This window comes from Carettochelys insculpta, chromosome 1, assembly GCF_033958435.1.
Source record: "Carettochelys insculpta isolate YL-2023 chromosome 1, ASM3395843v1, whole genome shotgun sequence".
NCBI lineage: Eukaryota > Metazoa > Chordata > Testudines > Carettochelyidae > Carettochelys > Carettochelys insculpta.
The window spans coordinates 156328720-156617077 of NC_134137.1; the positions used below are offsets into that span (position 1 = coordinate 156328720).

At 43.0% G+C, this 288358-nt stretch overlaps 5 protein-coding genes and 1 long non-coding RNA gene across 17 annotated transcripts; 3 read left to right on the forward strand and 3 right to left on the reverse strand.

Annotated features, from left to right (window-relative positions):
- Window positions 1-23884: 23884 nt before the first annotated feature.
- On the reverse strand, window positions 23885-102663 carry APOO (apolipoprotein O). 9 transcript variants are annotated; one of them, XM_074994318.1, is made up of 11 exons: window positions 102379-102397; window positions 95371-95464; window positions 85865-85975; window positions 76798-76917; window positions 61778-61832; window positions 57113-57208; window positions 53424-53515; window positions 42255-42365; window positions 41588-41635; window positions 27089-27184; window positions 23885-24263 (listed from the first exon to the last, which is right to left on the reverse strand). In XM_074994318.1, the coding sequence occupies exons 2-10, from the start codon at window positions 95455-95457 to the stop codon at window positions 27116-27118; spliced, it is 789 nt and encodes a 262-aa protein (XP_074850419.1). In that variant the 5' UTR covers window positions 95458-95464; window positions 102379-102397; the 3' UTR covers window positions 23885-24263; window positions 27089-27115. The 9 variants fall into 9 exon arrangements, with proteins under 9 accessions (XP_074850419.1, XP_074850427.1, XP_074850466.1 ...); XM_074994326.1 differs by lacking the exon at window positions 102379-102397 and adding an exon at window positions 101953-102342; XM_074994365.1 differs by lacking the exons at window positions 95371-95464; window positions 102379-102397 and adding an exon at window positions 102641-102663.
- Window positions 102664-103138: 475 nt separating this feature from the next.
- On the forward strand, window positions 103139-131154 carry C1HXorf58 (chromosome 1 CXorf58 homolog). The gene is made up of 7 exons (XM_074988062.1): window positions 103139-103279; window positions 109075-109169; window positions 111733-111844; window positions 115643-115774; window positions 116847-117076; window positions 125963-126107; window positions 130693-131154. Exons 1-7 carry the CDS (start codon window positions 103139-103141, stop codon window positions 130888-130890), a joined length of 1053 nt encoding a protein of 350 aa, XP_074844163.1. The 3' UTR covers window positions 130891-131154.
- A 6079-nt stretch (window positions 131155-137233) lies between these two features.
- KLHL15 (kelch like family member 15) lies at window positions 137234-171066 on the reverse strand. 3 transcript variants are annotated; one of them, XM_074994423.1, is made up of 4 exons: window positions 170720-170972; window positions 161193-161904; window positions 144152-144325; window positions 137234-141253 (listed from the first exon to the last, which is right to left on the reverse strand). In XM_074994423.1, exons 2-4 carry the CDS (start codon window positions 161895-161897, stop codon window positions 141251-141253), a joined length of 882 nt encoding a protein of 293 aa, XP_074850524.1. In that variant the 5' UTR covers window positions 161898-161904; window positions 170720-170972; the 3' UTR covers window positions 137234-141250. The 3 variants fall into 3 exon arrangements, with proteins under 3 accessions (XP_074850524.1, XP_074850515.1, XP_074850504.1); XM_074994414.1 differs by lacking the exon at window positions 170720-170972 and adding an exon at window positions 171022-171066 and having other exon boundaries at window positions 137234-144325; XM_074994403.1 differs by having other exon boundaries at window positions 137234-144325.
- A 1433-nt stretch (window positions 171067-172499) lies between these two features.
- LOC142013276 (uncharacterized) lies at window positions 172500-176041 on the reverse strand. The gene is made up of 2 exons (XR_012645593.1): window positions 175971-176041; window positions 172500-174780 (listed from the first exon to the last, which is right to left on the reverse strand). It is a non-coding gene; the product is annotated as an uncharacterized LOC142013276 (long non-coding RNA).
- Window positions 176042-176227: 186 nt separating this feature from the next.
- Window positions 176228-193314, forward strand: EIF2S3 (eukaryotic translation initiation factor 2 subunit gamma). The gene is made up of 12 exons (XM_074994436.1): window positions 176228-176465; window positions 179002-179065; window positions 179730-179857; window positions 179994-180115; window positions 181476-181570; window positions 183227-183385; window positions 185147-185281; window positions 187049-187143; window positions 188008-188152; window positions 188784-188953; window positions 189370-189542; window positions 191649-193314. Exons 1-12 carry the CDS (start codon window positions 176397-176399, stop codon window positions 191710-191712), a joined length of 1419 nt encoding a protein of 472 aa, XP_074850537.1. The 5' UTR covers window positions 176228-176396; the 3' UTR covers window positions 191713-193314.
- A 25227-nt stretch (window positions 193315-218541) lies between these two features.
- ZFX (zinc finger protein X-linked) lies at window positions 218542-251617 on the forward strand. Of its 2 annotated transcripts, none has more exons than XM_074994464.1 (8): window positions 218542-219049; window positions 227273-227361; window positions 227889-228452; window positions 237975-238124; window positions 238683-238826; window positions 238921-239055; window positions 241530-241670; window positions 247856-251617. In XM_074994464.1, the coding sequence occupies exons 2-8, from the start codon at window positions 227301-227303 to the stop codon at window positions 249040-249042; spliced, it is 2382 nt and encodes a 793-aa protein (XP_074850565.1). In that variant the 5' UTR covers window positions 218542-219049; window positions 227273-227300; the 3' UTR covers window positions 249043-251617. The 2 variants fall into 2 exon arrangements, with proteins under 2 accessions (XP_074850565.1, XP_074850557.1); XM_074994456.1 differs by having other exon boundaries at window positions 218543-218972.
- Window positions 251618-288358: the final 36741 nt, after the last annotated feature.

Consider the following 288358-nt stretch of genomic DNA (forward strand, 5'->3'; position numbering starts at 1 on the left):
AGTAAGAGCTGCTCCAACAACAGCAGAGAGCTCTGCTGTGGACCTTCCACCTGCCCTGGGTGGAGACATGGGTCAGAAGCTGCTCTCAACTGCCCGATCCTTGGCAGCGGAGAGGCCGTGGCATGCGTGGCCTGGTACCCCACAGCTGCCCTCTGTATGGGCTCCAGCTGCCAGCCTGACTGTGGGTGGGTAGGGAGGAAAGAGGCCTTACAGAAAGTGGGAGGGCTGTGGCTCCCTGGTCCCCACCATTCCGGTGCCCCTGTCTGCTAATGCCACGGCGTGCCACGCCATTACCACTTTAATGAGTACTAGGGCTTCTTGGGCTCAGTTCAAATTAAAGCTCTACAGTTACCATAATTTCTTTCTGTTTTAGTCACCCATTCTCAGGATGGAAGCTGCTGCCACGGAAGGAACAAATACCGTACTAAACCGCATGAACATGCATACAGGAGAATGACTGCTGCCAGGATAAAATTTTACAACATGCAGGTGTTCCCTGGAAGTTTAAAGAATCCACCCCTTTGGGCCAACACAGTACTTTGCAAAATGTAACTTATGAAGATTGTTTTGCTTCCTGACTAAAGATTTACTTAAATGTTTTGCTGAGTCAAGCTTTGCAAGAGATGACTGCAGTGCAGATAAAAGTATTAGCCCATGCAGAAAAACAAAGCCATGTGAAACCTGGGACTGAATTTTATTACAAATTTGGAACTTATTCCAAATCTGAGATAAGTTTCTGTTGAACATTTTTTAGAACTTCTGGAAAAAAAAATTAGGGTTTCGTGTCAAAATTCCCTGTTCACCCTCACCTGACCCCCAGCTCCTCACCATGAAAACAAACCATTTTCAGTCCAGTTTCACTTTCACTTTGAGTGTTTTGAGAGCAAAATACCAAACAAAAGAGGCAGCGGCTGCCTGTATGAAAACTAAACTAAACAGCGTGGCCAAACCCTTGAAGAATTTTGCCAATTTCTCTCATTCAGGAACCATTTCTTCAGGGGAAATTATGTTTAATGGAAAGAGACATCCCTCTTTTCACCAATTGTATTTTCATCCTTCACAGATGGACAAAAAAAATTAAGGAGACAAAAGTGGATGCTGTTTCTTTTTTGGAAGTTTGTTTTACAGACATCTGTGATGTTATCTAGGAACTTCAAAAATTTCACCAAGATACACCAGCAAAGAGGAAAGCAGAAAAAAAATTGTTTAAAACTCGATGCTATCTTTCCATATCAAAAACAACTCCAGTCTTTATACAGGTCAGATAGTATGCTGATGGGTGTTATGGAAATATAAAGGCAATAACTTAGAAAAGCCTATATTAGGCACTTCCTAAGTGAATTTGAAAACCTCACCCCCAATGATTATTATACTAATAAACAAGTCAGTTTTTGCTGTACAATTTCTTTAATTTTCTTATAGGCTACATCTACACTACAGAGATCTTTCAAAAGAAGCCCTTCCAGAAGATCTCTTCCAAAAGAACTTCTTTTGAAAGAGTGCGTCCACACACAAAAAAGCAGATCAAAAGACTGATCTGCTCTTTTGAAAGAGAGCGTCCACACAGCTCCCGCTCTTTCAAAAGAATGGACCAGGGATCAAAAAATCAGGTACCAGGAGTACTGCTCTTTCGAAAGAAGGGCCTGTGGAGCGTTTACACACATCTTCTTTTGAAAGAAACTTTCAAAACGTGTTCTTCTTGAAATGGGAGTGTAAGAGTCCTTTTGAAAGAATGCTTTTTGTGTGTAGACGCTGCCTGGGATCTTTTCAAAGAGCCCCCTTTTTTCAAAAAATGTTTTGAAGGAACTTGCTAGCATATACACACCCTCTATATATGCCTGGCATGTGAGGCACGTGTCTTACACACCACCTGGCCTTATGTATGATGTTGACTGTATTGTTTTTACCTTCAAAAATAATCTCCTGAGGCCTTTTAAAAGTTCAGATTTTGAAATAACTATGAGGCAAGAAGCAAGTAATGGTTATCCTCTATAACAGAGAGAAAACCAATAAAACCGTTGGCCTATTGCCTTATCATTCTCTTTTAAAAAAAACAATCTATATTATAGAATTTTATTCAGCTTTTCAACTTATTTTACTTAATGCTAATCTAAACATCAAAGCATTTTACATTTCCTGTCCAGAATATGTTTAAAATATCAAGAACAGACCCATAATCCAGCAACCACTTAAGCACATGCTTTATTTTAAGCACATGAGTACAGCGCTGTGTGAGGGAGGGGGCTAATTAGCAAAATTAGTGCATAGAAGGAAGAAATGCTATAGTCAACCTAAATTGGTAGTGTAGACATGCCCTCAGTTTCACAGGCACATTCCCCAATTCCTGTTAGTAATAAGAAATGGTTGGCTGAGCATATGCTACCAGCTACATGCGCTGTGGAAGCAACTGTACAAAGGAAGAACACATTTAAAATGCAAATTAAATCAAGAGTAATTTAGCTAAAATAGAGATAGCCAAGCTATTTTGCTTTATTATTTTTACTTCTGTGAGACTGCTTTAGCCATAGTTCAGTAGGTTAGCATACTCCGGATAATGATTTAGTTGTTTAAGAACAAGAGTTACTCATTGCTGAAAATTAATGGGCAGAACTGGCAGAGGAAGGCAGCAATATATTTCATAGTCAAAGAAATTACATGGATAGCATGCCAGTTCTAAACAAAAATAGCTATGAACTGTAAGGAAAGATTGTAGTATTATGCTGCTCATCTGGCATTATGAAAAACAACTCCTTTTTATTTAACTGCGCTATCTTTGAAAGACAGCAGGCTATCATCAAGGCTGACAGAAAGGAATTTCGTGATGTCACACACGGGGTAGATCCAAGTGTTAGCAAAGTGAGGCCCAGGTTCCAGAGTCAAAATCTCCGGCTACATCTAGACGGCAGACTTTTTCAGAGAGACCAGAGCCTTTCCCACCAGAACTGTCAGCAAAAGATACACAAGTTGTTGACAGTTCCCCACAGTCTAGACCCAGCCTCACTGCTAAGCACAGGGGCAATATCTGAATGATCAGGTAGTTGGCCTATTCAGTTTTATGCTAGAAAGGGCTCTGGTGAAAAGCGCCAGAGGACAGAGTACTCCTAGAGCAGATTTGGCATTAACAGTTTAATATTCAGGTACCTCATCAAGGATCTACCATCTATTCTAGGTGACGGCGATCCCTCACAGTCATGGACCTTGGCAGGTCAGTAGACAGCCCCACAACTAGAAGCAAATACTGTCAACTACACACCACAGCACAGAAACACTAATCCAGGAACCAATCCCTGTAACAAACCCTGTGGCCAATACTTTCCACACATCTACAGAGGTGACACTAGCATAGAGCCTAACCACATCCATCAGACCATTAGGGGCTCGTTCACCTGCACATCCACTAATGTGATAAATGCCATCAGGTGCCAGCAATTCCCCTTGCTTTGCACAGTAGCCTAACAGGGACTGTCTTTATGCAAACGAATAAACAGACACAAACCAGACACCAAGAATGGCAACATTCAGAAACTAGTAGGAGAGCACTTCAGCCTCCTTGGACACTCACTAACAAACCTGAAAGTTGCCATACTTTAGCAAAAACTTCCAAACGGACTGCAGTGTGAAACTGCCAAGTTGGAATTCAAACGCCAGCTTGACACTGTCAGACAGGATCGGCAGAGAGCCTGAGATTGGCTAGCTCACTACAAGTAATTTCCCCACTTCTGGTATTCTCACCTTCTCATCAACTGCTAGGAGTGAACCACATCCACCCTGACTGAACTGGCCTCCTTAGCTCTGATCCTCCACATAGTAGTATCACACTTCCATCTTTGAATGTCACAGAGAGGTTTCCACATTACACATCCGACCAAGTGGACTCCAAACCATGAATGCTTGTGTCCTAATACCTTTGTTAGGCTTTAAAGTGCCACAGGACTCCTCACTGTTTTTGCAAAATAAGAGGCTCTAGCTCTCACTGATCCTGACTCACCACTGATACTGACTAAAAATACTGTAACGTTAATAGGTAGTTGGGTAGAAGTTAAGTTATAGGGTGAAGCAAAGCATCAAGCCTTTTCAGCCTAAATCTTGCTGGCCCTTTTAGTCCTAGCTGCCAGTACTCAGCGTCTGACCAGTTCTTTCTGTTAGGAATAACAAATGATGGAATCAGATATTTCTTTGATGCAATCCTGTTTATTCCCTAGGACTGTACATAAAAACCAACTGGCTTCAGGGAGACAGGAATCAAACAGCAGGAGATAGTCGCTTTGCTCACAAATCCAAACCTTTTCCCATCAAACATTCTACCCAGAATCCTGCGGCTTTAGATTTTTTCACTGTTATGCTGTAAGTGCTGCTCAGTCCATCCAAATATTCTGCAGCCTTCTTCCTATACATCTGTGGTGTTTTCCCTACTTTTCTCACATAGACATACAGCAGAAACCAATTTAAACCCCTCCTCCCAGCCCTGCATTTCTTGTCAGACCCCCAGGAAATTCTTTGGATTGCGTAGCCATAGCAGCGTATTTGCATAAGGCCTAGCATTTGGGCAGTGGGTTTCCAATGTTTCAACCATCACTAAAAAAAGACATTTACATGTTTCCTCATTTCACCAGAATCAATAGTGTCCATCATGCCCAGCAGCTTCAGTGAGGTGGTGTAACTGCCCAAACACCAGCAACAGTGTTTTTCAGCAAATTTACAGAGATACATAATTTCCAGCAGATTTTAATCACCAAATCAATTACAAATGAAACACAGGAATTCATCGTAACAAAACCTGAGATTTTCAGAAGCAAGTGATTCTGGATGCCTCTGACTTTATAGGTCCAACCTGAATCACCTTTTTAGTTGGTGCATGCTCATCTAATCACAAAAAATCAAGAGCCTTGGAAGTATGTCATGTTGGGCAACCAGTCACTACAGGTTGAACCGCTCTTGTCCAGCACCCACAGGACTTGACCGGTGTGGGTGAAGAGAATTTGCTGGACTATGGGAGCTCAGTATTGTCTAGCAGCATTCCCAACACATCCACTGCTTACTGGGCTCTTAGAAGACAGTTAGGGGTAGGTTACTGCTAAATAACAGCACAGAACACTGAGAGCCAGGACTGGTGGCTGGAAACAAATCTTATGGGACTATGGTGGGTGTGATTATGCAGTTGTGTGGTTAACTAAAATCATGCCAGATTATGGATGTTGCCAGATGAGAAAGTGCTGGACTAGAGAGGTTCAACCTGTCGTTCCTTGGGAAAATCCTGGCCAGAGTTCCTAATACAGTAGTGCCTCAATTTACACAAGGGTTGTGTTCCCACACACCCTCATATGACTCAAATTTCGTGTAAATTGGGGGGGACTTCTCTGGTGGAAAGAGAAGTTACTCACCGTAGTAACGATGGTTCTTCGAGATGTGTCCCCGTGGGTGCTCCACAATAGGTGTCAGGCTTGCCTGGCGCTGCGGATTGGAATTCTTCCAGCAGTTTCTCCTGGATCGCGCATGCGCTGGTGCATGCCACTCCCTTGCGCGTCCCCGGCCACGTGCGCGATCCAGTCCCTGCCAGTTCCTTCACCAACCGCCTCGGATGCTCCTGAAAAACACTAGACAGAGATCCGAAGCGGGGAGGATGGGCAGGTGGTGGAGCACCCACGGGGACACATCTCGAAGAACCATCGTTACTACGGTGAGTAACTTCTCTTTCTTCATCGAGTGTCCCCGTGGGTGCTCCACAATAGATGACTACCCAGCAGGAACCCAAGAAAGGAGTGGGTAATCGGTTTATGTGCAGCTGGCCCCCAAAAGGACTGCCGTCGAGAGGCGGGTGTCCTCTCGGAATACTCGATGTAGGGCGTAATACTTGGCGAAGGTGTCATAGGATGACCAGGTCGCCGCTCTACAAATGTCCTTCAACGCAATGCCCTTAAAGAAGGCTGTTGACGCCGCCACCGCCCTGGCGGAGTGAGCCGTGGGTGGGGCCAGCAAAGGAGTCTTTTGAAGTTCGTAGCACATTTTTATACAGGATACAATGTGCTTTGAGATTCTCTGTGAAGAGAGACCTTCTCCTTTTGACCTGGGAGCGAGAGAGACTAGAAGCCTGTCCGTTTTCCGGAAGGACTTAGTTCTGTCTATGTAGAAGGCCAACGCCCTTCTCACATCCAGGAGATGCAGGCGTGCCTCCTTGCTGGAGCTGTGAGGCTTCGGGTAAAACGAGGGTAAAACTATTGGCTCGTTAAGATGGAATTCTGATGAAACTTTTGGAACAAAGGCTGGGTGCAGCCGTAAGGTTACCACCTCCTTTGAGAATACTGTGCAGGGCGGTGTTGCCATAACTGCTGCAAGCTCACTGACCCTGCGAGCTGACATAATTGCAAGGAGGAAGGTTGTTTTTATCGTAAGGAGACGTAGGGGAACCATGGCTAATGCTTCAAAAGGTGGACCCGTGAGCGTGCTGAGCACCAGGTCCAGGTTCCACGATGGCGGAAGCAGTTTCCGACGGGGGTACAGGTTTACCAACCCCTTCAAGAACCTGTTAACGATAGGATGGGCAAATACCATGGGCCCCTCCTCTGTATGCCAAAAGGCTGATATAGCAGCGAGGTGGACTTTTAGCGAGGATAATGAAAGTCCGTCCCTCTTGAGGTCCAATAAGTATTCAAGTATTACTGGTATAGGAATGGCAAGGGGAGCTAACTGTTTGGCAGAACACCAGGCTGTGAATCGAGTCCATTTCTGCTTATAAGTCTTTCTGGTGGAGGTCCTTCGGCTACTTTCCAGGACTTGTTGTACTCCCTCCGTGCATGTACTTTCTAAGGAGCTGAGCCATGGATTAGCCATGCTTGTAGGCGCAGGCTCTGAGGGCTCGGGTGCACACTGGACCCCTGGGACTGCGTGAGTAGGTCCCGCGCCACTGGAAGGGGGAGCGGTGGGCGGTCTGACATGCGCAGAAGCAAGGGAAACCATTGCTGCCGATCCCACATTGGGACTACTAGTATCATGCGAGCTCTCTCCCTTCTGGCTTTCTGCAAGACCTTGTGGATAAGCGCTGTGGGGGGGGACGCGTAAAGTAGGGGGCCCTTCCATGGAATCATGAATGCGTCCCCCAGGGACCCCTGCCCCACTCCTGCCCTGGAGCAGTACTGGGGACACTTCTTGTTGTGCTGTGTGGCAAACAGATCGATCTGGGGAAACCCCCATGTATGAAAGATCGGTCGTAGCAGATCGACGCGGATCTGCCATTCATGTGTGAGTGCGAAGCGCCTGCTCAGCTGATCTGCTTTCACGTTGTGAGCCCCCGGCAAGTACGAGGCTTTCAACGTAATGTTGTTGGCGATGCACCAGTTCCACAGTCGGACTGCTTCCGCACATAGGGCACGGGATTGGGCTCCTCCTTGTCGATTTATGTAAAACATAGTGGAGGTATTGTCTGTATTGATCCCGACTACTTTGCCACATATGTGGTCTTGGAAATGCTTGCAGGCGTTGAACACTGCTCTGAGCTCTAGTATGTTTATGTGCAGTGACTGTTCCGCAGGGTACCATAGCCCTTGTGTCACCTTGTCACCGATGTGCGCTCCCCATCCTATGTGGGAGGCGTCGGTATTAAGAAAAATAGATTTTTGTGGTTGGTGAAAGGGCACCCCTGCTAGCAAGTTCTTGGGGTTTACCCACCATGCCAGCAATCTGCGCACCTCCGTCGTGGGCGACACTACCCTGTGAACGGTGTGGGAGGCTGGTTTGTAGACGCTCGCCAGCCAATGCTGTAGGATTTGCATGTGCAGTCTGGCATTCTGTACCACAAATGTTGCTGCCACCATATGGCCCAGCAGCTGTAAGCACGTTAAGACCGGCACCGTGGGGCGGTATGTAATGACTTGCACCAGCGTACTGATGGTGCGAAAGCGGGCGTCGGGTAGATACACCCTTGCTGTAATAGAGTTTATGCGTGCCCCTATGAACTCTATGTCCTGTGTGGGGTTGGTCTTTGACTTTGCGAGGTTGATGACTAGGCCCAGCGAAAAAAACGTGTCTGCTGTGACACGTATCATGTGTAGGACCTCTGTCTTCGAGGCTCCTTTCAGTAGGCAGTCGTCCAGGTTTGGAAATATGAATACCCCGTCTGTGCAGGTAGGCTGACACCACTGCCAAGGTTTTGGTAAAGACTCTGGGGGCCGAGGAGAGGCCGAACGGAAGAACCCTGTACTGGAAGTGTTCCTTGCCGACCATGAAGCGGAGGAAGCGCCTGTGTGCCGGGTGGATCATTATATGAAAGTAAGCATCTTGTAAGTCGAGGGCTGCAAACCAATCTCCATCATCCAGTGCCGTGAGTATGGAGGCGACTGTAATCATCCGAACCCGTTGCTTGCGCAAGTAGCGGTTGAGGCCCCGAACATCTAAGATGGGCCTCCAGCCTCCTGTTTTCTTCTCTGTGAGGAAGTAGCGTGAATAAAACCCTTTCCCCTGGAATTGTTCCAGCACTCTTTCCACTGCCCCTATGAACATAAGGTGGTCCACCTCCTGTTTGAGCCTCACCTCGTGGGCAGCGTCCCGGAGGTGGGGCCTGGAGGGAGGCTTCGTCAGTGGGAGCGACTGGAAGGGGATCGCGTAACCCGTGGCTATGATCTCCAGCACCCATTTGTCTGCGGTGATCTTTTGCCATTGGGAGTGAAACGGTCTGAGGCGATGATGGAACATGAGATGAGAGTGGCATTGCGCGATGGTAGTGACAGTGCAGCCCTCGACATGCCCGTCAAACTTGTTGCCTTTGGGCCTGTCCCGAGGGTGTACGGCTTTGTTGGGAACGTTGCCTGGGAGTTCTGTACAGTTGCTGCTGTTGATATCGCCCTTGGTCGTAGCCCCGCTGATACTGCGCACGCTGTGGTTGGTACGGGTAGCGTCTTTGCTGAGGGTAATATTTTTTCTTCCTATATGGAGGGGTATAAATACCCAGGGTTCTAAGTGTAGCTCTCGAGTCCTTACTGGAGTGGAGGACCGAGTCGGTTGAGTCTGCAAACAACTTTTGCGTGTCGAAGGGAAGATCCACGATCTTCGCCTGTAGATCCCTCGGGATGCCCGATGTCTGGAGCCAGGATTCTCTACGCATGACCACTGCTGTAGCCGTTGAGCGTGCCACCATATCTGCCACATCCAGGGCGATCTGGACTCCTGTCCTCGAAGCAGCGTAGCCCTTTTGCACAATTGCCTTTAACACCGGCTTCTTATCCTCCAGAAGTGAATCCATGAGAGAAGTAAGCCTGGAGTAATTATCAAAGTTATGGTTTGCTAGGTGTGCCACATAATTTGCCATTCTCAATAGCAGGGTGGAAGAGGAATATACCTTCCTGCCAAACAGCTCTAGCTTCTTGGCATCTTTGTCCGATCCCCCCGATTTGTACTGAGAAGTCTTTGACCTCTGCTGGGACGATTCCACCACCAGTGAGTTCGGTTGTGGGTAACTGAAGAGGAACTCCATGCCCTTTGCCAGGATGAAGAACCTCTTGTCCGCTCTTTTATTCATAGGCGGAACAGAGGCCGGAGTCTGCCATATGGTAGTGGCTGACTCCATAATGGCTTCGTCCAGCGGAATAGCAATTTTGGATGAAGCCGGGGGGTCTCAAATTTTTCAGGAGTTTGTGATGTTTCTCCTGCACTTCTGCCGTTTGAATGCCTTGCGTGAAAGCCACCCTTTTAAACAGCTCCTGAAACTGTTTAAGGTCATCCGGGGGAGCGACATCCCCAGGGGCCATGGCCTCATCTGGGGAGGATGAGGAGGAACCACTAGAGTAAACCCCCCTCGAACTCTCAGGTTCCTGCGGCTGATGATACACCTGCTCGCTGGAGGATTGCAAAGGAAAGTCTTGGGGTTCTAAAATTAACTCCCCTTGAGATAACTGAGTTTCCATCCCTGCCCAGGAGCATCCACGGGGGTATTGGACGGCTGGGGGGGACCTGCCCCTGGGCGTAGGCCTGGGGTGTCTGTGTCCAGCATGATAGGAATGACCATGGCAGCACGGGCACGGGTCCGGGGATGGAGACCTGGACCACTCTCGGCGTGTGTACCCCCGATGTCTGGGAGAGCGAGACCTCCGCGATGACACAGATAGCGGTGACACTGGTTTGTGATAGTACTCCAGCGGATCCAATCCCAGAAAGGGCAAAGGTGGCCCCAGCCATGGTGACATTGGTTGGAGGAACGGAGAAGGAGGTTCTGGATAGGCCGGTGGAGACCGCGGCCTTCTGGGTGGCGTGTGTAGCACAGGGGCAGAGCTTGTTGTTAGCAGCAGCGCAGCCCTGTCCGGAGAAGGGCTGCGGTGCCGGGTTTTTGCTCTTGCCTTTCCCCTCCCCTGAGGGGCTGGCACCGCCCCCTGCCGCGCCGGGGATCTCGGCCCCGCTGTCGGCACCGCGCTCGGCACGCTCAGCTGCGGTGCCGCGCGGATAACGTCCTCCGGTGCCTGCGGGCTCCGTGCCTGCTGGCCCTGCACCGTTGGTGCCGCGGTGGTCGGTGCCGCCTGTGGCGGTGCCCCCGGTTCCTGCCCTGGCCTGGCCGCCGCTCTAGGTGCTGCGCGTGTCGGCTGTTTTGTAATCGGAGGCTCAGCCTCTGCCACGTGCGCTGCCGTGGTGCCGCTTGCCTGAATATGCGGCTGGGGGATACGTGCTCCGCCCGTCCCGCTCGCTGAGACCGCCGGCAGGGATCGAGCTGGGGAGAGCTTCCTCCGTTTTTGCACCGAGGGGGTCAGAGAAGCTGCCTTCCTTTTGTGGAACCCAGAGGGCCCTTCTGATTGCCTCTCCGGCGCGTCTGGCTGGAGGGCCTTATCAAACAAGAGCATTTTAAGACGCATTTCTCTGTCTTTTCTTGCCCTGGCTGTGAGCTTAGCACGGTGGGAACACTTCTGGGTAACGTGTGATTCCCCCAGGCATCGGATGCATACACTATGCCCATCGGAGGCCGGCATAGCTTCACGGCAGGACTCACACTTTTTAAAGCCTGAAGAAGCCATCGCGGTGAGTCTTTTACTGTTAATAGGGTACTTAGCACCTTATCCGTGCCTGTTTCCCCGAATCGCGGACCCCGGCCTGCAGGGCAGCGGGTGGCCTACTGGCCTTCACGTCCACTCTTCTCCGCTCCTCTCTCTCCTTTTTTTTTTTTTTTTTTTTTTAAATATTCTCTTTGTCCTCTCTCTCTTTTTTTTTGAAAAAGAAGAAACAACAATTTACACGTAGAAACACTGTCTAATCTGACTCTGGCCGTAGCCTGAGCGGATTCCGTCTGCAGCCAATGGCGGGGACCGGATCGCGCACGTGGCTGGGGACGCACAAGGGAGCGGCGCACACCGGCGCATGCGCGATCCAGGAGAAACTGCTGGAAGAATTCTGATCTGTGGCGCTGGGCAAGCCCGACACCTATTGTGGAGCACCCACGGGGACACTTGATGAAGAACACAAGTTCTGCAGCCAGGGAAGCGGCAGGAGCACCTGGAGCTCCTTTGGAAAGTTAAGTCCTGGGGTTGGGGAGGGGAGCTGGGGAGGGTTAAGCCCGGTGGTGGGTTAGGGGTGCCGGGGTGAGGTTAAGCTGGAGCCTTGCAGGGAAGGGGGATTGAACCGGGGTGGAGGGGTTGAGCTAGAGCCACGTGTGGGGGTGGTGAGCCCCAGGCCGCGTGGAGGGGAGGGGGTTGAACCAGGACCTCGTGTGGGGGTTTTGAACCAGGACATGGGGGAGTTGAACTGGAGCCACGTGCATGGGGGTTTGAACGAGGGTGGGGGTGGTGAGCTGGGAGGGGGTTTGACCCAGGTCCAGGGAAGTTGAGCCAGAGCTGCATGTGAGGGGTGGTGAGCCGGAGCCAGAGCCAGGTGCAGGGGTGGGGGTTGAACCAGGGCTGGAGGGGTCGAATGGGGGTTGAACCACAATGGAGGTGTTCAACTGGTGCTGTTCAGGGTTGGGTGGGAGGGGGTTGAACCGAGTTGGGGAGTATTGAACCAGGGCTGTGCAGGGCTGGGGAGGATGACCGGGATTTTGAATTGCGCTTAACTTGTGTTAATGTGAGCTAAGCGCAACTCAAAATCGTGCATTTTGAGGGTTTACTGTATACCTGATTTTATCTGTTCCTGCCTACCCTGTTATCCAAAGGTTTTGTTCACAACCGTTCATCACTGATTCAGCCTTAATACGAACATTATGTTCTGGCACCTCTGAGCTCTACAGGAAATCCTTTCCTTTGCTGTCACTGGCACAAAAGTTACACAACTCAGCTGTAATCTTCAAACATACATTCTGCAAATCGTCTACTGCCCTGTCTTTAAAGGTAAACTTTCTTATTCCAGACTGGAATGATCATAATGACAAAAATACAGCTTTGTATGTCTCCTTTAGTATTCAGTAACATAGATCCATGGGTTTCGTTTGTTTGTTAGACTATAAAGAAAATAGAAGCAATGGGGTTGCATGGTGCAAGTGTGAAATAACTGGTCTTATAGCCTCACCTGTATTACTCATCTGCATGAAAAAATATTTTCTTAATGCAGATCAAATCATTTCCAGCTCTAGGAGAACAAAGCAGCTCTTTTCTGGGCATGTTCAAAAACACATTCAGTTCTAAAATGAATTTTAAAACTGCATTTAAGTTTCAGAGGCTTTGCCAAGAAATAGGTCGGAGGCAGAATTCCCTCTACTCCACGCAACTGTGTGTTCGAGGCTGCAGGTTCCTTAGAGCATCCTCTAACCATGTTAAAGCTGAATCAAGTTCTCACATTTGCTATAAACATACATTACACACGCAAATTATAAGAATGATAATTGCCACCTTCTTGTGGAAAAACATCAGTCTGGGAAGAGAAAAAACTCCATTAGGTTTCCCTCCCAGTTCTCCTCCGACTGCTGTGTCAAGGTCAGGGTTTGCTTTCCCACCACAAACAGGTAAGTGTTCAACCTCCCCATTCACTATTAAAAAAATAAAGAGAAAAGGGCAAACCTCCATCCACTGGATGCACAGGCTTTTACCTGCAGAGACCCCATACTTTTACAGCATTTCCTGTCAAAACTGCCACTTTTTCCAGCTTAATGACACCCCAGGCTGAAGGATGGTTGCACAAAGTTAGTACAGCTTCAGCAGGTAATAACTTCTCAGCAGATTTACCATGGGCTGCTTGAAAGGCAGCAGGCATTCTCCTTTCTTCTCCCTACAACTTCTGCAGGGCCTGGAAAGACTGTAGGCCCAGAAGCAACTGTACTATGGGGAAATGATCCCCTGCTTTAATGTTCAAAGGTGATAAGTGGCAGAATAGGTTGCAAGAGTGTGATGAGTTATCTGCTTTCTTAAAGGCTGAAGTCCGCACAAAATGCACAAACTCTAACCTCAAAGGAAGCCTGTGGCTCCCCATGACTGTGCTGCTGAGCGGAGGCATGTGGAAGGGAAGGTAGAGCCAGGTAGTCGACCTCCGTGACTGTCATGAAAACACAGTAAAATCACAAAACATAAATAAAAGGCCCAAAGCTTAAAGTTACCCATTTTTGTGGTCCCTTTATGGTCTTCTTTCTTTCATCTTTCACTTTCCTGCTAATTTTTCTTTTGTTGCCTCAGTTTATTATTTCTCTCCATGAGTTATTTTTTCCCATTTATTTTCTTTGTAAAGCATCCCAACCTGTCCCCCTTGTCTGGGGCTGGTGTCTTAGAGCTCAGGGAACTTGGCTGCTGTCCCCTGCAGCTGGCCAATTACTGCATGCCACTTTCTGGCCAAAGGCCAGAAAAAATATCTGAAAGAAGCAACTCTACGGCCTCCTTCCCTGAAGGATTACATGGTTACAAAAGCGGACTGGGAACCAGAACAAACGGATTCTATTTATGGCATTACCACAGACTCTGCACGACCTTGGGCAAGTTGCCTAACCTTACTCTGGTTCTCCACTTTTTTATAATGCTGCCATGATGGGGACTCCACCCATTCGGAAGGACGTCAGCTTCTGGGCAAGTCTTCACATCTCAAGTAGGAAACATGGATCCACTGGAACATCACAAAGCCTGTCCAGTTGGGGACTAGGTTAAAACATTTGCACTGCCTGCACTTAAAGAGGAACAAGTTTTACTCACCAAATGCAGGCTTCAGACATCTCAAGAAATCTTAACCAGGAAACTCAGAGTAACCCCATTCACAGAGGAGTTAACGGTTACAGTATGAGGGTCCAAATTACAAATCCCTAATAACACTCTGCAAGTGTATACTTCACACTGATTGACTTTCTTTACATTAACAAAAGTAGGTCAACCAAAAATCAGAAACTAGAAAAAAATGCTAGATAATAAGTTTAACAGTAATAGACTGACCCCAGGGATACCCACAACTACAATTTCACGTCCTCAAATGCCTCTCTTAAACCGATCCCCTTTACGCAAGGGCAACAGTCTTTGTTTCCAACACCCACCACAAGATAGCTAGCTATGAGTGCTCAGATCCAAAAACCTGTTTTAAGCATACACATGGTGGGCAGCTTGCAGGGAGTAGGCCCCAGGGCTGCGGATAAAAGGACTCCAGTGACGGGATAGGAGATGGATGGATCTGGAAGCACCAAGTCTCGGCATAAGAGTGAGGCTGTGGGGACCTACTCGATTTAAATGGCTTATAGCCATTTCCTATATCCTCTGTGGTCCTTCACTCCTGGCTGCACAGGTGCTGAGGGGGCAGGCCAGGCAGTCCCCATGTCCAGAGATGGGCCTTTCTTCCTTCTCTCTCATCTGGAGTTGTCCCCACAGACAGCTTGTAGGCCCTTGGAGTCGTTTGCAGGGGTTGAGCCGGAGCCATTCAGTGTGCTGGCTGGCCCATGCATGCCTGTTTCTTCAGGACAAATGGAATTTCTCTAGGCACATCTCTCTGGTTAGAGCACCAAAGGCCTTGCTCTAGGACTCCAAACCTTTGAGAGCTGTAGGACATGGTTTCCCACAGGGGGGTGTGTGAAGAAACTCCAGGGGGGCACAAGGCGACCCAGCCTCCCATCATTCCCCCCCACCCCAGGAAAGAGCCGGCCTTTGCTTCCAGCTCTCAGCCCATTATTTTACGTGGGCGACCCGGTGCAGCCGCTATAAAAAGCAGGCAGCCGGCAAAGACCCACATGGAGCTAGCTGCCTCCGGCAAAGGTGATTGGGGGAGATGTATAGGTTAGCTGGTGGGGCTGGGGTAAGAGCAGGGGGCTGATGGTGCCTGGCTTTATGGGAAAGGAGGGCTCCAGCAGGTGGCTTGTGGGGCTTGCAAGGCTCAGGCAGCTCAGGCTGGAAGGTGGGTGGCAGGCCGTGGCAGTGCAGGGCTCAGGCGGCTTTGGCTGGCAGGCAGATGGCTGGCCCCAGCATCATGGGGTTCAGGCTGGCAGGCAGGCAGCTGGCTCTGGCAGCATGGGGCTTGAGTGGGTGGCTCGGGTGGCTGGTCCCAGCAGCGCAGGGCTCAAGCAGCTGGCGAGCGGACAGCTTGGGCGGGTGGCTCTGGCAGCACTAGTTACCCTTTCCATTCTGAAAATTTACCATTTATTCCTACCCTCTGTTTCCTGTCTTTTAACCAGTTCTCAGTCCATGAGAGGACCTTCCCTCTTATCCTATGACAACTTAATTTATGTCAGAGGCTTTGGTGAGGGACCTTGTCAAAGGCTTTCTGGAAATCCAAGTACACTATATCTACTGGATCCCCCTTAACCACGTTTGTTGACCCTTTCAAAGAACTCTAATAGATGAGTAAGACATGATTTCCCTTTACAGAAACCATACTGACATCACCCAACAAATTATGTTCTTCTACGTGTTTGACAATTTTATTCTTTACTATGGTTTCAACTAATGTGCCTGGTACCAACGTTAGATTTACTGGTCTATAACTGCCAGCCTGGACTCCCTTTCACACTGTGCTACTGCGACAAGTTGCAAACACTCTCTGATGTACACTTCCAGCAGCCAACACAGATAGACAGACACCCAGCTGCAGTAACATGCAGTCTCTGTGGCTCGCTACTGTATGAGCCAACAGTAGAAAGGCTAAATCCAAGCTAACTGTGAGCTTCCCAGAAAGGAATGATCTCTGGAGCATAAACCCAAAATTGTACAGGAACTGTAGAGACCAAGCTCAGACTCCCTCCCTGCCCCCAACCAGTGTTGAGAGGAATATGCAATAGCCTTTGCCCCTTGAGCTTCAGTCCCCACACACTTTCTTCCTAACTTATTTTTAGATTAAAATAAAATAAATCTATGAACTACAAAAGATAGATTTTTAGTGGCTGTAAGTGATAGCAAACAGATCAAAACAGATTACCTACTAAATGAACAGAAACACACACTACACTAAACCTGCCCCAAATTTAAGGTTTGGATTAATAATGTCTCACCCACACAGAAGCTGTGAGCAGGCTGCAGACTCTTAAGGCGCAAGCTGCACTCACTTTGCAGCATGGAACCTCCAGGTGTTTAGTACACAAGCTAGAAATCCCTTCAGACTGGGCCCAGCACTTCTGCCAGTTTTTTGTTCCTCGGGTGTTTCCAGGAGTCTTCTTGTGTGCAGAATAAAAACCAACAGATAACGTCACTCCCTGCTTCATATCCATTTAGCATACAGTGGGAAACCTTTGTTTCACAACTTGGTTCCCAGACTGATTTGTGGAGAAATATCAATGTCCCAAGATTGAGTCCAGAATCATACGGCCTAGTCACCTCTCCTTGCAGAGTCATAGCAATGTTCTCAGGAAGGCTCACCAGGTGAGAGATAAAAGGCCTACTGTTTTCCCTAATAGCTCACTGTCCTGAGTAGATCCTTCCCAACCAGCTATCTAGACTGAAAGCAATATGTCTAACAGGCATTACCGAGGTGTAATTACATTTGAAGTACAGATACATAATACTTGTATTTATAACTTCAGATACAAAAATGATGCATGCAACTCGGATGGTCATGTTCAGCACACTGTAATTTGCCAATGACTTCTCATATGACTTGTACAAAATGCATAGGATTATGACATAATTTCAGTCAGAACATAAATCACTGTGAAGAATAAAGGGTGCAGTGTCACCAGGGGACATGAGGAAATGGGTAGGAGAGGAATCATGGAAAAGGGGAAAGCCAGGCATGTATAGGAGGGAGCTCAAGGACCAATAAGGACATCGACAAACTGAAAATCAAGGAAGGGAAACAGCCTGAAACTAAAGGAAGGGAAAATGGAACAGAACACAAATTTATGCAAAAGAAGAAATGAAAAATCAAATATGGAAATAGATAACGTGTCCTTATTTGCATACCATCTTCCAATTTCTGTTTTAGGTGCCTTTAGAAGGTTGGGGCTAAGACCTTCCATTCCTTCGGCAAGTTCCCATCTCAAATTTCCCACACTGCTGGGCTGTCTCTTCTCAGCTGTTTATTAGCCTGGCTCTTCAGTTCATTCAGGTATGTCTGCTGGTTGTTCCCAGTCTCCTTAAAGTAGATTACTTTCCAAATAGGACCCTTCATTACTGTGGAAACTGGAACCAAAACCAGGATGTTGCTAGAAAACTTTGGGAATAGGTATGGCTTTGCACTCACTGTTTCAGATGAAACTAACTGTAATTACATGTCTTTCCTCCCCCACAAAAGCCACAGAAAACAGGCAGGACCCATCCACAAAGGGTAATTCCTCCAGAGTGATCACTCATACTGCTACTTTTCACTTCCCTATCTTCTAAGAGAAGTGTGAATACATTACTGCTAATAAAGCACTCAATTTCTTGGATGAAAGATGCTGTAGACGTTCAAAGCACAATTAACGCAGGAGACTGGGATTTTACATAAGATTGCTCCATATTTTAATTACATCCTTAGCATGCTCAATAAAGAACTGAAATAATTTGTTCTTTGCCGTCCTGCCTCAGTATTTGTTCGAGCTATTGATTGGCTAGCCATGAGCCCATTCTTTGATCTAACTTAATACAGTAATTTTCACATTTTCTACTGCATCTTTCCCCTAAGATTCTAAAAATGTTTCAATTAGTCTATAAAACCCCCCCACTGGTAGGCTAATAGGGAATCCCATTTTACACTTAAGAAATGGTGGCATAGAATACGTGCTAAGCAGCAGCTTTTGCTTATCCAGCTTTTGAGAAACTGCCTTCAGAAGAGGAGTACTGCTAATGGAAAAGACATATATGCCATTTTCCCTAGCCAAGATTTTCCCTCCCCCACAAAAACCCCCCAAAAAGCAGTACTGTACCCCTAACAAAATGATTTATTAGGTGACGAGCTTTCATGGGACACACCCACTTCTTCAGATCTGGAAAACCCTGTTAAATTCTCATCGTGTCAGTTTACTTTTAACAGAGAAATAGAAAAAATGAAGTGAAAACTGACAAATCAGCTACATAGAACAGAAGAAGGGAGAGTAAGTGGGGGAAGAGGGGAAAGAAATTTACTTAGTGCAAAAGCAACGAGGGGTCCTGTGGCACCTTACAGACTAACAGAAATGTACGAGCATAAGCTTTCCTGGGCAAAGACTCACTTTGCCAGATGCAGGCAGTGGAAATTTGCAGAGGCAGGTATAAATAGGCAGGCCAGAGCAAAGCTGGAGATAATGAGGTTAACTCAGTCAGAGAGGGTGAGGCTTACTACCAGCAGTTGATCTGGAGGTGTGAATACTTTGGAGGTGTTCCCAAAGTGTTCACACCTCCAGATCAACTGCTGGTAGTAAGCCTCACCCTCTCTGACTGAGTTAACCTCGTTATCTCCAGCTTTGCTCTGCCCTGCCTATTTATACCTGCCTCTGCAAATTTCCACTGCCTGCATCTGGCAAAGTGAGTCTTTGCCCAGGAAAGCTTATGCTCGTACATTTCTGTTAGTCTGTAAGGTGCCACAGGACCCCTCGTTGCTTTTGCAGATCCTGACTAACATGGCTACCCCTCTGATACCTACTGCAAGTGTCCCTTCTCCCCCACAATTGCTCATGTCTGAAAAATGTTGTTTCAAGACCAAAACAAACTTGCTGATTTTGGCATTTATGCCTCTTGCTGTAAGGATAAGATTGTGCTGATCTCACTCCAAGAAGTCTAATGTACAGCCAACATCTGTAAGGCCATGTCCTTATGGAGCCTGAGTGCTGTACAAGAGCTCTTAAATTGCTCGGCAGCACAAGACCGTATATGATTTGGCTCTAACCCCTTTTGAACATGGTTGGATGACAGCCAAGCAGTCACATGTTGTTGCTTAATTGAACCAATACCAGCTGACGTTTTGTTATTGACCAGAGGAGGGTCAATGTACAACACGCCATTTTAGCAGTAATCTGGCAACTAACCGCAGACACTGAAATAAGCCATTTGCCACAATTAATACGAGAAAAAGATTCTTCAAAAACTATTCAAGTTGTCTTTTTCATTTTCTTTAGAGTGCACACTATATTGTTGATGACCTATGCTCCACTCGGAGTACAAGGGTCTAAGTCAAGTAAGTCAGTGCTGCTGAGCCATAAGCCTGTCTTAACTTGCTAGCAGAGAGTACTGCATGAGCAGGGCAGTCCTGCTATAGTCTCTTTGTGACTCACTGAGGGTGCCTGGAGCAAGTCAACATCTTTAGCAGGATACGGAAAGTGTTTTGGGGCTGGTACGTGATGGTAAACATACTGCCTTACTCCAGCTTCATTGTTTTCACTAGACAGTTTTAGCTCACTTTTGCAAACAATGATTTTAAGATCTAAAACAATGACGATCAAAAACATGGTGCCAAGTTCAGCCTGGAGACTCGGCAAGTACAATTCCCCATGAGCTCAAGGACGAAGAATCTTGTGTACAAAGAATGGTAATTTAACATCCACTGCACGTCAGTGAAGCTAAAGCACAATGCTTTGAAGCAAGCTTACTCTTCTGACTCGTGGTCTAAATTGGAAAGTACAGACTGCATACAGCTATGCTGTCTGAAGAAGGAAATGCACTTTTAGTGGTTTTATTATAAAAGGAAGCGAGGCTGCAAGTTGCTAAATTTACATAAATCCATTTATAAACAACTCAGAAGAAAAAAGGAAACTTTATATTCTTGCCTTCTGAGTGAATACAATAGCTAGCTTAATCATACCATTTCACTTTAAAACAAAACCAAACAAAAAAACAGTTGAAAAAATGGGAGGGCGCTGGTCTTACAACTTCACCATTACAACCTGCATTTCAGATATCACTCTGTGACTAATAGGGGTCGGATGTGTTTGTTGCTCCATCACCTAGCTGCTGAAAGAGAAAGCTTTCCATCTCTTCTCCATCCCACCAGATACTGCTGATTGCTGTGAAAGGGGTGTGTCTACAATCCTCCAAACACCATCATCTCATCCCTGTGAATGGACTGAATATAAAGAAGGATGCTGTTATATTAATGGCACACACCCAAGAGACAATGGCAGATGTGGGTAACTATATATGAAAGGAAGGACAATAAATTCTACGCAGAAGGAGGTGGTTGAGCTCTGGAGTTGAATGAAGGTATTCCAAGTTAATGCCTGGATACACATTTCTGGCATTTCACCTTCATTGTTGACCTTATGACAGTTCATGACACACAGCCACAATAGCAAGGCCACAAACATATGGAAAGTTAAGTTACCATACAAACACCATATCTACATTTTCACATCTTAGTATCTTCAAATCTAGATGATCCCTACTGTAGAGGAATCCCCACAAGTTACCCTCATCAGATTCTGCTATGCACAAGAACGTGTGTCCCTCTCTCCAGTGGAAAAAAAATGAGTTGGGCCTACAATACTGATAACCCCACATATTCAGACTGCAGTGGGCCACTCACATAACAGTCTGTTCCTTTGCAGTAGCACAAATTTTGCTCCTTGTCACAGCAGGTCCTTCACTGTTGCAAGCAAACTTACATCTTAAACTTAGGAAACTGCATCTTGATTGTGGAGATATTTGTGATTGTTAATTTTCACAACCATTCCTTCTGTTGTGCTTTTTGCAGCCTTGCACTAGTTACAACCAGAAAGTGACATGTGAACCACAGTAGTTTCCAAGTTGTTAACACTTCATAGTTTGTCAGCCACAGATCTAGACTGCATTCATCTTTGTGGTATCTGAGCATCTACGCCCTGGTTCAATCTTCATTTTCTAACCCTATCAAAAAACAGACCAAGCCAAGGCTACACACTTTTCTTCTACTCTTGAGAGAGCCAGACTAGTAAGGCTGGTTGAGCATCTTTGAATATAAAATAGTCTAAAAGTCTGGAATGGCTGGGGTGGATTAAGAACAGGTGGGGCCCTGGGACAGTCACAAGTTCCCCCCACGCCCACATATATTAAAATATGAATATAACATTATTTATGCTTTAAAATCTATCCATGCTTATTACTCATGATGCACAATAAAATTTAAAAATAAGAATGGCATGACACACTTCTTTGGTTCCATTAAAGCAAACTGTTTAAACAAAATGGAGTTATGGAACCTTGGGGTCCTTCACACGCCCGGAGACCCTGGGGCAACCACCCATAGGTTAATCTGCCATTGGGAATGGCCCAATTCTAGAACGATACCAGTACTTACAAATTAACTAAAAAGCAAATGATGCATCTTTGGAATATTAGACCAATGGCCAACAAGCAAAAAATGGTAGGAGCAATAGAACCCTTCACAACCTACAAATTTGAAGTGCTGTACACAAAAAGTGTGAACTTACAGAAACAAATTAGAACATGAGAGAGGGAGGACAAGGCATTCCATCAGTGCCATTTCAAGGCTCTTTGGGGATTTGAGCTCCATACAAAATCCTACAGTTATAGATTCTTCAAGCCATTGCATTCTTCAAATACCAATTCAAAACATTTGAATCATCTGGATGTTGTTTTAATATAATGTAACAATACACACAGCATTAGTTTTACATTTTGCACTAAGAACAAAGGCATTGTATGCTGCATGACTAACGCTTCTTACAAGAGTTATGTGCCCACATCTATTTTTCTAATTAAACGAACTGGAACAAAGTGTTTTCTCTGGAGGTGAAACTACACATTATTACAAGGTGTAATTCTCCTGACCCAGAGAAGCAACAATGTGTGTTGATGCTGGCAGGGTGTGCCCTAGAACAAACCAGGGAATGTTTGATATACTTATCAGGTAGAAGACAGAGTACACTGAGGGCTTGTCAACAATCACACTGCCTCTGCAGTGCTGCAGAGATTCAGTGCAGAGACTACCTATGACGATCCTGAGAGGCAATAGCTAAACTAGTGGAAGAATTCTTCTGTTGACCAAGCACTGTCTACTCAGGATTAGGCCAGTCTAACTATGCTGTTCAGGAGCGTGGATTTTTCATACCCCTTAGCAACATAGCCCTGTGTTTTGGCTTTTTTTTTTTTTTAATACTCTAACATTAGAAAACACAACTTCAGGACTTTATAGTATGGTGGAACAGGAGGCTGTTGTGCAGTTTTCATGCTGAAAAGGGGTTCTGCTTCCCTTGCTGAACTGGCACAGTCACCCAATCCAGCATAAACTGCTCAAACATATGTGGAGCACTTTATTGGGATAGGAGTCTACTGACTTAGGTAAGCATGCACTCTGACTGAGTTACAGAAGTTGCCCTATTTAATCTCTCCCCACAAACTAACATTTGAATTGCAAAATTTGTGTGTTTTTCATTGCACATCTCCTAAAGCTGGAAGGGACCTTGGGGGGTAAGCTAGTCCAGTCCCCTGCCCTCTTGGCAGGGCTAAGCACTACCTCTGACAGATATTTGCCCCCATCCCTACGTGGCCTCCTCAAGGAATAAACTCACAACCCAGAGTTTAGCAGGCCAATGTTCAAACCACTGAGCTACCCTCTCCCCGTTCCCTATTTGCCCTAGATTCCTAAATGGGCCCTGCAAGGATTGAGCTCACACTCCCAGGTTTAGTAGGCAAACACACAAACCACTGAGCTAACCCCCTTGTTCGTGGAATAAACTCTGTAACAAAGTTTGCCAGACACTACTCAAATGTTTTGATCCAAATTGATTTTATCCTCTTGCCTGATCTTTTCAGGATGTTGAATCACCCCAAGTATTGCCTAGGGCGTTTCATTTATAAGTGTTTGGATTAATTTGCAAGTATTTGTGTTTCACTAACAAAGTCTTAATGCTGTGAGCTATTGGGATTTCATACATCTTCAAATAACCTCCCTCTGGAAATGATCAATGTGCCCAGCAGCAAATAATGAAAAGGGTCTCTTGTGTGCAGAGAGCCATTTAGAAAACCTGAACATCCTTTTGGATTCTTTTTGTTCCACGACTCTCCCCTCGGCCTGGTTGAGAGTACGGAAACAATCATAGGTTATGCTATAGCTGGTTCCCACCAACACAACGTTCCAACCCAGGGAGCTGTGCATTCAAGCAAAAAACGAACAAACATAAACAACTCCATTCCCATCCATCTATTAGCAAGGAATTCACAGATACTCCATTATATACCTCCCACTAGCACACATGAGGCACAAGATTTGGATAAAAAGGAAAGATGCAAATGAAAGAGGTTCATTGTAATTGGTGTACACTGGTAATCTGTTAATCAGTGTTGAACAATATTATGCTACTGACATGCTATTTATGCTTTACTCCCTGTGTAAAGAAATAAACATTGTTAGTTGGTCCTGCAAATCTACAAGGAGTCCCCTGGCACCTTGAAGGCTAACAAATTTAGCAGGTCATAAACTTTCATTGGCTGCAACTCACTTCCAAATGAGCTGCAGTCCACAAAAGCTTATGTCCTACTAAACTTGTTAGCCTTTAAGGTGCCACAGAACTCCTTGTTATTTTTGCTGAAACAGCCTAATACAGCTACAACCTCTCTGAAACTTGCAAGTTCAATTACTGCCCTTCAGAGAAGATTGCAAATGTCAGTTAATGAATGTGAGAAAAGAAGGAAAGCAGCACAACAGATGCATTTAATTTGAATTTTTAATTATATATGTAAATAGAACCAAGAGACTGAGGAGTTTTGAGACTTCCTGCTTGTTGCACTGCTCCTCCAGTAGGACCCACCTGGGCAGACCCTTGAACATATGTAGATGCTGTTGCAGGATGGAGGCCTAAAAGTTTCCAGCTGACAAATTCTAGGCAGTGTCCATTCACCAAGTATCCGCAACCAAGCAACAGATTGTACAAAGTCAGTTTTTCCTGAGGCACATCACAGGTTAACTAAACTGTAATCAAAACAGATTCTTCAGTCCTCTTCCTCTCCCCCTCTCTCTCTCTTTCATATATATATATATGTAATATATGCAGAAGAATGTTGATCTTGTCTAAATTTTCTATGCACCTATGTCCAAAGGAGAGGAGAGAATAAAATTAGTATCATATCTTCATTTGTTTCCTCCGCTGACTTGCTATTAAAAACATAGCAATTTTGATTTGCAATTTAATCAATAATTTGTCACGGCACACTGATAAATATAGGTATTTTTGTAGTACAGTGACTTACTTATTTGTATTGTAGAAACCATTGTGCAAGTTGCTGAGCAAGTACACACACAAAGTCCCTAATGCAAAGAGCTCTTACTATCACATAAGGAACAGAGAACTTTACAGCGATGGCTGGGGAACATTGAGAACCTAAGAAACGGGGAAGGCAAGCCACAATAATACAACCCAGACTGAACTGCAGTAACCAATATGTTTTACGACTCAATAACTTTTCATGTCTGTTTACTATACCCAGCTGATTCTGTTCTCACTTACACTGGTGTAACAAAATTAGATAGATTAAAAAACCCAATGATTAGCACTAACTCACTACTTCTCACTACTTTCCAGTTTCCCTCACCAGCCCAAGCCCACTGCTCAGCTTCCAGCCCTGCACCCCCACAAGCCCTGCCTCTCCTGCAGCCCCCTCCCACCACATTTCTCTCCCATGTTTGGCCACCACCGCTACCAGGCTGCTGACTATCCACTTTTTGCTTGTGTCTACTTCCTCTTTGCTAGCACAGCTGACAAAGAGGTTTTTAAGTGCCTCAATTTATAAAAATTCATTATAGCTTTTCTACAGACAACTTGTGCATGAGTATGTGTTATTTTAAGGCCTACATTTCCCCCTTTTAATCATACATATTAAAAAAATTAAAAGTTTAAAAGAGTTAAATAAATAGACTAAAACAGATACCAGAGACATTTCATTAATTTGGACTTTATACACAAATTTGCAATGGAGACGTCCTTCAAACTTATTTCCATAGTGTGAGTACACTAATGGGACTAAAAGATTTTGGGACCAGAGCTCTGAAGAGCATAAGTGTGTGAAGTGAATGTTAAGAATATGATTCCCCTTCTCTTTGGCCAATTAAAGAAATAATTTAGATAAATTCTCAAAAGGTGAAATAACAGCTGAAAATAGATATTGTTATACACAAACATATCTAGCAGTACTAGGAGGACAATTTAATGTTTCTGATTAATCTGACACTTGCAGACTCATTAATATACAGAACATTATTCATATTTATATGCAGAAGATAATATTAATGCTTTTGTAGCATTTAGATCCCTCCTAATTTACAGTGAAAACATTTTAATTACACATCTTCCTTTCTGTTCTCTCTCTTGCCTCTAATTCAGGACAAGCCTTTTGCCTTCTTTTTATTTTTATTTTTCCTTTAAGTAACTATTTTGAAAAAGCTTAATACATTTTTACTGTACTGAAAGTATGAAACAAGGTTTATGACAGCCTACTTCTGGAATTGTCAGGTGTTAACTACAGTAATTAAGAATACAGGAATGGAAACATGAAAGTGCAGCTCTATTCTTAAAAGTGACTATGTGAAATGGGACATTGTTATTCAGATGCATGCATTCAGTCAGATCTGCAGAATGTTTATTAGCGCTCATGACTCATAAAATGCAATGACCTCAGCTTGACTTTTCAAACTTAGAGTTAACAGAGCTGGAAACTGAAAGGGGGAGGGGAGCACAGAGGAGCATTTTACTTGCAAACTGAACTTATATGATACAGAACTCTTTGTGAAACAAACATGAAATCCCACAATATCATTTTTACAATCACTTTACAATCCTTCTTTAGTGTAATACAGATGAAAATGGTAAAGATGAGTATATTGGGTAGTAAGTCCCGAGAACTGATAATACACCATCTTTACCATTTTCACCTCTATTACACTAAAGAAACACTAAACTGTAGTCATACTTTTCAGTTGCCCAGCATTTCTTTGTCCTGGGATCTTAACTGCTTTAAAAAGGTTGATTATCCTCATCCCAGAAATGTGGTGACTGAAGGGTAGAGCAGTCATGTGACTTACCCACACTTGCACACTGAGTCCAGAGCCAAGTCAGAAATAGAACTCCAGTTATTTCCATGCCTCCTGCACTGAGCATTAGACACCTCTGCCATCCATGGGCTGCCAGTGACCTGGCTACTGGGGAGACTAGCCTCCTCCCTTTCTGTCTGAGCCTCTGCCCCACTCCTCCTGCACCTCCATGCCCTTCCCCCACATTGAAGCCCACAGCACCCCAACCCCAGCATACTGGGTGGCCTGGTGCCTATCTCCCTGAGCCCCCATAACAGGCTGGCCAGCTCCACCCCTAGACAGGTAGGGCTAGGGCAGAGCACCAGGAGGGGCCTGGGTGGGGCAGACCAGAAGTGAGGCTTACTACAAGCTTTGTGGGAGACAAAGCCTCCATTAGCCTGTGATAAGCCACTGCCCATGACGACTTTATTTTTGTAGGCCAGTGGTTCTCAGACTGTGGATTATGACTTCAAAGAGGGTTGTGAGCATGAGGGATGGTGTTGGACTTTCCAGACGCCAGGGCTGAAGCCAAAATCCAAGCTCCATCGCCTAGGACTGATGCTCAAGGGTTTTAGCCCTAACCAGGGGCAGCAGGGCTCAGGTTACAACCCTGCCCACCGAAAGGGCTGAATGAAGCCTTCAGTTTCAGCTTCAACCCATCCCTAGGGTGGCACGGTTTGGCTTTGGCCCCCCTGCCCAGGTGGCAGGGTTTGGCCTGTTGTCTCCCGTCCTGGGCTTGTGTAGTAATTTTTGTTGGCCAAAGAGGGTTGTGATGCAGTGAAGTTTGAGAACCCCGGGCCCAGACCGTTTTGAGAAACAATTGAGACCCACCCTTCTCATGTATTACCTGTCTGATGGGAAGTGATGGCAGTTTCTACTTCATGGTTCTTTCTTCACCTGAATTGATGTGCACTTCCATTGGCTTCTCATGGTCGGCTTCAGACTTAAAAAGAAAACACACTATTTAAAACAAAACCAAACCCATGGTAAGCAATTCTGCCAGAACAGAAACCCAATTCAAGAGCTAAAGAGAACAGCTATTTACCCAACCCTACACAGTAATTGTAAAGATTGAACCCCTCTCGTCCAGCATCCTCAGGGCCTCACCAGAGAATCTGCTGCACCACAGAAGGTCCATATTGCCTAGTAGCATTACCACCACTTCCACTGCTTACTGGGCTCCTGGACAACATTTAGGGGTAAATTACAGCTAAAAACAGCACAGAATTCTGAGAGCCAAAACTGGTAGCTGTAAACAAATTTTATGAGACCTCAGGAAACTTGGCCACACCCATGATAAGTGGTTGTCCAGCTAACTAAAATCATGCCGGACAAGAGAGGTTCAACCGGTAGTTATTCCACAAGATGTAATAAGCGTGGGTGCTGGTGTAGGGTGCGCACATGCTTCAGGTGACAAAGACTGGGCTTTCTGACTATGATTGCCAGTCAAGTGCATGTGTTTGTATCTCCTCATCTGAACATCAAGGGCCAAGTAGCCGCAACTTTCCTTCACAAGCCAAAACCTATGTTGCTGAGGACTCCAAAAGCTGGGACACAACGCAAGCCATGGAATCCACACAGACTACAATGCCATCGGCACCCCAGGTAAGTAAGTATATTTCTGTTGGTGTAGCTGGAGTATGAAATAATGTCTATGAATCAGTCACTCAGGGAATTGTCAGGAGTTAACTACAGAACTTGAAAATACATTAATGGAAATATTAAAGTGCAGCTCTAGTCTTAAAAGTGACTATGTAAAAACACGCCGATTGCTCAAGAGATGTACGCGTTCAGCCATAACTTTTGTTTGTGCTGCTCTTCTGCTCTGGTATGCGGTAGTATGATTCCCAGTGCAGGTGTCTGGCAAGCAGTATCCTCTCCAGACACACGAGCAAGGAGTATCTTTCAAATGGCTGACTGAAGAATAGCTCTTTAGAACTTAACATACACTCTGGTTGCCATGTCAAGGTATTGTAAAAGCTAATGGGCTGCCCAACAAGCTGGAGGTCAGTGCTTTTTCTGAAGCAGGCCACAGATGTTACTGACGCATACCTTGAGGTTCAGAGGGAGAAGCTCACCAGCCAGCTAACAGTAGGTGAAAATACACCATGCAATCCTCCTTGAGATTCTCTTGGATGAAATGGCTTGGCCTTTTGATGTGCTGGTTAAGGCCACAAAGCACAAAGAAAATTTGAAAGGCTTGGTCCTGTTATGGTAAAGCAAGACCTAAAAATAACCAGACTGCAAAGCTTCTTTTCTCTGGGTGAAGAGCATGACTTCAAGACTAGTAAGCAGGGATACCTCCAAGCTATGTGGCCATGCAGCTGCCTAATAACCTCCATGCAGAGACTCAGAGCTGCTACAGCTGGGGCAAGGGGAGGGCCCTTCTCTCCCAGATGCAGCAGTTCCTTGCAGGGGCCGGAGGAGCATGTCTTAACCCTGACTGCATCCTGGCTCTGGTAAGGTGGAATTCTGAGACCATTTTGGGGATGAACTTAAGTGTGGCTTCATCATCATCTTGTCTGTATGGAAGGATGTATAAAGTCATCCAGCCTTAAGAAGTTACAGTTCACTGACTCGCCCTGATGACTCCAAGAAAAAGTCTTAATAGTTTAAGTTTAATGAACACTAATGGTTTCAAGGGAGGCTCCTCACGCAGTAGGAGAAAAACCAGTAAGCTCTCATAAGGGACTCGGGTCTCTAAATGGAAGACAGGTATGAAGAATACTCTGGAGGCACACAAGACTGAATGAGCCTGTACTGAAGCATAAAATGCCAAAAAAAAATTGCTGCAAGATGGACTTTCAGGAAGCTGGACAGTAGACTTGGCTGCATCGGGAGAAGTATACAATCTAAAATATTTGTTGTTAGAGCCTCTATTGAATGCACATATTTCTGGATTGTTCATATGGAAAATCTCTTCCACTTTATGGAACAGTCTTCCTGGCAGAAGGTTCCTTGCTTTGTAAAATAAAACTTCCAGGTCCTGTTCATCCACCCAACCATATGCGCAGTGTTTATGGATCTGGGCGCAATATTTGACCCTCATTCTGTGATAGCATGTCCAGACAGGTGGAAGGATACATAAGAGGCTGACTGGATATCTGACAATCTGCCTCAGCTACAAGGATGCTATCATGATGACTTACAGCTTTGTCCTATGTGATCTTGGGGATCAGAGGGATCAGTGAAAGGGTATGCAGGACTCCTCAAAAACACCAGAGTAGAAAGGCATCCAAAAGGGAGATGGGCCTCACACATCCTTTGGAGCACAAGAGCCTGCATTTGTTCTTATCTGCCAGCATGAACACATTGATACTGGGACTCCCCCGCACTGATGAAATATTGAGTTTAGCATGGATTGCTGCAGTAGACACCACATTCTTGTTTAGAATCTTGTTGTACTGTTCCTGCCTCCTGGAAGGTGCACAGCTAACAGGTCGCTCTGTGCTGATGACGCCACTCAAAACTCAGTGGTGTCCAAAGAGATGGAGGGGACACTTGAGACCTTCCTTGTTTGTTTATACAGTGCATCAACAATGCACAGCCCCTCCAGATTGGCACCATGGAGTTCTGTGGGACAAGCAGAAACACAACACAAGCTCAACTCCAAAATGTTCATTTTGAAGTGGTTCAGGTGGGCACCCACCTGTCCCTGTTGTGTCTGTGACCAACGTCATGACTGGAGAGAAGAGAAGAAGGGCCCTCCCTTTCTTGAGTAGCGACGAGAGCCACTGTACATGAGCTCCCATAGGACTTGGAGCAAGACCACTTCTGACATTCTCCTTTTGGGATGTGTTCCAATCAGCCAGGTATTTAAGTATAGGTGGCCACAGATTCCTTATCTCCTTAGATGTGACGTCATATGGCTGGCACTTGGTAAAATCTCTCAGTGATGTACACAATTCAAACAGTAGATGCCTGTATTAATAAATGTTGGATTCCACTGTATACCTTCAATACTTCCTGTGGTCCAAATGGATGGCAGTCTTTATCGTGCAAGTTGATAGTCACAAAACGATGGCATGACTATCTTGAATCTGAGGTGGCATATATATTTGTTGAGTTCACCCAGGTCTAGGATGAGATAAAATCCCCTTTCTTTTTTAGAACAAAGAAATACCAGGAGTAGAAGCCTCTTCCCCTCTATTCCTAAGAAAACTCCTCTATGGCTTCTAAACAAAACAAGGCCACTTCTATCAATAATAGGCTCTTGTGAGAAGTGTCAGTGCCACGATGAAGTATGTTGTTTCTGCTGGTGCAATGGTTGAGGGAGGTACAACTTTCAGCACAGCGGGCAAGCATAGACCCAAAGGAGTGTAAAGTCACTTTACAATCTTTCAAAAAAAAAAAAAAAAGGGATGTCATTCCTTTTAATGAACATTTCCAAGTCCTTGAAGGCCAAGTCCTTAATTGTGGCTTGTGCTTTGCAAGGGATGTTTGAAACAATCCTCTCTGCATAATTATTGCAGTTGCCACAGACCTGGGTGCATTAGACCCAAGGCAAATATTGCTGCCTGAAAGGCCATCTTGGCCAACAGTTGACCTTGCTTTTATGATGACTTTTAGCTCCTCTCTCCTTCTATGAGGGAGCGCTGCCAGAGAGTTGGAGAGAGACCATGGTGACTGCAATCTGCACCAAGAACTCCTGAAAGGCCTTGAAATTTTTCATTGCAAAAGCAACTACCTTGTTCGGGGATGACTGAGGTCCTCAGTCAGTGAAAGAGCCGCACAGCTTTAGATTACGCTCTTCTCTGTATTCTAGTGAAAGAGATCTTGCTAACAAAGCCATAGGATGGGAGGTGGGCTCCACCCTTTCTACAACAGGTTTGCACTGGTGGGCCCCAGTGGCATTCCATACATGTACAGATAAAGGGATAAGTTGAAGGCCAGACAATTAGTGATCCTGACAGGCTAGTGGTTGAGATCTGTAGAGATCCTCAGGGTCTCTTGGGCCATGTCTACACTGACCCAAACTTTGAAATGGCCACGCAAATGGCCATTTCGAAGTTTACTAATGAAGCGGTGAAATGCATATTCAGCGCTTCATGAGCATGCGGGCGGCCGCGGCACTTCGAAATTGACATGCCTCGCCACCGCGTGGCTCGTCCCAATGGGGTTCCTTTTCGAAAGGACCCTGCCTACTTCGAAGTCCCCTTATTCCCATGAGCTCATAGGAATAAGGGGACTTCGAAGGAGGCGGGGTCCTTTCGAAAAGGAGCCCCATCGGGATGAGCTGCGCAGCAGCGAGGCGCGTCAATTTCGAAGTGCCGCGGCCACCTGCATGCTAATGAAGCGCTGAATATGCATTTCACCGCTTCATTAGTAAACTTTGAAATGGCCATTTGCGTGGCGATTTCGAAGTTTGGGGCTAGTGTAGATGTAGCCACGATGTCACTGCTCAGAGGCAGAGATGGGTCTTCCTGGACACCAGCAAAAACACATATCCTGGGGACTGGGGGTGGGGTGGAGTACATCTACTTCACTGTCAGCATTGACTGGTAAGGCACTATCAGTGAAAGCATTGTTGAGTGTGGCTCTTGTGCATTCTGAGTCTGTCCTCTCAGTGCCATAATAGACATCCATGAAGGAGTATGTTGGATGCAAGGCCCAGTGGACTCTGTTCCTTTCCATCCATTTTCAATGCCCTGTGGGACTTGGTTGACTTTTTACTCAACACCGTCCTGTCTGTCTATGAGAAAACACCAAGATCCTTCGCAAACTCATGTCTGAGTGTTTGGGAAAGCCCCTAAAAGCATATTGCTGCCTTCCTGGAGATGTTGACAGCTTTGGCACCAAGAGCAATAGTGATCCCAATGTTGATGCTGCATCTGGTTTCTGAAATCAACTACCCAAGGGAGGGAATACTAGAAGATGAAAGCTTGCGCATTAATGAGGCCTTTGAGACAGAGTGGAATCAGATCCAATTGTTGACGTATTCTGGGTCTTGAAGAGCTACTAGGTAGATTACATCTCCATGCTACCACCCAGTGGCCTCTAAAACTAGATTTTGCTCTACCACCCATGACCCACAGAGTACACAGCCAAAAGGAAGTTCCATCTCCAGGGATCTGACAGACACTGGCTTCATGGCTCCTGACTCTATATAAAGCCCAGGAGTGTTCCAGGAACTGTACAAGCAACATCCCAGACCTCCTGTAGGTTTCCTGACCACTGCTGCTCCCCGTTCTTGGACTCCTGGCTTGGCCTTCACCTCAATTTGGACCTCAACTCCTCACTCAGACCATGAAAGATGACTTGGACTCTGATCGTTTGCATTGGCCCTGGATTTGAACTTGACTGTGAACTCCACTACTCTCAGCCTCAAATTTGATCCTGCTCTGACTCCTAGTCCCAACAGCCCTGATAAGGGTCCTGACACAGAACCATCACACATTGTTCCTGAAGATGGGAGCTTCAGCTTCACATCTCTTGAATTGCAGGATCTTGCAGAGAAACAGAAACAGACTGAGCCCTTATCTGGGATGTGGAACTCTTCCAAGCAGAATAGGTATATGCTGTGCCCATCTTTTAGAAGAATTACTTCACCAGGATAGTCTGGACTTGCTTGATGGCTGAAGGTTCTGAGTCCATCATGTCTAAGTCCCTGTACAAAGTGGAGGAGGGGTGTCTGTGTAGGATGAGGGTATACAGAGAGGTCTAATAGCAGCTTTTGGTCCAACAAGCATTAGGACAGACTAAAGCGGCATTTCTCAAACTGCGGGTCAGATCCCAATGTGGATTGCGAGTCCACTTTAATGAGGTTGCTGGGGCTGGCATTAGATTTGCTGGGGCATGGGGTCAAAGCCGAATGCTGAGTCTCAGCACCTAGGTCACAGCCCAAAGGCTTGAGCCCTGAGGATGCAGGGCTCAGGTTACAGGGCACCAGCCTGGGGCTACAATCTGTTTTGCCCCCTGCCCCCCATCCTAGACAGAGGGGCTTGGGCAAGCTCAAACTTCAAACCCTCTGTGACAGCAGGTACCAACCCTGCGCTGGGTCTGCAGGGGTTAAGTCTGGTTACCTGGCTGAGAAGGACTCATGCCAAGAGCCTGCTGGGCATGCTCCAACTGGAGGCCAGCTATAAAGGCTCATGGAGCAGCTCAGTCAGACTGACTCTTGCTGGGGGAGGAGGTGCTGTAAGACAACACTCCTGCTGAAGAGCTGTGGCTGGCCCAAAGTGAGGAATGGCTGCAGAAGCCTGATATCTGAAGGAAACTTGCAAGGCAGATGACAGAGTCAGGTAGGAAGTCGCCCAGGGGAGGGAAAGCTTAGCATGTTGCAGGCAGATTCCCCACTGAGCTTGTGATAGATTGCTCCACTGCTGACAGGGTCCTGGGATAGAACCCAGGGGAGCGGGAGGGCTTGGTATCCCCTAACTACTCCACCCAGTCAATCCCAAGGGGGGAGGGGCTATAATTGACTATTGACTCTGGCTGCTTGACCCCCCCCACTGCCCTGAAGTCGGAGTGGTTTGTTTTTTTATATTGACTATGGCTGCTAGGATAGACTGGAGCCAGTAAGCACCTTTTGAGGGGCCCAACACCAGACGCCTGTGGGGAACAGGTGTTCACATCCCATGACGTCCCCTCTTGGGGTCAAGAAGCCTTCTTGGCAGTGTGTAATGGAATAAGTTTGAGACACCCTGGACTAGAGTTATCAAAATAAAAACAGAAGTAGCTCTGAAGAGTTTCAGAAAAAGTTTAAGAAGTTTAGTCAAAATTAAAGTCTAGCATTTGCACAGCAACTAGATTCCACCTCACAAGAATGGACGATAAGAGGAAACTTAGGGAGGGTCATAACCATCTCATGCTTTCTACCTTCACCTGGGAGGACAGGGCAGGGACACTGCTGTTTTAAAAAAAAAAAAAAAAAATCCTCCAGTCTCTCTTGCACCTACAATGCAGAACAATCACTTCTTGCAAAATGAACTGGTCAGTAGATCTGACATTACCTTTTTCTCTTGCACCCCACATGCAAGATTACTCTCAAAGCATTTCTAGATTTAAGTCTTCCTGTGTTTGATTTAAAAAACAATGGAAGAATGGTAGTTCAGTAAAAGATGCTTTAATGGATTCATTTTTGTCTACATTAGAGGTAGAGAATTTCCCACAAATGTTATAGTTGCCATGTTGCATTCTTAGAAATGTGTTGATTTACACAATAGGGCCCTTTTATACTATACCCTTTGAAAGTGTGTTCTCACGCTACTTCTGCAGTGAATAACAGAAATGAACAACAGAAGAAAGGCTTATTAGAACATCTTTTTAGTCTCTCTGCCAATGCAAGAATGTTCCCTAGAGCATGTACTCAAATATAATTGTAAATTGATTTCATTAAGCATATTTCAGTAACTTTCACTGAGCGACTATTCCACAGTCAGAGCTTACTACTTCAACAAGTGTTCTGATATTAAGCTTTTGCTTTATTTATTTCTCCAAATTAAACCCATTTAGACTTCGCTGTGGTATGAGGCTCCGCTATATTAGCTTCCAAATGGATTTAGCCTGCTTACATCTGGTTTGAACAACCCCTTGAATGCAATGCCAAAATACTTCCAAAAGTGAGTGTTCTACCGTAGAATGGGGTTGAAATTAAATTTAATATCAGTTCTGCTTATGGCAATAAAAAACATTTTCTAACTTCACTTAAATAAAATTGTGAGGTACAAATAAATTATTTGAAGTTAAAGTTTGACACAAAAATTAAAATTTCACAATACAGTTAAACTATAATGGTAGTTTACATATACATTCTACAAATAAGGAATCACTTTTTTTTTTTTTAAATCACCAAGCATGCTGTCAACATTTAATAAACAATTATGTTACATATCCCTGCTGGGCTGAAGGAGTGATAATAACTTTTACAGAGATTAAAAAAATCCCTGCCTTAAGAAGGTCAAAATCTAGTGAAGCCTCATTGGTCCCTGTGGCTGGATTCTTACGCAGCAGCAGAACACCATTTAGGCCTGGATAGATATGTAAACATGATCGATGTGGGTAGGAGTGTAGGAGTGGATGCTAGGGTCCCAGTCCCACGATATTTCCCTCATACATGGTCCTTTTGATTTGGATCAGACTAACTTATTTCAAACAAGTTTGCCGTTTTCATCCTTCCATAGTTGCCACAGCCTCCCCCTCCCCCCAGGGCCAGGCACCCCCAGAACTGTGTCCCACCCGCCCAACTCTAACTGAATGCCGTCTCTCTCCCGCAGAGCCAAGCAGCCCCAGCTTCCCCACTGCTCTAACTCAATGCCCTTCCCCTCCCGCCGAGCCAGGAACCTCCTCCCTCCCACCCCGAACAAACTGCTGGTGATTCACTAGACACCGCAGCCACATGAGGCACGCCACGCTACAGCCACGGTCAGAACCCTGAGAGCCACACTGGGCCACAACCGCTAGGTCCGCTCTAGGGCAAGAGGCACAGAGCAAGCTGCTGCTGCTGCCACACGCTTGTCCCACCAAGTGTTGGGATGTAGGTGTGGAGAGGGCAGAAGGCACTCCACATGTGTGGCTCTGAGGAGCCACATTTCACCACACTGCAGTGTCCAGCTTGCCACATGTGGCAAGTGACAAGCATACCGGACACTGCAGCTTTAACATGTGCTCACTCACTCCCACCTTTACATGGGGCATATTCACACGTTTTCTTTTCTTTATACATGTACGACAGCACTATCAACTTAGACTTCTACTGTCGTCAGGATTAAGTCAAAGTAACTTATCACCAGATGTTCTGATCCTCAAAAAGCTAATAAAGGTCAGGAGAGTACTTGGATGGCAGAGTTCCTATGAGTAACCAAATAATGCAGAAAATGGTAGTGTTGACCCAATACGTAACATTCTGCCTTGTGCCAGCGCTCCCATCTGCTATTTAGGGGCTATTGTGTTATTAGAGTTGCCATCTTTTGGCTCTACAGCTTGTCTGAAATCTAGGCTCAAATTCCAGTGCTGCTTTAGAAAATGGAATTCAGGAACCTTGGCCACTTAATCACTTTTTGCAAAAGCAGGAGTGTTACTCTGAGTGACAGTACAGCTGATTCCATTCTGGCTGCCAAAATTCCCCCTACAGTTTCAGGCAGATTGTACTTTTCACTTTCTACCAAAAACTGTGGGTAGCATTTTGTTGCTAAAACCTCTGCCATGTGTTGACCTAAAGAGAGCTGATACTATGTTGCCTTAGGCTACAACATTGTTTCACGAAAAAATTGTATACCAAATTAGAAATAGAAACCTTGAGGCCAAACACTGCGCTCAAAATAACAGTCCTGTTTCAAGAACGGTGTTTCATTCCCAGTAACCCTCCTCGCATGAGGGTTACCGGGGAGTTCAAAAAAAGCACTTTTTTTTCCAAACCCCGGTGCAGCGTATCTTGCACTGGGTTCAAAATAAGATGCCTTAGAATAAGTTACGCAATTTGCATGACACAAATTTTGTAACTTATTTCAAGGTAGGGGTATAACGTAGCCCTAGCCTGAGTGAGTTAGGACCCTTTGGCATGTAATGTACCATTTGAATATCAAGATAGTATTGAATCAAAAAATGATTGCACAGACTATATTTGCTTTAAACCTTCAATATCTGAGTTAGCAATTACAAGTAGGCCTCAGGCCATTTTTTACATCAGATGTTAACGTCCAAGTAAGATAAATCTTGATCATCGTTAAATCACTCAATTTTCAAAAATCAACTACACAGAAGAAATAAATATATATGTTGAGAATCAGTTGGGTGCCCATCTTCCTCCTATACAGAAAGGGAAAAAGAAAGCACCAGGGCCAGCTACCAGAATAATGCTACATATCCAAGCTGACTTTTTTCTAAACAGTTTGTCCACAGCATTACAATTCAGACAGGAGCAAAAGCCACAGGAACCATGACTTTCCTGTTACCCTTTCTAGAAGCCGGTTACAGAGGGGACCAATCCCTGTTACAATCCAGTATCTATACTGAGACAGAGACATGGAGGTTATGTAAGTGTAAGAATCAAGTCTGATATGTTCACCATTTATTACCTTCGTTAAACATACAAGTTGGCAGTCTGTCTGGACCAACAGTTCTGTTTAGCAGAGTAGATAATATAATCCATGCCTTTAACACAAACTATTGTAATGCATAGCATTTGGAGCTCCATGTTATGAACAATCAAGTTGAAACAGGTGCAACTACCTACCTACCTACCTAATACAGAGAGCATCTAATCAAAAGCATGGCACTTTTACTCTGGTAACTGGTACAGATCCCAACAGGCTTCTAAGTAAAACCGACAATGTTGATTTTAACCAGTTGAATTCCGTGTGATACTTGGACACTTGAGAGACAGCCTCTCCTGCAGCTACAGACTGTAACAGCCTTCGTGTTAGAATTGCCTCTATTCAAAAAGGGTAAATTTGGCAGACTAATGTGCATGACTTTTTAAACTCTTAAGCCTCACAATAGTCCAGTGCTTACTAATAGTTAGGGCATGCGGCAGGGCCCAACTGTTTCTGTTGGCTTTTGGGGTATTGCAAGCATACAGGTGGCATAGGATGAGCTTTGCATTATTGAGAGATAGGGCCTTGTACCTTAGAGGGACTGTTAATTGTTATGAAGTGAGGAAGCTGATTAATAGACATAAGGTATGCCATTTCACGTAGTGACAGGGTGCTATGACGCACCCATTTCCTTAAACCAAAACAAAAATAAAGACCCAATCCATTTTATTCACGTTTATTTAATCTATTTTATTCATTTACACTTTACTTGATGATAATACAGAGCTCAATCAGTCTTTAAGCATTCTAAAATCCATATACTTATTCCAATTGCCTTGAAATTTGCCCAGCCTCTGCTTCAAATGGAGTTCCTGACATACAGCCCACCTTAAAAACAAGTAATATCAAACTGTGGGCCTTATTTATAACTCTTTCTGCATTCACCTGCGTCTGATCATCCCCAAACTGGCATCCACAGTTTAGGTTTGATCTCAGTGAGCGACAGGCTTTCCCTGCTGCTTCGGTATTTTAAAAAAACTATTTGGGGCACAAGCAGGATTTACAACGTGACTGAGCTGATGAGCAAGAGGAAGTGATTCAAATTCCAGTACCAGGATTGGGGCTCTGTCGCCAGAGCGATTGAGGGCATATCTACAGTACAAACAAGTCTACCTATGTTAGGTTGGCTTACAGCCATTGCAGTAATCATGTCCACACTGTCAGAGGTCTATGTATTCACCAGGAGCACTTCTCACCAACGTAAGAGGGGAAGTATGGGTGGCTAAAAGTCAGGATACAGCTCTGCATGCAGCTCCCTGTGGGAAGCCTAACTCCCCACCAGCAGCCAGGCTGCCCCCCCTTTACCCATCTTTTTAGTTCCTCATCAGAAATGTGCTGTTATACAGCAATTTAATGACAAACTATTAGAACGAGCAAGGGTATAATGCACTGGCCCTTTAAGACTGATGAAGGCATCTTCTGGGGCCACACCACCCACTCTAGGTGGTTTATTGTAAAGAGACCCAGTAACTGAAGCAGACGCTAAGAGAGAGGAGGTCGCCTCAGGTGACAGTTTGCAGCCTGAGTCGCTCCATGTCTGCCTGGGAGCAGGGCCTTGAAACATAGGTGCCACAAAGCTCCCTTCTCTCTCAGCCATCTGGAGGGAGTCCTAGGACTGCACATCCCAGAAAGTGCTACTGGAATTTTATGTGCCAGGCTGGGAATGGGGAAGGGAAAATAAATAGGCTCCCTTTGTCAGGGCAAGAGAACTGGAGCTGCTGTCAACCTCTCCCATGTTGTTTTATGTAGTCCCTTAAGATGGCACAGCTTGGAGCCTCAACGTACGTAGCTGTAAGGAGTACTTGGGACTACATTACAAGTGCAGTAGCCCTATTTCCTTGGATTTTGTTACTAGATCCCCCTAAAGAGCTGGGACTCTCTGGGGGGCAGAATCTCACACCAGGCAAGGGTCTGTATTAGTCTGTGAGCATGGCTCCTGGTGAATGTGTGTCTGCCTGGAGGGTTGGAAGGAAAAGGAGAAGCAGCCCCAGTATGTACTACACATATAAAGAAACATTACCATCTAGCTGGAAAGTGCCTTCCTGCAGACCTATACACTTTGCAAAGAAACAAAGGGAAAGGGTCTGGGGAAAGTAGGAAGAACTTGTTGACAACTGCACACACTGAAGTTGAAGTTTTATCCTTATGCCCACCAAAATATACCCTCTCTGTGAAAAATGGCAGAAGTACACATGGATTTTTGAGCATTGTGAAGCATTGGTTCTTAACATAGGTGCTGTATTCTCAGGTTAAAACTTGCAGAATGTATGTGGAGAGTGACTCATGTGCAAGACATATTCTCAGAGAATCACTGAAAGCACTTCTCAAACTTGCAGTACCTGTGCACCACTGGAACAGTGGCAGAGAGAGAGCCGTGTACTACTTGGGTTCAGTGCTCACAGCATGTCTACTTGAGGCACTCAGGTCTGGTTTCCACTACAGCAGCAGGTTGACTTAAAGCCTGTTTACATCAATCTAATTACGTTAGTGTACACATCACAGCCTTGCTCCTGTCAATGCAAGGGCTCTAATACACCAATATAACTCCATCTCTCTGAGTAGGCAATGTTACTTACATCTATTGGCTGTTATTGCCAATTTCACAGCTCTGCTGGAGCTGTGAAAGTGACAAAGTTGGCTCCCATAGCCTGGCTGTTGCAAAGGTTAGTCTGAGCTGGGCTGCCACCCAAGCTGCCCAGCTCAGGCTTCTGCTCAGGCTTCCCGCACCCTGGAGTTTTGGCTTCCAGCTCCCCACTGAGAGCCTGGCTTTGCCCAATGGGGAGCTCTACATCCGGCCTTATTCACAGCAGGGAGCTGACAAGCCCAGTGTGGCCATCCCATTCTTCTGTCTCACAATAATTATCAGAACATTTAGTCAGTCTTGTAAGACTAGCTTTTCAAGTGGGGTTAATATACAAAATATGAGATGGACAGGAGTCCTATAATCCAGTTGTTTGTGTCGACAGAAGAGGCAGACACACTTAAGAACGAGAACGTAAGACTCAAGTCTCAAGATGCAACTGTCCATGAAATCACAGCCATGCTAGTTTTAAGTTCTGCATTTATATTTATTTAAATGGCCAGTAAAATCAAAACAGTGATCTGGTATCACAGACTCACTCCCATCTAATAATTCTAAGTAAACTCACTCTACACCTGGACGGAAGAAGCAGAGACATTAGCCTGGGAAGTGAGAACTGGAATAACAAGGGGCAAGCAGGAGTTATGAGTGGATGGGAATGTGAAATGAACCATAAGAGGGCTTGAACATAACTTCAGTCCTCTTTGGTGGAAGGAAACCTGAATGTAGTACTGGTGCCTGATTCAGAACAGAAGTGGGAAAGAAAGAAAATGTGATTTAATTCAAAGCAACACAAACTAGCACACGTACCTATAATTAATAATCTTTATTAATGTTCATAACGCATTGTGAATGATATTAAGCTCTGAAAATGCTTGCCACACTCTACACAAGCTACATTATTCCAAATATTCTACTTGTTTGGCAAAATTCAGCCACATCTGTGGAAGGAACCAAGATCTTTGAACTGCATATAAGAGGGAGAAGGAACACATGCTTTATTGAACTGAAAGTACAAATGAATATGAGGTAGACAAGAATGAATAATAATTCAACTGGATTTTAGCCAGCTCAAAGAGTCAACATCTTGGCTCTTGCAAAAAGTGTGAAAAAACCTTAATTGATATTTGAAAGACTGCACCTTCAGTAATGCAGTGCTGGCAGAACTGTGATAGAGCACAGATTCAGTACAAGGGGTCCTCGATACATGTCGGGGATAGGGACCATGAAGTTGTGACTTAGAGCAAAATGATGTATAAATGAGAATTCTCCCCTATAAAATAATGTAGAAGGGGAGAAGGACTTTAAGAGCATAAATTTTGCCCATGTGACCATTTAAACACTAATGAACTCATTTACTGTACCACACATTTGAAGCAATGTTTAAAGAAATCCTCCTAACCCAAAATACATTTTAAATCATTTTTATCCTGTGTGCAGTATGACACAGAGGAGAGTGGCAAAGAACGCTGAGAGGGCATGCTAATTTTCTGTTTTCTAAATGGCATAACTACTTATGTGTGAGGAAAGTTTATGTTGTGTTCCTCAAAGTTTCAATGGTGTAAGTGACAAACATCTTACAGCAGAGCAACTTTTTTCGAGACCTGACTGTACTGACTCTGAGGCCAATTACCAATGACGGAATCAAACTTGTGAGAATTCATCATCAAAACTTTAGGTAATGCGTCCAAAAATATTAAACAAAATCTCCAAACCCATCTAAGCTACTTACCTCTACAAAGTACTGTTTTAAAGCCTGGAAAATAGGAGTGTCTGGAGCCTAGTAAAACAGTGCAAGAAAAAGGTATTTTGCTGCGGCCTGCCTACCAATATGACAACAGAGATGCCTCAATTTTCACAATTTTTTACCTCCACAAAAAAAAGCAAGGGTGAGGAAACCAGTTCGATAAATGGGTGGGAGACGAAATCAATTCTACTTTTCTAATGAACTAGTATTGATGAAGTTTAACAATTTCAATGCTATTTTGAAGTAGACAAAATCCCCTCAAGCAAAACACAAACAGAAAAAAACATTCCCCCCTGCCCACCCACCCACGATTGGTAAACGTTTTCTTAAGGTTCAAAGTCTAATCCATGACAGCCTGCATTGTCAGACATGACAGAATCAGAATAATTCTTCCACTTCACTCCCCACTTCTATCTTCATGACGAGAAAACATTTCCAAACAACGTTTCTGGGAAGCCTAGACTGGAACTAGTTCAAGATTTTCCTAGAATTAACCTTTCCTTTTTCTTTTTTTCCCCTTCAGAGATGTAAGATCATATTTGTTTATAAAAAAGCAAATCAAGTCTCAATTTATCATCCTGTGCCCTGACCATGACTGTTGCACCTTCAAATTATCCTCTGTTTTGGAAACCAAATCCCTTGGACTTCTTACCTTGTCACCTGCTTTTTTCCCAGATTTCTTCTTTTTAGGATTATCCTTCCAGAGAGATTCTACAGCTACATAACCTTGCAGACTCCAGTCATACAACCTTGAGCCAGTAATCTTTAAAACAAGAAGTTAGAAGATCAGTCAGAACCATCTGAGAAGGATTCAGTTTTACTACAATTAAAATGGTTCCATAATACACCAAGACCTTTAATTAGAACTGCTTTACCAAACTTTAATGCGGTTCAAATAGAGAATGTACAGCTTTACTAACATAACCTGCAAAGAATGGAAAAAACCACACAGCAACAAAAAACAAAATCAAACAAAAAAACAAGAAAAAAGGGAAAAGCAGAAAAATGGTTTGCCTGAATACTATATTTTGAACAAAGAGGTGGATTTTAAATTAACCTTAAGCAATTTTGAAATGTAAGCAACATAGGTGGTTTGGAAATCTTCTACTCCACATTTCAGATTCTGGTATTTTAAAAAGTACTTTAATCTTTGTAATACCATTTTAGAAAGATTAGCAATATTTTTCCTATTGATTTTGTCACCATTTGACAATTTTATATTTTGCAGCTTTTCTCCAACAACAGAAATCAACTAAAGTAGCTCCTTTCCGATTACTTTCATCTCTCCACTATCATCACAAGTGTCAGCAAGATTACGCGTAGTTCTTTTATTTACGGTAATTGCCTAATGTACACGAGAACTAATCAAGTCCATAGTTTTGGCTGTGTCTCACCAAAATGGATTACATTTCTTAAGATTCTCTGTGATGTCAGAAACCAAAGGGTACTTTTGACTCGCACAGAATAAAGCTCTATTGTCCAGCAAACCAGGATATCCAAATATTCCAGTCTAGGGAAGTGAAACACCTGAACTGAGCTTAATCTCAGGTGCACTGGCATGCTGTTGGGTGAGAAGTAACCATAGTCTGGGGCTCTAGTCCCGGATGACTCATGACTTCCCCATCTGGGGAGACTTGGCCTGAACACCAGAAGTTCCTTGGATGCAGGGGTACACTTCCTTTGTTGCCTGTGCCTGGTCTGTGGGCCAGCCTCTTCTCTGCCCTGAGGCCTCCCTACACTCAGTCTTCTCTCTCTGAGGCCCCACTTATGCCCCACCCGTTTGCCCCATCTCTCTTCTCCCTCTGCCTAGAGAGGCCCCCCATCTGCACTTCTCTCTACCCGCCCTCAAAGGGCCTCCACCTACATGTTGCTGCCTCTTGGGCCATGAATGGCAGAGGCCATGTGGAAAGCAGTGAAGAAACAAGAGCTGGAGGTGGAGGGAAGAAGTGTGTGAGGAGGACTACCAGAGAAGTGGGAGCAGCAAGGAGCCACAGGAGAAGAGGGGGATGTGAGAGTGAGGTGTTGGGGGAGCACACAAAAAAAAATGCCATGGCCCAGGCATCCTTTCAGTGATAGCATGCCAAAGGCAGCAGGCTGGTTACACATTCTAGGAGGAAGGGTGCACAATTGGTCGGGGAAGCTTAATTTCCCCAATCATAGGATACCTCTCCCCCATGTCTTTGGCCTAAGACTGAAAATGAAAGGCCTCTTATTGGCCTTCTTTCATACGGCAAAGAACGAAAAAATGGGCATTCTGCTTACCTAGACATCTACCAAACACAATTTTTAGTCTGGAAGCTCTTTAGAGCACAGACTGTATCTTGTCATGTTTGTACAAGTACTACCACAATGCAATCCCAGAACTCGCACAATCAAGTCCCAAAACTAAGACCCCTTGGATCAGTGGGTCTCCACCAGAAGCACACACAGGTCTTCCAAGTCCTCTAGGCAAATCTAGGTATTTGCCTAGTTTTACCACAGGTTACATAAAAAGTACTAGTGAAGTCAGTACAAACTAAGTTTTCACACAGGCAGCTTGTTTACACTGGTATGTATAATCACACAAAAATGCAAGTACAATACTTATATTCCGGTTGATTTATTTTATAATTACATGGTAAAGAGAGAAAATAAGCAATTTTTGAATAACCGCGTACTGTGATACTTGGTATTTTTATACCTGATTTTGTAAGCAGGCAGTTTAATGGTGTGAAACTTGGGGTACGCGAGAAAAAAATTAAACTCATGAAAGGAATAGAGTAGTCTGGAAAGGCTGAGAGCCAGTGCTCTAGACCAGCGATGTCCAGCCTTTCTTCATTGGGGCCACACAGCAATGTGTGTGTGTTTCAGGGGGCTGAACACACAATAGCTCCAACCCCTCCACCCAGGCATAACCCCCTTGCAACGCCAAACTGCACCCCCAGCCTTAAACCCCCCGCAGCCCCAAACTGTCCCCTGCCTGCCCCCAGGTTTAAATCCCTCCACCCTCCAGCCCCAAACCACTCTGCTGCCAGCCCTGTGCCCCAGCTGGGCCTCTGCCCCTGGGGCTGAAGGCAGTTTGGTGCTCTGGCTGCTCGGGCCATGCCACCTGTCCTACGCCCCAGGGACAGTGGCAGCTCACCATGCCCACCACTGGACAGCTGTGGCTGCTGACCCCATGGAAGCCAGTGCCACCTTGGCAGCCAGCTCCGCAGGCTGGACAAAAAGGCTCCAGGGGTCAGATTCCGGCCCATGGGCCATCTGTTGGGACACCTCTGTTCTAGACTATACTGCAAACATTTTACACACACACTCCCAATTCCACTTCTGGAGAAGGGAGGATGAAAAAAATTGTGTGTGTGTTCCTCCCGACTGCACTGAGGAACTACAGCCTTCTTCTCTTTACTTGCTAGCGTTGTCATGACAAGTAAAAGTGAGCAATAATATGGAGTCTCAGAATCTCAAGTGAGAGCTTTCAGAAGACAACTGTTTCTCCAGGTCTTTGGAAAAGTATTAACTCCAGATATGGCTTAAACTGCAAGATGACAAAACATAGTTACTCCTTCATTATTGTTAAATTCCAGTATGCCAACATATTTTGTAACTTCCACTGAATTCAAGGTAAAACTGCAAATATGTGTAACTCCACTGTAATATTTAAACAAACGCTAAAACGTCAGACAGGTTCTGAAGAAACTTAAGAGTGGGCTTATATTTTGTCTCCTGTGCCCCAAATATCTCTGTACCTAGGGCACTACAGAAGAAGCTCAAAAGTTACAAACACCTTGGGAATGGAGCTGATTCTTAACTCCGAAATGCCTGTAACTCTGAGCAAAACATTATGACTGTTCTGTCAAAAGTTTACAAATTAATATTGACTTACAGTTTTGAAACCTTACTACATGGAAGAAAAACACTCCTCTCACACCTTTTAGTGGTTTACATTTAACCAGGGCTTTTTTTTTCCCCCCACCCCCAGAATGGCATCCTGGTGCCTCTTTTTCTCAGTACCACCATTTTGGCAGGCAGTGAGGCTCTACTCCCTGTTTGGGGCAGCAGAAGGCTGGCTCCCCCAGCTCCACGCATGCGTGGCTCTTCCAGTCCTGGTGTGGCTACTACACTCCCCCCGGAAGCCACGTGGCTCCTGCCACTGCCCTTGCAGCTGTGGCCCAGCATGGTGCGTGCTTCCTCAGTGCTTGCAGCCGGGCCAGCCTCAGGGCCTGGCAAGGCCTTGGAGCGTGGTGCAGTACCTGCAGCTTGACACACCCCAGCCTGGGAGACCCAGCACTGCCCTGGAGGCCCAGTGCAACACCCTCTACCCCGGCTCTATCCGTGGCTCCAGTGCGTTGGGTTGAATTATAGGGGTGGGGTGAGCTGGGGTTGCCTGGTTCTGGAGAAGGGGGAAAGGCATTGACTTACAGCTGGGAGGGGGTCTGGGGCACCTGGTTCTGCATGGTTTTGGGGATGCCTGGCTCTGGGGGAGGGCATTTATTTAGAGCTGGGAGGGGGCTGGCAGTGCCTAGCTCTGGGGTGTCTGGCTCTAGGGGAGAGGGAGGGTATTCGTTTGTAGCAGGGAGGGGGAGGTTAAGCCACCTGGGGGCGAGACGAGATACAGACAGGAGCTGCGGGAGGTGGGGGGAAGGTTTGGGGCTTGAGTTCCAGCAGTGGGGGAGGTTGGGGCTTCAGTTCTGGCAGGAGTGGGAGGTTTGGGCTTGAGTTCCACCACCACTTTTTCCTAGTAAAGAAGCACTGCATTTAAAACACAGTACTGTACTATATACTACTAAGTTTTTTTCAGTTTGGTCTCCGCTAGGTCTGGCTGTGTAGTCCTGGTTCCACATGAGGCATGTGGTTGGCTGGTAAGTTCATAATTCTGAGGTTCTACTGTAAGCCATTAGCAGCCTGAAAGGCTATTACCTTATTAGCACAAACAACTTTCCTCTTCTTAACTGTGTACATACAAAATTAACTATTCTTCTTCACTAAATATCAAGCAGAATTAAAGATAATTGCTCTGTCTCAGTATGGTCTTATGAGAACCCTAACTGAGAACTTGCTGTCGTCTTAGCGCTTATAATGTCAACTTTAAACACTGTAATCAATTTAGTCGATTGTCAGGGGAATAAATCTTGACAATAACTGTGCACTGACAATGTTTTTCCTTAAAGGAAGCCAGTGAGCATACATCAAAATGACTAGTGTATGTGCTGTATTCTGCAAGTTGAGAAGACCCAGTACTGAGAAAGATGATTTAAAATATGACTGAAAACTTCTTTTGATGCAAACAGATTGATTTAGCTACGTTAGTAGCAAATGCTTTTTCCAAGTTGAGGGTGAACCCAAGGTAAGTGTAAAATTCAGCAGGAGTAATAAAAGAGCTATATTTTCTCTTGAATAGAAAGCAGAACAGCTTTAAAACTTTAGTGGATGTTCTGCCAAAGCCACAAATATGAGATCCATCTGCCGAAGTTGGTCTGCTAGGTGCAGGTAAAAGACAGCACACAGAGCTTTACATTTTATTCCTAGCAATACAACCAGTATGCCCCAAATGGCAAAAGGAACATATTTTAGTAATCTTATGCTAAACAGCTACAAGTTGGCTTTCCATGGCTACGTCTACACGTGCATGCTACATCGAAATAGCTTATTTCAATGAATAACGTCTACACGTCCTCCAGGGCTGGCAACGTCGACGTTCGACTTCGACGTTGCGCAGCACCACATCGAAATAGGCGCTGCGAGGGAACGTCTACACGCCAAAGTAGCACACATCGAAATAAGGGTGCCAGGAACAGCTGCAGACAGGGTCACAGGGCGGACTCAACAGCAAGCCGCTCCCTTAAAGGGCCCCTCCCAGACACAGTTGCACTAAACAACACAAGATCCACAGAGCCGACAACTGGTTGCAGACCCTGTGCATGCAGCATGAATCCCCAGCTGCCACAGTAGCAGCCAGAAGCCCTGGGCTAAGGGCTGCTGCACACGGTGACCATAGAGCCCCGCAGGGGCTAGAGAGTGAGCGTCTCTCAACCCCTCAGCTGATGGCCTTCATGGCGGACCCCGCTATTTCAATGTTGCGGGGTGCAGATCGGCCACACGTGCCCTACTTCGACGTTCAACTTCGAAGTAGGGCACTATTCCCATCCCCTCATGGGGTTAGCGACTTCGACGTCTCGCCGCCTAACACGTGTAGCCGTGACGGGCGCTATTTCGAAGTAGCATGCACGTGTAGACGCGGCCCATGAGAGCAGTGTCTGGAGAAAAAGCCTTTTAAATTTCCAATGGCTGGCCACTTTGAACAGTGTGTCGGGGATGTGGCAGGCAGGAAGCCTGCCCAAGATTCCCACTGAGAGGACTGTGGCAGGCTGGATTCAGGGACCATAACTAAACGGGATGTCACTTTTCCTCATAGCCAGACACGCAAGATCTGTATTACAACCCCACACTGTACTCTGCTTAGTACATTTTTCAGTTCTTTTATGAGCTAACTTTCTCCAGCGGAAAGCCTTAATTAAGGGATGAATGTGCTCCTTTGTATTTTTAGTTATTCGGTGATATTCATAATGCGCAAACATAAGGACTCTGACATTTAAGGAAGTGCAAAGTGGTAAATTATTCCATACAGGATATAAATCACATTTTAAAAGCTAAAAAGGCTCCAAACAAAGCGCTTTTTTCCAAAGAGCCATGTTAAAAAAGCACTCAGGTTTGAAATGGAAAGTTCAATTGTTCCCAAATAAAAGTGCTCACATTTATGAAACACAAGTTCAAGTTTACCTGATTAATGTCTTGCTAATCAATCCTAATTTTGTACTGCTACATCTCAGGACAACTAGAAGCAAGACTTGGGCTTTTAAAAAGGCTTGTTTCAAGTAAAATAAATTTCTACAAATCTAAATATTTGCTTTTTTAAAATCTCTTCATAAAGCAACTTTCTCAAACTTCGCCTAAACTCAACACCTGAAATGTACAAATGGGAGGTGGGCATGAGGCCTGTTTTAGACACAAGCCGTGGAATTGGAACAGATGGAAGGGAAGAAGTAAAATCCCAACTCACCTCCTTCCCCCTCAAAAAAAAAAAAAAAAAATCCCACATGCTGCAGAAGTGGGTAGTTACTTGTAACCAAAATTCTTAGAAGTGGATGCTGCACACTCACACTAATGACAGAGAGGGAGCCATGCCAGTCTATATACTGTCAAAACAAAAAAAGTGGTAAAGTAACACTTTAAAGACTAACAAATAATTTATTAGGTGGGATGTGCTGTCTGGGGCAGCGGTTGTCATGCTGTTTTCTTCTCATAGCAGCTCCTGGTACAGTGCTCATCTGCCTCTCCCACCCCTCTCCTCAGCATTCAGAGGGAGAAGGCTGCTCCCTGCCACCTCCATTCTGTCCAACTCCAATACCAACTGGAAAGAGGGCAGGAGGAGCATCAATATGCAGAGTCCATCTCAAAGAAGTGTGTAACTTCCATTTCTTCTTTGAATGTCCCCTACGTATTCCTATCCAGTGAATAGTTGGGTAATCAGTACTCCACGAACTGATATGGGGAACTCACACGACTAATGCTATCTGAATGAAATGAGCACCTGGTCTAGATGCCAGATCTAGGAAAAACGGGAATTGTCAAAATACGATCCACAGATCCAGCCACCCATGATCCTTTGGGCCGCCAGTGTCTTGCAGCCTAGCAAGATTGTCAGGTGGGCTTCCTGCCTGCCACATTCCCTGCACCTATGTCTCGAAGTGGCAAGCTGCTGGAACCAGCATACATATCTCTGAATGATGCAGCCACTGGGAAGGGGGTGGGGTGTCTCCATACATTACCCCCATTCCCAACACAATTCTCACCACTTCCATTGGCTAGAAACTCACCAATGGAATCTGCCTGGGCCATGCTTGCAAGTGCAGGCAGCTCATGCAGATGCCTCCCCTCAGGGCGTGCACACACCAGCCTCAGAAGCTATACACTTTGTGGGGCAGGTGGAGGAGCAGACAGGTAGCCTGCCAAGAGGGTCCCACTGGGCTATGGGCTAGGAAATGCTTAGAGTACGCACCTCCCATCCAGAGCTTGCACCTAGAACCCCATCCCCTCCCACATCCCAACTCCCTGCCCCAGGTGATAACCCAAACCCTCTGCACCTTCTCCTGCACCCCTGTCTCTGGTTACAACTCTCTCCCAGACCCTGCACCCTCCATGCATCCTTCCCAGAGGCCAGGATCCACTCCTGCACCTATGCCCCTTCCCAGACCTTGAACCCTGTCCTTCACCCCAACTCCCTAACCTGGTCACACACTCCTTTCTTCATCAAAACTCCCTCCCAGATACTATGTCCCGTCATGCATCCTAATCCCTTACCCCAAGCTCCTTTCTCCACCAACCTGTGTCCCAGACCCCACAACCTTTCCAGAGAAAAGAGCAGCCCTTGGCCACCTATCAAATTCTCGGAGTGGCCCCCCGCCCATCAGAAGTTATTGCCCACCCCTGGAATAGTGGTTTATAAAGATAGGCTGACATGATGCTTTAATCCTTACATAATAAATCAACAAGAAGCGCTGTGGAAAATTATAGACTAACAAATTTATTGGACCATATGCTTTCATGGGAAAAGACCTGTCAGATGCATGGACTGGGAATTCCAGAGGCAGGTATAAATGTATGGGCACATGAAAGCAGCGAGTACCAGTCAAGAGGAAGGCCAGAGTTAACGAGGTCAATTCAGTCAGGGAGGATGTGGCCCACTTCCAGCAGCAGATGTGGAAGAGTGAATACCACGAGAGGAGAAACTGCTTATGTAGCTGGCCAGCCACTCCCAGTTCAATCCTAAACTGATGTTGTCAAATTGCAGATCAAGTTTCTCTTTAGAGTCCGTTTTTGAAGATTTTTGTTGTTGTTGCAAGATGCCTACTTTTAAAACTGTTACTGAGTGTCCAGGGAGATTGAAGTGTTCTCCTACAAGGTTTTTATACGTTACCATTCCTGATATCTCATTAGTGTCCATTCATTCTTTCACACAGAGACTGTCCAGTTTGGCCAATGTATACAGCAGAGGGGCACTGCTGGCACATGATGGTATGTACTACAATAGTAGATGTGCAGGTGAAAGAGCCCCTGATGTTGTGGCTGATATGGTTGGGTCCTGTGATAGTGTAGATGGTGTAAATATGTGGGCAGAGCAGGCACCGAGGTTTGTTGTAGTGATTGGTTCCTGAGTTAGAGTTACTGTGGTCTATAGTTGCTGGTGAGAATTTGGTTAAGGTTGGTAGGCTCAGTCTGTAGGTGAGGACTGGCCTGCCTTCCAAGGTCTGTGAGAGTGAAGGATCATTGTCCAGGATGGGTTACAGATCACTGATGATGAACTGCAGAGGTTTTAGCTGGGAACTGTATGCGATGGTCAGTAGCGTTCTGTTATCCTCCTGGTTGGGCCTGTCTTGTAACAGGTGGCTTCTGAGTACGTCTGGCTCTGTCAATCTGTTTTCTCACTTGATCAGGTGGGTATTGTAGTTTTAAGAATCCCTAGTAAAGGTCTTGTAAGTGTTTGTCTGAGGGACTGCAGCAAAAATGGGGTTGTACCTTAGTGTCTGGCTGTAGACAATGAATCGTGGTGTGCCGTAGATGGAAGCTGGAGGTATGTAGGTAAGCATAGCGATCAGCAGATCTCCAGTACAGAGCGGTGTCTATGTGACTATCACTTATTTGCACTGTAGTGTTAAGAAGTGGGTCTCCTGTGTGGACTGATCCAGGCTGAGGTTGAGGGCGGGTTGGAAACTGTTGAAATCCCTGTGGACTTCTTCCAGAGCCTCCTTCCCACATGTTCAGATGATGAAGATGTCATCAATGTAGCACAAGTAGAGGAGGAGCGCTAGGGGACGAGAGCTAAGGAAGCCTTTTTCCAGGTCAGCCATAAAAATGTTAACATACTGTGGGGCCATGCAGGCACCCACAGCAGCACCACTGGTTTGAAGGTATAAATTGTTCCCAAATCTGAAATAGTTGTGGGTGAGGACAAAGTCACAGAGCTCTGCCACCAGTTGTGCTGGGGCATCATCAGGGATACCATTCATGACACTTTGTAGTCCATCTTCATGCAGGATACTGGTGTAGAGAGGATGGCGTATTCTGGAAGATCATCAATGCATTGTAGTTTCCTCAGGACGTTGGCAGCATCTTGAAGATAGCTCATCCAGCAACGCTGACATTGATATTGACATTGAAATCCGCCACTGAATTGCCAGTGCGACTTATGGATGCTAATGGAAGTGAGTCTTTGATGGCCGTGACATCAAGACAGAGACCAAGAGCGACAACTACAACGCTGTAGTCATTCCAATGTTGCTACATGGGGCTGCACCTTGGACTCCCTAGAGACGTCGTATAAAAGATCTGGAGAAATTCCGTCAAAGGTACCTGAGAATAATATTGGGCATCACGTGGCAGACAGATCGACCTATGTTAGTGTCCTCATAGAAGCGGATTCTTGCAGCATCAAGGCAACATTCACCCACGGGTAGCTACAGAACGACTGGGACACATCTGGCTAAACAGATTCTCTACGCTCAACTAAAGACTGGGGCAAGGTCTCGTGGTGGGCAGAGGAAGCACTACAGAGACACTTAAGAAAACCTCTGTGAAGTGAGAAATTGAGGCTGACACCTGGGGAGGGCGGGGGTGGACAAGATAACATGGACAACCACTATCAAGAACAGTGCCCAAAACTTGGAGATCAAGTGTTGTCTCTATGAAGAAAACCAGCCAGCCCAACATGAGGAGCGTGTCCGAGCCTGCATCTGCGCCAGCAGTGTTGATACTGATTGAGAGGGGGATCTCACATGCAGCCACTGCTACAGAGTGGCCCTTCCCACAACTGGCGTAATTTCTCACCTTTCCACTTATCAGTTATCTTACTCTGTACAAGGGATCCCACAGACTGAGACACCCCTGCTCTAGGGAATGAAAAGACAAGTTTTTTGGTCTTCTTCATTTCTCTGGAAAAATGTGAAAAACATGACTCGGAGGAGCTTTCTTTTTCCTCTCCACTCATGGTAAGTCCAGTGGATCCAGGAAACAATCTGATTGCAGAGCTGTTTGAACCTGTGCTACCACCATAACAGAGCATAAGATGGATGCACTGGAAATAACTGTTCTGAATGTTTCTGCGGATCTTACATAAGAGGATGAGATCTACCCATTCTAAAGTTTTGAAGGACACAGTGACAAGAAACTTCAATTCACTATCTACAGCTAATAATTCCTTGTATTAATAAATCAGTGAGCTTTAAAAGCAAAACATGCTTAAACGTTTTAAATATATATCCAGCCCATTTAAGGTAGTTTAACTTAAAATGCAATGTTGTACATCTTTAATTCTCTATTTTCCATGTGAATGAAAACGTAAAAATTAACAATCTGAATATAAATTAAGCTCCATAACTGCTTAAATAAGTGTGAAGAGATGCAGTGCATTCCATCAGCGAACAAAAACAAGCTCTGAATTATGTACAGACCATATTTAGTTTCAAATCAACACGCTTTAATAGTTACCAACCAATGAGGATGAACTTTTCTTCAGAAAAGTAACAGCACAAATGCAAAATACAGTTAAAATGGACTATTTAAATCAAGGTTACCTGCTTGCTGGTTTAAATTACTCCGATGACCCAATTTATATGCAGTTTAAAACTGAAAGCCACTTCTAAAAAGAAGTGTATCTGCCATCACTGTATGAAGGCCAAGCACACTGACAGCTCTTAAATAAAAAGGGTTTACTGACTAATTTGATGTGAGGAAGAAATAAGCAGCAAGTAAGAGGGGATTCCCCACACATAAAAATGTAATCACTGACCTTTGCAATTGCAACAGCCTGTTGTGGATAATATAGAGAGGCACCAATCCCCATGAAACCTACTGGATACACCAATCTCTTTATTTTTGATCCTGTTCCAGAGAAGAAAATACATTCTGTTAGAGTATATATTATCTAGAAACTTGGAAAGAGTTGCTATGTATTTTTATATATAATCATTCATCAGGTATATTATAATTTACCACCTCAGTCACTATAACAGAGAGGTAGCTGTGTTAGTCTGTATTCTATCAAAACAAAAAGGCAGTCATGTAGCACTTAGCAGACTAACAAAATAATGTATTAGGTGATGAGCTTTCGTGGGACAGACCCACTTCTTCAGATCTACATTAGTTATCTATATCAGTTACATCAGCTACTGTTTAGTTCAACTACTTTTAAATATTAATACATTTGTCAGCTATAGTCATACATATCACTTCTAGTTTCTAAATGACCAGTTGCCCACATCCAATCAATTAGAAGAACATGTGACTGACTGTCTACTCTCATCCAAAATGACTACTCATTTCTGATTTTGTTAGTGACAATATCACTTGGCCACGCATACTACTATTTATTTCCTGCAGAACGACAGCATTCACCTATATCATTGATTCACTACAGATGCAGATAAGTAGTATTACAGCCTAAGAACTTCTACAGAAAGAGTATCAGTAGAACCTCAGAGTTATGAACACCAGAAATCCAGTCTGACCAGTCAACCACAAACTTCATTTTGCATCAGAAGAATGCAATCAGGCAGCAGCAGAGGAACTGTCCCCCAAGCAAATATGTTAAATATAAACTACTAAAAATAAAGGGAAAGTTTAAAGATTTGACAAAGTAAGAAAATGGTTTCTGTGACTGTGTCATTTAAATTAAGATGGTTACGAGCACCATTTACTTCTGCAAAGTAAAGTTGCACAGCTATATTAAGTCTATGTTCAGTTTGAAAGTTTTGAAATAGGGGTCGGCAACCTGCAGCTCCAGAGCCGCATGTGGCTCTTCAAGGAGACACTTGCGGCTCAAAGCACTGCCACCACTTATTCCACGTGTGGCTCTGGAGGCTGCTGCCACTTACGCAACACATAATTAAAATGGAATTTAGTTGTTTCGTTCAAGCAGTCGCAGCAACTGGAGTCATGGAGTGGTCAGCTGTGGCAAGGGGAAGCTGGTAGGGCAGGGAGCCCTGGAAGAGGAAGACAGGACAAGGTCAGCCGGAAAGAGAGCTGTGGGGAGAGGCGGACAAGCGTGCCCTGCCAGAGCCATGCAGCCATGTGGAGAAGGAAGCAGCCGGTGGGGACCAGCAGCAGCACACACAGCTCCTCAGCTGAGCCATGTAAATCCTAGGTTTGGGGCTCAAGGGGTTAAACCTGGGGTTGGAAAGGTGGTTTGGGACTCAGAGGGGTTAAACGTGGAGATGGGGGGTGGTTTGGGGCAAAAGAGGTTAAGCCTGAAAATGGGGGGTGGGGCTGAGGGATGGGGGTAACAAATTTATAACTGGTACAAATCATTGTGTGTGCGCTGTTCTTAAAATAGGGGTTACAAAAAAAGTACAGTTTGACTTTATATTTTTATATATTTATTAATAACTGTCTCATATTCACATGCATTGTGGCTCATGAAGTACTGATTCTGTCACTGAAATTGAAAAAATGGCTCTTCTCGTGATTTCTGTTGCAGACCCGTTTTGAAAGAATACCCAGAACTTTTTGTTCAGGATTACATACATTTCAGAGTTATGAACAACTTCCATTTCCAAGGTGTTTGTAATGCCAAAGTTCTAGTGTATTTAAAAATTCCCTTTCCTAACAAAGTACGAACACACTGTTCTTTTAAGAAATGTCATTAAATGTTGTGTTGAATTTTTACACTATAAAATATATATAAACGTTACATTATACTGTACGTGAGTTCTAGTAAGTTCTGTGTAGGGATGAGACCACAATAACATTCAAGAACTTTGCATTGTCAAGTAATTTGCCAATTAAAGATAGTCAATTTTAAAAACAAAAACTTTCAGTATTTTTGTCCACCTGTCACTACAATTAATTGCTAGTATGTGATAGATATTTTCTTTAATTTTTTTCACACCTCTTTTTCAGTTAGCTTACTTAATACACTGTTAGCTTCACCATCTACAGGCCCTAGAAAAGGCCATTTACTATGTGATCTCATTATCAAATCAGAAACTGAAAGAACAAGCAGCAGGCAGGTGCCTACCCAGACAGCAAAAGCGGGTGGGGGAAGGAGACGAGCATATCTGGTGATGTGGCTTTCAAGCCCACTCAAAGGCTCTTTCTAAATAAACAAAGGAGCACAAAAAATAATTTTAATCTATCAGAGCAATTTAGAAAAAAACATTCAAGTTGGCAGTGTCCCTTTAATTTGGTGGTCAACCATCATGATCAACTGGTGGATTGTAGAGCCTCTGACAGTCACTCTCAGTTGTAGTCTAGGGTTGCCATTCCTCCCAGTTTGGCTGGGAGCCTACTGGAAATGTGCTGGATCTCTTGGAGGCTCCTGCAGCCATCCTGGGAGATAGGCTGCCAACAGTCCAGTGGCACGGGGATAAGGCAGGCCCCAGGCCACTCCCAGAAGCAGCTGACAACTCCCTGAAGTCCCTGTGGAGAGGCTGTCTCCACATGCTGCTCTTGTCTGCAAGCACCACCCTTGTAGCTCCCATTGTCCGGGAACTGAGTATCCATGGAAACTGAGGGAGCAGTAGTTAGGGGCAGCACATGGCACCACCTGCCCCTCTCCCTGCCTGACTTGCTGGATGCTTCCAGGAGCAGCACATGGCCAGAATAGGCAATGTGTGTGCCTTAACCTCAGTGCACCGTCACCATCACCAGGGAGCTGCAACCAGCTGGAGACTGCACCACAAAACCCACCCACATCCCCAATCCTTGCCCCTTCCTTACTTCCCTCCCAGCACCTGCACCCTGTTATTTCTATATTTTTTTAAAGGTGGATACGGGGTTGCATTTAAATTCAAAACGTGATCTTGTGCTAAATATCTCTTCAACTGCTTTAATATAAATCACTAGTACATGACTGGATCATCTCCTTAATTTCATTCAGTCAACTGTAAAGGAACAGCTGCTTATTGATAATTGTCTTCGTGAACTGAATGATGCACATGTCAAAGAGCAATGCCTGACCAATTACTACCAAGCATAACGTTCACAGTACCAATTTTCAAAATATTATGTTTAAATGATCTGAATACTCAACAAACATATTCTGCAAACAAGTTTTTAAGAAACATCTATTTTCCCCACAAACTTGTTTATTTGTTACTACCAACCCACTGAACTTCAAGATCTAAATCAAGAGAAAGATAAGTTTTATAATCTGAAAGGTATGGCACTAAATTTGGTTTAAAACAAATTGCAATTCTTGTTTTCCTATTTGATTTTATCAGATTAATTACTATCAGTGCCATTGTACTGGTCTCTTATAGACCAAATTTCTGTAACCCACAGAATCCATAAACAATAACGCCAAAGAAATTAAACAATTTTTTAAAAAAACACACTCGTAAAAGGCATAATGGCAGCTAGAAGCTTTTCTGAGCCCATATATAACTGCACATATTGTAGATAAAGATGTATTCATTTTTACTGGATGTTAAATAATTTACCCCAAAGTCATAGCATAAGCCATTTGAAAACAACACCTACCTCTAGAAAGAAACAATCCAACAATTCCAGCAAAACCAATCACACCAAGCCTTGGGTAAAATCCTGGAGGGGGATTCCTGAGAAATTCACAACTTTCTAAAATGAAAACAGACCACAATGCTTCAATATACTGGAGAAAACGCACAGTAAAAAATGAACTACTAACACAGACTACCAAGTTTTAAAGTTTTGTTAAACATTCTTTTAACTGCCATGTATTCTCTCGCTTTAGTGGCCCCCCCCCAAAAAAAAAATCAAATCTGCTGCAGTCTATTGACACATATGTGAACTACTTGTTGATGCACCAGCGTATTGTTGCTTCATTTATTTAGGGGACATTAGCTGAAACACTACTAAATGTTTCTTAAACATTCAAGGGACACACAGTTTCATGCAGACTCTTACTTGTCATCTTTTGCCTTTGGAAAAGGGAATCTGTTCATGGCAGCACTTGGTTTTTTAAGTGCATTTTGGTGGCAAATTGGTTGACAAAAATGAGTTCTGCATACCCCCAAAGCTGTAGGCTTTCTTCTTGCAGCAGAAGCAGAGTCATTTTGTAGAATGCCACAATCTAGTGGTTCTAGCCACCTCCTGATTGTGTGAACTGACATAATATAAAAACTGGTGTGCTGGCGATGTGGGGGGGAAAATCAATTTTTAGAGTCAGTCCATTTTAGGTAAGTGCAAAAAAACCCCTGTATTTTAAAAATCTTCTAAACTGCAATATTCTTTTTTAATTTAAAAAAAATATATGCATGCTTTATTCATCCTGCTACATCCATATTTTAACAAACGTGTGTGGGACAGAAAGGGAGAAGAAACAATTTCACTGCTTCCAGTCTGAAAAGATATTTAAGTTTCAGAAAGAATACAGTTATACTAAAATTTCTAAATGGTATTATTCAAGTGTTCCACCTTGACAACGAAAACTATTAAGTATTCGAATGCAAAAACCAAAAGAAAGACACTAATTTATTAAGATAGAAGAGCTGCCCTCCCCTTGACCTCCTGCTTCCCACTGAACAGAACATCAGCATGGTAGAACAGTACTTAAAATTAGTGCATAAAAATACTTTCAGAAACTTGTGTAATTTGGAGGGAGGGAAATCAATCAATAACAACTTTAGTTTATCAGTGTCTCATCAGTAGCATGGATAATATTCAAGTATCAGAGGGGTAGCCAAGTTAGTCTGTATCTTCAAACACAACAAAAAGTCCCATGGCACCTTATAGTCTAATATACTTTGAAGCATAAGCTTTCTTGGACAAGGACCCGATTCATCAGATGCAACCATCAGATGCATCTGACAAAGCAGGTCTTTGCCAACAAAAGCTTATGCTTCAAAATATCTGTTAGTCTATAAGGTGCCATGGGACTGTTTGTTGTTATGGTTAATACTGGTATTTTCAGGATATTCACATTTACATCCTGTTTCCACACGATTATTCATGCAATATCATTTTCCCCAGTTAGCTGAGTTTCCTGCTGTTTGCCGTCAGCCATTCTCTGCTACAAAACCTCTTGTGGTTTTTGTCATCTGTTTTGCTTTGTTTTAGTCAGCTGACAAAAATCAGCAAGAGAAATGTGTGAAAATTTTTATTTCCCTTTCCACACAATTTCATTTAACAATGAAATCTAAACAATAATTTTAACTTGTTATTAAAAAAATATACAATATAAAAAGGTGATTCTCCCTTCTGACTTGTGCAAATACAGTAAAACCCTGAGACACACGCATTCGAGTTTTGCATATCTCAAGTTAGACAGCCTGCCACCCCTGACAGGTGCAGCAGCCTGACTCATGCCACCCCTGACAGGAGTGGTTTAGCATCTCCTGTCAGGGGCAGCAGCCAACAGTGAGGCTGCCATCCCTGACAGGAGCAGGGAAACTACTCCTCTCAGTGGGTGGCAGCCTGACTCTTGGCTACCACCCTGACAGGAGTGGCTTCCTGGTCCCCCGGAACCAGGCAGTAGCCTGGCTCCTGGCTCCTGGCTCCCCTCTGCTGGGGGGAGCAGGGAAACTGACCAGTGATGTGCTGGTCAGTTTCCCAGCTCCTGTGAGCACAGGAAACTGTCTCCTGTGAGGAGCAGAGAGCTGCAAGCCAGGCTCCAGCTCCCCACACTCACGAGACAGAAAACCGTCTCCTCTGAGTGGAGGGGAGCTGGAGCCTGGCTCCCAGCAGCTCACAGGAGACTGTCAGCTGCTGCACTGGTCAGTTTCCTGGCTCCCCCAGTTATGCAAAATGCAACTTATGCAGAGTTGCCAACAACACCACCTCTGCCTAGGTCTGGGATCTTCTGTATATAAACTTAGATAACCCTTTGCTTCATCAGACCTTTTAGTTTACGTAATTTAAAAATAGAATATTTTTCTTTTATGGTTACATAGGAATTGCCAGACTAGAGCAGTACTGCAGCATCCAGTTTCTAACAGTGGCTTGTACCAGATGTTTCAGGAGATGCAAGAATTATATAGCTATGGAATAAACTGCCATCAAAGAACATTACTATCTAGCATCATCAGTTAGTAATTCACCTATGCTCTGGAGACAGAAGTGTTACACCTCTAACATTTGTCAGCTTATCTGATTCAAGAGTGGATACAGTCAACATAAATATATTATTCTTTTATGAACTCAAGACCTCTAAAAAATCTTGAGGCAATGAACTCCCAAATGAACTTATTAGAGACAATGCATAGAAGGTATTTCCTTTTATGCATTTACTGCTGTTCAGTGTAATTGAACACCTCCTTTTTCTTGTAATATAAAACTGGTAAATAAGAGATGCTGATGTAGATACCAAATAAAGGAAGTCTAAAAGCTATAACGTCCTTTTGGGGCCCAACACTACACGATCAGAACCCTATGCCCATGCAGTTCCTCACTGAATTCCGTTTGGTGAGCCCACATCAAAGATATAGTAGAAACAGTAATCTAGAAAGAGGTGATGAGAAAGGTGAGAAATATAACAATTCCATATGTAGATTAAAAAGTGGCACAGTTTAGAGAGATGAAAAATGTGAATATTGTTCTTATTGATCTTATATTAATTTGAAACCACTCCCAAATTGTGCTTGGCTTTAGCATGTGAATTAAACTAAGTGGTTTCATTCTTCTCTCATGTCCCACCAACCCAGAAAACCACACAGTGTGATTAGAGATGTTAGATTTTGATCATCTAATCCTGCTTGACACAAATAAGACCAAATAAAGCTTTTTCAGAGATTCTGCTATTGTCACAGAATGCTTTGAATTAGCTTCAGTATGGTTGCCCATGAACAGATAGCATCTTTTCCCCTGAATGGCCAATTATCCTAGATATCCCTTTAATTGATGCTGTATATGTTCCTTATATGGCTCCATTACAAAGGGCAGGAATAGGGAACCTATGGCCTGCAGGTGGGCTTGCCTTGATCTGGCCCAGGAGGCTCAGGGCTCCCCGCATGGATGGGAGTGCCAGTACTGGCTCCCTGCTGCTGGTGGTGGCAGGGGAGGAAGGACCCAAAATCCCAAGTCTCACAGGTCTCACCAAGGCAAGCCACCAGCTGCATCTGACCTGCGGGCTCTGCCTGACAGGGGGAGAAAGTGGTTCTGCACTGGGAACAGCAGCACAGAGAAGTTCTGTCCCCTGTGCTAGCTTGAGGACCCCATCCTCATTGCTCCCATCAGCCAGAAATTCTGGCCAATGGGAGTGGTGGCGATGTGATGCTTGCAAGCAAAGGGCAGCACAGATCTACCTGCACTCCTCACCAGGAGCTGTGCCAGGCAGGCCTCCCCATCCCCTGCTTCCTGCTGCCCATCCTACTCACCCCCAACCTGCTTCTGCACCCTCCTTTCTGCCCAGAACCCCCACCCTTATCCTATTCCCGCACCCTACAACCCACCCAGACCCTTTACCCACTCCCAGCCTGCTCCCTGGCAGCCCACTACCACATACTGAACCCCTCATTTTTGGCCCCACCCCAGAGTCTGGAGAGGTACCATAAAAATCTACTACCCCGGGGGGCGGGGGAGGGCGGTAAATGTGGTGCCTTGGCACCTCCACACAGGCCTTCAGTGAATTTTTTTTTTTTTTTTTTGCTTGTCAGTTGGATGCCACACCCATGAGGATTTGGTTTTTTGCTTCTCGCTTACATGTGGCCCAAGTGATTGTTCTGTGGGTCAGTGGCCCTGATCCAAAAAACATTCCTCCCTCCTGATACAATGCCTATTTATGCTATGGATGCAGTAGGTGTGCCTGTATAGTGCCATAATGTAGACACATGCTACAGACACAAAAGTGTTTTTTCTACTGCTGCAGTTAATCAAACCCCTTGAGCGAAATAAGCTAGAAAGACCTCATTGTGTCTATAATGGGGTCCCTCTCTCTCAGGGAGGATCATTTTTTATGCTCCTAGTTCAACCTGGTTATGTTGCTTATGTTTTTGCTGTAGACAATCCCTTATTCTTGAACTAGCTCACATACACACAGGCCTGTGCTTTTAATTATCAAAAACCTATCCCAATGATACTCCATGAAAGAACCCCAAGTAGCAGCACAACCAGCATAACCATTTGAAGGTCATTTAATTACTCACATAATGTGCGTAACAGCATTTCAGGGAGATTTGAGCTAAGAGAGAAGGCACACATAAACCACAGAAAAATTAAAGTGAGATTTACCTCTACCACGTTCAACAGTGCTTTCTACTTTGGGCATAGCTTTAGTGTAAAGAGCCTTAAAAAAAAAAGAAAGAGAAATAACTTCAGTATTAATAACCTAATTAAGAGCAGCAATGGTATTTTTATACATTCTATGTCAATTCAGATAAAGTAGCCTTGTATGTTTCAGACTGTTAAATATGGCTACATTTTTTTTTACTTGGGATTAAATAAACAGACAAAATTAAGCATTGTTTTTTGCTAAAACTGAATGACCTCACAGCCACCATAGAATATTTGCAAAAAACAAAGGAATTTCTTTTGTATATATGCACAGTCCTGATTTCATCCACGCTACCAAGACCTCTTCCCTTCTTCCTCTTTCTCCCATTCCCTTCCCCACTAAGAGCAAATAATATTTCAATCTTCCTTCAGAATTTATGATTATGTCCACCACTGCCTCAAAAATGGAAGAGAAAACAAAAGGCTAGAACTGCACCAAACTCCTGATCATAGAACAGAAATTCAGAAAATAGGCAGCTGCTCTCTTACCACACCATGCTTAGGTATCTTGGCATAGCCACACATTACAAAATAAATGAGTTAACACAGAAGAGGAAGGCCACATAGCTACACAATAACTCATTCCTAGTGATTCGTGGACAGCCATTGCAAATTTTGAACTTAGTTATGTTTTCTTTCTCCAGACTGTGACAAATTGGTAAAACAGTATTCTTGGAGGTTATGGGAGTTCAACATGCCAATTTAATTAATGAAAAAGTGAGTTAGTTCAGAGGCTTGGTGCTGTAGCTACTGAGCTTTGTCCAAACTGCAAGAATAGCTTCAGGACTCCTCTTGTACTGAAAACACGCAGCTCATGAAGCAAGAATTCCCACGGCTCTTATTCTTCAGCAACTGAGAAACAATCATACTAAAGCAATGATGCCTGGCTTGACAGACGCAGGAATATCTTAATATTTATAATTTACTTAATACCAATGACCATGGAGCCTTACGGTACAGAGCAATAAGTCAGTCAGTCCGACTTATCTCCCAGATAGATCAGTTCCTCTACAGTTCCATTCCCAGCATGTTTAGACTGCGTGTTCCAACAGAACACAGACATTTAAAGAGGTCAGACCCTGCATCTATTCAGCATAAGCAGAAAACCTTTCAGATACAGGCTGAACCTCTCTTACCCAGCACTCTCTGGATCTGACTGGTGCCAAACCAAAGAATTTGCCAGATGATGGGAGGACAATATTTGCTAGCATGTTACCAACACTTCTACTGCTTACTGGGTTCTTAGAAGACATTTAGGGGAAAATTACAGCTAAATAACAGCACAGAACACTGAGAGCCAGGACTGGTGGCTGTAAACAAACTTTATGGGAGCACAGGAAACTTGGCCACACCCATGATAAGCGGTCATCAGGGTAACTAAAATCATGCTGGATTGTACAGTTTGCCAGACAAGAGAGTTCCAGATTAGAAAGGTTCACCATTTAAAATTGGAGCCAAAGACCATAGTAAATGGTATGATGGATGATACTTCACAAAACTACTCTCACATGGGTTAAGCAAATCAACAGCTCTCTCTCTCTCTCTAGAGTAAGATGTGGAGAACAATCATGCAATATCATTTAAACAACTGTATACCCTATATTTCAGTTACAGAGAAAAGAAAGCACTTTATTATACTGGGTAAGGGAACAATATTTTTAGAATTCATTTTCTTTGCAACATGAACAAAAAAACTCTACCCTCAGAAGTTTTAAGCACAAATAAATCAGTTTACAAGAGTTGGTTGTACTATTGGCTGGTACAAAAGAGCAAGGCCTAAAGATTTTAAAGCATGTTAATAACAGCCTGAACTTCTGTCAAGCAATGTATAATGCTTTCTCTTTTACAACTTAAAGAAGCTTTTTACACTATTTTCCAAAAAGTTCATTATCAAGACATAAAATCACTGGTCAGTTTCCTGGCTGCTGCCGTGTTCCCAGCTCCCTGCCACTCTGGAAGCCATGCACAGCTACTCTCCAGCTTCTCTCAACTGCGAAAAGCCACACCGGGCAGCCAGCCAGTGCCGTGGCTGTCTATCTGCCCCATTTCCCCTGCCTGGGGGAGACAGGTGAACAGACAGCCACAGAGGGGCTTCAAGTTGCACTTAACTCGAGTTAACACAAGTTAAGTGCCACCTGAAGTCATGCATTTTGGGGGTTTACTGTATTAATAACATGATGAAAAGCAACATTATTTTTGTACATTCGCCATCATTCAGGCATAGTAGCCAGGTTGTCATTTGCTTTTCTGGTTTAAAACAATTTTTAAGTATCTGAAAGAACCACCCCCAAAATGCTACTTACTGTAACACAGTAAGAGAAAAGCTCTCTCCAAAATCAAAGTCTGAACAAGGACCTAAACCATTCACTGTTAAAAGCCTGGCAGCCTGTAAATATTGCATACACGATAGCTACCAACCAAGGAGAGTAATTGTGCAATACATATACCACCTGGGAGTAAGACCTATCCAAATGATCACTAGGTAAACAAGGGTGAGACTGAGTAAAAGATTAACAGACCATACAGCCTTACAGTACAGAACAGTAAATTCAAACTCAATCCAACTGAGCTTCGAGACCGGTCAGTCCTCTGAGTTCCATTCCCAGCATGATGTTTACACCGGTTGGTTGAGGCAACCAAATAGAACACAGGAATTTAAAGAGATCAGTCCCTGCATCTATGCAGCCATAAGCAGAAAGACTTTCAAATACCATTTAAAATTGAAGTCCAAATACTGCTGTAAAGGGTATGACCAGTCAGAGACTATCAGTGTCATATTGGAAAGCCCATTTTATTTTGAAAAGGCCATATATTTCAATTTCCATTTTGACTGCCAACTTTCGTGTGGCGTTGTGCATCAATTTTGTACCAAAAACTTGACACCTCAGTGGACAGACTGTCTAACAAGCTGTGACAGAGCAATCAAGGGACACTAACCTTGAATAGTCGTACCCTAGTGAAACAAATATTTGCTACCAGCAGGCCAATGACTGTGAAGGAGATTCTTCTCAGAAGCCATGAGGGAGACAGTCATCATTTTAGACTCTGGAAATTCCCCAGTAGAGCAAGAGAAGTGTAACAGAGGCTCCTTTAAGAAGGGAAATATCCTAAGCAAAGGAGGCCATTCCACTGGCACATACAGAATGGCAGGCCAACCAGGGAGAGCTCTCTGACCTCAGGATTGTACCAAACCAGGGTCCGCATATGTGGTGACGTCAGGCTGAAAGGGACTGACTTTCAGGGGTTTGTCATTTTTCCAAGATCTGGAATTCTAGTGCTGTTCAAAGAGTAAAAGAATTTGAGACTAAGACACCCATTCCATAACCTTGCATTCAATGCTTTATTGAAACTACTGCCCCTAAGTATGTAACTAGGTTACTAGACCCTGCTCCCTGAGGTGGCAGGTTACATGATTACAATATGACCATGTAGATAGTTTTGGCTACCGCTATTATATAACTCTAATAAATCTTGTACAAAGTATGCCATGTAAGGTGTCACTGCAAAAGTAATGATTTGTTGAATATAATTACCCTGTATGTACCCACAGATCATTTTCATGTCAGGAGTTATAAGTATTGACTGTATACCAGTATTTCAAATGTATTTTCTCCTGAGTAACATCCAAAAGACAGTTTCCATCCAGTCTAGCAAGCACACTGTGAATGTACTATTCAAGAAGATGGCCCACCAATAAGCATAATGGGCCAAGGAAGAAGCATAGCTCCACATAATGCACTTTCCTACAGACATTTTAACCAGAATGTGAGTAATGGTCCCTGCCAGGATTCACTGAAGCATGTAACCAGCTCATGTGACACTGAACTCCATTTTGTGCCTGTACTTTTCCACTAACTGCTGTAGGGCTTTGTTTGGGACAATGAAGTTCCCTAATACCTTGAAAGATACTATGAAAGACCTTTGGAACATCTCCAGTTTCCCTCTTTTCTGTTCTCATCCCTGAAATATGAATTCGTAGTAAGGGGAGCATTCTAATGAAGGGACTGAGGACATTCCAACCTTTCGGAAGTAATCAGAAACTTACCAAAATATCCCGGCATGTCAGTCTGAAAATTGTTCAAAGTCATAATTAGTTTTCCATTCAATCTCCAATTGAGTCTCCAACTCAAACAGGTCATTAAATTCAGCTTCAGTCATAGCAGCTCCTGCACTGTCATCATAGATGTCAGCAGTGTCATCTTCAGACTCAGATTCCTTATTATCAGATTCCATTGTATCTTCAGCAAATATGGCGTCATCTTCTGACCTGTTGAGTGCATTGCTGAGACAGAGTTTCCAAAATGGATTTTTCAATCATTTCCGAAGGAATGGACTGCCATGCATCCCTGACCCACTATGGGGCCAGATTGATTTTGGTCTTACTAAGATTCCCACCTTTGTCAACTTCTCTATGCCTGCGTACATCCACTTACACCACATTTGGCATCGCACATCAGTCTTTAAAGGATTTGTTCAGGGAGACAGTTATCAGGTGGTTGTAGTTTTCATGGTTTTGGCCACGTTTCACCTCATCCATCTTATCTGCCCTGAACATGTCCCAAACAAGCGTAGCAGGTTTCTTGAGAAGTGTTCCTGGTGTCTTATTCCACACTTTTTTCCCCAGCCATTCAATAATTCCATTTTCTTTCATCCATCCCTGTTTCCATGTGTGCGTACAGTGACACCCGCAGGAAATTTCATTTTTTAGGCAACGTTGTACTTTCAAAAATAACAGGAGGGAGTTTTGATCAACTGACCAAACAAAAATGGATTTTTTCATCATGGCTCATGGTTTTAAATAAGACTTATTTCACCAACACCAATTACTGTTCTGTTGCTCAAGCAATCAAAGGTCATTGATGTTTCACCCACATTTCCTATTTGTGACATGTTAAATACATATTCCTTTCCATGTTTTATTATAAGCCTTTGGCAAATTTTGATTTTTTTCTTCCATTTCTCTTAGCAGCTTTTGTGCTGTGTTTGTTCACTGACAAATACTGAGACCATGATGATTTGTGAAGGGAATATACCAACCCACTGATGTGACAAATATTGATGGCTTTACAGACTTGTATTTGTCAGAGCACACAGATCAATTCCAGTTCTTGCAATGAGGTACCCATTTTGTTGACATTCAACAATCCAATCACGGAGATATTTTTGGCATATGTTGTAGTGTTTTATTTTTTCAACATTGTCTTACCTGCTTCTCATTGATACAGAATTCACAAGCAGTGGCACAATTAATGTTTTCCTCTGCATATTCAACAACTTTAAGTTTCAACACTTTACCTTGCAGCTCCCATTGGCTGCAATTCACTGTTCTCAGCCAATGGGAGCTGCGGGAAACAGTGCAGGCTGAGGGACACGCTGGCTGCCACTTCCCACTGCATGCACTGGCCAGAAAAAACAAATTGCAGACACTGGGTGCTACAAGGTCCCCTGAAGGCAGATGTTCCAGGTTAACAAAATATCCCATCACATCGGTGGCTTACTCTGATGGGCTGGGAACCAAAGTCTGCCAACCCCTGAAATATAGGGTTGGCTGATGAAAGGGTCACAGGGTTTTCCCATTTTTATCTGTCCATTTTAGCTGGCTTATAAATGAATGGACTAATGAATGGGTATAAACAGTATTTAATTCCTTTGACTATTTTAACTGTCACTTCCTTTTCTCTCATAAATAACCCTTTACATTTTCCATACTAAAGGACAGGCAACAGCATGATTGTTGGCTAAGAGCTTAAGTTATATATTGACCTTGACCTGTAATTGATCTCTTGCGATCAGAAGGCTCCTTTGTTTGATTCAATTTGTTTTCAATAACCAATTATCATTAAGTGCAGTGTCTGAGTGGTGATACAAGGACTGGGATACCCAAGGAGGCTGCATTTCTGACTTCTTATTAGCCTGTGTGACGAGACTAAAGTTTACTTTTGTTGCTGGTTTGGTATCTCTTACGGAAGAATAGCTACAAGTTTTGAGATGTGCTTGCTCTGTTTCTTAGCAGTCTGTCCTGAATTTGGTATTCTAACTTGTGACCCACTGATGCACAGTGACAGGAGAAGAACATGCTTAAGTAACAGGGAGCTCCAGAGGGCTGTGGCACTGGTTCTGGGATCTGCACAGTCATGCTGCAGGCTCTCATTGTCAAAAAGTGTGTCAGTCACCATATTTGCATCTGGGAACGTGTAGATATCATGAGCTAGGAACTATCCGGACCAAGGGAGTTTAGAAGCATGAGATTCATCTGTTCAATCCTACCATAACCAGCTGGTGCCTACTCAGAGAGGAATAGGATCAGCTTGTTGAAAATGGATACTCTCTCTTATCTGTGTATTTCCAAAATGGGGGTTATTTGACATATATCTGAAACTTGTTTCCTCCACCCTCATGCCTAGAATCTCAAGCACCTTCCTAAATTTGTTCTTGGATGAAATAAATTATAAAAGAATTCTTGTAACTGTATAATCCACCAATAGAGAAATATATTCAGGTTCTGATATACACAGACTACTGTCTTACCAGTTGAGCATCATACTAACACTTTCTCCTATCCTCACTATTCAAAGAACGTTCTGGGGCCCTCCAACTAGGTGCTAGGAGTGGGGGTTGGCAGAGAAGTCTTTCCCAGAAAGTCCACCATATTTTTAGGAAAGCAATTTTTCTTCTCTTTCCTGCAGAACTCTCACATGGTGGATCAACTTTTCTGATATTAGTTTTTCCCAGACTTTTTGAAACCAGACAATTGACTTGACAATAGTTTATCTTCTATTCCTCACAACTGTGATACTTACTACACCTAAGAGATGGATTAAGACATTCTTTGTAGCTTTTAGACAATGCAAAATTTTCAGGATTACTCAAGATATCTAGCACCTGGCAACCAGGGTTCCTTAAAACACAGTTCCCAATCTCTATTCTGAATCTCCTATTTTTTGACAGGTCCATCATCAACACAGAGCCTTTCAGGCCATTTTAAGTACCTTTGCTGACTCTAGGCCTTATACTGAACATCAAAAAGACCAAGATGCTCTACCAACCCTCACCAACAGGACAATCTCCTGTACTTTCTATGGAAGCCAGTGAAAAACTGCTGGAAAACACAGAGCATTTCCCGTAACTTGGAAGTCCTCCTTCTGCTAAAGTTGACATAGATGCAGAAATCCGGCATCGTCTAAGCCGTGCAAGCTCTGTTTTTGCCCACCTGAGAGAAATGGTCTTCAAAAACTGACATATCTATCCCAAGACCGAGCACCTTGTATACCATGCAGTGGTTATTCCAATGCTACTGTACACACGTGAAACCTGGAAAACACACAAACGTCATTTGAAGGGACTTGAACAATATCATTAATCGCCTCAGGAGAATCCTAAATATCTCTTGGAAGGATAGGTGCACAAACACTGGTGTCCTGGAAGAGTAAAACATGACCAACATTGAAGCCATTATCAATCACCAACACTTCGCTGGACTGATCACCCGGTTTGGATGTCTGATCAGTGCCTCCCAGAACAGATTCTGTTTTCCAAGTTCAAGGAAGGACAGAGGGGCATCGGCAGTCAGAGAAGGCGATACAGGGATGTGCTGAAGGCACATATGAAAAAATGCAGCATCTATGTTGACACTTGGGAGAGCCTTGCTCAGGGCCATCCCCAGTGGAGACCAGTACTAAGTGAGGGGGTGGCAGTTTGAGAGGTCCCACTGCAGCGCAGACAAGGAGAAGTGGGGAAGAAGAAAAAAGCAAAATGCCCCACACATGTAGCTTCCTGCATTTTTAGTAGAGCCAAATTCATTATTTTCATCTGTTGGCAATGGATAAAGGCTTTGTTTTTTTGTGTTATCCCATAGTCTGTTGTTGCTCTCAAAAAAGGGAGGTTTAGCCTAGAGATTTCCTTTATCCCAAAGACTGTTAGAGTTAACTATAGAACTGTGTGCCTACTCTCTTACAAGTTTATGTTTTGAAGTGATCAAAATTTCTAATGTGGCTGGCACAAAAATAGTTTCATGTTTAGAAGTGTAACTCCCCTCTTTTGCCAACAGCTTGGTTGCTATTTGACTCATCTTCTTGTATCCGCAAATACATGCTGACCTTGAAAAGGTTTCCACAGGATGATGATCAGCAACATTTACAAGAAAAACAGATAATTTCACCTAGCCAGGGGACTCATAGTTTGCCTGATTTTCTAAATTTGTTCTAGTTTCTTAATCAGAGGGTGGTAATTATTATAAAGATCCTGGTTTTTTAAATACTTGTACTCCTGTGTATTTTAATTATGTACTCATCTCGTCACATTTGTGTCCCCTCCTTTTCTCTCCATCCTTATTTTCAGGTCAGGGTGCACTTCAACATCTAGACGTTCAGAGCTACTGTAGTTTATTTTAAAATCTGAAACTCTGCAATTTCAGTATCTCTTTCACATCATGTAATGTCTTGGGCAGGGTTGTCACAAATGCCAATGCATCATCTGTGTAGGTAGAAGCTGTGCTTACTCGAGTCCCTATATATTCCATTTGAGTTATTTCTCTCTCTTCAAACAGCTCCAATGCAGTTGCAAAGAGAAGAGCCAAGAAGGTGCATCACTAGCTTACAACCCTAAAAAGAGGAAATCTTTCTAATATATGTCCCTTAATGCCTGATGCGGCATTTGGAGTAGTACAGAATAAGCACCCAAAATCTCGGACCTAAGCCAAATTCTTACAGGGTTAACGTGCCCTTCAGATATTGTCAATCCACTATCACAAGCTTTTTCAGCAGCTAATGATAAAAAATGGAATTCTTTGGTTCATTCAGCTAAAAAACGCCAAGAACACCGAGGCTGCGTCTACACTAGCAAGCCCTTTCAAAAGCAACACTGAAAGGAAGGCCCCTTTCAAAATAACCTGTGACATGCCCACACACACAAAGCACTCTTTCAAAATTATTTTCAAAAGATTGCGGAGCGGCTTTCAAAAATTGCTCTGCCCTTCCTGTTTCAGGAATAGCTCCTCCTTTCGAAGCCTTCTTTTGAAAGATGGCCATTGCAGATGCGCCACACACTTGCTCTTTCAAAAGACCCATCCTGCATGGTGCCGGTCAGCTGGCGTGCGGAGCTGCTCTTGCCAGCACGAGGGGCTCTACAGCCGTCACATCCAGCTGTGTTTAAAAGAAGCACAAGCCCAGAAACCCCAAGCAGGCAGCTGTGAGTGTGTTGGCTGCAGACACTGCATGAGCCTGCAGCAGCACAGCCTCACAGCAACAAAAGAGGCCAGCAAGGCATTCCACCAGCCCCACAGCAACACCACAAGGCCTCCGTGACCCTCAGGGGCCCCCCTCCAATCCACCAGAGGAGTCTCTGGAAGGCAGCCAGGGGCCAAAAAGCAGGCCCCCTCCTGGAACAAGGGGGAGATAAAAGACCTATTGGGCCTGTGGGGGGAGGAGGAGGTGCTCCTCCACACCACCGGCCAACGCAGGAACACTGCAGCCTAAGTCCAGCGGTCAGTCAGCCAGCCTGAAGACCCGGGGTCAACCCCCACACTCAGCCAACCAAGTCCAGTCAAAGATGAAAGAGCTAAGCCAGGTGTACACCTGGGACACAGACACAGCCGGCCACTTGGGGGGAGCACCCACCAGCTGCCCCCACTACAAAGCCCTTGATCAGCTGCTGGGGCGGAGGGATGCAGCCAACCCAGAGACCGTGGTCAACACAGTGGCGCCAGAGGCAGAGGCCCAGCTCGGGCCAAACGGATGGGCAAGACCCTTGGGCACGGACCACAGCCAGGAGCAGCTGGTGTCCTTGGACGAGGAGGGGGCCCTGGTAATAGAAATCCCCTCTGGCTCTTCCAGAAGGGACACCTCCACCCAGGCCACCCTTGAAGTCCTCTAGGGATCGTCAGGTATGTGACCGGGGAATTGGACACCCTGGGCTGGGGGTGGGGCACTCTTCGCAGCCAGCAGCAGCAGGCCTGCCACCCAGCCACCTGCCCTGTCCCGACGCAGCCTGCAGGGTAGCCCACGCACTGCACTCAGCACCCTGTGCTGTGGACAGCACCACAACCTGCAAGCCCAGACAGAGGCCTGGGAGCGGGACGGGGCCCGCCTGGTACACACCGCACCCATGAGGGGACCCCCAAGTGCCCAGGGTCCCGAAGAGCCCACCAGCGGAGGGGCTGGTCATAGGGAGTGCATGCACGGCTCCGGGAGCAGAGCAAGGGGCTGACGGGTCACCCCCGCCCTCCTTGACTGCACAGCACCAGTGACCAAGGGCCAGGTGAGCCCTGTCCAGGGCCGGGACATCATCACCCCTGAGCACTGAGGGAGGCCAGGCCGTTGGGCCGCCCAGCACCCGTGCAGGCCCATGCACGCAGGCCACACCACTGTGGTCACCACGAGGATGAGGAGGCCGCCTCCCAGACAGTGGCAATTTGGGAGTAGATGGTTGTGCTCCAGCGTTGGCTCAACCTCAAGAAGGCAGACATGGGGTAGCGGCATGCGGCCTCGGGTGAGGTCACTGGGGCCTTACAGGCTCTCACCTGGCACCCACCACGCATCCCTCGCCACATCCCACACCACATCCCCTGCTGCCCCTACCTGCCAGCGCTCTTGCCACCCTCCTCCCACCCGATAACCTACCAGCTGCGCTGCTGGAGCTGGTGCAGCTTCTCCTAGCCAGGGCGGGCCATGCTGCACTGTCCCCCTCGCCCTCACCCCCAGCACACAGGCAGCAGTCGCCGCACCCCCAGCACACTCCTCCCTCCCTGTGGTCCCATCCGCATCCCAGCCCCATGAGGGACCCCGGACCCGGGGCAGGAGGGCCCTCCGCAGTCGCCATGGATCATGGCCCCCAGCCCTGCAGGGGGTTTAGGGTAACCCCCCTCCAGGTTGCGCTGCCCCCCCCCCCCCCAACGCTCCGTATATAGTTCTCCCCATTCACCCCGGTATATAGCCCCCGCATTTGTACTATTGTTTCATGATGGATTGCTGTAGGTTTCACAAAGTTTATCTGACAACACCCCCGTGTCCCATGCGATAGGTGGAGGAAGGGGTATGTGTGCATGCGGGGGGCAGTGGTGGGGGCCATGGTGGAGGGTGCCAGGAGGAGGGTCATTGGGGCCCCTCATTGAAGGCCGCCCTGAGGCCTTCCTCACCTGCACCCTGTCCCAGTTTTCCAGGCAGCTCAGCGCATGGGTGGTGCTGCTCGTACCTGGGCGCTGCCTTGGCAGCCCACCCCAGGATATAGCACTCCTGGTTGTTCTCCACAGTATAGTGGAGAGTGCAGCACTTGGCCACCACCACAGGCACGTTCCTCAGGCTGACCTCTAGCCTTGCGGAGGCAGCACTGGAAGTGTCCCTTGAACCGGCCAAAGGCCTGCTCCACTGTGCCCCGGGCCCAATTCAGGCACTCACTGAAGCACTCCTGGGGGTGGGGGTTGGTCTGTCCTATGTAGGGACGCATGAGCCACAGGTGAAGGGGGTAAGCAGCATCAGCCACTATGCACAGGGGCATGGTGCTATCCCTGATGGGGAGGTCCCACGGGGGCACATAGGTCCCCTTCTGCGGTCTGTGGCCCCCCGAGGAGTTCCGGAGGATCCAGGAGTCATGGACCTGCCCAGACCACCCCACACAGATGTCCAGGAAGCGGCGGTAGGCATCCACAAGGGCCTGCAGGACCACGGAGCAGTACCTTTTTCTACTGACATAACATCCCGCACTGTGGTCCGGGGCCCAGATAGGAATATGGGTCCCATCCAGGGTCCTGAAGCAGCTGGGGAAGGCGAAGCCCTCCATAGCAGCATTGAGGTCCACGAGATGCCACTCCCTCTCAAAAAAACAGCATGGTGGATTGAGCCAGTTTTGAGTGCATCCACGTTCTTTCGAAGCCCAGTCTTGCAAAAGGTGCCTTCCGGAAGCTTGCCTTTCTAAAGCACCCGGTAGCGTAGACACAGCCTGAATGTTTGCAGCTGTCTATTTAGTACGAAACTGGTCTGACTGTCTATGAAGAGGAACAGAAGGATTTTTTTCTCCAGTTTATTTGCCGAGACCGAGGCAAACAGATCACAGCATTTTGATTTAATCAAAGAGATGAGACAAATATCAAGGAAGGGGAAAATGATGGTGGATATTATGAATGAATTGACACAAATTAGACATTAGGAATCTGAATACACAACCCTGTCTTAGCATTTCAATCTAGCAGGTCATAGCATCCAAAACTTAAAAGTCTGCATTCTAAAGCAAAGCGAGACTAACACCAAATTACAAAGGGAGACATCTGAATTCAATCTTCACAAAACAAAAATTGCAGTTCATTCTCAAAGTTCGATACTTATCATCTTGGACTCAAAGATATTAATTACTTTACACGTTAAAAGTACATTTTCAGTACCTTTGATATTCATAGTGATCCCAGGCAACCCACTTCACAGACACTCATGGAAACTATTTTTTTCCCTGTTTGCACACCTCCTTCTGTCCTAGCTAGCTGATTTGTCAGTTTTTATTTCATTTTTTTTCTATCTTTCTGTTAAATTCTCCTCATCTCAGTTATCATTTATCAGGATTTTCCAGATTTGAAGAATTGAAGAAAGTGAAGAATGTCCCACAAAAGCTCATCAGCTAATAAATTATATTGTTAGTTTTTCAAGTGCTACAGGAATGCTTTTTTGTTTTATACAACTGAAGAAGTCTTCACCAGACTCTGATATTACTACATTTTGTGCATCTCTCCAGGTATTAGGCTCTTTTACTTCTTTCAATATCTCATTTAAGACCTCCAATAGCAGCTGTGCCAGTTGTGCTCTAAAAAAATAGGCAGAAATCTAGGGGAGAAACTATTCAGGGCCTTGGGATTTATCATTTAAGTAACTTCTATAATTTCACCAGGGTTAACCTCCTCATTTAACATTCTTCAGACAGTGTAGCATTAAACAAGATAAGCTTTTGATTTAGAACAAATGTCACCCAATGCACAGTAGGGATGTAAAATGGTGAACTGCTAGCACTTAACAAGTTAACCGTTGAACCGAGAGGTGGCCACCCAGCCCAGCATAGCTGTGGAGTCCAGATGCAGGAACCAACCATGAGGTCCCACCACAGGTGCAGGATCCCACCACCCAACCCACCAGCCTTATCCTGGTCACAGCTCCTCCAGCCCAGTACAGCTGGCCACTACCAGAGTTTACCAGCAATGGCCAAGTAAGTGGTTAACTGGTAAGCATACCGGTAAACTTCATGCTTACCGGTATGCTTACCATTTAAATATCCCTAATGCACAGGGTCTCCTATAAAAATCAGCAAGTGATTTTTTGTGCTCAAAACCTGTTTCTAGCTCATTTGGAGTCTTCCAAAATGGAGACATGATTTTATTGTCTTAAGTATTTTTTTAAACAAATTAGCAAGTAGCCAATTGCTTATGTCACTTTTCTGCAAGAGAGTTATATTATAAATGTGGCTGCCCTTTCAGCAAATAGTAGGCCAAGTTTATATCTGACTTCAACTAATTGCTTGTTTACTTTCTGGGATTGGTCTGACATAGATGTTTGATTCTTTTGACTTAACAAGCCATATGCCTCTTCCTTTCTAACACAGGATTCTTGCGCATCAAGGTACCTCTAAACACAGCTTCACAAGAGTACGAATGCACGCTCTTTATGTATATGTCTCCTAAAAGAGATGGTATATTCTTACCAATGATGACTATTTTGTTTGAAACAGAGGACATATATCAGGAGGGGAACCAGTTATCCTTAATATATTTCCTATGTTCTTGGTAGGAAAATGCATCTGTGCCATAGACTTAAGAGCTTGAAGGGTCTCTTTGTATACCATATGCAAAGCATTGTTGTTCTCTGTACACATCATTTGCACCTAGATTTTCTGTTGTTCTGTAAAGTAGAATTAAATTCTGTACAATAAAAATTAAAGGACTGAATAATAATGTAACAATCTATTTTATGTGACACTAGAAGATTTATTTACCTGGTGTTGCTTGGGTCTGCAATTCAATATTTCTTTTTCTTCATTTAAATCATTATTCTGGGATGGGGCATGGGATGAGGGGTTCAGTATGTAGGCTGTCCCACAAAGGGGGACTAACACTGTCCTCGCTGATCCCAGCACCTTAGGGCCAGCTGAGAAGTGCCCCTCTACGCTCGCTGCAGCTCCAACAGGCACAGCTGGGGGATGGGTGCATGTCTCCTGGCTGACTGGGCCCAGGTTCATCTGCTTCCCATGCTTCCCGGACAAAGTGAGGAATACAGTGGACCCCCAAGTTATGCGACAGTTGTGCTCCTGGGCAACCTCGTGTAACTCAAATTTCATGCAAGTTGGGAGGAGCCAAGAAACGGTTATACCCATCTCATAGAACTAGAAGGGACCTTCAAAGGTCATTGAGCCCAGTCCCCTCCCCTCACAGAAGGACCAAGCACCATCCCTGAAAGATTTTTTTTCAGTTTTAATCTGTTTGCCCCAGGTCCCTAAACAGCCCCCTCCAGGATTGAAATCACAACCCTGGATTTAGCAAGCCAGTGCTCAAACCACTTATCTATCCTGCCCCACAATCCAGCTGGGGACTGATTGAAGCTCTTAATCTTCAGGTAAAGAGAAACTGTTAAAAAGTCTTAAGAGAAAAGATTTTGGGATAAAAGGCTTTTGCAGCTCCAATAAGGGAGATCCAGGGTGAGTTCTCAAGGTGTGAGGGATTCTAAATCAGACCCCCCCATCCCAAAAAGAGGTACAAGATTTGGTGAAACACACCTTACACAACTGCGGGGGCAGAGAAAAGAGAACCAACTCCTTTTTCCAGCAACAGTTTCTAATAACTAAAATATCCGTATGTATTCAGCCCCTTCAGAGATGCCTTTCTTTTTACGGCAATTCACTAATTTGGAGCCAGACAGGTTTTAATGTCTTGAATGTCCTGTCATCAGCTAAATCCTCAATCATCCTTAACTATGGAAGCATAGCTGCACTTCCGTAAGATAAAACTGCCATACCTGACACCAGGCTGTGTATGGCTCCACAGAATGTCGCAGATACGAGATCCCTTCCTCCAACTGGGTTTGTGGTTTTTCCACATATTTAGACTCACGAGTTGGACAGGAATAGAGCGAAAGCTGTGAATATTAGCAAACAAGAGATTAAAAAGGTAGACTTGTAAAAGAAGGTCCTCAGGGCAGGAACTATATAGTTCAACAGGGCCCTAAAGTAAATGATACTGCTAAACATAATAAAAATACAGTATAGCTGTGAGAACTCTGTAAATGAATAATTACACACCATGAGAAGAACATCACTAATTGTTCCTCTGTTCATCCAAACAAGTTGATGGCTAATTCAAGTTACAGGTTTAAAAACAGAATGAGACTCATTTAGTCAAAAGAACACATACATAATTGTGAGATGTGTTTACTATGCTTACCCAGTAATATTGGTTCTAAGTGTTTTTAGTAAGTGCACTACACCTTCAAGCAACCATTGTCTACAGTTATCTAAGCCATTATCTGAAACATTAAATAGTCTAGTGAGCTCTTTACTTAGCATACAAACTGAGATCTGCATTAGTACAATCAACATAAGAGGAGTGACATCTAAAGAATTAGTATTCATGTAATGAAGACTTGCCTAATATCATTAGATTTTAGGCTTTTAAAAATGTAAAAACTTCTCATACCACCTGAAGACGAATCTCTTAATACTGATTCCATCTTCATGCTAGAGATATTAATATGTTTAACTGATTAAATGATAGCCCTTAACCAATTAACCCTTTTTTAGCCTAGATTCTACTGCCTGGCCTCACCACAACCCTGGGGTACCACTGGCCCTGGCCCACCAGCCCCTCCATGTCTAGGACTGCTCTGCCCTGGCATGGCTGGCTGCTGCCAAAATTACGTTTACCACTTAAGCATTTAACAGCCTTAATGCTACTGTCATGTTTCACTGTTTGCCTTCCTAAATATGATCTGCAGAAGTACAGGCAGAGATTTACTGCCAGAGTTTACTGGAATTCATGTGGAAAAAAAACAAACAAACAAACATGCAGCTGTTTTAAATATAAACAAACACTTTTTAACCATGGTATGACAGCACTTACTTTTCTGAAGCAATAAAATACTAACTACAGATTTGCTGACATAATACAAAACCTGACAGTCATTTCATTCTAAATCTTAAATTCAGTTCCTCACAATACTCTCCAAGAAGTTCCCTTTTTCTCACACCTAGTCTTAGGCCAAAACTACTTTTATGAAGTCCTTCATATTTCAGCAAATCTAAAGCCACTTTTAGTTGTGAGTATGAAAGAAAAAATACTTTTGAGATTAAAAAGATTTTGGACTCCAGTTATTTATGAGGAGAGGCTGAGGGATTTGGGCTTGTTTAATTTACAGAAGAGAAGACTTATGAGTGATTTAATAGCAGCCTTTAACTTTCTGAAGGGGGGCTCTAAAGCAGATGGTGAGAAATTGTTCTCAGTGGAGTCAGATAGCAGAACAAGGAGTAATGGTGTGAAGTTAAAGAGGGAGAGGTGTAGGTTGGATATCAGGAAAAACTAATTCCAGGAGGGTGGTGAAGCACTGGAATGCGTAGCCTACAGAGGTGGTGGATTCTCCATCCCTTGAGGTTTTTAAGTTCCGGCTTGACAAGGTCCTGGCTGGGATGACTTAGTGGGGGTTGATCCTGCTTGAAGCAGGGGGCTGGACTAGATGACCTCCTGAGGGCCCTTCCAGCTCCTATGATTCTGTGAAAGTAAATGAAATCTTTGCTTGTAAGATCCATACTCCAGGCTGGAGCAGGACAGCCTGTGCTACTCTAATTCTTAAATTAAACCATATCCAACATGTCTCTTGGTTACATCTTAACGTATTAGAGCTACTGATAGTTTCTTCGGAAAACAGAGATTTGACGTATAACGTTATTAGCAAAGTTAAACCTTGATGTAAGCGACAGAGATCTGTGCTAGTCTATATACTATGAAAACAAAAAAGCAGTCCAATAGCACTTTAAAGACCAACAAAATAATTTATTTGGTGACGAGCTTTTGTGGGACAGACCCACTGCTTCACATCATAGCCATATGTGAAAGTGATGTGTAAACACACCCTTCAATTATGACAGCTGTTAGAGGCAAGGGGACATTTTGAAATAGAGCATGGTGGAGTCTGACCCAGAAATTAGCACCATGTGAATGGAGGGGTTCTATGAGGTATTCGTTCTGGCCAGTTGCATGTTTGTATGGAAATGGTGGATGGCCAGGAAGCAGAAAGGGAGACAATACAAAAAGAGACCCCAAAGAGGGAAAGTCAAGCACCAGTTGAAGCACATGGAGTTTTGGAGAACGGGGACTGGACTCAGTGACCTCTCAAGGTCCCTTCCAGTTCAGGGCAACCCTAATACAACAGGGCAATCCCTGTTCCAAATACAGGAGAGGGAACTGGCGGGGGAGAGGGGTGGCTCTTCCAAGCCCCAAGGAGCTGGGAAGGAGGCAGCAGCTGCTGGTGCTTCCCAGAAGTCCCGGGGAAGTCAGCCAGCGCTGCCCGGAAGCCCCGGAGAAGTAGCAACCACCAGCAATTCCCTGGGAGCACTGGGGAAGTGGCAGCTGCCCACGCCCCCCCTGCTTCCCCAAGGTTGGGGCAGCGGGGGGGAAATATGGGACAATGAGTCCCTTTTTTTTTTTTTTTTTTTTTTTTTTTTTTTTTAAAGTCAGAACGCCTTTTTGGCATCCTAAATACAGGAGCGTCCCACTCAAACACAGGACTGATGGTCACCCTATTCCTGTTCTATGTGACGTGTGTAAATTAAGATGGTCTGGTGCTAGCTCTCTAGACTCATAATGTAAGCGTAGATGCGATACCCAGTTTTGTTCCCCTTCTATTTGGGGGAAAAGAACTTTTGTACGTTCCCTGTGAATAAACAAAGTGTCAAATCAAGTATCAGACTCCATGATCAGTTTCTACTCCCAACTGAAACTTACAAGGCCTCAAATTTTGTCTAACCACTCTCATTTCTGACACAACAGCCAATCAGTACAAAGCTTTACTCTATAAACAATTATTTTAACAACAGCTATCCAGATGAATGCGTAACTAAAATACCCAGAGGCTGTTACTTCTGTACCCTGCTCTTCCCCCAAATTTTTTCCATTGTTGTTCCTTGTGTTTTGTGCATATTTAAGCCTTGATCCTTCGGTGCAAAGTGTGGAGATACTGCCCCCACACAGAAATGCAAGCTAATACATTGCTTTGCAGGGTTGTAAATGATACAGGGTAGGAATCAGGTTTCCCTTCTGTACTGACTGATAAACACAGTTGTATTTTAAGATAAACAGACTTGACTTGACTTTATTTAAGCATGCAAATGAAAGCTAGCAGATCTTATAAACAGCACCTAATGTCAGCTAGAGGCAGACATTCCTGTGGATCACATATACCAGTGCATTACATGTTGAGTAGTAACAGAGAGATAGCTGTGCTAGTCTATATACGGTCAAAACAAAAAAGCGGTCCAGTAGCACTTTAAAGACTAACAAAATAATTTATTAGGCGATGCGCTTTCATGGGACAGACCCACTTCTTCAGATCATAGCCATACCAGAACAGAGTCAATATATAAGGCACAGAGAGCCAAAAATAGTAACCAAGGTTTACAAATCAGAAAAATTATCATCAAGGTGAGCAAATCAGAGAGCAGAGGGGCAGAAGGAGGTGGGGGAAGTGGGCCATTCTGTTAATGACCTGAACATCGGTGTTTTACTGAAAAGGAACTTTAACAGCTGGCTCTCAGTGTTCTGTGCTATTATTTAGCTGCAATTTACCCCTAAAGGTCTTCTAAGAGCCCAGTAAGCAGTGAGAGTGTTGGTAATGTGCTAGGCAATATTGACCACCTGTGGTCTGGCAAATTCTCTCAGCTGGCACCAGTCAGGTACTGAGGGGGTTGGATGAGAGAGGTTCAACCTGTACTGGTGTGATGGGGTTCAGGGGTCCCCCTGCACTGCACCCCGTCTGCTGGCAGGAGTGACTCTCACTCAGCAGGTATAACAGGAGGTTTATTAGGCAACAGATGCCCAGTTTCTCACAGAAGCATCAGTACAGCAGTCAGAGACAGTCCTTCCAACCTGTCCCGGGGAGAAGACCCCCAGGGGTGCCCCTCTGCGGTGTAGCTTTCCCCCTTCCCAGGCTGGCTGCCTTTCAGCTCTCTCTTCCCCTAGCCTCTAACTGCCGCCCCCAATTCCAAAAAACAGCTCGGCTCCTCCCTCCTCTTTGTTCAGGGCAGAGGTGTTACCTGTCAGTTTTAGCCCCAGGGCCATCCTTAGCCGCTGGGAGCTATTCTGCTTGTGTCTCACATCCAGGCTGAGTCTCGCATTTGCACTCCCCCGACTCCATCACAACTGGCACCTTTCTTAGCCCAGAAAGCTGCCCCCACAAAAAATATATTTTATTAGGGGTTTTCAAATATGAAGAAAAGACTATTTTGTACTTTAGTAAGTCTCAAAATATCAAACTGACCTGAAAACAATAGGAAATGTAAAAGCAGAGCTTATGGACTTTTCCATTGAAAGTTTAAATTAATTATTCCTTTTTCCTTGCAATATGAAGACAAACATGCAATATTTTTTACCCTCCCAAAGTAAAGGATCTTTCTTTGTTAAACATATGTTTCTTAGGTATGTCTACACCACAATATTAAGTTGAATTTATTCAGGTCAACTTTTTATCATCCAAATTTACAAAATCAAAGGTGCATGTCCTCACTGGGCACACGAGATCACCTGAGAGTACACCCAGCTGCATGGCTATCTTTGACTTCAACGGTGGTGCCCCATGGGTAGCCATCCCACAGTTCCCAATGCCCACTTGCAATCTGGGTTAGGCTCCCAATGCCTGACAAAACAGAAACAATACAGGGGGTGTTTCTGGTAAATGTCATTAGCCTCCCATAATGTGCTTATTTTCTTCATTCTTGCTTGAGAGCAACAGTAAAACATCTTTTGATCCTGTTTTTCCCTATGCCCTAGCAGGGCAAGTTTGAACCCTGCTGAACTCAGCTGCAAATGACTACCGCAAGCATTGCAAATACCTTGCACATTATGCTGTAGTTTGTCCAGATTCTAGCCAGGAGCTACCAGCACAAGGAAAAATGTGAGAAAGCCACAAATGGAGATGGACAGGAACCCACTGAGTGGAGCAACTGAAACACTGATTCTCATCTGGCAAGACAAGCACAGACTGGTGGGACTGCACAGATATGTGGTTATAGGACAATTACAAGAGCAGGGATCTGCAACCTGTGGCTCTTTAAGGACTTCTTTGTGGCTCCCAACGCTGTAATTGCAAAGTTAAAAAAAAATCCTTCCTGTCAATTTTTGATAAATGGGGAACATCTAAAAGCCCCAAAATCAACAACTCATATTGAAAGAGCAAACGATATGTTATCTCAAAACATTGGATAACTCTCCCTCGCATCCTCCAGAGAGAGAGAGAGGGAGAGAGAGAGAGAGAAGGTTCGGGAGTGAAAAATCAGGACGATCCCTGAATAGGAGGCTGCAAAATTTTCACATGCCTAAAAGGCCACTTTCATTGAACTTTGAGAATGGCTTTGTCCTGCACTGAAGCACACCACCACCAGAAATGAGACTCAACAGTTGAAAAGCGAGTGGCAAAAGCAATTTTTTCACCTTTTAATCTGTGGCAGTTGATCAAGGTTGCCAACCCACAGAAATTTCATTTGTGGACAAAAGAGGAAAAATATACAGACAGACAAATTTTTTTTACAGACATAATTTTTGTACCATATTAAGACAACATAAATGGCCAAAATTGAAAAGTAATCTTTGTCATTCATACACTACAAGAACAATAGGCTATGTAATTAACTTTCATTTAGTTAGTTATGTTGCCAATGTGCTGACACTAACTCGGCGGGATAATGTAGATGATATCATGTGATATCCATTACATCACTTCAACCACTGAGCTAAAGAAACAACTAAAACGTCAAATTTCCATTGCTCCAGAGTAAAATGGCTGAAGTAGCACAGAAGAAATGTAAGTGCTATAGAATAAGTGTTGCTTTTTTTAAATGTTATCGTACTTTTACGAAATTTACAGATGCCGAATTTATTTTTTTAATGGACTTTAGGGACACGTCCAATTTTGGCTAACTTTTTACGGTGTGTCCATAAATTTAATGACAGTTGGCAACAATGCAACTGAAGTACAGGATGAGCAGGGAAAGCTGAGTCTTTGTTCCATCTGTACTGGGATAAAAAAAAAACAAAAAACAAAACCAAGTGTAGACTTTAGAGAAGATACCTATGAAACACAGAGGCTTCATCTACACTTGCATTCCACCTTCAAAACAGGAATGCAAATGAAGGAAATCAAAAATGCAAATGAGGCACTGCTTTACATATCTTGTGCTTCATTTGCATAATCTTTTCAGAAGAGAGATTCTTTCAAAAGAAAGCAAGCAATGTAGATGGGGCTCTTTCAAAAATAAACCCTGTCTTCAAAGAACCCTTCTTCCTACTATGTTTCAGGAAGAAGGGTTCTTTCAAAGATGGGGTTTATTTTTGAAAGAGCCCTGTCTACAATGATTTTTTTTCTTTCAAAAGAATCTCTTCCTGGAGCACAGAGAACTTAACAACAGACTAGAGCGAGAGATTTGTGAGTTAGAGTACATATTCAAATTCAATACATTAACACATGGTACGAAGAGAGACATTGACTACCTCACACATTACAAGGACTGCTTCCCTTCCTTTGATGCTCATAATTATCTTAGACAGGACAATTAACATCCCCCTGCCTCTAGCCTCCCCTCTTTAATTCTATTTGATTTGTCAGTTTTTATTGAATTTTTTTTGTCCTCTATTTATAAATGTCAGTCTGTATTGGAAATTAAATTGACCTGATGAAGTGGGTTTGTCCCGTGAAAGCTCATCACCGAATAAATTACTTTGTTAGACTTTAAAGTGCTACTTTGCTGCTGCTTTGTTTTGCTGGAGTACAGACTAACATGGCTACCTCTCTGTTACTCTTTTGCAACAAATGAAACACTGTGCTGCATGAAAGGCATGTGTTATGTACAAACTGAAACAACTTCTCATTTTAAACCGAGAGCACACCAGGCAGGTAGAACACACAGCACCAGGCAGCTGAACTCTGTTTGATGGCAAACACATCAAGCAGCAGTTGGGGGTTCTTGCACTTTTGCTTCTGCTTTGAAAACACATATGGAAAATGCAAAGTACAGCCCTCACAGCTATCTAGACATTTGCATTTGCAAGGGAGAGGCTGAATTCATGAGGTGATCTCCAAAGAGTGGAAGGAACGGGGTGGCTGCATAGAGACTCACCCACTCAGCATGTGTTCCCACCCATCCCAAACAGTATGGCTGTTCTCCAGGATGACCTCTTCAAACCCATTGCAAATAGGGCAGCAAACCTGGGGTCATTATTTGTGGGGATGACCAAAGAGAAGTGAATTGCCTCAGTGTTACCAATTACAGAACTTCCCCTATTTCATCTAGGTTGCCATACGCAGTATCAGTTTTCTCCAAATCAGGGAGGATGATAGGGAACAGATGCTGACTAATGTGATCACAAACCTGGTCTTATACTGCTATGCTCTGTGTCGCAATGATGCCAGACCACTTACTGCTTTCACAGCATGGGAAGGCGCTGTCCTACTGCGGAAGACTGAAAAAGGTAGCCCTCCCCAGAAACCTTCTGAGATGGAATTAAAAAGTATTTCTATAAGAGCTGTGTAGAGATGTGCAGGGAAGTTTCCTGCTCCATCTCCAGACATGTTATGCTTTTCTAGGGAGCCTTCGCTCTGTAGGCAGATTGGCTGCACTTTGCCCCTCAGGGCAGATCAAACAGATTAAACCCAATTACATTTAACCACAAATGCCCTCTCTGCCACCAGAGTCCAGCAGCAGTAAGTCCTGGGAGGAGACTGGTTCCAAAGTTAAATAAAGGTCTTGGCTGTCGGTGCGAGCAGATCCTCTGCTTGCCTGCTGAGCATTCTCCTCCTCCACCTCAATTTCCTACTCATTGTTGCTTGTGGCTATCTGAAGAGTTGCTTGGAGGTATCCACAGTTTTGGAACAGTGCTTGGATCCCCCCTTAAAATTCCGTGCAGCTGCTCAGAGAAGCAACAGAGACATGACAGAGGTTTACAAGTACCTCAAAGAGGGAGAAAAATTGTTCTCCTTGGCCTCTGAGGATAGGACAAGGAGCAATGTGCTTAAACTGCAGCAGAAGAGGTTTAGGTTGGACATCAGGAAAAACTTCTTAACTGTCAGGGTGGTTAAACACTGGAATAAATTGCCTAGGGAGGTTGCACAATCTCCATCACTGGAGATATTTAAGAGCAGATTAGACAGACATCTATCAGGGATGATCTAGACGGTGCTTGGTCCTGCCATCAGGGCAGGGGATTGGACTCAATGAGGTCCCTTACAGTTCTAGTGTTCTATGATTTTGGCATAGATAACAACTTTCTTCTGCTGCTTCAAAGTTCTGCTTGCACATATTCTACTCCTCACACAGCAATCAGAGACAGTATCTCCCGCACACTCCAAGCCCGAGCTCATTGTGACCCTGGGCACTCATGGTCAGGTGTGATGCTGGGCTTGTCAGGCTAGCCAAGTGGGAAAGGAAATTCAAAATCTCCTGGGAGTCGGGGGAGAAAGGGGGGGCGTTCCGTCTACCTGGGAGTGCAGCGGAGTTGTAAGTGCTCACCAGAGCAGTCACACTGGGGTACTACAGAACACATCCCAGAGTCCAAGAAGGTCGACTTTAAAGTGCTCCGAGTCTTCACTATCCCAAAGTGTAAGGTTGAATTTAGCACCACACCTCTCATAAACGAGGAGTACAGAAATGGAATTTAAACCCTCAAAGTTAGGAGGAGGGGCTTGGTGGTGTAGATTTATTTGTTATCAAACTGAATTAGCACAGCTGACTTTGACCTGAACACAGGACAAACCAGCTCTTAATCTGCTAACATTACTCAACCGTCACCAAAACACAATAAATACAACCAGAATAGCAGGGTCTTACCTCATCAATTTTTAGCACTTCTTTTTTTGGAGTTTCCGTCTCTGAGGATGAAGCATATACTTGAATGGGCAGCAAACTCAGGCTAGCTGGTGCTGCCCCCAGACGCATTACCTGAAACCAATATACAAATTATACACATTTATGCAGTCAGCTGGATGCACGTTATACAAATGTTTGAATGCTTTCTGTACAGAGAGCTCCATGCACAACCTATAAACCAAAGCTGAAGTGAAAGATGGTGCATATGGCACCAAGGAATAAAACATGAACAGCCAGAGCCAAAATATCCACAAAATCAGGTGTTCAGTGAAATGGCTCAGTATCTAGGAGCATCTGTTTCCTGTATCTTCACCTCATAAGACTTCCCGCACAAGCGCACATAAGTTAGGACCATTTTTCAATTGGCAGTATCTGAAGTAAGATTCCTAAATTCATAATTCACCCAGTTGTATTGAAGTAGAAATTTGGAGGTGTCATCACATTTCATCCAGTAGAACCTGTGGGTGTTCAGCCACTGCGAGAGAGAGCATACTTCCACTAAGGTGCCAAATAGGGGTTTACATTGTAATGAGACAACTAGAGTTGAAAGTTCTGATGTACAATGCCAGCCACCTCCGAGACTCAGAACCATCTCCTACCTCCACTAACATGGGAGCTTTGAACTACAAGCAGTGATTAACAGAGCTATTGTGTCCACAGGAGAGTTCAGGGTGACCACCCCAAGCCCCTTGCTTGTGGAGGTGGGGGGGGAGGGTGTCGAGTTGTGGCCACTTCAACCATCCTATGGATGGGAGAGTATACTGATAGTCACGGAGGCCTGGCCGCCCATGCACCCACTGCAATGGGGAGAGCTTGGGAAGCAGATCGACATAGAAGCCTCTGCAAACATCTCCCAGCCGAGCTGCTCAGCTTCATTATGGCAGCAGGGAGCAGAAAGCCCCAGCCCATTCTACTCCCTGAGCAACCCTTAGAGCAGTCCTGTTAATTAGTAAGGGGGGAGATGCCAGCTCAAAAAACAATTTTTAAAAGAAACTTTCAGAACTGATGCAGCAAGCTCAGAGGTGTTGGGATTTGGCTCTGGCACAAATTAAGCCCTGACAGCAAAATGCTAGACTCAAGTAAGAAAGAGAGACTGTGCTTCCACTTTTGAAAAGCACTTGTATCTGAATACACAACAGGACTATCATCTTGAAAGTGGATAAAACCTTACTTATTTCCAGGATGTATGCGGCCATGAATCTTTTAAAACAGACAGCGAAAAGTGATAGAGTTGAAAACAAAAACAAATGCAGTATATGGTCATTCAAGATGGCACTGAACTGAAACTGGGAGCAAGGAGGACATTTTTCCAAGAGATATTTGTGCTCACAACTCCAAAGCAAGAGAGGTTTAAACCAAAAAGCCAGTTAACGGATACAGGACCTTTTAATAGTCTCTCATTCATATAGCACTTTTCACAAATAAACTTGGGCCTGCTCTACATGTGAAGTTGTGTTGGTATTGGGGTCCCCAAGCTCTGCAGCCTGTCCACAGGCAGAAGTGATTCTCACTCAGCAGGTAGAAGTTTATTAGACGGCAGACACACAAAGAAGTACAGAGGTGTCATTACAGCATCCAGAAAGTCATTCCAATCCATCTTGATGATGTGAGTCCTGAGGGGTGCCCCCAAGCCAGGGTCTAGCCCCCTCCTTTGTCCCTCTCCCCTCAGGGGTGCCCCCAAGCCAGGGTCTAGCCCCCTCCTTTGTCCCTCTCCCCTCAGCACAGGCTGTCAACCTCTGATTCAAAACCAGCTGGGCTCCTCCCCAGTCTTTGTTCAGGGACAGAGGTGTTACCTGACAGGTTAGGTGACAGACAGCAGGGGGTCATCCCTAGCCTGTGTGAACTGCTCAGCCCCTCCCTCCATCCCTCTCTCTCTCTATCACAGGTATTACAAAATATATTCTGTTGCACCAATTCAGTTACATTAAATATTTATATTTTTATAACAGCGATAAAAGCAGCCCTTAGTAATGCTACTATATCGTAGATGTCTCTGTCACACAGTAGGTGGTTGAATTTTTAGAAAAGAAAGTGCACCGTGTACAGCAGGGGTGGGGAACCCCTGGCTTGTGGCCTGCCCGGATCCAGCCCCTGAAACTTGGGGCTCACCTCCCCAGTATCCAGCCCACTACTAGTGGAGTCTCAAGTCTCATGGGTGGAATCAAGCAATCCAGGACTGAATCCAGCCCACGGGCTCTGCCTGGCAGGGGCAGGAAGTGGCTCTGGTCTCCTTGTTCTGTTGCCACACCCCTTCCCCTGGGTGAGAAAATGGCGGCACAGCACAGCACGAAAAGGCTTTTCCCCTGCTGATATGACTGATTAAACTGCAGCCAAACAGGGCAGCAATGCCAGGTAACTGTTCCCCACCTGGCCACTTCTGCACCCTCCTTCCTGTTCAGGCCACCTGTAGCCAGACAGCACCCACCTTTTTCTCTACTCCCTCTTGTCACTCCTGGGTGCTTCACAGCACCAAAGGGTTAAAAGAAGCAGCTCAGCCCTGGAATGCCCAAGAGCTGCAAAGACAATGGGCTAATAAACAGCCAGGCCTAGGACTGCCCTTGGCTAAGTACCATCAGTTGATTCGCCTACACAAACATCCCAGACAGAGGAAGAATCTCTGGCCCATAAAGAAAGAATGCTCTAGAATTATCTCCACCCAACAGGTGTGAACCAGTCTTGTGAGAACTACTGTCTCAAGACAAGTTAATTCAATTAGCATCTTCTGAGATAAGGAAGAGCGTAGGTGACCCAATGGGTATAAAGTAAGGGTCCGGCAGCCCCTCTAACTGAGCTCCAATTACCTCTACCTGCCGGTCAGGAGGGTCTTTGCCTCCCAAGGTCCTAGGGGACGCCCGTTCCTCATTATTATTGCTTCTTCCCGAGGGACTGAGTGAAAACACTGGCCACGCCACGTTGGTAATGCAGGGGTGAGAATAAGACCTGTTAAGTGTATTGCTTTCTTTTCATTTTCTTTGTGCGCATTCAATAATAGGTCTATGAATTGTTATATGCTAGCTATTGGCAACTAAAGAACAAAGTGTAAACCTTGTAATCTTTGTAACAAAGTATAAATCTTGTAAGCTTGCAACAAAGTATACATATATCTTGTAATCTTGTAACCATAAGAGCTAAGTCTCCTTAGTCAATAAACAAGTAACTAGTGAAGTTGTAGCCTCACTCTCCCCGTTACTGTGCAAGCCGAACACAAAACAAAGAACCAAGCTGCTTTTCAGTTGCATTAGCCTGGTCATTGGTGAGAGCGTGCTGAGAGCTGAGTACTGAGTTGTGCTGCCTCCACGGAGCAGACTCTCTGGGGCACCCATCAGCCACCCTGGCTGACCACTGCAAAGGCACTTTCTCATCCTAGCAGCTAAAGACTCAGGTGTGGGAAGCTCTCAGTGCAACCGCTGGGGCACCAGTCAGCCTGTCCTGGCTGTCCACTGCGAAGGGACTGTCTGTCCTAGCAGCTAAAGACTCGGATGAAAATAAGGGCATAGGTGGTACCTCATCCGACTGTCGGCTAACACCACCCCACCCTCAGGCTGCTCCTGAACCATCTCTCCCACCTCCAGGTTGCTCCTGCATCCTCCCTCCCACACAGTCAACCCCCATTTTGGTGCCACTCCAGACCCCCAAAAGAGTTAATCTGGCCTGGTAGAGGCCCTGAACCTCAGTGCACCTTTCTCCACTCCCTGTCCATGGAGCTGGAATAGAGGGGAGTGAGGTGTGTCTGTCAGTCAGGTGAGGGTGGCTTTTCTTTTTGTCTCACTTTTCTGTGGGCCAGTGGCCTCCGTCCCCAGAAAAGGCTCTCCACCCTTGAGAGAATATGTATGTATTACACACACACACACACACACACACACACACACACACTGAGCATTTACAAATAACATTTCTTAATCACAGGAGAGACTGGCTGTGTCTACACTTGCATTCCTCTTTCGAAAGAGGTATGCAAATGAGGGAAATCAAAAATGAAAATGGTGTAAATTTGCATATCTGGCACCTCATTTGCATACTCGTTTTGAAATAGCTTCTTTTGAAAGAAAAAAAAGCAGTGTAGACACAGCTCTTTTGAAAGTAAACTCCATCTTTGAAAGAATCCTTCTTCCCTCTTTTTTAAATGGGAAGAAGGATTCTTTTGAAGATGGGGTTTACATTCGAAAAAGCAGCGTCTACACGCTTTTCTCCTTGCAAAAGAAGAATATGCAAATTAGGTGTCACATACACAAATTTGCACCTCATTTGCATTTTCGATTTCCCTCATTTGCCCACTTCTTTCGAAGGAGAAAGGCAAGTGTAGACATCACCACTGATTGCTGACTGAGGGTTAAGTTTGAAGGTTTGTTTGTTTTTATTTTTAAACAAATTTTTCCTCTATCTAGTGTGTACAGATAGACACTTCACAGGACATGTGCGACGCTAACATCATAACCTTGCATAAGAACAAAGGAGACAGAAGCGACTGCAACAATTACTGTGGAATCTCCCTCTTAAGCATCACTGGTAAACTGTTTGCTCGCGTCATCCTCGGCAGACTCCAGAAGATTGCTGAGAGGGTGTATCCTGAATCACAGTGCGGATTCCGTGCAGAGAGATCTACCGTCAACACGGTCTTCCCTCTGAGGCAGCTACAGGAGAAATGCAGGGAGCAGAGGAAGCCACTCAATATTGGCTTCATCGACCTAGCCAAGGCCTTCGACTTGGTCTGCAGGGATGGACTGTTCAAACTGCTCCACAAGATAGGTTGTCTGCCACGGTTACTCAGGATGATCCAGTCTTTCCACAAAGCCGTAAGAGGAACCGTCCAATACAATGGCACATTATCGGATGTTTTCAGCATCAGGAGCAGCATCAAACAAAGATGCGTCCTTGCTCCGACATTGTTCGGGATCTTCTTTGCACTCCTCCTTAAACTCGCCTTTGGATCTTCAACAGAGGGTATCTTTTTGCACACAAGATCTGATGGGAAACTGTTTAATCTTGCAAGGCTGAAAGCTAAATCTAAGGTGCGGGAAGTCCTCAGAGATATGCTGTTCGCAGATGATGCTGCAGTCGTGTCACACACAGAAGACCAGCTTCAGAAGCTGCTGGATCAGTTCTCCAAAGCATGCAAGGACTTTGGGCTCTCCATCAGCCTAAAGAAGACAAATGTACTTGCTCAGGATGTTGCTGATTCTCCATCACTCAGCATTGACAACCATACGTTCGAGGTCGTCCATGAGTTCGTTTACCTCGGGTTCACCATCACTGACACCCTGTCCTTGGAGACTGAGCTAAATAGGAGGATCGGTAAAGCAGCCACAACTCTGTCCAGACCCAGTGAGAGAGCGTGGAACAACGACAAGCTGTACACTCACACCAAAATGCAAGTCTACAGAGCCTGCATCCTCAGCACCCTCCTTTACAGCAGCGAGAGTTGGACCCTGTACGCCCGCCAGGAAAAGAGGCTGAACGTCTTCCACTTGCGCTGCCTCAGGCGCATCCTTGGAATATCATGAAAGGACAGAGTGTCCAACACTACCGTCCTTGAGCAAGCTGGAATCCCAGCTATGCACACCCTCCTCAGGCAGCGGTGGCTCTGCTGGCTTGGCCATGTCCACAGGATGAATGATGGAAGGATCCCAAAAGACATCCTGTACGGCGAGCTAGCCTCTGGCAAAAGACCTCCCAGACGCCACCAGCTGCGCTACAAAGATGTTTGCAAGAGACCTCAGGGAAGCAGACATCAAGCCAGACAGCTGGGAGGAGCTGGCAGACTATCGCAGCAGATGGAGGCAGGAACTATACAACAGCTTTCAGAAGAGTGAGTTGAGGATCAGACAGCTAGCAAAGGAGAAGCGAGCCCACAGAAAGCACAGCAAGGACCTGCCAGACACCCATTACATATGCAACAGATGCAGCAAGGACTGTCACTCTCTGTGTGGGTCTTCAGTCACAGCCAACGCTGCAAATGAGGATGCCAAACGGAACTATGAAGGGCGTGTTCCATAGTCTACGTAGACTGAAGGATGCTACTACTAGTGTGTACAGACACATTTGTACCTTCAATCCCAACTGCAATAAGTATTTGTTGTGGAAACGTTCCATATCTATACAAAAACGAGTTGCTTTCACTGAATTCTCTCAATTCTTTCAGGAGCTGCACTGCAGAAGAAGAGGAGGAGGAGGCTGGGCAGAAGGCAGGGTGAGAGGGCTTTGCCTCTCAGTCATGTGGGAGCTGCTGTCCAATGCGAAGGGCTGCTCAAACCTCCTGCCACGCTCAAACGGTGCTGGTTTGCACAGCTTGCCATGGTTGTGTCGAGCCCAGGGTGTGCACGTGTCTGCTCTCCACCCTGGGCTTTCAGCGTCTCCCAGCTGAAATGAGTCACTTCCCTTCAAACAGCCCTTAAATAAACATTCAGGTGGCAGTGGGGAGCAGCAGTTGTCTCAGGCAGGTAAATCCTGGGATTGAGGGGCTGGTCTGGGGCTGATAGGGTTAAGCTTGGGGATAGGAGGGTGGATTTGGGGGCTGAAGCAGGTAAAGCCTGGAGATCGGGGTAACAATCTTCTAACTGGTACAGATCATTGTGTGCACTGTTCTTAAAATAGAGGTGACAAAGACAGTTTGACATTACTTATTGAGGACTGTCTCATATTCACGTGCATTGTGGCTCTTGACATATTGATTTTATAACTGAATTTGAAAAAAAAATGGCTCTTCTCGCTATTTCGGCTGCAGATCCCCAGACTAAACAAATCAGACAGTTACGTTGTAACTAGCAGATTAACCCAGAGTTGCTTAGGTCCTTAATTGTTTTTAATAAAATGATCACGTATGTCTTTATTTAAACGACTATTTTGGAAAAAAGTTTGCATTAACAAAATAATTAACGTGATTCAAACATTAGATCGAGCCTGTTGGTAGACAATATTTGCATTTTTCTTTCTTTTGATAGAACTAACAGGTTTTTTTTCCCCATTTCCCACTCTCATTGCGGCAATGCAGAAGTTGTCCATGTCCAAAGCTATCTGCCCTCTCTTACATTCTCACGCACCAGAGGCAAGGAACAGCTTAACTTATTTACCAAGTGGCTAAGTTAAGTTTCACTTCTGTAATTTCTGAGTTTGGAGTGTGAGAATAGATGAACAGCCCACCAATTCTCTGGATATGTTTTCACTACAGGGAAGATCAATGCTGCCAGGATTGATCTTCCTGAGTTCCATTCAGCACGTCTGGTAGGGAAACGTTAAATCGAACTCACAGGGTTCCCCCATCAGTGCCGGTATACCTGCTCCCCATGAGGAGTAAGAGAAGTCGATAAGAGCATTTGCTGCTGTCAGCCTCTCACAGTAGAGATGGCATGGATGCTCGAATTAAGATATATTGACTTCAGCCATGTAATTAACACAGCTGAAGTAGTGTATCTGTATTCAACTCTCCCCTTTAGCATAGGCCTAGCTTCTGCTTAGCTTCCACAAAACTGCTGAGGGGTCTAAGAGGTGGCTCAGGTAGCTTCAGCTGTGGAGATACCAATGGTCAGAGAGTCAGAAAACAAACCTGGTGCCAGCTACCTAAAGTCAGGCAATATCACCACAGAACTATGGACCAGGGAACCAGGAAAGGACAGTACCCCTCCCAGGGGTGAACACATTCTAAAAGGAGCCCATTGTTTGCGGTGTCTTTTTTCCCCCTCACACCAAAACATATTTGCAGTGTTGCCACACTCTTATCTCCAGACTCATCCTGTGCAACCCATCTTCCTAGGAAGGTGCAGGAGAGCAAGCTGGGAAAAGGGGTATACTTTTGAATACTGAGAGGTGGAAAATTGTTCATGTTGTAGCTTGTTAGTTACACTTCACCACTTCTTCTCCAGAAACCTTGTTTTGTGTGCGCGCTCAGTAAAGTCCCATTTTGTGTGGAATTTCATGTTTTGGGGGTTCTGTTTTTGTAGTTCATTTCTTGATAATTGGGTTGAATTCTTGCACTGTTTTGATTTTTTCTTTTTTGAGTAATAAAGAAAAGAGGATTATTGTCAATTTGGATTATAATAATGTTTTCTTCTACTTTCCAAACCTTAAGCATTGATATAGCAGGTGGCAAAACAGAGCACTACTCCAAATTTCTCCATTTTATCTCCTTCTGTAAGGTCTATTGAGAAGCAATCCTTTAGCAGGTCCATTCATTTTTCTGGCTCATCTTTCATCAGTCTCTTTCAACATTTGCTCAGTTATATCTCTTTTGAGGACTGTATTTGATTTGGTGATTCTCTCTTTTCTGATTAGTTTTGTGAGAAGCAATCCCATTCTAGACATATCCCATTTTCCTGGCACAACCAAACCCTTAAATTGCTTTAAGTTATGGTAAGAGAAAGATGTATACCAAATTTGGTGGTCCTAACTATTATTATTTAGGAGGAGTTCTTGATCAGACAAACTGTCTAAAATATACACAAGATTATATGGCCAAGAGTATAACACAAATTAGGTGCTGTTCAAACCAGCCACTATTGTCAAATTTGGAATCCTGAAATGGCCTTTATTTTCAGAAATGCTCAGCATCCACAACTCTCCCTGCTGAATTCAAGGATAGATGTCATTCAGACCCTTTGTAAATCAGGGCACTTCTATTTAGATAATTAACTTTGAAAAGTTTGGTCTTCATAAGTACCTATTATACATTTAGGAGAAAGTTGGATGGCTTAGGCTACGTCTACACGTGCACCCAACTTCGAAATAGCTTATTTCGATGTTGCGACATCGAAATAGGCTATTTCGATGAATAACGTCTACACGTCCTCCAGGGCTGGCAACGTCGATGTTCAACTTCGACGTTGCTCAGCCCAACATCGAAATAGGCACAACGAGGGAACGTCTACACGGCAAAGTAGCACACATCGAAATAAGGGAGCCAGGCACAGCTGCAGACAGGGTCACGGGGCAGACTCAACAGCAAGCCGCTCCCTTAAAGGGCCCCTCCCAGACACACTTTCATTAAACAGTGCAAGATACACAGAGCCAACAACTAGTTGCAGACCCTGTATATGCAGCACGGACCCCCAGCTGCAGCAGCAGCAGCCAGAAGCCCTGGGCTAAGGGCTGCTGCCCACGGTGACCACAGAGCCCCGCAAGGGCTGGAGAGAGAGTATCTCTCAACCCCCCAGCTGATGGCCGCCATGGAGGACCCCGCTATTTCGATGTTGCGGGACGCGGATCGTCTACACGTCCCTACTTCGATGTTGAACGTCGAAGTAGGGCGCTATTCCCATCCGCTCATGGGGTTAGCGACTTCGACGTCTCGCCGCCTAACGTCGATTTCAACTTCGAAATAGCGCCCAACACGTGTAGACGTGACGGGCGCTATTTCGAAGTTACTGCCGCTACTTCGAAGTAGCGTGCACGTGTAGACGCAGCCTTAGAAAGCAGAAGTGAATTCAATATTTTTTATCCAGCCAACTAGACCTGACACCATACTTGAAATAAGTTACCTGAGGGATGGAAAGTGTTGCCTTCTCAATCTCTCTTTCTAAAGGGAAAGACAACGCTGGCATTTCCCATAACCAAAAACACCTCATACGTTATCTGTGTAGGAAAAGAGAGGCATACATGCACAACTGTAATTTTAAAAATAGAAATATTTTACACTGACATTTTCAAGCTTGTTTTATTTTAAATGTTAATTCGGCAAGAATAACAGCTTCAAGACCTCTAGAGCTAATACATATCCTCTTGTCCTTAAACAAACACACACACAAAAAAAAAAACCACCACACACAAAACCAAAGCAGAATGTTCAATCTACTAAATCTTTTTGGTCATGCAACAGTTTGCTCACCATCCTTCTGGTGGAGGTTTGACTACCAACTACACTAATCTTGTGACAAAAGGTTTGTGTTCTACATCACACGCGTAAATTACAGATAAAATCTGCTGCTAGAAGCAATTAGTTCTACCAAGACTGTGGGCAGGAAATGACTGTGTAAAAATCAAGGGATTAAAAAAAAAACAGAAGTTCAACATGTGATATGAATCTAACCAATGACAAATAATTTCTGGTTTAGCTGCCCTAACTGTAATAAACTAATTCTTAAACAAGTGCTTTAATTTAGTGTAATAATTTAATTGGAAACAAACCATACACATTTTACCTTGACTTAAGTGTTTCTGACAGATACTGTCAAGTCTTTCTTGCCCTACAGTAAAGCTACAACAAAATATCATGCTAATATTATATAAGCCAAGATCAGACAGTCTCCTTAGAAAGGAAAAAAAAAACAACCCTCTATATATGTTGAGTTTTAAAAACAATATCCCATACACTATAAATCTAGAAAGACAAACATTTGGCAACTTCTTCTGAAATAAGAAACTTTTAAAAATATGCATGCATCTGTGGTAATCAAAAGGCTGCTAAAATATACTTTGAATCTTCCAAAATTTGGAAATATCACATGCATTCTGAGAAATGAAGGACATACTGGAAAGGCATACATTCAAGAAGCAACAAACCTCAACAGCCAGAAAAGCTTTTTCAGAGGGTTTAAAATAAATAAATAAATAAATAAAAAAATCCTAGTGTAGTGTGTGCCCTAAGCCCCTTTGAACCAGTAATGAATGTAAATAACCAGAAGAAAAATGTGACTAAAATTTTAAAGCATATATATGCCTGTGCTAGTTATACTTTTAATATAGTCTGTGAAGAGAGCTCAAGAGTAGCAGCGACTTTAAAATTAATTACTTTAAAATTCAATCTGAGACTGAACACAGACAACCTAACAAGCGGCTGTTTTCAGTGAAAAGCAACAGGAAAATAATATGCTGTTCAAAGTGGACAAACAGATTGGAATTATCAGTGCTTTTGAGACTAAACCACTGGAACTCAAATGAAAAGTAATGAGTCGCCACAGTAAACACCTCAATTTTCTGGAGTGAATTTCATAAGCCATTTTACAATTAAAGCTTTCACTTCAAATCCCAGATTTGCTGATTATCATCACTTGGAACTATTGGGCAGTAGACCCTCAGGCTGTTTCTACACTTGCATTCTTCTTTCGGAAGAGGATTGCAAATGAGGCACCGATTTACATATCTCGTGCTTCATTTGCATGATTTCTTTTCGGAAGAGATTCTTTTGAAAGAAAAAAAGCAGCAGTAATGGGCTCTTTGGAAAATAAATCCCATCTCCAAAAGAACCCTTCTTCCTATTTTGTTTCAGAAAGAAGGGCTCTTTCAAAGATGGGATTCATTTTGAAAGAGCCCCATCCACACTGCTTTTTCTCCTCTCAAAAGAATCTTTTCTGCAAAGAGATTATGCAAATCAAGGATATGTAATTCAGTGCCTCATTTGCATTTTCTATGTCCCTTATTTACATTCCTCTTTCAAAAGAAGAATACACGTGTAGACACAGCCTCAGAGTTATAAATAACTTGGGAATGTAGGCTGTTCATAATTCTGTAATTTTTTAACTCAAACAAAAGATTGTTCTTTAAAAAGTTTACAGCAGAAAATTGACTTAATACTGCTCTGAAACTTTGCTATGCAGAAGCTTTTTTAAGTAGCTTATGATAAACACAGTAATGTATTTGCTTTTGGAAGGCTGGATCTCTTCTGCCATCTGCCTGAATAGTTTCAATTCCAACCAAGGCATTTGGTTGAACAGTCAGTTTGCAACTCTGGTGTTCGTAATGTGGAGGTTCTAATGCAGTGAAAAATACGAACAATCTTACACGGAAATCAGTGCAAGTCATCCATTAAAATGACTTAAAATTCACAAGTCTCCATTTAACTTTTTGTGAACACAGCTGGCCAGGAATTTTGTGATAAACTGGGTTGTCAAAAAATGCCACTTTATCAAAACCAAAATGTTTTGGGAAAAAGTATCTGCTCCACAAACACACAGAAATATAGGGCTAGAAGGGGATCTGGTAAGGTCATAGAGTCCAAATCCCTTGTCAAACCTGTTCTTTAAAACCTTCACTGCCTAGGGTTCCACAGCCTGCTTTAGTAAAGCTGATCTATTTCTTAACTGTCCTTATCCAGGTTGAAACTCTCTTGTCCAGCAACATCCCTTGTCAGGCAGGATCACAGGTGTTGCTGCCAAAGAGCACATGGATAAGAAAGCTCCACCTGCTGGGATGTAGAGGAGCCCTGCTAGTGGCAGGGAGCCCTTCTGGCAGCCCACTCAGGGGAGCCCCAGGGATAGTAAGTCAGGTCAGGGAGCCCCACTATGGGGAGCTGAGCTCCAGTCAGAAGCCTGGTGGTGGGGAGCTAGTGGGGAGCCTGGATAGGGCATAGAGCCCTGCCGCTGCAGGGACCCTGGCTGGGGCCAAGGAAGCTCCATTACAGGGACTCGGACGGGGAACAGAGCCCTGCTGGCAGCCCTGCAGCTGCAGGGACCTCAGCCAGGCGGGGGGGCGGGGGAGGAGCCCTGCAGGATTGCCTGTCACCCCCTGTGGCCCCTCCCCCCCAAAAGGCAACCTGGGCACAGGCAGCCTGCGACAGCCATGAGGGAAGTCCAGCCAGCAGGCTGGCACACACACTGCACAGGGCAGCCAGGAGGCCTGACCGTTCCTTGACAAACAAATCCCCTTGTTTGGGACCACTCAGGTCCTGAGGGTGCCATATGAGGAAGGTACAACCAGTAGTCTGTAAGAGTGCTCCTAATAACTCTAACTTTATCTAGCTGCAAAGAAAGCTGATGTCTTGCCTGTGCTGAGAGGACATGAAAAGCAACTGATTGCCATCCTTTTTATAACAATCTTCTCTATATTTCAAGACTCAATTCCCATCTTTGAGAATCTCTTTTTTTCCCAGACCAAACAAACCCAATTTTTTCCAAGAGCCAAGTCTCCGCTACAAGTTTGGTTGGCATAGCTATGCCACTGTTGGATGTTTAAAGAAACAGTCTCTCTGTCAACCACATCACCACACGGAACCCAAAGAGGCTGGCTGTTGGGGTCAAGGCGTGCATCTTTATGTGCCATGCCCCTTGGGGGGAGGGTATCTTCATGCACTCTTCTCACAGCCAGTACAATCCTCACAGCTCCCACTGGCCTAAAATTGACCACTGGGGGTTGTTTGAGCGATGCTTGTGGGCTCATACAGAATGTAAAGACCCCTCTCCAGGGAGCACGCTGCACAGTGATGCACATGCTGGCCCCAGCAGACAACAGCTACATCTACACTAGCCCCAAACTTCGAAATGGCCACACAAATGGCCATTTCGAAGTTTACTAACGAAGCGCTGAAATGCATATTCAGCACTTCATTAGCATGCAGGCGGCCGTGGCGCTTCGAAATCGATGTGGCTCGCCCTGACAGGGCTCCTTTTCGAAAGGACCCCGCCTACTTCGAAGTCCCCTTATTCCCATGAGCAGACAGGAATAAGGGGACTTCGAAGTAGGCGGGGTCCTTTCAAAAAGGAGCACTGTCTGGACGAGCTGCACGGCGGTGAGCCACATCAATTTCGAAGTGCCACGGCCGCCCGCATGCCAATGAAGCGCTGAATATGCATTTCAGAGCTTCATTAGTAAACTTCGAAATGGCCATTTCGAAGTTTGGGGCTAGTGTAGACATGGCCAGCCACAGCAGGCACAGAGCCTGCCTGAGAGTACTGTTAGGTCACCTACAGCAAGCACCCTCCCACCAAAGCCTGCACCTGGCACTCTACCTCCTCCCACATCCCAACTTCCTGCCTCACTAAGGTCACAACCCAAACCCATTGCACCCTCTTCTGTACTCCTGGCCAAAGCCACAACTCCCTCCCAAACGCTGCTTCCCCTCCTATACCCCTCACCCAAGTCAAAATCCTCACCTGAACCCAAACCCTCTCCCAGACCCTGCACACCAAATCTCCTAGGCAGAGCTCCCTCCTATACCCAAATTCCATCCAAGACCCTGCACTTCCTCCATTAATATCATCAAGAAGCACACCCCTTGACCATTTACCAAATTCTTGGAGCAGGACGGCCATAAAAATTATTGCCCACCCAACCTCTGCCGTATACGTAGGCCGGATCAACTGTTACTCATCGGTCTTATTTTCGAAAACTTACACAACTTTTACTGCATTCTTTCTTGCAGATCCCTGCCTAGATTTTTTCCAGCTTGTCAGAAGACCCAGGTCTCCCAGTGTCTACAGCTCTGGGGCAATCTTGGCATGCTGCAGTGCCTCAGGGTTGGGGACACTGGAACTTTTAGGATCCCTGCAGCAGAACTGTGATGTCTGGCTCCAAAGTAAGAAATCTGGTAGCCCTGAGAAATTCTGCTCTGAGTTTTCTGTCAGGAGTTCAGAAGCCCTCAGAGCCACAGCTAATCTGGAAGCCTCGTAGCTGGGACATCCAAGGTACCCACACTCAGCTTCTTTAGGAGGAAAAAAAATTAAATTATTTTCAACATGGTTTAAGATTCTCCCCTTCTGTGAAAAAGAACAAAAAGTCCTGTGGCACTTTATAGACTAACAGATATTTTGGAGCATAAGCTTTCCTGGAAAAAGACCCACTTTGTCAGATGCATGAGTGAAGGGGGAGGGGTCAGAGGCTCTGAACTCCCCCTCCACTCATGCATCCGATGAAGTGGGTCTTTGCCGAGGAAAGTTTATGCTCCAAAATATCTGTTAGTCTATAAGGTGCCACAGGACTTGTTGTTGTTTTTGAAATTAACTCTGCTATCCCTCTGACTCTTCTGTGAAAAGCGTCAAAACTGTGACATTTCCCTCCGAAAGAAAGTTCTGTTTTTCAGTCCATTCCTACTACTTGTCAATAGATGGCACTAGAGACCACTGCTGCCACATTGAAAAAATGTATTACACATTTTAAGGACAACATTTACAAGTGTGGTTTCTGTATCGATTTCACTTAAGATTGTAGATTGCTAAATGAACTTGAAAATGCAAGTCATATTACATCTTAAGTCTGTAATTGTTAATTATTAAGAACACTGACAATCAGCTCAGCAATACAAAATAAATTTTCTTATTGGCTTTAGTTACAAAATAAATCCATTAAGAAAATGAATTTTTAAGTCAAGTCATTGATTATTAGCTACAATTCAACCCCATACTGGAGGTTATAGGGTACAGGCATTGTGATTTTTTTATGTCTTATCACCTATTTCTTTCCTAAGCGTTGGCATTTGATTAGTTTAAAAAAAAAATGAAAAACCACACATCTGTTACTGTAGGACTTTTCAGAGAGCTATCCATTGCTTTCTTGAGGGATGACAGCTTATTTTGATTCTATCATTTTGTATGCACAGGGAGTAGATTCTGACTTGCATTTTTATGCATTGACAAACGTTGAATTTCATCTGACATTTGTTGTCCAGTGGCTGAGTTGTAGCTTTTTCTCATAACTCTTTGCAGTCTGCTCCAGATGTACACAGTAATATTTCATCATTTATAAATTTTGCTATCCCACTGTTTTCCTCTTTTTCCCTGATCATTAATGATTACATGGAACCCCCCCGGAATAAACACAGACTCCTGGTGGACACCATTATTTATCTGGCTGTAATCTGAACACTGACCATTTATTCATACTCTTTGTTTCCCATCTTTTAATCAGTTATTACTCCATGAAAAACCCTTTCTTATGATGGTTTACTTAGCGAAAAAGCTTTTGATGAAGAACCTTGTCAAGACCTTTCTGAAAGTCTAAATACACCATACCTGCTGAATGACCCCTATCCTTATGTTTGCTGACCACCCTCAAAGAATTCTAGTAGCTCGATGAAACACAATTTCCCTTCACAACAGTGACGTGAGTACTTTCCCAACAAATCATACACATCTATGTCTCTGATAATTCTGTTCTTTAGTTTCAGCCAGTTAGCCTCACAGGCTGTTTCCAAGCCTGTGCTGGAGCATAAATAGATGTTCTGAAGTCGGTCTACCAATGGTGGGACCAGGTCTCACAGCCATACCATGCTAATGATTCTCTCCTGCTTGTAGCACTACACAGGCGCATCCTCGGCGCCAACCTAAGACTCTGACTCAATCAATAGGCTGCAGCGAACGGCAGAATTGATCCTCGGATCAGATAACAAAGGCTACAAGTTACCAGATTCCCACCGTTAAAGAATGTCTCTTGTCAAGCTTTATCCTGCAGCACCCTCTGTTGTCAGGCTGCGCGGGAACAGCGCTTTCACGCCGACTCACACCCGTGCACCGACGGGACGGGGGTCTCAAGTGACATGCAGCGAGCAACAGGCACCAGAACTCGGGCACGAAACCCCTGACGCAGCAGCCGCCCAGCAGGGGAGCAAACGCTCCCCGCGGGAGACTGGGGCGGGTTTGTAACTAGGCCCCGGGCCGAGGTCGGCAGTCCACAACCGTCACCCCGCAGCCCTGCCAGGGCGCCGACCGCAGCCCTCCCGCGAGCCCCGGCACTAACGCGCGAGGCAGGAGGCGCCCGCCAGCCCCGGGGACCGCAGGGTGAGCAGCGGACGCGTCAGCGGACTCACGCCCCGCACGGGACTCTCTCGCGCTCTCTCTCACCTTGAACATCTCTGCACCCCTCCCGACCACGTCGCTGCGCAATGACGTCAGGGCAACCCAGCGCACGCGCCGCTACGGGGCGGCCGCCGGAGAAAAGCGGCGGGGGGGTGGGGTGGGGCGGAAGGCGTGGCGCGTCCCGGTCGCTAGGCAACAGGGACTCCGGGGGAGTCGCCGGAGGGGGATGCTGAGTGGAGCCGCGCGCCGGGCGGGGGCGGGGCGTGCCTCGCAGCGGTGAGCAGCCGCCCCTCCCTCCCCCTCTTACCGTGCCGGCCTCGCGCGGGGTCCGGGCGGCGCTGCCCGCAGGCGGGAGGCGGTAGCGGCGCGGAGACAGCCGCGGGGGCGCGCGGGCAGGGGCTCGGAAATAGCGACTTCACCAGGCCTCTTCACCCCTCCCACCTCCTCGCTTGTGTCCGTGTGTCCATCCCCAGCCCGGCTTCGCTCCCCCAAAGGGAGTCGCTGTCCCCGTCCGGCTGCTGCGTACTAGGCCGGGGTGTCCATCTCTTCCAGAGGCGCCTCCTCCTAGTGCTCGCCTGAGCCCCGCTCCCCGCGTCCTGGCTCCCACTCTTGGGCTGGCTTCTGCGCTCTCTGCGCATGGTCTGCTGTCAGAGGGGCCGCTTGCCCTGCTGTCTCTTGCCAGCCGAGCAAGTCGGCAAGAGAACTGGACAAGTGCCCACTTGTGAAGATGGGGGGAAAAAAAGGAGGGACAGCTGGGACGGGGCTTAAACCAAGAGATTGCCTTGGCATGGTCACCCTTCCGTGAATGCAAGGGCTGGCGCTGATCTCGTGTCTACTGGTTGACAGGGAAGAAGAAGAGCTGGCAGCTAAAACTCTCCAGCGAGCTTGGTGGAGTTTCATCAACAGGAGGCTGTTCCGGCTGCTAACACACACCATCCGGGCTGCGGTATGCTCTTCTGGAAAAATCCTGCCCATCCTACTTGTCAACTAGCCAGGGCATTACTACAGGGAGAAAATTACCAGCATAAATCTATCAGTGCCATGAATACTGCTGCATTTATACCATTCCAACTCCCTAAGGGGACTCTCTTCCTCTGAAATGAGCTCAAAAAGCCCTATAAACTAAATTGTGGGAGAAAAGACTCTCAAAGACTTACACTGGCATAACTTGTGGTATATTAATAGTTATGTTGGTAAATTCCTTAGCAGTGTATTAAACAACCGTAGCTTATCTTCTCCAGGGTAGTGCAGTTAGCATAAAAGTCACACTTGTGCAAATAAAATAAAGCAGCAGAAATGTAGCACTTTACAGACTAACAAAATTATATATTTGTGATGAGCTTTTGTGGGACAGACCCACTTCATCAGATCAATCTCATTTCCAATACAGACTGACATTTATAAGTACAGTTGCCATAATGTGCCAACAATAACCTGCCAATATGTACAGTGGACAGACTGGGCAAAACCTTCAAGAAAGAATAAATGCACACAGAACAGACATCAAGAAACTCAATGCATATAAGCCGGTCAGTGAACACTTCAATGAAGTAGGCCCTCCTGTTAAAGACCTGAGAATTTGTGTCATAGAGCATAAAGAATTCAGAAACAGATCAGAGTGAGAAATTTGTGAGTTGGAATTCATATTCAGATTCAACACATTAACACGTGGTATGAACAGAGACATCAGTTACCTCACACATTACAAGGACTGCTTCCCGTCCTTTGATGCTCACAATTATTTCAGACAGGACAATTAACATCCCCCCAACCCCTCACTCCCCTTCTTCAATCCTATTTGATTTGTTAGTTTTTATTGCAATATTTTTTTCTTGGTCCTCTGTACTTATAAATTTCAATCTGTATTGGAAATGAGATGGATCTGATGAAGTGGGATTTCCCATGAAAGCTCATCACCGACTAAAACATTTGTTAGTCTTTAAAGTGCTACATTTCTACTGCTTTGTTTTGTTGGAGAACAGACTAACATGGCTACCTCTCTGTCACTTGTGCAAATAGTCAACACAAAGTCTATGCACCCTTTAAAACATATTTAATCCATCAGAAGTGTTTTGGTCCTCTTCTGAGGAATGCACAACTGTTTTGCTCTAAACTTCAGATAGTCTCTGTTGATCTGTCAAGGCACAGGATGATCATTTTTGGAGGAAACGTGCTGTGAATACTTAAGAAAGTATCCTACAGTTCTTAAGAAGCTGCTGGTTTTGAATGCTTCCAGTTTCTTAAATAAGGATCCAACATATCTTATATGCAGGTTTTTCTCAAAGAGGAACCAGCCTGAAATATCACTGCGCCATTGTCTAATTAGACATACCAAATATAAAAAGTTGGTTGTTATAACCTCTTTTCCGGGCTCATAATTCATGGCTCCATTTTATCACATAAACATATCAGAAGAATAATTACATATGCTCAGGAAGATTCCCTTTTCTCTGCCAAAGGCAAGATGGACTCCTGACTGATGATCTATTCCTTCTGAAGAGGAAAGTAGTATTTCCTGCAGAAGTACCAGTACCCAAGCCCAGATTAACCAGTAGGGCTAAACATTTTGACTTTGAGATCTTGAATTCCAATGGAGCCCTACGTTAGAATGATGAAACACCTCAGTTGTAGCTTTTGGAGTTACAGAATCAGCTATGCAGGCAGACAGACACACAGGCTAGCTTGGTGTCAAGTATCGGAGGGGTAGCCGTGTTAGTCTGGATCTGTACCAGCAACGAAGGGTCCTGTGGCACCTTACAGACTAACAGAAAAGTTTTGAGCATGAGCTTGCGTGAGCACAGACTCACTTCATCAGATGCTGGTCTTGGAAATCTGCAGGGCCAGGTATAAATAAGCCAGAGCAAGGGTGGGGATAACGAAGTTAGCTCAGTCAGCAAGGGTGAGGCCTACTACCAGCAGTTGATCTGGAGGTGTGAACACCAAGGGAGGGGAAGCTGCTTTTGTACTTAGCCAGCCATTCACAGTCTTTGTTTAAGCCTGAGCTGAGGGCGTCGGATTTGCAGATGAATTGTAGCTCAGCAATTTCTCTTTGGAGTCTGGTCCTGAAATTTTTTTGCTGTAGGATAGCTACTTTTAAGTCTGCTACTGTGTGGCCTGGGAGATTGAAGTGTTCTCCTACGGGTTTTTGTAAATTGCCATTTCTGATATCTGATTTGTGTGTGTTTATTCTTTTACGTAGAGACTGTTCAGTTTGTCCGATGTATATAGCAGAGGGGCATTGCTGGCACATGATGGCATAAATTATATTGGTAGATGTGCAGCTGAATGAACCCACGATGGTGTGGCTGATCGTGTTAGGTCCTGTAACGGTGTTGCTGGTGTAGATATGTGGGCAGACCTGGCAACGAGGTTTGTTGCATGGACAGGTCCCTGAGTTAGAGTGACTGTGGTGCGGTGTATAGTTGCTGGTTAGGATTTGCTTCAGGTTGGCAGGTTGTCTGTGGGCAAGGACTGGTCTGCCTCCCAAGGCCTGTGAAAGTGGGGGATCATTGTCCAGGATGGGTTGTAAATCCCTGATGATGCGCTGTAGAGGTTTTAACTGAGGGCTGTAGGTGATGGCTAGTGGTGTTCTGTTGGTTTCTCTCTTGGGCTTGTCCTGTGGTAAGAGGCTTCGTGGCACACGTCTGGCTCTGTTGATCTGTTTTTTCACTTCCTCGGGTGGGTATTGCAGTTTCAAGAATGCTTGGTAGAGATCCTGTAGGTGTTTGTCTCTGTTGGAGGGGTTGGAGCAAATGCAGTTATATCTTCGTGCTTGGCTGTAGACAATGGATCGTGTGGTGTGTCTGGGATGGAAGCTGGAGGCATGAAGGTAGGCGTAGCGGTCAGTGGGTTTACGGTACAGGGTGGTATTGATGTGGCCATCGTGTATTAGCACCGTGGTGTCCAGGAAGTAGATCTCCTGTGTGGACTGTTCCAGGCTGAGTTTGATGTTGGGGTGAAATTTGTTGAAGTCCCAGTGGAATTCCTCTAGAGTCTCCTTCCCACGGGTCCAGATGATGAAGATGTCATCAGTGTAGCGTAAGTAGAGACGGGGTGTTAGTGGACGAGAGCTAAGGAAGTGCTGTTCCAGGTCAGCCATGAAAATATTGGCATATTGAGGGGCCATGCAGGTACCCGTAGCTGTGCCGCTGATTTGAAGGTACATATCGTCACCAAATCTGAAATAGTTGTGTGTGAGGATAAAGTTACAGAGCTCAGTCATCAGATGTGCTGTAACATCATCAGGGATACTGTTCCGGACAGCATTTATTCCATCTTTGTGTGGGATGTTGGTACAGAGAGCCTCTACATCCATGGTGGCTAGGATAGTGTTTTCTGGTAGATTGTCAATGTATTGCAGTTTTCTCAGGAAGTCAGTGGTGTCTCGGAGATAGCTGGGAGTGCTGGTGGCATAGGGTCTGAGGAGAGAGTCCACATAACCAGACAGTCCTTCAGTGAGAGTGCCAATGCCCAAGATGATGGGGCGTCCAGGATTTCCAGGTTTCTGGATCTTGGGTAGTAGGTAGAATAGCCCCGGATGGGGCTCTAGAGGTGTGTTGGTATAAATCTGTTCTTGTGCTTGTGTAGGGAGTGTCCTGAGCAGATGGTGTAGTTTCTTAGTGTATTCCTCGGTGCGATCTGAGGAAAGTAGCCTGTAAAATCTGGTATTGGAGAGTTGTCTGGAAGCCTCCTTCTGGTAGTCAAACCTGTTCGTGATGACAGTAGCTCCTCCTTTATCTGCCTCTTTGATTATAATGTCAGGGTTGTTTCTGAGGCTGTGGATGGCATTGCGTTCCGCATGACTGAGGTTGTGAGGCAAACGATGCTGTTTCTCCACAATTTCTGCCTGTGTGCGTCGGCGGAAGCATTCTATATATAGGTCCAGACTGTTATTTCTACCCTTAGAAGGAGTCCACCTGGAGTTATTCTTCTTGTGCTGCTGGGAGGGTGTCTGTGTAACGGTGTGCTGGTCAGTGTTGTGTTGAAAGTATTCTTTGAGTCTGCGATGGCGAAAGTAGGCTCCGACAGAAACCCCTCCAACAGAGACAAACACCTACAGGATCTCTACCAAGCATTCTTGAAACTGCCATACCCACCTGAGGAAGTGAAAAAACAGATCAACAGAGCCAGACGTGTGCCACAAATCCTCTTGCTACAGGACAAACCCAAGAGAGAAACCAACAGAACACCACTAGCCATCACCAACAGTCCTCAGCTAAAACCTCTACAGCACATCATCAGGGATTTACAACCCATCCTGGACAATGATCCCCTACTTTCACAGGCCTTGGGAGGCAGACCAGTCCTTGCCCACAGGCACCCTGCCAACCTGAAGCAAATCCTAACCAGCAACTACACACGGCACCACAGTCACTCTAACTCAGGGACCTGTCCATGCAACAAACCTCGTTGCCAGGTCTGCCCACATATCTACACCAGCAACACCGTTACAGGACCTAACAAGATCAGCCACACCATCGTGGGTTCATTCAGCTGCACATCTACCAATATAATTTATGCCATCATGTGCCAGCAATGCCCCTCTGCTATATACATCGGACAAACTGGACAGTCTCTATGTAAAAGAATAAACGCACACAAATCAGATATCAGAAATGGCCATATACAAAAACCCGTAGGAGAACACTTCAATCTCCCAGGCCACACAGTAGCAGACTTAAAAGTAGCTATCCTACAGCAAAAAAATTTCAGGACCAGACTCCAAAGAGAAATTGCTGAGCTACAATTCATCTGCAAATCCGACGCCCTCAGCTCAGGCTTAAACAAAGACTGTGAATGGCTGGCTAAGTACAAAAGCAGCTTCCCCTCCCTTGGTGTTCACACCTCCAGATCAACTGCTGGTAGTAGGCCTCACCCTTGCTGACTGAGCTAACCTTGTTATCTCCACCCTTGCTCTGGCTTATTTATACCTGGCCCTGCAGATTTCCAAGACCAGCATCTGATGAAGTGAGTCTGTGCTCACGAAAGCTCATGCTCAAAACTTTTCTGTTAGTCTATAAGGTGCCACAGGACCCTTCATTGCTGGTACAGGCTAGCTTATATCTTCTTGGACAACTCTCCATATTCTTTGCTCTCTTTATACATACATACATATATATAATGTGTGTGTGTGTGTGTGTTTTTTTTACACTGAGCAGAGCAATATTAAAGTGGATTCATAAAAAATGGAGTTTTTTTTTCTCTTCTGCAATAAAGTCACTCCATTGAATGGAATGAAAGGAAGAGAAAGGGAGGTCTTAAGACAATGGAATGGATGGAGACAATGATGGCAGCTTAAGAGAAGAGGCAGGACAGACAGAGAAGGAAAGGATGAGCATGTAGACAATTTTGGGGTTACTTTTTAGAAAAAAGGAGGTGGTAAAATTGTATGCGAGATAAATTTCCTAATTTTTGTTGTCTTTATTGAAAACAGCCTCATTTTTATTTTTGTTTTGTGGTGTAAAATTGAGAAAATAAAACTTACAAAATTGGAAAGGGAGGGCATAAAAGATAAGAACTCCAGTAGAGAAAAGAGTAACAGAGTAAAAGACCAATATCAGTCATAAAAAAGAAGGAAACATTAATAAATATTGCAAGTCCATAGTAACTGATATATAAGAATTTCAAAGCACTTTAAAATATTAATAAACACTCAACTCCCATGTGAAATAGGTGTGGGATGTTTTATTATAGAAATCAAAACTGCTCAATTTTATTGAATAACACGTACATCTGTTTCAGGAGCATTGCATTACATATGAGATTGTGAGGAGAGTGAATCCCTTAGAGGCTGAACTTATAAAAGACCCTAGTATGCAGTGTAAAGTCAGATTCAGGTAAAGTAGGCATTTTTATTTATTTCAATCCAGCATATATGATGACTTTTTCTCAAGTCAACCAAAAAGTGCTATAAATTGTTTTTATTATAGTTGACAAAGCATGTTGTTTTTCAAACAAATGCCTTCAGAGTCAATATTTCTCATGTGTTTTTACTTCACAGGTGAATATTTTTGGAAAGTTTGATAGGTTGTACTTGTTCATCTTAAAGTCACTGAAGCATAGGGTAGGGAAAATAATTTTTGTTTGCTTTTTAGGAATGATTTTAGTTTTGCAATATAGTAGAATTTCAGAATTACCAACGTCTCAGGAATGGAGGGTGTTCATAACTTGAATATTCATAACTCTATACAAACATAATTATTGTTCTTTCAAAAATATATCAATGATTAACACTGACTTAATAGAGCTTTGAAATTAGCATGCAGAAGAAAAATGCTGCTTTTAATCACCTTACTTTAAATGGAACAAACACAGAAGAAGTTTCCTTACTTTATCAAATCTTTTTTTAAACTTTCCCTTCACATTTTTAGTAGTTTATGTTTAAAGACAGTACTGTGTTGTATTTTTTTGTCTTTGATTTGCATACTTTCAGTTCCAAATAAGTTGTGGGGTTGACTGGTAAATTTGTTACTTTGGTGTTCATAATTCTGAGGTTCTACTATGATTGTTTTTCTTGTTTTCTAAAACTGGAAATTTTTTATTTATGATGATTAGTTTTTCAACAGACAGATAAATAGTCTTATTTATAGTTGACATATTTCAGATACTTTTATTACACACCATAAACTACATTTTCTTTTTAAAAATGCATATTTCTAGGGACTTGGATTTTATCTAGACTTAATGCTTAATATATTCCCAAAGAAATTTAATGCAGAAATAAAATTATCTACAGAACTGTGCTTTACATGCCATTCATTATTTTTGCTATTTTTTCTCTTTTACAATACACTAAGGTATAGCTCTCCAGATGTAAATATATGGTGTTATTTTTAGATGTGAAATGCAAATACCCATGAATACTCAGACTTGTTTTTTACATTTAAATAAGATTTTTAAATGAATTCTGCTGTTTTGTCATTTTTAAACGGTGACAGCTCTTCAATTATTTTATTCCATTTTGGTGGGGATTAAGATCCCATTCCTTCAATTTAGAAGTCAAAAAGGGATCCTGGTGGCTCAGGTCAGAACAGATGACTGGGCTACTAAAAGTCCAGTTGGCCATAGCAGGGCAGGCAGGCTGTATGCTAGGAACTGCAGCCCATGGGAGCTGTAGGGATGGTGGCACCTGCAGGCAGGGCCAGCACAGGGAGGCTGCTAGCTGCTCTTCTGCCAAGGAGCCAGGAGGACATGTCACTGCTTCCTGGGAGCACCTGAGCTCAGCACTGCCCAGAACCTGCACTCTCTCTTGTACTTTTGCTCCAGGGTAGAGCCCCCTTCCACGTACCAGACCCTTCATCCCTGGAGTTAGAAGGTTGGCAACCTGAGGTCTTGACCCTGTGTTGGAAAATGCTGGATCTGAGGCAAGACTTTATAATTTTAATAATAAAATTCTTTCCAAGCTTCCCAAATTTTGTTCTATTCAATTGGAGAAGAATTTATCAAGGCCAGCTTTAGGTTCCTAAATCCTCATTTAGCAACTTAAACGAGTGACCTGATTTTCAAAAGTTCTGAACCCCCTGCAGCTTCCATGTGTGTCACTGAGATACGTGAAAGTAGATTTAGGGAGCTAACTTTAGTCCTTTAAAAAACAAAACAAAATACGTTGGACTTTTGCCTTTGACATAGCAGCTATTTATATTTAGTACAATTGGACAAATTCTGTTTATTTTGACAACAATTGTCCCTGTTAGTAGTTTGGAGGGAATTTTAGGAATAATTTTTAACATATTAGTCTGTTTTAGCTTTATCTAAAGAACTGAACACAGTTAATGCATGTTTTAAAAAACACACTGGGGTCATTCTCTCTTCATAAAATACATACATGACCATATATGTTCACCCATTAGGTCGCCTCATGGGTTTGGGTTGAGATACCATGTTTTTGTATTTCCATGCTGTGTAAAGTGTAGGGTTGTGTCTTTTAATGTTTACCATAACATCATACTTCGTAGCCTTTCAATTATTTTCCCTAAAAGCTTATCTGTCAAATTCTCCCCCTCCTCTTAAATTACGTGTGTGTGTGTGTGTGTGTGTGTGTACACACAAAGAGAGAGTGAGAGAGCCAACCTTTCCTACAGCCTAACATGTTTTGTCTTTGTTTATATTAATATAGGTAAATTCAGGTCTGAGTTTCCCCAGCATAACCTAGGATGCTGGAGGCTCCAGTTCACCTTGAGGGAGGTACAGTGGTGCGGGTCACGACAGCAACTATGTGCTGGCAACCATGTTTAAATTATATAAGTTGGTTTTGGTTGTTATCCTTAGGTTTTTTAGAGGATGGTTGGAAGTCTTAAGTATCAGTGGTTTTTAACTAAGAGTTTATCCCTTCCAGTTTAAACAATAAGGAACTAGTTCTTTATAGTCTAAGATAGTTAACTTTGTTCCTTGTTTCTTTAGATTTGCTGGTCATAAGTTTCCGCCTTTCATTGTATTTAAGATTTTCCGTCACACTGGAGGCCAAGGCAGCAAGTACATCAGTGGAAAAAGAATAATAAGTCCAGCAAGTGAGGTGATTTACTAGATGTTTATATGTAATCATGGTCTCTTCACTTATTACATTTAATCTGGATGTCTCCCTTTGTCTCAGCTTTATTTTGTAAAATCCTATAACATCTTTATCCTCAGTCACATACATTTCCAGTTCTAACAAGTAGTTGCTTCATTCATTAAACAAGATGACTTTTGTTAGCAAAGTAATAATTAGTCTTTAAGCAAAGTAGATAAAAACTTTTTGTACCTCTAATTCCATATTCTCTATTTAGATTAATTTATTTCCAGGAAATTTAGTCACCATAGGCCCTCTTCTGTATAACTGACTTACTTTAAAATAAGTTTTTTTGTGATTCAGTTCTGTCTTTATTTAAAATGATGCTAAGAGTAAATTTTAGGCCTTAAATTAGTTATGTCAAAAGATTTGTTTTTATAAATTTGCATGAACAAAATTCCTTGAACCATGTTTTTAGACAGGTTATCATTGGAGTGAGGATGTGGTTAAAAACAAAACCTCAATTTTCAATACACTGAACAATAAGTTCTCTGCATAAGTGCCTATAAAGATAAACTGTGCATCTTTAGATTTTTGGGGTGTGGATTGTCTTTCTGCTCTGCATTTGAAAATTGCTTAGCACAGTGGACTTCTGGTCCACAATGGTATTACGGTAATATAAATAATACCAGAGTTTTTCTTCTTCAACCATTCAAACACTTCTATACTCTAGTGTTTGTTATTCCTGTAATATAAGAAGCAAAATATATTTTGGATCAAAACAAGTAGACTTCTGAAGCAATATTTTGCTAAATGTTGGTTTTAAAGTTGGATTTCTGAATGCACATTCCCCCCTTTAAAATGGCCTATTCCTTGTCTTGTCTTGAATAAAGAAGGTTTCAAACCTATACCAGGTACATTAAACATTTTTCATTCAGGGCACTAAATCCTTTAATTGTAGGAGAATCATAACGTGAAGAATGCTTCAATAATCTTCACCTATTCTCTCACCCCTTTCTTCTGTTTCCTTGGAGAGTCATGCTAAAATATTTTGTATCTGAGGCATTTATTTAGATTTTGTCTTGTGTTGCTCAATTAACTCCTTCACTGTTTCATTCTTCTTATATATTCAGTAATATCAGATCCTGCAGAAAAGAAGTAGCTAAGATGTCAAAAAGGCAGCTAGTAGAAGAATGCAGACGAGAACCATACAGATTTGCCATGTATCTGCCAAACCTTTGAGAAGTATGTCGTGCATGACAAATTCTTCAGAGAGATTTGACAGGTCTGCTGCAACTGGTTAAACTGTATGACTATGTCTAGATTGCCGAGAGTTGTCAGCAAAAGATATGCAAAATGCGCAACACATTTGCGTATCTCCTGCCGACATTTCTGTAGGGAGAGGCTTTCCTGACATTAGATCTGTCCACCTGGGGCCAAATGTCAGGAAAACCTCATCTGCCAACATATCTCTTCTTCCCCATGGAACGCGGAAGACCGGGATCTCAGCAGAAGGCTCCCAAAGTGGCAGACTTCTGTCAAGAGACGTCTGGTCTCCCAACAGAACCCTGCAATCTAGACATAGGGCTTGTCTACACTACCACCTTGCTTTGAAGGAAGGATGGTAATTAGGGTGTTGGGAGTTTACTAATGAAGTGCTGCCGTGCATAGGTAGCACTTCATTAAGCAAATTCCCCCCCACAACAACTTCAAAGTACCAATATGTGTGATTCAGTTCTGCCTTTATTTAAAATGACACTAAAACTTAATTTTAGGCCCTTAAAATTAGTTATGTCAAAAGATTTGTTTTTATAAATTTGCTGAACAAAATTCCTTGAACCATGTTTTTTGGCAGGTTATCATTGGAATGAGGATGTGGTTAAAAGCAAAACCTCAATTTTCAATACACTGAACAATAAGTTCTCTGCATAAGTGCCTATAAAGATAATGCAGCTAGACATGTGCCAGTACTTTGAAGTTTAAAACTTCGAAATTGCCACGTGGGGGGAATTTGCTTAATGAAGTGCTGCCTGTGCATGGCAGCTCTTCATTAGTGAACGCCCAACACCCTAATTACCATCCTTCCTTCAAAGGAAGGTGGTAGTGTAGACAAGCCCATAGTGTATGAAAGAGTGGTAAAATAATATAATGTTATTGACTTATTCGGTCATTGATGAATATAATATTCTTTTTGTGAATTGAAGGGAGTTGGCAGCTTTGCATGAAAGAATTTTTCTGGCGTTTGTATTTCACTTTTGTATGTAATTCTTTTTCAATTATTCTCAATTGCATTATCTTTGGCTCCTGTGGATGCAGTTTCACAGCGCTATTACAAAAGAAAAATTGGCGGTGACCATTAGCCCATATAATTATTTTTTATTTATCATAATTTTACCTTTCTTATAATATCTTTAATACCAAGGAATCCTATTAATTATAGATACACACCATTGAAATACAAACATTTCTGTATGAGAGGGCAATAGCAAATTGGTACTCTATTGTAAGAGGAGACAGACATTTTAGTTGGACAGTCGAAAGTCCCTTCAACAGTATTCTTCCTATGCAACTGCTTGGAAGCAACTTCAAGTGTTACCTGCGTCTGGGAAGGAGAGGGGCTAAAGAAGGACACAGTCCTATTCTACATGGCCTACTTACTCATCTTTGACACAATTGTGCAGAGACAACTGTACAATCAGTTAGTCACATAGCAAATGAGAAAATACTGTCAACAGACACACTATAATGTCACCTGAATGTTAGAAGTTCACTAAAGAAAGGAATATTTTAAGTTTTTAAAAAATAAAACCCACAATGTTGTACATGCACAAAGTCATGCAAAGTGAAGTCAAAATTTATATTTATGTGAATGACCTGGGATACGCTCCATATTAAAATGCTAGCGTCTACTCCAAAGTACTATTGTGTAAAAGCTGTTTGAAAAAGTTTTCAGAATTTAGAAGAATCAATGTTTTACATTGGCAATGTTTAGGTATATATTCAAAGGACTGGATCCTTATCTGATATGTGAGCTCCATTGATTTCAATAATACTGTGGCAACTTATACAATTTGAGGATGTGGACTATATCAGTCCTTCTGAATCAGTTCTAAGCAGAGACTCAGACTTAAACAAAAACAACCAGACCTGACAGCTGAATGTTTTCAAAAAATTGTAAACATCTGAAGACCTTAACTGCAATCCTTGTTATCTACTCTAGCAATAAATTTGTCAGAGGGGCGAGGGAAGGAAACAAACTGTCACTATGAAATCTCATACAAATGAAATAAGTATTAAAGGCTGATAATTAACTTTACATTTTTAATCTAAAAGGCAAATCCTGGATTAGTTACTTGATGCATCTGGGGAAGCCGGCTATTTCACTAAACATTTTCAAATTTGTAACTGAATTGTTTCACCACTATGCTAAGCACTATTTTCTCGCTCTTTACTTGTATTCTATTTATTGTCTCTTGTCTTATAATTAAATTTAAAGTTTTCTGGGGCAGGGACACTCTGTTTGTACAGTACCTAGGACAATGGCATTCTTGGTCCATAAATACTTTTAGGTGGTACAACTGTATAAATAATAGTATTAATTATGCAGAGTTAGTGGACAATCCATGTCCAATCACTGTGAACTTTCTGTGTACTAATTAGAATGCCTTTGTTTGTTTGTTTATTTATTTATTTATTATTGAGTACTGGGATTTCAGGAGCATTTTAAGACTTTACCCTGGGTGGAAGCATGAAGACTCCAGAAATTGTGTGTGTGTGTGTTTTTGGATTTTAGCTACAGTATGTTTTCTGGGGGTTTTTTAGGCAGCAGTTGATGCTTGCAAGTTGATGGGACATCGGAAATATTATGATCAAATGATACAGGATGAACTTCAGTACCAAAATCACAAAATAATAGATGAAATAGATGTTGCTACAGTAAAAGATTACATGCAAGTAAGAAATGTTTTCAAATATTTTCTTATAGGATTTGATGATGAAAATAAATCCTCTTCTGGGAAAAAAGACAATCTAAATGTAGAGAGTGACTATGACTACAAGGTGACTATGATTACTAAAATTAAAGGACCTAATTCTCCACTGCTTACACCTTGTGCAGTCATTAACATCAGCTCAAAAATGAGTGTAAAGGGTACCTAAAATACTACTGTGTGAGTGCAGAAATCTGATTTGGTAGCATTTTATATCCAACTTGTGTAGACGTAAGTGATTGTCTGGATTCATCTGGGGCAGTAGAAAATGAAGCTCTCTGATTGCGTTTCCCTGATGTTCCATTGATGTTACTGAGGTTGTATGGATTAGGTCCTGTCATGTCTATTGTCAGGGTTACACAGGGATGGTAAATATCTATAAAGGCTGCTGATAAAATGATACTCTTCAAATGGAATAAGTGAGATGTGAATCCATACAATTCTGGGTTTTTTAGACTAGTGTTAATGTATTGATTTTGATGGAATTATGGCTGATTGTCAGTGGTATAAGTGAGAGAAGAATAATCACCAAGAAGTACTTATGTTTGAGTAGCACAGTGAAATCTTTTTTGGTTAAATTCTTTTTTTAATAAATAATTAGGACCAAATCCTATGACACCCGCACATAAAGGTGGCTATAAACAGTACTGTAATTTCAACTAATTATTTATTACTATACAGAAGAGATATTCAGGCTATTACTTTACATACGCATGTTTTTGTGATCAGTTTAAAACGAGTGATTACTTTATAATTATAATGTGTACTTATAGATTATAAGGGGGGAGCTATAGATATCCAGAAAACAGATGCTATCATATTATAGAAATTTTAAAGCAGAGTAGGTCATTTCAGGGGTTCTGACTGTTTCATTTATTCTGAATAAGATTTTCTTCAGTGTGCAAGCTTGTCAATCAAATGTTTAATGAGGATGAGAAAATGTGAATGGGGAGACTTGGAACATCACTACAAATTAATTAGGCTTCATGAAAGCGTTTGTTTTCTAAATTGCTATTATTATTTTGTGGCCTTTATAGTATATCAGTAACCTGGATGAGACCCCAGCGTATTTTGGTGGCAGGGATAACTGCTGGAGAAAATTGTCTCTGGAAAACTTTCCCAGGACAATGATAATGTATGATATAATGGATTATGCACAGTCCAGGACACTGTCAAATCAACTTAAGAAGAAGCTGACATTTCTGCTCCTGAGGCCACAGAATGAAGAGATACTTCATGATCAACTCATGACTGTTTGTCGAGTCAGGTAAAAAAATACCAACTTATCTACAAGAACAAGCTTAATTATTATTTAGAATTTCTATGCTTTTGTACTTTATTTTAAGGATCTCAAAACACTTATTAATTAATGTTTACCAAACACCAGTGACAGTGGTAAAATTATCCCTATTTATGTCTGGATAAACTGTCACAGAAGAGTTCAGTGACTTGCCAAAGTTCATACGTGAAGTCAGTATTGAGTCCAGGGTAGCACCCAGGACTTATTTCTAGTCCTATTCACTAACTAATATTGTCTTGGAGATTGTCTAACAAGATCTTAATTTGTTTTGTAGCAATAGATCTGCACAATCATTTCTTGCCAATATAACAATAAATATGTGCCACAAATCTCTATGTGTAATAGAAAAAAACAGATTTTGTATTACATTCTTATTTAAACTACTAATGCCATTTTATAACTTATACCATTAAACATCTATGTGTTTCTCACTAACACGTGGGGAAATAATGTCAATATCATGTGTCTTGATAGACTCTTAAATCGCAAATATACTTGTTTTTAAAAGAGAGCTTAACCCAAATCTTTTCTCTACGTATGAGAAAAGTATTGAAAACATAACACTGAATTATGTCAATCTTGTTTTAACTTTCAGCACATCTTTCTATAAATTTCCCTTTTAGGGTATTTTTTTAAAATGAGCTGATTTTTTCAACTTTTTAATTTTAATTAGAAGAGTGCTGTCAAATTTGGCAGGCCTCTGCCTGTCTCCTATAAAATTATGTTGTTCACTATATTACTATATTGACATCCATGAAATGTGAATTCATCTCTTCAACCAGTAGTTCTCAGCATAGGTATAAATGGTGATCATGCAAATCTCCCAGTGATTCCCTGCCAGTATATGTCCAAGTATTTTAAAGGGAGGGATAATTCAGTGGTTCGAGTATTGACCTGCTAAACCCAGGGTTGTGAGCTCAATCCTTGAGGAAGCCATTTGGGGTGTAGGGCAAATAGATTTAAAAAAAAAATTCGGTTAGGGATGGTGCTTGGTCCTTCTCTAAGGGCAGGGGGCTGGATTCCATGACCTCCCAAGGTCCCTTCCAGTTCTGTGAAACGTATATTTCCATATATTATTAAAGGGACCATGTCTACTACGAGAAATGGCAGTGTGATTTCTATTATGTATGTTGTGTCAGACCCAACTATGCTTTGCTGGTTCCCCCAATGCAGAGGAAGCCAGATTTTGCACTGCAGAGTTTATAATCTAAAATTACAAGGAAGGATGACGGGTGGAAGGAAGGGATATGTTATGCAAGCAAAATAGTTCATCTGATGACACACATTTAATTAGTCATACTTTTATTTTAATACTTTTGTCTAGTTAAATGCATTAAATTCTTAGCACCCACCTTATCTTTCCTCCACAGCAAGCCCCAGCTTTAATTCAAGCATTCACTCCCTCCCTCCCTGCATCCAACCCCTTTCCCTTGCCTAATAGTACAGCTCACTTACAGGGTATATATATTGTGGACACTACTAGTAAGGCTACCAATTAATGCCACAACTGATCATTTTCCAATGTGATAATTTATGCACTAATAATTGGAATGAGATCACTTATCCCATTGAATGGATTACTGATCATACCAGCCGGCAACCATGCAGTCCAACTCCTTATGAAGGTCTGGTGAGTGTTAGGCCTGGTCTACACTAGGGGATAAAAATCAAATTTAAGGAATTTAGGTCTATTTTATAAAACATCAGTCTTCACCCCAAGGCTCATTATGTTGACTTTTGTAAATCCAATTTCACCAAGAGTTAAGCCAAAATACATTTTTCAGTATGCTAGTGCAGATGGAAGTATTATTAAAATTGATTTTATTAGCCTATGAAAGTATCCAACAGTGCTCAAAAACAGCAAAAGAAATGCCAATATTTATGCCAAGATATCACAAGGCATGCTTCACAAAGGGTACACCAGGAACACTCAGCAGTACTGCATTAAAATCAAGGAGCTCAGGCAGGCGTACCAAAACACCAAAGAAGCCAGTGGTCTGTCTGTGTCATCCCCCCAAGCATGCTGCTTTTATGACCGTCTGTAAGTTATTCTGGGGACAGACCCAACCACTTCCCCAGAAAAACACCTGGACTCTTCAATAAGTGGTACTTGGCAGATCTCTGCCAGCAGCAAGGAGGATGAAGTGTGGCTTGAGGTAGTGGATGAGGAAGAGGTGGATGACAGCAGAGTGCACTCCCATGCAGAAACTGATCCCACGAGCCAGGAGCTTTTTATAACATGGAGCCAGTACCCTGATCCCAGAAGGTTTCAAGGTAAGCCATGATGCTGGAGAGGGCACTTCCAGTGAGTATGCTTTCTTTTAATGATAATAGTATGGTGCAGGCATGGTGGGGTGGATCTATGGCCATTTCCATTATAACAGCTTGGTATTTCTGGGGATGGAGCACTGATCCTGTTTGGACATCTCACTGAAGGTCTCAGACAGGCACTTTTTGATTCTTCTTATGAGATTTTTGGGAGATCTGACTTATTCCTGATTTCATGGTAAGGTACCTTGCTACACCACGCCACCAGTAAGTACTCTGGAACCATGCACCACAGAGCACTCTTGTGTATTTTCCAGCCTTGTTCCCAGACAACACAAGCATTTTTTCTGTATCCCTTTTCTTATTCTGAGGAGGCTGATGTCTCCTTTGGCAACTTAGAAGGCATGGGAAGTTTCATGAGTCACTGTAGTGATTTTTAACGATGTTTTGCCTGTGACCCAGTACAGAGCAAAACTCATGCAGCCTGGCTGGCTTTCAAATCATGGTGCTGCCTAAAGAAGCCCATGTGGCAAGCCCCTTCTCTCCCCGCCTGGGCTAGTGGATGATAGGACCCTGCTCTGCCTCAGGCACACACCTGCAGTGACTTTTAATGCTTTTTTAACTTCTGCAAGCCTGCTTTTAAATCATGGCACCACTTAAAGAATTCCACATGGCAAACACCTCTCCCCCCTGGGCTGGCAGGTAATCGGATCCATGCCACAACCCCCAATGCTCAGTGGCATGTTCCATACAAACAAGGGATGAGGTGCTTCCACATTATTTTTTCCTGTTAGCCAAAAATATCTTACCATTGGCTGCAAGGTGAACATCAGCTGCAGAAGCGCTTGAATCCTGCTGGTTGGATTCATGTATTCTCACCCTTAAGAGTTCATAGAGTGATTTGCCATGGACATATGTTCTTCCACAGAGACAGCCATTAATTCTGTCAGTACGCTCATTGTCCTGAGTAAAGATAAAAATTGACAATGTGCTTAATATTTCAACATTTGTTTTAAACAGGAACTGACCTGGGAAGTAACAGTGGGAGGATTGGTGCCCCCCTCCAGCTGAAGTGAGATTGGGCTCCCCCTGCCTCATTTCAGACTTCTCTCCCCATATTCAGTTCCCTCCCTTCATCGGGGCCCTAGAATGAGAGAGCGAAGGTCACGGAGATCGCTGTAGTACACTCCCAGGGACTCTCTGCACAGAAGGCGGCTCACATTCCACCAAACATGACACGATTAGCCTGTTGTTTTTGCTATACCTATTCCTCTGCCATTAGGACTCCCTAAATAAAAAAACTGTAGTCAGAAAAACAAAGTTTTGTTTATTAGTTAACATGCTTTGGGGTTAGATGTGGTGGTGAGAGGTGTCGTGCAGTTGTAGACGGTTTCATAAAGGGCAAATAAACAGCATGGGAGGGATACTACTTAGCAGCAGGAGATTCGGATACCTGCCCACTCATTCATAAACTTGGTTCTCAAGGCATTGCTGATTCGTATTGCACCTTTCTGCACTCTCCTGATTGCCCTTGTATCCAGCTGCTGATAATTACTGGCCAGGAGGTCTGCCTCTACCCCCATGCTGACATGAAATTCTCCCCCTTTGCCTCACAAATGTTATGAAAAATACAGCATGTCCCGACAACAAGGGGAATGTTTTCTTCACTGAGGTCTAAGCAAGATAACGCACCTGAACCTGGCTTTGAAACGGCCTCGAAGGCACATTCTACCACCACTCTGTACTGCTGTAGTTGAAGAACTACTTACTGAGGCCCAGGGTGCCTGTGCATGGCTGCATGAGCTGAGAAAGCAAGGAGTAAGCAGCGTCACCAAGAATCACTATGGGCATTTCCATGTCCGCAGTGTTGATTTTCTGGTCTGGGAAGCAAGTATCAGTCTAGAGCCTTCTAAACAGGCCAGAGTTGTAAAAGATATATGTCATACACCTGTCCTGACCATCTTACATTGATGCAGGTGAAACGACCTTTGTGATCCACCAACACCTGCAAAACCATAGAGTAGTATGCCTAGCTGTTTATATATTCTGATGCCAGGTGGTCTGGCGCCAAGATGGGACATGGGTTCCATCTATGGCCCCACCACAGTTAAGGAACCCCCGGCATCAATACCATCCACTATGTCCTGCACATTCTCCAGAGTCACTGTCTTTCTCAGGAGAAGGTTAATGATTGCCTTGGCTATCTGGATGACAACAGCACCCACTGTAGATTTGCCCACTCCAGATTGATTTCCTGTGGACTGGTAGCTGTCTGGCATTGCAAATTTCCACAGAGCAATTGTCACATGCTTGTGAGCTGTCAAATCAGGTCTCATTCTAGTATCGCTGGGCTTCAGGGTGGAAGACAGCAATTCACAAAATTCCATGAAAGTGGCCTTACGCATGTGGAAGTTTTGCAGCCACTGTTGATTGTCCCCTGCCTGGAAAATGATGCAGTCCCACCAGTCCGACCTAGTTTTGCAGGGCCAGAACCTGCGCTCCACATTGTACAATGCGTCCGTGCTGCCACCAACTCTGCATTCCTCCTCTCCTGATCTTGACATGCAGAAATGCCCCCCACCTCAAGGCGCTTATCTTCCAGAGGCATTACATTCAGAAGTTTTTGCAGTGCAATTTGAGAAGTCATCATAAAACACTCTGCAAAAGATTGAAGCATCTGTGGTCCATCTGTTGGTCTATAAGGTGCCACAGGACTCCTTATTGTTTTTGCGGATAAAGACTAACACAGCTAGCCCTCTGATACTTGTGGATCCAAGTTGTCCCTTGTAATGGCATGTGACAGGCAATGTAAAAGCAGTGTGACAATTCCCTTGGCCTTTTTTTCTCAATGGGAAGCAGGAAGTGAAAGAAATGTACTCTGGGGTGATGACATCGGACACCCAGAACCACTTGTGGCAACTTTTTTTCTCACAAGACACTGGCACAGAAACCCAAAATGCAACCGGGCTGCAGGAACTGTGGGATAGGTGCCCACAATGCACTGCTGCCACAGTCAAATTTAAGCAATTTAATGGAGACACACTGAGTCGACTTTGTGAGCAGGTGTGGACACAACTTCGACTTTATAAAAATCTGGTGTTAAAAAGTCAACTTTAATAAATTTGACTGTATTCCCAAGAGTAGCGATACCCTTAGATGAAGTCTGCATGGCCCCACAATTTGGACTACAGGGCCATAAATTGTAACAGGTGCTTTGTGCGTTGTGCTGTAACTCCTCCATGTGGATGCTGGTGGTTCAAGTTCAAAGATATCGAGTTCATGTTAACATAGTCCTCTTTCAAACTTAATACAGCAGGGGAGGTATAGCACAGGATTCCAGTGCACACTGAGAGCCATACCTCAACAGTCTGAACTCCAGGGCTGTGCATTTAATGGGGTTGGATCACGGTGCTTCTTTGCTTTTCAATTTACAGTGTAGCTGAGAGGCTGTGCATCCCATTCAGCAGTCTCTCAAATTAGCCATTGTACCATGGTTTATAAAATTTAAAAAAAAAATCAAAATCAAATCTATCCCTCAATAGTTAGTTTCCTAGGAAGAGGAAAATTGATTACTTTTAAATAAATCAGACACAAGCAAATATATTACTGTGATAGATACATGTAACATGCTACATTGAAAATTTATACACACATTTAAAGAGAGGACAGTGTCTGCAGGTGTATCCCTTTCTATTCCCCCATGTAGGAATGCAATCCCATCTTTACTGTTAAGTACTACCTTTTAGTGACTGTGTAATTTTACACTGGATTACCATGTTCATGTTATTTTTGACTTTAAGTTTGGCTTTCATGTATTTTTTTAGAAATTTTTGCTAGTGCTTATATGACCTCTGATTGCCTCATCCCCGCCCTGAGGCCCCACAACCTTCTCTGAGTTCCTGTCCTTGCTCACTCCTTCTCACCCCCCCACCTCTGTTCCTCACTGTCCCCCACCCTTGCTCGCTCATTCACTTTCACCAGGCTTGGGTAGGGACTAGGGTGCAGGAGAGGGTGAGGGCTCTAGCCTGATGTGCAGGTTTTGGGATGGGATGCAGGGATGAGGAGTTTGGAGTGCAGAAGGGGGGTCTCCTCTGGGCCTGAGGGGTTCAGAATGTGGAAGGGAGTGAGTACTCTGGGCAAGAGATGCAGGCTGTGGGGTGGGGACAGAAAAGAGTGGATCAGAGTGCTAGAGTGGGGCTCTGAGCTGGGGCAAAGAGGTTTTGAGTGTGGGAGGGGTGTGGATCTAAGAGGGAGTTTGGGGGAAAGTGGAAGCTCAGGACTGGGATAGTGGACTGAGGTGCCGGAGAGGGTTAGGAATGCAGGCTCCCAAAGATGCTAGCTTTGAGGTGGCTCCTGGAAGTGTTCAGCATGTCCTACCAGGTCCTGGGCAAAGGTGCAGCCCGGTGGAGCTGCATGCTGCCCCCTTCCATGGGCACACCACAGCAGATCCCACTGGCCACACTTCCCAGCCCCTGAGCGCTGTGGAGGCAGTGCACAGAACCGCCTCTATGCTGAGGAGCTGCAGGGACATGCTGGCTGCTTCCAGGAGCCAGAGAGAGAGACTCCCATAGCTCCACAGTGCTACCAACTGGCTATTTCGTGGCATGTTCAGAGGTGCTGACTGGAACCGCCAGGGGTCCTTTCTAATGCGGCATTCTGGTCAAAAACCAGCTGGGCGACAACCTCACTAAGCAAAGCTAAATTATGGAGAGACAGTACCTCTGTGCTTCCATTTATATCATAACTCAAATGTTTTAAAACTATTTTCTGTAGTTAGGCAGATTGACTGCCGTGGTGTCCTTATGGGTCTTTGGCTCGGTCGATGATGATTACCAGAAGGCTACTTGTGTGTGTGTTCAATGATATAGACCCAAAGATCGCAGAGGACCCTGAGAGGGCCTACAGAACCACAGACCAGATAAAGATTGAAGGCTCCAGGCCAGGTTTACTGTAGAGCAAAGTGCAATAACTGTCTGTACTGAACCACTGCACAGATGTACCTGCCATAATGGAATGACTGTCAGTGGGAAATTTCCACTGCCCCTTAGGTCATAAAAAGACTGTCCCCGCAAGACATCACTTTGTGTACAAGTACAAACAAATCACACCTCACAGCTGAGGTGTCCGCTTACCATCCTCTGACGCAACTTAGATACCACCCATTACCCTGTACCTCATGGTTTGATTAAATCATCTCTATCCTTTGTGTTGTTATTTTAGACCCTTTTCTGAACATGGGTCCATATGTATAAGGAGTAGGTACCAAGGTCTTTTTAAAGAGCTGGTGGTACCATGTGATTTCACCTTATGACCAGTACCAATTATTCTGCACCTGGGCCAATTGCCAGTTAGTGTTTTGTACTTTCAGTCTTGTCGGTGTCATGTTCTATTATCTGGCACCTGCCTCTTGCTCACAACTTAGCTTAGCTTTACGTTAACTATGTTTTGTCCATTGTTAGCTCGGCCTCAAACCAGGCCTGTGCTGCATGGTCTTAGGCCTTCATTTTACTACAGTTTCTCCTCTAATTTTAACAAAACTGAACTAATATGACCTTGAATACATTTGTGGTTTTTGAGTTTTTTTAAGGAAAGTTTGGTGGTAATCAGAGTATTGGAGAGATAGGTGAGTTTGAAAAACCGGAAATATTTATCTTTTTGAAAAATGGTGTAGGTGGGTTTTTTTTTGTTTTGTTTTGGTACCTTAACTCCAAGAGTGTTAAGGTAGTCTTAGAAACTCAAATCTGAAGCACTTGCGTACGTCTACACTGCAGGGAAAAACCCACAGCGCTGAATCTCAGAGCCTGGGTCAATTGACTCAAGCATACAGGGCTTTTGTTATGGGGCTAGAAATAGCCATGTAGACATTCCTGTTCAGGCAGGAGCCTGCACTCTCAGACCTCCTCCCCTCTCTGATTTTTCGGAACCTGGGATATAGCCCAAGTGGGATTGTCTACCTAGCTGTTTTTAGCCCCGGAGCCTGTGCCCTGGAAGGCCAAGTCAATTGACCTGGCTTTTGATGCTGAACACCATGAGACTGTCTTTGCAGTGTTGACTTACTCTTTGGTTTCAGTGACTGATTTTTGAAAAGGCTGTTAAGCACAATCTGCAAAAATGTAACCTCTGTGAGGTCTGGAACATAGTCACAAGAGAGGAATCTTAGAGTCCGGGAGAGGAGATAGTGAGGAAGGTTTGCATGCCAGACAACATGGCCACCTGATGCACCTATTATACTATCTTTGGTGTGTGATGTGTGCATGCCCATCTCCTGGAAGCTCTGTCTGGGAACACAAATACCTCTAGGCTCTGCCATGCAGAAGAATTATGGGATGCACTAAGAAAAGTGGTGCTCCTGAAATAAAGAAAGGAACCTGAGAATTTAGAACTAAAATAGAATGTTCTAGTTTTAAACATTGCAACCTTTTTTCTGTGAAATAATGGATATGCCATCATAATTTGCTCTTGCAGTCAAGTATGTTGTCTAGGATTTGTTTTTTTTAATCTTTCATTGGTTTAAGCGTTCAAATAGGACATAAATGTCAAGATATTTTATATTTGGATTCTTTACATAATGCTCAACTCTTTTAGGTCTCCTACACCTTGTCCTCCAACAGCCGCCTCTTCATCTAGGTCATATCAACCCTCCTCTAGGCCTTCAGTACGTTGCTCGCACCAAGCTCGACAGAGAGTAGCAAAAATGAAAAAAATTTATGAGCTTGAAAAAAAAAGAAAGGTAAAATTATTAATGAATGGATGTGTTAACGATATAAAACAGGAAATGAACAAAATTTTTCAGGAAAAAACTCTACCATGTCTGAATAGGAAATACTCACTGGTCTGCAATTATATGCAAGTGCTCAGGCAGTACAGAGGAGGAAGTGTAATTCAAAGGCAGCCTGGATAAAAGACAGACCGAAGGCATTGCAAGGAGGAGCTGGGCAGAGTGGAGAATATGTGAAAAGGAGTCAGAGATGGGACTGGTTGGTTGGGCAAAGAGACTGGGAAATAATTGGGTGAAGTAAATAGGGATTTGATTTTAACAAATAAGGAAGACTTGGTTGAGAATTTGAATGTGGGAGGCTGCTTGGGTGAAAGTGATCATGAAATCATAGAATTCACAATTCTAAGGACTGGTAGGAGGGAAAATAGCAAAATAGAGATGATGGATTTCAGGAAGGCAGATTTTGGTGAACTCAGAGAGCTGGTAGGTAAGATACCATGGGAGGAAAAACTGAGGGGAAAAACAACTGAGGAGAGTTGGCAGTTTTTCAAAGAGACATTATTAAGGGTCCAAAAACAAGCTATTCCCCTATGTAGGAAAGATAGTAAATATGGGCAAAGACCGCCTTGGCTTAACAAGGAGATCCTGCATGATCTGAAACTAAAAAAGGAATCCTATAAAAAATGGAAACTAGGACAAATTACAAAGAATGAACATAGGCAAATAACAGGAATGCAGGAGTAAAATTATAAAGGCTAAGGCACAAAATGAGCTCCAACTAGCTACAGGCATAAAGGGTAACAAGAAGGCCTTTTACAAATATATTAGAAACAAGAGGAAGACCAAGGACAGGGTAGGGCCATTGCTTAGTGAGGAGGGAGAAACAGTAACGGGGAACTTGGAAATGGCAGAGATGCTTAATGACTTCTTTGTTTCAGTCTTCACAGAGAAGTCTGAAGGAATGCCTGACATAGTGAATGCTGGTGGAAAAGGGGTAGAGTTAGTTTTTGAAATAAAAAAAGAACAAGTTAAAAACCATTTGGAAAAATTAGATGTCTGCAAGTCACCAGGGCCTGATGAAATGCATCCTAGAATCCTCAAGGAGCTGATAGAAGAGGTAACTGAGCCATTAGCTCTCATTTTTGGAAAGTCATGGGAGACAGGAGAGATTCCAGAAGACTGGAAGAGGGCAAATATAGTGCCCATCTACAAAAAGGGGAATAAGAACAACCCAGGAAATTACAGGCCAGTCAGCCTAACTTCTGTGCCAGGAAAGGTAATGGAGCAGGTAGTTAAAGAAGTTATCTGCAAGCACTTGGAAGATAGTAAAGTGATAGGGAACAGCCAGCATGGTTTTATAAAAAACAAATCATGTCAAACCAACCTGATAGCTTTTTTTGACATGATAACGAGACTCGTAGATAAGGGAGAAGCAGTGGATGTGGTATACCTAGACTTTAGTAAAGCATTTGATACGGTCTTGCATAATATTCTTATCGACAAACTAGGCAAGTCCAACTTAAATGGGGCTGCAATAAGGTGGGTGCATAAGTGGCCGGCTAATCGTACCCAGAGAGTAGTTGTTAATGGTGCTCAATCCTGCTGGAAAAGCATAACAAGTGGGGTTACGCAGGGGTCTGTTTTGGGACCAGTTCTGTTCAATATCTTCATTAATGATTTGGATATTGGCATAGAAAGTACGCTTATTAAGTTTGCAGATGATACCAAGCTGGGAGGGGTTGCAACTACCTTGGAGGATAGGGTCATAATTCAGAATGATCTAGAGAAATTGGAGAAATGGTCTGAAGTAAACAGGATGAAGTTTAATAAAGATAAATGTAAGGTGCTGCACTTAGGAAGGAATAATCTGTTTCACACATACAGAATGGGAAAAGACTGTCTAGGAAGGAGTACAGCAGAAAGGGACCTAGGGGTTCTAGTAGATAAGTTAAATATGAGTCAACAGCGTGATGGTGTTGCAAAAAAAGCAAACATGATTCTGGGATGCATTAGCAGGTGTGTTGTGAACAAGACACGAGAAATCATTCTACCGCTCTACTCTGCGCTGGTTAGGCCTCAGCTGGAATATTGTGTCCAGTTCTGGGCACCCCAGTTCAAGAAAGATGTGGAGAAATTAGAGAAGGTCCAGAGAAGAGCAACTAGAATGATAAAAGGTCTGGAGAACATGACTTATGAAGAAAGGCTGAAAGAACTGGGCTTGTTTAGCTTGGAAAAAAGAAGATTGAGGGGGGACATGATAGCAGTTTTCAGATATCTTAAAGGGTGTCATAAGGAGGAGGGAGAAAACTTGTTCTTCTTGGCCTCTGAGGAGAGACCAAGAGGCAATGGACTTAAGCTGCAGCAAGGGAAGTTTAGGTTGGACATTAGGAAAAAGTTCCTAACTGTCAGGGTGGTCAAGTACTGGAATAAGTTGCCAAGGGAGGTTGTGGAATCTCCCTCGCTGGAGATATTTAAGAACAGATTAGATAGATGTCTATCAGGGATGGTGTAGATAGTGGTCGGTCCTGCCGTCGGGGCAGGGGACTGGACTCGATGGCCTCTCGAGGCCCCTTCCAGTCCTAGTGTTCTATGATTCTATGAGACGAGCAGCCAGGATGTGGGGGGAGGGCAAGAAATCTGGGCCTTTCTGGATAGAGAGACTGAACCAAGGAGCTGTGGGTGGAGGGGAGACATTACATGAGAAGTGCAGAAAGGGAGACTAGAACTGGGAACCAATAGAGACATAATGCGAGCAAGCAACTGGAGGGACAGGGCAAGGTTGGGAGAGGAACAGGGAGTGTTTGGCCAAGCAGCTGCTGGGAAGAAGTGTGGAGGGGTGAGACTAGGATTAGGGGTAAAAGACTGAGATTGCAGACTGGGAAGTTTAGGCTAAGAGAATAGGACTGAGATGAGGAGCTGTGGTGGGGTAGAGAAAGAACTGGGAGAGTGACTGACTGGCTGAAGGAGACAGGACAAAGCGTGTCAAGCTTGTGGGGAGGTAAGAGGCAGAAAAGCACACTTCCCTTCAGAATCTAGAGTAGAACCCAAAATTCCTGACTCTGAATTACTCTGCTGTCAACAAATCTCTCTGAAATTCAGTGGCAGAATGTCTAGTGTTCCTTTCCAGTCCCAGCACTCTCTGGAGGATAAAAAGCCTACTATTGCTATTGGTTACTTAGCTCAAGTTGCAGAGATCCTCAGTATATATCTCAGGTTCCAACGGTGCAGCTGTCAACACACTGCCACATAATGGAATAGAATTTGTTTTTTTTCCATTTGCTTTTTTAGACATCTAGGAAATTATACACACGAGCTCTGCTGAAATATTATTAGGCTTGCAAGCAAATCCAGCATATAAAGTTTGCCTATGAAACCTTAATTCAGCCCCGTTGTCTGCATGCAGTGTAATACTATGTTTAGTTACATGATCACGCATTTTTTCCGTAGGACTCTAGCCTTATTTAATTCACACAATGGACAGTAAGTAGTAACCTTTAACTCAGTGGTTAGAGTGCTCACCTGCAATGTGGAAGATGTGGGTTCATATCTCTGCTCCACATAAAGCAGAAAAGAGACTGGAGCCTGGGTCCTAATCCTATGTGAATGCTCCGACCACCAAGCTAAAACTTGGTACATTTTGTGAATCTAGCCCTTCCTTTTTTTGCTCTTACGAAAAAGGTTAAAAATACATAAAATGTTTCACTTTGACACAAACAAAAAAACTCTCATTCAACCTATCATTTTTCCGACTTTTTTGATTCATCAAACACTTTTTGAAAAATTTCAGTTCAACCCAAACCCATTATTTTTTCAAATTGCGACCAAACCCAAAAAACTCAGTTGTTCTCCCAACTCTAACCAAAAGTCTTTACAGTTCTTCATTATCCTTGTTTACAGTCTTCCCTCCTGACTCAGTCCTTTGCAGAACTCCTAGCTTGGGCTTCTCATCCTGTAGGCTCATCAGTAGCCCCCCCAAAAAAATTATACTCCTCTTCGCACGTCTCTCCTAGACCTTCTGCCTAAGAGCTTGGGAGAGTTGTCTGCTAACGCCTTATGCACTCTGTCTCTAGACAGAGTTTCTCTTTAGGATGACGATATGTTGTCCTTTTATGCCCCCCACTAGGTCTGGTTTATTTGCATTCTTCTCTTAGTCATAGACCCCTATACTCTTTCTTATCACTGAGGAGATGGGCAGACACAAATGCAACTGCATTTGTCTGTCATTCCCCCCATCCCCTCATTGCAAAGTTCAGCTAGTATACTGGATAGAACTGGCTGAACAGACATACTAATATTTTTCTATTTCTTAACAGAGTTAAATACACAAATATTTCTTTCAACAGCAGTGTCCAAAAGCTTTAACATTCACACTATGAATTAGTAACTGCAACAGAATCCTGATACAGTGTTAGTTCCTCTAGGTTTGAAAAATGCATGCCTTGGCTTTGCTTTGGCAATCCTGTAACAGTGAGAAACAGCAAATCCCTAATGTTGAGTTTTGCTTGGTGTATCTGAATTTACCATAAAGCTATATAATGTGATCTGTAGCAGACAGTTCTTCCTGTTTTGATAAAATGTTGTGTATAATGTTGTTCAGGAATGGAAATTGGATGTTACAAATAGAAGTCACTTAACTGAACATCAAGAAACTATGACTCCATCAGTTGAAGACCTTGAAGATCATTCTGTCTTTTCAGATGAAGCATGGGAGCATGAAGCCACTGAATTGTACGCCTGGTCTCAGGCATTATCTCTTGAAGACACTGGAGTGTCTTTACTCACACCTGATTTCTGAATTTCACATAAGCGATAATAGTGAACAACAACAACAATTGTAAAAGTTTTAGACATTTTCAAATGTTTCTTATGCTGCTGTAAATATGTTGCAAATTTTGATCAAGAACATGGATATAAAATTTGAGTACCTGCAGGTTAGCTGACAGCATTGTATAGTCTGTATAGTGTATGATTACAGTAATTGTTTCACTGTGCCTTTATTTCAGCTTCATTATGGAATTGTACTAGTTACTTAATGGTGAAGATTGCATCCCACAATAAACTCTTTTTCTAGCTTCTGTTTCCTATTTCTCAAAGTGAAACCATACTGCCTGGAACTTCTGATGCAGCATTTCATTCCAGGGTAGAATTTTTCTGGTAAGGTTGAAGCAAAATCCTAAAAGAAATTATAAAGCTATAGGACCAGACACAGGACCATGTTAAGGTCCTTTTCTACAACTCTGGGAGACTTAAAGCCATTTTAATCAATTACATGGTGGTTCTACCAATATAGGACAATTCCCAGTTGATCGGGAGCCAACACCCCAGCTCTTATGTCACAGCATTCTTGTACTTTCCTAGTAGACATATCCATGCCCTTTTCCTTGATTTGTATGCCTCTTTTGTGTCCCCTTCCTTCCATCTCTCTTCCCCCTCACATCCCACCCTATTGGTTCTGACTTACAAAATTCTCCTTAATATGATGTACCAGATTGGTTTGGTGAAGGTGCGGTCCAGGAGCCAGTTCCTAAAAAACTATGTTTTTATAATCTATGGGAGTGTCAGTACCTTCCCTTCTGATGTTTCAATTCTACTTCTTCTCTCACTATTTTTAAGACAATCCAGATATAATTTATTTTTCTCACCTGACTGCTTCCTCCCTGAAAGTTTGCCACAGGTACTTTAAACGTAAATAGTGCAGTGCTTTAGCATGGGGCAGTTTCATGTTAATTATGTTACAATAGGATCCCCTAACCTACTTCAAATTATAATATAGATAGGGCCTAAAACGAATGAACCTGCTTAAATTATGTCAAGAATGAGTAATGTGGATAAAAAGGTCTGTCAGTGAACACTAAACACAGGACGTTTTTCTTTCATAATAGTTGAAAATTGCTTGCTTGAGAGGCTGATTAGGCGGTGAGAGGGCTGGACAGATTGTATTAATAGAAGCTACCTGTTATTGTCCCAGTTTCAGGGTAGCTTATCCTGTTTCCCCATGTAAATCCCTTGAAGGCAACCATTTAAAGGTTTCTGGCTCATAACTGTCACCTCTGTGTTGATATCCACATCTCACTCCCTTTCTGGTGGGGATTTTATGGATTCACAGCTCCCTTATATAATAAGAAAATATCCCTAGCAAGTGAGACTACTAAGAAACCTGGTAGCTTCCATTTTCTTCTTCTCCAAGGGGTACAAACAATGTACCACCAGCAATAATTACATATTAATATAAATAATTTTGCTGAGTAAGCACCTTGGCAGAGATGAAAATGGGTGGTGGGACAGGAATCAAGTTCTTAGATTCATGCTAAGAGTGTACCAGAGGTCATCCATTAATCTTATGGGTCTGTCATAAGCATACCTTCCACAAGGATTGCCATGCAGTCCCAGATATTTGGACCCATCCATTTGCTGGATGAGAAAGAATGCCCCTAGTCAGTTTCAACTCAGGCTTTTTATCCAAAAGTCCACTGTCTTGGTCTCTGGAAAATCCAGTTTGAATCCATGCATGTGAACCTCCTCAGCTATTAGTACTTCTCTGAGCAGTTTACAACTTGGTTGACTGATCTTACAAACCCACTGTTTTTAGCTCCTTGAGGGGCCATGGTAGTCCCCTCACCCTTTCCTTAGAGTGGAACACAATTGTACATCAATCATTTAAGCCAATGCATCCTAGAGACAGTGCACTGTCTGTCACAGTTACCAAAGGACTAGATAGCTTATCTTCCACTACTATACCCCAGAGGGGTTTTACAGTGGCTAAATCCTAAGTGAATATCTGCTCATAGGAATAAGGGGACTTTGAAGTAGGCAGGGTCCTTTCAAAAAGGAGCCCCATCTAGACGAGCCACGTCAATTTCAAAGTGCTGCGGCCGCCTGCATGCTAATGAGGTGCTGAATATGTATTTCAGCGCTTCATTAGTAAACTTCAAAATGGCCATTTGCATGGCCATTTCGAAGTTTTTGGCTAGTGTAGACATGGCCTAAATGATGGATTATGTTGTGCGTGCAGGATGGAAGCAAGAAGCATGTAGGTAAGTATAGTGGTCAGTGGGTTTCCCATACAGTGTGGCACTGCTCAGGCCATCATCGATTTGTACTGTAGTGTCCAGGAAATGTATGTCTCATGTGGAGTGGTCAAAGCATAAATTGATGGTGGGGTGCAGATTGTTGAAGTCTCTGTGGGATTCTAGATTCTCTTTACCATGGGTCCAAATGATAATGATGTCATCGATGTATCATAAGTAAAGGAGGGTAATAGGGGATGAGAGCTGAGGAACCGTTCTTCCATGTCAGCCATAAATATATTAGCATATTGTGGAGCCATGCGGGTGCCTCCCAACCTTATGAGCATTCTCCCTAGCAACCACAGGCTATACCATACCACCACCAACCCTGGAACTTTTCCTTGCAACAAACCCCATTGCCAACTTTGTCCACATATGTATTCTAGAGATACCATCACTGGACCTAACCCTGTTATTCACAAAATCATGGGCACATTCTCCTGTTGCTCAACTAACATCATATATGCCATCATGTGCCAACAATGCCCACACACCATGTATATAGGACAGACTGCAAACACTCTTCAACAAAGAACGAATGGACACAAAACACACATCAGAAAATTCCTATTACACAGACCTGTCAGCCATCACTTTAATGGAGTGGGCCGTTCTGTTAGTGATCTGAAAGTCTGTGTTTTACTGAAAAGGAACTTTAACAACCATTGACAGAGGGGAATGCTCAGAACTGTAATTTATATTCACATTCAACACATTAACACACGGTTTGCACCAGGACAGCAATTATCTGGCCCATTATAAGGACTCTTTTACATACTTTGTTTTATCTAACTCTTCACTTCCCCACTTCACAGCCCCCTCCTGCTGTCCCTCTGCTCTTCTGATTTGCCAGGGTTGATAATTTTTCTGATTTGTCAACCTTGATAAAAGTTTTTGAACCTCTGTGGCTTTATATATTGAGTCTGTTCTGGTACGGCTATGATCTGAAGAAGTGGGTCTGTCCCCCAAAAGCTCATCACCTAATAAATTATTCTGTTAGTCTTTAAAGTGCTATATGACCACTTTTTTGTTTTCATTCTAGTTTATCACTGCAACACACATCAGTGAGGATAAATAGGTACCCATACGTGCTGTGAGCAGGGAAGCACCCATAGGCTAAGGTGAAGAGCTTAAATACTGTTTGGGGCTGTAGCACCACTTTCTTACTTAGGGTGCAACATAGATGGAGTTAGAACAGTGCTAAGCACAGAAACTGCTGATGGACAGATTGGGTTGTTTTGCAACAGCATAGAGCAGTGGTTCCCAACTTTTCCAGATGGGGACCCATTTTGACAATTCAGGAAGCCTTGGGTCAATTAAAAAACAGCAAGGGGGAGAGAGGGGAGAGCAGAGCCATAACTAGCTAATTCTGCAGCTGAGACAAGAATATAAAATTGCCCCCTCATGTTTATATATTCATAACAGTTATTTCGTAGAAAAGGGGAAATATATTAATAAAACAATAACACAACATTTACTATCATTAGTCAGAGCTGCGGTGGTGGAAAGACGCTTAAGCCCCACACTCAGCGGCTACGGGAATCATACTCAGGGCCCGGAGGTATCTAGAGCGGGCTAAAGGAGTCACATTGAGGGGCTAGGAGTCACTCAGGCTGCAGGGGGCCTAGGGGAGTCACACTAAGGGACTAGGATCAGAGAAGTAGCCGTGTCAGTCTGTAACCGCAAAAACGAGAAGTCCTGTAGCACCGTATGGACTAACATATTTTGGAGCACAAGCTTTCATGGGCAAAAAGCTGCTTCATCAGATGCATCTGACGATGCTTATGCTCCAAAATATCTTAAGTCTATAAGGTGTCACAGGACTTCTTGTTCTCTAAGGGACTAGGAGTCTCTCAGGGGCTGCAGGGGGCTAGGGCAGTTACACTCAGAGGCTTAAGAGGGCTAAGGGTGTTTCATTCAGGAGCTAGGAGTCCCTTGGGGCTGCAGGGGGCTGGGGAGTCACACTCAATTGGCTGGAGGGGGTTACAGGAGTTGCACTCGGGGGCTAGGAATCATTCACAGGCTGGAGGGAACTAAGCGAGGCAGGGAGCCCTGCAGCTGGAAACTGGCTGAGACACAGAGTGGGAACCCTCCTGGTGTTTGCGGGGACCCCATCTCCTGCAGAGGCTGGAAGCCAGGGAGCTGAGTGGATCAGCTCAGCTCAGCTTAGCTCACCCTCCGTCTCAGCCTTGAACTCAGGCCCCCACCTTACCTGAGGCAGGCGCTGCTTCTCGGAAATGCAGTTCTCTGCCCTGCAGCTGAAGTGGTACTCAGTGTAATTGATTGGCTTAACTGCTGGACAGCTGTTAATCCAATTAAAAAATGAAGAAGCCATTTGCACTCCTGACGTGGTTCTCAATAGCCACCTGTGGAGCTGCCCAGCCCAGCTGGCAACCCCTTTGAAATGTAATCACACCCATGTTTGGGTCCTGACCCACAGGTTGGGAAACCGTGGCATAGAGTATCACACGTAGCAGCAGGGAATCAATACTGGCCATCAGTGTGAGGTTCTGTACAGAAAAGAGAGAAAGTTGTGTATCACTGACAAACACACGTGACTGTCTTAAGAGCCAATTCAGGTATCTAAAAAAGGAAGTATGGCATGAAAGATAGGAACATCAGAAACATTAACATGGAAAAAGTGAAGAAAAAGAAGGTGAGGAGAAAGGAAGTGGGGCAAGTGGAAGGAACCACTGACAAAAATGAGCTGAGTCTCGTAAAATATCATTTTCTTTTTTTCCTTCAGGGAGAGAGAAGGACTGGAAAGCGAAGTGGACTATGACAGAGAAAGCCCCTAAAATCAAGCGACCTGAGCAGACAATACGGAAAGGCCATGATCTTTATTTTCCATATTTTGTTATCCTTACTTTCCAACAGTGAGAGAACATTGACCTACTTGAATAAATTAAATGAATGCTGAAATGCACATGGAGTCTTGCTGCTGGAAAATCTTACGTTTTTTTAAGATCAGTTAGACTTCTGTGATATTTGGGCTCCAAAAAATTGGTATCCTAAAACAGACAGGGCATATTGATAGCAGGAAAATTGTTGGGTGATGGATTCACTTCCTGTCATGGCCGCTGGTTAATGGGTGGCAGGTTTAAAACAAGTAGTAGTTCTTCACACAACGCATAGTCAACCTTCGGAAAGCCTTTCCAGATGACGTTGTCAAGGTCAAACTATAATAGGGTTGAAAAAAGAACTAGATAAATTCATGGAGGACAGGTCCATGAATGGTGATTAGCCAGGATGGGCAGGGATTGTGTCCTAAGCCTCTGTTTGTCAGAGCTGGAAACAGGTGACAGGATGGATTGCTTGATAATTGCCTGTCCTATTCATTCCCTCTGGGGCACTTGGCATTGACCACTGTGAGAAGACAGTATACTAGGCTAGACAAGCCTTTGATCTGACCTATTAAAGGCATCCTGATGTTACATTTATGTTCTGATTAGCTTTATTTTTTTGAAGTTATTGAGTACAAATGTAGTTCTTGGCAAATCTTTTTACGTATTATTTACTATTTGTCATTTCGCTAGATTCCCGTACCTTGGGTTTGCAGACATTATACAATTTTTGTCTAAACAAAAAACCCCAAAGGCAATAAATGAGTTGTGATGACAGACAAGAGAGCTGTGTTGTAGAAAAATTTAGCAGTCACATCCTACAGGAGCAGGCAGGGTTGAGACAACAGCTATTCTGAAAGACATTAGTCTGTACTTGAAAAAGCTGGTCTGAACTCGTAGAGCTTTTGACAATGTATACACTTGGCCGATTCCTACTGAAATCGACTGAAAGGTACCATTGTCTCAAATAGGGATCTAAGACAAGGTCCTAAACCACATTAACACACTGGAAAATTCTCTTGGGAGATTTGAAAGGGGGTGATTATAAAAAAATGCTGAAGGGAAAAGACCAAACTCTTTATAAACATATCCAACTTGACTTACTGAAACTTATTAGGGTGTTATAAAGCTTCATAAATTTGTATTTCTTTAATACTTATGCAGTTGGATCCATAAGTATTGTGTGAAAAAAAATCTCCGTTTGCTGCATTTAAACATTACACAATGATGTGCTTAAAGATTAAAAATATTTTATTTACACTTTTCTTATACACACTTTGTACATTTTTTCAGTTTAAAAACAGAACAGAGGACATATGCATGTGTGAACATATTGTATCCACAGCTAGGAAAAGTGATCTTCGGCCAAAAACCAAAGGCTTTTTAAAATAGTTATAAAAGGCAAACCTTAAATTATTCTAAGAATTTTATAGCAGCTTTGGGGTGGATATTAGACAATTAACCCAAACATACATAGAGACCATTTTTTAATAGGTAGAATATTTCCATTTGCTACAGCACACACAGAAGAATTAGAAAATAACTTTTTCCATCAACTAACTGGTAGCATTATTTTCAGAATACAACCATCTCATCCGGACTTGGAAAGTAATGAGACTACATTGGAATTACATTCTTTAACTTATGAGGATTCAGTTTTAAAGCTCTGCAAAATACACAGGAAAAGAGAAGACCAGATTGGGAGGTTTACTTATTCCCTCCATTTATTCTCATAACCTGTATTAAATGTTTGATAGGTGGATTCACTCAAGAAATAAATCCCTTCTATAACATACAGCTAACACTAATTCCAGGTAACATAGTAACATTTCATTTTTACGCTTAGCCCCATTTCTTTCCCTAGTGCTTTATGTAAGGAATATCACTTGCTAGTAAAAAGTGGTTTTTCCCCAGCTACCAGATCAATTATAATCAAAATTCAATTCAATATTATTTGAATTTGAGCCTTAACTTTATATAAAAAACACAGAAACATGAATTGAAACTTGAGGATAAGGAAATTACAGAAGCTGTGCTCAACAGTCTATTTTTCTGCCACCTGTTTAAAGGTAGTACATTTTGCCAAGATTACAGATGCCATCAACATCATTTAAGTTTTACTTCAAAACACAATATGTACTTGTTTTAACATCTTACACGTGTTGAAACTGTACTTTACTTAGCTAGCCAAGAAAAAAAATAAAATACAGATGCCATAACAGCAGTCGCTAGGATTTATTTTAAACATTTTCAGATTGTCATACAAACATTAAAATCTCAAACTGTTAGTTAAAAACATTGGTAAACTTAGTTTTAAATAGCTGACATCTCTTTCCTTTTGTGTTTCCTTCCTTACTCTTTCCACACTACTTGAGTGTTTCAACTGTGAAATAACTTGCTTATAATAAAATCACTAGGTACTACAGATGGATGGAAAGCTAGTTTCTATAAGGCCCCAATCCCACCAACATTTTGGCATATGCCTAACTACATGTGAACAGGCTTACTTTTAAATAGTTGGCATAGCTATCCATTTTACGGCAATGGACTACTCATCCATGTAAAGCTAAAAACACATCTATTTCTGAAGAACTGGAGCCCAATTCGCTATTTGTTCTTTATCAAAAAAGAAATATTTCAATTACGACAAAACATTCCTCTAAATGACACCCCAATTTCAAAAATGATTTTTCTTCAGTTAGTCCTTTATGAATCAAAAGGCAGAAGGTGCAGAGATTTGCATTTTAGAAAAAGCAGCTGGTACCAGACCCTGAAGCCAACCCTCACTTTGTGAAATGGTCACGTTGAGTTAAAAATCATGGTATATGCATGGTTTTTAACCTAATATAATTTGTATTTGTTTCTTCCTAAGTGTAAGATGAACCTCTACCCTGATGTGGGTGATTATATTGCTAGGAAAAAGGCAGTAATTGCTGCTGCAGAAAGAAGGTCCCAAGGGCAAGATGACAGGACTGCAAGTCTCAGGGCCCAAAAGGTATGTCTAGCCAAAGATAAACTCTCAGTGTCTCAGGTCAGTTGACTTGGACTTATGGGGCTCAGATTCTAGGGCTGAAAAAATAAATTGCTGTTTAGATTGGAAGATTCTAAAGGTCAGGCATCATCCCGAACCCAGAAGACTAAACAGCAATGTTTAGCTCCGCAACCCAAGCCCAAGTCAGCTGACCTGCGCTAGCTGTACCTGTGACTTTTATCCCTGTGTAGACATACTGCAAAAGGGTTAAAGTCACAAACCCCCAAGATTAGGAATTACTGACTTCCAGGTACCACTGAAAAAGCAGGGATTCTAAATTTTCCAATGGTATAAAGCATATGGAAGTAGACTAAGTAATCAGGTCTTAAACTGCCACATGTCCCTCAAGGTAGTGAGCTCTCTCAAATACTAATTGCCTCTTCTTGTAGTAATCGTAATTGCCTCCCTCCAGCTGAATCTATATAGCCAGATTTTCAAAAGTGCTCGCGCAATCAGTTCTAATGGCTTAAACTTTCAAAATCTTGTCACTTTGGTGTGTAAATGGGAGCTGAGCACTTTTCAAATCTGCCTAAACTGTCAAGATATTGAGCATGCTGGGATGACAGTGAGAACTAATGGCGTCTAGTATGGTTCATGAAGTGCTCAGCATCTTACACATTCTGACCTCTAATAAGAAAACGGGGCTCCTCCTAGTACCAGGAAGAAAAATGAGATAACTAGACAAGGATCCAGCATTTACTTTTTTAAAACTGAGAATCAGACATTGGACTAGGTCTGTCCTTTTTACGATATAAGTACTGTTGCTGTTTAAAAGCAGACTGCTTGCCGAGTTCTAAAAAAGTAAAACACTGAACTGGGAGGTAAAAGAGCAAACTTATTATAAAGGGGTAGGATTTACATTTTTTCTCATTAACTAGAGGCACACTTGACCGGTAAAACACCCCTACGATACTTTAATAACCAAATTTGAAAGATCTCAAGGGTGATACACAAGCCTCTGATTAGGGTGCCTTATATTTTGTTTTTGTTTGAATACTAATTATTGGAAGCATAGGTAGTACAATTAAATGCACACAAAAGGGTTTAGTGAAAAGACATCATCCCTCTAAGCTGTATCAAGAACAAAGATGTCCCGCCCCAAAAGCTACATCACAATTTGAAAGATAACATGAATTAGTTTATTAGTTATTTGTTGACTGAAATGATGGGCATAATAGAAATGTACATTACAAAACACTCCCTTCCTATACACTGTAAACCAAGCAAATTCCAATCATTATCAATGCTCAAATGGTTATAGCCAACACATCCGCTGAAGCTGAAACCAACAGTTAGTTCAAGTTTGAATGTCACAGGGTAACCAGTAATACAGGCCTTGAACAAGACTTTGAAAACTACATGCCTGAAATTAAACATGGGGTAAGGTGCACAGGCATCTTAAATAGCTAGCCTTGTTTTCAAGAGTACCAAGCATCCAGCATTCCCTTTGCCTTGATGGGAGCTCTTAAGTGCTCAGAACTTTAGAAAAATCAGGCTAGGTGCTGAAATACAGACTTAGGAACATAACTTTAGGCACCTATTTTTTCAGCCTTTTTCTCTCTTTAGCCTGTTATACTTAAATCATGGAAGACCAAATTTCCAGATTAACAATAGCTCTCCAGCTCAAACCTAGGTAGCAGATATGAAATGCTCAATGTTATAATAGGTTTGTACAAACCTAGACAGCAGGACTACTACTCTTCGCAGCCCCATTAACGTAACATGCCAGAAAATCGGGTATTAACAAATAATAGGATAACTTACCTTGAACCCTGATTCTGCATGAAATATACACACACAGAAGCTGCACCCAAGCAGGGCCCACCAAAGTCAAGGGCACGCTGCATGACTGCAGGGATTCGTCTGCACACATTTCATGGCAAGGCCATGGCTTATACTCAAAAGGATGTAGTTTAGGTTACCACACAAATAAAATTAAATTTTGTTCTTGTAAATTGAAAATATAGGAGAACAATAAGAAGAAAACCAATTACATTTAACAACAAGCTGTGGTCTGCATCAGAGACCGAATGTGAACATTTGGTCCAGCCAACTGGGGCTTAGGCATGGTTTATCATTCCAGCTTATGGTGGTATACATTTTCTCATTTGATCAAAGCTTGTAGTGATCAAGTCCGCTAAACTGTTAATAAATATAAATTGCAATATAACTCCATGTCCTTCCATCTCTCTTAATCCAGAACTTGAAAGAACACTACTACAAGAAAACAAAGATACCATTAAGTGTGAGCATGGTAGATTTCACAAAACATTTTAATATCCATTATTCATTTCTAACTTCTTTTACCAAACACACTTGTTATCATTAAACATAGCAAATTTAGGGTATATCTGGTCCCTTGTAAGTGCATTCTTCTGAACTCCCTGAGTACTGTATGTTCCTTTTCTACAGTGACGTCTGGCTGGGAGATACTAAAAGAGAAATGGATTCTCAACTATTATTGTGTATCTTGTAAAACCTAGTACTACATAATTTAATGTAAGCAGATGATTTTACAAGCTATGCAGGTGCTTATATCTCAGCAATTTTCCCCTGCATATTTGAGCTCAGTGTTAGCTTCAAATTTTAGAGGGACATTCTTTTTCATCTTACCTCCAGAAGAGGCTAACTTCACATGAGCATGAAAGAACTAGGACTGTAATGCTTTACTTTTATAAATATGTCTATTTTGATGGATAGTCTCATCAGTTACAGTCAATGAGAGTCAACAAGTTAACAAAGTGCTCAAACGTGGTGCAGTTATTCAAGCCCTCTTGGATCACAGGTCTTGTTTCAGGAAGTATGAGGTCAGTAGCTATAGTTCTATAAATTTGTATTTGAAAGGTCACAGAAATAGTAAACATTGTCCCCAACTGCCTAACCCCAAATTTGCAGAACACAGTAGTTCATATCAGCTGAAGCTTTAAAAAATATTACATCACTTCAACATAACGACAAGCTATGCCATTGTTAAAAATAATAGTGTATCCAGCTTGACAAAACTGCATGTTACTGCAGTGTTCATGCTTGCTTACTGACACATTTCCGATTTTTTATTAAAAACAAGGCAACACATTCAAAGTGAAGGACTGCAACTGGATAACATGTAGTTACTTTTTTAAAACAATATATAAAATGTCAAACTGTTAACAGTTCATTTCATATTAATATAAAGAGTTCAAATATTACTGAATGATTCAGTGTCTACCAAAGATAAGCTTTTTCATACCAAACTAGGACTCAGTTACTTAAGAATTTTGTAATCATTTAATTCAAGAAAGGATGCTACTATATCTAAAATTTAACAGATATGGCTGAATCTGTGCCCTAGTTAAAATATACCCTAACTGCACATAAAAAGATGCATTATATAGATCTTACAGTGTATGCCTGTGTATATATTTTATTCACCAAACACAATGCAGACAATAGAAGGCAGCATAGAAATAGTGTTTGAGTATAAAAATGCTTCATTGTCAATTTAATAGAAAATGTATAACTTGCATTTTTGGCAGACTTACTGATACTACTGTACAAATCCAGGGAAAAGCCATGCACAAAGATTAAGATAATTTTAAAATATATTTATGGTGAAAAAAACCCAAATGGACTGTGAGTACTCATAAATGGAGAAAATAAAAATACCTAACACAAATTAAAGGATCAAAATGAAATCCTTGTCACTGGTCAGGTATTCTCCCAGTAAGGCTGCTAAATCCTATCATGACACAATGAAAATTAAAAAACACATTATTTATTTTTATGTTACCCTTCTCCCCTTAAGCACATCATTACATTCAATTAGTTCCAAGGGGGATACCACTGTGATAGCCATTGTACAGAATAAACTTGTTGCATGGAAGTAAAAGGCTACAGAGATTAAAGGGAAAAAAATAATCACATTGCAAAACAGACTCCTCCCACCCCATCGCAATGTTGTTTCTTTAAAACAAAAAAAAAAACAACCCTAAAAAGCCAAACTTTCACAATACCAGACCACAGTTATTGGCATTTCTAATGAAGTTGGTAGGTGCATTCCCTGTACATCCCATTTTTCTATTCATCTAATAGCTGTTTTACACTCAAGCCAATGTCTTTAAATTATTTAAATCTGTTTTGTTTTCCTGTCAAATTAGAGATTTTTTTTTTTGTGTTTCACTGGGGTTTGGTGGTGCTTTTTCAGTTGCAACGTCTAACATGCTCCAATACATATTCAGGAAAGTGCAGGCTACAAACTTGTAAACCATCCAACTTGCAGGGCATTCTGGGATATTCATCTTCTTTCCATTTGTTTTCTTCTGGATCAAAGGTGAGAATTGAATCACTGTAATGACCATTGTAACAAAGGCCTCCAAGAACCATTATCTGTTTGTCCAAAACAGCTACGCCATGACCACTTCTTCCAATGGGCATAGAAGCCAAAATTGTCCACTGATCAGTGTCTGGGTCATAAACTTCTGTAGAAGGACACCCTTGAGACTCAAAGGAGGCCCTCAAGATCACACAAACACCACCAAAGACATACAGCTTGCCATTATAGGAAATCATTTTATGAAAGCATCTTGCATAATTCATTTTGCATTTGTTTTCCCAACAGTTAGTGACCACTTGCGTTCTCCTCGTTCGCTGTTCCACTGTCCCTTCTTTACTGGGGTCAAACACACAGACTTGCTTAGATGTGGAAGATGAAGTAATTCCACCAGTGATATACAACTTGTTACTCAGTACTGTTCCTTCATGTCCATATTTATTGACTGGATAGGGATCCACAAATTCCCACTTGTCTTCTGTGATATCATAGCGTTCAGTTGAGTAAAATGTCTCATCTCTTGTTCTCCCAGCCACCGCATATATGTACCTCCCAATAACACCAACAGCAAACTCTGAGCGCGGAACAGACATGTCTGCCATTCTCAACCAAGTGTTTTGTCTAGGGTCATATCTAAATACTTTGGAGGAAGCATGAAACTCACCATCTGGTCCCAGTTCTTCCCCGCCTAACAAGAACACAAAGTTATTGACAATTGCAAGGCAGTCTGGTCGTAAAGGGACTTGAGGGCCCTCTAGCTCCCACCAGACCCTTGGTTTGTGCAAAAGAAGAATTTTGCTATTTACCATGCTGTGTCCTATCATTCCTCTAAATACTGCAGTCTGTGGTTTGGCAGAACGAATACGGTTGGATTTCATTTCCAACAAAGGCTGTTGGTGAACACTATGGAAGTAATTCATGGCTTGGTCAACTTCATGCCGCAGCTGTCGAGAGTATCGATAAAACTCTGATGTTTTTACCTATGGATACATTAAAAAAGAGTTAAAATGTTGACCCAAAAAAAAAAAAACACACCAGCATGGAGAGCCACCTAATTACCATAAATTGTTAAAGATTATGATGATTAATTTTATTCTGAGAAACCTGGAGGACAATTATTTTCAAGTATTAAGACAGATAAGCTATATAAACTGTGTACTTAAAACATACGCAGCGGCAACACTTTGTTTCTTCCTTTACGTATTATTGAGGTTAAGACATAAAGGAGAAAAGCTTCAAACCTGCTCCCTAAACCATGTGCTTATGTATCTAAATAAAATTGGGTTGATTTTCAAAAATGCTGAGCTCCTTCAGTCCCATGGACTTTGTCTGGAGTTGTGTCAGTATCTCTGAAAAAAGGCAGCCCACTTTTAGTAAAATGACTAAATAGAGGAGATAAGCATGTAAATTTAAAAATGTTGACCATAGTTCCAAGCTTCCACTTCTGACATAAATGATAATTGCAAGGCATCACCATGTGGCACTACACTTCACATCAGAACAGAAAGGATGAAAAATCAGTGTCACCACTGGATTACACAACAAGAAATGCAATTTAGATTCAAAGAGATGTTATTATAGCCAATGATTTTTAAAGAAAACAGGAAAAAAATTCCATCATGGATAATCAGATGTGATAGAACCTTTACACACACAGCACAGACCTCTACCACTTCAACAAACAGAGCAACTAGAAGAGATTAATATATACTTCTGTGGCTAGGTGGACCAGCCATTAGAAAAATATGACACTTTTTGCCAGTTTTTCATGGATATTTGCTGACAGCAAAGGAATGCTGAAATTCAGGAAATCTTGATTCTATTCTAAGTTCTGGCGGAGAGTGTTCTAGTGTTTAGAGACCCTACTGTTTCCCCTGAGCCTGTCCTCTTGTGTTCTATCCTGGCACCTCTGCCATGCCATCTCTGAAGCCTGTTCCTATCCTTCTCATTCCCATTTCTGCACAGCCTGCACCTTCATGTTCCCCTCTCTCCACGGCATTTGAGCAACTCAGTCTGGTTCCTCTATCTCCTTGTTGCTGTCTAGGCATCAGCCAGAGCTTTAAATGCATATTACAGTTACTCTCCCTGTTCTCAATTTTACTGCCTGCCACCATGATAGCTCTCAGTTGCTGGAAATAGCAACTGCAGGAGAAGTCTCTCTCAGGCCGTGTCTACATGAGCCCAAAACTTCGAAATGGCCATGCAAATGGCCATTTTGAAATTTACTAATGAAGCGCTGAAATAAATATTCAGCGCCTCATTAGCATGCGGGCGGCCGTGGCACTTTGAAATTGATGCGGCTCGCCGCTGCGCTGCTTGTCCAGACAGGGCTCCTTTTTGAAAGGACCCCGCCTACTTCGAAGTCCCCTTATTCCTATGAGCAGATGGGAATAGTGTGGCAACCTTGGAATAGACCATGCTCAGTCACTTTGTAGGGATGGTATATTCTCAATATGGTCAGCATATGGACAATACATGGGAAAGAAGCATCTTCAGTGCTGGTAAGATTAAGAGTTTAATGTTGCCAAACTTTCACAAACTTCTAATGTGCAAACATTTTTCAGAGGCCATGCCTGATCAGCTGCAGATCAATTTTTAAGGGAACTGCAAAAGGCACATTTCTTTAACCAGAGTAAGACCTCTGCCAAGCCAAGTCCTTCCTCTCCAAAATATGGAGTTTCAAGGCCTTCTTAACAAAATGGCTATATAATGTACTTTTACCTGATTTCATTATTGAAAACAGCTGTACTATTTATTGAAACATTCCAAACAGAGTTATCCTAGGACTGATACACAACACGAACAAAAGTTTGGCAAAGTCATAAGCAACTAAAAAACAAGATCTTACAATGGAAAATATTAGATAAATTCAACTATAAGCAGTGCTACTATCTACCAACAATAGGATTGTACACTGTAAACTTATACTGCATTCGCTGTATTTATTTGTATTTACTTTCACTATGCTGTACTTATTGAAAATGTAGCTAAAATTTACTTACGGTTAAAATGTTGGCTATTTGAGAATTCTGGGTGATAGAATGCGCCATATGAAAGTTTACTGTGCACATAAAACACATGTACGTATAATGGCTAGATCCATTTACCGTGCACCTTCGTCCCACCTCAACTGCACTTTGCCATCTCTATCACTTCAACTGAGATTCCAAAATCTGAGGTGCATCAGGCAGAAATTCAAAACTCAGACATAAAATTTTCCTCTTCTCCCTTCTGAAATTATATTAACCTATAGCCCCAAATGGGCATTTTTCAGCCCAACTTCAGAGACAGATTTAAGGGCTTATGGTTTGTTACCATGCAAATCACTTTAGGGCCAGAATGGGAGCTTATGCCTTCAGAAAGGAGATTCATGGCTTCCAACTGAGGGTCATAGCACTTGCAAGGTCCCAAAAGATCAGACTTAAAAATAGTGACTTGTTTTTCCTGCAAATAAGTTAGTTTAGATTAGAATATTTTATAGGCATTTTAACTGTATTTGTTTAAATGTTTCCCCTCCCTCTGCTGTGTACAAATAAACTCATGGTACCTGAGACACCAATAAAGAGAGTCCCAACACAGTTTTATAAACCTCTCCAATATTGTTTTTCAGAAGCCAATGTGGCATGTAGAGAATACATCATGATGGGAAAAGATTTTTCAGCACCTATTTAAAATGACCTGTAGTTTCCTCCTTGATGAGTAATTGAGCCATTCCAAGTTAATGAAACCTTTTTATAACCACAGTGCCATGTCTGGCATTTCACAAAAGCACATATTTATATTATGCATGCATAAAGAGACTGAACATGAACCATAAGCCCATTATAGAGGAATTTAACTTTAAATGTTAGCCAGAGAGAGGGATAATACAAAGCCTATTTAGATGTTGCTCTATTTGGCACTGTAATATTGAACTGACTTAGAAGACCAATTCTAATTTTCAAAAGGAGTCTACATCTCAATGAAAATGCCTTAGTCACTTTTAGAAGTGAGATGTAAGCTCCTAAATCTATTAAGCAATGCAATACTAAAAGAGACAATGCTTAAATACTGTAATCTGGGCCAAAAACTCTCGTCTCCTTTCCCTGTTTCTACAGCAAATAATTGTCTCCAAGCTGCATGTTCAATCATCTTTTGACTAGAGAATTACAGATGTGTAAACTCAAGAACTTTGATTCATGCTGATCCCATCTAAGTATAAATTGCCTGCCATCGACATGTAAGACATGAGATTCCATTCAAGATCAAATACATAAAAGTTGCACTCATCTGAAAAATGCTACAGATTTGTACAGGCACGAACAGCAGAGCTATATTTTGTCCCAAAGATAAAGCTCTAGAGAGGAAGCAATTTTTCAAAGCCAGTATTTCAACACTAATGCTATTTTAAAAATGTGCAAAAGCCAAAGAAATTAGACTCACTGAGATATTTTCCTCATGCTTTCAACATTAATACCGGATTTTTAAACAATAATTTTTCAGGTAAAGTGCATATGTGTATATATAAAAACATGGACTAGCTGGGCTAGAGGGTCCCACACCAAAATAAGTCATGAGCCTAGGTGTATGCCCTTTTGCTTTGCAGCATAGATGCAGCACTGATTGGCTCAGATTCCAGAATTCATCCTGAAGTAATCCAAATATCTATAGTCCTCTCAATTGAATACCAAAGCCATTCGTTTTGCTAACCAGCAGCAGCTCAGGTCAGCAGCATTAACTCTATTCTTTTAGAATCACTGATCTGTAAGCACATATAACTTCCTGGGTTTGCAAAGGAAAGCGAACCAACCAAGACTTTTGCAAAGCAAGCTGCTTCCTAGTACTGTGCAGTGTATGTAATGTTTTCTCACACTATGGCTGTGTCTACACTTGCATTCTTCTTTCAAAAGAGGTATGCAAATGAGGCAAATCAAAAATGCAAATGAGGTACAAATTTGCATATCTGACACCTCATTTTACATGTACTTATTTTGAAATAGCTTCTTTTGAAAGAAGAAAATCAGTGTAGACACTACTCTTCCACAAGTAAAACCCATCTTTGAAAGAATCCTTCTTCCCATAAAAAAAGGAAAAGGATTCTTTCGAAGATGGGTTTACTTTCAAAAGAGCAGCGTCTACACTGGCTTTCTTCTTTCAAAATAAGCTATTTTGAAATAAGAATGTGCAAATGAGGTGCCAGTTACGCAAATTTGTACTTTGTTTGCATTTTTGATTTCTCATTTGCATACCTCTTTCAAAAGAGGAATGCAAGTGTAAACACAGCCTACAGCACAGTCCTAGGGCTACAGCAGCCTCATTTCCAGAGGGGAAGAGGTGGTGGGTGAAGGGGTAGGGAAGGTGAAATAAGGATTCTGGGATATGAATACTTTGACATGGGTCTGTGCACTGCAATACGGACAGCAGAGCCCTATGCTTAGAGAAGTCTTAAACTAGGTTTAAATTATAATGTAGATGGCTCCAGCTCAGGGTTGCCCAACAAGGGTCAGCTGGTTGAGTCCCACTAACCTCGGGCTGCCTCTGCACTCGAAATGATTTTTCTAGGGTCACACAACAGGTCTGTGACAAAGGAAGGAATAAATCCAGATTTCCTGATTCTTGGTTACATGCTTTAACTCTAAGACAATCAATACAGTAAACCCTTGAAACGTGCATTAACGCAAGTTAAGTGCAACTCAAAATCTTGCTTCCCCTAGCCCAGGCTCAATTCCCCTGGCCCTGCTCACCACCCACGCCTGGCTCCAGCTCACCCCCGACCCGTGCCTGGCTCTGGCTCACCACCCCTCACATGCAGCTCCATCTCAAACCTCCCCCTCTCATCCTCCTCCCCTCACCCCCTGCAGTTCAAATCCCCTGTGGCCTGGCTTACCACCTGAGCATGGCTCCATCTTACCAGCCCCACTCACAGCTCTAGTTCAACACACCTGCCATGGTTCAACTGCCCCCCCCCATGGCTCTGGCTCAACTCCACCCCCCTGCCCCCCAACCAACCCCAGACTTAACCCCCCCCCCGCTCTGCTCCCATGGCCCCAGCCCACATAGAATCATAGAACACTAGGACCGGAAAGAGCCTTGAGAGGCCATTGAGACCAGTCCCCTGCCCCGACGGCAGGATCGACCACTATCTACGCCATCCCTGATAGACATCTATCTAATCTGTTCTTAAAATATCTCCAGCGAGGGAGATTCCACAACCTCCCTTGGCAACTTATTCCAGTACTTGACCACCCTGACAGTTAGGAACTTTTTCCTAATGTCCAACCTAAACTTCCCTTGCTGCAGCTTAAGTCCATTGCCTCTTGGTCTCTCCTCAGAGGCCAAGAAGAACAAGTTTTCTCCCTCCTCCTCATGACACCCTTTAAGATATCTGAAAACCGCTATCATGTCCCCCCTCAATCTTCTCTTTTCCAAGCTAAACAAGCCCAATTCCTTCAGCCTTTCTTCATAAGACATGTTCTCCAGACCTTTTATCATTCTAGTTGCTCTTCTCTGGACCTTCTCTAATTTCTCCACATCTTTCTTGAATTGGGGTGCCCAGAACTGGACACAATATTCCAGCTGAGGCCTAACCAGCGCAGAGTAGAGCGGAAGAAAGATTTCTCGTGTCTCACCGCCAGGCTTAACCCTCCCCAGCTGCCCCCTCCCCCAACTCCAGGACTTACCTTTCAAAAGGAGCTCCAGGTGCTCCTGCCGCTTCCCTGGCTGCAGAACTTGTGTTCTGCTGGGGAAAACAGCCACATCCCGACTTATATGAAATTCCAGTTACATGAAGGTGCATTGGAATGCAACCCTCGCGTAAATCGAAGCACTACTGTACTCTTTACTATCATTTACCAAAAATGCTGCACAACACTGTTAACATGTAGAATTACTCTTTTTACCAACAAACTACATGGCCCACAAGTGATTCTACCTGGTTAAAAAAGGATAGAGAATCAAAAAACTCCATCTCAATGTAAGCTAGATAATTTGTATATAAATACTACAGCACAGTTTGCTAATTCTGAATGTACAAATGGATTAATGCGAACTCCTCCTGGACTATTAAGAAAACACAGGCTGTGGCCACACTAGGGATTGACATCAAAAGGGCTTATCCCTATCTGTCACTTTGAAATAAGCTATTTCAAAATACGTGCTGTGGAAGTGACTACACACGAAACGCAGATCGATGTTGCGATCTGCAACATCGAGAAGACTCCCAGTCATTTTGAAATGGAGCGGCTACACAGCCACAGCTTCATTTCGAAATAACGGGGCAGGAAACGGCGAGGGCAGGGATGAATGGCCGACAAGCCCTTCCTGAAGCACGGGCCAGCTGACCCCTTAAAGGGCCCCTCCCAAACACACCCCCCGTGCACATGCCGAGAACCCTGGCTGCTTGCAGCACATGACCTCCAGCACAGCACTCGGCAGAGCCTTGGTTAGCCACCACACCACTGCCTGCCATGGACCTGCAGCACTTCACTGAGAGGGACACCCTGGACATCATGACCAGCCTGATGGCCATCCTGACAGCATGCCATATGAGGCTACATGTTGCCTGACACGTGGCCGGCCTCCTGCAGGCTTCCCCCATGGTGCATCTGGAGCACCCCCGTTCCAGGACCGTTGCCTCTGGCAGTACCCCACCAGTGGGGAATGGTGGGACGACATTGTCCTTGGAGTTGGATGACGACCAGTGGCTACGCAACTTCCGGATGACTTGGGCCACGTTCATGGAGCTGTGCCATTGGCTGGCACCAGCACTTCACCACCAGGACACCTGCATGCGGCCCGCTCTCCCCCAGGAGAAACAAGTGGCCATCGTCCTATTGAAGCTGGCCAACCCGGACAGCAACTGCTCAGTCAACCACCAATTTGGGGTGGGGAAGGCCACCGTTGGGGTCATCCTCCTTGAGTTAGGCACCTGGGGCCACACACCCATGGCAGGGTCCTGGGGAGCGGGGCCCCCATATGCTATCACACACTCACGGGCACCTGTGCTCTCTACCCCCTACAGGTTGTCGCTGCAATCAACAGGATCCTCCTGCACTGCCTGATCTGCCTTGGAGACGTGGACGCTGCCATGACCGGCTTCCAACAGCTGGAATTCCCCAACTGCATCGGTGCATTGGACAGCACCCACATCTCCATCTGGGCCCCGCCACACAGCCAAGGGTGGTACATCAAATGAAAGGGCTACCACTCTGTCGTCCTCTAGGCCCTCATGGATGCCTGAGGATGTTTCACGGACATCTGTGTGGGCTGGCTGGGCAGGGCCCACGATGCCCGTGTCCTGTGGAACTCGTGGCTCAGCTGCAGCGTGGCAGAGGGCACCTACATCTCCCCATAAGATCTGCTGGTGGGGGACGTGACCATGCCCCTGTGCATTGTCGCCCATGCTGCCTACCCGCTCCAGGCCTGGCTAATGCGCCCCTACACGGGACACACCAATGAGAGCCAGGACCTCTTAAATACCCACCTCAACCAGGCCAGGAACACCGTAGAGCGGGCATTCGGCCATCTGAAGGCGTGTTTCAGGTGCCTTCTGATGAGCCTGGAGGCAGGCCTGCCCAGCGTGCCGCAGTCGTGGAGAGCAAGCAAGAGCTCTTTGTGGCACACTGGGCAGCTGAGGCTGTGCCGCACTATGAGCGGCCAGGTGCGGTCCCGTGTCGCCATGCGCACCAGGACGGGGTGCGCATGCAGGAGGCCATCCAGGAGGCCTTTGCCTGGGGGCCTCCCCCATGACCTGGCCCGGCTCACTCCACGCAGCCCCCCCCCATTCTCACCGTTGCCCCACCAGCACCACCCTTGCCATCTCCACCCGAGGCAGGACACATATCACCGTTAAATAAATTCAACTGCTATTTTTGGAACACAAAGAACATGTGACTATTTATGGGGGGGCCAGGGACGAACTATTTACATGGAGGGATGGGGGTCTCATTCTTCCATCAGAGTGGCTGGGCAGGAGCCACGACGGCCCCTGGAGCTGCGGCCACCCTGGGTCCGGGTACCACAGCGGGGCCAGGATAGGGAAGTGGAACGGGGAGGTAGGGCTGTACCCAGGTATCTAGGGGCTCAGACTTGCAGGGAGGAGTGGGGGCCACAGATGGGCAGAGCTCGCCCAGCCACAGCCAGCGCACCAGCTCACGTCGCTTGCCTGGGAGCAGAGCTGCAAGGGCAACAGGGGCGGAAGGTCGGGGGGCTAGGGAAGAGGGGGAACCGGGGAGGAAGGGTGGGCTGGGGCAGAGGGAGGTGCTGTGGGAAAGGCCATCCATGGGGCGGGTGGCTGAGCCAGGTGGTTGGTGACAGCCTCGGTCAGGGTGTCAAGATACCCATCCACCCGGTCCCAGGCCGCCTGCTCCATGGAACGCCATTCCCGCAGCAAGCGGTTCTGGTCCCGCCATACAGCTGTGTGACCTGCCACCAGATTATCTGCCCAGCTGCGGTGGCAGCTCCTCCCATCACAGCACCTGGTCCGGGCAAGCGTCGCCCTCTTGCTCTCCTCTGCTGCTGCAGGGCGCCTGGGCACATCCAGGGGGCTGAGGTGGCTGGCAGATACCGAGGCTGTGAAGACATAAGGCAAGAGGGTGGTGCCCCATCAGTCATGAGGCCACGTACCATATGCCAGCAGCCTTGTCTCAACCGCCATCCCACCGTGCTTGTGGTGAGGGGCTCTCGGGTGGCCCATCTGCTGTGGGATGTGTCAATATGGGGCCGTTAGAGCGGCTGCCCCAGCCCCCCCGGGCTTCTGACCCTCACGGCAGCCCATGGCCCCGTGTGTGCCCCCAACGCAGCAGCCCCTGTGTGGTGCCTGGGCCCATACCAGCTGCATCGGGGACCACTCCCTACCCGCATGACCAGGGCACCCCAAGCCCGGTCCTACCTGAGGGTTCCTCAGGTGTTTCAGGGGAGGCCCGGGTGGAGGTAGCCTGGCGAGGGCCCTCGGAGGGCGCGGCGATATACAGCGGTCCCTCGCTCCCGCTGTCACTGTCCCTGGTGCCAGTAGGTACTTTGGGGCCTGCAGTGGGGAGGCCAATCGAGGGTCCTGGCTGGGGCTCCTCGCCCTGCCCCTCCGGCTCCACTGCGTCCAGGGTCTCCTTGGGTGGTGCAGCCTCCCTGGGTCCCAGCAGCTGGTGGAGCTCCCTGAAGTAGGGGCAGGTGGCCGGCACTGCCCGACTGCCTGGCTGAGTCCCTTCCTCGGACATAGCCCTGCCGTAGCAACTCCACTTTGGAGAGGACCTGGACGTGGGTCCGGAGGGGGTGGCTCCTTGTGGCAAGGTTGCTGGCGAGGCAGGTGAAGGCATCCACATTTCTCTTCCACCCCTTCATCCTCAGCAGGACAGCCTCGTCCCCCCAGCCAGCCAGCAGGTCCTGGACTTCAGCTTCCAGCCAGAGGGCCCCTCTCCTCTCTGGGGGCTATCCAGAGCCCTGGGAGCCCTGCCACCCAGACCCCTTGGCTCCACTGGGATCCTGGCAGTCTTGGCTGCTGGCCATCCATCTGGCTACAAAGGGGTGTCACTTTCTGGGGGGTACTTGGGAGTGTCGTCTGGCCACCTCATGGTCCTACGTCTGCCAGCACACTCTCAGCTTCCTGCACAGGCTTTCTGTGTCCCTGCAGCTTTAAGGCACCCATAGCTGACAGCCATAGAGCTCTAGCCGCTGGTGGGAGGTGCTGGCTGTGTGGAGGACTTTTCATTTTGAAATGGCAGCCAGGGAGTGCCTACACACATTTAATTTCAAAATTAACATTGAAAGGAGGCATTTTTCCCAACACAGGAGTGGAATAACAAGTTCAAAATGAAAGCCTTTTAATTTTGAAATTAATTCTGAAACGAGCAATTGCTGAGGAGTCGCTCTCCTGCTCATTTTGAAATTGGCCCTCATTTCGAAATAGTTTTCTAAATGAGCTGCTAGTGTGGCCACAGCCAAATACTATAACTAGATACTGAAAATAGATAAGAACTTATCTTTTGAATCAAGTTTCTGGAAAATTTGTTTCCTTACACTTGCAATGACCTCTTGGATTTTACCACATCTTAAACTGAATCAGAACTCCAGGGCCAAATAATCTCTTTAACTGTGAAAATGTCTGTGTGTGGAATGGAGCCTATCTTTGCATCTTAGAACAAACTCTGAAAGCACTTTATGTCACAATAATATGGGAATTGTTAACTTGTCTAAGTTTAAATTCTGTTTTTGTTTTCTGAAGTGTCTAGAACCACAGTATCCAAAAATCTCCTACTGCCACAAAATGTCCACTTATGGGGCCTTAGTATATCACCTAACTTTCCCCATTTTCAAACTGGGAATACTTTTCTTCACAGGAGTACTGCAAAGATTAGTCAATGTTTGCACATGATTTTGAACAGAAGAGCATTAAAGCATTTTGTAACAGGTAAGTACTATCATTATTTCTGTCACGTGTCCCAGTTTCACTCTGATGCACACTACAATACACCTCTTCATTTCTTTCCCTAAAGCTTATGGAGTTCTGGACACCTTCCAAAGAAATACGATTGAAATCATGTATAATTCAAAACAAGTTGTGATTTCCCAACCTCTTAATTCTCCTTAAATTCTCTCTCCAACCCCAATCTTTGTTTCCGTTGTTCTGCCACATTTTTTTCTTCTTCCTTCATGGTTATCTTTCTAACCTTTTTTCTCTCCCAGAAAATAATTTTTATTACTATTAATTGTTTGTATTACAGCCACACCTATGGGCCCCAATGGAGATCAAAGCCCCATTGTGCTAGTTCCTGCAGAAATATATACTAAAAGACAGTTTCTGTCTTGTACAGTTCACAGTCTAAATAAGTGAGACAGGAGAATGGAAACTAAGGTATAGTGAGGTGAAGTGACTTGCCTGGCCACACTTAGAACAGGGTGTTAACAGCAAAGTCAGAAGTAGATCCAAGGTCTCCTGAATTCATATCCAGTTCCCACTGAATGCTGCTGTCTCTCCATGCTTTTTAAAAAGATTTTTTTTCCTTTAAAGTCAGAGTGGCATCACTATTTCATTTTTTGCCTCTACTCATTTTTGTTAGTAATCATATGTCCTTCCCTCATTCTTAGTCATTGTTTCCTTCCTTAGTTGCTTGTTTCTCTTTCCTCCAATGTTCCATCCTCATATCTTTGGTTCTCTCATGCCCCTATTTTCTGTGGCTGTGCAACTAATTCTGCCCTAAATGACTAAGATGACTGGGACAGGACAGCTGAAGAAAGGCACAGGGAAAAAAAAAAAAAAAAAAAAGGAGAGTAAGGAATAAAGCTTTTTTTAAAATAGACAGCTTGCTCAAAACTCCCCCCGCAAAACAAAGCAACAACAAAAAACTTAAACTAGAGCATCTAGAGTTCATAGAAATGCTAGGTCCTGGAATTACTATTAACTTCTACATTTGCAATGCTAGTCAAGTATCTCTGTAAAGACAGGAATATTTCTGTAGGTTATTTTCCAAATGATTGAAAAGTCTCTAGTTATGCAAAAAGGCTAAGATGGCAAATCTGTCAACATTAACTTTAAACTGGGACATTGGGGTGAGAAAAAACAGGGATACTTTTATCAAAATGCCTCAGACTGGGAGACACTCTCTTGAAGGAGTAGCCCGGGGTCAAATTAGCAGTCTGCTGGTAACATAGGACCAAGACTTAAACAGAATACTTCTGAGGGATTTCTGCTTCATTGGGCACACATGGAATTTGTGGGCTCCAGGGATTTCTTTGCTTCTCTGTAGAAAAATTACTTTTTGGGGGGAAGTAAATGGAAACCACATGACTGACTTACAGAGCAAGTCTACATGGCAACTAGACACTTATGCCACCCAACTCAGGCTGAGGGTATAAGACTGTTTCACTGCTGTGTGGACTTTTCGGCTCAGATTCCAAACTCTGGAACCCTCCCAGTTTGCAGGGTCTCAGCGCCCAGGCTGCACTCCAAGCCCAGAAGTCTACACAGCAAGAAAAACAGCCCTGCAATCTGAGTCCTGTTAACTCACTAGCTGCTCAGAGCACACTGAAAACCTACCAGCCAGTAGTCAATGGGAATACTTATAACTAAAGTTAAGCTTGTACATAAGTGCTTTACAATATTCAAGTTTGCTCAGCAAACTTGCAAGTTCACACCCTTAGTCTTCTGTATTAGTGGGTTGGAAAAGCATTAATCTAATGTAATTTTACAGTGTTGTTATAGCAATGTTAGGATTTGAGACAGACAAGGCAGGTGAGGCAATATCTTTTATTGGACATCCTGAAAGAAGTACTTCCTGAACGCCTTTCATTTGGACTTCAAACAATCCACCCAACCTTGACAGTCTCAGCAGCACAAGCAAGTTCCCCGCATACCAGGGCACACCATTGCAAAGTAGCATCAGACTCTGCCATAAGATATGTAAAACATGAAATATTTCCACTGCTATAATGATCAGTAACTCCCATAATATAGATCCATAGATCAACTGATGGTATACCTCATTCAGTGCACTAAATGCCCCAATCACAACCATGGGGGTAAAACCAGATAATCATTAAATTCTTGAATAAACTCAAAACAAAAAAGACAAAAAACAGATCTTATCACCTTCATATCTGTCCTCTCAGTCCTCCTCTTCAAAGGAAATCTGCACAACACCTTCAAAAGAAGTGCCCGGGAACTTAAACTCACAACTTGGTTAGGGCATGTACTTCAATATAACTTAAGCTGATCAGTAGTGTGGGAAACCCGTTGCCCTGAGCAAGGTAAGTTACATTGACCTAAACACTGGTGGGGAAAATGCTGTGATGATGGGAGAAGTTCTCCTGCAGATACAGCTACCACCTCTCTGGAGACTGAATAATTATGTCAATGGAAGAACTGCCCCAACAGCATAAAGCATCTGCACTAGCAGTGCTACAGCTGCGCCTGTGCCACTGTAGCGATTTCAGTGTAGGCTGGCCCCTGGGGTAAGTCTACAGTCCCACTTTACTGCACTTGAACATTCTGGTTCAGGGATGTGAAAAAATACACACACCCTGCACACAGCAAGTTACAGCACTGTAAAGCACCAATGTAAACAGTGCTACAGCTTTGCTCCCAGCAGGGTTAGCTACCCCACTTACGGACATGGAGAACCTCGCCGAGTGTTCTAGCTCTTTCCCAGTAATCCTGTCAGGCCACAATGTCATATTAAAGCACTGTTGCCGCTGCACTTTATACTTTTAAGCATAGAGAAAGCCTTAGATACCAAAAATCATGGACCTAAGAACAATAACAGAGAAAGCCGTGCTAGTCTATATACTATCAAAATAAAAAAAGCAGTCAAGTAGCACTTTAAATACTAACAGTGGATTTATGGTTTAAGTACAGCAATCAATAACCCACTAACCCCTCTTAGAGCTACAGTTGCATAGCCATTAGCTGCCCATTTCAACTTCAATGGTCTCTTACAATGCATTACCAACTTAATGTCGGGTTCTCAAACTTCTCTGCACTATAAGCCCATTCTGATAACAAAAATTACTACTCAACCCCAAGAGGTAGGACCAAAGCCTGACCTCACATGAACCCTACCATACTGGTGGGGGAGCCAAAGCCAAAGGTACATTACCCTGGGAGGCAGAGGACACAAAGATGAAGCTCAAGGCCTTTGCATCCAAGTTACGGGTCTGTTACCTGAGTCCTGCCACTGAGCATGGAAGCCCTCTGGCTTTGGCCTTGGGTGGCAGGGTCAGACTTCAGAAAATCTAAAAACCAGCCCTGGAAACACCATTAAAATAGGATCACGACCCACTCTGGAGTCCTAACCCACAGCTTGAAAACTGCTACCTTCTGTGAAACAATCTGTTCCACCTTGTATTTAGCTGTTTCCCATACCTTAAGATGACCTCACCAATCTAGTCTCTTTGATTAAAACATTTAAGTCATTTTTAAAAAACTGTATTTAAGTGATTATATTTAGTCTCTATATGCCTACAAGTTATATAGGCACAAAATGCACATTGAAATAGTTGTATAAAGATACCTTGGCATTGGAAAAAGGTCAGAAAAGGGCAACAAAAATTACTAGGTGTTTAGAACAGCTGCCATATGAGAACAGATTAAAGAGACTGGGACTTTTCAGCTTAGAAAAGAGGAGACTAACAGGGATATGATAGAGGTTTATAAAATCATGGCTGGTGTAGAGATAGTAAATAAGGAAAAGTTATTCATCATTCTCCTAACACCAGGCGAAGGGGTCATCAAAATGAAATTACCAGGATTAAAACCAACAAAAGGACATTTTTCTTCACACAACACACACTCAACCTGTGGATGTCCTGCCTGATGATGTCGTGAAGACCAGGACTTTAACAAGGTTCAAAAAGGAGTGTGCCAGCAGCTGGGAGCAGAGGCAGAACGGTGGCCAGGGTTAGTGTCCTGGGTCCAGCAGCAGAGGTCGGCAGCTGTGAGGGGAGTATAGCTGGGATGTGGAGGCCCCCACTGGGGAGAGCCTGAAGGTCTGGCTAACTCCTTCACTTAGGACTGGTCAGGTCCTGAGGGTGCCACACCAGAGAGAAGTGCAGCCTATTTTTAATGAGGGTATGTAAGATAGTCTAACCAAGAACAATTCTACTAAATAAATAAAACATAATATAGTTTAATCAACGTATTTACCAGAGACAACTACATTTAACTATATTAATCTATGGAGAATTTGGCAAAAAGCAACAAAACTCTTAAGCTACAATGGACCATACAAAATTCATGTCATGGTAAAGAAAACAAAAAATCCCTAATATCAGCTCATTTAAAGGATTCTTATTTTGACTATCCATGTTTTCACTAATCTGTGTCACTCATCCACACTGAGAATGTTGGGATTTTTTTGCAATTTTCCATTATTGATAAATACTTCCTCTTTCAGAAGCTTGAAAATTACATTTCTTGTTTTACATTGTTCATTTGGCAATTAATGGATTCTTGGGGCCATACATAGTAATCTGACATAATCGGTAAAGCACTTCAATATCAAAGGAGCTATAGACAAATTATATACAAACAAAATTATTAGCAAATGTGAAATGCAAGATTAAGAGTGTGTATAAATGCAAGATCAGGACTCTACTCCCAAATTCTGAATATTTACTGCAGGTGCTGATGCACAAGACAAAACTCAGTGCACGTTAGTTTTCATTTGCAGATTAACTAAAAATCTACAATTTATTTGTAAACTGAACATATCTATAATAGAACACCAAATTATTTCAAAGTTTCTTCCAGAACTGTACACACTTTAGTGTAGACAACAGAATTTTAAATATTAATGATGACTCATTCTGAACATTTTCACACAACAATACCAACCAATTTGTCTTTTTATTTCTATAAAAAGTATAGATTTAAAAATATTTTAACTATTATGAACTAGAATAATAGGTATTCTGAAATTAAAGTGTGACTGAAAGAATAGCATTTATTCTGCCCTGGATCCTTTAGGCCGGAGTGGGCAAATACTGGCACAGAAGTCAGATCCAGTCCACCAGGATTAGTCCCTGGTGGGCAATTTCCACTATATTTACCCATACCTCCACAAATAGCCAACAGCCGCAGCTCTCAATGGCTGTGGATCACAGGTCGCAGCCAACTGAAACAAAGCAAACCACAACACTGCTTCCTTCCCCTCTCATTGGCTACTAATGACGACACATAAGCAATGAGAGCTGCAGTCAACTGATATCTCTGGAGGAACAGGTACATATAGCAGCAGCAAGGGCTACCTGGCAGGCCCCTGCTATTTTATTGCCCATACTTGCTTTCGGCTGACAAGTGGCGACAGAATTGGGAAAAATTCTCTCCTTGCTCATAGCTGCTAACTTATTCAAAACTTTATTCCCTGAGAATGCATAGCTACCTTTACAGTGAAACAGAAATCCACATAGCAAAGCGTCAGCAAGAACAGATACCACTCCTTTGATCAAATTCTACTGACTTCATTGAAATTGTACTGTATAACTAAGAAGAGAATAAGAGCCCAAGAATATCAGTTAACCACTGAAATAGGACTTCCCTAAGTATTTTTTTCTGCCTAATCAAAGCAATTACTCTTTAAAAATTCTCTCAGTAAATGAATAAATGGATTTCTCTAATGTTATGCTGGTTCAGCTCCAGTGCCAAGCTCTGTAGCTCCACTGAAATCCAAGGAGTTATGGGCTGATGTACAAGAGATGAGGATCTGACACTGTGCACACATGCATGCAACATAATCTCAATGAAATTCTCCTTCAAGAAATGACTAAGTGACTTTGAAGCCTAAATACTATTGCCTTTCAGAAAGACTTATGGATTTCTTAAAATTTCACCTTACAATTTTCATATATACCAATGTTCAATGGGTATACAGTTTTCTTTTATACAATTCATTCATATCTAGTGACTTCAATTAAAAATACAGATTTTTTTTTAAAACATGTATACAATATCTATCTACAGATTAAAACTGACTTTGATTATACTGATGTTCTGCTAAAATAGTACATGCCTTCTCCACTTTGGGCCTCTCCAGAGTTTACAAAAACCAAACCACAGGATGTGAAGAATAATAATGACTGAAATAAACTAAATGTCATGTGGATGAATCTGCTTAAACATCCTCATTATACATAACTTAGAAACAAATACTGTAAACCTACCAGTTCTCCACTTATAAAACATTCTAGAAGTAAAAGACATGGCTTTCAGATTTTAGATCCTCTGTCTAAATGATTTTCCAAGATAAAAACAAAAAACAAAACAAAAACAAATCAATGCCTGTCTTTTCCCCCCTCCTAACAGGTTTGGGTCTCTTACCTATTTAACGGCATGCTGCCCTAGCTAAATGATGAATCCTGCCTATTGCTTTCAAATGCACCAACCTTCTCAAAAACACTGGATGGTGTCATCAAACAAAACCTGATGTTCTGAATGATGGCGTCGGTATGTCTCCAGCGTCTTCTATCATGCCGCAGCCAAGCCTGAACAGCCTCGTACAGCTCTATCTCTGGAAACCTGCTCAGATGGTCATTATCCAAATAAGACACAAGCTTTTCAAAGCTCAGATAGGACAAGAAGTCAGGTCTGGACATGAGTGGCACAAAATTCTCTAGCAAAAAGGAGTCCAATTTTTCCCTGACGCCATCGATGTTTACACCAAAATCATCTAAGAGTCTCATAATTTCTGCACAGTTTTCTAAGCAGATTTTTGCTAAAAGAAAAGAGCAGCAGAACTTCACCACCTCTATAAGCTGAACGTACATGGCAGCCTGCAGAATCTCGTGAACAGTGTTCATGCTCAGTTCAATGGTTCCATAGTACATAAACTGGAGGACGTGGCTGAAGCCTGTGGCAGTCAGACCTTTCAAATGGATTTTATCTTGATCTCGCTCCCTCATGTCAGCTGTGAACATAATCCTGAAGTAATCACTCTGAGTAGCAAGCAGCGCTTTATGGGCCTGAAACTGGTGGTCTTCAATGACAAGAGTAACGTCAAGAAGCAATCCCTCCTCATATAGTGCTCTGAACCCGGCAGAGACACTCGTATCATGGATGGAGGAGCTAAACCCTTCCACGTCCCCTGCCATGAATCACCTGAAAAAAGGAATCAAAGCAGAAAGTGTTATTTCTAAGAGTTTATGGAATACAAGCATTTCCAGAATAGATGAGCCTAACATTAATACTGGTTTATTAAATGTTAATGAAAATAAATTATTTACTCCAAAAACACTTAAATGGTCCACTCTTTGAAGAAAATACCCATTTTTAATCACATATCTTGTTTTAACAGCCTTGAAAATCAATTTAACAAACAAAAATGAAACTAGAACAAAGAGGGTCTTTGCCCACGAAAGCTTATGCTCCAAAATATGTTAGTCCATAAGGTACCATAGGACTTCTCATAATTTTTAAAAGTTTATCATAGTAAAAGGTGAAAGTATTTCAATTCTATCAGGTTGTTAACGGAAACAAAGCATTCTAATCAAGTTACTTAACCCCTATCTTGCCCCAGGGTAAAATGGACATTATTTTTTATCTCTTTCAAATGGATATTTGTGAGATCTAACTAGATCACAAGTCTTGTGAAGTGCAAAAAGATAAATCAAAAGCAGAGTTGAGATTAGAGCTCAGTAAATACTTCTATATCTGTTGGGGGGGGTGTAAGGCTTAACTGCATATTAAACACCTTATGCTTCTCAGATGGAAGGCATTACATACATGCTAAATATTTCATGTCAAAATATACATGGAAGTAGGAAATTATAATATAAAAGATTTACTTAAATGGGCAACAGTTACAGCTTTAATACTGAAATGTCTGGCTTTTTCCAGTTTAAACCCAGCCATTAAATTTGATGTAATAAAATTTATCAGTAAAATTGCCCTTTACTTGAATTTCCTTCAATAGTTGTTATATTTGTTTTCTTTATTTAATTTCAGAATTAAATGGGTTATTGGCACAAATTATTTAAAACAAACACATTTTTAAGATACAGTGGCGATAAATTTAAGAAGCCAATAATTTTTGAAAATTATGTCTACAAAACTTCAATATCATCAGTTTGGCAAATTTTAAGTATAAAGAAGAAATAAAAATGACTCTCACACAGTTTGCCAAGTTTCATAGTTTAAGATAATGGTCATAAATAGGGTCCTACCAAATTCATAACTGAGAAAAACCAGTTCTCTCCCTTTGAAATATAATGTAGGGGTTTGCAGTACTGCCACCTTTCCTTCTCCACTCCTGCTGATGCTACCTTCAGAGCTGAGCATCTGGACAGCAGCTGTTGTTTCCTGGTCACCTAGCTTTGTAGTGAGAGTTCTGCAGCAGCAACACTATATAGCCTTGAGATATTCTCATACCGTCTTTTGGGTCAGGAACCCCACACTTACACCACCGTGAAATTTAAATATCTAAAACTGTGACATTTAAGATTTTCATTCCTTTCACAAATTTACCAAATGGATTGTGCATTTTGTAGGCCCACTGAATGCTGTCGCCATTTCTCTAAGCCACACACACAATAGCTGACATTTTAACTGAAAATTACTAGAGGAGATTATGTACACAGCTCTGACAGCACAGCATGGAAAAAATGCTGCCACCCCCACTCATCTACCTGAACTAGAAATGTGAGGGAAGGTTAGGGTGCACTTAATCAAACACAGATTAATCTCTGAACTCTACTAAATTTTCTATCAATGGGAGTAGCTGCAAGCAGAGTTGGGGGGGGGGAGAAATCAATCAGCACAGTAACTTCCCATCCACTACTCATAATGGGGACAAGCAATGTTCAGGGACAATGGAGGAACAGGTATGATCCCCCCCATTATCAATCTATCACCACCTCAACACCTATACCTGTGAGACATCATACCTCTGCCTGTGTTACACCTCAACATAGCATGTCCCCACCAGCAGAATTGAAACAACTGAAGTCATTTTAATTGTCCCTCTTCCTCTCCTAAGGTTAACCAAGCAGCGGGGGGGAGGGGGGGAAACAAAAACCCACACATGCTATTGGAGGGGGAAGGAGGGAAAGAGAAAAAAAAGAAAGCCCCAAGCTCCTTACTCCCATCATCACCAACACCTAAAAAGAAAAGAAGCAGAAAAGAGAAACAAAAGAAGTCCTCTCCCCAACTTCTACCATCCCCGCCAGAGGCAGAAAAAAAGCAGTGTTAGTAGGCTCTGGGGCTGCCTGAGGCTCACTCTCCTAGGCTTATTAATACATAGGTATCCCAATACAAGGTCTCTGGAGTTAAAAGGAGGAAAGAAACAGGTAACAATAGGATGCCTTGAAATACTTCATAATACTCTTCTAAAGGAAACTGGGAGACAATGAAACAAGGGAGAAGATGTTCTGGAAAACACTGGAAGAAAGAAAAGGGGGGAAAAAAAGCACCAAGCTCAAAGGCGTGTTTGCTAATTTGCACTGCTGCCCTCCAGACAGAAATTCAGAGGAGAGAAACATGCTTACATTTTAACACAGTGACTACAATCAAGATTTTCATCCTTTCATCCCACCGATAATTAAATAGTTAAGTAACTGAAAGCACTTGGAAATAAAGTATCCCCCTTCAAATTCTGAATTTACTCTATCTGAAGAGTAAGAGGGGTGGAGGTGAGGAGGAAACCCTGTCTCCAAAGAGTTAACTACTAAAATTCCACTGACATCTTTGGGTCTCTGAAACATCTGCCATCCTGTGAAAATGAGACACAAACTAAAAGTGAACCTTAAGACATAATGCTAATGCAAATTGCCAAGCACTAATGTTTTTTACTTTCAAAAAGATTTATTATTAGAAATGCTGGTAATTTTTAAAAATGCAGAACATTTAACAGAGACAGAGGATTATTTCTAGTAAATCTTCATTTACCTATCCCCTAATATTTTACCTTCTTAATATCAGATACTATTAATCTCACTTGTTAAATTTGTAACCAGATTTTCAAGAAATGTGTGAGAAGAGATATTTACAGACTTCTCCGTCTTAAGACAATGTAAAGAAACCATAAAGGGCCTGTATTCTCACACTGTTTATACGAAGAGAGTAGAAAGGAAAAATAAAAGCTATGCATCTACTATTCCTTTAAATACACATCTTGCCATGTAGCAACACATTTAAATAGGTATGCAGAGACTTTTGTTTATGCACTAGATGTACAAAAAATTCTCTGTACCACTAACTTAGAAATAACAATAAATATGGGGTGGACTAAGAGCGAGGGAGAAGGAAACTGGACAATTCAAAGAAACTGAAATTGCTAAAAATATAACATGTATTACTGATATCCTCGGTATAATGTAAACAGCTATAATATAGTTTAACAGTGATGTTAAAAATTTTCAGATGTAACTATTTTTCAAGCATTTTTCCATTCCTCCTACACACACTTACAAACTTACATGTAATTATATGTTCTATTCAAATACTACAGCCAATTTCTCAAAAAACAATGATGAAATGAACTTTTTAACATGTTCAATAAAATACAGAATTTAGACTTCGTACGTCTTCCACCTAAGCAAATTGCTCTGTAATGCAAATAGGCAGTGGTTGTGAGGAAGGAACTCTTTCCTCTGCCTTCATGAGGCTCGTGTGCTTCTATTTAAAAGCACTATGTAGTCTAGTACACAGTATTCCAACACCATTCTATCACAACAAAATCTCTTTTCTGAAGAAATTTCTTCCCCTTCATGGGGATTTACAAAAGTGCAAGTTTCATTTCTCACATCAAAGAGGGTACTGTGCTATCACAATAACTGACTTCTAAAGACAACACAGGAAGTAAGATTCTCAGACAGAAGAATCAAAACGGAAAAGCCCTTAATCTTATTAGTTTTTTTTCCAGGTATTTTTGTCCTTTATGCACATTATTCTTTAATACACGACTACTTCACTGTGACTGGAAAAGCACTGCCTTTCTTTGCACACCTATAACAACTACAGAATGAAGATACAAAATCAAGCATTTAAGGCATTGCTCCTAATTTTAAATTTCTTGCTGCTGAATGTAGAGAATTTTGCTTCGTAACAATGATCGTGGAATTCATAGGTCACAAGTGAAAAAAAAAAATGGAGATTAATTCCACAGACTACTGACAAGGAAGTTCAACCAACGATGAATCTGTCTTACAATCTGTTTTGTCTTAAAATCCTGTGAAACACCAGAATATTTCCTAGAATTCAATTTACAATAAAGGTTCATGTTTTTTAAATAATGTAACCCTGTATGTATTTTCCCAGGAAATTTCTTGGTTGAGGAAGGTGCTAATAATGGCCAGAACAGGGTTAAAATACTTCAGCTGGAGGGCAGTTGTCTTTTCCCCTTATTGGATTTTACAAGTGTTCAGCTGCATGTGGCTAAGGAAGAACTAATACACCTTTATTTTATAAATTAAGAAGGAACGTTCCTCTTTATACCTCAAAACAAATCTGAAAAAGCATCAATGTGAATATCTGAGTATTAATAATACCAAAATTATTTTTACAAAATGATGCCTAAAATCATTACACAGGAAGATATTTTACTAGCCTTGCTACTTTTTCTTTCTTTTCTAGTTTTTTTTGTTGTTGTTTTAAATGCATGGTACAACAGATTTTAGAGTCTGTTTTGTATTTATCCATTTTCCATCAAAAGCCATTTAGTAAAATTTAAACATACTTCTATGTTATAAACATAGTGAAACTTGCTTTTGGACTTACGATTTGAGCCCAGTTTTCAAAAATGCACGTATTTGCCTAATTTGTGGGCACAAATGTAGTATTCCTTGAGTACCTGATCAGATGTATAAAAATGTATGTCAAAATAGGATGTGTACAGTTATATTTGTATTTGAAAACTAGATATACAAAATTACACATATTTGAAAATAAGGCTTGTGCCTGCTGTAAAGTGATAAACATTAAAAGTCCAATTACAAATGAATAAAAATTGAGAATTCAATCTTCATTTTATCATTAGTGTATCTGTCAGTATAAGGTATTGTCTACAGCTTTTCTTCAAAATCTCTCACTGGTGGCAGCAACAGGTGGAGTGGCATTTTAAGGAAAAGATGTTACTTGGTCTACACTAGTGCTTTGCATTGCCACACAATACAAGAACTTTACTATTTACCCCAAATTTTCTGCCACTGTAAAATATTAGCACGTACACAACCTAAGAATCTGTGATGTGAAAATTAATTTGTGTTTCAGATCTGCACACACCAGGATTCTCTAACAGGTTAAGGAAAAAACACACTTTGACCCTGGCTAAAATTTTCAAACATACTTAAGCAATTTAGGAATCAGCAGTACTATTTTCAAAAGCAACTTAAGCATTTAGGAACCCAAATATCCCTGAAAGTCAGTGGAACTAATTGTGCTAAATACGAAAGTCACCTTTACAAATGGAACTTAGATGCTTTTGAAAAATTTTACTCACAACTGGTAAGAATTTCCTACAGGTGCTAAAACATTTCCATTATGGAAAATCCTCCATTTAACAGACCCTGATATAATGGACTTTGGAAATAATGGATGCTGTCTGCCAGCCTTTCCCTCACACCCAAATAAATGCTGGCACCTCACCAAAGCTGCTGGAGCTAGAGCCACTGGAGCTGCCAGAACTGGAAGAGCCGCTGGTACGGCAGGGGCTGTTGCCATGTCTAGGGCTGAGGAATAACTGGGGCCGCCACAGCCTAGTTCTCTCTCCCAAGCCTGCTGCGCTCCTCCCAGATCTCCGGCACAGCACTCCCTAGTGCTCCTTGCAAGGTGCCTCTAGTCCTGCAGATTCGGATATAATGGACTTTTGGATTTAAAAGACACACCTTTTCCCATATTAGTCCATTAAACCAAGGGTTTACTGTAGTTTAGTTCATATGGTGCTTAAAGCTACAGTGGCAACTGGCAAGCTTCCCTCACAAGTGCTACCAAGATGCTAACACAGATTAAGCCAAATTAAAGTTAGCAACAGTGAAAATTGTATAGACAATTCACCAACTGCACATGAGACCATTAGGCTTATGTTTGAAGTACTTTCTTCCAAAACTTATTACATAAACTTAATCTGGACTATGTCCAATGTGGTTACATATTATACAACTATACTAGAAATCTGCTGACAGAGGGAAAATCTACTTGAACAACTGTGGTAGCTGGGGTGGGAGGAGGCTTGTAAAAGAAAAGTTTGGCTACAATTGACACAAAATGCTGCCATAGTCCCAGAGGTAGAGTTTTCAGAAGACAAGTAAATTAGACATTTTAAAAAAATTTGCACAATGACAATTTTTTACTTTTATATTTTCATAACTCAATTTGGCCTTGATTAAAGAGCCAAAACTGAACCATGTCGTAGTCCCAAAAAGATTAAAAGTGAAATACACTAAAACCTCTTAATCTGACAATCTTGAGAAAGAGGCTATGGCATATTATGGAATCTCGCACCATGGGTGTTCATGTAGTATTTTTATTTTGAATGTGAAAAAAACATTTTGAAAAACACTAATTTTTATTTCACATGCAACAGACACAGAGGGTCTGGGAGAGAGGGAGGGTGAAGGAGAATGCTGGTGGTGAGGGTGCGGAGTCTGGGGAAGTGAGGTTTGGGCATAAGGGGGATCGGGTGGTGCACTTACAGGGCACCCCAGCCCCAAGGATATATGTGGCACCACCTCCTACCACCACAGGAGCCAGGGGGGAAAATGTTTCCAGGAAAATGCTGTGCTGCCAGATGGGGTGGGAGGGAGAGTATCAGCATACAGAGGGGCTTTGTCCTCTCCTTGCCAGGGTCTGAACCACAGACAGGATTAGGGAGGTTCAAGTGTACTGTTTGATGATATGGGTCTAATAAATCTGGACTTTGACTAAGAGAAATCATTATCACATGGTCTGATCGGTTCCACCTTAGAACATAAAATTCATAACACATTAAAATTTGCCAAAAGATTAAAGCCTGCAAGACGAGCTTTAAAATTGTATTTTAAGATATTAAAAAAGGAATGGTTCTCAACACAACAGTAGCTATGGGCCAAACAAGTGGCTATCCTTACCAATCAAGTAAGAACTTCTCCATACGCTGCACGCTGATCACCCCAAACTTCTGTCTCCTTAACTTGCACCACAGGAGCTTGGCAGATGTTATGAAATTTTAAGTTTGTATGGCCATATTAATATCCAATGGTGAATACTGATCCAACTGAAATCAATAGTTTTGCCACTGATGTCAGTAGGGACAGGATTTCACCCTAAGTAACATAAGATATTTGCCCTCCTTTAAGTTATTTAGATACTGGTCATGGTCTAAGGCTGTCCAGCACTTTATTTCAGTATTTGCTTATTTGCCAAGCCAGACAATGAATGCCACAATCAGATTTAACAATAAATTAGTGATAGTCAAAAAAAAATGATCCTTTCAATGTGAATGTTTTGTTAACAAAAATATTAAAACTGCAGCATTTAATTATGAAATCTGATCTAACCTGTGAAAGCTCACGACCTAATAAATTAGTTAGTCTCCAAGGAGCCACAGGACTGCTTATTATGAATACAGTAGTAAGATAAATCTTTGATACTTGGAACCCTGAACTTCTAAACTGCTTGGTTTACACTGATAAACTTCATCACAGAATACTAAAACCGTAAGGAACCTCGAGGCATCATTGAGTCCAGACTCCTGAAATCACGGCAGGACCAAGCACATTCTAGATTATCTTTGACAAAATGTTTATCTAACCTGCCCTTAAATATCTCCAATGATGGAAATTCAGCAACCTCCCTAGGCAATTTATTCCAGTGTTTAACCACGGTGACAGTTAAGGAGTTTTTCTGAATGTCGAATCTAAACCTCCCTTGCTGCAATTTATGCTCACTGCTTGTAACATCCTTTTACGTACCTGAAAGCTACTATGTCCCCTCAGTCTTTTATTTTCCAAACAAACAAACCCAACTACAAACAACACTATAGCACACTAGCCGCATTATTCTGTAAGTATATTTAATGATCAAGCCAACTAGCCACATTCAACCACCCAAATAGCCACATGTGGCTAGTGGCTAGCATACAGGACTACAAAGCATTAGAGTACATGATAATTAGTGATTCCAGTCTATTTCCTGTTTGATAATTTTTTGTAATACAAAGCTCTTCACCAGAATTGACACCCAACACGATTGCTAAGTTCAGCACATAGACCTGGACTTAATAAAAATTAAAAGAAAACAAAAACATGCGCTCCAAAAGAGGGTGAATATTGGGAAAAAATGTGCAAACTTCTATATTGCTGTTGGACACTCCATATGTGTTTCCTGGAAATAAGTGTTCAGTCTACAGGGGTTTTCCAGTTGCTAACTTTTCCTGGATTTCAAACAGAAACACAATCTCAGCCTGGAGACATACCTCAGCAGTAACCTCACCATGCGCTAGGTTTGCCACTTCCGATTTTACTGGGGGAGTGACAAAGGCTGACCCCCACACTTGTTTCTCTCTCCAAGAGATGAGCAGAAATGTGGAAAAAAGAAAAAGCCCCGGGCGGGGGGGTATCTAGTTTCTCGCGACACCTTCGGGGGGTGGCAGATGACCCACACCAGAAACAAGCAGAGGAGGGAGGTGCGCCCACCGTGCACTCAGGCCACAGGAGCACGCACCCAGCTGAAGCACCCTCTTGTGTTACACAACACGAGGACACCCTCCCTCCGGGGTTACACCAGACATCCACCCCCGGGGTTAGCCCTGCCCTTGCTACTAGAGACACACAACAAGCCGCGTGTCCCCTACAAAGGCGAAAGAGCAGCTGGCGGCTGAGCCGGGGAGCGGGGAGAGCCTCCTGCGCCTATCAGAGACGAGGGGGAATTGCTGTACCCCAGGGCCAAGAGCATCAGAGGGGGAGGGGCAGAGAGAGGGGATCCCGACAGCGGCGGCACCTACCTGTCAGCAGCAGCAGCACTGAAGACGCAGCTCCGCCCGCCCAGCCTGCAGAGCGGGGGGCTCTCAGTGTGACATACAGACCGGGGCGGCGGCGGCGCGCACGGGGGGCCGAGGTGCGGGGCAGCGGCTGAGCTGTCGCCCGCGAGGGTTGGGGCGCTGCTCAGCCCCTCCTCCCCTCTGCGCCGGCGAGGGAGACGCCGCCACCGCCGCCACCACCGGCTCTGCCTGGACACCAGCGCTCCCGGCCCCGGCCTCGCCCCCCGGGCCCCTGCCTCGCCCCCCCACAGCTCACTCTTGTTTACCTTCTTCGCTGCCTAGCACAGCCACGGGCGCCATCTTCCCCCAACGACAGGCCCCGCGTCACTTCCGCCGCCGCCACCTGCGGGACACAGAGACCCGGCGAGCGGAGGGGGGTGGGATCAGCAGCCGCTGCCGCTTCCACCATTGCCACCCCTCCCACCGCTGTGGTACTGCCACTGTCACTCCCGTTCTCCCCTCCCTACAGTTATTCTGCCTCACTGCACTGCCCTGCTCTGCCCCGCCCTCTCTGCCTCTTACCACACTGCTCCTGGCCCCGCACCCCGCTCTCTGCCTCTCTCTGCACCCTGCCCTGTCACGGTCTCGCTACCGCTACCACTGCCACCGCCTCCCTTCCTTTGCCTCTGGCTGCACTGCTGCTATCACTCCCATAGTGTACCTCGTACGGATCCCCGGCCCCATCACTGCATCTGCCATACCTCCTCCACCTCTTCCTTGCCTTTCTACACAACCATTGTCACTCCCACCCCTTCTCCTCCTCCCGCTGTACTGCTACTGACGCTTCTTTCATTGTCTCCCACACTGCATCTCTGACCTCCCCCACCCCATTCATTGCCTCACCCACTGCCTCCCTACGTGATCTGAAGTGGGTCTGTCCCACGAAAGCTCATCACCTAATACATTATGTTGTTAGTCTTTAAAGTGCTACATGACTGCTGTTTTGTTTTGATAGAATACAGACTAACAGGGCTATCTCTCTGCCTCTCTACTGCCATCCTTAGCAGTTCCCTACCTTCACTGCACTACCATAACCCTTTTCCTGGCTTGCACTGCACTGCACTGCCACTCCATGCCTTGTATTGCACTTTTTACCGCTACTCAACCCCTTCTTTGCCTCAAACTGCACCTCTTTTTGCCACAACCTTTTCCTTGGGTCACTCTAAGAACCTCCTCTTGCCCCACCGCCCCAATCATTGCCTCACAATTTGCCCCATTAGGTGCTATACTTCCTACTGGCATCCTATTTACTGCTACATACACAGTTTTTCCCTCTCATCGCATCCCATTCACTGCCTCAGAATCTGCTACTGCTGTACTTGCCCCAGTTTCTATTTTGCACAGGAAAGCTGCTACTGACCCTTACTCCATTCACTCTATCATTCAGTGATGCATGATGACTCATGCCCTGGTCTCAGTGTCAAACAGACAGAAACTACCATTTCTCCTATTTCCTGTTTCACACAATACATGTGCTGATCCACATTTACTTGAGCTCATGTATAACTTTGATAAAGTGAGTATTCCGTAAATTTATGTGGCATTGTTCACATGAGGGAAATTACAGACGTAAAGTGCTCATAGGATTGGAACAAAACCAATTCATTCTAAACTAGTGTTGTCTGTTTCTGGTGATGACCTTTAACTGGCTTCAATGAAAATGCATAGTCTCATAACATTTTTACATATTTTTCTTCATATTGTCAACCTCACACAATACAACGAATCAACAATAACAAAGCAAAATATTTATTAGTTTTATTACTATTGTGATATGTTCAATACATTTACATTTAATGTATGATAACCAGTGTAATGGAGTGGGGGGAGTGCATGTGTGAGTCAGGCTGGATGTCTGAGGCAAGCAGCAGCTCCCAGTGGCTAAGGATGACCTTGGGGCTACAACTGGCAGGTGACACCTCTGCCTGAACAAAGAGGAGGGAGGAGCTGAGCTGGGTTTTTGAATCGGGGGCGGCAGTTAGAGGCTAGGAAAAGGGAGAGCTGGAAGGCAGCCAGCCTGAGGAGGGGGAAGCTACACCCCAGAGGGGCATCCCTCGAGGTCGTCTCCCCATGACAGGTTGGAAGGACTGTCTCTGGCTGCTATGCTGTTGCTTCTGTGAGAAACTGGACATCTGTTGCCTAATAAACCTGCTGTTGTACCTGCTGAGTGAGAGTCTCTCCTGCCAGCAGACGGGGTGCAGTGCAGGGGGACCCCTGAACCCCATCACAACCAGTATATATTTCCATTTGAAAGTTTGATACATACATTGATAGAGATTAATCTTTATTCAGACAAAATCCAGTATGTGATTGTTTTCATACACTGTTTGCATCATTGTATCAACTATGCAGTTAAATCATGTAAGAGGTAATTTTATCAATTTAAGATTGAATTCAACACCATTTGTAATATTGCAAAACAGTGATTACACATGCATAGAAATACACATTGGTAAGGCAACTGTAATCAAATGTTGCATCATATTCCCACTACACTTTATGAACCTCAGTTACATTTCTGTCATTCTCTCAGCAGTTAGGTCATTTAAAGAAAGTTGCATTTGAACCATATAGATTGACAGAACGTTAGAGATGAAATAATTTCCATTATATGTACAAAATTATCCACATGTATTGCAAGCTTATATACATTTTATTAGCAATAGCATCACAACTCTTGATGTTCTTTGCTATGTTTTCATTAGTTTTCTTTAAAAAATGATTATCAATAGCACATTTTATGCATAAAATTAATTTTTCCAACTTATTTTGGGAAAGGAATATTAAAGGGCAAGATTAAAATATGGCAAGGGCAGGTAAGACACACCACGGCTACATCTACACTACAGCGATCTTTCAAAAGCAGTCCTTCCAGAAGATCTCTTCTGAAAGAACTTCTTTCAAAAGAGTGCATCTACACACAAAAAAGCAAATCAAAAGAGTGATCTGATCTTTTGAAAGAGAGTGTCCACACAGCCCCCCATTCTGTTGAAAGAATGGGCCAAGGATCGACAATGAAGACAGCTCTTTCAAAAGAATGGCTCTCTGGTGTCTCTACACAAGTTTTCTTTTGTAAGAAGCTTTCAAAAGGGGGCGCTGTTCCTGAAACAGGAAAGGAAGAGTGATGTTAATTTACTTTTGAAAGAATGCTTTTTGTGTGTAGATGCTCCATGGGCTGTTTCAAAAGAGCTCCCTTCTTTTGAAAAATCTTTCCAAAGAACTTGCTAATGTAGATGCAGCATACTAATTTTGTGATAGCCCCTAAAATTGTTATGTGGTGGTGGAGGCTAACTGTATTTTCAAGTATCAGAGAGGTAGCCATGTTAGTCTGTATCTTCGAGAACAACAAGAAGTCCTGTGGCACCTTACAGACTAACAGATATTTTGGAGCATAAGCTTTCATGGGCAAAGACCTGGTTCATCATATGCAACAGATGTATTTTCAACATATCCATATCATCTCCATCGACTTCATTAAGTTACACATATGGACCCCAATCTTATGTATGTGAGTAGTCCCACTGACTTCAGGTTACAAAGGTGGGCGTGAAAAATTGGTGATACAGAGCACATGCAGAATCAAACTTTTCATTGCCAGGGTAACTAAATTATATGTAGTCTTGTAGTGTGAACACATGCCCACCTCAAATTTAAATCTCTTATGGCCTTGCACAGAAAATGTTCATATGTCCCTAGTTTTTCTTAATAAGGAGGGCAAGATTAGCATCTGGATCAAATTAAGCAGTACATATAAATAATACATGAAATAACACAGGTATACAATACTAATTTGAAGGCAGCGAATAAGGTTTTAATTTTCCATTCTGTACTGCTTACTGTGGTGGGTTAACAAAATAAGGTTTGAGGGGAAAAACGGTGTTTTGGGAGTAGATTTGAATCAAGAAAGAAAACCATTTCACAAGAGAAAGGGAAGAATCCTAAATGTAAGGATTGCGTGCTTTGGCTTCAATCTTGCAATCAGACCTGCAGAGCTGGCCCATCCACAGGAAACAGCAAGGAATTAACTAAAAAAGGCAAGCACATTTGAAATAATAGTTTTTGTAACTGGAATGTTTAACAATGCTTATCTAGCAAGCATCAGTTTCATAATGTATTGTAGCACTGTGTATAGAATCAAGCTATAAAAACATACACCTTAATAAAACTTTATAATAACAATAAAACTGTACAATAAAATGAGTATTTCCTGTCAAATGCAATCCCTTTACTGCATTGTATGTGAGCCTTAATACAAATATGACACATTTCATTGCAACTGCTGTTTAAAAAGCCCTACATTATATATGTCGATGGCAAATTATTTGAGAGTGGGAAATCTATGTTCCATTTATACAGCACCTAGCCCAATATGTGGTCCTGTTCCGAAGTTTCTAGGTGCTACTTCATATAAATGTGTTCACTGTGAAAAATGCTCTCATTATTACTAATAATCATAACTTTACAGCAAATGTTTTACCCTTTAAGACAAGGTGGGCAAGGTAGCATATTTTATTGCACCAACTTCTGTTGGTTAATGAGATGAGCTTTTGACCTTATACAAAGCTCTCCTTGTCTGGGACAGGAACTCTAATATCGTGAGATCAACACAGCTGCCTCAATACTGCAAATAACAATACTTAATGTTTCTTCTGGATAAGTCAAGTGATGATGTGAGAATCTTAGTATTAAGAAAACAAACAAAAAACCAAACCAAACTTGTTTATACGTTAAAAATTGCAGCATACAGCTGCACCACTGTAGAGTTCAAGTATCCATCTACCTATGCCAACTAGAGAGGCCCTCCTCCTGGCACAGGTAATCCACAATACACTGGAACAGTAGCTAAGTCAACATATGAATCCTTCCATCAGACAAGCACTATCTACACAGGGACTTGGGGATCAGCTTAAACTTGAAGGTGTGTACGTTTTTTCACACTCTTATCATAAGTAATTGAACGAAACCAATTTTCTAGAGTAGACCAGGCCTGAGTGTCTAGTCAGTTGCCTGACATCCCACCAGGTCACGTAAAAAAGGCAAAAAAACAAAACAAAACCCAAAACATGAATTCAAAAGAGTCTCAAAAAAACAGAAGGCAAATATGACCCATAATTGTTATTTTAACCTTCAGATTTTCAGTTAGTCTTATGTTCTTGGAGAGAGAGGAGATCCCTGATCATGACTTTAATCACTAGGTCCGCCGGCAGCCCCTTACCGCGACGGCCCTAAGCCTGTCCCGGCTTTCAGACGTTCAAAGGCGCCACTCAGACGTCAATGGGCTTCCCCCCTCCACCCAGCTGACAAACTTGAGCGGGATACGCCTGCGCACTTAGCCCGCGCCCGGCGCACGCGCCGAACCTACCGCTTCTTGCGACACGCGCACGTGGGGCTGTTCTCTCCCCACGCCGGTTGCATCACCCGGCTTCGGGGGCCTTCTCGGGGCTGTCCCGCCGGCCGCCTGCGTCGCTGTCGCTCCGCCTGAGGGCCCGTCTCGGAGCGGCGACTGACAGAACGGGGCGAGACTAGGACCGGGGGCTTCCCTTGTAAGCCGCGGCGCCGGCCTCGGAGCGCGCGGCGCCTCCAGCCCATACAGCGCCGGCCTCAGGCGGCCGCGCCGGCTTCTCAGTTCCTCTTGGGCAAGATGGCGGGGGACGAGGCGGGAGTGACTCTGGGGCAGTCGCACCTCTCCCGGCAGGACCTAGCCACCCTGGTGAGAGCCGGGCCCGGGGCTGCGAGGCGGGGGAGCCCAGCGCGCGCCCCGGCGGTGTAGCCTCCGTTGGGCAGGTCTGGGGCTGTGTTAGGAGCCGCTCCCCATGCTGGTGCCGAGCCGCCGGCTGCGGGGCGGGGACCCGGGGTCGCGTCGAGAGGCGGGCGTGGGGGTGGGATTTGTGTCCCCGTCCGTGCCGCCCTGTGGGACGTGGGGACGCGCCTCGTGGCGCTCCGTGGCCTGTGGGGCGGCGGTGGCGGCGTGGGGTGTCCTGTGAGACGGTGGCGGCGGCGGCGGCGGCCAGTGCGACTGTCGCTGGTGATGATTGGAGGGGGAGGTTTGGCAGAAGTATTGGGGAGCAGCGTGTCCCCCCGGTACTTCGCAGAAATTTGCGGTGGTGAATGTTAGAAACTTGGTGCCTACTGTTAGGCCTCAGCCAGGTGTCATAGGCGTGACAGAGCTCATGGGTGATGTGGAAAGTTGTATGTTGCTGAGGTTGTGTTTTGTGTTGTGTTAGCATTGTCAGTGTCAGTGCTGGCTGCACAGTAGTGGAAATCGAAGTCTCTTTCTTAGAGAAAATGTAATATTGGATGACAATAAAATATTTACTTTACCACAGTGAACTAGAGGGAATGCCTTTTCTGTGGGAATTGTCTTTTTAGGCTTTGTTTAGACCACTGTGCCTATTTAGTGTTTTGATAGACTGCTGAGACTACCAAAATGATCACTTGTAGTCTACTTTCAAAGTGAAAATCTGTGATATGGGTTATAGTGGATATATCAGAAGACCTTTCAGTTGTTACTTACTTAAGCTTTAATTGGCCTTTTCCCTGTTTATCTTTTCAGCTAGTGTTACTTTTGTGATACAGGTTGAATCGCTCTAGTCCGGCACCCTTTGGACCTGGCCAGTGCTGTACCAGAGCATTTGCTAGACCACAGGAGGTCAACATTGTCTATCAGTACTTCCAGGGCTTACTGGGCTCTTAGAAGACAGTTAGGGAGTAAATTAGAGCTAAGTAACAGATCACTGAGAGTCGGGACTGGTGGCTAGAAACAAACTTTATAGGACCACAGGAAACTTGACCACACCTGTGGTACATGAACATTCAGCTAGCTAAAATCATGCTGGTTCATGGATGTTGCTGGAGGACGCTTCGTTGCTGTCGGAACTAAAGAGGATCACCTTGTAGTGTTAAAAAGGCCATAAGCTCTTTGGGGCAAGGACTCTTTTGTATAATGTACAACCCCAAATATGTTGGTGCTCAATAAATAATAAATGCTAGTGTAGTGAAGATTGTTCATGACAGTCCTAAATTTTCCCCAGTCCCCACTGTTACTGATCCTGTGGACTGAAGAGGGATGATAGGTGTAACTGGGAGGTCAGACTGGAAAATTTCCTGACACTTCCAGTCTTTTCCTAAATTTGGGTTTCATACGTGTACTCAATTTGTAAAAAGTTGCTTTAAGTGCATTTCTAGGCTCCAATGTCTGCAAAACTTACACACATGCCTAACTTTGTATGCTGTGAATATTCCCAGTGAGAACAAAATTTTTCTTTTCAACTTGTCATCTTCCTACACAGTGCCATCTGCAGGCCATTTCATACACTTATGGATTTAAATGTCATGTCATGTTTAGTAAGCATGTGAGTAAGTGTTTCTTGGAACAAGCTCATTAAATGGACAAAATCTGTTTTACGGTGAAGAGAACTTACCACATGGGTAACTTCCTTTAAAATGTCATGCATCGGCTCAGATTTCTGTGCTGTTAATATTAAGTGTAAACTTACTTTCATACTCTACACAGAACTAATTATACTATATAAACATCATTAGTGTCCACAGTGTACAATCCCCATCAGTGTTTTCCTATATGTATATTTCATCCCACTGAGTTTCAGTCCTGCACTGAAACTTGCTTATACAAAGCTCTCTTGACTTCATTGAGGTTCTGTATGGTTACAGCAATGCACCTGAAGGTCCAAGGGTTCACCCACATGAACTCAGTATAAGGTCAGGATCTCATCAGTTATAAACAGTTTTAATAATAAAATAAGAGCACACATGCATGGATGTCAGCACTTGCCTGGTATAATTCACAGATACTTCACTATTAAAAATGCTGTTTGGACTGTATAAAAACCATATAAGATAAAATGCTTTGTTATAGGGCAGGAGATTTTAGGATGACAGACTTCAGATGTGAAGAAGCAGTTTGGTTTTTAAGTAGCTGTTTTCCCCCACCCCCGTCCCTCCATACTACATTTACATTTGTGTTACTTGCAGCTTAAAAGTTTTGCAGACTTTTTGTTCTCTTTAACTCACATATGCTGGGGTGCCTATACTATGTATCCCTTTTTTGGAGTTCTGTCTTCCTTCCAATCTTTAAAATGGGTGTTTCCCTAATATGAACATTTAGCACTATTATTAATAGTTTTGTTAACAGAATTAATTACTAGGTGAATGTTATATCTGCCTTTGGGGAGATCTATAAACATTTAGCTATATTGCAAATAAACTATGAAATCTGTTCTATGTAGAATGTTTCCAAGTTGACTCCTCTCTCGCCAGAAGTCATCAGCCGACAAGCTACAATTAATATAGGTAAGAAAAACAAAATCATAAATGCTTTTGTAACACGTAATTGTTGGGCATAGTGCTGAAAAGTCTTAATTAAGAATTCTACTGGTAAAATCCAAAAAAAAGGGTATTTAATAAAACAAAAAATTAATAAAAACTTGTATTAAAAGCTTTTATTAAAAAAATTGGGTCTAACCTAATCGTGGTTTTTCTTTTTTTTTTTTTTAAATTTTAGTGTTAACAATCCACCAAAGGAAACCTGTCAAGCTTTTACAGTGAAAAAAAGTCACTACAGTACAAGATGACTAAGGCAGTATAGATCTTGGGGATGAAATATTTTTAGTTAAAGGGAAAGGATACTTTGGAGGTGTTGGCAGGAGTCTTCTCAGTTGAAATATGCTTTGCCTGAGTAAAGCCCTAATCCTGACATGAGCTCCATGTGACTGCAAGGATCTGTCTGCACAGAATTCACTCATTTCAAAATCAGTAGGTTACTGTATTGAGTTCTCAGAAGCTAGTTAAAATATTTGTACATGCTTACAATGGAAGCTCTGGCTCCAAGGGCTTACAGGTGTACTGTGCAAACTAGGTCCTTGATGTAGAAAGTTTAATAACTCATTTTAACTGTTTTACTTGTGAAAGAACATTGCACAAGCTGTGCTGATTAATATTTGCTTTTATAATGTAGGCACAATTGGTCATGTGGCCCATGGAAAGTCAACGGTAGTAAAAGCTATTTCTGGAGTTCACACTGTTAGATTCAAAAATGAATTGGAAAGAAATATCACTATCAAGCTGGGTTATGCCAATGCTAAGGTTAGTCATTATTGTGAATCTAAATATACCTAGTTTGTCTTTTTCATTAACTTTTTGCTTCTCTACGTGACAGTATTTGCATGACTACTGCTAGGTTAAACCTGTTCTTCACTTTTTTAAAAAAAAATCTTTACAGATTTACAAACTTGATGACCCCAGTTGCTCCCGACCAGAGTGTTACCGGTCCTGTGGAAGTAGTACACCAGATGAGTTCCCTACAGATATTCCTGGGACCAAAGGGAATTTTAAACTAGTCAGGTGACTGATCAGAATTGAGTGATTTCACTTGCTTTTGCTTTGTCCTCAATATGGCTAAAGTACACTTTTGTTCTAAAAAGCAGTTGTTTAAAAATGGTACTGGTTTCTCCATAATCCTGTTTATAAATTCAATCCTTTAACTTATTTTAAATCATAGTTTTTTACTCTTAATTCTGAGGAGCCGGTACAGTTGAAAGGTATCAGGTTTTTGTCTCAGCTTACTCATTCTTTATTAAGTTGGAGTTTGCTTAGCCAATTTCATTGCTGGCATCTTGAATATACCCGTTGCTGTACAGGTTGAACATCTCTAGTCTGGCGCCCTTGGGACTTTACTGGTGCTGAATCATGGGAGATCAGTATTGTCTAGCACAGGAGTTGGTAACCCCTGGCACATGTGCTACATTTGCTAAGTGAACTGATGTAGAGTGGCACGCAGTGGGGGGGAACTCTGGCCCAGCCTCCCTTCCCTTATGCAGCATGGGAGTACAGGGGTGGTCTGGAGACTGTGGGGCTGAGGCCCCTGCCGGAGAGCAGGGCTGAGGCTCCCACCAGAGCCAGAGAGCCAAGACCGGTGGCTGTAAACAAATTTTATGGGGCCTTGGGAAACTTGGCCACACCCATGGTACGTGGTCATCCAGGTAACTAAAATCATGCCAGATTATGAATGTTGCTGGATGAGAGGGTTCCAGATTAGATTTGCAAGAAGGGAAGTGGAGAGAGACAGCTCTTAGGCGAGGTCTGTGCTTCTGGGAAGATTGATGTGCTGGTGGTTGATCTTCCAGGATTTGATTTAGCATGCCTAGTGAAGCTGCACTCTATTGAGTGATCACAGCACCACCATTGACCTGGGAAATGGATGGGAGTGTTTCTCTTGTTGACCTCCTGCTGTGGGGACAGTGGCAAAAATTGATTTAAGATACATCGACTCCAGCTACATGATTGTCATAGCTGAATTTGCGTATCTTAAATCAATTTTATCTCCTAGTGTAGACCTGACCTTACAAGAGATGAGAGAAAAGGGGAATGTGTTGTGTCCAACATGGGTCATCTTGGTCTGGAACACTTAAACTATGCACAATTAATTCGTAAGTTTCTGAAAGACAGAACTATTGCATCTCATAAAACGCATGTGTTGGCACCACTTCTTTCAATTGTAGAATTTCTACAAGTAGTTCATTCATTTAGCAGTATGTTCACATGAACATAGTTCAAAAACATCTTAATGATATGTCAAGAGAGACCAGACTCATGCACAGTTGTTGTGCATACTTGAACAGTGTGCCCACTGGTCACTTTATGCAAACCAGTGAAATTGGCAGTAACTGGCTTTTGTTTTTTGTTTACCTCCCTTATGCAACAGACACGTCTCTTTTGTTGATTGTCCGGGTCACGATATCTTGATGGCAACTATGCTGAACGGTGCAGCAGTCATGGATGCAGCACTACTTTTGATAGGTAAGGTTTGGGGAATGGAAATGAGCCTCATGTTGTATTATTATATTATAAATAACTTAATGTAAACATTAAAATAATAGCAAGTTAAAAAATTGTGACTGCCATTGAGTCTTGTGTAAAGAGAGATGATGCTAAAAAGGAACTATCATGCTATATGAATAGATACATTTGTAATTGTGTAGCAGAATTAGAGCATTCTGACTAGTCTACTAGTTGAAGTGATATTTGACTATTTGATGGTGGCAGGGGAGTGTGGGTAGATGAAATGTTGGGACTCTTCTTACCTGTGCAATAAAGATAGGTGCTTAGGCTTATTTGAGCAGGCTTGCAGTTCTCTGTGCTGTTTTTACTGGTCTTGCTATTAATATAAATATTTAACATTGATGCCCAAGAGGATAGAGGGTAGGGTGAGGTGAGGTGGGAAGCAATGGCAAAGCCATTGTGGTGTGGACAGACTCAGAGGACTCTGTCTGGGCTAGTTCATCAGATGATAGACTGAAGTAGGGAGAACTTGCCCTAATCTGACTTGTGAGCAGGTGTGTAAAAGGTGTGAAATAAATTAAACTTTTTTATATAAAAGCACAGAATAATATAATAATGGGACACCAAATTCAGCTATAAATTATGTGGTCAGACCAGAAATAAATTACTTTGGAAACAAAACAAGAGTACACTCAGATTCGTAGTATTTTGAGATGGAAATAAGATATTTAATAATTAGTCTCTTTTATCTGTAGATCACCAAGGCATTTCATAAAAAAGGATGACCATTGTCTGTCTTTACATAGATGCTAACCGAGTTGCATAGAGGTTAAATGACTTTCCCATGGTCATACAGCAAGTGAGTGGCAGACATAGAAACAGCAGAACCCTGTTTATTTAATCTAATTGAGACTCGGTGCGGACTGGCTAATCAAGAATTCAGATAATCTGGAGAATGGGGAAGTGTACATCGTAGACCAGCCACACAAAAGACTGGACTTGTGTGCACTAGTTGTTTGGTTAGACAGCTGAATATTGGATGGTTGGATAAACAGGCCTCTACTGTACTAATTTTTTAAATAGCACGTGCTTATGCACACCGTCTGTGTATGCACACAGAGACAATCTGCCAGATAAAACTGCCTAGTGTCAAACTACATAGAATTCAAATGTGAAGTTGGGATACAAATTTAAACATGGTTCCAGATCACCTCATCTGACAAAAGCATGAATGGATGAGGATTGACATGTCCCTGAAAGCTAATGGACTCTAGTATTTTCAAACCAAAGGGATGGAAAAAGTATTTTCTAGTTGTCAGGGTCCTCTGCTAATTCTTTCTCCCCATGTAATAGATCAAACCTCTGGTAAGTTCAAATATTGTAATAGCACACTAGGGGAAAGCTGACTTCCTCGGAAGTAGAACCCAAACCATATTGATAACCTTAATAAGGTGTGTACTTTCTGAATTGTTGGTTTATCATTAAAGTTTCGGACATTTGGTATTTTTGTTTCTGTAACGAAGAAAATGCACTAAACCCATCAGTAACTTAAAAATTACTGCTTGAACACCTTTAAGCGAGAATTTATTCAAGCACACGATGGGGTGGTGGACGTCCTCACAGTTGGAGGTTTTTTGTATCTTTATTAATGATCATTTTCCCCTCCCCTTCCAGCTGGCAACGAGTCGTGCCCTCAGCCCCAGACCTCTGAACATCTAGCTGCTATAGAAATCATGAAATTGAAACACATTCTGATTCTACAGAATAAGATTGACTTGGTAAAGGAGAGCCAGGCTAAAGAACAGTATGAACAGATCCTTGCATTTGTACAAGGTAAGTTTTCAGAAACAGAAATGGAGTCGTTGCTAGCAATCTTGTGTAATTCTTGAATGCTGGGAGTTAACATGTTTCATGTCAGTCTGTTTGGTCAAGACCACCTGATGTCCATTCAAACAATTATCAGATGGGTCAGGCTTTTGTAGGCTTTAAAAATAATATTGTGTGTAATAATTTCTAGCTATTTCAAAACAATTTTTCTTTGAACTTTAGTGGCATTACATTCTATTTCCACACTGCTACAATTAGTGGATTTTACAGATTATGCTCAGATGCACACAAATTGGGTGTAGAATGGCTTGACTTGTACCCGACTCTTGCACATCCCAGAGGAATGTCCTAAACCCTATGCTAGAGAGTTAGTTTGTCTTTCTCAATATGTATATTTAATTATATGAATGAAACAGCTCCAACAGGATCAGGAAGAATAGGGACTTGACCCTTGGTCTTGCCATCCCAGGTAGGAACTCTAACCAATTGTTTAGTGAAAAATTCCCTGTGAGCTCTTATTTATCTGTTCCCCTTCTCACTACTTCTTTTCCACTGTTGATGGATGCCTGTCTCCTCTCTCCCTTTATAAACCATTGGGCGCCTTGAATTCTAGCCAGTCCTTACTACTTCCCCATATATTCTTTCCCACACATTTCCTTGGGTCTACCTTTATGCACAGTCCATTAGCACTGAATTACTTGTCAGAGTTGGGCTACTTTCCTTCTCCAGACCCAATGAACTCAAACTGCGTGTTTTGGGAATTTGTACTGCTACCCATAACTGTAGTATCTGAGCATCTTCCACATAGAAACAGCCACAATAACTAAGTCTCTAATGGATTTCAGAGTCTCTCTCTTCTTCACTCTTTATAAACCCACCTTATTCTCAGGCTTCCTTCCAACACCCTGGGTTTTCATATCATGCTATTGCTGGGGTGCTTTGGGGGCCAAGGCAGCAGCTCAAGGGCAACCTTTCTGTTGTAGAAACCTTGGTTCAGAAATACTGGGCTTTCACCTCATGAACCTTGGACCCAAATTCCACACACCCCTGCAAACCAACTTACCCCTCTGCTTACCCAGCACCCTGCTGATTGATTCCCATCTCCCCCAAGCCTCTGTCCCTGGGTCAACCAGGGGTATGTGCAAAGCTGAGCTGTGGAGGCAGGCTAACAACATCAGAAAATGGATATGGTTGGCAGGTCTGAACAGATGTGTTGTATAACCTTTGCATACATCAAAATTATTGGCTTGTGTAAGAGGCATAACTTTACACGTGTTTAAAAATCTCAGATGATGTGAGTCTGAATCTGTTTTTATGAAGGATCTGTTTTTTTACCTCTTGGTGATAACTCTCTCCTATCAGTACATACATCCACACCTTCATTCCTCCTCTACAGTAGATATGCTGTTTGTCTCAGATTAAGGGATTGAAACTTATGTTGTGCCTTTTCTGATAAGAAAATGTGAAGTGGAGTAAAACACTGACCCCAGAGCTGACTTGGAGAATAAACTATATATACCTCCCACTTCAAACACACAGAACTGCCCATAAGCAATGTATATTCCATATTGTACTTTCTTGGGGAGTATTTGAGCAAAAAATGTGACCTGATTCTCTTATCGTTATATTTTTATGGAGTTATGTTTTGGTGTAATACATAGAAATAATTCCTGAGACTTCATTTGTAGTTTTAATATGGCATGAATACTAATACACTTGGGTATAGACCACCTTAAAGTCTGATGTAAAATTACTTCATTTTTGTAGGTACAGTTGCGGAAGGAGCTCCTATTATTCCAATTTCAGCACAGCTGAAATACAACATTGAGGTGGTTTGTGAGTATATAGTAAAGAAAATTCCAGTCCCATTGCGAGACTTCACATCAGAACCAAGACTTATTGGTATGTAAATGTTTGAAAGTTACCTATGTGTTTAACCACTCTTTCAGGACAATTCTGATATTATGGGAATGCTCTAAAGAGGGTTTGAAGAGCATTTAGTATACACACAATTTCAAGGTCTCCGTTTCCTGAAATCTTAAATGTGAGTGTTTTGTGTATATACACAATGTAATTATATACATGAAGTGCTTTGATTTGGGTATTTTAAATGTGGGGTATAAGGTGAAAACAGCAGTGAAAATTAGTATTTTAGAAGCAAGGCAGATGAGATAATGTCTTTTATTGGATCAGCTTCTGTTCATGGAAGGTATTTGCTTTCAAGCTACGCCGCATTCTTCTTCAGATCTAGGGAAAGAAACAGGATGATTTCTAAATCAGTTTTCCTCTTTATACATTAGATTATTCTGTAAAGTACTGACAACCTTGTATTGTCTGAAAATTGAGCTGTACTCTATTGCAGTTTAAACTCTTGACAGTAAATTGATGTAGCTTGAAGACACAAGGGCTGTGTCGACACTTGCATTCCTCTTTTGAAAGAGGGATGCAAATGAGGGAAATTGCAAATGCAAATGGTGTGCATATTTACGTATCTGGTACCTCATTTGCATATTCTTTCAAAAGAAAAAAAGTAGTATAGATGTAGCTCTTTCGAAAGTAAAGCCCATCTTCAAAAGAACCTTGTTTACTTTCCAAAGAGCTGTGTCTATGCTGCTTTTCGTCTTTTGAAAGAAGAATATCCAAATGAGACACCAGATATGTAGACACAGCCAAGGAGTGGGATATGCCGACACCTGTTTTTTTCCAGTCAGTTTTCTAGTATTCACAATATTATGTCACTTGGGCATGAATGTTAACTGTTGGGTTTTGTTCAATTTTAGAACCTCTTCCTGTTACTCAGTTTGTCTGCTTTAGGCGTGTTTTACATAAAACACTGAAATCTAGAGTATATATGAATATAGACTGTAGAAAAGTGGGTCTGTTAGGAATTGGGGTAGAAGGAAAAGTCATTTTCTCTTACAAGTGCTAGTATTTCCTCCTGTATTCTCTTAAGTGGTCAGTATTTTTAAAAGCATCAGTAATAATTCAGTTGTAAAAAGAGAACTGGATTAAAACAGGCAAGTCTGCAGTAGAAATAATTTGGGAACAGCTTTTCCTATTGCAGTCATTGGCAATACTCCCATTTCAATGGAACCATGTTTAGGTTTTGAATTTTAAAGTATACATTGCCTTCACTACCTTTACCTAAATCTTAAGCATGAAGGAGTTTAAATGCTGCACTTTAGCTTTTGAAAACTGAATTGTAGAATAGTTCTTATAGAATATTTTACTTTACTTGTTTTGTAATACTTTCTTAAAAGCATGCAAATAAAGTTGGATGTGGCATTATTTCTTCCTTTGTGCACTGATAAAACTAATATTTGTATGGCTCTGGGAATAATTTTTAAATACTAATTATTTTGTGACAAATGTATTTACTGACAACTAAATTAATTAAAATTGTATTTAAAAAGTAGGGTATTCCTTGCTAGAATATGTTTGGGTTTAACCAGTTTAACTAGACCCCTAGTTCATGTAGTATTTAAAAGTAATGAAAAAAATTGCAGGCAACAGATTTGCATAGCCTGATGAATACAGGGTAATATTTGCGTTGCATGATGCAAGTAGTGTCTTTTTTTTTTTTTTTAAGACAAGAATTGTAAACATAATGTCAAGTGTCACTAATCAAACTTATATGTGACTTTACGATGGGGTTTATGTTCCTTTTAGTAATCAGATCTTTTGATGTCAACAAGCCTGGATGTGAAGTAGATGACCTTAAGGGTGGTGTAGCTGGCGGTAGCATTCTAAAAGGTGTATTAAAGGTAATAGCTGCTACTCTTTTCTCTCCCTTTACCCGCCCCCATCCTTTCCTGCAAACACCTTCATACCTATATTCATGAGTATGTGCATAGTAGGTGTTTTGTCCTAGTCAGTGCAAAGCAGCTCAGAGGTGTTTAGTACGTTCAAAGAAATTAAGTAGCTTCAGGTAGTCCTTGCTCCTGATTTCCACTGTCTTTGGTTGTGGTTTCACAATCCTGTTTTTAAAATGTTTTCTTTTTGCCTTCTTGCTATTTGAAAGCTAAACAGAAATTAGAAGCAACAAAACTGAAAAGGTCAACCCCCTTGCATCCCTCACAAAACAACTTTTTTTTCTATCTGTTATCAGTTATCTAGGTTTTTGCTAATAACAATATGATTTTTTTTTTAAATTGACACAAGTGATGTTTTTCCCAAAGTCAATAATGGTGTCCCAAACCGAACAAGCTTTCAAGCCTTTTCCATCTTGATTATTAACTTGGAATATTAAAAAAAAAATCAAGCTTATGCATCACATACTCAGTTTGATCGTCCACTTTTTTTACTTGGATAGTGAAATTGCATTGTTAAACTGAATGGTTTTTCATATGTTAGTCTAGTGACTTTTGGGATTGCAGTACTTTTAGAACTATTTTAAATTAAGATGACTTAGAATTTAAATGTTTAGCTTAAAACTAAGAGTGATCATCATTCTAGTTAATCAACTTTATAACATTAATTTTTCCAGTACCACTATAACTATGTGATGCAACAGCCCAGTGCTGTTACTATTTATGTGACTCTTGAGAAAAATAACTTCACTTTCACAGCATGTAGCTTTGTACTCTGCTGAAACAAATATCTGACCACCTTTTCTCCATTACACTTAGGTAGGCCAGGAACTTGAAGTCAGACCTGGTATCGTCTCCAAGGACAGTGAAGGAAAACTCATGTGCAAGCCAATCTTTTCCAAAATTGTATCACTTTTTGCAGAACACAATGATCTACAGTACGCTGCTCCAGGAGGCCTAATTGGTAAGAGTGTGGTTTGTTTTGTTTTGTTCTGTTTTTTACTGAAGACATTTTTCTCCCTGTGCCTATTTTTGAAAACTTGAATGGTTTCAGGTAACACTACACTTCCTACAAAGAGCAGGGGTAAAAATGCAGGAAAAAGTATGTTTATATGAAATTTAATGTATGACTCCTGCAGCACTTATGTACCTCTTAATATGTATATAGTTAATGAAGCTTTATAAAACACTGCCAAATAGATAAATAGCTAAATTTACTCTGTTACATGGTGTCCTAATATGCTTTGATGTTATCTGTGCTGCTCCAAGCATAAGAACAGCCATACTGGGTAAGACCAAAGGTTCATGTAGCCCAGTATCCTGTCTTGAACAGTGGCCAATGCCAGATGCCCCAGAGGGAGTGAACAGAACATATGATACACTGTTCCAGGATTTATCACAGCTGTTAGTTACACAAGTAAATAGTTCAATTCAGTGCTTAGTGCCCATCTCCAGCTGGATAAGGGAGGTGTTCAGTATGGTGCTAAGAATAATGGCTAATTTCATTTGTAGGTCTCCATTAAATGTATTTGTTGTATGTAAATATGGTATTTAATTTTCACTTATTCCTCAGAAGTTATATTGTTCTCTAATAGGTGTCGGCACTAAAATTGACCCAACTTTGTGTCGGGCTGATCGAATGGTGGGGCAGGTTCTTGGTGCAGTTGGAGCACTCCCTGAAATATTCACAGAGCTGGAAATTTCCTATTTCTTGCTTAGGCGACTCCTGGGCGTGCGTACTGAGGGAGACAAGAAGGCTGCAAAGGTTAGTATATTTGCACCTGTTCATTTATAATGGGTAGGGAACCATTGTTTGGTCAGGCCCCTGAACCACAGAAAAAATCAGTTGAGGCCCACAGACCAGTGAGAACTGGAGGTGGGGGGAAGGCCAAACAAACAGAATCCATTTACTGACTAGGCTCTCACTCACAATTTGGTGTACCAAGGCTCCTCCCACATCAGGGCAAGCCAGCACTTATACTCCAGCCCTGTGACAAGTCTCTGGGCTTTGGCATACCTGTTTTAGAATTTTTCTTTGGTCACCTGTATGTAGCAGTCAAATATGAAATCTTTTGTGTTTTCTCTTCATTTAAAGTATTGGCAGCAAAATGCTATTAACTTTGTAAGATATTTGCCTATTTAACGTAAAACTTTGAGAAGTTTTTTTACATCTTACTTCAGGTGCAAAAACTATCCAAGAATGAAGTTCTAATGGTAAATATTGGATCCTTATCTACGGGAGGAAGAGTTAGTGCAGTGAAGGCTGATTTGGGCAAGATAGTTCTAACTAACCCTGTGTGCACAGAAGTAGGAGAAAAAATTGCCCTTAGTCGAAGAGTCGAGAAACACTGGCGGTAAGTTGGCAAAACAAAGACAGAATTATCCATGGATGTTACTGTGTTGCACTGACATCAGTACTATCTGCCTCTACTGTAGAATTCATTTTTATTCCTATAAATTGTCTAAGCACCTAGTCTTTTATTTCCTGTGGAACACCACATTTTTCAAAAATGTTAGAAGGGGAATAATGAAAAATTCAATACTTGATAGTCTTTGTCCTGTTTAATATTACTGCACAATAAACCTTATGATGCCAAGAGTTGTGACTTAACACAATCATACCACAGTAACAGAGCAGGAGCCATGCTAGTCTATATACTATCAACACAAAAAGCAGTCAAGGAGCACTTTAAAGAGTAGGGCTATATCTGCACTAGTAAAAAGCTTCGAAATGGCCATGCAAATGTCCATTTTGAAGTTGACTAATAAAGCGCTGAAATACATATTCAGCGCCTCATTAGCATGCAAGCGGCTGCAGCACTTCGAAATTGACGCTGCTCATCCCGACGGGGCTCCTTTTCGAAAGGACCCCGGCTACTTCGAAGTCCCCTTATTCCCATGAACTGATGGGAATAAGGAGACTTCGAAGTAGCCAGGGTCCTTTCGAAAAGGAGCCCTGTCTGGATGAGCCGTGCGTCGGCGAGCTGCGTCAATTTCCAAGTGCTGCGTCCACCTGCATGCTAATGAAGTGCTGAATATGTATTTCAGCGCTTCATTAGTAAACTTCAGAATGGCCATTTGCATGGCCATTTCAAAGTTTTTGGCTAGTGTAGACATGGCCTAGCAAAATATTTTATTAGGTGAGCTTTCATGGGACAGACCCACTTCTTCAGACCATAGCCATACCAGAACAGATGGCTATGGTCTGAAGAAGTGGGTCTGTCCCACAAAAGCTCACCTAATAAAATATTTTGCTAGTCTTTAAAGTGCTCCTTGACTGCTTTTTGTTTTAATCACGCCACAGTAATGCTAATAGCAGGATCTCTTTACTCAGTGATGCCTAAGACCAAATTAAAATCAAGGATACAGTGCCTTTAAGGCCAGGTTTGTCTTAAAGCAGTAATTCTCTGCCTGTGGGCTTGGGGTCAGCAGTTCCAGCTCAATGTGATTGCTAGTGTCCCTTTGCAAAATGTGTGTGTTGGTGAAAACAAAGGATCGAAGGGACGCTGACTACCAAGGACCTTTTTTCTCTGGACACTGAGAGACTGGAGGTATTGATTTTATTAGCCCATACAGGATACAAGAATAGTGGGGGCACCCAAAAACATCCTGTAGCAGGATCCTTGAAGTTGGGGAACAGTATGGCTGCTGGCTCCTTGAAGCTTATTACTTGGCTTCTCTTTAAGCAACTGCCCTGCTCAAATTTATATTCTGTGCTCCGAGATGAGATTAAAGGTAGCCTAGAAACCTATGCAATCCTGTTCCTCTATAGTCACTGTGTGGACATCACACTGAGGGAAGTCAAATAAAGGTCTGTTACCATACTTCCCTGTTGGCTAGCTAAGTGATACTGCAGTGTTTTAAAAGCTGTCTCTGAAGCTGCATCTTAAGCTAGTGAAAAGGGTTGGTGGATTTTTTTAATAAAGCCGTGGGTGTGTGAGGGGAAGTGGAAGAGGGAAGATTTTTGCCTTGCCCAGATAAGTTATTTTAAAAAAAAAAGGTCAGCCTGGTGTTCAGGTTACATCCCCAGTGAGAAGCATAATGACCTTAACAATTGAACTAATTATATTCCTTTTTTTAAGGTGTTCTCATTTCTCTTTAAAAGTAATGCAAAGCTTTGTGCAGGCTGGAAAGCAAATTGTCAGAATGTTTTTGTTTACAGTTAACTAGGCAATTTTGGACAAGTAAAATCTTAATTAGTTTACGTTTAACAACATATTTTAAAAAATAGTCCCACAGCTTAAGGAGAAAGTCCTGTTTGCTTATGCTTTTTCCATTACTCTCCATTCTCTCCATTCTCCTATGCTACCAGCAGTCAGTCTTTGTTTAAGATTTTGCAGTACAGGGTGAAGTTCAGGTACATCTGAAACCTGTGTGAGTATTCCCAATACAACCATGCCTGCATTTTGGATATTCTAAACACAGTTACAAGTAACTTCAACTTGTTTTTCATTTTGCAGTTTGATTGGCTGGGGTCAGATAAGAAGAGGAGTGACAATCAAGCCAACAATTGATGATGACTGAAAAGTAAAAACAAGAGCTTCGTTTTGAGAGATGGAGTGGCTACTTCCGTATACTTGAGGGGAGTGTACGTTTTCGGGGTGAAATTTGTTGCATAACTCTCATTGCCCCAGATATTTTACTGGAAACTTACCCTCTTACTAAAATACTTGTCCATATACCCAATAAAAGGGTAAAAATAATTGGCATAGAGGTGGATTTTAACTATCCACATTTTAGTAGAAACTAATTGTCTCATGCCATATCCAATTTGCGATAATTTGTTTGAGAAGATCTCTTAAATATCACTCAAGCCACCACAGTGTAAAACACAAACCACAAAGCCTGTTTTGAAATAAAATATTTGCTTCTTATTTTTTCATTAATTCTTATTCTTTGATAGTGAAAGACTGCAAAGATTGTTCAACCAGTACCAGAATTTACAAAGAAAATAAACTCCTTGAAGACCAATTCCCTGTTTTTACCCTGTACTAGTTTTGTTTGTCTCTGAACTTCATGCAGCAAATGTTTTTTTAATGTTTTCAACTCCTGCTTCATGAATGGTACCTTCTGTATTTTGCAATTAGGCCACTGTCTGTGACTTATTAGTCCTGGAAGACACAAATTCAAGAGGAATTACTATTGAAACACACAAAGGGGAAAACGCCAAACTCATGTCAAATGGAAGTACTGTTTTTAATTTTGCTTCATAATCTTAGAAGGGATCAGACAACCTGTGTAAAACCACTACTGTTTGACATGATAAAGCTATATGTAGAGAAATTAACTGCTTACCTCTATGGAGAAATGAGCTGCTTATGTCCAAACTCAGTGGTTTTTCTATCTTTTTTCATATCTGTGCCCCTAAATATTTTTAATGGAGATGCAGATCCCTTTGGAAATTCAGACTGAAGTGTGCAGAGCCCACCGTAGAAGTCTTAGATTGAAAACTAAACAGAATTCCACTGTAAACATTGCACATGCTTGGCAAGGGATTTGACACAGGGTGAGAGAGGACACTGAACTCTGGGCTTTTAAGGTAATGCCAATGCTTTTCTGGGTCTCAAACTATGTTTTCTTAGTTAAATCTTAGACACAGTCTTTGGACTCTAGAGATCCATGCATGCAAGGTTAAAAACCACTATTCTAACTTATTTCTGAATTAGAATAGGCTAGTTCTGGGATCTCTCCAAAGAAGACTGCCAAAATTTGACCTTTTGACCTCTACGTACTGTCCGAGCACCAGTGCTACTTTTTAAAGTCACTAACAGACTAGTTTACAACAGCATCACTAATAAAAGATGCAGAGCTTTTATTTTTTAGGTTGTGGCTGGTCACAGGCGGCATGGCTTTGATCAAGCTCCCAGCTGGATCGTTGAGGAGGGGTGGGGCTGAACTGCCTTGTGTGCTGATGAAAATCAGCATGCATGCCACTCTTGGCACCTGTGCTGGGGGTCACTGACCCCTGGGCTGATTTATTGGATAAATATTTGGTATGATCGATCTGAAATTCATGGAAATGTCTAGGAAGTCTTGTAGAAATGGATGTTTAGAAAACATCAGCTTGATGCCGATATAGTTATAAATGTTAATTGAATGTCAAGTATAAAATTATTTTCTCAATTAGCCATTTGAATTTTGACTGATTTGAAAGAAGACACATTGTTTAAAGTTGTTTGTTCTGTGCGAGACACCAAATATTCCTTCTGTCACTTCATCCGTTTTAGGTGCTACTGCTTTTCTTTGTTGTGATTTTCACTTTTGAGAGCGTATAATGCTAGATGTAAGTTTAGTGTTATATAATACAGTAAACACTTGTTAATAGTGACATATCCATGCCCTTTTGCTATATTGCTCCTACGTGACTGCTGCTGTTGTGGGGGAGTGTATTCTAATCAAAAGCATATGAGGAGGTAAGCTTGTTTTGGAAGGGGTGGGGCACCCCCATGGTAGGGGGAGGAATTACAGAGTGGGGAAACTCCAGACTTGCAAAGGAGCTTTGGGTTTGGCAGTGGAGTTCCCAGTTGGTTGGTCTCACTGCTAGTTTCATCCTCCATCCTGGTAAGAGATGGATGCCTGGGAACAGCGTCTTGTGTGTGGGGGCAAACGAATAGGTCAGTGCCCTGGAGTGGAGACTGAAGGCAGGGAGACTAGCCTACTTTGTCTAAACACCAAAACAGCACACCCAAACCGTATTGCTGGCAACAGAGGTGGAAGACACAGCTCTGCACCAGGTTAGGGTGGGGAGTCCCCATGCCACAGCAAAATAGCAGTTTTTCCCCTCCCCCCCATACATATGCAAGCCAGATGCTGAAGACAGGAAGATGAAACCTTTTGTATGTACCTCTGCTGCTTCGCTATTCCAGCTTTTCATTCTTCTGAGAAAAAAATGCCCCTCCTCCAGATTCTCTCTCCCCTCAAATGTCCTCTATGCTTGCTCCACACACAGGATCTGTCACGCTGTGCAAAAGGACAGGGCTGTCTGCCCTGGAACTGAGCTGAAGGGCCAGGGTTGGGAGGGGAGTGGAAAGATTCAATTTTGGAGGGCATCACTCCTGCATTTCCCCCCCTCAGTCTCTGCCCATGGATGTAACAGCAGCTCAAATGTTTCTTTGATGCAGTGGCTGTGCTGCTGTCTCCAAGTGGACAATCCATAGTAGGGAAAGTGGTCCCAGTGGAAATGTTGCTAAAGAGGCAGTTACTTTTACAAGGTGTTGCTGCAAACAAGCATCTGCTGTATTAGCTGGGTAAGTCAGACCTAATGCTAGCTCTTTCATGTTATGAAATGCTGTTTTCACTTCCAAGCTGTACTGTGTATGCTTTCTGGAGTTCAGTTCCTTTGTGTTTGAATTTGGGCTCTGTGCTTGGCATTCCACATACCTGCTTGTAGCCTGGGTCCAAATAATTTGTATCTTTTTCACTTGGTTTTTAATTCTGTAGACCATTCCTCTACCTCACTGGTTGTTGAAGTTAAATTTATTAATTTTATACTATATTTTGAGAGCCTTAAATGAAGAACACAGGATTAGTGTAAAATATTGCTTGATTTCCATCCTCTTGCCCAACCTGTGGTTCTATGCAACAGTGTGGGTGTGTCTACATGTACACTCCTCTTTTGAAAGAGGTATGCAAATGAGGTGTACATTTGCATATTTGACACCTAATTTGCATATTCTAATTTCAAAAGAGCTTAAAGGGAAGAAGGGATTCTTTTGAAGATGGGGTTTACTTTTGAAAGAGCAGCATCTACACTGGCTTTCTTCTTTCAAAAGAAGCTCTTTCAAAATTAGAATACACAAATGAGGTGCTAAATATGCAAATTTATACCTCATTTGCATTTCGATTTATCTCATTTGGACACCTCTTTCAAAAGAGGAATGCAAGTGTACGCACCCCCCAGTGGTAACCATTTCAGGCTGTTTCAAAGACTGACAGCATTTTCCCCTTCTGGGAGTAATTTCTGCAACCATAAATTGTTTAGTTTGGGGAAGAGAAACAACAAAAAGTGTAATAGGCTACAAGAACGCTGTAAATACAGCATAATGCTGCTGACACATTCTGTACTGCTGGGAAAGATTTCTGGGCCAGATATTTAAAAGTATTTCAGAATCGAACTGCATAGATGAGGGTTTGGTAGGATTTTCAAAAGTACGTGGAGGTCTTACCAATTTGATTTCTGTGGGAGTTCGATGCATAGGTGCACTTGAAAATTCCTTTAAAAACTTGGCGTTTTAGTGGCTTTACCTGATCACTTCCCCTACCCATACACTTTCCCTAATCCGCATTCTCTTCCCTACCACCTGACAAATGTAAACAAAAACTTGTAGACAACAAAAAGCTAAAAAACTTTTATAAAAGCAAAATTAGCATGTTTAAACATCTTCAGTTTGAAAATCTATTTAAAATTATTATGTGAGTAACTAGATCTTTAGGATATTGTAGTGTAATACTGCTTAATTTATTCTCATGTAGATAAATTCAGAATATTGGCATTGTTCAGATACTATAATAGCACTGGTTCAAATACATGTCTTTTTTTCTTTAGGTCAGTGCTGCATTCCTGCTAACACTGGATTTTACATTTTAAAAATTGACCGTTAACTTTGATGTTACTGGTCACTTTTTATTCTCCTTTACATTCAGCTGTAAAGAAACCAAGTACTATAATCTCTTGCGATTTTGCATGGGTAGGAACAGTATGAAGTGGAGAAAGACGTAAGTCTTAGTGTGTTGCCATGAGACATTTGTGTGCAAATAAGATGAGCTTGCCTCTACAAGAGTCAAGCAGTTTGGAAAGTCAGTGCTAAGCCTACTTTAAATAGAGACAATGTAACTCTTCACTTACATTTGGATTTAATGTCTTTTATTTAGTTCATTCTGGTGATACTGAAAATTTGCTAATTTCTGTGTATGTGTAATGACTGAGGCTGTTTTAAGCAATTCTGGCTTTCTGGGTAACTTCTGGAAAGGCACTAAATCTTTTAGGTTTGGTGGAAGGATATTGGCACTAATCTCAGAGCGGTAGCTGTGGTAGTGTGTAGCTTCACAAAAATACCAAGAACAACAAGTTCTGTGGCACTTTATAGACTAACAGATATTTTGGAACATAAGCTTTCGTGGGCAAAGACCTACTTCGTCATCTGTAAGGTGCCACAGGACTTCTTGTTGTTTTTGAAGATACAGACTAACATGGCTGCCTCTGTGGTACCTGTCAAAAATACAAAGCAGTCCTGTGGTACCTTAAAGATTAACAATTTTATTTATTAGGTAATGAGCTTTCGTGAGTAAAACCCCCTTCATCAGATTCTAGTGAATCTACAATAGCCAGGCTACAGGACAGCATGGATATTGGAGCTATTAGGGATGTTATATTTTGAAAGCAATAAGATGTCATGCTGAGGATGGAAGTTTTTCATACATTTCGGTATTTCAATATATACATACCACAAAACACAGATTAGGAATGCTGGTAATCTTTTATCCATTGTCCTAGAATATATGGAATATAGAACTTTATTTTAGAATCTAAATTTTACAAACTGCTTAGGCCTCCAAAAATAATTTTTTGGGGATTCTCAAGCATACTAGTAACAGTGGTTCAGGTTCATCATGTCATAAACAGGGATGTATTTGATAATTTCTTGTTTTATAATACTTGATATTCCCCACTAGGCTCATTGTATTTTAGACCCTCTCTTTGTAGGAAGACCTATTGTGTACCCTTAATTTGTATCAGACCATGTGATTGTCTCCTTTAAACTAGCAAATGTTTACTGTAATCCATATAGTTACATATGCTTTCTTTGCCCATTACTTCCCTAATGATTTTAGAGAACTAGTTTTTCCCTGAGAGGGTTTGTATAAATACATCTTTTTCATTACTTGGGCTAAGTCTTTAGCAACACCAGTGATATAAGTATTTTTTTAATTTGTGAGAAAGTTGGCTCCTTTAAATCCCAACAGGGTTCTCTTTATCTTTAACAACCAGAAAATTGTCTACCATTATCATTGATGTAGATATTTTTGAGACTTGGTGGTCTTACTTCTGTAAGACAAAAGAGTTTTGTTTGAAAAAATAATCCATTTTTATTCCTTCCAGGTGGTGGTTATATGAATAATAGCTTTGTCTGTACGCTGAGGAAAAAATGCAGCAAAACAGACTCCAATATAGGGGAAAAAATCTTGAACATTATCCTGTAGTATGGTCAAAGTGAAATCCTGGCCACTCAGAAATCAAGATTTCACCTAGATCTAGAATCTGTACAGAGAGGCCTGCAGAACGAAGGAAGCTGAAAATTGTTACCTCTTGTTGTCCAGCTGAAGACTAGAGAGGATGCATTTACATGTTTAGCAGTTTAAGGATTCTTTTTGGGTGAGGACTTTTTAAGAAAAAGACATTTAGGTGCTGCCACATAAATATAAGATAGTTGGCCATGGTAGTGGTATTTTGCTCCCCTTTTACTGTGTGGCAGTAAAAAACCATCTATACTAGTAACAAAGGGTCCTGTAGCACCTTATAGACTAACAGAAAAGTTTTGAGCATGAGCTTTCGTGAGCAGAGACGATGCATCTGTTGGAGTCTGTCCTCACGAAAGCTCATGCTCTCAACTTTTCTGTTGGTCTATAAAGTGCTACAGGACCCTTTGTTACTGTTACAGATCCAGCCTAACACGGCTAGCCCTCTGATACTTGACATCTATACTAGATTGCCTTCATACATGTATGATGAAGGATTGCTCCTGGGCAGATCTCTAGGTGTGTAACCATCTCCCATTGATTTCCATTTGAAAATCTGGCCTTTAAGTGTCTCTAAAAATGCTCAGATTTCTCTTAGTATAGTGAGGGGAGGGAGAAACAAGTCCAACACGGCTGCAGCTTTTACCTTGCAAAAACTCTTTTGGATTGATTGTGCTCTTTGTTTTGGCTATGCCTTTTGGTCCCTGAGACCCAGGTAAGCACCACAGTTCCTGAAAGAGTTCAAAATTGATAAGACTGGAGGTGAACAAGCTAACATGCTGTGTTTACTCTATAGCTTTCCCAAAGTATTGTCTGTCTTTATGCCTCCCCTAAGTTCTGTCCATGATTTTAACTGCATTTGAGAGATTGTGGGGAAAAGGTATCAATGTTAGCACTAGAGAAACTGACACCTTTGCACCTTTCCTCTAAGGATTTCAAAGCACTACTATATCTAACACCAGTAGTGTCAGGTTGATGTTCTATAAAAATTCTATTACAGATAAATTATAACAGGTCATTGCTGCAATGAAGCATTTAAACCTTGGGAATGGAAGCTACGGCCCACACACCAGACCCAGATCACAGCTTGCCTTGATCCAGTCCAGCATCAGCGGGGTCAGCTGGTGTTAGAGCTCCAGCCCCCTGACTACTCTCCAAGTTTTGGTGCCTCTATGTGGTTGGAGCATGAGCTCCAGCTCCCTGTTGTGTGATGGGGAAGCAGCGGGGAGCTAGCACTGAAGCACATGTGCCTGGCCCTACCTGGCGGTGGGGAGGATGCAGCTCTTTATGCTGCTATTTCCCCTTGCCCCCTGGCTGGGGGGAATGGCAGAGCAGGGAAGAGCTTGTTTGCGGGTTCCACTCCCATTGGTCAGGAATTGCAGCCGATGAGAATGGTGAGGGTGAGGTGGGTAATGCCTGAAGCACAAGAAGATGCAGAGCCACCTGTGCTCCTTCAGGAGCTGCTCCAGGTAAGTGCCCCAATTCCCTACCCCACTGCACCTTTATCTCCTTCCCAGATCCCACACCCTACCCCTTCAGCCCACTCTGACACCTTACCTCCCACCTGGGCCCTGGACCCTCAGGTCACTTCCCAGCAGCCCCCCCCCCCCACACACACACACATTGAAGCTCTCATTTTTGGCCCTACCCCAGAGCCTAAGGAGGCTCCAAAAACCTGTGCTAGGCCCCCCAGATGAGTTAATCTCACCAGGTGAAGCCCTGAGCCTCATTGCTCTACTCTCCCATGGAACTAGAGTGCGAGGGGAACCCTGACATCCTGAGTTGCATAAGTGAGTGTCAGGTTTTTTCTGCTTCTCAGATTAACTTTTATTTATTGCTTCTAACCTGTGCGTCACCTCTGACTAATTTTTTTCTGTGTCAGAGGCCCCGGGCCCAAAAACTGTTCCCCAGCCCTGCTTAAAATATTAAGTTATAGTTATCAGCTTAAATTATAACTTTAACGTTATTTTATAGTCAAATTCAGTTCCTGTTAAAATCCCATTGGAAACTTACTGTGTCCCTTTAATGTGATGTTTGTTTTGTAGTGTCTAGCTGTCTTGCAAAATTATTTACTAATAAATAGGGAGGGACCAAGACAAGCATATTTCAGAGTACAATCTTTATACAGTCATCCAAGCAGATAGCGCCTGGGGCCATTTACTACTACTTTCAGCCAAATATAGAAAAGAAAAATACCTTTAGCTGCTGGAATCTTGTCTTTGGGTTTCTTTCTCAATACCTGGTGTCTATGTGCACATCAAAGACAATATTGTCTTGCAGCCTGTCACTTGATTAAATAAGCCTTCGTGCTTTTAACGTTAGATGTGCATACTCGCCATGATGTGCAAACTATGAGAATGCCATGTTCTGAGTTCCTGCTGACAAGCAGACAGTCACCAGGTAGGGGAGATCAAAGGCAAGTCAACTAGACACTTTTTTTTCCCTGAATGTATGTAAGTTCTCTAAGATTTAAAGTATCTTTTGAAAATTGTTCTTGCCAATATTTTATATCTCTACATTTAACACCTACACACAAACCCTACTTTTCAAGCCCATGACAGTTGCAAAATCAAGCATACAGAAGTCGGGAAGTATCAGAATTCAGGTTGTCTGTGCAACCTTAATTTGGCCCCCTTGTGAGCATTCACTATATGACAGTCTTTAATTATATGATCACACATGAGTTTTTCTATGGGACCCCAGACAGATGATTCTCAGATAAGCGGTGGTCGTTCAGTTTTTTTCTTATTGTACAATATGTGTTCCAGACATTACTGTGCACTGTTCAAACCTGGTCCTGAAGACTTGAATTTACTTAGTCTTTTTTCTATGGGGCTTATCACTGTAGCTTCTGAGGGTCAACTTCACAAAAATACTTAGGTGCCTCACTTCCCCTTTAGGCCCCAGCATTTGGAGGCACCACTGTTCACTAGTTGCTTAATACTGTAGGGGCTTGTCTACATTAGCTCCCTACTTCAAAGGGAGCATGGTAAGTAGGGGGTTGGGGGTTTATTAATGAAGTGCTGTGGTGCATATGCAGCACTTCATTAAGCAAATTCCCCCATGCGGCAACTTTGAAGTGTTGGCTTGTGTCTAGTTATGGCTTACCTGCTGGTACTTTGAAGTGACTGGGGTACTTCAAAGTCCCTTTACCCCTCAGGAATAACACTTAACACTTCACACTTCCAAGTTGCCGCCGGGAGGGGGTAGGGGTGGGAATTTGCTTCCTGAAGTACTGCATATGCACCGCTGCACTTGATTAATAAACTCCCAACATCCTATTTACTATGCTTCCTTCAAAGTAGGGAGCTAGTGCAGACAAGCCTTAGGTGTCAACAGTCTTCTGTGTGCCTTTCAGTATGCCTACACTACCATGCCCTAGTGTAGTCATTTGCTTCAACGACAGAAGGGATTTTTCCATCACTGTATCCATCCCCTTGAGAGGCAGTAGCTGTTTATACAGAAATAGGCTGTGTCTACACGTGCACGCTACTTCGAAGTAGCGGTGCCAACTTCGAAATAGCGCCCGTCACAGCTACATATGTTGGGCGCTATTTCGAAGTTGAAATGGACGTTAGGTGGCGAGACGTCGAAGTCGCTAACCCCATGAGGGGATGGGAATAGCGCCCTACTTCGAAGTTGAACGTCGAAGTAGGGCACGTGTAGACGATCTGCATCCTGCACCATCGAATAGCGGGGTCTGCCATGGCGGCCATCAGCTGAGGGGTTGAGAGACGCTCTCTCTCCAGCCGCTGCGGGGCTCTATGGTCATCGTGTGCAGCAGCCCTTAGCCCAGGGCTTCTGGCTGCTGCTGCTGCAGCTGGGGATCCATGCTGCATGCACAGGGTCTGCAACCAGTTGTCAGCTCTGTGGATCTTGTGTTGTTTAGTGCAACTGTGTCTGGGAGGGGCCCTTTAAGGGAGTGGCTTGCTGTTGAGTCTGCCCTGTGACCCTGTCTGCAGCTGTTCCTGGCACCCTTATTTCGATGTGTGCTGCTTTGGCGTGTAGACGTTCCCTCACAGCGCCTATTTCGATGTGGTGCTGCCCAACGTCGACGTTGCCAGCCCTGGAGGACGTGTAGACGTTATTCATTGAAATAGACTATTTTCATGTCGGTACATCGAAATAAGCTATTTCGGTGTAGCGTGCACGTGTAGACGTAGCTATAGTCTTTCAATGACTTTGTAGTGTCTTTACTGGATCTTAGGCCTTGTCTATACTATACGGTGGATTGACTCTGCAGTGATTGATCCACCAGCAGTTGATTTTTTTATTGCATGTGTTTAGACATGATAAATCAACCTCTGAGTGCTCTCCTTTTGACTTAGTGCTCCACCAGGGCAAGAAGAGTAGCCAGAGTCAGAGGGAAAGTGGGTAGAGGATACTGTGGTAAGTCGGTTGACTTCAGCTACATGATTTGTGTAGCTGAAGTTGCATAGGTTAGATCAGTGGGAGGGTTCAGTGTAAACCTGGCTTTAAGTCAATTTAATTACTTCTTTTAGGTGTATACATTTGTAACACCTATGATTGATGCAGCTAGGTTGACCTAATTGTTAGGTGCAGGCAAGATCTAAGTTTCACCAGCAGGCATATGCAAAGCCACCTAGGTTCTGCCAGTGCACCTTCCCCACACCCGCTTCACACACACACACCCTGCTCCACCCCAGCTAACACCCTGCTTGGACACGTGGTTCTCTCCCCAAATGGAATTCTCAGAGTGAGCCTTCTCTAGTTTAGCTTACCTATGGGGCCTGATGCACGAGGCATGTTCTGGGCATGCCTGCACAGAAGAGAGCAAGGATGATCTTGTGGGGAATTATTGGAGTAATTGGTTGTGTGTCCCCCAGAACACCCGATAACTCTGTGATTAGGGCACTCAGCTGGGAGACAAATTCAAACCCCTACTTTTGCAGTAGAGACTTAAACTAACACCTCCCACATCCCAGGTGACTTTGCTAAGCTAGCAGTAAACTGTTGGTAATCTGGGGTGGGTCACCCAGTCTTTTGACAGAGGTGGTTCTGCTTTGTATAACTTGCAAATGGCTTAATCACCAGGCTACAGAACCACTCTTGCTTGTCCTTTCTCCCTCTGGAATAATGTAGAGTTAATTTAACAGATCCAACAGGAGAGTCTGAGAAGGCTTCACCCTAGAACAGCCAATAGCCTGGAGAAGAGGGCATGGAGGGAGCAGATCTGGTTCAAATACTTGATCCGTATCGGACAGAACAGAGATTTTAATCTGGATTTCCAGCCCACTGAAGTGCCTTAGCCACTGGGTAATGGGATCTCGGTATTTGTGTTTCTTTTTTGAGGAAGAAGTGACCTGATTTAGGCATCTACTGCCAGGAGCGGATTCCTGGCTGAGAATGCTGAGCAGAGATAGGTGTCTCCCTTCAGTCTCTAATGCAAATAATTAATAAGTACCTTTGTGAGCTCTAAAACCTACTCCTTTCCTCTGCATTTCTCACACACCTAGCTCAGGCAGCTCCTCAGGCAGCCTCATGGTTTCAGAAATTCCTATCTTGGATACCTAACTCCCCATGCTTTGCAGGAGAAGCAGGGGCATCTGCAATTCAGTGGACAGCAGGGCCCATAAGTATTAAGTGCTCCAAAGCTCACCATTGCAACACCTTAGGTTTGGTCTACATGAGGAGGTTAGGCCAAATTTAGGTGATTTATGTTGAATTTGTAAGTAACCAGTCCACGCTACAGCGGCCGTTCCATCAACATAAAGGGTTTCTAAGGATGACTTTTGTACTTCTGCTTTTCACGAGTAACATCAAATTTGACCTTGCACGATCAACCTTAGGTAGTACAGACAGAGCATTGTGAAATTTGACATTCTTGGCGCATCCCACAGTGTGACCACTCTGGCCACCACTTTCAGCTTCACTGCTCTCCAGGTGTGCAGGAACTAGCCTGGTAAACTTTGAATTTTGTTTCCTGCTTGGTGAGTGGAGCAGGCAGCACACTGCAACAGCACCTCTCAGAAGCATATCGGGCCATGAATTCCCCGGGTTACAGATGAGCCCCATCGTGGAGTGTGCAGGAGATCCAGGACCTCGCTGCTATGGTAGGGGGAACGAATCTGTGCTGGGAAAACTATGAATAAGCAAAAGAAATACTATGTGAGATCTTGGTGTGCATGTGTGTATGGAGGAAAAAAAGATATATTAGGGATGCCCAGCAATGCCAAATAAAAATAAAGATGCTCAGGCGGGCATACCATAAAACAAAGGAAGCAAAGGGATGTTCTAGGTCATCAATGCAAATGTGCTGCTTCTATGAGCAGCTGCATGGGATTCTGGGAAGTGACCCAAACAATCTGTGGATACTTACAAGGAGACTCCTCAGTAATCATCTGGCAGCAGCAATGAAGAGGTGGTGAATGAGAAAGGGGAGGAAGATAACAATAGTCGGCAGGTGAACGGAGCATCTGATCTTGCCAACAGTGAGGAACTTTTTGTAACACTGGCTTTCATCCCCTCCTCCCAAGACATTTTGCAGCTGGACCCTGATGCTGGGAAGGGCACCTGTGATGAGTTCTCATATTTAATCATGCAACAAGTGGGCTAAGGCAATTGGGTGTGATCTGTGGCAGAAAATGTACGTAAACAGCCTGAGGCATCAAGAATTAGAACACTAGAACTGGAAGGGACTTCAAGAGGTCATCAAGTCCGGTTCCCCACACTCAAGACAGGACCAAGCACCACCTAGATCATTCCCGATAGGTGTCTGTCTAACCTTCTCTTAAATATCTCCACTGATGGAGATTCCCCAACCTCTCTAGGTAACTTATTCCAGTGTTTAACCAACCTGACAGTGAGGAAGTTTTCCTAATGTCTAATCTAAACTTCCTTTGCTGCCGTTTAAGCCCATTGTTCCTTGTCCTTTCCTTAGGGGCCAAGGAGAACAATTTTTCTCCCTCCTCCTTGTAACCCATTTGAGGTACTTGAAAACTGCTATCGTGTCTCCTCTGAGTCTTCTCTTATCTAAACTAAACAAGCCCCGTTCTATCAGTCTTCTCCCATAGCTCATATTCTCTAGAACAGTGGTTCCCAAACTTTTTGGCATCATGCCCCCTTTTGATTTTTGAGAAACCCTCATGCTCCCACCTCTTCTTTACCACCATCCAACCCCCCTTTTAACAAAACAAAAAATTAATTCATAACTTAAAATAAACACAAAGACTTCATATAAAAATATGTTTTAAAATTAAAAATAAGCACAAATGATTTTTCTTGGCCCTTTGTGGGTGCTTGGTACACCTCAGCTGGCCAGCTGCCTGAGCCCTGTGCCAGTGGCCATAACTGCCCATGCTAGCTGCCTGCCTGCCTGAGACCTGTGCTGCCAGAGCCACAGCCAGCCACCTGCACCCCATCCTGTCAGGACCAGCTGCCCTCCTGCTGGCCTGAGCTGCCTGAGCCCATTGCTGCTGGGACCAGCTACCTGTCCACCAGCAACCCACCCCAGCTGCGGGCCAGCCACCTGAGCCACCCACCGAAGCCCCATGTTGCCAGAGCCAGCTGCCCACCCACCAGCCCGAGCCGCTGGAACCCCACGCTGCTGGGTCCAGCTGCCAGCCCAAGCCTCACACTGCTGGGACCAGCCCCTGCCTGTCAGCTGCCCAAGCCCTGTGTTGTGGGGGCCAGCCACCAGCCTGATCTGCCTGAGCCCTGCGATGCCAAAGCCAGCCACCCAAGCCTTGCGAGTCCCACAAGCTGGCCAGCCACTCGACCCCTCCCCTCCCACAAAGCCAGACCCCACCAGTCCCTGGCTTTTACCCCATCCCCAACACCTGAGCTAGTCACCTCCTCCTCCCCCTTCCCCCACCCCAGTCTCTCACCTTTGCATGAGGCAGCTAGCTCCATATGGGTCTTTGCTGGCTGCCTGCTTTTTATAGCAGCTCTGCTGGGTCACCTATGTAAATGGCATGGGCTGAGATCTGGAAGCAATAGCCAGCTCTTTCTTCAGGTGGGGGAAATTATGGGGGGGGGCTGGGTTGCCTCTGGTCCCCCCTGGAATTTCTTCACACCCCTCCAGGGGGGCATGCCCCCCAGTTTGGGAAACCATGCTCTAGACTTTTAATCATTCTTGTTGCTCTTTTCTGGACCTTCTCCAATTTCTCCACATCTTTCCTGAAATGTGGTGCTCAGAACTGTATACAATACTCCAATTGAGGCCTAATAAGCACTGAGTAGAGCAGAAGAGTGACTTCCCATGTCATGCTCTCAACACTCCTGTTAATGCATCCCAGAATCATGTTTGCTTTTTTTGTAACACATTCACATTGTAGACTCATATTTGGCTTGTGGTCCACGATAACCCCTAAATTCCTTTCTGCAGTACGCCTTCCTCGACAGTCTCTTCCCATTCTATATGTATGAAGCTGATTGTCTCTTCCTAAGTGGAGTACTTTGCATTTGTCCTTATTAAATTCCATCCTGTTTACCTCAGACCCTTTCTCCAGTTTGTCTGGATCGTTTTGAATTATGAGTCTATCCTTCAAAGAAGTTGCAACCCCTCCCAGCTTGGTATCATCTGCAAACTTAATATGCATATTCTCTCTATGCTAATATCTAAATAGTTGATGAAGATATTGAATAGCACAGGTCCCAAAACAGACCCCTATGGGTACCCACTTGTTATGCCCTTCCATCTTGACTGTGAACCATTAATAACTATTCTTGGAGAATGTTCATCCAGACAGTTATGCAGTTGTATTTGCCTAGTTTATTGATCATGCGAGATTTTGTGAAATACCTTACTAAAGACTAGGTATACTGCATCCACTGCTTCTCCCTTATCCACAAGACTTGTTATCCTCTCAGAAAAGCTATCAGATTGGTCAGGCATGATTGTTCTTTATAAATCCATTCTGGCTATTACCTGTCATTTTATTTTCATCCAGATGTTGGCAGATGAATTCCTTAATTATTTGCTCTGCTATTTTTCCCAGCACAGAAGTTAAACTGACTGGTCTGTAATTTTCCTGGGTTGTTCTTTTTTCCCTTTTTATAAATGGGCACTATGTTTGCCCTTTTCCAGTCTTCTGGAATCTCTCGTGACTTCCAGGACGATTCTAGCTAAAGGCTCAGAAACCTCCTCAAGTATTTTAGGATGCATTTCATGAGGCCCTGGTGACTTCAAGACATCTCATTTTTCTACGTTATTTTTAACTTGTTCTTTTTGTATCTTATCCTCTAAACCCACCCCCTTCCGATGAGCATACATTATGTTAGGCATTTCTGCATCGGCCTTCTTTGGTGAAGACCGAAACAGAGAAGTCATTAAGCACCTCTGCCATTTCCAAGTTTCCTGATCCTGTTTTTTTCCCTCCTCACTGAGCAGTGGGCTTACCCTGTTCTTGGTCTTCCTCTTGCTTCTAATATATTTATAGAATGACTTCTTGTTACCCTTTATGTCTCTAGCTAATTTGAGCTCGTTCTGTGCCTTGGCCTTTCTAATCTTGCCCCTACATACATGCATTGTTTGCTTACGTACATCCTTTGTAATTTTCCTACTTTCCACTTTTGATATGACTCCTTCTAGATTTTGAGATCATGCAAGATGTCCTGTCTAAGCGTCTTTTACCATACCATCTTCCCCTGCCTTACGAGGGTAATTCGTTCCTGAAAAACCCCTCTTAGGGTGAATTCTTGTAATTCGAAAATGTAATTACCATTAACTTCAATGGAAAAAAATGTTATGTGTTCCTGAGCCCCAAAATGTACATCCATTTATGCTAAAACAACATCAAATCCCATTAAATCCAGTGCAAGGGGGTGGGCAGGGCAGAGCAGGGCACGGGGAGGCAGCCCAGCCTGAGTGCAGCTTAGGTTAAGTGGAGAGGGGGTACTACCAGGGACTGGCCATGTGGGGAGCTAGGCAGGCACCGGGGGCCCCCGGCTGGTGAGGGGTGACGCCTCTCTCATGCGGGGCTGCGTGGTGGAGAGGCCCCACCGGCGGCAGCCAAGGTAGGAGTGGTGGGCGAGTCAGGCTCTAAATGGGAGGGAGTGCCACAGATGGTGAGCAGTGCCCGAGGCACAGCTGCTCAGGGTGGGCAGTGGTGGCCCCCTAACTGCCTGGGGGGTGAGCAGCAGCAGCGGGGCTGGGGTGGGCTGTGCACCCAGCATCCACGTCTCGCAGAGTGACGTGATCTACTGCCGGGACTCGGACGAGTCTACCTCCCCACACCAGACTGCCATCCTCTCGCAGGGTGCAGCCGCCCCCCTGCACGCCTCTTTTTCAAGACCAACACAGCCAACTCCATCCCTTCGGTGCTTGCCTACCAGAGCTGCCAGCCGCCAAATCGGTCCTTGTAAATGCAAATAAATACCTCGTAAGCTGAAGTAAGGGTATTAAATGAAACTCCTTGTAAAGTCAAATTCTCGTAACTCGAACGGGTGTGTCTCGGGGTATGACTGTACTTTCTAGTTTTCCTATGCAGTGCTATAGCTTGCTTTTAGGCCCTTAATCATGTCCCTGTGAAAAACTGCCAACTCTCCTCAGTTGGTTTTTCTCTTAATCTTGCTTCCCATGGGACCTTACTTACCAGCTCTATGAATTTACTAAAATTTGCTTTCCTGAAATCCATTGTCTCTCTTTTGTTGTTCTCCCTTTCATTATAGTTTGGAATCATGAACTCTGCTTTCATGGTCACTTTCTCCCAAACTACCTTCCACTTTCAAATTCTCAGCAAGTTGCTCTCTATTTGTTAAAATCAGATCTAGAACTGCTTCTCCCCAGTAGCTTTTTCCACATTTTGAAATAAAAAATTGTAATTCATGCAGTCCAAGAACTTTCTGGATATTCTGTGCCTCACTGTCTTGGTTTCCCAACATATGCCTGGATAATTGATGTTCCCCATCACTACTAAAACCTGTGTTTTGAATAATTTTGTTACTTGTTTAGAGAGAGTCTCATCCACCTCTTCTACCTGGCTAGGCAGTCTCTAGTAGACCCCATCATCATATCACCCTTGTTTTTTTTCACCCCTTTTAACCTAACCCCGCGACTCTCAACATGTCCGTCTCCTGCATCCATCTCCACCTCAGTCCATGTGTGTACATTTTTGATATATAAGGCAACACCTCCTCCCTGTTTACCCTGCCTGTCCTTCCTGTGTAAGTTGTCCCCTTTTATACCAATATTCAATCATCTGTATTATCCCACCAAGTTTCTTTGATACCAATTATGTCATAGTTGTGTTTGTTTGTTAGGATTTCATGTTCTTCCTGCTTATTACCTATGCTTCTTGCATTTGTACATAGGCATCTAAGATACTGATTTGTTTTTACCTCCCAGTTTTGTCTAGTTCTTCTTTTTTTCCTCTGCTATTATAGCCCATGATCCCTCCCATTTCCAACCCAACTCCCAGATCTCCAGGTTTTTTACTTAGCTGTGGGCTTTGGCCACCTGTCCCTGTCGAACCTTGTTAAAAGCCCTCCTCACTAGGTTAGCCAGTCTTGATCCAAATACATCCTTCCCATTACCTAAAAGGGGAATTTCATCCTTGCTTAGCAGTTCTTCATGGAACTGCATCCCGTGATCAAGGAAGCCAATAACTTGTTATCATGTCCAAGGAGAGAGTGCTGATCTTCCTTGCACATCTCCATAAACCTCTCAGGCACTCTTTAATTTTTCTCTTGAGGTTTCTGGGGGAGGCCTGCCTTATTCCAATCTCCTTGATAGGACACCTTTCCACACCAGGACACCATTAAGTAATCTGGAGTCATGGCACCACAGCGCAGTGCAGCATGATGACCAGCCTTGTGCCCATTTTCAGTCAGAATTTGTTCCTCATCAATTTTTCTTATTCGAAACACACTGATGTCTGTTTTTGCAACCTAAAAGAGGCAGGAGAAGGAGAATTAAATGACCATATGACAGCACAAGCTCTGCTGCCATGCATGGACCATCCCCCTACTCCCCCTGGGCTGCTGGGGGAAGAAAGATCCTGAAGTACAAAGAAAGATTAAATTATGTTCAAAATAGTTTTAATGTTCAGTATATTTTCAGTGATCTTGGTGTGTGCCATACACTGTCCACAGTGATATGTAGTGTCATAACATGAACTACTATATAGAAAACTTGAACTGCACACAACTGAGTGCTTCAACAAACCCACCGCTCTGCAGTGAATTGCTACTACTGGGTTGCTGAGTACCTGTATACTATTTTATACTTTTCATTTTACTGTAGTCCAGTTCTTTGGACATTGGCTATTCTATTGGTGAAGTACACCTTGCAGTTGACTAGAATATTCAGTTAATTGGAACCTCCCCCCCACCCCATCACTCCAACATGTCAGATAACAGAGCTTTTACTGTACATGGGTGTATAAACAATGAGTGTGATTGTCTCCCTCGCCTCTGCATGCTCCATAGATCTCTTTATCTTTTCAGATTGCTAGATCTTTGTTTGGGATTTTTTTCTGTATGTTTATACAGTGCATAGCACATGAGATCAGGGGCCCAACAGACTTACTGGGTCCCTTGGCAAAATAGGTGAGGGGCAACTATCTTCACATTCATAGAAGGGGAGAGGTGGTGGCAGCCAGCCCTCAGCACTGCCCAGAGTGCACTATGCTGTCTACCTGCCCCCACGCAGCCCTCAGAGCTGCCTGGAGTGCACGGTGCAACGTTCCAGTGATTAAAAGGGCCCGCAGCTCTGGCAGCTGCTGTAGTAGCAGCAATGGCAGCCAGGAGCGCTGGACCCCTTTGAATCACCAGCTCTGGGGAAATTGCCCTTTTTGCCCCACCCATCAGTGGCTGGCATGAGATCCAGTTTTACTGGGACTGTTGTGACCTACAATATTTAGATATGACAATACTTATGCTTGCTAATGGTCAGCAGATTCAGCCACTAAAGTCAGGAGCTTTGCCGTTGATTTCAGGCCCTTGTCAAACCCTATACAACGATTGACATGTACCCTGTGGTTCCCAGTATTAGTAGAAAATTTATACAAATCAACAGCCACTTTGAAAATGTACGAATTGGCTCGTACTCTTAGAAGAATGTCTGTAAATTAGAGCAGATTGACATAGAATAGTTTCTGAACAAGCTGTGGGCAACACCCTATTTCCCCTTCTAGGCAAAGAGCAACTTCTCTGTCTGACTTTTCAGAGCATCTAATAGAGATCCTAAATGTTTTCTGTCTAGCACAGCCCTCTTCCTGTGAAAGAGCCAAAAAGAAATTTATTGCCCCACAGCATACTTGCCATCTCGAAAGATTCCCTTCTGTGCTCTATTGAGTTTCACAGACAGTAAAATAGCTAAGAAAAGCCTCCTTATTTCCCTCCTGCCACTAGAATTTTATAAAACATCTTCTCTATTTGAGCATTTCATTCATTTAAATTTGGCCAGGCATAAAATAAGCGGCCCATACATACCACTTTCCATCAAAAAATTCAAAAGCATGAGAATGGTATATTATAAGTCTATAACACTCTTCATCCGTGTTTCTCATGTGGCAAGAAGGCATCCACAAATGTTCCAATTAAATACATTTGAATAGTGTGTTGGAGGTTGGAAATAGAACATTTTTATAACTACTGTGATCTTCTGCCAAAATTTTGTAAGTTGGATGTCCAAAGTCCCTGTGTGAATCTGAATGTTTTACAAATATTAATGAATTCAATTTCATAAGATCTCATGAGACGAGGGGTTATTATCCCTGTTTTACAGATAGGGAACTGAGGCACAAAGAGATTAAGGTTAAAACAGCCATTAATTTTAGATAGCTAGTTTAACATTCCTGGGACCTGATTTTTCAGAATACGTTACAGAATATGTTAAAAGCACTGCTACCATTGATATCAGGTTGCTCTTGGGAGTGCTCTGCCTTCTGCAAATTAGGCGGAATCTCATGTAAAGACACAAAATGAGGTGCACAAAGTTAACAACTGCCTCTGAACAACTTGGTTTAGGTGACTTAGGTATTATCACTCAGGAACTCTGTTGCAGAGCTAGAATCCAGTTCTCCAGGGTAGCATTTAACAACCTTAATCATAAGACCATTTTTTCTCTTTCTGCAATCCTTCACCTCATTCACTGCACACCTTCCAAATTCTGCAGAAGAAATTAGGGGTGAGTCTTTCCTAGACAACCCTGACTCATTCCCAGATCAGATTGATCTTGTGCAGTAAATGAGGCAATGTTTCTGGGGGTGGGTGGGAAACAGTATGTGATCATATAAAGACTGTCATAATGTGTACACATAAAGGGGGCCAAATTAAGGCTGCACAGGCAAGTTCAATTCTGGCATTTCTCAAGTTCTGAATACTTGACTTTGCAACCTTATTCTTTTTTTAGAGAGTGTGTGTGTGTGTGTGTGTGTGATTTATTAATTTTAAAAGAAACCTGGATAACAAATTCCATCATGTGGTATCATATTGATACTCTCTTGGTTAATCAGCAGGGCTGGGATATTTATATCTACCCCACAGACATGGACTGCCACTTCAGATACTGGAGTAACTGATAGCAACATTAGGCAGCTGTTATCCTTTCTGCGGACTAGCACTTAAGGGGAATGACACACATGGTCTTTGACAGTGGGCTTTACAAAAGAACTGTGAGACTTAGCCCAGGACTGCACTACAAATCTATGTCAATATACCTGTGTCATTCAAGTTTGAGAAATAGCCATACTCCCGAGTGACATAGTTATGTTGACATTAAGTTCTCATATAGACATTACTATGCCAGTGGGACAGCTTCTGTCAGCACAGCTACTGTTCCTTGACTGAGTGAGGGCAGTAACTACTCCAACAGAATAGCTCTCTCCTGTTGGGTTCCCTTTAAGGCTGTGTGTGGTTTCCAGAGACCACAGTGTTTTCTGGCCACTCTCCCTTCTGTCCCATTCCCTCAACTCTGTTTCTGTCTCAGTCCTTTCTGTTCCTCACCCTAGTCCTTCCTCCCTGTTCAATTTTACTCACCTGGAAGTCCCAATCTTCACTCCATAGAGTTCTGATTAGAGTGCCAGTTTCATTTCCCAGCAAATCCTAGTTTCATCCTGCCAGATTTCCCTCCCCAGTCTGTTTTCTCTCTAAATCTCCTTGTTCAGCCAGTTCTTATTCCTCCCCTCCCACCTTCTCCTCTGGATATCTTTCTTTCCCCAACATTTTGGCTTCCAGTCAACCACACCCTATCCCCCAGGCTCCCACTCACAATCTCCCTCCCTAGGTTTCTCATCCAATATCAGTGTGCCTCCTTGCACCCACACCATGCTCTGTTTGCTCAGCTAGTGGCAGTTTTTTCCTGTACCCTGGATCTTTATCAGCTCTCTCTTTCCTGTCCTGTCCTTCCCCTGCCACACTTGTTCTCAATCCCAGTCTCCTAGCATAAATGCAGTTATACTAGTAAAGCCTATTTCTCTTGGGAAGGCTGGAATACACTGCAATGGCAAAGGTGCCATTTTGCAGGTATAAACTACATACTCACCAGTAGCACTGAGCTAGTAAAGTATTCTGATATGACTATATCAATAAAGTGTTCCTAGTATTGACCTGGCCAAAGAGAGTATTAAACAACATCAAGTAAGGATAATTATTTCAAATCAGCATGTCTGAATAACTTGCATCCAAGAGTCCTAAAAAGATGTCATAAACATGACTTCCACAGTAAGCGATAACATGTACATCAAATGGAAAGAGAAAAAGAGGGCAACCTAGAAAAGCAATAAAAGAAAAAATTAAACACATCAACAAGACACTCAGAAGCCTGAACAGAACAACCCAAGACTGAAATAAATGGCAGAAACTGGTGGATGCCCTCTACACTTGAGGATGTGGGAGGATAAAAAAAGAATTATTTCAAAACAAGTCTGAAGAGAGCTCTGGCACACTGGGATTGTTAATCTTTAATAAATGTTGGCATTCCCGAAGCTTGGAAAAGTGTTAATCTTGTGCCAGTATTCAAAGTGGGGAAGTGAGGTGACTAGGGTAGCTGTAGGCCAAGTTAGCTGACGTTAATCCCAGACCAAATTATGGAAACGCGAATATAACTTTCAGTTGATGAAGAATTAAAGGAGAGGAATAGAGGTAATCATAAATAAGTCTTGTTAAATAAACTGGATTGCATTTATTGATTAGTTCACAAGTTTGCTTGATAAAGGTAACTGCCTAGATATTATATACTTAATTTGACTAAAAAACTAGCAGTATACAATATCAATAAATCACATGACAGGTGGATTAAGAACTGACTGATAGATTTCAAAAAATAGTTGACTAGTGGAATCATTGAAGGGGGTTATTTCAAGAAGGGCTCTGAAAGGATTGGTAATAGGCTTGATGCTATTTGACATTTTAATCAATGATTAGGAAGTGAATATAAAATCCGTGGCTGATTAAAATTTGTGGATGACATAAATACTGCTGGACTGATGAATAATGACAGCAGGGTCATTCAGAGTAACTTGGATCACTTAATGGATTGCACTTTAATATAACCAAATGAAAAGTTATACATCTAGGAACAGGGAATGAAGGCCACATTTACAGAATGAAGGACTGTGTCCTAGAAAGCAGTGACTGAAAAGATTTAGCAGTCATGGTGGACAAATGATCAACAAGGGCTCCCCATGTGATACTGTGACAAAAAGGACTAATGTGATCCATGGATGCCTAAACAGGGGAGTGGTGAGTGCAAGTATGGAGATGAATTTACTTCTACAGTATTGGTAAGATCAGGGATGGACAAGATATGGCCCATGGTTTGGATCTGGTCCCTCAAACCTTTTAATCTGGCCCGTGACCCACCTTTATGCACAGAGCAGCAGAGAGGGTATCACATGCTGCCCTCACTGCCAGCAAAATCTCTCAGCTCCCATTGGCCAGTTCCCAGCCAACGGGGTGAGAGATTTTGCTGGGGTCAGGAGTAACATGCAGACAGAGCCATATAGAGTGGCCTAGGGCTGCTAGAAAGGCTAGAAGCTTGTCTGACTGCTGCTCAAATATAGCCTCTGCCCCCTCCCAGGCCAGAATCCTCTTCTGCACCCATATCCCCTCCCGGACCCTATATCCCAATCTCCAACCCCAGGTCACAACCCCCTCCTTCATCTAAACTCCCTTTCAGGCTTTAAAGCTAGTCTTTAAAGTGCTCCTTGACTGCTTTTTGTTTTCAAAATTTTGGAGTGTGTCCCCCTATCAAAAGTTATTGTTGATCCCTCAGTAGGCCCATACAATTCTGGTGTTTTCTTTTTTGATAAAAGACATGAATTTGTGCAGGTTGAATTGCCATCTCAGTTTAGGCAGTATATCCTCTTTGAGGGGCAGAGTGGCTTATTTCAGTGTAGCTTAAATCTGTTCCTAATTGACTTGTCTGATTTTAATTAAGCATCAACTAATTCTTTTGCAGCTTTAACTAAATCAGTTTAAAAGCACACCTTAAGTGGAAACCAGTACAATTGTGTGTGCAAACAAGTCCAGTCTTACAAACAGTACTTATAAACTGAGTCCAGTTTCCAGTGGTCCTTCCATCTTACAACCATGTCTTTAATGCAAGTTCTGCTGCAATGGTGAAGTGCTGCCGCAGTCACTCATGACTGGGTGAACAAAAACCAAAGAAGGTATTAAAGTATACGTATAGTTACAGATAATTCTTCCCTCGCCTACAGCACCGGGGGAAGCAAGCAGCCTGTTATGGGGAATGCTGGAATCGGAAGGTTCTATGGTAGTTGGGGATGACAGTTAGGAGGTACCCCCAACACTGGAAAAGCTCCAGTGGTGGTGAGCGCAGGTACCAGTGTTTTGTAACCAAGGAGGTTACACCACCAATGTTCTGTTACCAGGGCTGGACATATCACTTGGTTTCTTTTCATTTCTATGAGAAAGTTCAGGGAGGGGAAAAAGGAGTGATTTTGGTACGGCCAATCTCTCCATGGCAAAAGAGTTACAGAAAATTGCCACAGGTGAACAAGGATGTGGAGGCAGGTTCCCATCACACTTCTAACTTCCTGGGTTTTGCATGACATCTATGTATCTAGCATAAGGGTGGGTTATTTGTGCCTCAGTGAAGTTATAGCCTTCAGCAGCATTGTGGACACTTAAGTGGAAATCATGAAAGTGCAACTTAGAACATCCTCAGACTGCAGGCTTTGTCACTGGGCAAGGGAGGCATATTGCTGTTCATTAGTACAAAACTTTTGATACCAGAGCACTGCCTGTAGGAAAACTGAATCTTTTTTATTGCAAATAAAGGGGGGAAAAGTGCAATTTTTCACTTTTTGTTTCAGTTGACATTTTCTGATCAGCTTTATTGTTCCTGGTCCATTTTACAGGGAGCTACTTTAGTGGACTGGCCACAATCAGTTACTATTTAACAATCAGTTACTATTTAACATAAAGCAATACCACATCTGCTTAGTGGCACATTACTAAAATTAACGTTCTCTCTTTCAAAAATTTTGTCCTGGTAGTCTGACCTCTTCCAACTGAAAAATTTGCCTGTGTTTGTTTGCCTCTGTCAGGGTTAATTTACATGAACTCATTATTCTTCAGCAACTATTGCCAGTGTAGGGTTTGTTTTTTTTTAAATTATTTTAGGAACCAGTACTACAGCTTATTTTAAGCAAGTACAGTAGTCCAGCTACACGCAACAAGTAGAATTTGTACCTTAATGCAGTTTAAAAGAATTATTCGTATGAATCATTATGCTCTTCCATTTTTTTTCTTGTGACTTTCACACATTTGAATTTTATATAGTTCAGGGAACAGATCTACTATATGCTGAACTGAGAAATTAATTTGGAAGTGTTAGCTAAACTGTTTTTGAAACCTGCATGCTGATATGTGAAAGACAACATTAAACAAAATTGAAAAAGGCAAAACTTTCTAATTAAGGGCAGCAGCAACTCAGCCAGTATTCTGGCTTCTTATTGACTATTAGTTACTGGTATTTACAAGTTTGTGTCACTCATATCACCAACAACTGAAAAATTGCACATTTGAATTTTTAACTGATTATTAAAAGTAGCATTTGTAATATTTGATCAAAATAATGGACAAATGTCTTTGCATGATTGTCCAACCAGTTTATTTTATGCATTGTCTATTTTAGTCCAGGTCTACACTAGACTGAAAAATCAATGTAAGATACACAATTCCAGCTACAAGTGAACAGCTGGAATTGAAGTATTGAAGATTAATTTTTCTGAAGATCCACACAGAGGGAGGTGGTCAGGAGACTCTCCTGTAGACCTCTCTTACTCCTTGCACAAATGAGGAGTACCAGGGGTTCCTGAAGAGCCCTGTTGGTTCTATTTAGCGTGTCCCCACTAGGCATATTAAATTGAACTCAGGAAGACTGACCCTGAAGGAGTCAATATTCTAGTAAGTGTAGACATACCATTAGTTAGCCAAGCTCTTTATACAAGCGAAGTCCCCTACTACAAAAAACAAACACACTTGTGGCTGTGAATTTCAGAGGCAGAATCAACTGCCTTGGGCTTGTGGGGTAGACACAGTAAGATGATAAAAAAAAATAGCAGTACATACAGGTGGGCTTTCGTAGGAGCCTGGGCACTCTGAAATTTCAAGGCAATGTGTCTCAGAGCCTGGACCATCCTGAATGTCTGTATCTCTATTTTTAGTCCTCTGGCAGGCCCAGGACCCTGAAAATTGTTACTCCAGTTCTTTTTTTGCAGTGTAGAGGCACCCAAAGTTACTCATATGGGTAAACATTTATAGGCGTGGGTTCTTAGTTTACATGGGCTATGTCTACATGAGAGGGTTTTTCCGACAAAACCGGGCTTTGTGTCTACATGCAAAAGGCATTGTTGACAGACTGTCAACAACACCTGGCACATCTGTTGGCAGCGTTGTGCCTCTGTGTGTTCAGGTATAATGCCTTTGTTGACAGTTTTCTGTCAACAAAAAAAGCCATGTAGATGCTCCAGGTCCTTTTGCTGACAGACAGGACTTCTGGTTCCCCGAGCATTCTTGTTTGCTGAACTTCCAGGTCTCCAGGCAGCCAGTTTACTGAGCTTCTGGTTGGCTCTTCTGTTGAGAGAGTGGCTTGGCAGTCTGGCCGCTCTCTGGCAATAGAGTGATTGCTCTTTTGATCCATTTTTTGTGTGGATGTGATCTGTCAATAGAGGCTTTGCCAGAAGAGATCTTCTGACAGTAACTCCTGTCAAGATTGCTGTAGTGTAGACATAGCCACCCTGTTTGACACGGCAGCATTGCCTTTTTTAAAAAATCACGACAGCATTTTAAGAGACTTGTGAACCTTTAAAATTGGCAGTACTCAAAGCTAAGTACCATACTTTAACCTATATTTAACTTGTTTCTGTTTTGTAGTTTTTTCCACATACAAGCTTATGCAAATGCACATTAAGGTTATGGTCTAGACGACAGGTTGCTGTCAACAAAATTTCTGTCAAAGGGAAGGGATTTGCTGGGTGGGAGTGTTCTTTTGACACCCCTATACGCTTGTGTCCACAGACGGGGGTTTTCCAACATTTGGCCCGTGTGGACAGGCTGAATGTTAGAAAAGCTTCTCCCACCAATACTGTCAGCAAAAGATACACAAATTATGCTGCATACTGTGTGCATCTTTTGCTGAGTTTCCTGCAGTCTAGACCCAGCCTAATCATGTTTTTAAGAGTTTTTCATTCTGTTCTTACATCGGAGACCATCACCGGCTGCTGTCCCAGGTCTGTACAAGTGAATAGAGGACACAGGCCACATGAATTAAACATTCTCAGATAAAGTAATCACTACCCTCTATTCAAGAAGCTACTTTCAATATGTAGAATGTGCAGCTTGGTTTCAGTCCTGTTTCCAAGATCCCAGAGCGCACTAATCCCATTATTAATGTATGTGAACGGATCGATTTGTTTTCCACTGGGGCTTGCGTGGAACTACCTCGGCCTGAGCACTGAGCTCAGCTCCTAAACCCGAATTTATTTCCACATGCAAAAAATAAAGACCCCCCCCCCCATTCAAACCCCACCAACCCTTTGTTTCCCCCACAAGCGGGGCAAAGGTGCCAGGACGTCCGGGAAATGTATTCTGGGGGCCCGGGTTCCCAGGCCAGCCCGCGGGCCAGAGCCGCAAGCCGGGGCAGGGGCGCCCAGGCCGCGCCAGGCAGGGGCCCGGGCCACCAGCAGCTCCCTCGGCCCGGCCGCGCCGCGCGGCTCTGGGCCCCGAGCGGAATTTTACGGCCGAGCCGGGCGGAGGAGGCGGCGGCAGCAGGAGGAGCCGCCGCCGCCGCCGCGCGCGCCTGTTCGTCCTCCCCGGCAACGGCGCTGCTCCGCACCCCGGGCCTGCTCCGCTGCCGCGGCCCCGGGCGCTGGGCCTGAGGAGCGGCGCAGGCGGCGGCGTCTCCCTTCCGCATTTTCCTGGGTCTCTCTCGGGCAGTGACGTGACGTGCTGACGGCGGGCCCGGCCCGGGGAGCTTGGCCGCTTCCACTCAGCTCCGAGCTCGGCCCCTCCCTCCCCTCCCGCCCGCCCCGCCGCAGCCGCCGCCGCCGAGCTCGGCCCAGTCGCGCTGCGAGAGGCCGCCCTGAGCCGAGCGCCACCGCCCGCCACCCCGCACGGTAAGCAGCGCGGCCCGGGCCTTCTCCTCCCCGCGCCCGGCCGCGGCGCCGCAGTGCAGGCCCGAAGGAGGCCGCAGGTAGGCCGCGCCAGGGCTCCGGCGGGAGCGGGCCGCAGGGCCGCGAGCGGGACTCTCGCGGCGCGGCCAGGTGCGACGCGGCCGGGGCCGTGGCGTGCGGGGAGTGGGGTGTGAGACGGGCCGGGTCTCGGGGTGGCGGGGCCAGGCGTTGCCAGGCCCCGAGCTCGGCCGAGGGGGGCTCGCGGAGCCTGTGGAGGAGGAGACAAGATGGCGGCGGGGCACAGAGACTGTGAGAGGCGGGGGCAGGGCGTCGGCCGCCATCTTGAATTAATCGCTCGCCCAGGCTGGGCTTCCCCTCGTGCGGGCCGGGCCGGCGGGGGGCGGCCCCCGCCCCGCGGCCTCTCCCCGCCCCAGGGTGGCGTGACGGGGCCCGGCGCTGTCCGGCGGCCTTGGCTGCTTCCTGGGCCGCCGCAGCGCCGGCCGTGAGGCTCCCCGCACTGCGGAGAGAGGAGCGCGCTTGTCCTCCCGCCAGCCTTTGGAGGGGGCAGGGCAGGGCGCGCCGCTCGGCCGCCCGACACACACCCCTCCCCTCGGCACTGCCTGCAGCGCGCCAACGCTGCCTGCGAGCCCTGAGCGGGGTGTCCGGGAAACCGCTCCTGCCCAACCAGGGCTCTGCGAGCCCGGGGGGAGCCCGGGCAAGGCTCCCCTCCCTCCCCGGGAAGCATGGCTGCCTGCCTGCCTACGGGGGGCACAGCGTTCTGCCCCAGCCCCGCCTGGAGAGCGCTGACGAGTTTCCAAGTCACTCGGGGCTAACTCTTCCCCCGCTCAGGTTTGCTGACTCTCAGCACAGACACTGTCTGACCCGAAGCATCACCGCCGTCCACTGCTCTTAATCCGGCGGGAACATCCTGGGGCTCGCGCCCAGTGTTTGCAAATCGCACGCTCACCCCAGAGTTAGTGCATGGGAGTGCAAAGGAGGCTAGATAGAGCCCGACTGTGGGCCACTGGGAAACTCTGCTGGCTTCACTGCCCAAACTGGAGGGGGGTTGCAGGAAAAGAAACAGCTAAAGGTGGTCATTCTTTCTAATAGCTTTAGAACTTACTTGTGAAGTTAAAGCAACGTCTCATAAAGGTGTAATGTTGAACATAATTCTTTCTACGTGAGTTACGTTCTCAGTGATCAAATCAGGCAGGGGAACATGGTTTCAAAACAGTATTAAGTTTGTGGGCTAGACCCTTCAATGACCTCATAACCAGGCAAGATGGCTGGACTGCTCAGGGGTTTACCTGAGTTATGGGGACCCAGTTAGATCCTGCCCACACTACTATTTTTTTAACTGATGTGATCAGTTCAAGGAAAATCTTGTAATTAATTCTCCTAACTCAGTTATACTTTTGATGTAGATGGCAGTTTTTTCTAAGGGGGCTGGGAGCAGAGAATTTTGCTGTTAAGTTTCTGTACAGGAGGATAGGGGGATTTTCCTATGTATATTAGCATTCTGACAGGAATGGGGGTGGGTATGTTACTCTAATCCATAAGGATGGGGAAATGATTGTGCGATATCTTAGGGTTTGTCTACACTTAAAATGGTGTAATGGCACAGCTGTGCTGCTGCAGCTATCCTGCTGCAGTGCTTAAGCGTAACTCATGTGTCTACTAGATGTGGTTTACTGTCCCATGTAGTGGCATTTAGACCGATTACAGACAAGAAGAATAAGTCTTCTCTACTATAGCCTTAGCTGGGGGCCAGCTAGCTTTTAGTTCATGTGACAGAGATTCATGCACTACGCTCCAGAGGTCCCAGGTTCAGTTCTGCCTGTCTGAATTACAGTCATACTAGCTGTTCTGGCAGGAGGCATTCTCCAATCTCAGTGTTTCCCAAATTGTGTTCTGTATGAAGTGAATAGGTGTTCTGTGAAAATTGTTGATCCTATCAATTATTTTGCCTTCTAAAATATTAAATATGAAATTGTATAAAAATGCTAAGGTACTTGATTAACATTTAGATTGTAGATATATTAATATTTATAAGGCATTCATAATAATATGATTGTTATGTGACCTGTGCTGAAACAGTTGATTTGGATTGTTTTGGAATGTGTCGTGTTCAGACAAATCACGTGATGCTGCACCTGATATAAGGATCTAGCTCTCCAGCATCGTTCCTAATAAAAAGCAGATTTGTGATTAAAAGATGCAAAAACACTCTTCCCATTAAAAAACTGTCAAATCTTACTTATTTTTACTTTCCAGTAGTATTCTGAAATAAATTTATAGAAGCACAAAACTTACAAAACATATTAGGTATGGAAAATTATTTTTCATTTTTAAGATTTAACAAACTACATTCCTTTTTTTGAACAATATTGTCCTTTCTATTTTTGTACAAAAGAGTGACACTTACCATCTTTCTTTTGGGTGTTATAGTGATGTTTTGTTTTGGGTTCGTACTTAATTTTTAATTTTTATATTTAATAGGGTTGCTAACCATCCTGTCAGAAGAACATTATTTGTTCATTTAGATGATTTTTCTTATTTTTTGTTCTTTGTAAAGTAAAAGACATCTAAGAAAACTAACTCCATTAAATTAACTTTTGAGCATTACACGCAGCAGTTTTTGGTCTGAAACCCTCCATATACATGCACTCTGATTAGCATGTATGTGTTCCATCAATATGTTCCAAGCCCAAAAGTGTTCCATGACCAAATTAGTTTGGGAAACACTGTCCTGTCTGAATAAGTAATCCGTATCCCTGAGAGGCAGTAGCTAGGCTGACTAAAGAATTTTTCATGCAAACTTTAGGTCATAACTGTGCTGCTCAGGCATGTGATTTTTTTCACATGCCTGAATGATGTCATCATGCTGACCTAATTTTCTGGTGCTATCCAGGCCTCCTGCTTCCTTGCCTTGCTTCCTTTGGAAAGGGGTTGGATAGTGATTTTGCATGTTTCGGTGGTATATTGCTATCTCTCTCCTGCACACATTTGTTGTCCTTTTGTTCTTTTCTTTAATGATTATATTTGAGGTCAGAGTTAGGGCAAAAACGTAAATAACATATTGAGAAATGAAGCATATTCTCTTTTAGGGTTCTTTTATTTAATTGCTTGCATTTGATATCTGAGAAGTTTACCTTTTTTTCCATTAATATCCTCCAAGTAAAGTTATGTTGCTTATATAAGCAGGTATAGTAAACATTCTGTAGGAGATGTCTACAGTTTAGTTTCAGAGGTATAGGTGTGTTATTGTTTATCTAGAAAAACAATGAGGAGTCCTGTAGCAACTTAGAGATTAATGGATTTATTAGGGCAAAAGCTTTTGTGGGTAAAATCCACTTCATCAGATGAACTGGAGTAGAAATACATAGGCAGATATATTTGTAAGCAAATTATTGCAAAAGAAAGAAGTTACTATGCCTTGTAAATTATGATGATCAGTCAGTGTGGTTGATGGGGAGATACAGATATCCAGGAATGGGAAGTTGCCTCTGTAGAGTTAACCCACTCAGTATTTCTGGTTGTGCAGCCCTGCACTACCTAGTCCCACTCATGAAATTTCACAGGCTTTTAACATGATGGTCTGGAATCATAGAACACTAGAACTGGAAGGGACCTCAAGGTCATCAAGTCCAGCCCCTGCCCTCTTGGCAGGACCAAACAATCTAGATCAACCCCGATAGGTGTCTGTCTAACCAGCTCTTAAATATCTCCAGTGATGGGACAGCAAGAAGTCCTGTGGCACCTGATAGAGTAACAGATATTTTGGAGCATAAGCTTTTGTGGGCAGAGACTCACTTCGTCAGATGCCCATAAAAGCTTATGCTCCAAGATATCTATCAGGTGCCCCAGGATGACTTCTTGTTTTCGAAGATACAGACTAACACGGCTACCTCTCTGATACTTGTCTCCAGCGATGGAGATTCTGCAACCTCCATAGGTAACTTATTCCAGTGTTTAACCACCCTGACAGTTAGGAAGTTTTCCTAATGTCTAATCTAAACTTCCTTTGCTGCCATTTAAGCCCATTGCTCTTTGTCCTTTCCTCAGAGGCCAAGGAGAACAATTTTTCTCTCTCCTCCTTATAACTTTTTTTGAGGTAATTGAAAACCACTGTCAAGTCCCATCAAAGTCTTCTCTTTTCTAAACTAAACAAGCCCAGTTCTTTCAATCTTCCCTCATAGCTAATGTTCTCTAGACCTTTAATCATTCTTGTTGCTCTTCCCTGGGCCTTTTCCAGTTTCTCCACATCTTTCTTGAAATGTGGTGCCCAGAAGTAGATACAGTACTCCAACTGAGGCCTAATGAGCACTGAGTAGAGCAGAAGAATGACTTCTCATGTCTGGCTCACAATGCTCTTGTTAATACATCCCAGAATCGTGTTTGCTTTTTTGGCAACAGCATCACGCTGTTGACTCATATTTAGCTTTTTGTCCACTATGACCCCTAAGTCCCTTTCCGCAGTATTCCTTTCAACAGTTGCTCACCATTCTATATGTATGAAGCTGATTGTTTCTTCCTAAGTGGAGTACTTTGCATTTGTCCTTATTAAACTTCATCCTTTTTACCTCAGACCATTTCTCCTTAATTCAGATCATTCTGAATTATGAGCTTATCCTTCAAAGCAGTTGCAAGCTCTCCCCGCTTGGTGGTATCAACAAACTTAATAAGCATACTCTCTATGCCAATATCTAAATTGTTGATGGAGATATTGAATAGAACTTGTCCCAAAACAGATCCCTGCATAATCCCACTTGTTATCCCCTTCCAGAGTGACTGTGAACCATTAATAACTACTTTCTGAGAGCCATTATCCAGCCAGTTATGCACCCACCTTACACTGGCCCCATCTAAGTTATATTTTCTTAGTTTATTGACCATGTGAGTCTGTGTCAAATGCTTTACTAAAGTCTAGGTATACAACATCCCCCGCCTCTCCCTTACCCACAAGGCTTACTGTCCTGTCAAAAAAAGCCATCAGACTGGTCTGGCATAATTTGTTCTTTACAAATCCATGCTGGCTGTTAACCTTTCACCTTATCTTCATTGAGATGTTTGCAGATGAATTAATTATTTTGCTCCATTATCTTTACCGGCACAGAAGTTAAACTGACTTGTCTGTTGTTTCCTGGGTTGTTCATTTTTTCCCTTTTTATAGATGGGCACTATGTTTGCCCTTTTCCAGTCTTCTGGAATCTCTCCTGACTTCCAGGACTTTTCAAAGATGATAGCTAAAGGCTCAGAAACCTCCTCTTTCAGCTCCTGAAGTATTCTAGGATGCATTTCATCAGGCCCTGATGACTTCAAGACATCTAATTTTTCTAAGTAATGTTTAACTTGTTCTTTGTGTGTTTTATCCTCTAAACCTAACCCCTTCCCACTAGCATGCATTACTTTAAGCTTTTCTGCATTGGCCTTCTTGGTGAAGACCGAAGCATAGAAGCCATAAGCACCTCTGCCGTTTCCATATTTCCCAATACTGTTTCTCTCTCCTCACTGAATAGTGGGCCTACCCTGTCCTTCGTCTTCCCCTTGTTTCTAATATATTTATAGAATGACTTCTTCTTACCCTTTATGTCTCCAGCTAATTTGAGCTCGTTCTGTGCCTTGGCCTTTCTAATCTTGCCCCTGCGTACATGCATTGTTTGCTTATATACGTGTTTGTAATTTCTTCTACTTTCCACTTTTGATATGACTCCTCCTAGATTTTGAGATCATGCAAGATGTCCTGGCTAAGCGTCTTTTACCATACTTTCTAGCTTTCCTATGCAGCGGTATGGCTTGTTTTTAGGCCCTTAATAATGTCCCTTTGAAAAACTGCCAACTCTCCTCAGTTGGTTTTTCTCTTAATCTTGCTTCCCATGGGACCTTACTTACCAGCTCTATGAATTTACTAAAATTTGCTTTCCTGAAATCCATTGTCTCTATTTTGCTGTTCTCCCTTTCACTATTGTTTGGAAACATGAACTCTGCTTTCTTGGTCACTTTCTCCCAAACTACCTTCCACTTTCAAATTCTCAACAAGTTGCTCTCTATTTGTTAAAATCAGATCTAGAACTGCTTCTCCCCAGTAGCTTTTTCCACATTTTGAAATAAAAAATTGTAATTCATGCAGTCCAAGAACTTTCTGGATAGTCTGTGCCTCACTGTCTTGGTTTCCCAACATAGGTTTGGATAGTTGACATTCCCTATCACTACTAAAACGTGTGTTTTGGATAATTTTGTTACTTGTTTAGAGAGAGTCTCATTCACCTCTTCTACCTGGCTAGGTAGTCTCTAGTAGACCGCTATCATGACATCCCCCTTGTTTTCCACCCCTTTTAACTTAATCCAGAGACTCTCAACACGTCTGTCTCCTGCATCCATCTCCACCTCAGTCCATGTGTGCACATTTTTGATATATAAGGCAACACCTCTTCCCTGTTTAACCTCCCTGTCCTTCCTGAGTAAGTTGTCCACTTCTATACAAAAATTCCAATCATATATTATCCCTCCAAGTTTCTGTGATACCAATTATATCATAGTTATGTTTATCAGGATTTCAAGTTCTTCCTGCTTATTACCCATGCTTCTTGCATTTGTATATGGGCATCTAAGGTACTGATTTAATTTTGCCTCATTCCTGTTTTTTCTCTATTATAGCCCATGATCCCTCCCATTTCCAACCCAACTCCCAGGTCTCCAGATTTTTTACTTACCCGTGGCCTACCTTGTGGCAGTGACCATTTGGGGCACTGAGAGTGGTATGAGATACCAACCATAGCTGCCTTATTTCCTTTGTGATTATCAAACTGTGCAATAAAGGCCTCCAGAGCTGTGCCTGTTTGAGTCTGTCAAGCGTCTATCTTTACTGACTACCTTAAGTAATTTTATAATCATTAGTAATCTGAGACTGCTTATCAGTCTCCTGTGGGAATCTGCAGAGGGCATGCCTTTCCAGAGGTTTAAGAACAGTATAGGTATTTCAGATGAAATCTTGGCCATAATGAAGTCAAGGGACATTTTGTCTATAACTTCAATGGTTCTAGGATTTCACTTCTTAAATGAGTGTGGCATACGCATAGGGAATGTGGCAAGTTTGATCACAGAGGTCCTGTTGGAGCTGTCACTTGGTGTGCTGATCATGCCACTGAGCCTGCCTCTCTGTCCACTGGGGGTTCCCACCACTCTCTCCTGCTGGGTCAGAAGCTCTGGTCTCCCCTAGCAAAGGCACAGAGTTTAGGTAACAAAGTCTTAGCAGAACAATACAAACTCTGATTCAGCTCTGCTGTGGGAGGGCTCAGCTATAAGGCTATTGACAGCACCCAAGAACTCTGCCTCAAAGAGGACCAAAACCCTAGATAAATTTGTTACTATTGTCGAAAATACTTTACACAGAAAAACAACATAAGATCAGCCCTCTTCATCAGTGAGAGAGATGCACAGTGGCTGCTTCCCCTTCCCCACCAGTAACAGTTATTTATATTGGACTTGATAATAAATAACTGTTTTGATTAAGTATAAAAAGCAGAGTTTAAGTGAATGCACGTGAGAACCGACTGATCAAAGTGAATTGCTGTGCCAAAATAAACACAATATGTCAATTAAGCCTAATACACTGTGGCTACATCTACCCTTGGCCAAAACTTCGAAATGGCCATCATAATGGCCAAATTGGAGAATACTAATGAGGTGCTGAAATGAATATTCAGCACCTCGTTAGCATGCCATGGACACCTATGTAGATGAGCCATGGGCAAGTGAAAGTGCCGCAGCCAGTGGCATGCTAATGAGGTGCTGAATATTCATTTCAGCGCCTCATTAGTAGTCTTTCACTTGGCCATTTGCATGGCCATTTTGAAGGTTTTTTAAGTGTAGACACAGCCCTAGAGTGGAAAACTACAAAATAGGTTCCAGCATCACGTTGCCTGGTCTCATGTTTTGGCAGGACCAACCACAGTCCAGGCTTACAGGAAAAAACAAACCATCGACAGATGGTTACTTTGAGCACTGGGCCATTAAGTTGTTAAGTACCACTAATGGCTGTTACTACAAAACCTAGATTTATAAATGAGTTCACACTTCATATTTCTGACTTGATACACAAGACTGAGACATGAACAGAAACGGAATGTACATGTGTAGCAGATGTAACTTTAAAAATGTTATATGAAGCATTTTGCCTAAAGCATCATAGAATTATGCATATTCATAAGCCAGTTTTCATAATGCATGGGGGTTGACATAACAAACTTTCTGAGAGCTACAGTTACCGGATGAGTAACCTTTCTTGTCTTTATTTTTCTTAGGCACTGTGACTGATGAGAATTAAAGGCCATGGATGAAGATGGACTCGAACTGCAGCCGCATGATCCGCACTCATTTTTTGACCCAACAGGTCTGATCAGAGATAAAGCATATTAATAAGGCCCTTCATGTTAAACAAAGTAGATTAGAATCAGTCATTTGTCTTTACTGAATTGTTCTGGGCTTTTTTATTATTATTTTTAGACTGAATGCTGCACTTCTGATTTTATTTTGGTTCAGAGCAATGTTACAGAAATGTACTATCTATAGGATACTCTGAAACATTTGAAGTATTTGGGGGTTATGGAAGAGGCTCAAAAATGGCTGACCTTATCCATAAACAAATTATGGTCTTTTTTCATAATTAGAAAACTGGTTATGTTAATGTATCAAAGAATTGTCAATGGTTAGTAAGGAAGGAATAGTTTTCTAGATCTTCTTCCACAATCTTGTCTTTCTCTGTATAAGTAGATATGGCCAAAGATACCAGAATGGTTATGGTAGACAGATACATTGTGTATAAGTTGAAGACAAATTATAATAATTTACAGACAATAAATAAGTCATGTTTTTTGAGTTACCGTGGATGTTTCAAGCATGATTTAATTATATTTTTAGGATCTGATGGAGCGCATATGGATGGAGATCAGATTGTTGTGGAAGTGCAAGAAACAGTATTTGTTTCAGATGTCGTGGACTCAGACATAACTGTGCATAACTTTGTTCCTGATGATCCAGACTCTGTAGTCATTCAAGATGTCATTGAAGATGTTGTTATTGAGGATGTTCAATGCTCAGATATCATGGAGGAGGCGGATGTGTCTGAAACTGTCATTATTCCTGAACAAGTGCTGGACACAGAGGTAGCTGATGAGGTTTCATTAGCACACTGCACTGTTCCAGATGACGTGTTAGCTTCTGACATAGCAGCAGCAGCATTGTCCATACCAGAACATGTACTGGCCAGTGAATCAATGCATGTACCCGAAGTTGGGCATGTGGAACATGTGGTTCATGACAATGTTGTAGAAGCTGAAATTGTCACTGATAGTTTGGGAGAAGATGTAGTTTCTGAAGAAGTCTTGGTAGCAGACTGTTCCTCAGAAGCAGTGATTGATACCAATGGAATTCCCATGCAGCACCAAGATAAGGGCAACTGTGAAGATTACCTTATGATTTCCTGTAAGTTTATGGGGAAAGCAGTAAAAGATAGAGTGAATGGCATGGAGTGGGGTGCTGTTTGAAAATTTTTGTTCCTGTTCAATAATGCCACAGTTTTCTAAAATGTTAAGAACAAAGTTACATTACATGTACATGAATATTTTCAGTTATAATTGTGCTCCAGTTGAAGTGGTTTATTTACGAAACTAATATAGAGAAAGCTGGAAAAAATACTATCTGATTATCAAAATAAGCCCTTTAAAATAAATACTCGTGTATTAGTTTCTGGAAATACTTTATATGAATACTTTCTGTAACAAAGGTAAAAGCCATTTACTTAATAACTGCAGGAAATAAACCTGGCATAGCTCCAGCATGTACATTTGTACAAGCATGTATGTTGCAAAATCAGTAAGAAAGCAAAAGAATAATTTTACATAATTGGAAGATGGACAGCTAGAGAACTGTTCTATTTTGCTGCTGAAATAGTATCCATAATGTTTTTGCTAAGCTTCTCTTTTAGATACAGAAAAACAGGTAGCAATACCTTTTCCTATTAGAATGTTTTTGTCTTATGAACAAACAATGTGTAAAGGCACACAATTAGTAAAAAGGACAGCCACTGTTGCACATAATTTGGAATTCAAGTTTTTTAATTCTGAGCCTTTTTTGTACAAGTAGCATGAAACCAGTAGATGCAGGGGGAGGACTGGGACACCACTGGATGATAAAGTTAATTCCTTTGTGGAAAAAATTTCTCTGCTCAAACTAATATTTTAATTTAATAGTGTAATCTGATTAATATTCTTGGTTCCTACGCAATTTATGAAAGTGACTATTAAACAGGTTTTTGTTATAGAATCATTGAAGTAGAAAGTCATATCATTTAGCCTATTTATGTTACTGTTGCAAGACTTTGTTTTGTCTAGCTTTCAATTATTCAAATAATGGAACTTAATTGACTTCATTTATTTATTTCCACCCCCCCCATTTCCGGTACAGGTTCTTTGTGTAGTTCTTCACTGTCTGCATGTTGCTGTTTGAATTTTTTTTATGGAATTTCCATTTGTTTGAAGTATACTATCTTCTGCACTCACCAATGTCAGTAGTTCTTTCTTTGCCCCATGATCATTAGATTTCTTAATTCCATAATGTGAATTATTGTGGTGCATCTACACTTGCATTCCTCTTTCAAAAGAGGTATGTAAATGAGAGAAATTGGAAATGCAAATGAGGTGCATATTTGGCACCTCATTTGCATATGGTTATTTCGAAAGAGTGTCTTTCGAAAGAAGAAAACCAGTGTAGATGCTGCTCTTTTGAAAGTAAACCCCACCTTCGAAAGAATCCTTCTTCCCATTAAATGAAGGGAAGAAGGATTCTTTTGAAGATGGGGTTTACTTTTGAAAGAACAGTGTTTACACTGGTTTTCTTTTGAAATAAGAATATGCAAATGAGATGCAAATATGCATATAATTCGCATTTTTCTATTTACCTCATTTGCGTACCTCTTTCGAAAGAGGAATGCAAATGTAGATGCTCCCTTGGTGTTTAATATCCTTGTATAGCTGTGTTTTAAGTTAATATGACGATCAGCTCAATGATCCCTAAGGCTGATAATCGTAACTAAGAAACCACCCTTTTGTACTTCCTGACTGTAGAGAGTAATGGACTGAAAATATGAGATAACCTCATCATATTTAACAGAACCAAGGTTTTTTGAGTCTTAGTTACTTTCACTTGGTAAGAAGTAGATCCAGAGTGGTTCCTCCACTGACTTGATTCTTTGCTTTGTTTGTTATTGGATGTCAATGTGTTCTTACATATTTCTGTAATATATTTGGCCTTTTCAGCTCAGGTACTAAAGTAAATTAACATTTTATATTCACCATTTCTGGCAAAGTGTATCGTTTTTCTTTATAGTTCGAATTGCAAGTGCATTCTAGAATTTGAGTTCAATGAAAACTTCCCCATTACCTTCTACCATATTTAAAGCCTAGCTAATGAGATCAACTGTTTTTGAAATCAGGAGGTTAGTGCTCCTTCTGGTTAGATGACAACTGGCTAATATGAATAGTCACTTAATTATAGGGAAAAAAATACGATTTTTAAATCAAATCCCTCCTCTGTTTTCATCTTTAGAGTACGCATTTCTTGGTCTTCAGGATTAATCTTCTTCCTTCTTCAGTTGCACTTGGTACTGATAACTCAGAGGAGATCACCAACATCAATCCCACCTTTGGTTCCCCCCTCATCCTGGATTCTATCATAGTTTTTTCAGTCATGGTTACCTAAATTACTCATCTTGGGCAAATTAATGAGTAGAATTTTGCAAGGTTGACTTAAGTTAATGTTACCTGCACCATAGTATCCAAATCTGCCTGTTTCCATGTATACTGCCACATGTGGACATTTGCCTGTTTTCTTCCGAATACTTTTGCCCTTCTTATTATGCTCTGTTACTTCAAAGGCAGATGATTATTCTGTTCACTTATATGGATCACAAGTTACCTGTCCCACATTCTTCAGTGGAATTCCTAGGCAAGATCACTTGCCATTCTCTGTCTCCCTTTCGTTATTTTTGTTTTGCTGGATAGGCTGCTCTTTGTACCAGTCTTTCAATCTCATCATCATCTAATTTTTCAAGATGGTTTTAGCTATTGCTCAGGTTAGAACGGTTGAATAATGAGTGTCTAAGAACTCAATGGCCAGCGCATGCTTTTTTTTATTCTTTCTTCCTCATTTCTGGATTGAACCTGCATTTTTTCTTCTGATAATACCTGTCTTAGTGATCTCTGTTCTTTATGACTTTCCTTCAGCAAATTCATCTGCTGTTTGAATCATCTTTTACCTATTACTGATGGACTCTAGCATGTATACAAGACTGCCTTAATTTCTTTAGTGTGCATCCCATTTCCAGGTTAATGCTTTCTAGTACTTGTGATGCCCTCTTTCTGAATGGATATTCAGTAAGTATTTAATTGCACTGCAAAAATTATTTGTTCTTGACCTGGGTCCCGGCTATTTATACCTACCTTAGCTCTGTCTTTGGGTCGTTAATCAGAGAATGAAAACCACTGCCAGCTGTAAAACAGGATGGGGAGGATTCCAAGAGTTTTGATAAACCACTCTTATCCTTTTATCCATACCAGAAAAAGACATTTAAGGAAGACTCTTGCTGTATCTTGGCCAAAAGGAATTATGGCCAGAAACACATCAGCCCAACTCCTCTAGCCATAGACCATAATTATGACTTTGAAAAACATTTCTCCCTAAATGGAAATACAGTGTTTTTAGTAAATTGTTAACAAATGGTCATAGACAGAAAGATGTTGGAGTTCATCTTGGAGGACAGTGCCATGGAGCTGGACATCCATCTGAAATTAGGGTTTCTACGTTTCTCATTTACTGATTTACTCAGTTTTTCAATACGGGACACATGCAGATAGCTTTTGTTGCTGAATGGGACAATAGAAATAGCTTCATCAAAAGAAGTTGTGTTAAATGTTTTGAGTATATTTTGTATAATAAGAATACTAAAATATAAATAAGCAATATGGGAATTATGAAGAGATGGTTAACCTTGGACACTTTGTATCAGCCCTGTATTACACAAATCAAGGAAATTATATTTCAACACATACAGCAGACACATTATGTTCACATTTGAATCAAGCCTAGAATGAGAAATGTTTGATTTGTGTACTAGAACCAACACTTCCACTTACGTGACCCTTTTGGAATCAAGGGCGTTCACAAAGGTGGATTGTATTATTACTTAGTTTTAGAAGGGACACGTTCCCTACCCTCTTAGATGATATGTTTATTAATTGAAGTGCAATGGACCTAGTCAATAGAACCATAACCCTTATGACTTCAGTATTGAAGAATTATATTTTTGTAGCAGATATAAAAAATGTTTTTGTTTTACAGACCGTCGTCATCAGTCACCTGGGAGTACAGAGCTATTTTTGTCTTGAGAAGACTCCTAAGTGTGAAATACATAATAGTAGTTTTTTTTCCCTCCAAAAGAGTAACATTTGTTGTCAGAGCACTATCTAATCGTTATAATGATACTATGCATAACTGTCCTGGCCAAGAATGTTTGAGATCACTGCATGTTGATCATGAGGTGGAAAGACAGTAGGATAAATTGGTAAGAGCTTTAGTTTTTTTCTGTGGTGGGTAGAAAGGAACCAAATTATGGGAATTGGAACTACTTTGTTACAGAGTCTATCAAGACATACTAATGACAGAAATCAGTCTTGAGTGCTGGGAAATGTATCTGATAGAGTTCTGTTTCCTGGGATTGCAGGACATGTGCAGTGTCATCTTACTATTGAAGAGAGGTTAGGTGGCCTCATGCTGTGTTGGACACCATCATAAGTGTTTTATGCGGAAAAGAAAGTGGGCACAAGATATTCTAGACCAAAGCAGGGAGTAAAATTGCCATTTCAGTGGACAGAAAGTCTATCTTATCAGTTGCAATACACATGAACAGTGTAGATGTTCAGATGGAGCAAAATGGTCAGTTTGGAAAATGTACCTGTTTAAGGACCTCTTTGAGTATGAACATGGTAGAACACAATATCCTTTTGTATTAAGGAAGTATTAAATGAAACATATTGTTCTAGGAGCTTGGAAACAACTTCATCTCAGTATTCTATTACCTGGGACAGTGAGACTCTATAATAACATAATGATGGAAATCATGTTGTTCCAGACTGGCTCCAGAGATTTTAAGCCAGATATGTGCCTTAGTGAAATTAATGTAAATATGGGAATTTTTTTTAAAATTCAAAAGTTGGCTTTTTGTGGATTTATTGATGAGTGTATACATGTGATAGAATGGCATCTGAATAGATGTTCAATTTGGTACATTTTTAGAGCATTGAAATAAGAGACATTTATACATTTTCCCGTAGTTTATAGATTTAATGCTCTGGTGGGAGAGAAATGCTGTAGTAGTACAGTAGACAGCAAACTAAATCTGTGTTACTGATATATGAAATATATTTTGTTTTTCCTTGAACTTCTCTTAGGCTATGTCTTTACAACCCAGAATATCGACCTATTCAGGGTCGATCTTCTGGGGTTTGAGCTCATGTACCTAGCAGGGACACTCAAAATCAAACTAGTGGGAGTCGATAGTCAACCCGTGTATTCCTCAATCTTGTGAAGAGTAAGGGATGACCAGTAAGGCAAGTCCATTGTAAGTAAGTCAGGGATGACTCAGTAAGGATGACCAGGCAAGTCCAGTGTAAGTAAGTCAGTTCTAGCTATGCAATTGACATAGGTGGAATTCTCTCTACAGTTGACTTTAAGGTCTATCGTAGACCTGGCCTTATCATTCCTTTATTCTTTCTGAGTCATACTGATTTATTCCTCCCTATGGAGAATATCTAGATATCTTTAGATTAGGGATTCTCAAGATTTTTTGTGTTATGGACTAGTTTAACAGATTATTTTATGGGCTGCTGCTACCTTTGTGTACAAATGTACAGCACACCTTCCTCTTCCATTTATGATCACATAAAGTTGCTATAGCAGTTGCATGCATGGAAAAATAACATTAGGAAAATATGTACATTTTTTCATTTTTAAAGTAAATTTAGCAAGTGCAAACAGGAACCAGCATCATGTGATCTGCAAACTGTCTAAAAGCCACTAGCAAGTGTTCTGTGGACCATAGTTAAAAAAAGTTTTGTTTTAGAGAAAAGTGTCTAGTTTAAGATTTTTTTTGTGTTCTTTTCATTTTTTTTCTTGAAGAAGCAATCTCAACCTATCATTGTGCCGAAGCAAAATGAAAACAGTTAATTTACTAATGTTTGTATTAAGTTTATCAGATTTTAGTTAGTAAAGTGGCATCTTAAAGCTTTGGAATGGAATCATTCTGGCTCATCTTTGCAGGAACATGGGTTGTGTTTAACAACGGCCTGAGATGCTTACTGGGAAAGCCATAGTCCTTTTGTAGAAAAACTGGTGAGCATTCATTCTCTGAGAAATTAAATTAACAGCAAAGAACACATTTTACTTTTTTATCTCCAGGACAGAGAATATAAGAAAATGGTAGCATCCTGGTTTTGACACATTCATGGGTCATGTAGTTGAATTCAAAATTCAGGCACCTAAGTGTCTTCACAGTTTAAACATTGACCAGGTTGATGTTTGTAAACTTAATTTTCTCTGAAACTGAGAATTCAGAAGATGTATGTAAAGTGTTCACTTAAAAATCACTGAATAACAAAAAAAAAAAATGCTATAGACTACACCCTAAAAATAGTTACAAGGATGATATCAAAGCCTCATTAAACCTGTATAGAGTGTTGCTTCAGTGTGGCAGGTACCTTATATACCTTGATCACTAGTCAGTGACCCACCTGTACTGTGGATTGCAAACAATGGCCAGCAACTTCAGCCAAACTATACTTAAGTGCAAACATGCTTTATACTCCGAGCCAGTTGGAGAGGGAGATTGTGTTGTTCATGCGGGATATATTTTCTTTTCCCCTTGTTTCTGTCTCACCTTCTGATTTTGCTTTTCCTTCTTTCCTTTCTTTGTTATCTCTTATCTTGTCTTCTGTTTTTAGCTTCAACCCTCCCACCACACTTTATTCCTATAGAGCATAGTGCACTGTCTACCATATTTGTTACTCTTTTCCTCTTACCTACCAAGCACCGATAGTATATTAATGCTGCAAGCACTCTCAGAAATAAGCATGGGAATATTTTCTCCCAAGGAAAATTTGGTCCTATCTTACCACACATACTCACATTTTAAAAGTTTGGCAGCAGGGTTGATCTTTCCTGGGGTTCTGTTTAGCATACCTGGTAGGGAAATGCTAAATTGAACTTACAGAGTGCCTGTGTTGGCAGTTGTACACCTACCCCTTGTTAGGAGTCAGGGAAGTGGATGGGCACGATCGCATGGCAGCACAATTCAAGTACGTCAACTTTAGCTATGTAATTCATGTAGTTGGAATCGCGTACCTTAATTCACTCTCCCACTGTAGTGCAGACTTGTCCTTACTGTAGAAAAGTTGCCTTTTTCAGAGTAATCTGAAAAAAATATATTACTGTAATATCTTGCCTTTTATTCCTGTTCAGACAGTACATACTATAGGTTTTCTTGGGACTTTAGAAGCAGTGAATTTTGCAGTGTTCACTTGAAAAAAGTGTTTGGTGCATTCCTATTGCCATTTCTAGTGTTGGGACTAGTAGAATCAAGTGCAGTTTTAATATTTTGTTGTATAATATAATGAATACTATTCTCTGCAGATAACGATAGATACTAATTTAAATTTCTTGAGAAATGTTATGCATGTGTAGTATGTATGAGACAGAGAATACTTTGATTGTATAAGTGGTATAAAGGTTTTATGTTAATATAACTGAACAATAATAATAGCTAGCTTCTGTATAGTTCTTTGCAACGGTAGCTCTTGAACCATGGTATAAAGGAGATCAGTGTTATGCTCAGATGGGCTACATTGTTCATGTGGCAAAATCAGGATACTTAAATTTTTATGCAATATTATGTACTCTGTTTATGCTGCATGTTACAGAAAACTAATAGACTTCTTTAGAGTTTTAAAATATTTGTGCTATTTTTCATTTTTTTGTAAAATTTGTGCCTTTTGTTACCATGATTCCAAATTATACATGGCTTTTAAGAAGCCATAAAAACCTAAAAAGAAACTTTGTTACTTTATTGTACCTAATGTCATATATTTTTAAATCTAGTGTTTTGGAGTCTGCCAGTGCTAGAAGAAACTTCTGTTGGAAAGGTGAACTGCCTGTAGGGTTTTGAGATAGTGGACTTTGTGCACCAGTGAATATAAATATTTTGAGGTATAAGTAAACATTTGGCAAAGAAACATTTTTTATGGTGTGCATTTTAAAAAGATGTCAGATTTCTGAAGCTGCTTATGAGGTTACAATATTAGAAGTAGTACCAGTATTAGTGGCGCAGAGGGCAGAGACCAGGTGAGCAAGTCAAAAGATACATGAAAAGTTAATTTATCACATGAATGTTGGTTGGTGCATGAACTATATTTTCACTCTGCTGCTTGGAGGAAATCCACTGAGGAGCAACAATCTAACAGGCACATTTTTTAAGAGATTGTTTTTCAGTAAATTCAGAATAATGTGGTATGGATACAGGACTGTACTACTACATACACTTTACATTCCTTTCTGTAGGGACATTGGCAGGAGTTAATAGAATCAGAATTTGTTAATGTTTGAGTAGCAATTCATTAGTTTGCAGTTGAGCTTGGTTGCTTCTTTGATGAGCAAGCAGGGTCTGAGATTGCTTAAAAGAATTCCTCTTGGCTGAGTGGGAAAAGACAGACCTAGTGGTTTTTTATATCATTAAACTCCTTTCTAGCTAACTGAGGGAACACTTCTGACAGGCTTAGAAGGGACTTAAGCCTAGTTCTCAGCTGAGGAGACATCTGTGATGTGTGGCCTTATGGCAGGGACAGTAAAGGACAGCTTTTGATGGAAAGGGAGTGAATAGTTTGTTAGATGTATGTTGGATCTGGAGTTTGCTGGACCTGGATATTTCCTGATGGCTATCATTCATTTTCCATTCTTTTCTCTAAGTTTTTGTATTAGTTCTCTATATTAGTGGTCAGGGAAGGGCAATCTACAGAAGTCATGAAGCGCTTTTGTGTTCTTCACTATGTCGTTGTTTCCTATCTCTCAATTCCTTCATCACTAGTACAAGTTGTCTGCCTGAGCAGAAATAGAGCATAAGAGCTACCCTTGTTTCAGCAAGTACAGTAAACCCTCAGTTTATGCGGAGAATGTGTCCTGGGCAACCTCCACATAAATCAAATTCATGGAGATGGGGGGCATTGGGGAGAGCCTCAGAATTCCCCTGGCTGGGGGAAGCGGGCGGCTGTGGCTCCCCCTGCGGGCAGACAGGGTGCCTCCTTCTCCAACTGCTGGCCATGCAAAGCAGCAATGGCACCCCTGCTACTCCCAACTGCAGTGCATCTTGGCCCTGGGGCTGCTCAGGTGGCAGCAGCTCCAGCTGCTGTGCTGGAGTCCTGGGCAGCTCCAGCCACTGTGTGGCTTGGACCCAGTGTTGAAGTGCCAGGCAGCTGCAAGGCAGGAGCTGCCTTCTAAGGAGCCCCTGAACCAGAGAGTAATGTGGGGATAAGCAGCAAAGCAGGGTACAAGAAAGTAAGGTTCCCCCAGACTCGACTCGTGTTAATATAAAAATGCGTAAGTTGAGTCCATGTAAAGTGAGGGTCAGCTGTAATGCAGGAATGCTGCTGCTTTTTGTTTTTAACAGGGTGATGCAATTTATTTCTTATCTGGAATGATGAAAATCTTGTGTCTTTGATTTGCTTCTTTCTCTTTTTAAAATAAGTCTTAAACAACTATTAAGATGTGGCTTCTTCCACTGTAGGGTCAGGCCAGTTAATCTATTTTCTCTTTTAACCATTTTCAAACTGAAATGAAAAAGTAAGTCCTGTGTCATTTGCAGCTTTTTTATAGATTGTGTGAGCATATCATAATTTGTATTTGTAGTGGATGATACTGGGAAGATCGAACATGAAGGTTCTGCTGAAATCACCATGGAAGCAGAGTCAGAAAATGATCCATGTAAAGTGGACAGCCTTTGTCCAGAAGTCATCAAAGTATATATCTTCAAAGCTGATCCTGGAGAGGATGATTTAGGTAAATCTCCATGGTCATTTTAGAATAGTCTAACTCAGCAGCGGGCAAGCAAGAAGAGTGAGTGGGCTGTGCGAGTGGCCTTCCTTTATCTCAGTGAGCCGCATCACTTGGGTTCCACCTGTGGACTTCTTGTGAGCTCCTCTGCCCTCTTGCGCACTGGAGCCTTGCACTTCCTACTCCTTCCAAATGCTTTTGCAGCGCTACGAATTACCTGATTTGAGCTTTGTTACTGCTCCTCTCAGTCCTACAGCTAGAATGGTCATGAACAGCTGACACCCCAGTGCACAGGAGGCATGTGGAGAGGGGCAGATAGGGGACCACAGGTCACTGGTAGAGGCCCATTGGGTCACATGCAGCCTGGGTGCTGCTGGTTGCCTTCCACTGGTCTACCTTGACTTCTGAAACCTTATATATGCAGACTGTTTGGGTTTTTTTCCCCTCAATAGTTTAAGAGCCATGGATACTAAAAGTTAAAGAATATAAACTTCTGAAATATTTTTCACTTTAGAATTGTTAGAAATGTACTTAAGCAACGTTTACTCTGGTCTTCTTAATTAGGAGGCACAGTTGACATTGTGGAGAGTGAATCTGAAAATGATCATGGAGTGGGACTACTTGACCAAAATAGCAGTGTTCGTATTCCCAGGGAAAAAATGGTTTACATGACTGTAAATGATTCTCAACATGAAGATGAAGATTTAAGTAAGTAGGTGGCCTTTTATTTGGGGGCAGGGTTTTTATTTTCAGTAACATGAAATTATTATTTATGCTGTGTATTAATTAATTTTTCTCTTAGATGTTGCAGAAATTGCTGATGAGGTTTACATGGAAGTGATTGTAGGGGAGGAAGATGCAACAGTGGCCCATGAACAGCAAATTGATGAATCTGAAATTAAAACTTTTATGCCCATAGCTTGGGCAGCAGCTTATGGTATGTCATGTACAAGCACTTTTCCAAGATTGGGGTTGGTGGTAGCAAAATATCTGCATTTACAATCATACCATCTCGTTGGCGTTGTATGTCATAAAGTTCCAAAATGTTGTCACCAAAAAAGCTAAACAGATTCCTGAAAAATAAGATGAAAATCAAGGTTATTTTTATTTCTGTTTTAACAGGTATTTCCTTTTTATACATATGTAGTATAGAAGGATGTACAGCAGAAGTACACAACCTTCCCAACTGAAAAATTGTATCTTGAGTGCCTTAGGCCATCACAGTTCTATAGTAAGGACTGGCTTAAAAAATTAATATATTTATAGAAGTGACAACCAGGAGAATGTAGGCTTCAATTAAATCTTAGCTGAGAAGCAGCGCCACCAGATGAGTTTATTTTGGAGTGCATGGATGAGTGCATAAATATTTGACATTTGAAAATTATATTTTGAAAATGAAATACAGTTGAAAAACTAAACGGGAAAGGGATCTTTCTTTTTCTTTCTATTTAATTGATTCTTGGGTACGATTCAGAGTTGTTCTCCAATATTTTAGAATTGTTGTTTTTGCTTAGTGGTATCTGGGCATTAGTTGAGATATGAAATGACTTCACTCCTTGTTGGAGTAAATCATTTAGAAGCATCTGAGTACCCCAATCAAGACTGGGACCCTGTATTCAGGATGTTATTCAAACATACAAAGAGACAGTTCCAGCCTCAAGAGTTTACAGTATAATTTAAATAAATTGCAACCACGTGGTATGACAAACTATATAATGAGGGAAGGAGCATAAAGGTAGCAGTAATAGGAGCATATGTTTAAGTTGTTGTTTAACTGAAAACCCTTCTGGATTCCTACCGGTTCAGAAAGTTTCACGTTAAGAGGAACAATATGGCCAGAACTTTAATTCCTATGCGGATGGACCTGAGTGGCCTGAAGTGGATTTCCTGGGTTACAGGAGGAGGAGGTTACATTAGAAAAGCAGAAGGTGATTAGGGCTTGGAGGAGAGTGCCAAGTAAGGAGGACTTAATCAACCCCCTTCCACTCTAGCTTCAATCAGGCAAAATAGATTAGGGCTAGGTGAACAGCCTTGTGCCTACCTAGCAATGAGAAACATCTGCCAGCCTAATTAGCCAGGGGGCTATAAAGGCTGGGGAAAAGGAAGCTGGGAGAGTTGAGGATGGGGGAAGAGAGAGGCTAGACCCAGAGGCTGTTTCTCCACAGGCCACTTCCTTCAGAGGTGGCATGCTAATACACGGAGCGAAAGATTCTAATGAGGTGTGGATGCAAATTCCCTGCGCCTCATTAGCATACCGTCACGTGATTTGGAATACGGAAGAACTGCCATGTAGAAGTGCGGCCCCGCGGGGCTTCCGGAAGGACGTGCTTCTTTCAGAGGCCCCTTCTTCCCAAAAATTTTCGGGAAGAAGGGACCTCTGGAAGAAGGACTTAATTCTAGAAGCCACCCTGGGGGCCACACTTCTACATGGCATTTTGGAGTCCAGAAGAACGGTCTTCTGGACTCGAAATCATGTGACATTATGCTAATGAGGTGCAGGGAATTTGCATCCATGCCTCATTAGCATTTTTCGCTCTGTGTATTAGTATGCCACTCCCTAAGGAAGTGGTCTGTGTAGAAACGGCCAGAGAGTGGTGGGGCAGGACCCAGTCTGGCCTTGTGGTCTGCTGCTGGCAACATGTGGCTGTGAAGGACCTGTTCATAGATAGTAAGGTAGTGGTGGAAGACAGTTATTCAGTGCACTTTTCAGTCTTGGCTAAAATTAATATGTTAAGTTTCTAGATTTGTGTAGACTCAGACTTATATATGTTCATGTTGTTCTAGTTCTTAGGAAAGTCTTTAGCACATTGAGAGATGACTCATCAATTAAATGACCAATCCTACAAACCCTTGCATATGAAACTACTATTATTTGCAAGTCAAGTGGCTTGAACTGAATGGATGTTTACACATCACGGTTTTACAGGATTAAACCCTAATGGTGTAATGGATATCAGATATAAATAGTGTGACTTGTGCATGTTTCCTGACATTAAAAATTCTTTGTACAGAATGACTAACTGGAAATACGTGGCGAAATCTTTTCTTAAATTGCAATATTGAGATTAGAAAGAGAAAACCCTTTGTGAAATGGACTCTGGTTTTCTTTTGTAAAATGCATTGGATCCAGATCTTTCCACATATAAATCCAGTATCTGCACTATTGAGTTTAGACTGAGGTACATAGTTTTATTTTATGAAATAATTTTAGTCTTAGATTTTGTCATTCGCTGAGAAGAGTACTTGTGGATCAGTGCAGCGGTCACTTGATTTAACAAAACTACTGTAGTTTTGCAAAATATTGTCAAGCTAAAAGGTTCCCTTGCCTATTTGTTGTTTATCATCAAAGCTCTAATAGTCCAAATACATTTTGGAGTGGCAGTGGTACGTAACTTTAATTTATTTTACTAGGTAATAATACAGATGGGATTGAAAGCCGGAATGGCACTGCAAGTGCTCTCTTGCACATAGATGAGTCTTCTGGACTTGGGAGACTAGCTAAACAAAAACCAAAGAAAAGAAGGAGACCTGAATCTAGGCAATATCAAACAGGTGAGTACTTAATCACTTAAGTAGTTCAGTGAGAAGGCCATAAAAGTACTTCAGTAGAGACATATGAGTGTGGATTGTCACTGAGGATTTGAAGGGACAACACTCTTTGGAGTGAATATTGTTACTTTGCTTCTCTGATTTGTTGGCAAGATGTTTGGCTCACTTATCCAGGTTGTATTTTCTGTTTAAAATTCTGAAATAAAAATGTTAGGAAAATTGAACATCACAGCTTCAAATGAAATTGAACTCCTCTCACCCAAAACAGAAGCAATATTGTGGCAACAATTAAGTACTTAGACCCTTTACTTGCTATACAGATTTGATATTCAGAATAGCATTTACAACCTTTTTTAAAAGCTGGTCTTGGCCAAATGAAACACTGAAACTTTTCTAAATAGCCAGTGGTCTCGTTTTATACATACAATAAACTGACAAAATTAATTATGGCTGTTACTTTAACAAGTAACTAAATGAGTTTGCTTATCAACAGATACTTTATCTCTTAAATTGTATACATGTGCTTTCACATCTCTTTAGCTTGCTGTCATTCTGAAATAAGTTGTCCTAATGCTCTTTGCAAAATCTTTATTTGCAATCACAGGAGGAGCTGAGGGTTGTTGACATTAGAAGCCTTCCACCATCCCTGAATTATTTATTTTTCTAATGAAATAAAAAGAGCACCTGTCCACTGTAACTGAACTGCAGTAGTTCCAGCTCGTGTAGCTCCTAAGTAGCCGATCAGGCAAAATAAAGGTTGAAATAATCTTTTGTTTTTCAACGTCAACTACCCTGGTAATCCTCCCCTATCTGGGGGGACATTTGATTCACAGAGTGCCCAGAAGGTAATGAAATTCAGGCTAATTTGTCCAGAGCTCAGGAAGTGAGTTCCAAAGCTGAGGAGCCCTTACATAAATTAAAATGTTCTCCCATTGACCGACTCTCATTCATACCACCAGGAGTCCAGCTTGACCATCGCTCCTTGTAACCATAACACATGACAGGAGGAGGGAGGTAGTGTAGGTCTTATGCCATTTAGTGCAGATAATGGGATTCTGATATGGTATACCCACAGTTTACTGTTCCTTTTAACAGGTGAGCTGATGAGTTTTGTACAAACTTCAGTTCTCTGGGTGGTTTAAATCTGCAAACCAATGTAGATTTCATTACAGTAGCATAATCTTGAGCAGAAAAAGACATGGATGACATTTGAAAATTCTGCTTCCCAAAGAAATGACTGTTAGCATCTTGCCATTCATATACCAAAACAAAAATATATCACGTCTGCTGATGCTCTCGGATCTCATTGGCTACGTCTACACGTGCCCCAAACTTCGAAATGGCCATGCAAATGGCCATTTTGAAGTTTACTAATGAAGCGCTGAAATGCATATTCAGCGCTTCATTAGCATGCAGGCGGCAGCGGCGCTTCGAAATTGACGAGCCTTGCCGCCGCGCGGCGCGTCCAGACGGGGCTCCTTTTCGAAAGGACGCCACCTTCTTCGAAGTCCCCTTATTCCCATGAGCTCACGGGAATAAGGGGACTTCGAAGTAGGTGGCGTGCTTTCGAAAAGGAGCCCCGTCTGGACACGCCGCGCGGCGGCAAGGCTCGTCAATTTCGAAGCACTGCTGCCGCCCGCATGCTAATGAAGCGCTGAATATGCATTTCAGCGCTTCATTAGTAAACTTCGAAATGGCCATGCAAATGGCCATTTCGAAGTTTGGGGCACGTGTAGACACAGCCATTGTAAATAATGTTCAGTATGTTGCAGAAATTATATTGTATAGCAGTATGTGTGGTATGAATGGACTTAATTTTATATAGTTTAAGTTCAAAATCTGGAATGTTGGGGGGAGCATAAATAGTTTGCTTTGTGAGGTTGTATCATTAGCTCATTGAAGTTTTCCTCTAATAAACATTTTTCTGTCCTTAATTAAAACTTAGTCACCTGTGTGTCTAACAAAGGGGAAGGTCTGACCTGTTTGCAGGCTTTAGAAAGCTAGAGGCAGAGTGACCAGAGGAGGGAAGCGGATAGTGGGCTGCAGACAGGAGAGAGTTAAGAGGGGGTTTGATAGAGAGGGTGTGACAGAGGGGGTTCCACTATGGGTAGGAAGACCCGCAACATCTGTGCCAGCACTGCTCCTGTCTTCTCTACCTGTGCCTACAGTCAGACAGACTTCCTGACCAGGCATGCTTCCACCCAGACTCTGCTGTGGTTTTGCAGGGACTGTGACTTGCAAATCCCACTTACAGAAGTCCAGGCTGGGGGGACCATCCCTTGTGGGAGGTGTCTTATGGTGAAATCTCTCAGGAAGCAAGTGGGAGAGCTGTAGGAGGAGGTGGCAGCTAGGCTAAGGAGTTTCCATATCCACGAGCAATTCCTGGAGAGTATTCATGTGGCGATAGCCGAGGTTAAGATAGCTGTCCCACCACAAAAGACTACTGGCAAACCATCGGTGGAGGAAGAGGAGAAGGCTTGAGGGGACACTGGCACTGGTCACTTCTGGCAGCAGGCAGTGCTCTACCCCTGCTCCCAACGCTCCCACCATGGTACTGAGAAACCATTATGCTTTTCTGGATACTGGAGATAAGGAATCACTTCCTACAGCAGAAACAGAAAAGACTTGTACCTCGAACACTTGGAGGGCTGCTGCTAACACTACAAAGAGGAAATGTAGGGTAGTGGTGGTCAGAGACTCTCTTCTGAGGGGGATGGAGGCACCCATCTGTCACCCTGACATGTCATCCTGGGAGGTATGCTGCCTGCTAAGAACCCATATCTGAGATGTTACGGAAGCATTGTTGAGGACTATCCAGCCTGGTGACTACCACCCCATGCTACTCACCCATGTGGGCACGAATGGTACTGCAAAGTGTAATTTTGAGCAGATCAAGCGGGTCTACAGAGTTTGGGAGTATGGGTGAAGGAGTTCGGGGCACAGGTGGTGGTCTCCTCAACCCTTCCTATCAAAAGTAGGGGGCCAGGCAGATACAAGTGCATCCTGGAGGTGAATGCCTGGCTGTGAGGATGGTGTTATCAGAAGTGCTTTGGCTTCCTCGATCACAGGATGCTATTCCAAGAAGGACTGCTAAGTGGGGATGGGGTTCACCTTGTGAGGAATGGGAAGGATGTATTTGGATCAAGACTGGCTAACCTAGTAAGGAGGGCTTTAAACGAGGTTCGATGGGGACAGGTCACCAAAGTCCACAGGTAAGTAAAAAACCTGGAGACCTGGGAGTTGGGTTGAAAATGAGAGAGATCCTGGGCTATAATAGCAGAGAAAAAAGAGGGACTAGGAAGAACTGGGAAGCAAAAGTAAATCAGTATCTTAGATTCCTATATGCAAATTTAAAAAGTATGGGTAATAAGCAGAAAGAACTTGAAGTCCTAATAAATAAATACAACTATGACATAATTAGTATCACAGAGAGGTGGTGGGATAGTATACATGATTGGAACGTTGGTGTGGAAGGGTACAGCTTACTCAGGAAGGACAGGCAGGGTGAACAGGGAGGAGGTATTGCTGTATATATCAAAAATGTGCACACCTAGACTGAGGTGGAGATGGATGCAGGAGACAGACATGATGAGAGGTTCTGGGTTAGGTTAAAAGGGGTTAAAAACAAGGGTGATATCATGGTAGGGGTCTACTACAGACCACCTACACAGGTAGAAGACGTGGTGAGGCTTTTTCTAAGCAACTAACAAAATCATCCAAAGCGCGGGATTTGGTGGTAAAGGGGTACTTCGGCTATTCAGACAGATGTTGGGAAACTGACACAACAGGGCACAGACTATCCAGAAAGTTATTGGACTGCATGGATGACAGTTTTTTATTTCAGAAGGTAGAAAAATCTACTAGGGAGAAAGCAGTTCTAGATTTGATTTTAAATAGGGAGGAACAGGTTGAGAATTTAAAGTGGAAGGCAGCCTGGGAAAAAGTGACCATGAAATCTTAGAGTTCATGATTCTAAGAAATGGTGAAAGGGAGTTCAGCAAAATAGAGACAATAGATTTCAGGAAGGCAGATTTTGGTAAACTTAGAGAGCTGGTAGATAAGGTCTCCTCCTTATTAGGAGATGAGTTGCTTGATCACTGTCTTTGATCCACCCCCTCTGGGGCACCTGGAGCTTGAAAATGGCAGAAGTGCTTAATGACTTCTTTGTTTCAGTCTTCCATGAGAAGGCCAATGCAGAAATGCCTAATGTAATGCATGCTAGTGGGAAGGTGGTAGGTTTAGAGGATAAAAGCAGAAAGAACATGCTAAAATTATTTAAAAAAATTAGATGTCTTTAAGTCACCATGGCCTGATGAACTGCATCCTGGAATACTTAAGAAGCTGATAGAGGAGGTATCGGAACATATAGCTATTATCTTTGAAAAGTCCTGGAAGTTTGAAGAGATTTCAGAAGACTGGAAAAGGGCAAATTTAGTGCCCATCTATGAAAAGGGGAAAAGAACAACCCAGGAAACTACAGAACAATCGGTTTAATTTTGTGCTGGTAAAGATAATGGAGCAAATAATTAAGGAATTCATCTACAAACATCTGGAAGAAAATAAATTAATAGGTAACAACCAGCATTGATTTGTGAAGATCAAATCATGCCAGACCAATCTGATAGCTTTCTTTGACAGGATAACAAGTCTTGTGGATAAGAGAGGAGGGGTGGATGTATACCTAGACTTTAGTAAGGCATTTGATATGGTTTCTCATGATCTTCTTATCAATAAACTAGGCAAATACAGTGTAGATGGGGCTACTATGGGTGCATAACTCACTGGATAACTGTTCTCAGAGAGTACTTTAATGATTTGCGATCATGCTGTAAGGGTATAATGAGTGGGGTTCCATGGGGGTCTGTTTCAGGACCAGTTCTATTCAGTATCTTCATCAATGATTGAGATGTTGGCATAGAGAGTACACTTACTAAGCTTGCAGATTATACCGAGCTGGGAGGGGTTGCAAGTGCTTTAGAGGATAGGGTCAGAATTCAAAAGGATCTGAACAAACTGGAGAAATGGTCTGAGTTAAACAGAATAAAGTTCAATAAGGACAAATGCAAAGTACTCCACTTAGGAAGAACCAGTGAGCTTCATGTATACAAAATAGGACGTGACTATCTAGGAAGGAGTACTGCAGAAAGGGATTTAGGGGTCATAGTGGACCACAAGCTAAATGTGAGTGAACATTGTGATGCTGTTGCGAAAAAAAGCAAATATGATTCTGGGATGCATTAACACGAGGGTTGAGAGCAAGAAACAGGAAGTCATTCTTCTGCTCTGCTCAGCTCTCATTTGGCCTCAGTTGGAGTATTGTGTCTGGTTCTGGTCACCACATTTCAAGAAAGCAGTGGAAAAATAGAAGGTCCAGAGAATAGCAACAAGAATGATTAAAGCTCTAGAGAACATGAGCTATGAGGGAAGACTGAAAGAACTGGGCTTGCTTAGTTTTGAAAAGAGAAGACTTAGAGGAGACATGAGAGCAGCTTTGAAGAACCTCAAAGATGGTTATAAGGAGGAGGGAGAAAAATTGTTCTCCTTGGCCTCTGAGGATAGGACAAGGAGCAATGGGCTTAAACTGCAGCAGAGGAGGTTTAAGTTGAACATAAAGAAAAACTTCCTAACTGTCAGGGTGGTTAAACACTGGAGCAAATTACCTAGGGAGGTTGTAGACTCTCCATCACTGGAGATACTTAAGAGCAGGTTAGACACATCTATTAGGGCTGGTCTTAGATAGTGTTTGGTCCTGCTGTGAGGGCGGGCGATTGGACTTGATGACCTCTCAAGGTCGCTTGCAGTCTAATGTTCTATTATTCTGTGACAATTTTAAGAGAATGTTGAAAAAGCTGTAATCACTGACATGTTAAATTATTCCTTATTGAGTTTCTACAAATTTCTTCCATATTTCTTTCTTCTTTCATGAATGTAAAGACACCCTTGTTTCTGTATATGTTTTACTTGACGGTACTGCCAAATGCAGCAGTTTGGAGTCTGCATTTTTAGTGTCAGGAAACTCTGGCTAGCAGTGCTACAGGGTTAATGCAGAAAAGTAGTTAAAGTGAAATTAATAACATTAATGTAACTCACTTGGATTAATTTAACAGTACTATTTATTGTTGCATCATGTTAATGAAATGCTTTGAAGTTTGACCATCAGTTTCATGAAACTTTTTGTTTATTTTCAGCAATAATCATTGGCCCTGATGGTCATCCTTTGACTGTCTATCCTTGCATGATTTGCGGAAAGAAGTTTAAATCCAGAGGTTTCTTGAAAAGACACATGAAAAACCATCCAGAGCACCTTCTAACTAAGAAGAAATACAGATGCACAGACTGTGATTACACTACCAATAAAAAAATTAGTTTGCATAATCATCTGGAGAGTCACAAGCTGACTAACAAAACAGAAAAGCTTATTGAATGTGATGAGTGTGGGAAGAGCTTTTCTCATGCAGGAGCTTTATTCACTCACAAGATGGTGCATAGGGACAAAGGAGCTAATAAGATGCATAAATGCAAATTCTGTGACTATGAGACAGCGGAACAAGGGTTACTCAGTCGTCATCTTCTGGCTGTCCACAGCAAGAACTTTCCTCATATTTGTGTGGAGTGTGGCAAAGGATTTCGTCATCCGTCAGAGCTCAAGAAGCACATGCGAATCCATACTGGTGAAAAGCCATATGAGTGCCAGTATTGTGATTACAGGTCTGCTGACTCTTCTAATTTGAAAACTCATGTAAAGACTAAACACAGCAAGGAAATGCCATTCAAGTGTGATATTTGTTTTCAGACTTTTTCAGATACCAAAGAGCTGCAGCAGCATGTACTTAATCATCAAGAAAGCAAAACACATCAGTGTTTGCATTGTGACCACAAGAGCTCAAACTCAAGTGATTTGAAACGGCATATAATATCAGTCCACACAAAGGATTATCCTCATAAGTGTGATATGTGTGATAAAGGCTTTCATAGGCCCTCAGAACTGAAAAAACATGTGGCAGCCCACAAGGGTAAAAAATTGCACCAGTGCAGACATTGTGACTTTAAGATTGCAGATCCGTTTATTCTAAGTCGTCACATTCTCTCAGTTCACACAAAGGATCTTCCATTTAGGTGTAAGAGATGTAGGAAAGGGTTTAGGCTACAAAATGAGCTAAAAAAACACATGAAAACACACAGTGGCAGGAAAGTTTATCAATGCGAGTACTGTGAGTATAGCACTACAGATGCCTCAGGCTTCAAACGGCATGTTATTTCTATTCATACAAAAGACTACCCTCACCGTTGTGAGTACTGCAAGAAAGGTTTCCGAAGGCCTTCAGAGAAGAACCAGCACATTATGCGGCATCATAAAGATATTGGGTTACCTTAAAGTCTCTTTTGCAGACTTGTGGCTCGGAGATATAAAGGATATTGCTTTTCTGGCAGTCAGCTTATTTTAAAGCCAATCACCTGCGATCACAAAAAGAAAAAAAATACTGTGCATTTGATTTATTGCTGTATACAAATAGGATTATTGCTTCTAGTTGACTTTTATACGTTTTGTTCAATAGCGTGTTCTCAATTCTATTCAGTTTGTTTAATAAATGAGGAAAAGAGGGCAACAATAAAGTTGCATTTACTAAAGTCAACCCTGTCTCATACTGAATTTTTCAATCGTAATAGCTTATTTAAACATTCTTATTGAGTTTGTTGGTACTCACAGTGTCCACGGTAATGCAGTTTTGTTGTGAATTTTTAAAATATTTTAAATTTTTTCTTGATAAAATTGTCAGACATGTATAAAATAACATGGGGAATTTTAATGTCAAGAATAATGTTAGGGCTAATTTGACTTGTTTAGTGCATACAGAATTTATGGCAAATTAATAACCTTACATTTGAGCAGTTATTTAATAGTACCAAACAAAAATACATTCTGCATTTTAATTCAGGTTTCATTTACAAAAGATCTCATTCCTCCCTAAAGATGATGGTTGGGGGCATTTTTTCAATACTACTTGGAGTAAGAATTGATTCATAAGTATTATGTTTATTCTCAGTGTTTCTTTGTCTTTGGTTATGTATCACAAAAGAGTTTTGTTTTTTTCAACTTCCTGCGGACTAACATTGGAAACATGGCTATTCCACTTATTTGGATAGGCTGCAACTTCTTATGCGTGCAGCTAAGTGTACACCCAAATTGAAGATGATTTTATGTATAAAAACATGAAACAGCAGTATTTGGGTCAAATAATCACATCCTGGGAATTATTTTAGAATAAAAGTAATGTGCAACAGATGTCTCAGACAATTGTACAAGTGTGTTGTTTAGAAATCTTTAAGTAGGAAGTAGTAGAAGCAGATGATTTTTAAGGAGCCATGGTCCAATTTTCAGGCAGACATCCTTAATAAAAATAAATTATGACAAAAACAGAGCTGTTTCTAAATTTTTTTCCTGAACTATCAGCATCTGTGCTAAGCTACTGTTTATTAAATAATTAGTATCTAGAATTAGCCCAGTTTTTCTAGTCTGCTCATAAACAAATGGGGAGCTTTACAACTATATGCAGTTTTATGACCTGAAGTCAATTAGTAAGATAAAGCTGCAATCCAATATTGGTTGCTAATTGCTGGATAAATGTGCAAGATAGAATGTCATGTATCCTGAGATGAAAAAAAGGTAAACTAAAACTGAATTGCTTAATTACACATTGTGTTTTAGGGCCTGATTCTGCAGTCCTTTGAACTCCCACTGAAGTCAGTGGCTGGTTGAGTAAGGAGGGTAGGATGCAGCCCCAAATGACTATAGGATTAGACAGATTTTGCAAGCATTAATCCCACCAAGTAGGATTTACTGGTACCAGTAGTTTCATTATCTTTAATGCAAATACTAACTAGGAACAAGAGATGCAGAAGTTGACTCAGTCCTCAATCAGGCCCATTTTGTGTGAGTTTTTTCTTTCAGATGTTTGTCCTAAATCTTTACTATTGTTTTTATTATGCAGAACTGCAACTATCACTCAGCTAGGCCATATGTTTTATTGGAAGTGTGAACAGTTGAGTTTAACTTGAATTGCCTCTTCAGGCAAAGATAATGTTTTCTAATGCTGTTTTTCCCCACATTTTTGTGATGTCTCATTAATCGTATTACATGTATTGGTCCAGTGCTACATGGGCTCGTGTTTGTTAATAATAAAGAGGTCCTGATCCTTTCATGTGTAAGTGGTGAGCAGACTGCTGCGTCTGACTGCAGTAGAAATTATGTGGTCACAATAGTCTGCCTGCAAGTTGCATATTGCAGGATCAGGTCCACACTGTGGAGAAACTTGGTGCACATTTTCTATTGACATTTTGCAAAATGTCCTTGTTCAGACTGATTTTTTTGTGTTTTGCAAATCTATAAATTCCACATAAATCCCCACCGTGTTGTTGAGAAGTTCTAGCCATTTTGAACTATATATTTTTAAATAAGCTGAAAGACAAAGAACACAAACATTTTACACATTTTATTTCTCTTGTGTAGTCTGGAATCATACACACTTCTTTTAAAGCACAATGCTAAAACCTTTTTAAAAGAACAATTAAGGGTTTGGTCAAGTGGATTTTGTAAAATGTATTTGTCTGTATAAAGAGGAAATGAAATTGTAGTTATTGTTAATGTACTGACAGTTACAGGCCTAGTTTTAATTCTTAAATAATTTGATTAGCATATGCTATAAAATGGATGTTTCAGTTAAATGTTTTAAAAAGGTACAGATTTTTACAAGGACATAATATAAATTATTGTTCTGTAGAAATGGCCTCTTAAATATTGTATGTCCCTCCCTCTGTACATTTTGTAAAAAAAAAAAAAAAAAAAAAAACCAAACAAAATACATAGAATCATATAGGGATGTGTGACATTATTGTAATTGTGTACTTGATAATAACGTGAAAAAATAAAAATCAGAATATTTTCTTGTTAATGAATGCTTAGTTTACTTGGTTCCAGTACTAAGATATTACTTAATGATACACACTTGTTTAAAAAAAATCTAATGAAGTTAGCATAAAGGTTGATTTTTATTTCCTCATTTGTCAGCTTGTGTGCAGTACTGGATACAAAGTATTTAAACAGTCTACATTTTGTGATGCAGCTAGAACAGGGGTCTGCAACCTGTGGCTCTGGAGCCACATGAGCCTCTTTAAGGACTTCTTTGTGGCTCCTGATACTAAAATTGCAAAGTTTAAAAAAACAAAAACAAAAAAACTGATTACTTTTGATAAATGGAGAACATCTAAAAGCCCAACAATGAACAACTCATTTAAATAGCAAATGAAATGTGATCCTGAGCATTGGATAATGCTGCCTTTAATATATGCAGTGCATTGTGGGATATGATGATATATCTGTGTTTTGATCATGTTGCTAATAAAGTTGTGATTTGAAAAGGGGCTGGCAGCATTCTTGCTGTGAAAGCTAAAATGCATTTTAAGAAAGAAGACTGAAATTAAACGTGAAGTAAGGTTGGCATCATAAAAGTAGGTTCAGGCATGAAAGTCAGGAAGATAGTGGTACAAGCACGTGTAAAGTGTGAGGAAATAGAATATATAAAACATTTGAACGTCCTGCAGTAAACATGTATCATATGTATTACAAATCATTGTGTGTTCACTGTTCTGAAAACGGGTTACATAAAGTATGGTTTGATGTTATTTATTAAGGACCGTTTCATATTCACATGCATCACGGCTCTTGAATTATTGAGTTTTTACTAAATTTGAAAAAAAAAAATTGCTATTTTTGCTATTTTGGTTGCTGACCCCTGAACTAGAATGATTGCTCCTTCATTGTTGGGCATTCAGTAATTTCTTACGCTTTGGTGACAGGTATTGGCAGGTTTTCTGTGTTCACTTAAGGTCTATTTCCATTTAGTTACAGTGATAAATTTCTGTGAAACTGTTTTTTATGTCAGTCTTTTCCAATGTTGTGATTAAATACTGAGTGAAGTTCTTCTGCAATATCCAGATAATAGATCATTTTTATTTTATTTTCCAGAAAGAACAGCATATGCCGCTATCATAATTAAACTAAATGGATCACATACAACAGCTAGGTTACAGAGAAGGTAAGAAACACTTAGACATGTTCTCTCTGGGCCCCCAGTGGATAATAACCAAAATATCACACACTTCAACCTAGTGTCTTTTAACAGGATTCTTACAAATGGATGACTTTGTGCATGGGTGGCTTGATGGAGATCTAAGCAATTGTCCTCGCCATTGCAGGAGTAAAAAAACAAGTCACCAGGAGTATGCTTCAACTAGCTTGCAACTTTATTAACACTGAACTAGCCTACAATAAATCATCTAACTCAGGTCATATGATGTAATCTCTGCCTCCATCGTCAGCTCTCTATTCCTCCATTCCACTTCATGCCTATTGGGGGAAGCTATTTAGGGATTTAGAGGCCCCATTAACCTGGCCCAATCCCCATTGCTTGGACCCCATTGTATTCCCCTTGTACAGGGTTAAAGAGGTGAGAAGAGAGTTGTCTCACTATACCAGACATTGAGACCCACCCCAATTCCCCAGTTTCTTTAAGAAATACCTTCTAGGCTGGTTCCAATGCCAGTTTTCTATGGAATTGGGATCTCTGTTGAAAGTGTACATGCACGGGGCACTGGCCACAAGGCAATGCCAGCAATTTCTTTGCTTCCCACCATCCAGACTAACAGTTCCTTCCTCAGATAGCCACCAGAATCATGCTCCAGTTACCAAGTAGAGAACTATATTGCGTCTTCCTGGAATAACATGTAATTTTGTGATGGGAAATCCTCATCCATACCAATATGATTTAGCTACTAGCCAATTAACATCTGTTCTGGCATTATCCCCTCACAAAGGCCAGGTGGCTTCCCTTCTAAAACCTCTTCTGTGACATCTCTGGGACCCAGATTGTACTTGGCTCCACTCCCTAATTTTTGTCAGTCCTTAACTCCACCCCTTTACTAAATCCCCAGGTAATCTATCTCCCTATCCCCCTCTGCTCTATAGCGCTCCCCGTCCCCATGCACACAGATCCATTCACATGCCTTCTTCCTGTCCAGCAAATGCAGAAGGGACACCCATTTCCAATATTATGCTCCTACATTAAGGCTATCTCAGAGCTGCACACTGCTGAGGCCCAGGAAACTAGCATCCCACTTGCAGGTTAATGCACAATAGTGTGCCTGCATGCCTGTCACCTACTGTGGTCTGTTCTTTTGAACCTGAAGAAATAAACAGGAAGAACTTAGCACATTTATACCACTGAAATCCTGTCAAGGGCTTTCTATATTCTTTTCTGCATTCAGATGACACCTTTGATGGCCAGAAACCATGGAACTCCCATTCCAAGCAGTGCTGTGGATGTAGTCACTTCACTCTTTAATGAAGGGGATTCTAAATCACTGGGAAAACCTCCCCAGTATGTGTTCTTCCACAGCATTCTGAACTGGTTTCCTTTTGCCAATTAACTTACTGTGAAGAAAGAATGGCCTAGTACAAACATGATTTTTTTGCACTAGGCTAGTAGGTAATACGCCAATCCCAGCCCCTCTACACTCTGGCAGTAGTATAATTCACTGTGGCCTTTTGATACTCTTGGTCAGAGCCACAAAAAGGGATTTAAGCATTGCAATTTCTTGTTGGGTATCTTGCTGCCTAGTGAAATCCACAATTGTGAGATAGACTTCCAAGCTCCCTATAAAATGCTTGGGGATAATTAGATGTCTTTATGAATGTGACTCACAAAAAACAGTTAACGGAGCTGGCAGCTGTCTAAGCTAGCCAATAGAAAATACTGAGAAGTGTGACCTAAGACCTCCCCCCACACCCTGAATGAGATTTAAGCACACACTTTCATAGAATCATAGGGCTGGAAGGGACCTCAGGAGGTCATCTAGTCCAGCCCCCTGCTTCAAGCTGGATCAACCCCAAGTAAGTCATCCCAGGCAGGACCTTGTCAAGCTGGGACTTAAAAACCTCTAGGGATGGAGAATCCACCACCTCTCTAGGCTACGCATTACAGTGCTTTACCACCTTCCTGATGAAGTAATTTTTCCTAATGTCCAACCTACTCCTTTCCTTCTGTAACGTCAGACCGTTGCTCCTTGTTCTGCCATCTGTCACCACTGAGAACAGTTTCTCTCCATCCTCTTTAGAGCCCCCTTTTCAGGAAGTTGAAGGCTGCCATTAAATCACCCATCTTCTCTTCTGTAAACTAAATAGGCCCAAATCCCTCAGCCTCTCCTCATAGGTCTTGTGCTCCAGCCCCTTAATCATTTTTGTTGCCTTCCGCTGAACCTGCTCCAGCACATCCACATCCTTTTTATTCTGGGGGGCCCAAAACTGAACACAGTATTCCAGATGTGGCCTCACCAGTGTAGAATATAGGGGAACAATCACTTTTCTCTGCTCGCAATGTTCCTAATGCATCCTAATATGCCATTAGCCTTCTTTGCTACAAGGGCACAATGTTTACTCATATCTAGACTTTCATCCATCGTAACACCTAGATCTCTTTCTGCTATACTGCTGCTTAGCCAGTCGGTCCCCAGCCTATAACAATGCTTGGGATTCTTCTGTCCCATGTGCAAGACTCTACACTTCTCCTTGTTGAACTGCTCAAATTTCTTTTGGCCCAATCCTTCAATTTATCCAGGTCACTCTGGATCCTATCTCTACCCTCCAATGAATCGTCCTCTGCCCCTAGCTTAGTGTTGTCTTCAAACTTGCTGAGGGTGAAATCCAGTCCCTCATCCAGGTCATTTACCGACCCCAGAACCGAGCCTTGGGACACTCCATTGAGCACTACCTGTTGGGCCCGACCGTCAAGCCAGCTTTCTATCTATCTTATCATCCATGGATCCAATCCATACTTCCTCAACTTATAGGTAAGAATGTTGTGGGAGACTGTATCAAAAGCTTTGCTGAAGTCAAGGTATATCACATCCACTGACTTCACCATGTGCGCAGAGCCTGTTACCTCGTCATAGCAGCTAATCAGATTGGTCAGGCATGACTTACCCTTGATGAATCCATGTTGACTACTTCTAATCACTTTCCCCTCTTCCAAGTGCTTCAAAATGGATTCCTTGAGGATCCCCTCCATCATTTTCCCAGAGACTGAGGGTAAGGCTGATGTGTCTATAGTTCACTAAATTATCCTTTCCTTTTTTAAAGATGGGCACTACATTTGCCTTTTTCCAGTCATGTGGAATCTCTTCCGATCTCCAAGAGTCTTCAAAGATAATGGCCAACGGCTTGGCAATGATATCTGCCAATTCCCTCAATACCCTTGGGTGCATTAAATCCAGACCCATGAATTTGCATACACCTAGTTTTTCTAAGTAGCTCTCAATTCATTCCTGCCCCACCGATGGCTGCCCTCCACCTTCCCATACCGCATTGTCTAGCACCGTAGATGGCCCAGTACTCAGGACAATGATTTGTGAATAGTTTTGTTTTTCCTGAAAGTCTTGCCCAGGTATGTAGCCAGATCACCTGAAGCTGGAACCCATTTTGGATGCTAGGGAGCTGGATTAGATGACCTTCTGAAATCTCCCACAACCCTAATTGTTTATGATGCTGTACTTTTCCACTGGGTGTGAGAAAATTTTGAACTGAACACAAAGGATTCTTGCCTTGGGAAAAATCTTTATAAAGGTGGAAAGCCAAACATTTAGAGAATTTAGGTGCCTACAGGGTTAGATGGCAATGGAAGGTGGGGGGCTGAGAATCTAAATTTTGGGTGTAGGTGCCTAAATGCTTAGTGCGTCTAGCCCTCAGAGTCAAGGTGTCAGATTTCACCCCTTCTCCCTGTACTACAACCCCTTTGTAGATTCCTATTCTTCAAAACGTTCTCTAAATCATTCCTTGCTGGCCCTTCAATTGCTGTGATGAAGACAAACACTCCAATAACCTAACTAAAACCTACTACCAAACTTTTGGTAATTGGTATCCTACTGTCAAGTGGGCTGCTCAATAAAGAGCCCAAAATAGCATGTGATGCCAACTCCTAATACATCTACTGTACCATACTATATGGTATGCAGTTGAGAAAGAGGTCAGATTCTGAGAGGGGCACACCTACACTCAATTGAAATTAAGTAATGCCTCAATGCACACCAGAATGTTTATGGGGCTAGTTGCTTTGAACTGAGGTAGAACTGGTCAAAAATCAAGTTTCTGGAGCCCAGCTGGACTTGAATCGACTTCTTGCTGCATGTGTTAAATTCTGCCCATCCCACACACTGAGTGACTTTAAGAACTGGTAGTTGTCAACATGGGCCACTGCCTGGCATCTTACTTTAGAACTGCCTCTCTTGTTCCTGGCCTTGTCCCTGAAGCTAGATGCTGCCACTATAACAAGAAAGCGCTCCCAGAGAATTAGGTCTTTCACTTGCCTCTCCCAGATCTAGTCATCACCCCAGACCCTGGTGGACACCACAGGCCCAATGCCACCTTTGCTCCTCACATCTGAGTTAGTTTTCAGGCCCATTTCTGGCATTCAATATTTTTGTAAAAAGAAATCCTGTTGTACCGATTTTAGAACAATACAGCACTCAATACATTCTCCATGCCTTGATTTGCTCTTAATAGTAAATTGGATCTGGCCATGGCAAGCCAGTGGTAAAGAACAACATGGATTTGTCAGGATAGACCATGGAGGACTAGGTTAGAATTATCACTTCCAGTACCTAAAGAATGTGGCTCTCCTTTTGAAAGTTTTGTGTGTGGATGCACACTGCTATTTCAGGAAGAATGCCTTATTTCTAAAGCTTCTTCTGAAAGAATACATGTGTAGATGCTTCTCAGGGCCCTTCTTTAGAAAGAGCATCCTCATGGTGCTTGATTTTTCAATTCCTGGCCTGCTCTTTCAAAAGAGAAGGGGCTGTGTGGATGCTTTATATCAAAAGAGCAGAAGCCTCGTTTGAGCTGTTTTTTTGCGTGTGGATGTGCTTCGAAAGTGCTCTTTCGAAATAAGCTCTTTTGGAAGAGATCTTCAGGAAGGGCTTCTACCAAAAGATCTCTGTAGTATAGATGTAGCCTATATGTAACAAGTTTCTTAGTGACATAAGTTTAGCTGGCATGTTTTGTTTTCTTTTGCTTAACGTACTTTGATCTGTTTGCTATTATGTGTAACCACTTAAATCCTATTTTTATACTTGATACAATCACTTGTTTATTAATAAACGTAGTGTAAATTATTGTTACCTGGGGAGAGGGGCAGATAGCTGTTCATATCTCTTTCACTGATAAAGGGGACAATGTTTTATAAGCTTGTTAGCTAGTTTTGTATAAAACTGTATACAGAATAAGATGAATTTATTTGGGGTTCTGGTGTCGCTGGGCTGTACACCTGGGTGCTGTGGTAAGTCCCTTTGACTGAGCCTTCCCAGATATGTGTCTATATTAGTCTCTCATGGGCACTCTGTGCCAGTGCTGGAAGAGGCTGTAGGTGACCTCAAGTGGTATTTCATCACATCAAATGGCAATCTTGGGGAATCTCTGTGTCCGTAGCCATCACAGCCTCGTTGCCTTGTCACTGTTGCATCTGTGACATCTTAAAGTAACTACAGTTGAGTTTAAGACTTAATGACAGCTGATTGGAGGGAATCAGTTGAAATGTGTCTTTCTTCCAAGTCGGCCAATATAACGCCAATATTTAAAAAAGGCTCCAGAGGAGACCCTGGCAATATAGACCGATAAGTCTAACATCAGTACCAGGCAAATTAGTAGAAACAATTAGTAAAGAATAAAATTGCAAGGCATGTAGAAGAGCACGAATTGTTGGGCAAAAGTCAGCATGGTTTCTGCAGAGGGAAGTCATACCTAGATTTCCAGAAAGCCTTTGACACGGTCCCACACCGAAGGCTTTTATGTAAATTAGGCGGTCATGGGATAGGAGGAAAGATCCTTTCATGGATCAGGAATTGGTTAAAAGACAGAAAACAAAGGGTTGGAATAAATGGTAAATTTTCACAATGGAGGGGAGTAACTAGTGGTGTTCCCCAGGGGTCAGTCCTGGGACCGATCCTGTTCAACTTGTTCATCAATGATCTAGAAAATGAGGTAAGCAGTGAGGTGGCAAAGTTTGCAGATGACACCAAGTTGTTCAGGACAGTCAAAACCAAAAGGGATTGTGAAGAACTACAAAAAGATCTCAGCAAACTGAGTGATTGGGCAGCAAAATGGCAAATGAAATTTAATGTGGGTAAGTGTAAGGTAATGCACATTGGAAAAAATAACCCAAATTACACGTACAACATGATGGGGTCAAATTTAGCTATGACAGATCAGGAAAGGGATCTTGGAGTTATAGTGGATTGTTCTCTGAAGACATCCACGCAGTGTGCAGCGGTAGTTAATAAAGCAAATAGGATGTTAGGAATTATTAAAAAAGGGATAGATAATAAGACAAAAGATATCATACTTCCCCTATATAAAACTATGTTACGCCCACATCTTGAGTACTGCGTGCAGATGTGGTCTCCTCACCTCAAAAAAGATATATTGGCATTAGAAAAGGTTCAGAAAAGGGCGACTAAGATGATTTGGGGTTTGGAACGGGTCCCATATGGGGAGAGGCTAGAGAGACTGGGACTTTTCAGTCTGGAAAAGAGGAGATTGAGGGGCGATATGATAGAGGTATATAAAATCATGAATGGTGTGGAGAAAGTGAATATAGAAAAATTATTTACCTTTTCCCATAATACAAGAACTAGGGGACACCAGATGAAATTGATGGGTAGTAGGTTCAAAACTAATAAAAGGAAATTTTTCTTCACACAGCGCACAGTCAACCTGTGGAACTCCTTGCCGGAGGAGGCTGTGAAGGCCAGGACTCTATTAGGGTTTAAAAAAGAGCTTGATAAATTTTTGCAGGTTAGGTCCATAAATGGCTATTAGCCAGGGGTAAAGTATGGTGCCCTAGCCTTCAGTACAAGGGCAGGAGATGGATGGCAGGAGATAAATCACTTGATCATTGTCTTCTGTTCTCCTTCTCTGGGGCACCTGGCATTGGCCACTGTCGGCAGACGGGATACTGGGCTGGATGGACCTTTGGTCTGACCCAGTATGGCCATTCTTATGTTCTTATGTTTGATCAAGTTGGAGAAAAGTAACAGCTGCCGGCTTGGCAAGTCTGGGTGTCAGAAACTCTGTAACTGAAAGAAGGAAAAGACCAGAGTAAAACTCCCCTTTTTTCTTTTTTTCTTTTTTTTTACTGGAAATGTATTTTCCCAACTGAGAGCCCTTAACTGAGTTCCCTCTTTTTTTGTACCTGCTTGAGCTAAGCTGAGGCTGCAGAGGGGCACATCTCTCTGCAAGCAAACCACAAATTCAGGGCAGATAGATGCTTGGCCATCTGATCCAGTCACATGAGGGAGCCTGAATGGGTAGGCGTCTTGAAGGAGGAGAAGGAAGACTTCTCTTATAGCCTTCAAACTAGCAGATAGGTACTCTGGTACAGGATGTGTGAGACTCTCTGGCTATGTCTACACTACCAGAGATCTTTTGAAAGAAGCCCTTCTGGAAGAACTCTTCAGAGAGAACTTCTTTTGAAAAAGTGCATCCACACACACACTGGATCAAACGACTGATGTGCTCTTTCAAAAGAGAGCGTCCACACAGCCCCTGCTATTTTGAAAGAACAGGCCCAGGATCAAAAAATCTGGCCCCAAGGGGACTGATTTTTTTTGAGGGGGGAAAAAAAGGTCTACACATGCTTTCTTTCGGAAGAAGCTTTCAAAAGGGGGAGCCCTGCCTGAAACAGGAAAGGAAGAGCGATTTTGAAAGGAGCGCCACATTCCTTCAGTTTACTTTTGAAAGAATGCTTTGTGTGTGTAGACGCTCCATGGGCTCTTTCGAAAAATCTTTTGAAAGAACTTGCTAGTGTAGACGCAGCCTTTGTTTGAGGCTTTCTCCTCCTGAGCAGGAGGAGGAGGAGTTTGACCAGGAATTTGGTTCTTGCAATGGAGACTAGCATGAGGTTGTGTCATCACTTGCCCCGCAGCCCTGTGTGCCTCATAGTGCTCTGGTCTTGTAGCTCCCAGTCTGGGATGCTCACAACCAGCCACTAAGCATGCAAGGGGAAGCAGAGGCAGCTTAAGGTTTCTTGAGTTCTGTTGGCAGAGCAAGTTGGGGTGTGGGGACAGGACTCTTTCCTACACTTTACTGATGGCCCTGTCCCCATTTTGCACCCTCCACTTGTGACCCTTTCCTGGGGCCCCATCCTTATTCCATCCAGGGTCCCTGCCATTTGGGCCCCACACTGTAGTCCCAAGACTGAAAATTTCTGTCCCCGCCCCCGCTCTGCCACCCATAGGGCTGCCAAGCCTCTAACAGCGCAAAACTGAACACACTAGCAACATCCCTTCCATTCCCTGAGGCCGCAGTGCCATTCCTTACATTCCCTCCCCCTTGGTGGCTGGCCCTTTCCTGTCCTCTCCTTCACTGGGCTGGGACTGGGTGTTGGGTGTGGGAGGGAGGGAGGGCTGTTAAGTGGGGGTGCAGTCTCTGGTTGGGCCAGAAATGAGGGGCTGGGGGTGCAGGTGAGGACTCCAGGGTGCGACAGGGAGTTGAGGTGCGGGAGGGGTGAGGGTTCTGTTTAAAGATACGGGCTGGGGCTGAAGGGCTTGGGGTTCAGGAGGGGGCTTCCAGGTTGGTGGGGGGGCTGAGGGATTCAGAGTGTGGGAGAGGCTGTGGGTGGAGGCAGAGGGTTGGAGCACAGGAAGTGGGTGTCTGTGTAGACCCAGAAATCAGGAGTTTTAGTACAGGAGGAGGCTCCAGGTGTGAGGGACTAGGGCAGGGGGTTACGGTGTGGGCTTACTTTGGGCTGTTCCCATTCAGCACTGCAATGAAGCTAAGGGCAGGCTCCTTGCTTGTCCTGGCTCTGTGCTGTTGCCCAGAAGTGGCCAGCAGGTCTAGTGGGGGGACGGAGATGGGTTTTCCTGGCCAATGGAAGTGCAGAGCCAGTGCTTAGGGTGGGTGTAGCATGCAAAGCCCCACTGATTGGGACCTTGACCTGCTGTCTGGTTCCAGGGCACAGCATGGGGCCAGTATGGGTGGGGAATAGGCTGCCTTAGCCCTGCAGCACCACTGACTGGACTGGAGTCACTAGAGTCCCTTTTGGACTGCATTTTTCAGTCGAAAACTGAACACCTGGTCCCTGTACCCCTGCAGCAACCCCAGGCCACTGCAGGGAGTGAGAGTTCCTCCAGTCCTGGAGCTGCAGCAGAAATCTCAGTGACGGGGCTTTTCCTGCTATCCCCAGCTTCTGCCAGGATCCAGGTTAGAGGATACTGGAGGCTTCCGCTGCTGCCCCTGGACTTCTGCCAGGGACAGGAACGGGGTCAGGGGAGCTCTGGGGGCTTCCCTTGCCACCACACCCAGTGCTGCTGGGGAGCATGGTTGAGGGTGAGGTTCTCCCACCACTCCACCTGGAAGCCGGGTTGAGGAACAGGGGCTTCTCTGGATCACTTGGGACCCAGAGTTGCCTGCGGTTTCTGAGAATAGGCCCTATAGGCCCAGTGACTAATCCAAAACTGCCCTGAAGAGAGTGTGTGCATACACATTTAGTCTCGGTTCAGCATCTCTGGCCTCAGTAACCTCCTTACAGCCCCACTCTGGCTTCCACCAACCTTAATTACAAACAGCAAAGTGACCCCAAACATGTCACAATCCTGAACTTTCCCCAAATAGTGTACTCTGCAATGTCCAGTCCTCTTCTGCACAGTCCAGCAAAAGTCCATTTGATCCCCTAAAGACGCAAACCCTAAAAGCTTGTCGTCTTCACTGGAGTTATTTACTTTTATGTTCAGATTACTAGTAAACAAATTTATTAACAATAGGGCATAGGTTAAGTGATGCGAAGTAAAAACAATAAAGTTTTAGCAAGGGTTATAAGCAAATAAAAGTGAAAATGTGCACCTAAAAGTCTGTAAGTCTAACAAAGCGCAGTCTTTAAAATCAAAACAAAAACAGCAGTAAAGTAGCACTTTAAAGACTAACAAAATAATTTATTAGGTATTCAACATGCAAGGCTTTAAAATGTTTCTCTCACCAATCTTCCTTCTTCCCAGCCATTGCTGATCTTCTCCGACAGGACTTTTCAGAGAGGAACAAGGGGCTCGATTAACTTGTCTTTCTAGGTGAAAGATCTCTGCCTAGATAGCTTTTGTGGCATTATGCCCCATATTTTTCATAGTAATATTATTATGATATGAGTCTGGCATATTTATGAAGTATTGTATGCAAGATAAGGCATGTAAGATATTGTTGAAAAGCTTATAATTTAGTGAATATAATTATCCTGCTAGTATGCATGTATCATTTTGGTAATTAGAATATTGTCTACACATCTGTTACAAATAGAGCTGTACACCTGGGAAATGTCCACTAGACAAAATGCAATCAGTCTAGGTGGCTGGCTAGGGAAAAGGCCATTAAGAACAACAACAGGTCTTAAAGATGCTAATTTCCCAACAGGGACTCTTCCTGGACAGCCTTCCCAAGGACATTACAGAGAACCTCTGTTTCATCACCACTGTGGACCTGCAGAGACGTCTGACTGAGGCTAAGTCTACCCTTTCACTTTACTGTGCTACAACTGCTTGGCTCAGGGTGTCAGCAAACATCCCATGGGCGCAGCAAAATATAGTGCTGTAAAATGACAGTGTAAACAGGGCTATAGCGCTGGGAAACTTCCTTCCAGCATAGTTAGCTATTCCCCTCATGGAAGTGGTTTACCTGGAGGGAGAGCTTTCGAGAGCTGCCGCTACGCTTTAATTTTAGAAGTGTAGACAAATCCTGAATCACCTGGTTCTGCACTTCATTATAATATTAACATTTTTCTACCGACCAGGGAGGGAATCAAATTGAGAGACAAAGGAATCCTGCCTTATGTAAAAAACTACTTAAGGTAGTAACAGAGAGGAAGCCGTGCTAGTCTATACACTATCAAAACAAAAAGCAGTCAAGTAGCACTTTAAAGACTAGCAAAAGAGTTTATTAGGTGAGCTTTCGTGGGACAGACCCACTTCTTCAGGCGATAGCCAGGCCAGAACAGACTTAATATTTATTAATATTGAGTCTGTTCTGGTCTGGCTATGGTCTGAAGAAGTGGGTCTGTCCCACGAAAGCTCCCCAAATAAACTCTTTTGCTAGTCTTTAAAGTGCTACTTGACAGCTTTTTGTTTTACTTAAGGTAGGAAAGAGACATCCTGGGGGCCTACTTCATGGACATCCTGGTCATGGAGACTGCTATAAACACTGAAAAAACAAAAGAAGGGTTGAGTCCAGGCTAGATGGTTGTCTAGCCTGTGAATGGAATATCTAAAGTCTTAACCTGCAGGAAGTGCAGCTGACCTTCAAGAATCTCTGCAATCTGCCTAAAACAATATTTAAGGTGAGAATTTGCTACTTATAACCAATTACTTTTGGCTCTTAAGCATAGATTGCATGTCATTTTATTTGCTAGGTAATCTGCTTTGATCTGTGTGCTATCTCTTATTCTCAGTTAAAACCTGTGTTTTGTAATTAATAAACTTGTTTTGTTTTGTCTAAAATCAGTGGGCATAGAATTTGTACCTTGGGGCAGAAAGCTGTGTATATCCCTCTCCAAACTGAGGGTGGAGGTGAATTTCATGCACTTAAGCTGTAAAATTATGTGTGTAGTGCAAGATGGTGCAATGTTGGGCTTCTGCTCTAGAGCAGGGGTTCTTAACCTTTTTGCCCTCACACCTCCCCGAAAGTGAACTTAATGTTTACACCTCCCATCTTTCTCCAAATTAATCAATGAACCAATCAAGACATAATTAAGATGATGAAGGGATTTTATTTCTAGCCAATTCTTCACATACACAAAAATAAATAAATTAATTAATTAATTAAAAACTTCTTCAGGACAACCTTAATGAGATGGCTGTTGCTGCTTTTGGTCAGTAAGGACAGAAATTCGAGAGACAGTCTTGGACAATGCTAGGCGCATGTCATGCTTGGCACCCAACCAATTTTTAGCCTTTGTCTTCACACTGACCAATGTTGAAAATACAGATTCACAGAAATAGGTTGTAGCAAATGGGATCAAGGCTGAAAGAGCTTTCTTTGCCAAAACTGGGTAGGCAGCTATTTGAGAGCACCAAAATTCATCAAGATTTTGACTGGAGAATCCTTGCTTCAGCAAAGCTTTTCTCTGCAAATTGATGAGGTCATCCTTCTGCATGTCAGCATCATCCATTGAGTCCAAATTAAAGGTAAAAGGATTTTGAATCCACTTGTCATTTTTCCATTCATCTTTAACAAAATAATTTATCAAAAGAGTCCATGAGATTTTCCAGATGCCTCAAAATATCGCCTTGAATCCAGTCTGGGGCTGTCTCTAACAAACCCTCTCCAGAGAGAACAACATTTTCCAGAGTAGGAAAATTTGCATAATTGTTCTTCGCCATGTGTCTCTTCCAAAGAGCCAGTTTTTGCTGGAAGGCAGAAATCTTCTTATTTGCATCCAGAACAGTTATTTCTGACCCTTGAAGTGAAATGTTGAGGTCATTCAATTGTGAGAATATATCTGCAAGATAGGGCAACGACACAATAAAACCTTGGGTTTCAAACTGTTCATGCAGTTTGTTTTTCTTTTGTCAAAGAAACAGGGCTATATCAGTTCTAACTTCTATAACACGAGTGAAGACTCTTCCATGTGAAAGCCAGCGTACTATTGTGTGACATAACAATACTTCACGAGCAGCTCCAACTTCTTGGCAGAATATTTTGAAGAGTCTGTGGTTCAAAAGTTGAGACCAGATAAAGTTCACTGCTTGAACTGTGGTACCCATGGCTGATTTCAGTCTTGGAGAAAGAGTTTTTGACGCCAATGTGTGACGATGTAGAAAACAGTGGATGACCTCCACCTGTGGGGCCTCCACCTTTTATCAAAGCTCCAAAGCCAGATTTCTTCCCCAGCATAGAAGGTGCACCATCAGTGCATACGAAGCCCAATTTCATCTTCCAGTCCAGTCCGTTTATTGAAAAGAGCTTGTCAATTAGCTGGTACACATCAGCAGCTTTTGTGGTAGTAAACAGGGGTTCTCAGAAAAAAACCTCTTCTTTTGATGCACGTTTCGGTGGTGTATTTCACAAAAGCCAAGAGTTGACTGCATTGAGCCTCATCAGTACTTTCATCCAATTGAAGTCCAAAGGACAGGGTCATTTTCTTGTGTTCCTCCATGAGCTGATCCAAAATATCAGATGACATATCCAAAATTCGACAAATGATGACGTTGTTTGACAGTGGTATTTCAGCAATCTGTTTCCTCTGTTGCTTTCTGAGAACAACTTCAACCATTTGAAGGGCACAAAGCTTGATCAGAGTGTCACCAATTGTATGAGGCTTTTCGTTCTTTGAGATGAGGTATGCCACTTTGTAGGAGGCCTCAAGGAGTGGCTTCTGAGTAGATCCAAAACCCAACTTGGGTCAAGTGCCCGATGAGTAGAATCGAGCTTTCTTCTGCTTCAGCGACTTCAGTGAGTCTCCAGAATTTCCTGGGTGCACATTTGCGAAATGGTCCCAGAGTTGGCAGGCCTCATGTTATCATTACAGAGAACTTTTGTACATAAAAAGCACTGAGGTTTTTCGGTTCCGTTGCAGTCAAGACAGCATGTGCACCCAAATTTCACATAATCCTCACTGTATTTCCTTTTCTTTAACATTTTCTCGTCTTCTTGAGGCGACACAAAAATGTAAACTAAACTATCGATTGTGGTAGAGTTAAATGCAAAAACTACTACCCGCGCTAAAGACAGACTGCTAACTGAATCAGTGCGTGTGGGCAAAGTACACAACAATACGGTGTGACGCAAGAGAAAGCGGTACGCCTGACCTTAAACAGGCGTAATCTAGGCATGGGATGTGTGTGAAGATTGCAGTAATTCTACAAAGGTGCAATATTGCGTCTGACCTAATTTTTTAAAAGTGTCAGCCTTGAGGAAAAAAAAATCACCTCTTGTTGCATCAGCCAATCAAAATGTAACACTGTTAGCAAGATGTTAGTTTCTGTCGTAAGCAGTTTGGTGGAATATGGTCGAATAGCTCTAACCGTGAGAGTAGACATTATTCTCTTAAGTATCCAATCTTACCCCAAGTTCCCCTATATTTAATTAATAAGCAATTAATGCTAATAATTTTAATTCATAATATTAATTATAAAGAATTCTAAACTTTAGAATTTTATACAGTGAGAAAGCAATTGCAATAAATTTTCTGAGAGGCACCTCACCCCCCCCCCTTTTCCCCTCTGCCCCTGGGGAGGCACACCCCGCAGGTTAAAAACTCCTGCTCTGGAGGAAGGGCGTGCACTTGAGTATTGAGCAATTCCTTAGCTAAGCTTCCCATGCAGTGCTAAGCACAGCAGCCTTTAAGTTCTGCAATTGGTTTTGTGCAAGTAAAGGTGTAAGACCAGAAGTGTGGCTGCAGCTTGTTACAGCATTACGGGGTAAAAGGCAACCCTGCCTGGTGGGTCAGGCAGGCTCAGTGGTAGCACCCAAGGGGAGCATGTTGCATGTTACTCACTTATATTCAGCTCCCAGATACTTCAACCCACCTTTTTTGGTTGAAGGAGGATCCACCTTTCTCGGTTTGCAATGCTCTATTCCCTGGTGGCTGGCTAGTGATGGATGCCAGAGATGGAATCTGTATTTGTTTGTATCTTCCAAAGCATAGTGATTTTGTTTTAAGAGGCAGGTTGACTTCATGCTGTTCTTCTCTTCCTGTGGGCATCTCACCCGCCCCCAACAAGTAAATGGGGCTTCCACTGCTTTAATTCTGCTATCCTTAGGGCACATAGGGAGATAGCTGGTTAGCTGTGACATTCTCTTTTTATCTGGGAAGATTGTACAGCTTAATATTAAGGAGTAACCATAATTTCTTTTAGAGTGTTAATATATACCATTCACAAACACTGTGCACTTTGTTAATAGTGCCATGTTATATACACTTGATTGATTGATTGAATTATTTATCAGTTGTGGTTCAGCCTCCTTTCTAGACCAATAAAACTCTGAAATACATTGTTCTGCAAAGCAAATCTCAGACCAACCTTCCCACCTCTGCTAGGTTCAGTTGCTATGCTGTCTTTTTCCCATACTTGTCAGCCAGGAGTTTGCCTGTACCCTTTGTAGCTTGCAGGGTTTATTTACACAATAAGTAAACATTCTTATTGCCTTTCTTTGTACTTTAGAAGTAACTTCCAGGTGGGCAAAGCACACCTCTTCCAACTTCCCCTGATGTAACTGCTTTACATATGCAAGTTGAACCTCTCTAATCTGGCACGCTGTAGTCTGGTAACATCTGTGTTCGGCATGATTTTAGTTAACCAGACCACCATTTATCATGGGTGTGTCCATGTTTCCTGTGGTCCCATAAAGTTTGTTGACAGCCACTAGTCCTGGCTCTCTTTGTTCTGTGCTATTATTTAGCTGTAATTGACCCTTAAGTGCCTTCTTAGCACTCAGTAAGCACTGAACATACCAGTAATGTTGCTAAACAATACTGACCTCTTGTGGTTAGGCAAATTCTCTTGTTCAGCACCGGTCAGGTCCCAAAGGTGCCAGACTAGAGAAATTCAACCTGTATTTTAGTAGTAATTCTAACATTTTAATACCTTCTAATACCCCTTGTGTACATACATAATTCAAGAATTTTAACAATCACGCATTATGAATTTTCAAATGACACGTGCCAAGTCATGTTTTGTAAATGTTGTTCCAACAGTGAGTAGGGCATGACTATAGGGGAGTTTATTATTCCAATCACCTCTTTAGTGGATGCGCTAACTGCTAAACTATGCCATAGTCTGTTGTGTGTCTCCTACAATCTCTCCTGTTTAAGTAGTTCCACAGTTAGTGGTACAATGACAAAAGCCCAGTGATTCAGGCACTTACCCAAGAGGTAGTAGATCACTGTTCAGTACCAACAGGACTAGTTTAATTGTCCTTATCAGTCAGGGGGTGGGGAGATGAGTTATGGGTCTGTGAGTCTGGGGAGAGGAATGGTTCCTGTATGCTGGATTATTTTCTTAAATACTAGATTAAATGTTACAAGGGAGCCTATCCTCCTCCAATGGTCTTGTGTGAACTTGCCTGAGGGTCTTGATTAGGTATTAGGCATCCTTTGAGCATGCCCACAAGATCCAGCACAGCACAGAACGTAGGCAACTGAATATCTATGAATCGCTCTGGGAAGTAGGTGCCCAGGAAGCAGTGAGCAAAGGCAAACACTCAAGCGCCAAGTGAGTTGAGGAGCCAAAAGTGCTTCGAGCGGCAGAGTGGGAGTTCTGTGAACAGCAGTGGTGCCCAAAAATGGAAGGTAAATTCTAAGTTACCTGAGGGGATAGAGCCCCTTGAATATAAAATTACTTGAGTTTACCCAGAATGCATTTAGTGGCGCAGAGCACTGCGACACTATGATGGAGGTCAGAAAGTTGATTAAGTACTGACACAATGAGAAGAGTGTCCTAAAGTTGCACAGTTTCTAGTAGCAGATGCCTTGATCACAGGGCTGAGGAAAATCACTTACACTAAACCCTTGAGAAGCGTGATTTCGATTTGCACTTAACTCACATTAACATGAGTTAAGTGCAAATCAAAACTGCCTCCTCCAGCCGCTGGCTCCCCCAGCTGGTGAGCCCAGTGTGCAGGCAGCTCCTTGCAGGGTGGTTTCTCCCAGCTGGGAGAAAGCTGCTGTGTACCCCTCAGCTGGGAGAAGCTAGGAGCCGCATGGCTCCCCCTCCACTTCCCCCAGCTGCCTGATTCCCCCCAGCCAGGGGAATTCCAGGGATCTCCCCAACCCCCCCTCCAATTTACACAAAATTTGATTTACATGGAGGTTGCCAAGGACTCAACCTCCATGTAAATCAAGGGATTACTGTATTGAATTCCTGACTAGGCCTGTTCCTTTTAACTCATGAAATCTAACCAGCTCACAGTCCGGTGGCTGGAATTAATATTAACAGGGTCAGAAATAATAAAGCCGACATTTACTTCTTTTAATGGGACATTTTCTGTAGAAGAAGAGTTGTGCTTGTTAACGTCGTGTTTTCTCTTCTCAGAAATATGTCAAAATATTGTCAGAAAATGTTTGTTTCAGAAGACGTATTCTCTCTAATAACACAGAATCTTCAGCTCCATTACTCAAAACCTCATGCCTAGCTTGTACAGTTTTGCCAAAAGCTGCATTATGAAAATTTGATCTCAGCCAAACAGGCTCATGGGATTGTTTCTTAAAATAGATTAATATATCAAGTGTGTGTAAACAATATTTATTTTATTAAGTAAGTGGAGGATAAAAGACCGAGTAAGGGAGGATAAAAGGCCAAGTAAGGGTCCTTAGTTTAAACTGGCAGATTGCAAGAAATTTGAAAGTTTTTCCCACTAGGTGGCAATACAGTATAAAACCACACACAAATAGCTATGTAGTAGTTTAGTTTTTAACAGGTAGATGGCCTTAGTTTTCCAACTGGTCCAACAAAAATATAAGAAACAGATGATTTAATCTATCTTTATTTAGAGGATACAATGGAATTCATATTTGACACCCTGTTTTCTCAAGGGTACTGACTTTTTTATGTTGTACTTCCTGGAGCAGCAGAAATTTCCATAAGGCTAATTTAAAATATTTCCTACTTCCAACAAATTCTTTTAAAAATTGTCTTTCTCTCTTGTCAGTGGAGACGGTGCTGTGATTGGCATCCTGAACTGTGACTCAGGGGACCTCTAGTCATGTGCTTGCCCCCAAACTTGCAGTGTGACTTGGGTAAATCACTTACTTGCCTATCTTGTACAGGTAGGGCAGGAGAGGATTATTTGTGAAATGTTTTGAGATCCTTGGTTTAGAGTTATTGTATAGAAATCCAAAGTATTATTAAATTGGTACTTAAACTCAACACATAACCACATCATGTTTAATTCGATGGAAGATTGGTATCCTAAAGCAGGACTTTGGGTTAAATGGGTCTTCTCACAAATCATGGGAGTCTTATCAGCCGTAAGAAGAGAATATTGTCATCAGGTCACAAAAAGCTCACTCAGAGTGGTGCAGCTCTGAAGCCCATTGGGTCGATGTAAAGCTGGTGGGCAGAAGCACAAATCAAGCATGGCAATAGATGAAAAAAGTATTAAAGTGGGTGCAGGATGTGGAAACTGTGTTAGAGATCATTGTTAGGTCTGGTTTTATAGAATGCCTTTGTCATTGTCAGGGGTCTGGCCTAGGAGAGCATTTGGCTCTTAATAGAAAAGTTTACCCTTCGCACTCACAGGCACATGATACTGGAAAAGTTAACCAGAATAAAATAAGTGTTGGCTGGCAGTGTGCCCTTCAGTTTTTGAAAGTCCAACAAAAGCCACCTGAGGCTCCATGTTTCAAAGGTGCTTCTCAGGGTGACAGATATAATATCCGGAGCAAATATAATCATATTAAGTTAAATCTTATCAGATTAAATAAGTATATTTGAAGTCCATTGTACTGAACATGCAAATGCTTATGTACTATTGTGGGATGGTTGGAACTTCTTTAGGAGGAAGGATGTGATTAATCAATTTCTGGAGGATATTAAGAACTGTAATTGACTATGGGGACAATACCTGTGGCAAGTGGATTTCCTAGGAAGTATCTGGGCGATGAGGGAAATGCTAAAAGCCTACCTGGAATCCACCCCTTTGAAGGTGCACTTTGGGCTGGCTGATTATTAATCACAGTCTCTTCAAGATCCAAACTGCATAAGCCAAGAGACTCGTAGAGTCATTCTGAGAAAAGAGTGTGATGAAAAACAGAGACACCCCCGTGTGTGGTGTTGAGGTATAGCTGCTGCCAGAGTTCATGTTGGAAAGCATAATGGCTGACAAGCTTATTAGCCTGCATGTAATTTCTGCTATTGTTCTAATGTTTTCTCTGTAGTGCTTTAAGTATAAAATTCCTGATCAGAAGAATTAGGTGGTAATTTAAGTGAAGACAGTTACATTGTGATTAATCCCTGAAAAGAAAGCAAGCAGACCTGCTGAGGAAGATTGGCTTTTCCTGGGAATAGCCCAGTGAAGGCAGGGAACTTCTCAGCCTAAAGATACTCTGTGCAGAAGGCAGAGAGAGGTTACCGCCTAAGGAAGGCAATGGCTCCTGCTGGGGAGCTGGAAGGAAGAATCCAGGTGCTTTGTAACACTTAGGTCCTACAGCTCCCTCAGAGGGTAGGGCTGGTTACTGTCAGTTCCTGAGGGCCACTTGGTGAACTGGGGACTCTGTGAGAAGTGCTGACTGCAATCCCATAGTTTTTAGGGCATCTCCATGGGGTCGAAGTCCCATTCAGTGTTCTCTGAGCCCAGCATCCTCAGTAGAGTAGCTGTCTCTATGCTACCTTATTCTCTAGAGACAGTGCTGCTGGCACTGTGCTGCCTGCCTGCTTGCCTCCAAAGGGAGCAGTGCTGAGGAAAGGGAGAGAAGGCTGTTAGTAGCCTGCCAAGCTTCTCTAGAGTACTGCATGTCCCAGACTGGAACAGAACGGGCTCTAGGATCTGGAGACATGAAGGGCTCCTTTGTATCTCTCCCTTTGTTATGCCTAGTGCATGTTTTGGCTCATTTTTATTAGTATTGAAATAGTATGAATAACACAAATATCTCCTAGTACCTGATCTATTTAGCGAGAGGTAACCTTGAAATCTTATAGGACCTGGTTGGCAGATGGGTCAGGTCGTAGAAAACATGGCAGTGTCATCTCTTAATTGTCAGGAACATAAATGCATCCATAGTAGTAGTGAGATATGATGCAATCATGGGCAAAACCCCTTACACCAAATTCTGAGAGATTAGTACCTTAGAAATATCATTCTTGCCTCAGGGAAAAGTTACAAGTATCATAGATAGTATTTAATTGAGCTCAAGTAAGCACACTTGGTAATATCTGTCCACTCTATGGGCCATGGAAGTGAAATACAACAACAAAATATCATCTATGGAAAAACAAGGGCATGCCAATGCTGCCAATTCACTAGCAACAAATGTTAAGTGCAAAGCTAGATTCAAATTACATATAGCCTCCATCATACAGCCAAGTTCATCGCTGCTAATGTTATTACAGTGAATACCAAATGAATTAGTGATTCACCACTTAATTTTCTCTTCACACCCCAACTACCTTTTCTTTAGCTTTAACAAACTGGGCTGGAGCCAATTGCAGTGACAGTTTAGTAGTGACTTTAAGCAGGATGTATGCTGCTATTGTGGCCATTTAAATTGTCACTTTGTATTAAAAGGTCTAACTCCAAATGGCTTTAGCTGAAAGTGTTCTGCACTGACAGTGCAATTAAACAAAAACTCTTTTCTTGGGATGTCAGTATAACCATGTTTTAAATAAGGGTTCAGCAGCACCTTGCTAATTTAAACTGCAGTATAGCTTTCGACTACAGAATAATACCTGATTTGTGGGGTTTTTTTCCGTACTATGTGACAGTTTCGATTCTCAATGTAACAGACTTCAAGCAGGGAATGAGCCAAGGGGATCAAATGTTTTCTGAAGGCCCACTTTTCTGTAGGACAAATGGAAATAGTAAAAATTCACTACTTCTCAACATTTACCTGGAAAAAGATATTTTCTCTGTTCCTAAAGAGCACTTCTTAATTGTATTCTCCCTTACCCCCAGAACAAGTTTTGGCTTGGCATATGTTTTATTTGTATCTGTAGCCCTATATATTGCCTTTTAAACTTTAGAAACATGCCACATATCACTCATACTGTGCATTTTAATAATATAATTTGCATGTACTAGGTACTTTTGATCTAAGCATTTTAAAGTGCTTTACAATCAGTATTATTGTATAGATGGCAGCGCAGAGTTTAAGCCACAGTTTCAAGGTTGCACACCAGTGGCAAAATGGAGAAGAGAATTCAGGGTTCTTGACTCCCAATCCCCCTGCCCTGAAAAGCTTACTGTGCTTTGTCTTTTGGGGTTGATTCTTTCAGTACAAGTAGAGAAGAAATTTCTCAAGTGTTTGTGCCTGAAGAAAATGTGTAGCAGATTACAAAGCATACAAAATATTAATATTATCCTTGACAATACAAATAATGTATTTTATCAGCCTGATTTATTTCTCTTACTCCTGTAACAAAGAATATGTAAAATATAGACATTTTTCTTAGATGGATACTAGATATCAGCAAGAATAACACAATTATAATCTTTGGTGCTTGTGCCTTAACTAGAAGTTGAAGTATATTTGAACAGCAGTAATAGTGGGTGTTTTATTTTAATGACCTTTAAGCTTTGCCAGTAGATTTGAGAGTCCCTTATGTCATGTCCAATGTGCTTTCTCTGCCCTATATTAGGCTTGCTAGAGATAAATGAGTCTTAACATTTAAGCTCTCTATGTTACATTCTCAGTTCTTACAGTTATTGCTCTGAAGGACACAGATAGTTGTCACAAGATGAGTATCTGTATGATGGTTATGGATGGAATTTTTATGTCTACACAATTACATTTCTAATCTCCGAGCTCTCCACATTTTAGTACTTCGCTGCTGTGAACAACGCTTCAATGGAGGTGTATTCATACCCGACCCTTACAAAAATAATATGCAAGGGACCAGGATCAAAAGTAATTTTTTTTTACTGAATTATGAACATTTTCTGGTTGCTATTTTTCCCTTTCTGGAGAGCCAGCCAGCTAACCAACCAACCAGCCAAACACCTACCTAACTGTACATGCAGGTCATTGTGATAATCTAATCTGACCTTCTGTATAACACTGGACATAGAATTTTCCCAAAACAATTCCTAGAGACTCTTTTAGAAAATCACTCAATCTTGCTTTAAATATGGTCAGTGAAGAATTCCTGTGATTCTTGGTACATTGTTCCAATGGTTGATTACTCTCACTGTTAATGTATGTTTATTTCCTATCTGTAGTTATATAGCTTCACTTTCCAGCCATACCTTTCTCTGGTAGGCTGACAAATAAATATTAACTATTCTTTGTTCTTTGCAGACTGTGATCTACTCACCCCTTAATCATCATTCATTACAATAAATAGATTCTAGCATGACAGATAAGTGCTCTAAAGGCAGTTTTAACATGCAAAACTATTTGTCTCCTTGTATATTACATTGTATGTGGTATGATAGTCTTCAACTATGTGAGCATGTATTATTTCTCTACTCTACAAAATAACTTCGAAGTTGCTTACTTCAAACTTTGAAGTAAAGCGTCCACACACAAAATGCACACTCCCTTACTTTGAAGTAGTCTTTCCCCTACTTTGCAGTTAAATGTCCACACACAACTACTCCCTACTTCGAAGTAAGGAGACAGGAAATGATGCAGGCATGGGAGGGGGGGTCGCATGGTTGTCAAGCCCTTCCAGGCTCCCAGCCAGCCAACCCCTTAAAGGTCCCCTCCCAGGACCCTACAGCCCTCACGTGCTCAAGGCTGACAGCCTGAAGACAGCAGCAGCATGTACACGGGAACAGCTGGAGACCATGCCAGCTCCACCCCCCTCGGTGAGGATGATGCCATCATGGTGCTGTTCAGCCTGTTGGCCGTGCTGGTCGCCGTGCAGCACCAGCAGTGCAGGCGGCTCGCTCTCATGGGACCCAGCCTTGAGGCCCTTACCACCCACATGCTGCCCCTCACCCATTCCCCCCCCCGAGCCGGAGCCAGTGGGCATATGCCACCAGTACCAAATGGTGGGACTGGCTGGTGCTGGAGGACTGGGACGACGAGCGGAGGTTCAGGAATTTCAGGATAACCCAGGAGACATTCGAGGACATCTCCCATTGGCTCGCCCCAGTCCTCCAGCACCAGGACACCCATATGCGGCCAGCACTCCCGGTGCAGGAGAGGGTGGCCATTGCACTGTGGTGGCTGGTCACCCCTGACAGCCGCAGATCCGTCTGCCACCAATTTGACGTAGGCAAGACCACTGTCGGGCAGTGCTGAAGGAGGTATGGCCAGCCCTCACCATGGACCCACGCTGGGGAGCAGGCGACTGGGCAGGGGGCTCTTGGTGGGGGGCGTGGGGCCCCCAGTCTGGTGGTCATGGAGGTCCCCCCCTTCCACCTACAGGTCGTCCAAGCCATCAACACAGTGCTCCTGCGCTGTTGTGACCCTGGGGTCCTGGATGCCACCCTTGCTGGGTTCACAGACCTGGGCTTCCCTAACTGTTTTGGAGCCCTGGACAGGATGCATATTGCGATCCAGCCTCCAGACCACAGTGGGAGCGCCTACGTAAACAGGAAGGGTACCACTCAGTTGTACTCCAGGCCCTGGTGGACGCAAGGAGCCATTTCCTGGATGTGTGTGTGGGGTGGCCGGGCAGGGCCCATGACACCTGCGTGTTCTGAAACTCGTGGCTGAGATGCCGGATGCAGGAGGGCACGTATGTCCCACCCCCCTGGGAGCTCCTGCTTGGGGACATAATGATGCCCCCCTGCATCATGACCGATGCCACATACCTGCTGCACCTGTGGCTCACGTGGCCCTATACTGGTCACACCACGCCGGCCCAGGGCCTCTTTAATGGTCACCTCAACCATGCCAGGGGCTCAGTCGAGTGGGCATTTGGGAGGCTGAAGAGGAGGTTTCAGTGCCTCCTCACTAGGCTGGATGTCAGCCTCCCAAACGCCCCTCCAGTCATTGCTGCCTGCTGTGCCCTCCACAACTTTGTGGAGGGCTGCCGGGAGCCCTTCATGCAGGGCTGAGCCATGGAGCCAGGGGCCAGCTATGAGCAGCTGCCCACTGCCTTGTGCCGTGAGGCACAGCAGGATGGGGTCAGGGTACGGCATGCCCTGTGCTGGGCCTTCACACAGAGCCAGCCCTGACCTCCCCCAGCCACACCCCTCACTCCCTGCCCAGGAAACACCACAGACACAGGGTAGGGTGGGAATGGGAATCTTTAATGGGGGAAATAAACTAACATACAATACTGAATGGAATGTGGAAACCTTCGTGTGCACGGCGGGACTGGTTGGCAGTGGGGAGGTGGGGGCTCAGCTGGGGGACTGGACTGGAGAGGAGGGCCGGGATGGGGGACCGAACTGGGAGGGGGCTCAGGTGGGGGACTGGACTGGAGAGGGGGGCCAGGATGGGGGTTGGGTCAGTTGGTTTGAGGTGCGGGGGGCCGGGAGGCACATTAGCCATGGCTGCCCCTACTGCCCCGGGACTGGTGTCCCCTGTGGGGCTGTGATGGGGCCAGAACCATGGGGAGGTAGGGCTGGGGTGGGGTGCCGCAGGCTCTGCCCCCACAAGGTAGACAGGAGGGGCCGCTGGGGGTGGGCCAGGAGCATCCGCCTCCATTAGCAGCCACCAGACCAGCTCAAGGTGCTCAGCTGGAGACAGGTCTGCCACAGGTCGGGCAGCAGCTGGAGGGGCGGCCGCAGAATGGGCTGGTGAGGGTGTGGGAGGCTGGGCAAGGCAGCCAGCCATGGCCTGGAGCACGGCATGCATGCTGTTGGCCAGCCTCACCCCCACATCCTGCTCCACCTCCAGCCTTTCCTGCAGCACCCCAGTCAGCTCCCACATGATTGTCCAGTTAGCAGCCACCTCCTCATCCTTCCACTGCTGTCTTCGAGGGGCCCGTGCATGGCCATCGGGGGATGTGGGCTGGGGTGATGGGGTGGCCTCCCAGTCTTCCGGCATTGCGGCCCACTCAGGACTGCAGGGATGGCCAGCTGGTGAGGGGCCTGTGGAGACAGAAGGGGACAGAGGGATGGACCGTGAGTGCTGGCTCCCGACTTGTGGGGGGGGGGTCTGGATCTCCTGCTCTCTTGCCCCCTGCCCCGCCTCCCTGCCACCTGATGGCCCGTGGGATCTCGGATGCCCAGGGGTTCCCGCTTGGCAAGGATCAGCCTGTGCTCCCCTCCCCCGTCCTCAGGTGTGTGAACTGTGGGGCTATTCTGGGAGGGGCCCTGTCCCCATCCCAGGCCCCATCCCCATCCCCATCCCAACCCCCATTCCCATCCCTTGCGATGTCCCACTCACCCCAAATGTACCGGCTGTGACCTGCTGGGGCTGGGGCGAGGCCCAGCTGGATGATGACTGGCTCAGTGTTCCGGACGGGAGGGTGATGACGAGGGTCCAGTCATTGGAGCCTCCATCATCGTCCTTGGTCTCAGCAGGCCGGTCTCCACGCAGGGGGCTGGTGGTGCTGGAGGGGCCCGCCTCCTCGCTGCTGTCCACGGGGAGGGGAACAGAGGTGTCCACCACGTGCTCTGGGCTGGCCACCTCCCTCGACCCCAGGAGCCTGTGCAGCTCCTGGTAGTGGGGGCAGTGGACGGGCCGTGTCCACGACCAGCTGGCAGCATCACGGGCCTTGATACATGCCTGGCGCAGCTCCTTTACTTTAATTTGGATGCTGGTACCAGGCCGCTCGGGGTGTCCACAGGCAGCGAGACCGCTGGCCAGCTGGTCAAATGCCTCAGCAGTGCGCTGGCGGGTTCCGCATTGCTGCAGGACCTCCTCCTCTCCCCACAGAGCAAGAAGGTCCTTAAGCTCTGCCTCTGTCCGGGGGGTCCCCTCCTGGCGCCGCCCTTGCCTGTGCCCTGTGATTCCTGGGACCCCTCCTCTGGAGCCCTTGGAAGAGGAGAGGGGTCCTGTCGTGCAGCCATGGTGGGTAGGGGCTGTGGAGGCTGGTGGTGCTTTGAGTAGGGGCAGTCCAGGGCAGAGCTCGTGCTGTCCCTGCTTGTGGCACACTCTAGCTTCCTGCCTGGGGTTGCTAGGGAGCTGCTTCCTTTAAGGCAGCCAGCAGGGACCATAGAGCTCTGCCTGGGCTGGCCAGACTGTCTCCATCCTCTGGGGGGGCACCTTCTTGGAGGACTCCTTACTTCGAAGTAAGGAGTGCAGAGCGTCTACACACATTAACTGCGAAGTTACAGGTCAAAGTAAGCCACTATTCCATTCCTGGGAATGGAGTAGTGACGTCGAAGTTAGCCTCCCTTACTTTGATGTTAACTTTGAAGTAAGGAAAAGCATGTGTAGACGCTCTGTAGGCTACTTCGAACTAGCCCCTTACTTCAAAGTTATAATTTGTAGTGTAGACACAGCCTAATACTACACATTACATGTGTGTTGCTTGGGGGAGAACAGCAAGTGAGGAGAACAGGTACTGAAACACCACCTTAGCCTTTACAGATGCTATTTATGCTCTCTGTGGAACTTCAGCAAGGTACTTAAGTATGTGCCTAACTTCAAATATGCCAGTAAAGCACCCCATTGACTGCCTTACAGAACCAGGGACTATAACAGAATTTTTCCATCTCGCGATTGAGGGTATACTAAATTAATAACAATGTTAGTATGCCTGATGCTATGTTTGGGACAATATAACCCAAAGTTTTTCAAGAAGGAATGCATTATACACAAATTTTAAAAAAAGGGTTGAAAAAAATAAGGCAAAATATTCTGACAATTAAAGCAGGTACATTTGTTTCAATGGCATTTTTTCCTCAGTATTGCCAGCCACAAGTGTTCAAAATAATGACTCAGTACCTGCAACCGTCTGATTTTAAAAAAATGGGGTTGTTTTATTTGCCCTATTATCATTGACTCCCTTGACTTTGGGGTTTCAAGAAGAATGCTAAGTAGAATGAGACTTCTGGTAAGATGGTGAGAGCTGACAACATGGGCTTTCTGTGATTATGCTGCAACTAATTTCTCACAGTCTGCAAAGTGAAAATTAAATGCCAGTGAGTAAATATTACAGAATTGTAAACTGCTTGTGCACAATTTGAGGACAGAAAAAGATAGCAAATACCATTCAGTAAATTATTCTCTTTAAATAATTCCCTTGGGTCTATGTTTTTGAAGACTAGATATATAGCCAACCAACCACCAGGAAGAATGCTGGAAGAACTGCAAGATTGGTGTAGATAGCTATGGGAAGCTGCCAGGTGGTTTGTTAAATGCACAGAGAGAGGAAATTGGTGGCAGGAGGAGATAAAATAAATGGCTAGTGTAGGTAAATGAACAATAAGTTGTTTGAGTAATTGAGAGCTAATAGATCCTACAAGGTGAACTAACAGACAAACAAGCTGGGATCTGAGCTGTAACTTAGCAGGTGCAAGTTAAACATTAAAACGGTTGTTGATACCATAGAATGAAAAAGACTTTAATAAAATAAAGGATTGGGGAGCCATGATACTGTGAATATGAATGATGGATGAAAATACACAATGGCTGTGTCTACACTAGCCAAAAACTTCGAAGTGGCCATGAAAATGGCCATTTTGAAGTTTACTAATGAAGCGCTGAAATTCATATTCAGCGCTTCATTAGCATGCAGGTGGCAGCGGCACTTCGAAATTGATGTGGCTTGCTGCCATGCGGCTCATCCAGATGGGGCTCCTTTTCGAAAGGACCCCGCCTACTTCGAAGTCCCCTTATTCCCATGAGCAGATGGGAATAAGGGGACTTTGAAGTAGGCGGGGTCCTTTCGAAAAGGAGCCCCGTCGGGATGAGCCACGCGGTGGCAAGGCGCATCAATTTCGAAGTGTCGTGGCCGCCCGCATGCTAATGAAGTGCTGAATATGTATTTCAGCGCTTCATTAGTAAACTTCGAAATGGCCATTTGCATGGCCATTTCGAAGTTTTGGGCTAGTGTAGACATAGCCAATGAGTGCTTAAAACTTCAGAGAAGACGCACACAAAGGATGTTCAGGTAGCCCCTAGCTCATGTGAAAATCATTTTAGTCTGCTTGTATTTAATTGTGGGTAAAAGGCCGGAGCTTCAAGCTCTCTTGGGAAAAGAAATGCAACTGTTAAATACCTCTGACATGCAATACATCCGTTGTGGGGTGGGTTTGTTAATCATTTCTTTTTCTCAGGAATTCTAGTAACAACACAGGAAGACACTGCTGCTATAAATGTCATTGAAATTAAATGAAAAGATGTAGGAGGAATGCCTAACAGTTATTTTGAAAATGATTCATGATAATCAGAGATCCCAAGAGCACATTTTATAGCAGCTGAAAAGTATGATGAATGTAGGCCACACTTTTATAGTATGGTAGGCCCTTGCCTGGGAAGCAGTGACTGAAAAAGTGTTGAAGGTCATGTCGGATAATCACTTGAAACCGAGCTCTGGTATGAGGTTGTGGACAAAAGAAAAAACATGATCCCTGGATATGTAAACAGAGAAATCCTGAATAGAAGTAGAGGGGTGATTTTGTTTCTGTATTTCACAACTAGGGGGCCATTGCTGGAATTATTATATTTAGTTCTGGTGTCTGCAATTTGGGAAAAACATTGATAAAGTGGAGGGGGTTCAGAGATGTACTATGAGAATAACTCAAGTATTAAGAACAACAAGAAGTCCTGTGGCACCTTATAGACTTACAGATATTTTGGAGCATAAGCTTTCATGAGCAAAGACCTGCTTCATCAGATGTACTATGGGAATAACTAAGGTATTAAGCGTGTCTTTGCCCATGAAAGCTTATGCTCCAAAATATCTGTTAGTCTATAAGGTGCCACAGGACTTCTCGTTGTGTTTGAAGATACAGACTAACTCAGCTACCACTCTGATAAAGTATCAAGAAGTACATCTTAGTGATAGATTAAGCTTCTTGAGGGTACTTGCCTTAAAATGAAGATTAAGGACTGACTAGATCACAGTCTATAAGCATCTACATGGGAAACAAATATTTAATAATCAGCTCTTCAATTTAGTACTGACAATCCAGTGACAGGAGGGTGAAACTAAACAAAGGCAGATTGGAAATAAGGCATGAGTTTATACCAGTGAGAGTAATTATCCATTGCATCAATTTACTAAGGATCATGGAGGATTCTCCATCACTGGCCATTTTTAAATGAAGATTAGAAGTTGTTCTGAAAGATCTGCTCTAGAAATTATTTTGGGAAAAGCATTGTGGCGTGTGTTATACAAGAGGTCACTGATGACTGTAATATCTTCTGGCCTTGGAATATATGAATGTTAGTTGCCCACTGCTCAGAAGGGGATTTTGAACTGGTCAGATTTAAGAACATAAGAATGGCCACACTGAGTCAGACCAAAGGTCTGTCTTCCAACAGTGGTCAATGCCAGGTGCTTCAGAGGGACTGAACAGAGTGAGTAATCATCAAGTGATCTCTCCCCCCTCACCTGTTTGGAGCCCTAACAAACAGAGGTTAGGAACTCCATGTCTTGCTAAGAGCCATTGTTAGACCTATCTCCCATGAATTTAACTAGCTCTTTTTTTGAACCTCGTTAGTGTTGACCTTCAAACATCCTTCGGCAGGGATTTCCACAGGATGACTGTGCAATGCATGAAGAAATATTTCCTTTATTTTCATTTTTATGTATGTTCATTTTTAGCCTGCTGCCTATCAATTTAATTTGGTGACTCATAGCTCTAGTATTATGGAAAAGAGTAAATAAATTTTTCTTGTCTATTGTTTCCAAACCAGTCATGATTTTATAGACCATTATCATAGTACCCCTTAGTCGTCCCTTTTGCAATCCGAGGAGTCCCAGTTTCATTATTCTCTCCTTATATGGCAGCTGTTCTATGCCTCTAATTTTTGTTGTCATTTTCTCAAACTTTTCCAATTCCAGTGTATCTTTTTTAAGATGAGGTAACCACATCTGCACACAGTATTCAAGATGTGGGTGTACAATCGATTTATACAGAGGCAATAACATATTTTCTGTGTTGTTATATAACCCTTTCTTAATGATTCCCAACATTCTGTTTGCTTTCTGATTGCCACTGCACACTGACTGGGTGTGCTCAGAGAACAACCCACAGTGACTCCAGTCTCTCTATCTTAAATGATAAAGCTAATGCAGACCCCATCATTTTATACATATAGTTGGGATTATGTTTTCAAATGTGCATTACTTTGCATTTAACAACATTGAATTTCATCTGCCATTTTGTTGCTTAGTCACCCAATTTTGTGAGGTCCTTCTGAAGGTTTTTGCAGTGTTCTGTGTGGACTTACTAACATGGATTTACTATCCTTAGAGATTTTATGGTACAGTTTGTTTCATTTACGATTTTTACTTAGTTTGATTCTATGCTTTTTTCACATATAGTGCCACTCCTCCATCAGCACAATCTGTTCTGTCCTTCCAATATATTTTGTACCCTGATTTTATGGTGTTCCATTGATCCTCCTCATTCTACCAATTTTCTGTGATGCCTGTTATATCAATATCCTCATTTGATGCCAGGCATTCTAGTTCACCCCCATTATTATTTAGATCAGGACAAGATGGATAAGGAAGATGAGGAGGAAGAATGTAGGGAATAAGCAATCAGATCCTGCCTCATTGTTCAGTTCTATCCTCTATTTTTGACTCTAGCAGTCCAGCCAGGCCTACCCATTGAGCAAGGGCAAGCCCAATGTAGGTAAGATACCTCAGGCAAGCATGTGGCTAAATCTTTGAGTTATAGTGCTGGTTCTCATCTTTATCTCATATCATATATCTCATCTCATATAGTGCGGGACTCATCTTTTGACTTTTAATTAATTTGCTTGCATTAGAAGGGACAGTGGCGCAGCCCAGAGAAATAGTCATGCCACTGGAACATTTTTTATAGCAGAGCTGCTGAAAGTTAGTCCCGTTTGCTCCTGTGTGACCCCCTCCCCCAGAGTGGGGGCCAAGAGCAGGGTAGTGTCTCTCTGAGAGAGGGAACTGGACAGGGATAAGGAGCCTGGGGCTGCGGCAGGCATGGGGCTGGCAGTGGAGCCCCGACAATGGGTCAACAGCTGTGACCTTGGGCACGGATGCAGGGTGGCAGCCAGTGTCTGGATACAGGACAGCAGAGCCTTGTATAAAATATAGGGTGCTGCAATGTGCCCCCCACACTGCATCCCTAGTTCCTGCACCAATAGAGTGGTTTCTCTCAACTTTTCAGCCTCCCGTAGTTAGGTGGCAGGCCCACGTGTATGTGTACACAAGAACTTCCCTTGAATCTTCCAGAGAGATCCTGATGCAATGTTTATGGAGTTACTCAGCAGTCCTCAGCCAGAGGTTTCTAGGGAGGGCTGCCTCATCTTTTCCTCTGCAGTATGACAGTTTTCCCACACTATTCAGTCCTAATATTAGCAGGCATCTTAGCAGTACAGAGACTAGCAGCACACAGATGCCAGTAGCAGCTGTGCTTGTTCTGGATTCAGGAATGCGATCACCATCCCATGTGGCGAACAGTGCCAGTATTTGGTGCCATTGCTCTATATTACTAGAATTGTACAATTGAGCAATTCCTCCTCCTTTCACCAGTTTTCAGAGGCCATGCTCACCGTGATTGGTACTGTGACTTCACCAAGCACCAGGAATCCTTAGCAGACGCGAGAAGGTTGGGCTTAAAACTTGTGGGGAACAAGGGGAGTGAGTTCAGCACCTTCAGTTTCAGTTTCACTTTCTGCAGGTAACGTGCTGGCAATCATCTGTCTTCCAGGGAACTGTCATGTTCCACTCATTTAGCGGTTCTTGTAGCTCTGCCAGTGCTCCATGATCATGTGTCTTGTGCTGGCAATGTTCATGACAATGATGCTGAGTTGTGCAGGCTCCACACTTCTGTCAGATGGTGAAAACCAAAGAGGGATGAGCAGGTCTTGTGGGAATTTGAAAAAAAAAGTGTGAAAATAATAGGCTACGTATAATATTGTGGATGGAGACATTTCTATGTTGGAACATTGACCCTGTGTTTTCAGTTACCTTGTCTTAGCCTCATCCTGCATTGCCAAAGCCTCCCACCACACGCTGCCATGTCTACATGAGCACTAGCAACTTACGAACTGTTGTGGCTGAATACTGATGTAACTTGAGTCAACATAAGGTCTGTAGTGTAGACATGGCCTTAGTTTGTAAGGATCTTTGATAACTTCCTGAAATCTAGATCTTCAATTCACCACGCTTCCTATGGGATTTCTGCCTCCCGGGTGCTCTCTTGTAGGCAGAAGTCACTCTATGCTCCCCTTTCCCCATTTTTTTCTTTCTTCAGTTCTCCAGAGACGCACTCAACACTGTACAGAAGCAATTAAAACTTTCCTCACTTAGGGTCCTATTTTTGTTCTCAAGCATGCACTGGCCTTCCAGCTGCCAATCCTGTTCAATATCTTTCTCCCCGTAATAGGAGGGGGTTTTCAGTCTTCTGTCTCAGCACTAGGTCACAGTTCAATGGCTCTGCAAGAGCCAAACTTGCTCCCTGAAGCTGCTGCTTCAGGCCATCACTAGCTCCTCTAACTTCTGCCACCAGCCCATCTCCCCTCCGAATCCCCGCAGCTACCTGGTGCTCTTTTTAGGGGAATCAGCCCCTCTCACCCAGGTGTACCTCCATTGGTAATCAGGATACGTTAACACCAAGGCAACTCAACCTCTTATACTTCCCTTTTACATTGCTATTATTATGCCTGGATGATTCCATTGCAGTGTTATGATTTAATCTACCTAAGAAGCACTTGTGCACTATAAAACACAAATGTGTACTGAGCAAGCAATACTTTGGGCAAACTCTCTTCTGCATGGGTTAGATGTGCTAGGAAAGGAAGAGAGCTCAAGGAGAACCTTCCATTTCATTGCTCCTCCAGAGAAGCCAGAAAAGAAAGCTTCCTGGTGCACTCACAGATGTGTGAGGCCTCATCCAAAAGTCAGAGGGAAATTTTCCAAGTATGTCTGTGTGGACACTGGATCATGCACTAGGGGGCAGCTTGTTTACTGCTTCCACACCCCTGGTTCTAGAATGGTTCTGCAACTGCTTCACCATTTAAGGCTACTTCACAGACCTGAGGGAAAGGAGAGGAATGGGCATTCATGCAGAGCTCCTCTTGGAAGTGGCTGTTTTTTGGAGTCTACCGTTTGCAAACTTTAGCAAGCAGAGTTGGGATGTTCTCAGTGCTTACTTTGTGTCAAGACTTGCCAGGACTGAACCCTGACACCTCTGGGCTTGAAGTATCTGTTGTTAGTGTAAAAAAATAGCTTGAGTCCACTCACCTCTTTCTTTACAAATGAAGTATTGGCCGAATGACCATATGTCAGGATAGCTGATTTGCTTACTTTCAACATTAGGCTAATCACATTGGCATATCTCCACAAGGCAGGAAAGGCTTTAATGTAATACATTCCCCGTACACAGTAATATTTTTCTTTCTGTTCCAAACTGGTCTTGGAATTAGCTTCATGTGTTAAACATGACACAACCAACCATGAAACTTCCACCCATCTGGGTTGTCCCAGCAACTGTTAAAAGTTTTCTTTTAAAATATGACAATATAAAAGATACATGTGGACTCCAACTCCACTACCATTATCTGAATATGAGTAAAGTCAAACAAGAAAAATTGTCTAGGTCTCATTCAAGCAAGAAGTTCATATTAATGGGATTTTCAGCCACGCTTTCAGTGAGTGCAAGATACTGGCACACATACCAGGAACAGATGGGGCCCTACTGACTCTTTTCAGCAAGAGCCTTCAAAAGCCCAAGGCCAGCTTTCCATGTCAGCTAACACAGAACTGCTCTTTGAGTCGTGTTTTAATGTATGTGGTTGTCTTGAAATTGCCTGATGTCAAAACTTCAATACAAATGTCTGCTGAGCCAACTGATGTTGCCTGGGTGGGATGTTTTAGTGGTTATTTTCCCCTTAGCTGGGCAATTCCCCCTTCAGAGGTGCTGGCATCTCTTTTCTAGAAAAGAGAGACAGACAGTTAGGGCGTCTTTGACGTCTAAGACTGTGGGAAGTCTATACAATTAGATAAGAGATCACCTGCCCAGTGCTGATTGATGGTACAACATTCCTACCAAATACAAATGGGCCAAGTTTTTCCGTTACATTTAATAGATGATAAGCTAGTGAAAAAAACTGGGAGCAATAATAGGATTCAGTGAAAGTGAATTGTTTTGGTTCATCATACGTCACTTTCTATTGGTTACAATATTGCCCATCAATTACAGTAACCGTTGACTGTCTTGCTCCCAAGTGCAGCTATTAGGTTCTTCAGAAGGCATCGACATCTTCTCATCCAGGTGGTCTGACATATCAGTCTCTTCAGTAGTTAGGTATTACATTAATCACAGCTCTTTGCTGTGTGCACATCTTAACTGGTGAAACACTGGCTCCTGAGAAATGATCCAATAAATTCTGGGCTCCATGAAACTGCAGGAGCTGCAGCTATCCCTGCAGAGGCCCTGGTCTCTGCACAGATTCCTCATCCTGTAATCAAGCCATGACGCCCTGAAATACTCCCTCAAGAACAGGCTGTATGGTTTAGTGTGGGGGGCGGGTCCATAAAGGAGAGAACTCTGCCTTAAGCTATGTTAACTTTTCTGTGGATTTCTTGCATGATATTGGCTGTTTGGGAGGAAGGATATGCTTCCTTTTTGAACCTCCCTCCAGCACCTCTCCTCATCCAAGATAACTATTCCAAACCTTGATTCTTGACTGCATGTAGCCATCTTTGTTTCCAGGGACTGTGTCACTCAGGAAACTAGATAGCTGGGGAGACAGTCGCATACTGAAAGCGTACCAGCCTTCTGTACAAACACATACGATTCTTATTTTTAAATTTCAGTTTGCTCTCTTGTCCCCTGGACCATCTCTACTCACTGCTGCTTTTTCTGCTTATATACAAGTTGTTTTGTCCAATTCTGCAAAACATTTCTCTAGCCTCCCTCACTGTAAAGCATCTCCTACTAGTTTGTTTGAAGGATGTTGCGCATCAGTACATTGAATTGGATGGCAGGGTAAAAAATTAATTAGAAAGAAAGAATTTTCTGTGTTGCATGAGAATATTGATCTTTCCAGGACAGTATTCTGCCTTTGACAGTAGCTAATGGGATATTTCAAAGGATGACAAGAAAACAAACAACCCATAATGCCCTTGGCCAATTACACAACATTGATTGCTAGGAAAAAAAAAAAAAAGGTCTCCCTTGACCTTTGCAGCAATCTGTGTATTGTTTGAAGCATAAGATTTTATTACCCCCACTTAAGCACGTGCAACAATATCCAGTCAGTTTTTAAATCCAACCCCTCCTGTGAGAGTGAATAAATTACCAAGCAGGCTCTGCGCAGCATGAAGAAATATTTTCTTTTCTTTCAAATTTCCTTGTCATTTAACTTCATTGAATGACGACCAGTTCTCATTTTTTAAAAAACAAACAAACCCCAAATCCATCAACATGATTGACACTGCCCTTTTTAATTGTCTGTGGAATATCCTTTTCTGATAAACAGGCACAAAGAAAGAGGAAATTGCTTAGCTTCCCTCTTTCTAGAGATTTTCCGAGTGGGAGCAGGAGGTCTCTTGTGTGTTTAAAGCCACTGCTTCAGCATGGAGGCTGTATCTGAGGCAGGGAGTTCTACATCCAGCTATCTTCAGATGAGCGTTGGTTGCTTGAGGAATGCTGCCAGCTAGCGTAGTTTGGAGCAGTCCTTTGGTTGCTCTAACATGGGCTAGAAGTGGAGCATCAGGAGACTCTAGTTCCTTAGCAATTCCCTTTCCTTCCCCCACTGCACTGAGTAGATGAGAACTCAGACCAATCTGTTCAGTAATGCCATTGGTGTTCTGTCCGTGTGGCATGTTTGGCAACAGAAGACTGAACTTAGTGGCTTCTGCAAGTTTCTATTCTGTGAAAAGAATAAAGCATAAATAAAGAATAAAGTGTAAATGTTGGGGGGGGTCCTTCAAAAGTGAAATAGTTT

What these genes read in the sequence shown, in the direction of transcription:
- EIF2S3 (XM_074994436.1), top strand. Translation starts at nt 176,397, where the DNA reads ATGGCGGGGGACGAGGCGGGAGTGACTCTGGGGCAGTCGCACCTCTCC. An exon ending in ACAAGCTACAATTAATATAG is followed by an intron (nt 179,066 to 179,729) that starts GTAAGAAAAACA and finishes TTTATAATGTAG; the next exon opens with GCACAATTGGTCATGTGGCC. An exon ending in TGGGTTATGCCAATGCTAAG is followed by an intron (nt 179,858 to 179,993) that starts GTTAGTCATTAT and finishes AAATCTTTACAG; the next exon opens with ATTTACAAACTTGATGACCC.
- ZFX (XM_074994464.1), top strand. Translation starts at nt 227,301, where the DNA reads ATGGATGAAGATGGACTCGAACTGCAGCCGCATGATCCGCACTCATTT. An exon ending in CTCATTTTTTGACCCAACAG is followed by an intron (nt 227,362 to 227,888) that starts GTCTGATCAGAG and finishes TTATATTTTTAG; the next exon opens with GATCTGATGGAGCGCATATG. An exon ending in AGATTACCTTATGATTTCCT is followed by an intron (nt 228,453 to 237,974) that starts GTAAGTTTATGG and finishes TTGTATTTGTAG; the next exon opens with TGGATGATACTGGGAAGATC.
- KLHL15 (XM_074994414.1), bottom strand. Translation starts at nt 161,897, where the DNA reads ATGGCAGGGGACGTGGAAGGGTTTAGCTCCTCCATCCATGATACGAGT. An exon ending in CATCCAGTGTTTTTGAGAAG is followed by an intron (nt 144,326 to 161,192) that starts GTTGGTGCATTT and finishes ATGTATCCATAG; the next exon opens with GTAAAAACATCAGAGTTTTA.
- C1HXorf58 (XM_074988062.1), top strand. Translation starts at nt 103,139, where the DNA reads ATGCAAGGGCTGGCGCTGATCTCGTGTCTACTGGTTGACAGGGAAGAA. An exon ending in CACACACCATCCGGGCTGCG is followed by an intron (nt 103,280 to 109,074) that starts GTATGCTCTTCT and finishes CATCTGTTTCAG; the next exon opens with GAGCATTGCATTACATATGA. An exon ending in AGCTTGAAAAAAAAAGAAAG is followed by an intron (nt 126,108 to 130,692) that starts GTAAAATTATTA and finishes AATGTTGTTCAG; the next exon opens with GAATGGAAATTGGATGTTAC.
- APOO (XM_074994318.1), bottom strand. Translation starts at nt 95,457, where the DNA reads ATGAGGTGTTTTTGGTTATGGGAAATGCCAGCGTTGTCTTTCCCTTTA. An exon ending in CACTGTTGAACGTGGTAGAG is followed by an intron (nt 57,209 to 61,777) that starts GTAAATCTCACT and finishes TTTTCATTTTAG; the next exon opens with AAAGTTGTGAATTTCTCAGG. An exon ending in TGGATTGTTTCTTTCTAGAG is followed by an intron (nt 53,516 to 57,112) that starts GTAGGTGTTGTT and finishes TCTCTGGAACAG; the next exon opens with GATCAAAAATAAAGAGATTG.